Genomic DNA, 288,358 nt, shown 5'->3' with positions numbered 1-288,358 from the left:
GTAAATAAAAGATGGCCGATAAACCGGGATATGATTTCACGGACGAGAAAGACTTGGTAGGCATGATGAGGATGATAAGGAGGATACGCACCAGTCAACGCAACTCCCCGGAACATCCGGGACTTCAAAGCCGGGGCAGCAGCAGGGAGGTGCTCGCAGGCACCTGGAGTTGAGTACGGAATCGATCGAGACCCTACTTTTTAAATCGAAGGTTGATAATCTATATACGTCCCTTTGGGACGGGCTGGGCTTATGCCCAATGCGATACATTACGACAGGTTTAAATTAAGAGAGGATGGTCAGCTTGTAATAAAAAAGGTTTGACAGGGAAAAGATCCCTAGCGGAAGTAGTACTCACGTTGCAAGATGGTAATTTTCCAACTATTAAACAGCTCCAGAGTAGGCTAAGTAGTACGCGCATGAAAGCGATGGGATTTGACAATTATCAGACACCCAACAAGGGTAGTAGGACAGAGGCATAGAATCTTAGCCGGGATGTTAATGTACTTGTGAATAGGGATGAGGATGATGAGAGGACCCCTTTGATAAGGCCTGAGGTGATTGAAATGGAAACAATTGAGGGTATTCAAAAGTTTGCGCAAGACGTAGAGGGCTATATAGATACTTCATTTGCGGGCATCGACGATTCCCTCGAGGTCCCTGATATGCGGAAGATGAAACTAGAAATCAAAAACCTGCAGGGGGATATAAATGGGGTGAAGAATGAGGTTATGAAATATGATACTAATATAAGTACAAAAGAGAGTAAACTGAAAGAACTTAAGAAACTGAATGCCGGCGTGCAAAGGATTCAGTATATTGCTGAGCTTGAGAAGGACATTGCAAAATTAAAGGAGGATAGGAAGGTTGTACTTGGTAGGCATGGTCTGCTTTCCTCCGAGAATTTTAAACATCTGAGGAATAGTAAGTCCAAGTTAATGAAGATTGCGGGGGATGACATGCCCTTACTGGAGAAGCTTAAAACCCTTTTTCGGGAGCAGAGTCCTACCTTGGCCAGCATCGTCTCTGCTGTGGTTCTACTGATTTCCACCATTGTCCTTGCCGTTTCAGGAGGAAGTGGTACAGCAGCAGGTGCTGCAGGGGGAACCGCAGGTGGCGGTGAAAAAGGGTTTGTGCAGAAGCAACTGGAGAGGCTCGGAAATTTCCTGAAATATATGGCAGCTAAAGCAGGCGCTGCATTGCTGGGTATTATCGGTACAGTAGTATACTTCCTTCTGAGGGTAGCGTCGACCATTGTTACATATGCGGCTAAACATCTGTACATGGCAGCTGTTGCCGCTGTCGGGTTTGTAGTACTATATGTGAAATAAGCCCTTATTTTTTTCGTAACCATATATAGGCAAGGATGAGGCCGACCCCTATAGTGATTAATGAGACCTTGGTATCCTCGTGTTGGTTTGGTTGGAGTTGTTCGTGTATGGGAGACGATGTTGTGGGCCCGGGTGGTATGGATTGTATAGCCTGTATGGTATGCTCGGGATGTATAGGAGGCATAGGATGCTTTGGAGGTATAGATGGTGCGTCATGCTTTGGAGTATATATGGGTGTTTGCCTGAGAGGTGTGGCATGCCGCACAATGGGCTTGTTATTCAAGTCAAACCTGATGCCAATCATCGCACTTGCAGAGGCTATGAGAATGCTGTTGTTATATCCCACAATCCTCCCCATACGCAGATTCATATCAGAGGGTAACATGTACATGTGATGGATGGCAGCGAAGTTCACAGGGGTTCTGGCATACTGCAATACCTCCTGGAACTCCGTAATGCCATGGCTTACATTCTCTTGACGCTAAATCATGGCCTCAATATTCTGTACTAGAATTTGCCTTGCTGTGTAGTTGTCAGCATAGGAGCCAATCAGTGATGCTTTGACACCTGCCTGGGACCCCAGCAATAGAACCACGTAAACCCGAATACTCTTGCTTTGCTTGGTCAGGCCCTCCGATGTTAAGTCTTGGCTTGTGGACATAATAAACTTGGCCCAGTCGACATCGACCCGCGGCCACCATCTACCATTTGTCAATGATGACATGACGGCCTTGAATTTATACAAGGCATTAGGATCTGCACCATTATCGCGACATACCTGTTCGTATCCGGATGTACAGATATCAACTCTACGACCTTTGACCATATTTGACGATATTTAGCAACCAATCGGGATACTCCTCGAAATCTAGGTTCATTGCCGGTGACGCATTTGCGTTATACTTAGTCACCCCATTCGGGGACCAGATTTTAGGTGTCTTTACCCTAAGAGCTACCACGAGATCTTGTGTATGATACCCTACTATATATCGTTTGTCCTTACCTGCATTGGCAGGCATGGGATCCGATACTGTCAGGTATTCTACATTGACATCATCGGATATCCGTGAAAGTAGCAGAAAAGTTGTAAAATAAATTAGATTTAACAAGCTCGTTCTCAAATTTCAGCATCTTATTTATTGTATATTTCGAACGACTGCAGAGAATTGCATGTCATTGTACATACATAACCACCCCTATTATATGTGATATGCTCATTATAACAGTACCAGCATAGCATTTTACCGCTTACAACAAACCTACGTCCGCAGGTACATTTGTCATATGCATCGAGTACCCTTTCACAGTCGTTATAATGTTCATTCATTTATTAGCAGGTCAAGGTGAGCCTCCAAATACTTAATCCTCCGTTCATTGGACCCCTCCTTCTCCTCTTGTACGCATGGCAGGGTTATAAGTGGTAGGGATAGACCAATGGCGGTCAGGAAGGTCATAAAAATCATACTTTTCAAACTATATTGACAGTTAATGCACATTATATTTATAGTTAAACATATTGGAGTACCTCGGGATCTTTTTCAACAGCCTTATTGCACATCTCCTGCGTCTTTAAACGATCCGATATATATTGGAGCATGCGTGGGTTCTTTTCAACGACCCCATTACTCATCTCCTGCGTTTTGAACCGATCGGGGACATGTATGACCGCCCAGTGATTTTTTTCAACAACTTTGTTACACATATCTCTCGTCCTGAGTCGGTCCAGTACATGCATTAGCAGCCATGGATCCTTTTCAACAGCTTTGTTGCACATGTCTTGTGTCTTGAAACTCATCTTTATTAATAGTATTATTTTGCAACAATTGCTGCAAGATAATACTAACTAATTCCATGACCCTATCCGGATGCCAGGCTAATATAAGAAAATCCTCCTTAATTCTAGCCTTTTCAGCTTCCCTTTGATGGTGGGCAGAGAGTAGTTCGGGCTTAATGTTCATGTTACTAGACATGTTTTGGGTGACTAACCAGTCCAGTATAACCTCGAACGTCCGGCATTCCTTTTCAAAGGCCGTGTTATACATGTCCTGTGCCTTGAGCCTATCAGGGACAAAATAGAGTATGTCGGGAGCCCCTTCAACAGCCTTGTTACACATGTCTTGCGTTTTGAATCGATCCGGCATCTAGACTATTGCGCAGGGATTCCTTTCGGATAACTTATTATAATATTCCTCTCAATATCAATCTTAAGGCCCTGTTTTTTTATCTTCTATGCTATGTTACACAATTTTTAACAAATTCGGAAGATTTCATTGCGGTCAAAACTAACGCTGTTATTTCCCTCAGGGGAATTTCCCCTTACTCATTTTTGCATGATAGGGAATTTCCCCTGCATGTGCGTAGAGAACATTATAAGAATTGCGCTAGCATCTTGATGACGTCATAGCAGTGGATAATAGGTCCTTGAATTATGTGGATTGATATGGACTAGGTCTTGGAAGGGTGCGGTGACTATTAGGGGATTGTTGTGACTTGCCGTGACGTCACTGTTGTACGCGCACGCGACTGCGCTAGAACATACATTTCCCTATCTCTAAAATTAACTTTTAAATTTCTGCCCTTAAATTAACGTAATTTAGACAATGATCAACGCCAGAGAAAATGACACGGTAACATACAACTGGCCCGATTGGCTGCCAGAAATCTAGTGTTAGTATTTTGAAGGTGAATTTAGTGTATTCTGTTGCACATGTTCAAAGTCTAATAAAAGGTTTTTGCTGTCAGCGAAGTTTTTTCTGATTTTTGTTTATTTCTTAAGATTTGCACCAAACTGGCAACGATCTTTTTTTGGTAAAAGGCCATGGTATGGTAACTAATCTTAGTATGTTTACATGTTTTAGATGCTATGAACACTTTATCTGTGCGAAGCAAAAAAATGACACCCTACGAGGTAATATTTGGTCGGAAAGCTGCTAGACTTTAAATTGTTTTTATTCCCGCCCAAACTCGGTCAAAAATCGTCAATATTAAAATGCCCTACCTTGGGTAGTTGCTATTCCTGCCCAAAGCTAGTTAAAAATCGTCAATATTAAAATGCCCTACTTTGGGTGGTTTTTTTCCCGCCCAAAGTCGGGTACTTTGGGTATCTATGTATGCTCTATTTTGGGCATACTTTTTCTGAAATAGTTGTAGATTAATTGTTTAAATTTTGGTTAAATAATGTGTTTATAAGAGCGAATTTTCGTTAAATTAAGTTCAGGCATAAAAATAGTGAAGCTTAAAGTAGTTTAATAAAGTTATTTTAAGACGCAAAAATGCAATTCCAACTGATAAAAGAATCTGTTTTACTTTGCATAGTTTTGCCCTATTTGGGTTATGATTTAAAAATACCCTACTTTGGGCAGCAGCCCTACTTTGGGCAGAACACTGAAGCCTCAACTGCTGAAAGTATAAAGGGTCAATATCCAAATTATTGATCTGTCTGAACGAGACACACAACATGGCAGGCACCTCATGTCTATCAACAGAGTGTAACATTCTCTAATTTGTCCCCATTTGTCCATCCGTTTAACAAATCTAACTCTTTTGGAGACGTAATTTTTAGGAATCGTCGTCTAAGAAAGAGGCATCATCAAAGGATATATGTTCCCTCCGTAAACCATTAGACTTTTTTGCTAGGTCAGGTCAGAGGGGCACTTGTGTGGATGTGCTTATTTTCATATTTTTTCACATGGCTAGCTAGCTAACTAGACTCACAAATAGCGAGGGATATACCCTCTGTCTCTTATTTTCAGAGGTGTTCATAGCTTTTAGATAAGGAGTCAAACTAGATAATGCTCATTTTGAGCTATGCCAGACCCAATTGAGTAAAAGTGGCTTATCAGACAATTCCTGTAGCTAGCTGACATCTAGTGTGCCATGTCCCTGTTCTACACACGGATTATGAACGCTGCCTAAATTATGTACGTCAGCTTTCCCCTTTTTATAAAACGGCAGAAAATACATAATCAGGCCAACAATCAGGACAGGCCAGCTTAGGGGCCGTCTACAAACAGTTTTTGTCCCTGTTAACGGCAAATTGGCCATTAGGGCGGAAGGTGGTAATGCATTGTCCGTTAAAAATATAAAAATGGAGACGAATTTCACTTTCTCACCTTTTTTATATCTTTTAGGGAAAATGATAAAAATTCAACAAATTAGAAAATGTTTCCACAGTAAAATCCGCCATAATTTAGAATTGGTTGTTAAAAAAATAGATCTCGTGTTCGTATAAGTCTCCACAAAGATTGTTCCGTAAAACTCTATTTAACGGCAAATTTGTCGTTAACGGAGACAAAAACTAACGTAGGGGAAATGGGATTGCCATTAAGGGGCAGGGGAAGGGGGTCCGAGAGTCTAGCGGCCAATTTGCCGTTAACGGAGACGAAAACTGCTTGTCGACAGCCCCTTATGTACGACATTTAAAAAATATTATTTGGCACTTATCAAACGAACAAAACCGGGACAGGCCGGCTTATGTAAGACATTTTTTATATTATTTGGCACTTATAGAACAAACATAATCAGGGCAGGCTGGTTTATGTACGACAGTCCAGCACTTCCGACAAGCAAATAGCCCTGGTGGCAAAGTTGTTGTTGTTTTCAAATGAAACAACATTTTGTGGAAACTAAATTTGGGAATTCGCAATTTTAATAACTTTTCACCAAACTTAATTCCCGTAAAACGAATAATTTAGATCATCACCAGAATTCAATTCCCGCGAAAAATAAAAATGAGCCCACCCATCTGCAAAATCTAGTTCCGTAAAATTTAGTTACTACTTTAACACGTTCGCTGCCACAGCTTTTTTCGTGGCGTGCCGAAAACTGGCAGCGCAATAAAGCGACATGCTCACTGCCACGTGTTTTTGGCGGGTCGTCCAAATATTGCAATGCTAATAACTTGTAATTAGCTTGGTAACATCTTGAAGTATTTTATATATTTGTATATAATACTTGTAATTGTATATAATGCTTGCGTACGCTCAACTTGCAAAAATAATTGCTTTCATTAAAAAAAACAATAGGATAGCGAGTTCCTTTCAAATTGCGCGAAAATAATTGCTTCATGTTATAAACAAAAGCATAGCAAGAAACATTGTTTAAAAACAATACTCTGCGCGAGAATAAATTAAAGGCGAAGGTCATTGAATTAATCTCGATTTATTTAAAAAACACAAGCTCTTTTAAAAAACAACAAATCCAATGATCTAAATATTTAAAAAAAAACTAATGCTACTTTTAAAACGTTGAGTAATATTTCTTTATCGTCGAAACATATTTTTTAACATTCGAAACTTTTAAAAGTTCTTTTTAAAAAAGCAACGTTTAGCAACGCAAACGGAAAAACCCTACGTTCGGGACTTTACCCTTCCCGATAAGATTTCGAAAACAAATTAAATTTAATACCGAAGAAAGAAAAAATCTAAAAATCTAACTTTTGACGTTTTATAGTATCACGCTACATGTTATTGTTAAATATAAATATATATATATATATATATAATATATAAAAATTTACAAAGTTAACGTTTAATATTCAATATCATGTTCTCATGTACATGCAATGACTTCATTTGACGTCAGTCATTAGTGTCAAAACTGGTCAACAAGAATTTGTTTTGGTGTCTACATTTTGATATAAGTTCATTTTTCTGGTTCAAAAGGTTGTTTCCTTTAAAAGTTAAAATTTCATACTTTTCGTTAAGGCAGAGGTTACAGTTTTTTGAATTGGGTTTATACGGGGAACATTTTTTGATAATTTTCCATCGCATTTTTTGGTGTTTCTTTGTTCTTCTTCAATCGCCATACTTCTTTTGATAAAGCTGTATCATCCATGTATCGTTCTGTGTTTAATGATTTTTTATGGTTTGCGTAACGTTTTTTACATGCCACTTCGCTAATGCCAATATAATTTGCCTCATACCGTGGATTTTCTTTAGACATCAGATTAGCTTGGTAAACAATGCATGGTGTTAGGCATTGGTGGTTTAAGGGACATTGTTTTTTTTTGATGCAGTTGCAGTTGTGTTCTTTTTGGGAAGGTTTGGTGTTAATAATGTTTTTATTATGGGCATCTATGTGTTGTTTCATGTTAGGCACGCAACTGTAACTTACTTTAACATTGTTTCGGTTAAATATTTTGTGATACTTGTGTTTTCGAGAAAAAAATGTTTGTCGATTAGCGATAAAAATTGCTTTGCGATTCTTGTTTTAACATTTACGCTGTAGGGGGATTAAACCAAATTATATTTCTTTTTCTGTTTTTTCTGTTATTGTTTTTTTTTTGTTTGTTTGTGTATGTAAGTTTTTTGGAATAACCTGAGTTTTTGAGCGCTTGTTCGTAGTAAGGTGTAGATTGGTAAAATATTTTTTCGTTTGCAGACAGTAGTGAAAGTCGTTCTTCTAAGGCTATTGAAACTTGTTTAATAATTGAAGGTGGATGGTTAGATTCTACGTTTATGTAACTGGTTTCGTCATTAGGTTTACGGTAAGGTTTATAGGTTCCGTTGTTTAAGTTAAAGGTACAATCCAAATAGTTTACAATTTTCATGTTACTCTGGATTGTTATTGATAATTCACATTCTTTAAATGTTTTTTGGATGTCTTTCTTAATTTTCTCTAGTTGTGGTCCACTTTTCTGCTTAAACACGGCTAATCCATCGTCTCTATACAAACCAATATCGCTTTTTTTGTATTTCTTAGCTACAAGATTTAGTATGTACGTTCCTACAAGTTCACAGGTTTCGGCACCATCATATGCACCCATTGTAACGTCAAATAAACCACTGTTCAATTTAATCCATGTGTCATTACCGTTAAACAATAAAGATTTTTTTGAATGTTTTATGATTTCTTCATCTTTTTTAGAGATTTTGACAATTGTCTTGGCAAACGTTAATGCTTTATTAAGTGTTGTTTCATTAATAAAAGGATAAAAATCCTTAACGTCAAACATTAAGAATTTATGTTTGTCTTTATTTTCAATTTTGTTAAACCATTCTATAACATTTTCTGTACATTTCCATTGGTTTACATGTAGAGATTTCACCAATTTCTTGTTAATGGTTTCAAGTATTTCCTTGCTTATACGTCCAAGTTCATTTTTCGCCGGATTAATTAACCGTACAGTCGGGTTATTTTCAAAATTCTCTTTGTGATCTTTTAAAGTGATAAAACATTTAGTTTTAGAATTTATTTTTAATCTGTCGTTAACATTGTCTCCTTTTAGAATAACTTTGACTTTGTTTATGACCTGCTTGTGAATATTGCTGGTTTTTTTTTGTAGGCTGATGTAATGGAATTTGTAATTAATTTATTGTAGTCTTCATTGGTTAGCCTATACATGTTTGAAGTTTTATCTGCGGCTGTTAGTGTTTTATTTGACCCACGGATTCCTTTCAAATCATTGTTTAGTCTATCTTGGAAGTTGTTACGTACGTACTGGAACTTAACGTTTTTGATCATCTCTAGTAAGTCGTTTTCAAAAGGTATCAATTATTTGACTTGTGGCGGGCATTTTTTACACACTTTTACATTTTACACATTTTACACACTTTTTTTACACATTTTACACACTGTGTTTGCTCTATTATCTTATTGAGCACTCTTTAATGAAAAAGAGATTAAGGTACTTGGTACGCTTTTTTTGTTATCAGGCTTTTCAATTTTGTTTATTTTTGCTAGAACTTCGATAAAAATACTAAGTAGCTAATATAGTTAACATTCTTTTATTTAATAGCCACCTCCCAAAGATACTCAGCAGCCGAGGCAGCAGATATTATCATGAATTCTGGCTCTGATAATGAAAGCCTTTCAAGTGATGATTTTAGCTGTGGCTCAAATTACACAGAATCGTCAAGCTCCTCAGACGAAGATGCTGCTGATTGACAAGATATTACCAAGGAAGCAGATGAATCAGAAGAAGATTCAGAGGAGCCAATATCAACAATACCAACTAAGCGAGCAAGGAAAAGAGGTGGTTTCGCACAAAGAGGAGTAAGAACAAGAGGTGGTTCATAATCTACATCCGGACAACAACGACAAGACTTGAACAATGGTGTACATGATGATCGAGCTGCAACAAATGATCAAGGAAAGACATTGACAAAGGCTGAGCAGAAAAAATGAAGAAAGAACAAGAACAAGCTCTTTGGAAAGATGAACCTAATAAAGTTCAAAACTTCTCATTCAAGGAAAAGACAGGATTGAAGATCAACCTTACAAGCAATGGAGAGTTTGACTTTTACAAACTTTTGTTGTTGATCTAATTGATTTGATGGTTCTGGAAACAAACCTGTATGCTGCACAAGAGATTAACAGACATTGGCCATTACGTCGCACCTCCAAATACAATGCTTAGACTAAAGTGAATGCTGAAGAAATAAAAAAATTTATTGGCTTACTTTACCTTATGGGTATTGTAAGACTCCCAATAATTGAGCATTATTGGAGTTGTAACGTGATGTACAACTTCAACGGGTGTAAAACTGTTATGTCTCGAAACAGATTTCAAATGATTCTTCCCTTTTGGCACTTTTCTAATAACGAGGAAGAGACTACCCGTTTGGATAAAATCATTCCCCTTATCGATCATTTGAATGACAAGATGATGGAGATATACCAACCTAACAGGGATTTATCAATCGGCGAATCCATGATGTTGTGGCGTGGTAGGTTGGTGTTACATACATCAAGAATAAGAGACATAAATACGGTGTCAAGTTTTATGAATTGTGTGAGTCTGGTGGTCTTGTCCTCAGAGCCCGCATTTATTCTGGAGAAGCAGTTGATGATGATTATGATCTTGGACAGGCTGGGGCAGTAGTTATCAACCCGATGGAAGGACTTCTAGGAAAAGGGTATCGCCTTTTTTTGGATAACTACTGCAACTCTTTTGGACTGGCAAAGCACATGCTTGAAGAGAAGACCTACATATGCGGAACTTTGAGAAGTGACAGAATGGCGAATCCAGTAGCTGTTACAAAAGCCAAACTGGCGAAAGGAGAGGTTGTGCACAGATGCAGAGATGGAGGTATAAGATGCTGGTATAAGAAGGTTGGTCTGTACGTATTGGACATAATGATACGCAACGCTCATTTTCTAAATAGTCAATATGGAACCAACAAAAAGGTTTCCCTTCTAAAATACAGAGAGCAGGAAATCAAGTCACTGTTGAAGATTGATGATCTACCAAAGGGGCAATCTCAGAATTAAAATGATGTACACTATCTCATGCCAATTCCGCCAACAGAGAGGAAAAAAAAACACATCAAAGCCCTGCCGTATTTGCTATAGTGAAAAGAAAATAAGGAAGGAGACAAGCTATGTATGCGAAGTTTGTCCAAATAAACCAGCTCTATGTATTGGCTTGTGCTTCAAAACATTCCATGACAAAATCTAGATTTTTATTGTATTATAGCTTTTACTTCCAAAACGAAAATATTACTTTTATTGCATCAACAAATCATTTTTTCTTTCACTATATGCTTGTCATTCTCATTTTGCGACACAAGAAATTGTGTCCAGATTTTTGAAAAACCATGCGGGCAAAAATCTTTGAAGAGCCGCATTTTTAAAAAGTCGATATTTTGCAGAATATGATCAAAAATTTTTACACCGATAAAACGAGCCAATCAGATAAAAGTTTACTTCAAACATTTGTCCATCTACTATACGTATATATACGTAGTTGGCAGTTTAGGGTCGGATCGATTCTACGTATATATATACGTAGTTGGCAGTTTAGCGATGGATCGCTCCTACGTATATACACGTAGTTGGCAGTGAGACTATGGGCTGCTACTACGTATATATACGTAGTTGGCAGTCAACGTGTTAAAGTTTATATATTATGTTGAAATGCACTCACAATGATGTTTTATTTTGCAGAGAAAAATTATGCTGAGACTTTTTTCTTTCACCATGTGAAAAGTTCAAAGAAAATGCCAATCACAGCTTGCCTGGCCAGCCATTATATTGGCGTTCATAAGCCAGTCACCACGACATATTCAGGCCAAAAAAACGTAATCGGATCATGCGTACATAATCCGGCCATCCTGTTTATAAAGAGGTTGTTTACGCAATCTGGGCGAAACATCCCAAGTTCCCTGGCAGATGGGATCTTTCCCCAATCAGATAACCCTATACACCGTATTAGGGTGAATCAACTGATCAAGTAAGTGGACGACGCCTGGCTTGGGTGTTACTTACCTGAATCGAGTGAGAATTTTCTTGCTTAAAATTGCATTTCAAAAGGGCAAGCCTCGGGGCCAAAAGGGCAATATAATTTTTGTTTACATGAAATCATAAACTATTTATGCACTGATTCAACGTTAAAAATAATTTACAAAGTGGTTTTGACGTAATTAATGACATTTGATTTGCATCAATAATATGGTGCATATTTTTGTTTACATATAGTCTGTTTAGTTTATATAGTATGTTTAGGCTCTGAAACTTCCTGTTAAATGTTTTATAAAACACTTAAACAGGAAGTTTTAGAGCTTTCCCCCCACTAAACTAACTCAAACCACACGGCTCTAAATCTAGAGATGTGTGGGTTCATTTAGTGTAGTAGGAAGCAAGTATATATAGGTAGCTCCACGGTGGCTTTCACCCAGATAGTATTTACTAATGTGTTGATTTCCGGGGCAGCTAACGCCCCAATAGCCACAGAATGATCACATTTTTATATGGTCATTGTATGACATACATCCTGTATTAACTGCTAGTTGCTGAAATATACATCATTTAATTTCATAGCTAGTTTTTTAAAGAAAAAAGTGTGCATGTATTATCATATCTGACTCAAAGTATATCATATCTTCAGTAGCTAGTTCAGCTATTTCAATCTGGCTAGGTCAGAACTAAGTGTCTCAAGACTTTTGGTTTGTTTATACATATAAAATAAAGTCTATTGTTTTGACATTGTACAACATATATATATCTTGTTAATCATTACCTTATCTTTCCATTTACCCTTTAGGATCTTAAAAAAGCATGTTATACATTTATATATAAGCTAATTCTTGTTTAGAGAAACTTCACTGATCAAACACATGAAATTTCAAACTTCAGTTAAATAATGGCAAATGAAAAAAAAAGTGATGGCACATTGGGACCAAGAGAGATTGGTGTTTTGAAGACTCTGATGAAATTTACTTTGGCTATGTTATTAGTTCCTATTTTCTCTTATTTCGTTTTGAAGTCGTATGTAATAGAAGGAATACTGGGTTTCGAAAATGGTGCTATTGGATCAGCTATTGTTACTGTTGTTATTGTTCACATTATTATTGGTTTGTATATATGGACAGCTATAGTGGAAGAACGAAATGATCCAAGTAAAGTTGCTATGAAAACAGATTAGCTCAATGAAATAATTGTTTTTTTATTAGAACTTCTTACATTTTAACTTATACACGAAAAATCAATGTATTATGCCATTTTCAAAGAGGTGAAAAATAGATTGTAGTTTTTACAATTGTATTTTTTATATATTTCTTTTATTTTTTATTCTTTGGATAAAATAAAAACCATATTTGAAGAAATCTTGCAATACATTGCATGTAGAATATCCAGTGATGGGCAAAGTTACAAAAAGTCTTCATTTGTCTTCAATTCTACATGCACTGCTGCAGCTAAGTTTTTACATGTGTTTTTACATAAATTAGTCTTCAGCAAAAAAATTAAATCATTGACATCTATATGCAAGGTAATGGCGTTGTTTTGGTATTTATTTTCTTTTGAATTGTTTGTATAATACAGCCAAACCTGTTTATGATGGTGAAAGAAGAAAAAAGGTTAAATCTTGCATCGTTGGCTGTGTTGAGCAATACACTTCAAAAAATTCTAGTGCAGTTAACCATAAATCAATAACAAGTAGAACAACTGTTTCAACATTTAAGTTAGGCTTTATCGAAAGTTTAAAGTTGATTACAAAAAATTAAATATGATGTTCTAATGCCTTTATAACAACATCATAATAAAGGTATTTTGTGGCATAAATTAAAACTTTGTTGCTATCTTTTATTCCTGCATTTGTAGTGTTTTCTTTATGTATCCCTATAACGTTTTTATATACTAGTAAATCTGTAAAAAATTCATGTTTAGCTTACTGCTTTCTTACCATAGGAACAAGTAGCAAGGGAATGCATAGTACTCGTTTGAATGATATAATTTGTGGCGAATGTTAAAGAATGAATCAAAACACAGCAAAAGTGACTTTTGGTCAAGTTATTTTAGGCCCACCTGGATCAGGAAAAACCACATACTGCTGTGCTATTAAGGAATTTTTGACGGCCATGGGAAGAAAAGTTGTTATTGTTAATCTGGACCCAGCCAATGACAATTTACCGTTTCCTCCAGACTATGATATTTCTACGTTAATTACGTTATCTGATACAATGGATATGTTGAAATTAGGACCCAATGGAGGGTTGATATACTGTATGGAATTTTTAGAGAAAAATTTTGATATAATGGAGAAAAAACTACTGGAGTTTCAGGAAGGCGGTTATTATGTTGTGTTTGATTGTCCTGGTCAAGTTGAACTTTATACACACCATAACTCGGTCTCAAACATTTTCAAAAGATTGGAAAAAATAAATTTCAGGGTAAAATTTTATTTTGTAAATTTACGGTTTAGGGAAAAAGAATATCACATGTGACAGAGGTCTTAATGTTTTTTTTGTATTTATTGCACTAAACATTTCCTGTTTCAGTTAGTTGCTGTCCATTTGGTAGATTCGCATTATTGCAATGATGCATCCAAATTTATCTCTGTTTTGCTGACGTCATTGTCCACCATGTTGCAGATAGCTTTGCCACAGGTTAATGTCTTGTCCAAAATTGATTTAATCGAGAAGTATGGAAAATTAGGTGAGAACTTTTTTGTATGGTGTACTACTCCCTCAGTCTACATGATCGTCTCTATATTTTCCTTCAAGACATAAAAAAATGTTAATTTTCGCAATTTTTTATCCAGACTGTTATTTCGCAGTTTTTATTTTCAAAAATATAAAATAAAATCCAAAATTTGAAACTACACCCTTTGATCCCTTAAAATCCCATTTCAGTTTCTGTTTAATTTAATATACTTCATCCATTCCAAAATAAACGTCTTTAAACAGGCAATACAAATAATGGAAATGGCTGTTTGACTGCCAAAACCATTCTATTGAAATCTTCGATTCCTTCACTTTAGTTTGATTCTCAATCTGTATCTGAATGAAGGTTAGCATTTTTGAGGTCTAAGTTTATAGTACGGACGAAAAGAATTAAATTTACACACGATTGCCTAAGACAATTGATTTTTTCCGAAATTTACGGAAATCGCAACATATTCGGTACATACAAAAGAATTCCATGGTTTTAAATGTAAATAAAATTCTCTTTACATAATGGTTGGTGTTTTCATTTGCGAAGATTTAAACAATAGAATATTTTGTTCATTCAACCTTTTAGCATTCAACTTGGACTATTTTACTGACGTTTTGGACTTGTCGTATCTTTTGGATGAGATGAAGGATGATCCTTTTCTAAAGCAATTTTCCAAACTAAACGCCACACTGGTTGATATCATTAAAGATTACAGCTTAGTCTCTTTTTCAACACTTCACATCGAGGTAAGTTGCATTGATCGGGTATCATAAGTATAATCGAAGCTTTTAAATAAAAATTACTTTTACGTTCGCTAAGCAGTTTATTATCAACCAACAGTTCAGGTCTAGACAACGTCGGAGAAAATTTTATGTAAAAAAAAATGTGGAAATCGTATAGTATTACATGAAGTTAAAAAATAATTTCTATTTAATTCATTTTTCACGTTCCAAAGAATGGCGATGTATGTACGGTTTCTTTAAAATGAGAATTTTTTTTTGTCTTTCAGAACAAAGAGAGTATCTTAAAATTGATGAAAGTTGTCGACAAAGCTAATGGATATATTTATGGTGGATTGTCAGAAGATGGAAGCAATGTAATGGAACTGATGTCAACAGCAGTTGGAGCTGATTTTACCTTTGACACGTATCTATTTCATTTAATATAAGATTACATTAGACCTTCGTCAACATCCTTTAGAAAAATCTTAAAATTAAATACCCCCGGAAAACTTAGAAGGGTTTTTATTTCTAAATTTCGTTTATGGAAAAAATTATGGTTTCTTTTTTTAGATCTAATTAAAGAGGGTTGATATGTCTGGTAAAAAACTTCCTCTTTTACCAGAGTTTAAAAAAATTGCCGGTTAAAACTTTACTCGCTTTCTCCGACGAAGTTTTCCTGATAAACTAATTTTGAAGATAACATTGTTCTGGGCTTTGAGCCGCACGGACTCGTTGACAGTCTGATATTTGCCAAGATAATAAAAAGCTTATTAATTTTTTTTTTTTCTTTAACAAGACCTTAGGCAATCTGTACAAGAAAAGTATATGTCTTCTACTTTGATGGAGGAAGGATGACACTATACACGACCAAGCAACAGTTGCAATCATGGATGGTGATGCTGAAATAGTAACCAATTTTTAATAGTAACCAATGTTTAACATTTCATTCTCAACATTTGAGAATAGCGTTTGGTCAGCAGTTATAAACTCTAAACAAGAACATTACGAAATGATACAGAAAAGTATTGTAAAAAAATTGAGTATGAGATGGAACACTTTTTCATCCAACCTACTGCGCTGAACTAGCAGTTGCATTGGCGCCATCAGAAGAAAGAAGTGGTTTTAATGCCAAACAAGAGGAAAAAAATTGTATTTTAAAAATTAACAAAAGAACACCTTGTTTTCTTGTGTATTTGTTGTGCACGTTTTTAGCTCTTGAACAGAACCGAATCTGAAGTTAACATAAGTTACCATGATCTTTCTTTCCCTTTTGACGCAAAAATCCGACAAATTGCCTCATGTTTTGCATTGTGCCATCTCCCCAATTTCTCTCACATGATTTGAGTTAATGTGGCGCTATGATAACATTTACTCGCCCAATTTAAATCGCCGCCAAGGGAAATCGCACCCCAGTCTCCTACACAAAGTGCAAGAGTTATAACCACTAACCTGCGCACCACACCATGTTAGACAATGAACAAAATCATTTCCATAACCTTTAAAAGTAGGATTTTTTTTGGATGGTATAGCCAGTTCGCGATATCGTTATGGCAGTCCCAGTTCATGAATTTCTTAACCTTATTATGTTAACAAAGCAGTAACCGACAGAAGTGTTATCCACCGCGTTTTATAAAAACTAGCTGTTAATTATGGAATCCACGCCAAGTGTTAAAGTCTTTAAACAAAATGTTTAATTCTAAAATCAGCACTCGTCTTCTTGCGGTTTTATTCTATTTCCATTCCCGTGACATAAAATTGCAGAAGCAGCGTAGCCATTTTGAAATCAAAGATTAAATCCTAGTGAGATTACTATCTTAAACGTAAATGTTATAAACTTGAAAGGCGGTTGCACCTGTGAAAATTCACGGGTTTGCCCGTTTTTTTATTCCTCCTAACTTAGTCCCCTTGCTTTTTTGTGCATCTCCAACACGATTATAAAATTGCCAGATAGACAACGGGTAATAGATATCATGCGTCACAATAACGATATCGTCATATCCGACACGGTTATTCTTGGAGCTGTATGCAAGTCACCTGACTTACTGTTTGACTATATCGAAGATGAATGCCTTTAAAAAGGAATTCCATTTGGATAAAAGATTACAAGAGAGTGGTAATATGCGCATTGCCAGACTATATTCAATCAAACCATTCTCGACACCAGAGATCTTTGAGGAGGCTTATGTAAAGGAGCTACGGGGACGTGAATGCAATCTAACGTCAATAATTTGTTGACGTCACAAAGTTATTTGACGTCATATATACTTAACTAACATTTTGCTTTCTGCAAATAGAAATCATGTTGCACTTCGCAGAACTGAAGGCGAAAATGGAAATTGAGAAGGAAACTGTTGGTTTGTCTCAACGCAGTCAACAGTATCTGGCAAATGGTAATTATTAAATACTATCTTTTATTGTGTAATTCTGATTAATGTTGAGTTTTTCACCAACAAAAATGCTACTGTAACTAACTTTCTTGTTTGTGCGACTTTAAAACATCTGAAGACAATATTTTTGACACTTTGGTTTCAATTTTTAGTTTCCTCTGAAAAGTGTGCATTGGCAAAAAGAAGCATCTTTAAATCTTTGAGATTAAGAAAGAAAATTGTCGATAACGATGTTGAAACCCCAGTTGAACTGAAAGAAAAGAGAAAATTTTCATCCATCTTGAAGTTCTTTCGCCGAACATCAATGAAAAGAAGAAAGGCTGAAGAATTTTCACCCGTTGTACAAGCTGAAAAAAGCCATGGAAATTACATCACACTTAAACAAAAAAAGAAAGGCTGCTTCAAGATTTTTGGTGTCTTCATGCGATTGAAGAAAAGAACTCGCGAGACTGGATACGAAGAAGGCGAAAACAAAGAAGAACAACAGGATGCTTCGCTTTCTGATGATGGATTTCCCTCCGTGGTGGAGGAATTTGATGACTCAGAAGAAGTTAAACAGTGCGAAAGGACAGAGAAGGAGAGCGTTAAAGTTACCATGGAAAAGATTACAAAAGAACCAGATGATGATTTCGAGCTGAGTGACGATGACGATGAAGATCCTGGAGAATGTTTGGACTTTCTACGCTGGTGCAATGAAATTCCACTGACTATTGGCAAAGCTGATATTCCGTTCGTGTCTGTTTCATGCACACCGTGGTGGAGAGACGACAGTGTTGTCTTTGGATTGCAGCCTAAACTTGCAAATGAGCTTCAAGGTTATTACAAAGATGATGATGTTGTTTCGTTTGATGATGAAGTTGACGAGGAGTTAGAAAAGATCTTTGCATGTGACATGAATAAGCTTCAAATTGAAAGATTGGTGGATGGAGGGCTGAATTTGATGAGCTGGTGGGTAACAGACTTTTATTTTATTGATTTATTTCATTTTTTGGAGTTGCTTTTTAAAGTTTAAATCTTTTTTTATTTTAGCTGAATGCAACTCATCGAATTCATCACATAAAAAACAAAATCGTATATTTATTTATTTATTTTTCAACCCTGGGTACACAGCATACACAAACTCATACATTTGATTGGTTCATGATTGGGTGATAGTAGACAAATATCTGGTGGAAAGTTGGACGGAAGGAAAACGTACCGAGAAAAGTTTGGTTTGTTTGTTCGAAAGTTTCTCGAAGATGCAATACAATGAAAACTGTTGAATCAGTCGTTGAGTTCGATTTCAATCTGTTATCGATTTGCAGTTAGATTTGATATTTCAAATTCGATACACTTCAGTTAATGCCCTATGACGTATTTCTTCATCGATAGCTCAGATGGTAGAGCAGGACAGTTAACAAGTCTATGCGTGGGTTCGAATCCCACTCGAAGTAGTAATACATCTTTTATGAAGCTGAAGAACTTTTGATAAACAATGACAAAACAAATCTTTGTGTTATGTTTCCTTGGAAACAAGAAAAAGAAAACCAAACAAAAATGTCTCCTTATTTATTTATTATGGTTTGAGCAACTGATTTTTAGCTGGGTGGCTCACCCTCGTGCCAAGGGTTCCTTGGTTCTTGAACCGCTATAAAATTCATCGAAAAAGCAAGATCTTCTGAGAGTAGGGTTGAGGGTGGCTACAAACTGTCGTTAAAACGAGGTTGCGTTTTGTCTGATTTAAAACGGAATAGTCATGAATTTTCAAAACACAAAGAAGATTGACACATCGCGTTAAATGTTTGGAAACATTAACAGTAAGATGGGATTAAAATTTGTACTGGGAGGTGGGATTTCCGCTGTTCGTCAAATAACCATAGAACTCCGAAAAAATGTTTTAATTTTGCCCCGTAAAGGAAGAAAACAAGGGAAAGAAGGTTCACAAATTGTTTCTCAGATGTTCTTATTTACATAATTTAGATGTCCAAAGAAAGGAGGAGTGCATTATCTTCTAGTTTGGACACATATTCACTTAACTAATGCACCACAAATATTAGCAAGGTTATGATAGCCTAATTGTTGGGAGTGGTGGGCTCGACAACATCAAATTTCGGTACATTTTGCTACCCGTTTGAATTTGTAATCATGTTCTCATATTAAATAAAATTTGGAAAACCCGCCCACTGCCTCTTATTAGAACCACCCACCCTCCCCAATTAAATTAACCAAATTAAAAAAAATTTTGATTGAACTGGAAAATGAGAAATGAAGTCTTCAAAAACATCACAGGGAAATACAAGAAATAAATAAACATTCTAACAGAGGTCAAAAAAAATTTAAATAAGAAACTTTCAAATTAGAAACCCTCATCCTCCTCAAGGAGACCCTTCCCACCGACAATTAGGTTACCAAAGACAACTTCATAGCACATGGTGCACGGTAAATAATTTGTTTGAAATAGACAAGCAACGATACTGTGAAATACAAAAATATGTTTATTTCTAAAAATATAAATACTAAAAACACACTTGGTAAAAAATGGTAAAATGAGTTTAAAAAATAAATAATTTAAAATATGTAAAATTAAAAAAAGTTCTGATCACGTGTATTAGTAAAAATAAGATTTAAAAATAAACTAGAACGATGACCTCGCCCCTTGTATCTGACCCCCTTAATCTCACGGAATATTAGTGTGAGTTATATAGAACTTATTTGCATACTCATTAGATATGTTCTTCCTTCAAATTAAAATGAACCTCCTTAAGATGCTTTATACTTAGTTTTGTCTAGAACTTGGCTAGAAGTTCTATAATTTCACCTTCATTTAAAAACAAATGCATTTTCATTGATTACATTACATAATACATCAATTAAGCACCGCCCTACCCCTGTCCCTTCACAAATTAATAAATTTTTCCCAAAATATATTTCCCAGGGTTCTCTCGACTTTTTCTAGATTTGAACAAAGAAAATAGGCAGCATTTTCTCAAAGCAGTCACAATTTCGATTTCAGATGCTGGAGTATTGATGTAACATGCCAATTACCTATTATACATTGCGCATTTTTATTATCAAATTAGCTGATTCAATACATTAAGCCTAAAGTCTAATTCAATCTTTTAGCACGTCGATTCAATGCGCACGCAACAAAATTTTGCGCCCGCTGGTTGGTCAAATCGAAATAAATTTGAATTGACTTAGGTTTATGCATTTCGACCAATGAATTTGCTTGAATCGCCGCCATTTAAATTTGAGAGTGCATTTCTGTTTCCAGTGAACATTTTGCCGCTTGAACGCACGAAGACGTCTTGCTTTGCGATGGATTTGGAAATTCCTAATTATCCATAGGAAACAAGAAAATTTAATCATTGCATAAGAAAAAATAATTTAAAATAAAACAAACTGAAAGTGTTATAAAAATATCACAAGACTTAGGCAGGTTAGTCATTTTCAAATCGCCTGACTTCCTTGAATTAAATTGTTTATTAAAACAACAATACCGTCTAAGCCCTATTCAATTTTATATAACAAAATTCTCTGACTGAAATTTTCCATTTTTCGGTCTGCTATGCGTCTTGCGAAAATTTAATCCTCCAGTTCTCTCGTTTTCACCAATCGAATACACAACGGAAAGCAAGGTGGACTTTCGCCGATAATGTTGATAGCTGCTACCTGAAACTGCACTAGGTTTTTATCCACAAGTGAAGAATGAGACGAGGGTACTACATAATTCTTTTGGCTTACTTTCTGTATTTGCAAAAATGTGTCGTTTTCTCCTGAAACCAGAATATGAAAATATGACTATAATAGAAAAATATCGAAGTCTCTGTTTTATTTTAATGAAATAAAAAGTCAAACAATAAAAGTTTGAATTCCACGTAGGAAGCCTAATTTTCAAAAATCACGCAGCTACAGATTTTCATTTGGTTTATTTTGGTAAAGTTCTGATTCAAAAATCGACTGAAAAATTTATTAACATATAAACGAGCGAAATAAACATTAACATAGAAACGATATTTTCCTGGACAAGCAGAAATCATAAAGATTGTGTCCTCACCCACACTGGCGTACACAGCATATAAAGTTGGCAAGTAAGTGTATTTTAAATTCTTCGGTAAATCCCACGATAACAAAACATCACTATCTTCGTTGAGGGTGCATTTAAAATTGGATGGCGGTGGTGGAACTGCAAAAAAAACGAGTTCTTAATAACATTTTTATCCATATCAATTATTTTGGCAGGAAGTGCATTTTCTCTTTGCATTGCATTTCTTGAGTATAATAAATGACATCCCTACCACAATGTTTCCTTCCAGAAAATTTTAATTTTTTAAGTCTCTTAGTGACCTGATTTTAGGAGTACTGAGGATTTATTAAGCAGTCAATAGTTGAAGAGGGTGTTAATAATATAGTGGTGTTCTAATAGAATAGATAGGGTTAGTTTTGTTAATTTTTTCTATTTAAATTATGCTACTCAGGAGGTTAGGTTATTAAAACATGCATACTTGTGTTTCTTATGATGTTTAAAATATTTATTGAAATATACATTTTCTTTCACTTCCCAATTTTACTAAACATTTCTTTCCGATCTGAATAATTAGGGTTAGGTTGAAGTGAAGGTTTTTATCAGGGTTTTCTTACATGCGGGTGTTAAATTGAAATAGGTGGTAAAATATCTGAAATATGATGCCCCCTCCCTCCCTCCCACAATTATGTTGCTGAAAGTACATAATCCTGAAAAGCACCATAACATCTTTGATTAGAAAAGACAGAGACAAGACTTTTTTGAAATGTATGAATGTTTTGCTCGTTTAACCAAACAAAGCAGACACACATGCTTACCTCTTACCAAATACGCGCATAATTTGATCGATGTTAACATGCTTTCGTGATTGGGAAACTGTACAAACATATCTGAATTTTCCACAGGACAGCACTTCTCCATGACTTTGCACACCTGCAAGATTTCACCTTCCAACTTCTTTTTGTGAGCAAACATTTCAAAATATTCCAATTCACATGCTTCTCCACACTTTTCACTAATAATCATACCAGCATTGGCTACTTCAATCATGTGACTAAAAACAATTCCGAAATTATTTATATAATAGCCACATAACAATTTTTCTTGCGCAAAAATTTAGAGTTTACCTTCAAAATACTAATTTTCAAGAGTATCTAATTTGCGAGTAAAAAATCGTGAAATTGGTAAAATTAACGTCTAAATTTGTCCTGTGTCCCTGTGAGTCGTCCTGTGCAAGGAAATTTGCAGGGATTTTTTTGTCAACATTTATAGTAACGAAACCCTCGATGTAAAGAGTGATTCCCAACAACAAATAAAACTGAGATCTTTCTTTCTTTTCTTTGGCATCTATTTTTCCAAACCGACGATAACTTTAGGACAAATTTTCACAATTTGCCGAGAATTCGTTAAATTTGCGAAACCTACATTACACTTTTGTAATAATTTAACCCAAATCTTCTAACAAGACAGCTGACTAAGACTCATACTTTGGAGACTCCCGGTCAATTAGAGGGTTCCTTTGTACCTGCACTGTTTACGAAGTCTGTCCAACTTAAAATCATGAATTGTTGTAACTTCTTTCATCAATTCTTTTTCAGCATCATCGACAACAGCTCGAAGTTCTCGAAAACATCTTCTTATATTTTCGTTACTCGTAACTGTATTCTTCTTCAAAGCTTCCATTATCTTCTGAACATCCTGTCTGATTTTACTATAATTTTCAATATACTCATCCAACTATACAAAAACAGAAGAAAAGAATAACATATTAATAAAAGACAAAAAAAGGAAGATAAAAAATGACTAGTTCCATACCACTAATTTCTGTGATAATTTTCGCTCAGAGGAGCTTCGAAAATACATATTACACGAAACAGACATCGAACATTAGGGTGAGCAAGAATTTAAGGCGAGCAAAATCAAAACATTTTTTTTAATCAAAACTTGATAATACAGGTGATTATTTGCAAGTTTGTGTATTTTAAGGGAAGATATTTGACCAAAAAGAAAATTCAGCGGATCTGGAAGTTTTTGACAAAAATCCGCCACATTTTTGTGGTAGAGCGGTCTTGGGTTGGGTCATGTCAAGATTATAAAAGCGTCAATCGATCCTTTCTGCTTAACATTCAGCATGAGAATAGGATTGATGTTTCAGGCAGATGTCTAGTTGAGCGGTTTTTGTTCTTGCACGCTTTTCATAGCCCAAACGCTAGTTTTAAATGCACTAGGACCCCCTTCGCAGGACGCTTACTTATATCAATACCATTAGGAAATGAATGTGCTGCTTATCCCGGCTGTTAATTAATATAAAAAACTAATACTGTTGCCCGAATGATAAAAGAAATTCCGTTGTTTCGTTATCCACCAAATCAGATTCTCACCAAACTTACTTAACACTAATAATTTCTTCCATTAAGTTAGAAGTTGCGCATAAATAAACAACACTAAAAACTGAAGAGGCGCGAAAATTATTTAGGTTAGGATATGTTCGTTATGTTTGTCTTTCAGCGTTACTTAATGATGCGTCATGAAGCAAAATATTTATCATTTCATAAAATTAGCGTTTGTTCTGATGATTAATATTCTTTTAATTACTTAAAATATTATCTTTCTAAGGCTTCGAACCAGTAAAATTTAGAAGCAACAGCATACCTCTTGTTGCATATCAAGTATGTGAGCTCTTTCGATTTCCTCATTCGTTTGAATAAAGTTACAGTCGTGGAATTTATGGGTCATAGTTGATTTACATCGACTGCAACATCGAACTTGTTCTACCTGACAAAACAACATCAATTCCTGTCCGTGTTGTTCACACACTAAAATTATATAGAATGGACCAAAATTAATACTTAACCTGGTGACATTTAGTCGTCGTAAGTAAATGTTTTTTGTTACTTTTGCTTATTTCTTACAGAACTGAAATTGACAATTTTTCTAATCCAGTTGCTATAAACATGGGGGCATAAAAGAAAAGAGGATTTTATACTTCTATGCTATAAAGGAATTGCTTATAGAAATGTGACAAGATAATATGTGGTGGTATATAGCCATGTAGGTTTCAGTATGCTGGTGTCAGCAGCAGGGATGACTCTACTAAGCAATGTTCATAGTCAAGCAATCTGATAGCGAGGATTAAAATTTGGAAAAAACGGCATAATATATAAGCAAACGATAAGCAGAAAGAAGGTGAAAAAAGCTTGGAATAAAGAATATAATATATGAAAAATTAACTTTAACAAATAATTAATCCTAAAGTTCAGCTGGCTATACATACACATGTGCACACGTAGTAAATTACTTTACGAAGTCACCTGGTAAATACAAGGTTTTTTAGAAAGGTTAGCTTTTTTTCCTTGTAAACAAAGCTAGACTGTGGCATGGTATCCCACTTGTGCCTACTATTTTGTTCCGTTTAAAGGGGGAATTCCAGAGAAATTCCCCTGTGGTGGTTGTTGTAGTAACATGAATTGTCTTGTGAAGAAATTTGTAAACATTTCAAACTGTTCATTGATATAAACAGCTGAGTTTTTGAGGTTTTGAAAAAATTTGCGTAATTAATTCCATGCAGAATTCCATGGTGAATAGAAAAGGTACTGGAAACAAGGTTGGTTGTAAAATCATTAAAGAGGAGACAGAGCAAGCTTTATGACTTTCTCTTATCATGTCACTCAATCCAACGCCGACTCTAAAAAATTGATGAGGGCCATATCAACATCTGTCCTGCTCAGCACAAAATAGCCCAAATGTTAACGATTGTGATGAGGGCGACTCTTCCGAATACGAATTTGAAAAAATTAGTCCACTCAAAAGATATCGTAAGTCGTCATCAGTGCAATTACATTTACGCTAAATATGGTGCATATGGCGTCCGCCAAAATTAATACACGCTAATTTGCAAAATTCAATTCACACAAAAACCTCAGGGTCCACTTGGCAAAATTAATCCGTCCAATTGTTTTTTTATTGTTTGGTTTTATATAAAACACCAGTTATCAAATCGCTAATTCCGCCCACAGAAGTCTATGCTTATTCCACCCACAAAAGTCCACCCTAACACCGCCTGTCCAAGGTACAATAAAGCACAAACAAATGTAGAAAAGTAAAAAGGTAGGAAAAAAACCTACCCGAGTTCATTGAAAGCTGTCTTCTCAACTGTCGCTTCTCGTCAAAAGGGGACACACTTTTCATGGAGCTGCTTTCTTTTCTTGAAGTACTTCTTATTAACTTCATGTCATCGAACGAATTTGCCAAACGAATAACGTGATCTTGATTTTCCACTTTCAAATGCATTTTGTCACTACAAGAACCACAGTAAACATCTCGGCAATCACTGCAATGCAGCGTTGCAGATTTTGGTGGATACGTCAACTTTTTACAGTGTTTACACTGTTCATAAGTTTTCGAGCCTTCAATTATTCCAAGAACATTATAATCTTTTGGCAGATAATCCACACCTTGCGAGGGTATGGTCGTAATTGTCAAACATGATGGACATTCAATAGCCAAACCTTGCAGTTGCTTTAATTTCTCAATGCATTCTAAACACATAAAGCACATGTTGATTTTTAAGGAATCTAAATAACCCCCCTGAAAATAATACAGGGAAACAATATTGTTTATAAAACATTGAAATGATCTGAAATAAATTTTTTGCTTAAACTAGCAAGACAATTACCTACCTTGTATTTGACCATAGGTCACTAACAATGTCTGACATAATAAATTGTTATTCAAATATAAAAATCTGTTAAAATTTTCATAAGAAAATTCAAAAAGGCTTTAATTTTTAATAAATCTAGACCTAGACCATTCAGTTGTCGAATAGACAAAATATCAAAAACAATTTGATAGGATTTTTTAATGTAATAAGCATGATTTTTTTGGTTAGATAGATAGATGTGCATATTTTACATGGCTAGCCTCATAAATATCGAGGGATATACCCTGTCTATTTTTTCCAGGAAGGGCCATGGCTTAGATGGAGTCCTAGAGTATTTAATGCTCATTTTGAGCTACGCAGACCAAATCAGGACCCGCGGCCCACACAGTGTGCCATCTCCCCAATTTCTTTTACATGGCTTGGGTTAACGCGAGGCTATGGTAACATTTACTCGCCCATGTTGAATCACCGTCAAGAGGAATCGAAACCCAGTCTCCCGCACAGAGCAGGAGAGCTATAACCACTAATCTAATTATTAAAAGCAAGTTAGTGAAAATAAGTTATTATCTGTCATTGTAGAGAAGAAAAATAAAAAAGAGAGGATTTTTTTGAATTTTTTTTATAATTTTGTTTTTTTGTTTTTGATCATGTTAATTGCAGTTCCCAGTGCGTTGCTAGCTGCTGGGATAACCTTGAAAATATTTTAACACTTCACAGGGATAATCTTTAGAACATGTATAAAGAAAATATTATTAAAAATATATGTACATAGAGGTCCAATGGGGCATTCAGCACTCTGGTAACATGTAGTTTGATCACCTATGGCCTAGCTAGTGGGTTCAATACAATCAACTACGAATCAAAAGGGTAACGGTTAATATTCATGTAAATATATATTGAAAATGTCAAACTGGATAGGTGAAAACATAATTTACATCACTACATATACCTTGATGTACCCTTAGAACAGCACCTCGTTTTTTCTAATACACGATGCCATGCATTAATTAACATATCGCACCCAATCAGTCATTGTCAATGGAATGGAATCATGTCCTGTTGCTATTATTTCAGACGTACCCCAAGGTAGTATGCTTGGACCAACATCATTCTCCTTGGAGATATAGACTCAAATGTCAGTGACAGTATTGTTGACACAAGGCATCGACTCTCTCAGGGACATGGGCAAGTTGCAAAAGTGACCTTCAGAAAATTTATGAATGGGCAGAAGATGCAAACATGAAATTTAATGATCTAAAGTTTGAGGTCATGCGTTATGGCACGAACGACACCCTGAAAAATTGCACATTGTATCTTTCCCCCTCTGGATCCATCATCACAGAGCATGAGGAACTGAAAGATCTTGGTGTCATATTATCCACCAACTGCTCCTTTCATTCCCACATATTGAAAGTAGTAAATGACAGTAAAAACATGATGTCTAGGATTTTAAGAACTTTTTACAACAGAACGAAGGATCACCTTATGACCATGTGAAAATCTCTGGTTCTTACATCTATTAAATTTCTATTCCAGATACCAGATGAACAACAACTGGTAAGATACACCACGTTAAGACAGGCTGATTCAAATTCGATTATTATATATATATTATTATACATATGTACACATTCGTGTAAACTATGTTCAATCCAATGGAGGACTTGCACACAACTGCTAATCCTGAAGACTTTCACAAAAACTAAAGGTAAAGATAACTTCATAAGCCTACAATAAGGTACATAATTATCAAGACTTTAAGTCAAAAACTGATCACCATTTTTTTAAAAAAAATTGCCAACTTGCTTTTGTGCAAGGGGTAAGCTTTAATTTTTTATACATGATTTTTGAAATTGGATTAATTTTCTATTGCAGTAGAGCAAGTTATCATTGCTTTCTAGCACGAATTCTGACTTAGAGGCATTCAGTACTCGTTGTTTCGCAGCAAATAATATATACAAAACGTTCTAAAAAGAAAAGGGAATTATCAGAAATAAAGAATTCATTAAAGACATTCATCACCTACAGTACCGCTTGAATGTTACTTTACATATAAACAAGTTTATATACATTTAACAATTTCATGCTTATATACATCAAGAACCTTCACACATATTTTGTTTCCACATGAACTTAATTCTTTTCAATTTTATTATTGTACATGAACCATCGCAAAAAGATATGACAAAGTCAGTGAAACATGCAAGCTATGTTTAAAAACGGTAACAGTCACTATATATTTTTAAATGAATGGACATCAACTGCTTACAGTGGGCATTTTTTCATCATTATAGCATGAAATACAGTGATTTTACACTTCGTAGGATTGTTTTATTGTCATTAAATATAGGGATTTATAGGCTCCATGGGACACTTTCTCATTATTGTAAAATGAATGTTTGTTATATACAGGTTGATCTCTTAGACATAGCCTCGTTATATACACATTTTAGGTATAGTATTTTCTTTCATGATCCTACAATGTTATAATAACAAAATATAACAATATTTTGAGCTTATTAAAATTTGTGTGTGAGACATAAACTCTTGTTTTGGAACTGGGTATAATTTTGCAACCAAACAAGACCTGAGATTTGTAAAATACAATGCTGACACATAGGCATAAGCAAAAACATCCTCAAGAAAGTCTGCAAAACTCTTAAAGAGCCTTTACATTCTAAGATTTTTTGTAGCCTTTCCATATCCAGAATAGAGGTTCAAAGTCCAACTTTCCCAACCGTAATAAAAAATTAAAGGTGGTTATCCTAATTCTGAAATTGTATATTCAAAACAATCCACTTTCTTTAACACAGGTACCGCATATCATTCGTGTTAATTGAATGCCTAAATTACATGCTTTAATTTTTCTCACCAACTTTCTCTGTTCACTGGCACCACTGCATAGTTTATGATATTCTTAGCATTACGTTTAGGATCTACCATTTTACCAATTTCACTGGTACCGAGAAACTTGTGTACTTTACAAAGCAGAAAGCACAAACATTTCTTTCCCCAAAGATCCTGTTTCTTAATTCACTTTACAAAGTTTTCTTAATATTCACTAAACTTTTGAGCAACAGAAAAAATACATGGTAACGTTTGAAGCAGCCGCACTAACTACATCCAAGACAAGATGACGGCAAGTATTGTAAACCATTTTAATAATGAAATAGGCTTTAAAGATAATTCCAGATTTCACATTGAAATAAACACATCACAGGGTTAAGATGTTAACCACAAAACTATTTTGTTTCTGTTCTGCCCAGGTTATGAACGCTGCCCGGATTATGCACAGCTGCTTACCCCATTTATTAACAGGGCAGAAAATACATAATAAGGGCAACATAATCAGGACAGGCTAGCTTATGTACGACAGTTAAAAATGTTTTTCACTTATAGAACGAACATAATTGGGGCAGGCCGGCTTATGTACAACACTTTTATATTATTTGTCACTTATAGAACAAACATAATCAGGGTTGACTGGCTTTTATATCATTTGTTATTACTTCTGGCAAGCAAATAGCCTTTGTGGTAAAGTTGTTGTTGTTCTCAAATGAAACTAAATTTCGTAAAAACTAAATTTTGGGATTCGCAAGTTTAATAACTTTTAACCAAACTTAATTCCTGCAAAACAGATAATTTAGGTCATCCCCAGAATTCAATTCCCACAAAAAATAAAAATGAGTCAACCACCCATCCCCAAAATCTACTTCCGTGAAATTTAGTTACTTCAAAGTATAATATGTTGAAATGTAGCTGTGTAGAGGAGTTTATATTTAGAATTATGTCGAGATTTTTTTTCGCTATGCTTAGTTTTAAATGGTTTTTATCCTGTAGAGAAAAAAAAGCACGAAATCCATCATTCTGAAACAATAATCTGTCAATGTTTCATTCACAAAACTTCGAAGAAAATGCCAATGGCAGCCTGCCTGGCCAGCCATTATATCAGCGTTTATAATCCGCTCAACACGACATAATAATCGGGGCAAAAAAAATAAAATCAGGCCATGCGTACATAATCCGGCTGTCCTGTTTAGGCCACCCTCAATAATATAATTGGTTAGCGTCACCCGACCGCCTCACTATGAAAGGCGAAAGTCGAGTCGGGGAGTCGATAAATTTGTCAAAAAAAAACCAAACAATCCACAAACAATCTTGGACACACAACAAAATCCACCATTTACCTTTTGCATTGGCATCTTTGCACGTTATTGAGCAAAGTGGTTTCTTTGCTTTGTCTCTTTCCCACTTTGTTTCCAGGGCTCTTGTTTATACAGCGTAAAATGAATAATTATTTGATGTTGACCATGTTTCGAAAAAAAATTATTTATTTTAAAAGATGTGCAGTCGAAAGACATAAGAGAAAAGAATAACTATTTTTGTTTGCGTGTTTCATGGTTCATAATAATGGTTGAAAAAAAAGAATGGTTTAATGTTAACTTGGTCAAAGATGAATACTCGGTATACTTTCATCACAACTCGCATAGTTACAATGGGATTTTTCTGCTTTACACGTTTTTTATAAGAAACCCAAGCATTTGGTTGAGCCTGGATTTCATATTTTAGCCAGAAAAGTTGCATGTCTATACGATTCTAAGTTTTCTTATATCTATAATGTTTGGTTTCTTATAAAAAATGTGTATATTTACAAATTTGTGTTTACAAAAACTCCCTTGCCAAAACTTTCTTTAAGTGCTCGTTAAGCAGTACGTTAAAAGACATGTGGGTGGCGACTGAAAAGGAGCTTCAAGCTGAAAACCAGTACAAGCTAATTAAAATATTTATAAGACACAAACAATAAAGATACTGTATTAGCGCCAGTATGAATGCCACTCCAAGTGGTTAGTGGTAAGGCAGTCCACTTTGTTGTAGTAAAAACCGTGACAATAAAAGAAGTCAGAAACGAGTGTAATGCATTTGGTGTCTTGATGAATAGCGCCAATAAGCGAAAACTTGTAGAAAAAAAGTTGCTAAGAACAAAAAGGAAGAGCTTTGGAATGACATTGCCAACTTATTGCATGGTCATTCACTTCCAAAAGCGAGCTTTAATAATGTTGAGCATTTAATCGACAGTGTAACTAATGCTCTCTGGACCATAGATTGCAATCATGATCACATAAATAAAAAATTTGTGGAGAAGCAATGCAAGGGATTGCCCAGCTACTTTAAGGGCTATACTGCAAGCAATACAAAAATTGGAGGTCACAGAAGAAGGCAAAACCAAATCTGTCTTCTGAGCAAAAAGGGTGATATGGATCTCATTTACATCTTGTCTCTTTTCTGTAGGTCTATTGTTCCGTGATCTGAAACCTTTTTGCTCTTGATTTCTATGAGGACATTTGTTAGCAAAATGTCTTGTTGATTCACATTCATGGCACCTCATGAGTTTCCCATCCTTATCAACAGGATTCGTTCTTGAACGTGTATTCCTTGACAAGCTGTCCTTGGTATCAGCATGAAGATTTCCATAAAAGCATTTCTGTTTCACAGGAAGAGCTCCCAAATGTGCAGCGTCTTCTGCTGTGTTCAGTTCTCCAAATATCTTCATGATTGTGTCCTTCATATTCTTATACTTGAGTTCTGCACAAGTTGTACGAGCCAGTTTTTCATTTTCTTCAGACATATTCGCAGCTGTGAGAAGAAAATATGCCCTGACAGCTTCAGGCAATGCCATATCATATTTGGATATCTTATTGTAGAGCTTCTCAAACATAAAACTCTTTAAAAGCAATAAATGCTCTTGTGCTTTCATCTTTCAAATATATTGAATCTAGCTTAGATATAATCTTGCCCAAACCATCATCTGATCCAACTTCTGCAGGTGTCAGGTCGCGTACTGCCTCCCGTGTCCGACCAGTCAGTGACAGGTATACAGCTGGACCTTGCTTTTTCTTTGGTAGTTCTGTAAACATCTGCCAGATCTCCAAATCGTTCTTCCAACTTCTATAGTCATCATCCTCTTCAAACGCTGGTGGAGCCTTCAATGTTGTTGTTGCCATTGTTCACAAACCACTTCACCAATTGGTTTGCACACATACGTGTCAACAAATAGCCAACAAAAGGAAAAGTTATCTCTCTTACCTCAAGGAACACATCCGGGTTTTGTGCCTTCAATTGCTTTCTTTCAACTCAAATGTCACTCGCACAATGATCATAAATACCAGGCCAGTTGATCTGTACCTTTTAACTCTGCTACCATTGTTAAATGATTCTTACCTTGATGAGGTAACTTGAAGGCTTCACCAGTCTCTAATACTATTGTATTGGTTACTGAAAGATAACAACAGAATTAACACAAATCGCAATATCAACAGGTATCACTAAGGAAATGCTGAGTAAGATTATAGAGGATACGAAATGTACACCTAATCAAGCACTTTTCTGGGCTATTAGTGCCAAGAATTCTTTATCAAACAACAATGGATTTTCACCAAACCAGCTTGTTTTTGGTAAAAACTATGACTATCCCTGCATCCTCACTGATCAGTTACCAGCCATGAATGATACAGTTTCAAGTAAGACTGTGGCCCATAACCTTGCTGTGATGCATGCATCACGAAGAGTATTCATAGCAGCAGAATCTTCTGAAAGAATACGTAGAACATTGCGGCATAATGTCCAGTGTTATAATGATGTGCAGTATGTAACTGGAGATAAAGTCTTTTATAAAGAAAAGACAGAGAAAAATGGCATGGACCAGGCACTGTAATTGGACAAGAAAATAAACAAGTACTTGTCAAGCATGGTGGAAGTTATGTGAGAGTCCACATTTGTCGGTTGCAAAAGGTAAATCAAGTAGTACATTCACAGAAACCATCACAAGACTCTAAAGAGAGCCCAGAAGTAACAACTATGCAGTTGGACAACTGTGTTTCACCAAAAGACAAAATTTTTGACATAGTTGATCTTGAAAGTAATACTACAGAAGTACCAGTAACAGAAGCATCAGTAACTGAGGATGCAGCCATTGATAATTCACAAACCAATGGGACAACAATAGAGGAAAGATCTAATGAAACATCAAATAGTGAAACCGCAGTCAATGAAAAAAAAGGCAATACCTCTATATTTCAAGGAATACCAAAGTTAAAAACCAGAATCACCTATAAGCTAACTCCAGACAGTGAGTGGATTAAAGGATTAGTTCACAGCAGAGCAGGTAAAGTGAGTAGAAAAGGAAAAGAAGGCAGACAATATGGCAGCCGTTTAAATGTGCAAAATGAAGACACAGGTGAAATTAATTGGTTAGATTTCAAAAGATGTGTGAGTGAATGGCAACCAGTTGTTGAAGCCAATGACACTGAAGAAGTATTATTGGCGATAAAACCAACTATTGAAGACGAGGTCTTGCATGCGAAATTTCAAGAATTAACCAACTGTACAACAATGTTTTCTCCACTGTTGAAGACAGAAGTCAATCTACAATATCCACAAGATGGGTAATCACAACAGAAAATATAGAGGGCAACAAAATTGTTAAAGCTCGTTTGGTCATAAGAGGTTTTGAAGAAGAGGAGGTTCAAAATCTGACTAAAGACTCCCCAACGTTTTTAAAAGAAAGTTTGCGAATTGTACTCACAATGTTAGCAACTAACGAATGGGAATGCCACACCTTAGATGTCAAAACAGCATTTCTTTAAGGTAACCCGATTGATAGAGAAGTAATTATAAAGCCCCCAAAGAAAGCAAACGTAATAGGGGTTCTTTGGAAATTGAATAAAGTAATGTATGGCCTTGCTGATGCTTCAAGAGCTTGGTATTTACGAGTAAAGGAACAGTTAATTGGATTTGGGAATGAAAATGTCTTTATTTGATGAGGCTTTATTTTATTGGGTTCAAGATGACTGTTGTCAAGGATTGATCGTAATACATGTTGATGATTTTCTTTGGGGAGGATCAGAAGATTTTCAAGTAAAAGTCATTGCATCCATTAGAAAAATATTTCGGGTTGGGTCAGAGAATTGCAGTAATTTTAAATATGTTGGAGTCAACATACAACAATTCAATAGTTCTTATGAGTATGACCAAAGCAAATATGTGGCAAGCATGGAACAGGTTGAGATTCAAAGCACCAAAAACAAACATCAAGAACTCTCACATGAAGAGCAATCTAAGTTTCGATGTATTTGTGGTCAATTAAATTGGGTATTTTCTCAATCAAAGCCAGATATTTCTTTTGATGTTTGTCAGTTAAGCACAACGTTAAACCGTGCAAATGTTGGTGATGTTATGAGAGCTAATAAATTGGTAAAGAAGTTGAAATTGGATCCTGATATTTGCCTAAAATTTTGGAAGTTGAAACCTCCATTACAATTAATCTTGTACGCTGATGCCTCATTTGGAAATCTATATACATGACGGAAGCTCTCAAAGTGGAATTTTTGTTTTTCTTAAAGGTGTTGAGAACACCATGACACTCATCACATGACAGTCAAAAAAGATTAAGAGAGTTGTGCGTAGCACACTTGCAGCAGAAACCTTAGCACTTGTTAATGGTATTGATGCATGTATCTGGGTGAAAAATGTAATAATGGAAATTGTGAAGACAGATCTAGAAGGTATCTTGTGCTACACAGATAACAAATCTTTGTATGAAGCTGCATATTCAACAAAAGCTTTAGAAGATAAGCGATTAAGAGTTGACATGGCTTCTCTCAGACAGAGCATCAATCAAAAGGAAGTTATATTGAAGTGAATTCCCACCAAACATCAGTTAGCAGATGTGTTAACAGAGCAAGGAGCAATTAGCACACTTCTACTAAATGTGCTACAAAATGGTCATGATGAGTATTAGTGACCAATCAAATGTTTTATTATAAAGTTTTTTTTGAGTATTATTTTTCAGAATTCATTGCTGAAACACCACTTAGCACTTGGCATCACACAACTAAGGACCCAAGAAAGAATAGTCTTCGGTAACTGTTTGATCAAGACTTGTATAGTAGAGGGCATTGGTGAAAAGCCAATTTCTCCCCAGGACCACTATACTAAGCGAGTAGGAGTTGCTATAAATTCCTCCCATAGCAGCATAAACTGAACAACGTGCAGAAAATAAAATAGAGGGAGATTGTTAATCTTCCATTCTAGGCGATTACTAATAAGAATCAATTGGTGGTGGGGTTTACTTGTGTTAAACCAATCTTGCTGGTAAAATCATTGTGTTTATAATAGTGGTATATATTGTGTTGTGAGTAAATCAATTGGGTTTATTTGGTGTTGCGTTATTAGGAAAACTGTGAAGATAACCTACAGGTTAGTCATACACATATTGCGAGTTTAACACAAACAGCACAAATGCCCGTAGCAGTCTCTGTTCCAAGTCTTATAGGTGAGCTTTACGGTTCATTTTAGCTTCATTAGGCATGCCTGATTTTTTTTCTTTTGTTGTTTAAAAAACACCATTCGTGGGCAACAACGATTTTGCAGTTTTGTTTGTTGTTTAATGGCCAGCTGATATGTACATATACTTATTAAAATAACTTTCTTCATAAAGGTCAAATTGCGATTAAAAGAAAAGGGAATGGATGTCCTAATGCCTTCAGGGACAACAGTGCGTTACTAATTTTGCCCACCTTCCAGTAATTGTCAAACAGCAAAGTCATATACTAGTCATTTCGATATTGTGGCTAAGGTGCAACAGAGACAAATAAGCAAAGATCATGAAGATTCACATTACATGAATGCGTATTTTCAGTAAGTTTACTTACTTATGACTAAACAACAAACTGTGCACGGGTCAACGTTTGATATTTACATTTACAGAAGTTCTCATTTATTTCTTAAATCACTTCTTATTTTAGGAATTTGAGAGAATGGGTTGTGGCAAATAAATAGCATTGTAGCATGGTCTTCATGGATGATAAAGCTAAATTCCCAGTGGGTGAGCCTGGGTGTCCAGAAGCTGCCACTAGTCACAACAGAAAAGCGTTAACAAATAAAGATGTTGTGCTGACTGCTTCAGATCACGATTATCACGTGGCAAACATCACCCCATCTGTTGATCTCATCTCTGACATTCCAGATTCTGCAAATGAGTCCTTTTATTCAGGACAAATTTATGTTAGTTTAAAAGATGCAGTTTTTTAGCCGTCAAGTCCAATGCGGCATGTGGTTGAATTGTACCATGTACTAAAGAAACATGATATACTACCACCCTACTTGTGCCTGTTTACTGATGGCGGTCCAGACCACTGCATCAAATTTTTGTAAGTGCAATGTACACTACTTACATTATTTCGGTTGGGAAATTCGACATTCTAAACGTTGGCCGTTGCGCACCGCATCAATCATACATAAATCCAGCAGAGAGATGCATGTCCCTACTCAACAATGGCTTGCAGGGACTTGCACTAGAAAGAGATTATGCTTGAACAGTCGAGTCGTAACCACCATGAAATGTGCAGTATGTGGTAAGGATAGGTGTATCTTTTCCTTGGATAGAAAGTGACAAAATGAAGATGAAAGAAGATTGGAAGATATGATATTTTCGTGCACTTAGAGTGTGGAATATATTACACTGCTACTCATATTAAGTGTTCATCCTTAATTGAATCAGCGTACTATGGATCCAGATCTCTGACAAGCCTTTTTGTGTGCACCGTTGTGTCAAAGAAATTGACCAGGTCTCTTTTCGAAGAAAAACAGAGATGTATGCAACTGTTTATCTGTGTGCATTGAACTGAACTTGAAAGAAGTTTGCAGTGGCATCAAATAAAAAGCACCAGCTAAAAATCACGAAGTTGTTAATGTGGAAAATAACACACCAGAGATTTCAACAAAAGCAGAAACCATCGTCACTCTTCCACTATCAAAAAAAAAATGATGCAATGAAGAAACAAGAAAATCGACATCAAAAGACAGCGATGGTGTTAGAAGCTGTGACAGGGAACAAGCAAGTGGAAAGGAAAACTCTGCAAAGAAAAAGGAGGTTGACGTAAAGAGTGGCACACAAAATGCAGATGATGAAAGTTGTAGCATTTGCAATAGTGAGGATCCACCCAGGTGTAGACAAATTGTGAAGTGGGTTGATTGCGATATATGTAAACTCTGGGCACATTTGGTTTGCGCAGAAAATGGTGAATGGAGAAATGTACGACGAAATAGCTGGTTGTGTAAAGAACATGTTTAACAACTATTCATAAGATTGATATTTGTTTGTATTCTCTTATTCTTACCATATGGACGTTTTGGTTTTGTTGTCTCAATCCATGTATTATTAGATAATTCTCCAATCAAAGCATTGCTCTCCTTTTCAGCCGTCCTTCGAATTACGGTTGTTACGTCCTAATATTATTTCGAAAGGGAACCAAGCTGCGCTACTCAGTGCTATATTTTCCTGCTTTGCATTTGGCCGTCATAAAAAATATGTTGACCGATGGACTCACTTTTGGTAATAAAAATCCGAGTCGGTAAGTGGGAAAAAAACCAGGGAAAAAGAATTTTTTTTCGCCAGAACTAATTTATGCAAAATTGACAAAAACTACTGACAGATTAGTGGCCCCCAGTGGAAACAATCCACTAACTATAGGTTTTTGTGATTTTCTGGGCTAGCCGCTTTAAATATTTATTATTATTATTATTATTATTACAGACAGACAAAAAGTGGTCTACAAATGATGTCGAGTGGCACTATACTGTCTTGGCCCTGGGAACGAATTTGCTTGCTACGATCTGAAAATCACAGGAAAAAATACGCCTGACCGCCGGACCGACTGATATTTGCGGGGTCTTTATAGGATGCGAACACAACATATTTTTTATGGTGGCCTTTATACAGCAATACAAGCGAAAACAATGGGAACGACGTTGATTGATAAAAATGGAACTTGAAACAGAGGCTAAAAATGCAGCTGGCCTAAATTTAAAACAAATAACAAAATATAGCTGAGAAATATAGCTAGTATTTTTGTAATTTTTAGGGAAAAATTTTTATCCGACCTACCAAATCACTTTTGTAATTAGAAATGACGCTAACCAAACCTTTTTTAGACAATGGCGTTATATAAACAGGGCGTTTTCACAATCTTGGCAGAACATCTCAACTGATTCCATTTTAGTGTTTTGAGGGATAGCATACAAAGTTAGCTATGTAGCCAGAGTGGAAATGCCAAATCGTCGCTAGATAATCGCGTAATACGGTATACGCTACATTTCACAAATCTTTTCAAAAATGAAATTTTTAGGCTGAAACAGGCCGCTAACTAGCTATATCGCTTCTCCTTTTGCAACACACTCACACGACAGGACAAGACTTTTTTCCTCTTTCTTTCTCACCAAAGATGTACATAAATTTAAATAATACGAAATAAACCATACATTAGAAAAAATAAATATATATAGAGATGTACCTGTGCAAAATATATGATTACATTGTAACTTTCTTGGAGCTTTTTCCGGCTGTTTTAGCGAATATTTATCGTAGCAAAGCTTACACGCTGTTGACATTCTAGCTGCCATATTTGTTTGGAATATCGAACGAGGCGTGGACAAACATTGATTATTTTACAAAACTAATGCAATACTTAGATTATTATGGTACGTACAGCCATGTATGAATAAAAATCAGAATGAAAATTGCAGAACATAGTCGTGATTTGTTTTGTTTTTCCAGATCGATTATGCGCCTAATAAAATATTAACAGTTTGCGAGGTTGTAAATTTTCACTCCAAATGTTTACATTTGTCTTGTTTTGGATGGAAACATGAAAGCTAGACAAAATCCAACTAGGGATGGCTAAAAACTATGCTATAGACTATGGGTAGCTATTTGTTGTTTCTAACTACGGAAATATTTATTATTTTCATAAAACCTTAAATTAAGATATTTGATGAAAACATGAAAACTAGAGCTAATGGCTACTACAATCATGTTCAAAAACCTATTAGAAGAATGAATGCTAAATTTCTAAGATAACCCAAGCAATGATTTACAGTGTTTCTTATTTCTACCCACTTAGCTAGAACTTGTCAAAATTCACTTGTCAACCATAGTCTCCTCTTCATCCCAGACTGGAGGCAGAATTTGAGAAGCCAAATGTTCCATACCAAATCTTTTTGTCATGCACTGACGACTGTTCTATATTTTTAGATCTATCTAACTTTTTATTAGGTTATGTATTTAAGTTGTTAGTCTGTGGAAAAGTCCACGGTTTGACCGTCCTTCAAATTTGTCCATCGCAACAAAAAGTGGACAAAAATATATAGCATTTGATGTTTGTTTTTCAGTAGCACGTCTTTCTAACACAGTGGGGTGTCCGTGCAGAGACAAAAAATACGGCCATTATTAAAGAGATATTACTTAGACTTTATGAAATCAGATTTCTTTCCCCATATAAACAATGTAATGAACTGAACTGAACTGATATTTTTTAGTAGGTCAGAGACTTACTTAGATATGGTCAGGGGGGGGGATTTATTGGTGTGACCGGAGACATAAATTGCCAAGAAAAAAATTGCTTGTCAGAGGGGAGGTTTTGCATGCGGTGAAGAAAATTATACGTCAATGTTCACAACAGATAACAGTGTGTGTGTAGTTCTTGTAAGTGGACTAATAAATAATTTAATTCTTCAACATAACAATTACATTCAACCATAAATAATTAACACCATAAACAGCAAATAAACAAATGGCATAAGTTAAGAACCAATAACGCAACTGTCATGATTATAATACTTCTTTAGCCATAAATTAACTATCAATATCAAAACTATTTAGCTCCTATGTAGTTTCTCTACAGCTGTTACTAGTTTGTTGTCTGTAAGAATTAGTAGTAAAATTAAAATTGTCAACAATAAGTTTATATAAACAGTAACCCCAGGCATTTTTCTTTTGGAATTCAAAACTTCTGTGTCTTTGGCTTGTTTCATACATTGTGTAATACATTGTTGTGGCGCCGTAGATTAGTGGTTATAGCTTTCGTACTCTGTGCGGGAGACCGGGGTTCGATTCCTCTTGACGGCAATTCAACATGGGCGAGTGAATGTTACCATAGCCCCGGGTTAACCCAAGCCATGTGAGGGAAATTGGGGAGATGGCACACTGTGTGAGCCGTTGGATATTGCCGGGAGTTGTCTAGTAGAGCGTGGGCCCTACTAATTGGGTCTGCGTAGCTCAAAATGAGCATTAAATACTCTAGGACTCTCCATCTAAGCCATGGCCCCTCCTGGAAATAATAGACAGGGTATATCCCTCGATATTTTTGAGGCTAGCCATGTAAAATATGCACATCTATCTATCTTCAGCTATACTCTGTATAGTTATTTATTGTTGGGCAATGCAGCAATTTGAAATCCAAGTGTAATACATTGTTTAAAAATTTTAGATGCAGAGAACAGCAGCTCTACAAAAGCCACATTACTGAAACTTAATTTGGTTGTATTGTAACTAAATTTCCCAAATTGTGGCAATCATGAAACTAAAGATCATTACACTGTACTTCTTCAGAGAATGAAAATGATAAAGTGGAAGTGTATAACGTTATACCAACATTTTATATCTAACTACCTATAAAAAAAGTTTGTCTGCTCATGATTTAAGTTATGTAAGTTCATGTAACATCAAAACCACTCCAATTTTTTATGTGTTTAATTTACAAAATTAATAAACCAAAGGTATATACATGAAATCAACAAATAATGTTACATTGACATCCCTATGTGCCCAATTTTTGCTTAACACTGTAAGTTTATATGATTTGTTAGTTAAGATAACAATCCTTAGCTGTATAGTTGGACAGGTACCAAAACTAAATTAAATGGAGGCAAATTTGGTAAACTATAGATAAGATAGATAAGATAAGATAAGATAATTTTATTAATCAAAAATAGCTCTTCAGTTCAAATAATTAAATAAATTGGTAATATGAAGAGAGAGAAAAAACAACAACAAAAACTATTTTTGAAGGGAGACCTTACCTAGTAGCAGAAGCTAAGACGAGGATAAGGCCACCCTTGGACAAGTACAATAGACGGCACAGGACACACAAGACGGCACGAACATATATATTCACCAGATAAATGAACCGTGTGAGAACAAAGGGAAAATTTGTTACAAATTATTAAGAGGCAATTAAATACTTCTTTAGATCACTTTTAAGACCAAAGTAATCTATGGAAACAATTTTTTTAGTTATTGATGTCTGTATCTTATTCCAGGATTTAATGGTGTTAAATCTAATAGAATTTTTACCAAAACAAACGATATTGACAGTAGGAAGATTGATCAATCCAGCCTTTTCTGCACAAGTGCTCTGGGAATGGTTGAAGTCAACCACAAAAGTATTCTGGATAGTAGCAGACATTTTATTATGAAAGAGCTTATGCAAAAACAGAATGTTCTGACACTGGACAATATCATTGAATTTGAGGATGTCCAGATTGCCATAGATGATACTAGATGATGCTCTTCGAGATTCAAAAGTCATTAGTCTGATAGCAAAATTTTGCAAAACAGCAATACGATTAACATCAAGACTGTTTGGTTGACCCCAAAGTTGATTGCAATATTGCAGGTGGGAATGAAAAATGGCATAGTAGACTAGCATAAGGTCATTTTGAGGCACAAAATGACGAAGTTTAGCTAAAGCTCCATTAGCCCTCTTGAGCTTGGCAACAGTATTTTTGATCTGAGTCTTCCAGCTTAAATCAGAATCTAATAGAACACCAAGAAATTTAATAGAACCACTAGGCATAAGCCTTTTACCACTGATGAGAAGCCTAAAATCATAATTAAGAGAATTATGTGCATGTTTAAATATAATGTACTCTGTCTTGCTAGAATTAAGAGAAATCTTATTAGCATTCAGCCAATGGCAGAGAAGCTTGAGGTCTAAATTCATTTGTTTGGCCAGTTGTTTTAAAGAGTCACTGAAATGCAGAAGGTTTGTATCTTCGGCAAAGTAGTGTACCATAGAGTAGTTAATTGCACAAATTTAAGTCGTTTATATAAATTAAAAGTAAAAGTGGTCCTAAAACAGAGCCTTGAGGGACACCATGTCTGGTAAGATTATTTGCTGATCTAGCTCCATTTAAAGATACAAATTGTTGACATCCTATTAAGTAGGACCTAAATAAAGAGAGAGCATTACCACGAATTCCATAATGATGAAGCTTTGTAAGCAGAATTTCATGATCAAAAGTATCAAAAGCCTTCTGGGAATAAATAAACACTCCACATGCATAATTTCCTTTATCAAGAGCATCCATAATTTTTTAAAAGATATTCATTAGTGTTTGAGAGGTTGAGTATTTTTTTCTGAAACCAAATTGTTGCTTATAAAGGACATTGTTAGCTTCAAGAAACCCATACACCCGTTTATATATAAGTTTTTCAAATGTCTTATCAATGTTTGAAAGTAAGGATATAGGTCGATAATTTTTAAGTTCCAATTTGGATCCTTTTTTATGAATAGGGATAACCCTGGCAGTTTTTAAATTAGAAGGAAAAATGCCTGAAGTAAAAGACAAATTTATAAGTTTAGAGAGTGGAACAGATAATTCAGTTTGAACAATAGATAAAATTTGGGCAGGAATGCTAAATGGCCCAGAAGATTTACCAAGGTCCAAGAAATACAATGGGGAACTTCAATATCATCAGTTGGTGAAAGAAACATTGAATTAGGAACAGAATCTTTTAAGAAGGAAGAGAAATGTTTTGATGTGAATGGGATGCCCATTCTTATATTGTCAGGAATTGATGAAAAATAATTATTAAAAGAGCTAGCAATTGTCACTGGATCAGTGACAAGTAAGTTATCAATGTTCATACAGGTTGGAAAAGCAGAAGAACGAACAGAAATTATATTTTTAACACCTTTCCAAATGTTGCCAATATTTTTGTGGTTATCACTAAAATATTTATTGAAAAAAATACTCTTGCTCAATCTACACAGAGTTACAGTTTTATTGCGGTACTTTTTGAAACTCTCTAACAATAGAGACTTAAAAAATGGATCTTTTTCTCTTAAAAAACATTTATGAAGAAGGTCTCTTTTAGTAATAGAGGTAAGGATACCATTAGTAATCCAAGGATTGGATTTTTTTCTTTTTTTATTACACATAGTTTTTCATGGAGCGCATTATCCAAAAGACTATTGAAACTGTTGTAAAAATTATCAAACAATACATTGGGATCATCTGTGCTTGGTTGAAGTTAGCATCCCAATCCGTATATTGTAGTTCAGTCGAAAGGCATCATGACTGAATTTTTTCCAGTTATGAGCATAAATATCATTAGATACATGAGCCGGATTGACAGCAGACAAATTTTTTAACACCAAGAAGTGGGTGGAAATGATCAGATATTGAATTAATAATATTACCAGACAAAGTATCCCACTTGGCAGAGTTAAAATAAATATTATCTATAATTGTGCTGGTAGATTCAGCGACTCTTGTGGGCAAAATTATATGAGGCATTAAATTAAACTGGAAGGTAATATTAATATAATCAGAAACTTCTTTAACCGATTCGGACATGAGAGGGTCAATATTAAAATCACCAAGGAGAAAGATTGGCTTATTTTCAGAAGACTCTTTCTCAAGAAGAGGCATTAAAAATTGGTTGTTGAACTAAAATCCACGGGTCCGCCTATCCTTTATTTACCGCATTCCGTGTGTCTCGCTACTGCAGTTACCATTTCGCATGACAAGCGTATACAGGTATTACAATATGGATGAAAGTTCTGTTGCAATGCATCTTGAAATATGTGATCTATTGGAAAATCTTATTTTGTGTAGTTATGTACCAATCTAAAGACCTCCTGATGTAATTTTTAGGTCTAAATTTCCAAGATTCTATGTGTCATTTACAAAAACTCATTTTTATAAATTTTGGAGATGTCAGCATTCAATGTAGAATTAATTACTCCATCCATTTTCTGCTTTTAAGTATACACTGTCTTCTTATTGTTTTAACGTTCTTGACTAACTGACAAATCTACTTGTGAAATAATATTGGATTTCCAGTAAGTCTGGACACTTATTCGTAACTCCAGTAAGTCTGAACACTTGTTAGCAGCTCTAGTAAGTCTGGACACTTGTTTGCAACTCTAGTAAGTCTGGACACTAATTTGCAACTTCAGAAAGTCTGGACACTTGTTTGTAACTCCAGAAAGTATGGACACTTGTTTGTAACTTCAGAAAGTCTGGACACTTGTTTGTAACTCCAGAAAATATGGACACTTGTTTGCAACTCCAGGCAACACACCTAAATCCAGATTTGAGGAAAAAAAGTGTTTTTGTGTAAAACAATTATTTCAGACCTAAAAAAAATAACCTGAGGATGGGTACCCTTCTTATTTTGTTCTCAATAGGAAGAAAAAAACTCCAGAATTTAGCCTCAATTTGTTTATAGATTTTTTTTTCAAATTTTTCCAAAATTAATGTAGCTTGCTTTCATTAAAGGTGGTTTTATCATAAATTGAGTACATGTTTTTCAGATTTTTTTATATGTATTTTACATAATATAAACATGTTGTATGTATATAATGCAGATTTTTTATTATAAATGATAAATTGTGGATTGTCAACTTTTTTAATTTAGGATCTCTTTAAATATAAATACCCTCACAGTGATTGTGAAAATTGAAGGAAAATGGACAGATTTGCTCTAGAAACTGAACTTATTGTAAAACGTTGATTAATTTAAACCAAGGACTATTTTAAAAGAGTGCATATATGCAAGGAATGCTAAGACATGCAAAGAAAGAACTATAATGTACAAAAGCTGTATTGGTGTCAACATCATACCTTCTTGCAATGCAGAATCTGAAAAAAAAATAATAAAATGAAGAAGTATTGCTTTTGACAGGTTTTCTGTTAAAAAAAAAATTTATTAATGTCTTTTATTGCAACAAACCAAAACCGAATCATTGAAACCATTTAGTTATGATAACTAGATCATGACATGCAATTAAGTAATAAAAAATTCTAACATGTGCAAAAAATGTGTACAACCAAACATTTCTAACCACCTAATAATCTGATGAGGTATACACAAAAATATTATGCCAGAATTTAGAATTTTAATGTCCTTAAGATTAAATGATAATACTTATGTTCTTTATGGTTTGTAAAAATTTCAATCCCATCTTTTTATATTAAACTAGAAGTATATATATACTAAAGAAACCAAAAATGAGGTGTTATTGAAAGAAACAAGACATGCTGGTTCCTGCAGGTTATTCGTATCTTTTCAATTATAGTATCTATAATATTAAATTAGATCTTTAGGCAAGAAAACTTAATATCAGATAATTGCATTTTCATGCATAGTAACATTTCTATTATACTAAATCGGTTTTTTATTTTTTCCATTTTTTTTTATTAAAAAAAAATAATATTGGAAAGTTGCAATAGATTTACAATGCAAAAAGGACCTTCAGCAACCTTTTTTGTTTGACAGTTTACTGTTCGATTTGCACTAGAATGTTTTATCTGCAGATTCAAATGACGCGCTGAAATGGATGCACATTCAACCACAGTTGGTTTATTTGCGTGAAACGTTGGTAAAATTTAGCTTATTACTAAAAGATGCATTTTGAATTAAATTGCACATGAACCATCATACATTTTAATTCTACAAGTGTTTCTTTCAAGGTCAATTTGTCGAATTGTCAAAATGCGCTAACTGTTATGTGTTATTTGTTGAGATACTGTCACCAGGCAACAAGAGTTTTAGAAGTTACCAGTCATATAAGCCTCCTCTGTAACAAAAAGAAATTTTTGTTGTTGGTGTTTAATTTCCTTTACAAAAATCAGTAAAAAAAGTAGAGAACTGGCACGTGAACATATTGAGATTCTCAAGCAAGAAGACCACAATAATAAGGTTGCAAGGAAGCAAAAAATTAAAGAGTTATCGCAACAAACCAATGCGATAAGAAAGTAAGTTTTTTTGTAGCTTTTAGATCTTTTGTTGTAACTTGCTTGTTAGATTTCTATTTCTTATTCCCTTTTGTATGTTTGATACAGTTCTTTCTTGTTTGAATTTGTAGGTAAGAAAAATTCTGCTGATCACTATTTATTTTATCCCTGTTGGAGTTCCGATGATATGCATTTTATAGTCTTGCATTAGACTGTTTCAGTGATCTGTTTAGTTCAAAAACCATAAAAATTAGCATATAATTATAGCACATTCCTCCTAAAAAGTTCTGAAATTTTAACGATTTTAAAAAAATAGATTCAGGTTGGATTCAATGATTACTCTTGATCATTACATAATTCCATGGTTCAACAGTGCAACAATTCATTTCGTAACTTTTTGATAAGTTGATCGTGACATTCCCCACTTCCAATGAGGCCCAAAATACCTGTATCAGAATGACCTATAATGATGGTTTATTTTTAAAAACTATTACTCCTAGAAACTTTAAAAGTCAATACTCTTCCTTAATTCCCCCAAAATCTTTCTTTTTTTTTTTAAAGTTTCTTGTAAAGAATATAGAAGTGGAATATCCGGGAAAATTATAATTTTAGTTCGATCTTATCATTGCGAGTTTCTACAACAACAAAACTTTCTCTAGTTTTCAGGCCAGTTTTATTTTTTCCCATAAAACTATATTTTCCTTTAAATGTAAAACTCTTAAAAATAAGTTAGCACCTTCAAGAAAATAATTTCCACTTTCTTTTAAAGTTTTGTAAAAATGTCTCCTAAAATCTAAAAAAACCTTGGTTGTTTTAGGGAGCTACTTTAAAATCAACTCTGGCTTCTTAGTCCTTAAAGATTGATTTAACTTTTAATACTTTGCAACCATGTGATCAGGACACTGTGTCTCACTTTGATATTATTAAGCAATTTCTCATTAAGTTTGCAACATACAGTAAATTTGAAATAACAAATATAACAGCGTAAAAATTTCTTCACATTCCAAGTGACATTTGTTTACAATTAAAAGAACGCAATCGAAATACTCTATTTATAGACTGTTGTTGTTTTCTTTTAAGAAAGCTTGAACATAGAAAGAAAGCACAAGATGATGAAGAAGAAGCAAGAAGACAAATTATTTTAAAGAGCAGAAAGTTGAAGCAACAACTAGCAACTGAAAAGTTTCAACGTGTTCATGACCTCAAACATCATCCTTCAAAGACTCATTATAAAAGACAAGGTACCTATCTAAACCAATGTAATTCAGTTAGATTGTTTATTTAAAGGTCTTTAGAATAATTATGTCTCATTGATTTCATGTTTCAAATATTTTTACATCTACCTATGTGTGGCTTAAAAAATGTAACTCTGATTTTGATATTAAAATATAAAAAGGTAAATCACATACTAACTCCTGGTTTTAAATTTATTTTAAATATTTAATTCAACTTTTGACAATGTTTACGAAACAAAAGCCGTAATAAACATGCATTAACTAAGTCTTTGATCACACAAGTAAATTTTTTTGCTACCCAATGAACTTAAATCTGCTGGACTTCCTATTTGCCATGTTATTAGCGTTGTAAATGATTTATATTTTCTTTTCGTTCAAGTTTTCGTTATGATTTGTATTTGCTCAGGTTCGTCTAGTGGATTAAAGGATGGAAAGTACAAAGTCAGAGGGCACGTTATCGAAATTCAAAATGGCGTTCGTGTGAACTCTGCCAGAGAAAAGAAAGACACCTCCCAAGAAAATGTCGATGGCTTGAAAATGTCACCAATCTTTCAAAACAGCGTTTACGCACCGAATTCGTATCTGTCTTCGCATTTGTCGAATCTCCTCAGTGATAACATGTTTCATAACTCTTCAGATAAAAAGCATGATGCACAAAATGATAATTCGTTTCATTCTAGTATAATACAAGATTTTAATCAAAATCATATTTCTAATCAAGCTATTTTTAACCCAGACTTACGCCACACGGAGCAGACACCTCTTGTTAGTGTCAACAATGAAGTCAGCTCACCCACTGACAGTGTTTGCAGTGACGATAGTTTAAACGAAGAACGGCTTTTAAGGAGCAGTTTAAAAAGCGCCCGTGTAAGAGCAGCCTTAGATTCAAGTCAACGAAAAGTTACGTTCTCAAACAGCATCGAATTCAATGATGGTAAAACTGAACCTCTCGTCTCGAAAATGACTGATCGAATTCCCCTTTACAAACGCATTCAGAGAAATGAGACGTCTAACAATTTCCAGGAGAAAAAAAGAGAATCGAATTCTTATATTATAACCACAGAAGGTATGCTTGACTTATTGAGACAAGAAGCATTGTTGCCTCGATATCCAATGAACGGTGATTATAATTACCCCGAATCACTACCTTCTCAAAACAACGTAGCTGTTGTAACGCCTTTGATGTCCAACCAAGTTAACCCGCAAACGCAGGTCGTTAGCCAAGCATCAGTTGAACCTTCTTCAAGCAGTTCTTCTGCAATGACTGATGATTCGCTTAACTCGAAAGATAGTTTAAATTCTGTCAAGAAAAATGAAAGTGGGGAGGATTCGATAATCAAAGGTTCTATAGTCGAACCTATTGAAAATAACAATAGCGATCTGCCTATAAATAAATTACAAAACGACGCACTTTTTGATAGCTCAAAGGGTTTTGTACCTGACAATGTCAATACAGTCACCACTGTCAATACCGTGCAATCAATGCAGCCTAACTCTAACGGGTACTATGACGCTGTCAATAATAATAATTTCTCTGTTCCTTATACATTATCAAACACGCATACAATAACTACTGAATCACAAAATAATATCGAATCACAGCCCTATCATAATCCATTAAGTTATTCAGATTACGATCAAGGTAACCATATTCCACATGCGAATAATGAACGTGCGAATAACTTGTTGCCTTATCCGACAGAGGAAATGGAAAGGAGATATTTCTCACACATGCCTTCTGCTAAGACTGAGGATTTGTATTCTTCGTATAATTTTAGTTATGGACCTGTTGATAGTTATAACGATATATCTTCGCGATTAAAACCGGCTGTATCGATGCAACATCAACACACTCACTCGCAACAGCAGCATCAACGAAATTATGGAGTAGATCCAATTGCTTTAAATAATTTGTTAAATCCTGCATCAGATGCTGCAAGTCAGGATACACTAGTAAGAAATGACATTAACACCCAGAAATTAAATGTAGAACATAAAAATACAAACTCGAACTCAAATACGATGTGTCTCAGTACTATAATAAATATTCCATCAGATTCACTTGATGTTGATAATCAGCCTTGCGCAAAAGCAGAAGAGATGATATATTCGCCGCTTTCAGATCCATACTCTTCTTTATATATATCGTACCAAAATTCCAGGGATGATCATCTCATGAGCAATGGACAACCACAACAATCAAGTATAGCACAAAAGCAACACCAAATCATACAGCCAATACAACAACAGCAACAACAACAACAGCGGCAAAATGAGCAAAAACAACAAATACAAGATCATGTCGTTGAAACGAACCAAAATATGAATATTAAAAGTCAATACAAAGAAAAAAACATTGAAAAAGACATTAATAGAACCCAATTATTTGATCAGGCGCAAGATATCCCTGATCCATCTGTTGAGGCGAGCAAACTGTATTACCATCCGAGTATACATCAATCCTCGAGACGAGAGGGTCCTTCTTTGAACGACAGTATCAATAAAAATAAATACAGAGTGAAGAAGAATATAACGCAACCTAAAAAGACACCTTCCCGACAAAATTCTGTCGATAACAAAGTTATTTCCGAAGCTCACCGTAAAACAAAACCACATATAAATCAAAGTGATGTGAATAAATCTAATGATAAACAGTCTATTGATAACACTAAGCTTAATACATCAACTAATAAGTACAAAGCTAAAGGCGATACCTCAAAGGAGCAAAATGAGAACCATAGTATAGATTTTAAAAGCAAAGACAAAATTTATGAAGAGGTGGAACGTAACCTTGCTCAGTTGACATTTGAAAACAGTCGAAATTTGGTTGATGACGAGAACAACAAATGTCTACAACAAATGCCTACACCTAGTAACCATCTGGAAAGTGAAAACCTGAGCGACCTTGAAGGCGTACAACGGAGAAAGTTACAACATCATAATATTGCTGCTGACGATAAAATCAAAGAAGCAGTCAGAGAAGGTACAGCCATACCAATTCGTGTTCATTCTATACCAGCTAGACGTGGCCGTGTTATCGTTAGTGCCGACTCCAAGAAACGCAAACCCGTTGGGAACTTTTTTCCGCATCCTCCATCGAATCCGAAAAATGATCTTACTTCAAATAACATTCCTAATGAAAACTTATACGGTATCGAGTATAAAGTTTCACGAAACACGCAAGATACTGATGTAAACAATATACGGAATGTGTCTCATCAGAGAACTATTAGCGCAACACCTGTTAGAAATCAAAAGCCACCCCGTCCAGAAAACCATCGAACACGTTCAAGCACTTCTGACAACAGAAATCGGCAAAGATACACAGAGCATGTCAATAACTTAACGGCTCCTGTGGCACATATTGCGTTGGATAAAACACCGACTGACGACGAAATCAACAAGCTGTGGGCAAACGTACGAGAATGTCTTCGGTCTGAAACACCTGATCATGCCATGTCGGACAGTGTATACACGATTAACGCCCATTCACGTCAGCAGAGAACATTTTCAGGTTCGTCCTTCAGCCGACGTTCAACGAACAAACTACATCATGACTCTTTATATCGCCAAAACTCTTTCGACAGTGTGAGCAGTACAGGTAGCTATGCGAAACGTCAAGCTTTGCTTCCTCAGAGAGCAAGCCGTATGATAAAAAGCTCTGTGAAAAATGGACTAGAACGCGAAGTATTTAATGGCAGTTCCATGGACAGACATACTAACAAATCTAATGTGATTGATGAATACCGAAATAGTAAGTGTTTCTCCATTCAGTACTTTCTTGTACTAACATACCTTGACTTGGCGATATTTATTATAGCATTTTCCACAGCTCCAGGTATGTGATTTAACAAAGATAAATTTTTATTATATTTTACAACACCTAGTACAGCTGTGCGACGAGCGAATTACTTTCTGCAAAGTTATGCAAAAAAACACCACCCACATGAGAGTTTGCTACCAAAATAATCATGGGTCAATTCGACTGTACGGAATGAATTTAGGTTGTTATTGAAGTAAAATGATATTTATTAAAATAACACCAGATATAAAACGTTCAAATATTTTTAATGCTTCAGCAGTCACATCCAGCATGGCATCGTTTATGGCTTTGGAAGAACTTTGTGCAAAGCAGTCGTTATCGCCACGTCAAACTGAGGCTGTGTTTGTAGCATCGAAACGATTGCAACGAAAGCAAAATGGACAGCATACTGGTACGAAAACGTTTGTCTTAAACTTATAACTTCTTTGTGTAGAAGAGTCCCTTGCTGCAACCATTCATGCCTCCCTTCTTGAATTTTTGGAGAAAAAAATAGAAAAATAGATTTGGAACTTTCGAGATTTTCATTAGAAATGTACGTTCGAGCTCTTTAAAGAATGCTTAAATGTGGAATAAATCCAATCAGATTAGCGATTTTGAATTGATATGTCTGCACGTGGTGTCATATAGATCTGAAGAGAAACGAAAATATAACTGTGTTCTGTTTTTGGAGTTATTTTGTGTTTTTCTTGTCGTTATGAAAAAAAATTTTGTTTTTTAAAAAATGTTACTTAGACATGTGTTATATTACTTAGGTATGACAGCTTTATCAATTGAAGAGCGTTGTGTAATGGAATCACTTGATCGAATAAATAAACGTTTGGAAGGTTTGTTTGCTTATTAACAAGTTACAGTTCTGTGTTTTATGAAAGGTCGACATTCTTAAACAAGTGTAAAAAATGAATGTTCGCCCAAAGAAGAGAGGATTGAGTATAGCTTTGTTTGTTATAGAACAAGAAAATTTGAAGATTGGTGGAAGAAACAAAAGTTTGTCCCATTCAAATCGCTCTACCAGGCATCGCAAAGATTACGACAAGTAGCCGTCGTTTCAAGAAACAAAAAGGCGTCACGTACGACGCACGCTGATTCATGATCACATGTCAGAAAAAAACTGTCATCGAATACCAAAAAAGAAAATAGAATTACTTGGGATAATTATTAGAAATTTTTATTCCCTTTTTTAACAGCAATTTTTTTAATAATTCTTTTCGCGTATTACAGAAGTTTATCAGTTTAAAACTTAATTAGTTTTCCATGGTCACATGCCCTGATTTGTCACTGGCATTTTAAAGAATTCTGAAAAAAATTACACTTGTTTTTTTCTGTTCACAAATACCTTGTATTATTCTATAAATACTACTGAATATGTAAATATATTTAATATAAAATTCTGTAGCAAAATTATGTATTTAAATGAACTTTTTCATTGACTTTCGAACCGTCCTTTTCACGCTTTTTTTTTCGAGCAGAAAGCTGGTTTCAAACTATAACAGTACTCTATAACATATCCATTATGTAAATTACGATGGCGTACACATTCTTTGATCAGAGAACTCACAATTCACTTACGCATTGGTTTGAAATATAATTTTTTTCAATGAGCGCACATTGCACCAGAAATGAGCTTCAGTCTTCGACCGGAGTCATTAACTTCCTGACATGTTCTTTTGGAAGGTTGGAACATGCAAAATTTTTCCATAAATAGCATTTACGGGTTGAATGTTGGTATAAACACATTCACCACGTCGCTGCCTCATTTAAAAGGTTGGGAACAAGGTTGGTATGAATAGTACCACAAACTTCAAGAAAATTTTAAGATATCCCAAATACCACAAAATTAAAACATTAACAGTAGATATATGGTTCGAAAAAAGAAATAACCTGGGGGGGATGGTTTTTAAATTAACACTGCTTGCGTATATCCTTTGGGTCAACCCTATTTCTACGACTCGCTCAGTCCTTATGCCAACAAAAAAGAGTCATAGGTTCTATGTTTTGGTTAATAAGGGTTGTGATAAAAAAGGGTCTTCACGGTAGATTCATTTAGAAGACGGCGGGGGGGGGGGGGGGGGGGTGATAACAAGGCACATGTAGATATTAACAAGGAAATATATTGATAAAATAGGTGTAATCATTTTTAAAAGAATAATAATAATAATATACATGTCACATATTTACAAGTAATAGTTTATTACAAAACAGAAAAATTATAAAAGAAGCGTTCTAAAAAAACAAAGTTTCCGCACGTACCACAAAGCAGGCTGGGATTTCATTTAAAAAAGGTCACCAAATTTCATTTCCGAAAAAACGCGCTGTATCAGATTTTGTAGAAGAAATTGTTACCAGGCAGACGTAGACTTTTTTAGTATACGATTCTGCATGATACGGAAAGGGGAATGGACATTTTATTTTCATTCTGCGAAACTTTGTTTCCTTTTTTAACAGCAAAAATTTTCTCACTAAATTATTCGGCTGTGGTCATACATATGATTCGTTTTGCGGTGAACATTCTTTATTATCATCATGGTCACACGTCCTTGATTCTGCAACGTTATTATTTTCTGTATAACGAATTCGAGAAGCACCTAGTATGTCTGCAGTCTGTTTTGATAAATGATTTCGTTGTGTTCCTAGCACTGCGCTGTTTTCACCACGTAAATGTCCATTAATATTCATCCTCAAACCTCTACTTGGAATAGCACCCTGGAGAGAAGTTTCGCTGCGGGATGGTAGCTTGTAAACAAACTTTCCCTCGTTGAAGGCATTTCGAATTTCAGATTTCAGTCTTCTATTTGTTCGTCGCATTTCTCTTGCTGTTACAACTCTACCGTTATCTTCTCGGGAAGTCGAACCACGTAGCTGGTCAAGTTTCATTGGTGCCTTAGTTAACAAAGTCTTTTTTAATTGAAGTGACTGGCCTCGATTATCACTGACGTCGGACTCTACATTCTTTTTCCCTTCGCTTTTTAAAGTCAACGAGAATGGACTGTTGAATTTTGGGGATGTCGCCATACTTTCATTTTCTTTATCCGAACTCGGTGATAAGAACACGCAGTCAGAAATTGGTGGAGACGTTACGTCGGAAACGCTACTATCCAAACTATTTGTGTATCGTACGGGCGTATGTTCCACCGAAGTGTCCACAACTTTTAAGTCTAGTTTTTGTATTTTTCTTCTGTCGGGTTTTGGTGCTGTCGGTAGGATGTTTACTTTTCGAACGTTCACAGTTTCGACATTTACCGTTTGCATTTGTGGTTCCTCTAGACTTTTCACAACCTCAGTTCTAGGTGGCGATGTATCCATTGGAGAGGAGGTTAAACTAGACGTGCTTGTTAACGACGAACAACTTGGAGTTGGTGAATTGCTCGATATCCTCGTCGAGTGACATTTACTCACAGGCATACTATCACTAATAGTTTGTACAATCGAATTAAAACGTTCGTTAATATCTTCTTGACTATTTGTTTTCTTATTTTGATTAGGCAATGTATTTTCACTGGTTGCGTTTGACGCGTTGTTTATGTCACGTTGGGTAGCCGAGTTATTATTCGTGAGCATTTTCAGCGGTTCGTAACTTTCAACCTGATGACGCTGCACGACCTGAGCTTGTGCAATCAAAGGCGGTTTAACAGCTGCGGATTTTATAACTCGGTGCTTTGCTTGAGTTCGTTGTATATGCTCTTCATATGACGGCGCGGCTGGTTGACGCCGTCGATCAACAGAATTGAAAATAATGTTTGGCGTGGCATAATATTCAGTTGCAAAATGTTGAATAATTGGTTGAGAGATGACGCTTTTCTTAGCAAGCCTAGTTGACGCAGCACTTTCTGAGGCTCCACGAGATTGAAAGTTTTCATTTTTGCTCTTTGTTAAATCATGCCGTTTTTTGTCGTTGTGTTTCGGTGCCGGTTCAGACATATGGCGTTTATGTTCAATAAGTTCAGCACTCGTTGTGGTACTACTCAACAAGCGTTTATTTCTCGGTTGTTTAAGTAGCTTCCGTTGAAAATGTTCGTTTTGGTCACCAAACTCGTGGTCGGACATATCTGAAAGATTCTTTACATCGTTGGGTTTATTTCGTTCCAGGAGAGCATCGCCACGTCTTGACAAGATCGGTGTCGTTGGGCTGCTCTTTGAAACAGAAATTTTCTCCGGAACTAGTGATATGGATGGTATGTTCACCTTATTTATAACCGGCTTCGTTTCGTCGGAATCGTTTGTCCCTATACTTGAATCACTTTGGGCAAATGCTGAGCTCAATCGGTTGGTATCTGGTGTGAATATAAAATCAGGCGTCGGAGGTTCGTTTTCTTTTTCGGAATCATTTTTTTGGTCATCATCATCCATGGACGGATGGTGCGATTTATAGATGACTTGGTCAACACCGGAATCAGAGTCTTCACCATGTCCGTCGTCTAATTGTATATCAGTTTCCGCACCAAGTACGTATTCGTTCTCGGGCGAGAATATATCCACATAATTATCGATTATAAAGCACACAACATCACTAGAACCGCTTGCTTGGTCCGTCACTGCCAATTTGCTATTGACAGGTGGCCACATAATACTGGGTGACACGCATATCGACAAGTTGTAAGAGTTCATGTTATTTCTTTCCGAGAATCTTTGAATGTGGTGTAGCGCGCACATGAATTTCATGACGATGTCGTAATTTTCTTGAGGAAGATTTTGAAGGATTCTAAAATAGAATAAAACATTATTTAAAGTTACTTTGAAATTGAATTATAAAAAATCAAAGTTAAGACTTTACACACCTTTTAACTTGTTCAACGCGACTTGTTGTATCCGATATTGATTTTGTCGCGGATAACTCGTCGTATAACTCAGATATGATCAAACTGTCTGGCAACGAACGAAAGAATTCTTTCAATACCGTGGCAAGAACAATTGCACTTTTCTCTTCAAAGTCCACTTCCTTGCCTAATAAATAAAAAATCAGCAAAAACTGAGTACAAAAAAGACTGGAAAAGAGGACAGTAACAAATGCGTTAGTGTGTCACGAAACAACTTTGCTCTCAGTACTCTATATAGTCGAGACAACATTTCATGTAATTCTTACCAGCATCCAACATTTGCCGCACTTGCTTGGCTGTTCTTAGAAGAGCTGATTTACGAAATATTCCAGTAGTGGATGGACCCTTTCGAAACAACTGAGTTAGGATGTCCTTAAGGAAAGCAGGTTTGTGATACAAACATGGACAAATAATCAGACAACTAATTAAACAACTAATTAAAAATCGCGCCTTATTAAAAATTATTCTGCTTTTTTTTTCGTTTCAAGTCAATTGTCATGAAATTGGTATCCGATTTTGCACTTTGGGTTTTAAAGTCAGTACTTAGACTTTCACGAAGACAAATCCTATCATGGTTCGTGTAGAATCGTACGGCATCTCATGTTACTTATTGCCGTATGGCCTAAAATGTCCGGGTCATTATTTGTGTTGAGAAAGCACGTATCCACAGACTGAGTTCATAAAAACGACTAGATAAATAAGATTTTTACCTGGATTGGTTTCGGTATGAGATTTTCTTCCGTTGATAGTTGCGTCAATGGATTTCCAAAAAGCCTATAGAAAATATAGAAGTTTTTTAAACCCTAGTTTTCGTAGTAAGGTTTTTACCTGTTAACGTGCTGATGGAGTCGTTCTATGTCAGAATAACGTAGGCGTAGAAGAGCCCTGGTCACGAGGGTCGATATATTTAATCATATTTGGCTGCATTGTATATTTTCTGACATTATGAATCTGGTAGCAATGACCACATCGGTGATATCAGGAAAAATCTATTTTGCTTTTTTTAATGAAGAAAGTAGTTTCCATACATTGTAAAGTTTTATTTGTAAAAATTATTTTTCATCATGTTCCTCCAAATAAAAAAACTTACATCCTTTGTTGATGAGCGGTTGTGATGTGGAAATGTCTAAGCCTTAGTGCAGCATAAATTAAATAGTCGCATAAAAATTATTATTACGTGAAGTTTTTGTTATCTAAAACCACCGTAAAATTTCTTTCAAAAGTTTATCAATATATTTATTTATTTATTTTGCCTTAAGTTTCAGTAACTTGTTAAACACCTACTTTCCCGGGGGTAGCATTTCCATCTGGTTGTAGGGAGCTTTCACAGATTTTTTATTCATCGCCCAGTTAATGATCGGAGATTTTTTGATGGGATTCTTCCACTTTCGTTGAGCGTTGGCGATGTCTAAAATGAAAATTCACACACTATAAAAACTTGTCAATAAGCAACAGCGAAATAATTGCATCTCAAACTACCTTATGGCCTATCCTGTATGACTTACACATTATCATATCACATCCACTCACATACCACTCAAACAGTTTCAATGTATATTTTCGTGACAAATCAAACATTTATATTTTAAAGTTTAGCAAGAAAAAGTATAATTAGATTAATGATGATGATCATTTTGATTGAAACAGAAATTTTATACATACTTTGAATTAACTTATTTGTAACTTATATATATTGTATAAAAAGAGTTCAAAATGTGACGAATCTGCACTTTAACACGGAAAGTTTTCAACCTCGCCTCCAGGACTCTTCTAAGCCGATAGCAATTTAATTTGACGGCCTACGAACGGGGTTGTCTAAATTTCGGTATTGTTTAAAGAAAGAAAAATCTGAGTGATACACTGATACGTAAATTTATAGAAAAGATATATTTCTTTAGTGTAATTAATTTTTTTTAATCTCCTTTATAGCACCCGTATACGTCTGTGTGACACGTAAAATAGTAACCGCAGTAAAGACACACACGAAATGCGGTTAATATATAATATGATATATCAACGGGCAAAACCGTGGATTTTTAACTTAAAATATCCTCTTGTTCGCATTATACTCTCATCCTCAAGTTTTTTGAATCTCGAATCAACGCTTTGCACTGACATACAGAATCGTGTTCTTAATTTTTCTGTCTTATTGTTATTATATTTGGATATCAACTTATCAAAAGGTTAAAAGTTAAATTTTTTGTACACTAATCGTTGGATGGTAAAATTTTTTTATTTGCGAAAAAAATTATTCTAGCATCACGTGATTAGCGTCTCTGTGTTGTCCAAATGTGACATAAGTAACGTGAAGTTGGTAACGTTTTAAAGTGTTTGTTAAGCACATGACTATTAAAAGGGATTATTCCCTGGCTAGTGTCTTCCACCAATAACTTTTACACTATACATGACTTGTTTCCCGCTTACAGTTGTGCAATAAGGAAAATAGTGAACTGCAATACAAATCTACCCTCGACATTTGTCGTTTTTCTTCCTTATTCGCAGATAGCTAGGTGTACTAAGTGGTATGGCTTTGTGAACTATTCACCTTCTTCCTCATTTCTCTTCTACCGCTTAAATTAACAAACGGAATACCTACTTTTAATAAAACGTATAATTTTTAAGTCAAAATGTATTGCCATTCTGTTATTTTCGCTAAAACTCTTTCACATGTTAACGTACTGTGATTTCATTAAGAGATACGATAAAATGTTTCTCTTCCCATCTTAAACTACCATTTTTAATGCATTCATTGTCAGATTTGGTAACACATTGAAAATGTTACACTTGATTAAACACGTGTTAATGATCCAGAACTAAGTTTTGATCACGTGATATCAGAATAATTGCAAAATATATTATTTAATGGTTAATTAGTGTCTTTCATTTTTTTATTTTTGATGTTGACATGTTGCAATAAAATTTCTTATTTTCTTAATTTCGTAAAAATCGTGAAATTTAAACGTAGTAATGGTGGTAACATGGTAGACTATTCACAAGATCAGGAGTTATCGTCCGGCAGAAACGCGATTCCCGCTTCGTTCAAAGCCGGTTCAAATCGAGTTTAATTAAAGCTGCGCGCAACCATTTTGAACAGATTACGATCATTATTGTAGAGAAGAAAGAAAAAATAAACCTTGCCTAAGTTGACACGATTTCCTCCTTTCTTGGTCTTTTTGAGTACGAACTGACAGTTTTTGCCTTGCTGTATAATGGATGTTGTGTCGTAATGATTATCGTTTTCATCGTGCGTCTGCTCTTGTATCGATCGAGAATAGTTCATCTTTATCGAATAAGGTAGTTCGTGACCTATACAACAAAAAAAAATCAAATAAATGAATAAAAAATTTCATACAAAACACAGAAGGAGTAGATGTGACCTTTGTACATCTATGTCGAATCAATAAAATTGCGATTACATTACTTGCGATCAATCTCTTAGAAACTCTATCCGAGAAAGAGATAGAAGAGACCTGGGAATGAGGATGATTCTTGATGTATTTAAGCGCATTGCTTAAGCTTACCTAATAGTGGATACGGTACATGATCTTTAGCTGACAGCCACAATTGATAATCGTTAGGATCTTCGTTCTGATAAAAATAAAGTGAATCACATGATGTCACAATACCTGACAACCAATTCGCCATCCTTAATTCAGAGCGTTCAAACATTGTCAGTTACCTTCGATTATGGCAAATTGATATTTATTTCCAAAATGTAGTGTGTATGCATACAGATATGTAGAATATAAAACAACAGATAACTTAACAGATAACTATGGACGAAGAAAGTAGGATATTTTCAACCACCTTTTTCATTTAAATTTTTTTAACCTTATATTACGTGGCCTAAAATATTTTAGAATAAACCAAAAATTCCAAATGCATATTTATTCGAGAATTTTATAAACAATTTGTTTAAGCTGTTTCTACCTGATATTGAAACTGGTCCAGTGAAGTCTTGATAACGCTACGTGCGTCTTCTTTCGATGTGACGGAAAATGACGCAGTCTAAAAAAGAAAAAAATGTGCACTCATTTATCCCTTCATTACCTGATAGGTACGTAATAATATGAATGGGTTAGCGAGTTTTATTTCCTTTTTATTTTACGTTCTCAATCGTAAAGCATTGCAAACTAGAGTCCAATTTGTTTTAATTTTTTAAAAAAAATTCGTCATTTTAAATCAGTTAAACACTATTTGTTTTAAGGGGTTAATTCGTATAGATGTGCATACCTGTTGTGTGCATACATCATCGTTATTCGTCCGGTTGTAAACCTTAATTATGACTGCTTTTGGTTCTTCTTGTTCTCGCCTCTCGTTGATACTTCTAAAATAAGAAAAAATCGCTCAGATGTACTTTAAGCGCTATCGTCAGTCAACAAAAAAGTTAAAATAAAAACTTATAAGGCCACATCAATGAGTACTTTTGTACGCCATTTTGAACTTTTTTTTCTTGTTCTGGTTCTTTTTAATAAGAAACTCGACTTTAAGAAACGTTTTGTTAATTCGCCTAAAAAATATTGCTATTTTTGGTAATCATTCCACCATATTAAAAGCTACCACTACAGCGTAAAAAGACATTGACTTCAAGTTTAAATAAAATTGTTTACCTAACGATAATTGAAACAGGATTCAATTTTTTAACGATGTATCCAGTAAAATGTCCTGCATTTTGTACAGCTTCCATCTTTATTCATTTTTTATTTAAAATTTCTGACTTTAACGTTTCCCTGTCATGTTTTTCGTTTTTTGCTAGATTTGAAAGCTTTTAACATGTTTAAATAACACATAAACTGAATTACTTTTTTATCTTTCGTAATATGTTTTTGTTCAAAATGTTGTTGACAACTTTAAAAAAAACAAGAACCGGTTTTTAAACATCTTTTAGAACTTTCAAAAAAAGAAAGAAAAGTTTTTTTTAATTCATGGCTGATAAGTCTACTATAATTTCTGTTTTACGAATTTACTATGCATCACTTCAGATGTATCTAACCCTAATATATACTTCCTCCCACTCATAGTAAACCTAAGTTAGGAGAAACAATTGAAATTTGACTTGTCGCCATGTTTCTTGCAAAACAAACAACGTTAGCATTATTTTATCTTTCGTAATGTAAACAGACCTTTAATTGTCCACAAAGCAATAGCTTTTATAAAACGGGTTAGAATTAGGCGAGGCAACAAGTGTTAGTCTAGTCTTATTTCAACTCTACAGGATCTTACCAACGTATATAAAAACTCATCTCAAAACTTATTTGTCCTTGCTAAAATCTAATAAAAACTTACTTTTCAAGCGCAGTGAACCATAATTCTTTTTCTTCGGTGGAGCTAAGATTTAAAAAAAATGTATCTCATGAGAAGCTATTTCTACCAACAAAAACAATTTATGTAGGGCAGATCGTTGGCTTACTTAAATGCTGCTACGTAATTCGTTGTCGGCCATCCAATCACAAAGGATCTATCATGTATCACGGTTGCTTCTGTTACATCATCTATGCAATGAGCCAACCATATCTCGCTTACTCTCACGCGTTCTTTGAGTTTAAAGTTGGAGGTGGATCTAAAAATAGAATATCCTATGAAAGATGGTGAAGTAGCTTTTTGAATAATAACTTGTGTTTTTATCACACACTTGGCCAAGTTCGATACCAGACTCTTTTTCTCAGTTTTTATTGTTTTATCTATACCATTATGTTTTTGCTTTAAAACTCTACAAGACTTAGTCTCTTTGTGCTTGTTTGTTTTGATTTTGCTGATTTTAAAATTAAAAAAAGATATATACAAAAAGGTCTATATTTTTTTTAATGTCATTAATATCGATAAAAAATCGATAAGTTGTAAGCGTAATGATTGCAGCCTATTTTGTTGCGTGAACTGAAGAAAGTTAAATCTATTTATAAGACCGCTAATGAAGGTAATTTTTTGTTCCGAAGTAATAAATCTAAAGTTCAACCAATAAAAGGTAATAAAAACAACAAGTCATTTAAAAATGTCGGTACATCTCATATTACATACAGTGTTTGTATAAATGGCGTCATTTTCTAATTATAGAAGAATGCTCTACTTACTTCGGCTTTGCAACCAGGAGGAGATCATTAAATAAGATGAAATAGCGCTCATTCGTAGAAGTTGTCTTAAATTAAAAGAAAAGCATTTAACAAGACTTTAAAAGTTTAAAAATCTCTATATTATATTTCTCACTTTCTGTCTGTGAGACAAGCTGCGTGCAGTGATATGAAAAAATTCTCGTGAATTTTTCTACGGTCTTACGACTAATGTTTTGTATGAAAATTTTTGACAGAAACACCAACGAGGAAAAGAGTTTATTGTAAAAAAATACTAAAAAGTGAATTTTTTTCCGGTACAGGAGAAAGTGGGAAGAAAGAAGGGAGAAAGAGGAAGGAGTTACAACTTGTTTAGGCACATGGTGGCAACAGTCCTGTCGATTCTGGGTAATCATTGTTCAAAAATTGTTTTGCATACCGACGACAATTTTACTGGTCCTTCTTGTATGTACAGTCTTCGCACCAACGTAGGAGAGGTGGGGGACGCTCTTCCTCCGCCTCTTTCTGTATCATCGTTCAGCTTTCGTTCGATTTCTATATCACTTGACAAATTTCTAAAAATGAAAATAGTGTAAATGTATCGCAGCTTCTCCAGCATGTTTGTTGGTCTCCATTGAATGGAAATGAAAGACTTTGTGTAGCTGTATAGTCTGAACGTTGGTTAAAATAAAATACACTACACTTACAACGGCTTACACACGTCTCCACTAGATACTGTTCTTTTAAAATTCACTTTACTTCTAGTTAAGCTCCACTGTCTCAACACTTGACTTTTTTTACTATTATAATCTGGAAGTTTTTTCGGCTTTCGGTAGAGAGGTAATGTGTTCCAGTAAGAGAACGTCATTCTGTATTTATCTCCCTCTGTCAGTTAAATTTTTTTTGTTTCACCATAATAACCCTTATACGTGCAAATTACCACAGAGTAAGTTAATGCCACGCAGGCTCGTGCTAAAAAATTCCTGCTTTAATTATTTAGAAGTGATATAAGAATCTAATCAGAACATACGAACAATTAAGGTCAATATGTTACTATGGCAACAATAATTACAAGCTAATTAAACTAAAATTAATTACAATTGTTTAGCTATCATTTCCATGTCAGCTTGAACAATTAATTTGACAAATTTTTGTGATCTCACCGACATCCATCAAGAATTATTATGGCAGCCGCAAATGTTAACAGGTCCACCAATTTGCAATATTAACGTAACGTCAGCTAACGTCAGCTAACCTCTGTTAAATTTTCGTCATTTCTTATTGTTATTACAAAAGCCAACCACATCAAAAGTTAAGCACAGTGGTTCCAAATTTTTTTAGTGATATAACTGGAATAATTATTTTTTATTTTGTACTCACTTTCCAATCATTTATGTCTTCGTTGTTTTCAGAGTAATTTTCCTAGTTCTTTAAGCCGCAGCGCTATTCGCATAGGATCCTGGGGACAGGGTTGTTGATCAGCCCTTGCTTCATACCGCCATATATTGTTTATTTCGAATTTACACAGTCAGACTTTGAAATTTTCTCTTCTTACGTCTACTCATCCCCCCAAAAAAATTCTGAAAGATACCAAAAATTGAATTATTGCTTTTATTATATAATTTAAATAAACAACAACAAAATTTACTTTTATTTCCAATTCATTCATTTATTCGCGTTTTTTTTTTTGTGAATCGGATACTTCAGAAGTTAAAGTTTATGAGTTCAGTGTTCAATTGGTCAATACAAACGTAGAAAGTCTGTTGCAAGAACTTGAGATAATAAGATGATGATTATCCGATTGTCATCCACAAATCCGATATTTGTCTTATAAAACCAAATTATTACAAATATTCCCTCCACGGTTTTAGGTAAATAAACATGTGAGGTTAGAATCCCTCCTACGTCATACTGCCTAGCACTCTTACTTCACAGAACTTAAACACCAGAAAATATGTTAAACAAAGTGTCAGCTGATTTCGTGTTGACTGTTACATGTGACTCGTACCTACTGATACAAAGGCGCCAACAGGAACATAAACAAACTGTACGAAAAGTTGTACACTTAAGCCAAACTGATTTTATAATAAAAAAACCAAATTTTGAAAAGGTTTAAACTGGTTTAGGTGACTAGAAAATGTCTTCTTCTAACAACATAGTTTATTTTTCTAATCCTTGTTGCCATAACATTTCATCACATGAAGCCTCATCTTGTTACCAGATTTCAAAGGATTCTTTTACCCTCCTTTGAATTGTTCGGTGTCAAAAAAGAAAGCTTGTCGCCTGTTAGCTGATACAGAACACAAACAGAATTATGTTCAACCTATTTTTTGAAGACGCTAGCGACACCTTTTTTATGAGAAACAATACTAACCTACCATACTTTCTCACAGGTTAAAGGTAACGTTCAAAAACCGGTAAAGTTGTCATTTTCCTTCACCATGAAAATTAGGAATTCAATTTTTTTACTTTTACGAAGTTATATTAGATAAAATCAGGCTTTAAAAACTCAAATTAAATTTATCCGGGAAACCACATAAGGAAAAAATTTTCCCTGTACTCATACAATGACTGCTACATATTAGCTATTTTTTATGCTATACACAGGATTTTACGTGTACACAGACATACCTTCTACAAGATTGAACATCAAATATATCTTCAACATCAATTTTACTTAGTCTGTTTGCGTGAATCAAGTTAGGTGTTGAGGGAGCGGATTTTGTCGAAGTTTGTCGTTTTTCTTTTCTCTTCATCGTAGCATGATTTTTAAATTTCGCCAGAGCAGCTGAAGCTATAACAAGACTTCTCAATCTTGTTCTATGCTCTTCTTCCTTCGATACAGTTTTGTCTTGTTTAACTATGCGTAAATCTTTAATACTTGATAAACTTAAAGGTCTTTTTCTCTTCTCTTTCAGATATGTTTCAGAGCCAACGATCGAGTACCCAGAGATAGCCGGTAACTCCAAATGAATACTTGGTTTTTTACGATCAAGTTCTGTCATGTTTAGAATAAATATTCCTCCTTTGTTAAAATCTTTACTTAATTATGTTTTTTCTTTTCTTTTTATTACTATATTTACTTAATATATTACGTTATAAAATTTTGTCAGCCATTTTTGAAAATGTTAAAACAAAGATTTTTTTTGCTCTCATGTACACGTATTTATTAACATAAAGTTTGTTATTTTTTTATACACAGTAACATCAAAGTTTTGTTTATAAGCTGCAACACGTCAGATTTATCCAAAACAACAACAAATAAACAACAGCAACAACTACAAAACAAACAAAAACAAACAAACATGTTGACTTTTCGTTTTTTCTTTTTTTTAAATTAAATTACTTTTATCACGAATAAATATTTGTCAAATCAAAATTGTACAAACTTAAAAAAAAGACTCTCTTTCTCTCTCTCCATTTTATGTCAACTTTATTCTGATAAAAGATTGATCGATAAAGATTTAGAATCTTATATCCCTTTCAAGAAGGCTTTGTTTTAAATACTAGAAAATTGGTTTAAACCCTTCATTCAAATCTTGCGACAAATCAATTCAGAAGTTAAATCACTTTGTACAGATTATTATGTCATCGAAAGACAGAGACGTTAAAAGAAAGCAAAAATGGTTCACGCATCTCCATAGTTTAAAGTTTTAATAGCTGAAAAAACTGAGGGTTTTTTTATTTTAATGAGAAAAACAACACAAAGGTCATCTTAAACTTTGACTTCGCTGGATTCTTGCAATACATTTAAAAATCTCGGGATAGTCACTACTCTAGCTGCTAGATTGACGAAGCGGAAGTTTGTTAGAAAGTATTATGAATAAAAATATTCAACCTCCCCTCCAGGACATTTTTTCTTTATAATGACATTAGCAATGACTCGTGGTAACGGTTCTAGGCTATATACTCTGGAAACAAGGATGGAGAAAATATATAAAAAATATAAGCTTAGTATTAAGACTTTGAGATCGGAAACAATGCTTCTGATATTTTCTAGCCATATAAAAATCCGTCCCCAATGTTAGGTGTTTTTTATTTAACAAGAAACTTTCGACGGGCCTTCCGAAACCAATAACTAACGGATGAGACGAGTTTGTTTTTCTCGTAAGCAAATTGAAATGTAGCAAATAGGTTGTCTCATCAATTTCTCCGACCGGATCTTTGCTACATAGTGCGCTAAAGATGCATTTAGCATTGTTCTAACTTGGTTGCCCGCGATGTAAGCTGGAGATAGTGGATATCTACATATAAGATACAACCAAAAGTTTAAAATCGCAAGTGTTTGATTACCATTGCACAATCTTTGCTAACGTGAAAGTGGACGTCGCAACCTTGTTCTCGGTTTCTGCTTGCTGTAAAAATCAGCAAATAAATAAAAGAGTCCTTAGAACCAGGCTGTTGTTAATGACTTTGTAGTAAAGAGAGGAAATGTTGAAAGTGGACACATCAATTAGAAATTTTACTGGCACCAATCTTGCGACAACAAAAACATGAAATTGATAGCAAGGCTAGCTTTTTTCCTTTCTTAAAAGAAACTCCGGACACGATATAAGTTTTCGTTTTTTGCATTGTTTAACCAACCCAACCTTGTCCCCAAGATTTGGTGTGATTCTTAAATAAAGCCCATCTAGCGTGTATTTTACCCAAGCTAGCAAATAAACTTTCTTCCCAGGCTTCTTCTGAACGAGAAACAAATGTTTTTTATTCTGCAGATTCATCACACTTAATTACGTCATAAGAAGTGGTGTAATTTCAAAATCAATATCTGTGTGAATGCAAAAATATCCTCGTTCCTAGTCCATTTGCGTTTTTTTAGATGTAAAAGCTTGCGGAAGCTTTTTAATTCCATCTAGTTTTATGTTTATGAATGAATATTCACAGAAAAAAAGTAAAGTCCTACCCCTCTCGTAACACAATTTGCGCATAGATTTTTTGTAAACACGATTCATAGCTATATTTTTATGTGCTCCCCGACATTTTTATTTACATGCAAAACTGTTAGCTACACCTCCTGCCTTTCTAACTTTTACTTGCTTCAGGAAGTCTTGTTACGCTTATAAATAACATCGAACATACAATACAATTTCCTACCTTCCTTCCTTCTCACATTACGCTAGCTACGAATAATCTGTTAACAAAGTACCCTGCGCATAACAGTCCATACAATTAACCAAAATAAAAGGTACAGAGTCTCCGAGAGGGAAAAACGCAATAACGTAATAAATAAATAAACACAAATGCATGTATTCTACTCACTTTTTGTGTCTCATGTTAGGCGAGTTATATCTTCTGTGTTTTAATTTCTAAATATATAAAGTTTATTTATTTACAAAATAGTTTAATGACTATTTTCGTTTTTGTCCATTGATTACAGATTGTTATTCTTTTTAGCGTGGTAATAACCTAAGAACGCAAAATAAAAGCCTGGAGACAAGATTGTTGATATTTAATCAGCTAGTTAATTCTGACTAATAATTCTAATTTTTCTGGGCGTTTATTTAAATTTCTAGCTTTTTATCCGGGCGTTCATTTAAAGTGACGTTTGTTTAAAAAGGGCGTTATTTATATAAATTGTCAGAAGCTCATTCCCAGAGCATTTTGCCTTTTTAATTAACTCCGCTTCATAATAACGGCTCAGGCCCAGAGACCCTGGGGGCTGCAACAAATTAATGCTCATAAATTTCTTGCTGTCGAAAACAAATGTAAAAAACACGGAGGTCTGATCAGAGGGATAATTTTTTTGATTCTCTTCATTTTTTACCAACAAAAATTTCGCATGACACTGAACACAGATTTGTAAACTATTTCAGATGATCACAATAAAGAATTCTCTTCGCATGCAGATTTGATACGTAACAGACCCTTTCTTTCTACTCTCAAAAGTACTAAGTTGCTTATAAATATTATATGAAAGTAACGTGCATGTTTTACTACCAAATACTGATATATGTGAAAGTCACTTTTTAAATTGACGACTACGTAAATTACTCACTTCATGTTCTTCTAGCGATACATCCAAATCGAGCTTGTCGTTTGGAAATTTCTCTTGAACTTGAATGATCTTGAACTAAAAAAATAATTATTAGTGTCCTTACTGAAGATGTTCGTGATGCTTCTACAGCTAGAGACGAGCTTAAAAAAATGTTGACAAAAATAACTCATTAAATCGACCGGGAAAACAAACAGTATACATAAACATGTAAATATGTATTTTGCAGAATGCATTCTACGAATTATATTACGAGGAATTCAGTTACTTTGATTCATGCTGAGTTTGCAGAAAGTTGATGTCGGAGCGCTGTGTAAAAGCCGCGGAAAGACCTTGGTTTCAATATGATTTCATCCATTTGTGAAAGCCATAAAAAATTTTCCTGGAGTCAGTTAGGGTCAGAACTTAAGTTAGGTTTAATAAATCTATTATTTTTTATATTTATTCTTGATTATATCATTCAAATCAATCGTGTACTTGTTCACACCCTTGCTACTACTAAATATGGCGTGGCAACTACTAAATATGGCGTGGTTACTACTAAATATGGCATGGTTACTAATAAATATGATGTGGTTATTACTAAATACAAGGTTAAATCTTCCAAACATGCTTCAAACACACTACAGTAGCAATAGTAAACATTATGAAATTTGTGATTCTTTTTACACAATTACCCACAAAGCAGCATGTTTTCCTCTTTCATAATTGTATCACTTCTAAACGTCTAAGTGAATGGAGTGCATCCGTGATAGGTAGACATGTATTTTTAGCTGTTCAGGCATATCAGAACGGCAAACAAAACAGTTGCGAATTATTTTTTAAAATATTTATTAACTTTAAAGCCATTACCATGACCGGCACGTCGCGTACTATCTCCGGCACAAATGACGTCGACGATAAAAAATGTCGAATTTCATCTTGCTTTAGTCTCATTTTCGTCGCCAGCATTTATGTTCAGTTCTTTCTCTTTCATAACATTAAATTCGCGATTATTAATGGCAAAATTTTCTCCTGTTTAGTAATTCTATCTCAAATATGTATACTTTAAGAAAATACTGCTCCTTTTAAGTTGAACTTTTGTAAACAACTACAACAATGAGTCAATAAATAAATTAGAATTTTTTTCTAGCAGTAAAAACAAAAGGTTGGTTTGCTTTCATCATGTCTTTATTGTGAACACAAGTAGCCTTCGTTTCCAAATGATGACGTCATCCATCCGTACAAACAAGTTTGGTCTTGCTTTAAAAGCGAGTTCACCACGTCGAGAAATACGTTGCTTTTAAAATACATTGGGTATAGCGAAGTTGTTTAGTTCCTGATAATTAACCCGATTATCCCGATGAAAAGTATCCAAATAAAAAGTATCCCGATAAAAAACAGTGATTTCGTGCTATGCACAACATGGAAAATGACTAGTAACTCAAAGAAGTTAAAACAAAATGCCCAAAATTTTTGTTTATATTTTTTTTGATTTTTTTATTCCATATTATTTTTATTTCTGTGTGGTTTTAAACTTTTCACAAGATTGTGTTGATATTTTGGTTGAACCTACTTAATTGGACAAATAATATTGGATGTTGCATAAACAAGACTAATGGTCCAAAGCTAATTTACTTCTTAAAAAAAAATTAACCCCTCTATTTTCCCTTGTGGTTATGATTCAATAAGTAAACCAAAGTTTTGTTTCCTTTTCACATCTGAATTGAACAGTTCTTGGTTAAAAACGCCAATTATTGGGCTTTCCCCTGACTAACATTAAGAATTTAGGGATAACCTAAAACTATTTTTTTGATGTTAATTTGTTTACTTTTTTTACACCTATTTTCAATAAAAGTCCACCCTAAGGGAGTTATTTAAAAAGCAAGAGATAAAACGTAATGCAGCACTAAAACAAATTAACTTTTAGGGATGATTTGCTGGAAAAGGTGTGGCAACAAAATAATTTTCTGTTTGCATGGAAACTATTTTTAGATATACAATGAAATTTATTTTTTATGGTTTCGAAAATTTAATAAGCACCCTCGTTATAGCACCTATCTCCTAAAAACACTCCGAGTAAAAATCGAAGGACGCCTTTCGGTATTTTTGTTCTCTGCAGCAAAGTTGGGCTTCACTCGTTCCCAGGCCTATTTTCTTCTTTTTGGTTTAACCAAACAAGCATAGAACGACCCATTGATCTGATTTTATCTAATAGATTGCTTGATTTACTTATACAAAGCAAAATTCCAGATAAAGAACATAAATGAACATTATTGGGATCGAGGTTACCGTATCAAACTCTACCTTGACTATGGTCGCCAACGAACTAGGTTATCCATTTTCTAAACTTCATTTGAACTATCACAGAATCGCGTGCAATAAATTTAGCAGAAGATAATTGCGCCTGGGCGTTGAAGGCGCTTTATGAATGTGTTTTACATATAGTGTATATTCAAAAAGTGTTTACTAATCAATAAAAGAATTAAGGAAAATAAAATAGATGTAATATAAAAAAAGAATACCAAGACGGATGAATTTAAGCAAGTCACTTGAAATCGTTGCGTAGTAACAAAGGTAATAAATTTCTTTCATAACATACTCGACGTAGAAGTTATTTCCCCCTTAAACTACAGGACATGTATAGCTCCTTTATAATCCCATTTTTAATTATACAATCCTATTATTATGGAGATTTATTTGGTCACAGGGTGCCTTCAACATCTAATACTTTGAATGACAATTCATACTGAAAACAGCAACCTTTTTCTTAACTTAAATGGCAAATTTTTTTTGTCCTTTTGAACCAATCAAATAAAGTTGTTTATCGTTTTACATGTTTACCATTCAGATGAGAAGTCGCTTAGAAACATCTCCACGAAAACAGGAAAAAAATTGCTTTATATCATCTCACAATCTCAGTCATGTTGACAAAATATAAAAGACATGAAATCGCAGTGTGAGGAAATACCTTGAAATATGCATCTGGTTGTTCTAATTTCAAAAGTTCCAATTCTTTTTGTATCATCTCCCATTCGTCACCCTCGAAACTTGCTCGGCGTCGAAATCGTCCTCCTTTTAAAGCACTGATGGCATTTAATGCTTCTCTTAACGGCACCCACGCCTGTTTTAAATCAACGTCAGGAAGATTTAGTCGGCCTTTTTCTGCCGGCATGCTGTTGTGTCGAAACACTTTTTCCTTTTGTACGCTCCCTTTACGTTGGAAAATCCCAGTGCTGTGTGGCCGTTCATCGTCACTGATTCCAGCAGACTTCGACCGAGACCTCATTGCTGCTCTTAAACTCCCTTTTCGTGATTCCTTCGGACTATATGTTGGCTTCATTTGTTTCAAACTTTTCTTCAGAGATTTAGAATCCATTGAAGTAGATAGGATATCTTCATTTTCTTGATCAGAAGACTGGCAGTATTCACTTTTTGGTCGCAACAAATGTTTCGCGTCTATTTTTCCGGTTTCAAGTTGCGTTTGAGATCTTTTACGTAATGGTGGAGCTTGTATATCATCCGGGTGCAAATTGATCGTGACAAGGTTACCTACCGTGTTTGTTTCCTCACTAGACACCTTTCGTAAAATTAACTTTGGACTTGCATCTGGACTTGATATTTCATTCTCACTGTGATAAATCTCATCACCAACCGACAGCAATTCATGAGACTCGACGGATAACGTTCCTTCCGGATGAATAGACATAGTAATTTTAAACGGGAAATTCAAGCGGGATATAATTGGTTTGTGTTTCTGTGTTTCATTTTTCTCCTCAGTTCTGATAAATTCAGTCTTACTCCGTGCTGCGCTTAAACTTGCTGTTGCATGTGTGCGTATAAAAGCTTTCATCTTGTTAGAGATTTTCTTGCTAAGTATAAGATAGTCACGGATTATAACTCCATACGCTTTAATTACAGTTAAGTAACAATCGATCCATGAGAAAATGAGAGATACATAAAACACTGCAACGCAACTAGAAGTCACACATCCATACGAAATATATTTTTTCTAATTTACACCACTCTTTCTATCTTTATGACGCTTCTTTTTTAACATACATTACATTTAATAACGACATTCCCAAAGTGATGTCAATCTATCAGCCTCGTTTCAATCCGTTAATTTAAAAAGCCTTTTAATATTCTTAATAATTGCTTACCATTGACTAGAACGTTTTTAATTAGCTGCCCCTCTGTGGGAATAAGTTATGTCTTGTTTATCTTTGACTCGCTCACTATTCTTCTAACTTTGAAGTGTACTTTATTGATTAACGCAAAAAAGAGCAATGTCTTGCCTAGATTATTTCTTCAACTTTAAAAATGATTTTAAAACAGAAGCTAGAGATATTGTCTTCCAACACTCTTGTCAGGGTTCGTCGGCAATTCTGTTTTCGCTTCAAAAGCGATTAAAATGTAAAATTTCTTTCTGTCTAAGCATTTTTTTTTATGTAAAATCGTGACCATCATGATGTGTATTCGAAATGTTCTGATCACCACGTTGAAAAGAATACACTTTCTTGCTAATAAAATTGGCTGTGTTCGATCAAATGCGATCAATATGAAGTATTCCTAACATAAAGTATAATTACGTCTCCTTTTCTATTCGTGATTTATAGTTTACTTGTGAGATTAATTTTTGTAATTTGCCGAATAAGTTTGTCAATCACATTGGAATGTATTATTGACCTTATAAGACACACCAAGAGTGGATGCTATTTTGCGCCTTAGCTATGCGCCCTAAGCGCAACTTTGTCCCCAACAAATCTAACAGTCCTCAGAGCGAGATTGGGCGAGTGGTGCACAATAATCCTCTTAAAAGCTAATAATGAAATTTTAATGAGCCGGTTATATGACACCACAAAATAAGTAGGTGAGTTTAAATTGAAGTAGAATCGAAATGATCGTGTAAACAAGAATCTACTTATCTGTTAAAACGGCGCGCCTATTGCCTAGCTGGTATTAGTTGTTAAAATGGCGCGTTTATAATATTAAAGAGAACTCGATAATAATAGAATGTTTGAAAAACAGGCTGACAAACCACAAAGCAGCTTAACATAAGCAAGAATTTTGCAAACGAGATAATTAAGCTACACGCACAGTGGCAATACTTTTTACACTGCTCTTTTTTTATAGCCTTAAACAAATCATGATAGAATAGTTTTGCAGATAAGAACTTTCATTTTTAACTAAACACTTTTCCTGAAGTATCTTTTCTTATACTCATTACACAATATAAACTTGAAAATAAGGGATAGTCGAAAGAAGGTAGCCGTGATTGGAATATTTACCAAAAGACTCATGTAAACGAACAGTAAATCATGAATATTCTTATTTGTAACAATCCTTAAAAAAGAAGCTGCATGGTTTATCAATCTTGAAATAACCTCGTAATCATTTCCAGTTAAAAAATTTGGATTATCAAGAAAAAAATTGTACAGTGAAAAAAATATACATTAAATACTTTCATTAGCCTTGCTTGACCAGCTTTTGACGTGTGTCTGTGTATGTGTCTCCATGTTTTATTTGAAAAATACCGTTGCTAAGATATTATCCAAATATAATCAAGTCTGCAATTTCATGCATGCAGTCTCGCATCAATGATGGTCAATTAAGTGGATAATAAGACAATAAAACTCCCTGAAAATATATATTTTAAAATGATTCTTTCTTAGCTGGGAATATTTTTATACACATTGAATGTATTGGGGAGGAGTTAAAAGATCCCTGAAGCAGACATATTTAATTGCTTTTTGAAAATTAAATACTATCCTTTTTCCAACATTAAGTGAACAATAAATCATATTGACCTACCGTGAGCCTAAATTCCAATAAAGCACCAACATCAATCGTGTTGGATCGTTTCCTTCGTTTCTCCCTCAATTTTGGACTCATCCGGCTTGCTTTCCGCTCAACTTTTAACAAATCTTTGCTACTGCTATTTCTAACTTGATATGAATCATCAAGAGATTTTTCTTCAGGGTATTCGTTCGATCTCTCCTTGCCAGAATTAACACTGACCGAACGAGACAAATTTGCCTTTATTTTTTGTGGAAGGCTCATATTGACATAAGCTCCAACTGCTTCTCCTTCACTCAAACTATTTTATTTTTATTATCTCAACTAAGTTTAAAGTAAACAAGACAAGAGTAAAGAACAACTAAGGTCTGAGGCAAGCATAAAATGTATTGCTTGTGTTTTGCACAGATATATGTGTCACGAATTTATCTATATTTACCAATTCATGGATAGCGTTATCAAAGATTATTTTTATCACGTTTAAGAGTAATCGAGACAATGTTTATTATACAAAGGAAGATAAAAAAACACTTTTTTTTCTACACCAACAACCTCTCTTCATCTAAGTTTCAGTTAGTATTATACTTTAAATTTTTTATATTTTTAGTTTATACGTAAACTTCGTTTATTTGTTTTCGTACTATTTAATACCTGCGCGACAAAAAAAATCTTATGAGGCTTTCATATTTTTAGTTAGCTGTTACATTATATAATCGTTAATTTCGATTTACTGGTAAAACTTTGCGTGTTTTTCTCAAATGGCGTATGAAAATGAATCTACCTTCATCAAAAAAAACGAAATGTGATAATACAAAAACTATTTTCTAAAAAAAGCTATTTGCTTACAGCAGTTATTTTCTGTTAGTATTTAATTTCTTAAGCTGAAGTTATCTGTAGATAAAATTACTATTGTAACGAATATTATTATGCCATAAAATCTTTAAAAATATTGTCAAAGTAGCAACTAAATCGTAACAAGTGACCTCGTAACAAGTAGCCTCGTAACAAGTAATCTCGTAACAAGTAATCTTGCAACAAGTGACCTCGTAACAAGTAATCTCGTAACAAGTAATCTCGCAACAAGTAATCTCGCAACAAGTAATCTCGTAACAAGTAATCTCGTAACAAGTAATCTCGCAACAAGTAATCTCGCAACAAGTAATCTCGTAACAAGTAATCTAGCAACAAGTAGTCTCGTAACAAGTAATCTTAAATTACGATTTGCGAGTTCATTTTTATTTTCTGTTATAGCAAAACAAATTTGTAGATCAGTTTTCTTTAAAAATTTTAAACATTACACATATATCCCATCTCCCACTAATCAGACACTGCGCATATAAAATTTCCAATACTGTACCGTTAAAACTCTGACCGAGAACAAACAACAAACGTCTAAGAAAAGCATATGAAAATTAAACGTAAGTCGAAAACAAAAAAGGTTTATTTGCCTTTTGCTTTATTTGTTTGTTTGCCGTCTCTTGTTTGTGACAAACCTATCGCTTCAAATTATGAACTAGGCGATATACTGTGCCTCCGCAAATACGAAAAATGTCGAGTGTGACGTCATCTCGCGAAGATATGTGAAGCTTTTGTTTGCTTTCATTGGTTGATATTTACATCCAACTCGCGCTTCACTTCATAATCGCCTCGAAAACTTCCATTCTCTTCCTCAGGTCCTAAGTTGTCCTTTCTCTTTATAAACTTAACAGATCCAGGAGATATGGTTATGAAATTTTAAGTGACTTTTCCCAATCTTTCACTATAATTTTTTCTTAAAAATATTTTTGTGATTCGTACCGTGTATCGTTTAGAAAATTTATCATGGAGTATGGAGGAGAGACATCTTTGCACTCCATTGTACACAATCTTGCTTTTTACTTGATTATCTTCCAAAAATAACATGATGGAAATGTTTATTCGGTTGCTAATTTTACAAATGACTATTAAAAGTTTATTATTAAAAGTTGACCTCCAGGATGGACCTTTATATTTTTAAACAACAGTAAAAGTAATACGAAAAACAACTTATTTATCAACCTCGTTTTTATGTTGAAAAATCATTAACGGATTATTGTTGCTTATAACAATATTTAAATTTCCGGTAATTGATGTTAGTAGATAGATACAGGATAATGAAATTATGCAGGGCTTTCGTTGTTACATGTCCACACTTTTACCACGTGAAAAACATGTCTCTGAGATATCAGTACATGTCTCCAGTTAAATTGAGGGTCGGTTTGTTCATATATTCCTAACGATGTTGACATTTTCTAACTTTGTTTACGCAGAAAAATTTGGAGTAGCTCGAACATAAGTCATGAAGAATTACTTAACAGTCACAGAAAATAGTCATAGCAAAGCGAGAACGCGCTTTAGTTATTTTTCGAGATACTGGGAACGAGAGAGATAAGTGAGTAAAACAAAGCAACAGATGGAAATAAATACAGTATACTCCCGTTAAATTACGCTCAGATAAATGGAGTTATTGTTTAGCGGAACACAATTAGACCTTTCGACTGAATTTCCGTAAAATGTTTCGCTCGAAATACTTCTTTTGCAAGCACACGGCGAAACATCCCTGTTCTTGCCAACGTAGTTTTTCTACCTATTTCCTCAATAGACAGATTTAAATGTTATTTGAGAACAAAACTCTGACACGCATGTCTACAATTGAATTTTGAAAGCTTTCGTCTTCTGTAAGTAACTGTTCATTCTCCAGCACGTGGTTCGCCCGCAAAACAACTTTTGTAAGTGGGAGCCGTTGGATAAGAATAAAACACGCGTTTTATCTTTATATAAAAAAACGCTGCAGGTCCTAGGATCTAGGCTGCTAAGAAAATGGTTCGACAAGTAGGGTCATTCGTTTAGTAGCTAAAACGGATATAGTATATATATAAAAGTATATTGTGAAAATGTAACAAAATTTAACAATACCTCTCTTTCTTCAGTTTGAAGCTCACCACCTCTCCTTTCAAACCACTGTAAGAAAATGTCAGATATTAAAAATGAATATCGCTGCTTCTTAATATCAGATGCAGACTCAAAGAAAAAAGTTGTGAAAAAATAACAATTAAACAATATTAGAAACATGAAAGTAAGACATAGGAATAAAATATCGCAGTTCAAGATTAGAAGCAACTTTTCGGAAAAGATCATCACTCGACAAGAGAGAGATTAATGGCGGAAGTAAATATTTCAAACATAAATATTCTCATATCTTATTTAGAATTTCCTTTTTCTATCTAGTCGTGTGTTTATTTTGGATATAAAAAAAAAATAAGCAGGCGTAGGATTTTAAAAAAAATTAGGAACTAAAGGTTATTGCGCAGCCTTTTTCTCAAAACCTCGTTTTTTAATAGTGGTGGCGGCTCAATAAAAAAAAGTCTGGTTAAGATCATCTCGATTTGAGCAAACTCTTTCCCAGGACATTATTCGCTTTTTTCAAGGAAAGCAAAAAGAGGTCCTAGGAGCGAGGAGGAGCCATCACACGCACGATGTCTCCTGTGAACTAACACTGATAGCGTTAAATTTCCCACTACGAACTAACTAATTTCTACAACTAACTTCTCTGTGCGTTTTATTTTTTGAGAGATTCCATTACTAAGGCTGATCTGTCATCGAAATACCTTTATTATTTCTACCCGTTAGCCTAAACCGTGAAGTAGCATGATAAGTAGACAGCAAATGTTAATATTCAGAAGACATTGATATGGTATACTGTTTTATTGATAAGTGGGGCATCCACTGTTTAATTACCTAAGTTGGATGAGAATAACCTACTAAAAAATCTTACAACATTAACGCCCATCAACGCCCTGTGCTTTCATTAACTTTTACAACCTTATTTGAGCTTTCCGTTCAAAAAATCTTTGTGTAGTGTGTAACAACCCGTGAGTTAAGCGAGCCGGATCTCTACCACTGAGTCTCTATGCTGTTATCACATCTACCTTAACAACCTTTTGTGTGTGAAAACAATGTATATATCATTACTCTTTCTTTAAAAAATTTCTAGGAGTGATACCCTCGCAGTGTGATATTACGATACCCTCGCAGTGTGATATTACGATACCCTCGCAGTGTGATATTACGATACCCTCGCAGTGTGATATTACGATACCCTCGCAGTGTGATATTACGATACCCTCGCAGTGTGATATTACGATACCCTCGCAGTGTGATATTACGGCTTGCTACAGAACACTTGTATTGTTTATTAATTCAGCTAATTATTTCCGTCGTAATTAAAACATTAATTGACTATTTCCATCAATAACACAAAGAAACAAAAGTATTAAAAATAAAACGAACTTTAAGCCGGAGATCAACCAAAAGTTTTAGTTCCAGCAGTGATAAGCTAAAAATGCGTGCATTTAACACAAAAAAGGAAATCGCCTTTTAAACTGACTGCCATTAAAACTAATTGGAATAACTTTGTTGTTGTTCACACAGAGTTTTAGTTGATGTGACTTACCCTTTGTAGTCTATGGACTGTCGTATCGACGCCGTGACGATCTTTGTGATATGTCGGCGTTGTTACCAGCAACTCTGACATGAAGTGTTCATATTGCGGAACGCGTTGTAACTAAATAACAGAACAAATAAGAACATACAATAAATAAATATAAAAACTATGATTAATGTGTTTGCGAGTTGAGAATTCTGTTTTTTGTTTTACACACGTACCATTTCGTCATCTGCCTCGATAGTTGCCTCGATAATACTAACAGGCATAGGTGGTAAAGAACGCGTTGTTGATAACGTTTTTCGAGTTGGCAACTGCTGCAATTTTTGATAAGAAGTAGATAAGCATTTTTTCAATCTTTCCAACGTGGAAATTTTATCCACTCCCTGGTCTCTTCGAATACGCGTTCGGTTTTGCTCTTCGTGAAATTTTTGTTTTGTCATGTGTAAATATTGCATTGGGGATGATCCATAACTAAACTTTCTTCTGATTGGTTGAGGAGTTAGGGACGATTTTTCCTTGAACATCCGAATATGAAGTAAGCTTTTCGACCTACGAAGAGATGTGACTCCATCCTCCATTATGTTCAAAACCCACTGACAAATTCTTTTTTATTACGAAATTGAGACACTTTCAGCACTGCTCCATATAAAAAATCTTGTTTTGCAACCAAAATCAATATTGCATTGTGTGATGCGCCAGCACAAAAACAGTTTGAGTACAAATTGCACTGTTCGTGTATGTGTGTGATAAACACTGTCTACACTTGTTTCTTTTCACTTCCCGTATCAAATCATTTTTAATCAGACAGTCAATCTGTCACGCTACAACAAAAGAACTTGGTTCCTTACTCCATTTTACATTAATATGGTTGTATCCGTTTCTGATCAATTTTTATAATTGCTAAAAATCCAAACTATGTATCCTGACCTTCACAAACTCCTTCCCATGTCTTCTCTTCAGATTTCTGATGCAGCGCTGGAAAATAACTCTTGGATCGAGGTTGCTCGCTCTAATTTTTTTCTTTTCATTTCCGTCACTTCGACTCGACTCGCAAAATTAATTCTTGTGATATACAAACAACAATTTAATACCGACCATAGGAATTGCTTCGAACACACTATTTCCTCCATTTTTTACACAGAAAAACTTAAATTTGAAAAGTATTTTAGTCAAGTGTCAAAGAAGGCAGTCACTACCATGATGGAACCTCATTAGACACTACATTGGCTCCTCCACTATTACAACAAATTCTTTGACGGTGTAAGTATTTTTATTTGCTCATTTAAAAATTTGCATTCTAATAATTTTGAGGCACATTTTCTTAATGTATTATTGCGGTACACTTCTGCGGTTGGAGGTGTTTGATAATATAACACGTGATCCTTGGCGTGTGGTTTGAATTATGGACAATTGATATGTCTATGTGATGACCGAGTCACCCTGCGATGTTTTTTAAATTGTCAATACACATGCACATAAAAATGTGAGACCAATTCACAATTTCAGAATTTCTTGTCTATGTCTTTTCATACAGAAATCTTTCACAAAGTAAAAATGCCCTGAAAACGAAGTTAAAGATATGTAACTTACCGGTGCTAATATTAAAGCCTCAAGGGTTGGTTTTCCACTAGCACTTTTTTGCATCTTAATAAAGGATGTGAAAGCAGGGTCAGCCTCCCGTTTTTGCTTCAGCGTTCTTGAAATTAAATAAAATAAAAAACTGAGAGAGAAAAACATAGAAAGAAAAATTTTAATTGTTATGTGGTAGCAAAATTAAACAGTACATGGTGAAGAAGATGGAGAAACCGATGACGAAACTGAATTAGAGTGAAAAGTTAAAGAAAATTACTTCTATTTTTTTACTTTAAACAAAGCAAGAAAAATATCTTATTTTTTGCTAATTCGCAAAATTTTTTTTCACACGAGAGCAACCTTTTTCTTCGATTCTCGAAAGTTTTTTCCGCAAAATTTGTTTCAAAAACGTAAAAGTTTATTCCAAGTTAATTCTAAATATTTTATTCTTTCAAAAACTAAAGCGTATTTGCTTTACTACAAGATTCAAAAGGAAACTACATCTTGCGTTTTTACGTACCTTTTTGCTAGTTCGTAGTAGGTGAAGTAATCTTCACAAAGTTCCCAAAATGATTCCTCAAAAATGTCGGCTAAATAAAGATAATTTTCAAGGCTCTGTTAAACTAAAGCAACACATTATGCATATCGTGAAAAATCATGTCAGATATTTCTCCCACCATTTTCCTTCTTTTAGAATGAATTATTATTGATATAAAACTGACAGGTAAAATACACATAAGTTCATGTCCTCGTGTTCTTTTTGCAACACAAAATTTAATAGCTAACAAAAGGGTGGAATCAAACAAAACAACTCCACCTTAACTTCAAACGTCATAGTTAAAAAAAAAGAGCTGACCTATGCAAGACTCTTCTGGCAACCAAGTTGATATCAGATCTTCAAGCTTAAAATAAAACAGATGTTTTCTTGTATTATTCTTGGATAGGCAGAAAAAAAATTCTAGCTAATAAACCTTTAAATGGTCATTTTCTATAGCCACTTAACCTTGCATCACAGTTGCTTGTATGTTCGTCTGCTCTCAAATTTGGCGCTCCAATGTTTACAATATTAAAGTTTGTAGTTTTTAAAATGCTCTTATCACATTTTCGCCTTTAACGACGTTGCTTAGATACCATTTTATTATATTTTAAACCGTGTTAAAACTTGTACAACTTATAGTTCATAGTAGGAAGAATTATAAAGACACTTAAAGCTTCATTTATACAGCAAAAAACAGCGAGCTTTTGTATATGGTCAATTTATACAGCAAAATTATTTTTTCTATGTGGATGTAGAATTAAATGCAAAGAAAAGGAGACATTTATTGCAATAACCTAATACGAGACAATCTAAACATTGAACCAAAATGGTAGCAGGGAAATCTTTACCTTTTTTTGTCATAGAAAACTTTATTCCTCACTGATTGTCTTGACTCATAAAATAAAATCTCTTAACACTTAGCATATCCTAAGTTTTAAGAGTTGGTATTGTATCTGTCACAGTTGAAATGAAAACCTTCTTAAAAAGGATCAGTCCTAATGCTTAGCGAGTTATGAGGGATTTTTAAAAACACATGTTTTAATGCTCTTAAGATAGTAAAAAATGTTAAAGGTCGTTAACACAGTTGCGAAAGGATAGAAGTACGAAAAGCAAAATGATGTTCACATTGCTACTCAAAAACTGGAATTGCTTGAGTGTTACCGCACGTGTTTTGTCTACCGTCATTCTTCTCTACAAGGTATCATTATAAATTCCTGCAGAAAATTCCCGCCAACTCAAATCTGTAGAGACGATAGGTAATAATAGCTCGGTGACTTAACGACGTTTCAGCTGGTGGAATCCGTTTTTATTTTAGAATCTTTTCAGCCTGATTTCTTTTTATTTTATCTTACAACTTAGAACACAACTAAAAAATTTACCCTCATATTGCTTTGTTTTAAGTTGTGGATTTTTTTTTCTCTAAACTTTCTTTTAAAATGTGTTGTTTTTTTTTGTTGCAGCGTTTTACTAGTGTTTACGAACAATCACAACAATACAATTACTAATTTCGCAGTTATTGTAGGTGCTAAAATAGGCGATCTTTAACAAAATCAATTATCGGTAGCTTTAGGGATAAGATAAGGGGTTGGAGATAACCCAGGGGAGATAAATATAACTAATTTTCCAAAGTTTAAGCTGACAGGTGATAAAGCTCGATAAAGTTCAATAAAGTACGAATTATCCAGTATTTGAGAAACCGAGCGTTTTCTTTGTTACGTCATGACCGTTAGCACGATTTACTGTCTGCGGTGAAATAAAGTTTGTGTTTTAACACTCGGGGAAGATCAACGAATTTTCGGATTTTTGTAACTCACGATACGCGATTCTTTAGTATGGTATACAAATTCATCGTATACAAATGTCGTAATCGTATGCAGGGACAAATACACGAGCTCATGCCTCTATTTTCTATGCTAAAATTAACTCCGTAAGAAACCCCCAGAGTTTGACTTGAATTTAACACGAACCTTCACGTATTTATAAATAATTTTGCTTGATTAGAAGAAATTTTAAAACCTCGTGTTCACCTCTTCAACAGATGGCGGAGACTTACCTTATTTATGATGTTATGAGAGGCTGTCTTTACTCTGTTGATACCGTCAAACAATAAACAAGACTCTGCTTCGTCGATTCCCCAAGATCTGCAAAAGGTTATTGAAAACGTTAGTTTTATCTTTTAACTTTTACTATCAGTTCATTAGAACATAAATTAAAATTATGTTTGTTCCTTCTGTATACATAAAATATGAAGACAAATTTAGCTAGACTCCGCTTTATTAGGTTTCGTCTTGTTAAAAAACGTAGCAGAATCTGGATACGAAGTTGCATTTATTATTACTAGTAGGTAAAAAATTTGAAATTATTTTCAAATAATGGGTGAAAATCTGCAGTATCAGTAGTCTCTCTGTTGATAGAACACCCAGAACAGTTCTGGGTTTTTGCTTCGTATGCTTCGAATGCTATTTTTGTTACTGTACACTCGGGTGGAAAAACAGAAATATATACACACAATTCTTTTGCCGGATTTTAAAGTTTTGGTTTTGGCTAAAGACAAAAGTAGACAGAAGACAAAAGACAGAAGCATGCAGAAGTAAGCGAGACAAAAACAAGCTACATTAACAACAACACTAAAAAACGTTATTTTACCGAGCACAAATACATATGGGACATCATCATACATAACAAAGTAAGTATATTTACTTTAAAGGTACTTCATACGTCGTGCTTGCATGTTTTAATCGATTAAGAAATAATTTTTCAGATGTACACAAATCCTTTACTATTTGCAAGCGCCTGTCTTTATCTATGAACAAAAAGAAACTGTTTATTTAACAGGAGAATATTGTATTTATTGAATATTGTCATAAAAGCAGAAATCTCCCTTAGACTATCTGAAAACATATAACACATCGTTTAGGATATCGATTTCAAAGGACTTACAAGGACACTGTGATTTTATATGTGGTCTTCATTATATAACCTATTTGACTCAATTACCCATTTTTTCTAATCTTTTACCACGAAATTAATGGTGAAAAAAATATTTTAAAGTACTAAGATCTCCGCCATCTTTGTTGTGGACATTTTATTGTGGACAGTCAGTAAATTACTAGTCATATTTGGTCATATTGTATCCCAATTTTCCCCGTATATCCTGTTCTCCATCGATGTACTCAGTTCTCCATCTGTGTGTAATAAACTGACACTGCCGTGGTGATACGTTTCATCACCGTCTCAAATGAAATTCGTGTAAGTCACCAAATCGAAAACTTAATAGCTGATTTCGTGTCTCTTTCAATGTATACATTATAATGAACTTTTCAATAATAAATTTTTCTCCTTACTTTACTCTTTACTTGCAAATGCACGCGCTTTTGTCGTTTTTTTATTTATTTTTTTGAAGTTACTCCGTGCATCATTTACATAATTGATATTTTAGATATACAAGTTGATATCGTGGAAAGAAAAAGTGGAAAGAAAAAGTCACGAAATTTAATTGTTGTTTTCGCAATTTTAAACATCCTTCCCAGCCGGCACAAGACGTCTTTAATCCTTAGAATGATGTAATGGTTGAGTTAATTTACTTTGAGGTTGAACAAAATGAATTATTTTGCTGTTTTTGCGACAACAACTTTGTAATAGTTCTTTGAGTTAAAAAATCAAAAAGGACCAACAGTTAACATTGGTAGGGGATAATTCTTTAGTACTCTAATGTAAGCACTTAAAATGCAGGAAAAGTGCGTCTCTTTCTCACAATTTTGATATTTCAGCGTCACCAAGAATTATTTTATTGATTTTAAATATATCAAACTTGTGTACTTAGACTGTGACATGCTTTTCACATAACACAATTCACTTGCTTGTTTATAAAGCATCTTGCGCTTTCTTTTAGTGAAGAAATAAGCGCTGTGAAAATTACTAGATTTCATTTGCATATGTTTTTCGCTACTTCACCCACGCGTCGAACTTAGGTGTTAAGTTTATGACATTTTAATTGCAAATGAACAACTTCTTGTACTTAAACGCCCATGATTTCTCCCTGTTAAAATATCTTCATTTAGAACATAACATAGCCCTGATTCGTATAAGATAGAGTATCATTATTTTAGTTATATCAAATACATTGTCTATATACAGAAAAATATCAACCCATTGTATAAATTTTGTACCTTGTTCTTCGTAGTTATTGCTTTTAGTTTGTTGTTTGACTATTTTCAATTCGCCCCCAACAAAGCTGACAGATGGGCTTGTAATGCTAATTGGTTTGTTAGCTTTGGCGTCATGAAAAGCGTATGCTGCAATACCAAGTGGAAGGTCTTCGCGGACTTCTTCTAAAACGTCTTTTAACTTCGCATTGCTAGGCACAGCAATCTTGAAAGAAGAAACAATATTGATGAAATATATATTAACTTATTAGAAAAATATTTACTTTGCTTTTTTTTAACGATAATCTTTGCATTCAAAACTTTGCTTAGATAGATTTGTTGACACAGTTGAGAAATTACAAAAACCATGGGGTAAAATTGTCGTAGATTTGTTTTCTAAAGTCTATTAACTCGTCACACGTCTAAAAGAAGATTAGCAAAATAGATTTTACCGTAGTAACATTTTTGTTTATCAAATAGCCCCAGGTCTTCCTTTTTATATAGCTTCACTGTGAAGATCAAAATATAAAAACAGGGGGTTAGGATGTTCTCTTTTACACGCTATTCACGTTATTTTTCAGTTTGAAGTCCAACTTGCTATAAAACCGCTTAATATATAGTAAATGAAAGCTTGCTCAAAAATCTATTATATTGGCTGCCATCAATAATTTTCAAGTACTTTGCACAAAAGAATAGACCAGTTCTGATGAATGTTGTTTTTCTATTTTACAGGAAAAAGCAAGAATTTTTCCTTGTAAACTGATTTGTTCTTTTTATAAAGAAAACAGCTTTTTTACGCGTATCCTCCTTTCATATCCTGCTTCAAATATCAACCATGAAACTTCCTTACCAACTGTATATGACGCAAAAGTAAGATTTGTGTGAATCACGGTTGGCTTATATTCTTGTGCCATGATTTTTCTTTCTCCAAACACAATTCAAACGTAAAGAGACAGCCAGAAAAGACGTTATTTAATCGACGAAGCCTGGGGCCTGGGAAATATAGGGTCTGAGGAAGCCACTATTTCCACCATTTAAACACAGTAAATAAAGTTTAAATGGCGTTCTAAATTCTAATCTAACTATGGGCTTTTTTAATAACCATATTTAGCTGTAGTTGGTTTGTCGCCATTTTTGTTAACTCTACTCTATCTAAAAGCAGCTTGTGAAAATTTCAATCATCATTTAATGCTTAACTAAGCCAAATATTTATTCCACAGAAAAATTTGTAGGGAAATATTAGAAAGCAGTTTTGGAATCCCCTGTTATGTTCTAGGTATTCAACATGCGACTAATAGCAGGAGGGAAGATATTTGTTTGTAATTTGATAGCAGCAATGTAAAAAGACAGCAGATAATTATATTAAAACAAGAAGTAACGGTATCATTTAAAACAGTTTACTAACATTTGTTTAGGTTAACAGAAGACCGTCAATACAATAATAAAAGTGAGAAATAAAAGAAGTTTTAATAACGCAGAAGATTCAAGCGAATTTTCACCTTCTTAAATAGTAAAAAAATGTTCATTTTATTCAATTAGACTTCTTTTTGCTTTTATTTTTGATAAAAATTGAAAAAGTAACATATCCATACATATACCTGATTTCCTAAAAAACGCATTTAACGGAAAAAAATTAGGAGTTTCGACCAATGTTGTTTGCAATACCCTAGGTTATACAAAACCTGTGTGCTTCTTGATATTTCGAAGTTGTTATTCTTTTCTTTCTTTCTTTATACCTTGGGGTAGTGTTTGTTAAGGCAAAATTCTTAACTCGTGGCTTTAAATACTACGTACTTCCTCCCCTCTTAATATGAACCTCGAGTTAGTTTTTACTTTAAAAATCGCGTTCCGGTTTGGCGCGTAATCGCAAATTAAATTTGTGTCAGGATAACTCACAATGAATTGTCAGAATTTCTCGAATTATCTTGACATGAAGCATCGTGAAGGAGGGGAAATTTATTACCACATAACAACCAACATGGTTTGGAAGCGTTTATCTTGACATAAATATCGTTTTGTAAAAAGAAGACATGCAACCATAAATGGATTGTAAATGCGATATGAATAAAAATTTATAAAAGAAACACTTACAACTTGCTTTACACCATTCGGTAAAATAACAGCTATGGGATACATTGTTTCTGTCGGGTTTATGCTAACTCTTCGTAAAAAAGCAATGTGTGATTTAGTGTTGTGGTGGTCAATGACCTCTAGTTTATTGCCATAAATACTTTGTTTTCTCGTTTTTGCTTGATTTATAAGCTGTGGGATGGAGAGCTTTCTCCTTCTCCCTCGCGGTGACGCCATGCTATCTTCTTCTCTTTCAAATTTCTTTCTTATGCTGTCAATATCTCTGTGCTTGATTTCATCTGCAAAACAAAATATTACGAAAAAAAATTATATCGGAATGATCGACCGGAAAAAGATGTTATCTTCTTTACCTCAAAATAAACAAGCATAGGAGGACGACACAAAGTTGACAATATAACCCGTTGATGTGCTGTCCTCTCTACGCTTTATCTCATAAACTTTTACGTTTAAAAATGAATTACGACTTGTTTAATTAATTAACTGATTGTAATCCATATTACACGAGGTAACACGACGAATGTCATGCGAGATAGCAAACACATAAAACGGCTTAAACAAACATAAACTTTTATTTTCAGTGCATGGAGACACGATCCTCTGTGCTATGTTTTCAAACGTAAACTTTCTTGAAGCTCTTTGTTGTTACCCCATGCTGTAAATATAATCACGTAACTATCAGAAGAATAGCATTCATAAAATTTCTTAAAATACTTTAAAAGCAATAAGGCAGAAATATATCACCTTCAGTCGTCCGCCATTTTTCATATAAACCACTGGCACATTATAAAGGTTTCAAAAAGTAATTTCTCAAATTAGTTTATAATGTTTAAAATTACCGCACGTAAAGTTTCATGAGTTTTGACGTGCAACTTCCGGAGCGCTAGAAACATACCTGATTTTCTTTTTTCGCTAGCCGAAAATTCTTTCCTTTTAGTAATCATTTTTGCTTGATTTTTCTGCTCTCACGAAGTTGTTATTTCTCCGGCTACATATATGTTGATATGTTGATGCTACACCACAATCACACTTCAAGGAGCACTTACCCTTGAAAAGTTTTTCTATCATTCTTTTTGATTGGATAGTATGTTGTTTTTTCTCTCACGATGCCAAATTACATAATGTATAAATTCTTAATGCGCACACACATTTGGTAACTACAAAAAAACGACCAACATATTTGGCTATAATTTTTCTAATAATTTTCTACGTTTTCTCACGAATTAGTTATCTGACCTCCTAATATGAAACAACGACCATAAAGTTAGTTGCCATGGAAACGAACCACTTAAATATGATGTCACTAAGCCGTAATTTATGCATTTATTTGTTTTAAGAGCTGATAGCCATGATGGTGAAATGTCTGGCATGTGTGTTAAACATATCTTGATTTGTGATCAGTCTTAAAAGGAAAAGACAGAGTTGTGAAACAGGGGGATCATAATATATTACAAGTAGAAATAACCTTGTGGTATTTTTGTTGTTGCTCTTGTTTTTATCTCTTGTTTTGGGATGTTCTTATATTTAAAAAACAACGTGTATTCATATATAAGCATCTTAGTATGTAGCTTTTTGTTGTTGACACTTGCGTTCTTTGGTATGCATACATTTTTTTACGCAGCTACTTATACACATGTGATAATGCTTATTATACACATAACATTTTAAAACTTAACTTCTATTTATATTTTAAGATGCAGGCGAGGAAAATATCATAACGTATCACTAAGAACAACGTCTAGTCAAAGCCCTTATTTTAGCGGTAAAAGAAATCAGCACTGTCTTTTCATTCATAATTGTGTTCAGTTATTTTTTAGCCTTGTTGAAAAAACTAATAATTGATTTCCAGACCTCAGCCCCATGCCATTTTTCCTTCGCCCTGCTACTTTACCAATAAAGTCAAATAAAACCCTGAAGAAGAAGTTGCCGATTTCTAAGTATTTAAAGACGAGGTTAACCGCACAGGAGACGTGACTGGATAGTAGAAACTGCTACCATAAACGCTGCTTTTCTCAAGTAGGGTACTTGATACTTGCAAGTGTTTCCCTGACATCCAGGCTCTAAAATTAACTAACATATTTATTTTTAGGCTTCATTGTAACTACAGCTTAACATCCACTTTTCGGAACGAAACGAAAGACTGTATTTGTGTGTTGATATATGATTGGCTCATGAGTGCTGAAGGGTAAGATCATTCAAGGGAATAATAACAATACCAAAAACGAGACAAGACAAGTAATTGAATTGCTAACATGAAAAAGTTCGGTGAAGAAGTTGGTGAGGAGTTTGATAAAAACAATTTGGATAAAGAAGAAAGCTCGAAAATAAAATAATTAACACACGCAGGGTGGGCGGAGGAGAGCGTTAAGCATTTCACCTCTGTTTGCTTTTGGCAACATGAGCTCACAATTGCCTAATACTATGTGAAAGAAGAAGTAATTATAAAAGCTGTATAAATCTTGTTTGAACAATTCCTCTTAAACAAGTCGCCGGTCTCGGAATAAATCCCATATGACTGGAAAATTAAGTTGATGAGAGAAATGATAGTGCGTGGTAAAGATGGGGGATGAATAAATGTCGAAGTCACAAGAAGAGGGTAACTGTCAAAGCGTACAGCTGCATGCAAGGTGAGGAGAGGAAGAGGGGTGAATCTGTTCTTCAGTACTAACGTGCTAAGTATATGGTGAATAAGAAACGGGAAGACACAAAGATGCTTGGGAAATGAAGTTGGTTAGGATTTTAATGATAACTAGAAATAACTGCAGATAAAAATCGTTAACTATTTTGATGAAATAATAATGATAAACTTATTTCCTTATTAAACATTGTGGTCCTAAAAACTCCACTTGTGACAAAAACTTTGTATGATTACTCTGTATTAGTTTCTCTTTCTTCCAACTAACGAAATTATGGAGACTATCCCTGGAAATCAATTAGCCTATATATTACATCCTCTTAACTCAGACTCACCTTCCCAGTGTAGTTAAACATTGTTCGTTGCTTCAAAGAATACCTGCCAAGCTGTATTAACATTCAACTTTATGATATTCAAATTATTTTATGGATATTTTACTTATTTTTTCAGCAGCTATGGTACACAATTGTATCTTCGTTTTCATCAAAAATCCGATATGCCGGTTTCTATCTGCAACTTTATCATTTACTGTAGTTTAAATCAACTTTTCAAGCAAAAGAAATATATATGATTTCGTCATAGCAAGGGTAGTTTTATATTTCGCTAGCATTATTTTTCACTATCTGTTGGCTGGAGAAATAGTCTGGAAAATACAGGTCTTAAATTCATGTTTCTGATTGACTTGCTCATCAAAGGAACGCAACGCTTCTATCCGTCAAACCATATGCAACGTAGAAAACGAGGGTGCGACAGGCAGCTGCTTATCACGGGTTTAACCCGCATCGAAATACTGAACGAACTTTCTGATTGGCTGCTTGCTACTATTTTTACCACGCAACCAGTAATAAAGAAAACTAGGAATTATTGATACCGAGTTAAAGTTACTTTAGCAGATGTAAATATAATAAAAAAACGGGCAAACTGGTGGATTTATTCACGGGCTACCGATTATGTACGTTAAGCCCTTTTTACGTTTTTTAGGGATGTTTCCAATAGCAAGTAGAATTTTTTTTAGTGTTAAAACGAAAATAAGTTGTAATACAAATGGAAAACAAAACGAAAGTGTAAGTCTACGGATTTCTCGTTAACCTTAGAGTCTGAATTTCACACTATTTAAAAATAAGACTTGTGATATATGAAACAAGATGAATTTTCCTAAGAAGACTTTACGACACGTGGGTACGTAACTCGTCTGTAGGTTATTTTGTGACGAACTTTGACGCCATATTTCTGGTGGGAACAAAATTGCGATGATATGACCAAGGATCTTTGATATAAAACGCTCACGAACACTTCAAGTATAGTGTTTTTATTTTTTTATTGCGATCAAGTTATATATGTTTAAAAAAAATGAAATGATAGTCCCTTAATTGTTTATATTGGTAACGAAGTTTCTATCTTTCGAGAAATCACTTGTGAGAACCGGGTAATTTATTCCTCTAATAACACTTTCCTTAATAGGTTAATCTAAAAGACAGCTGATAAAATGATAAAGTCATGACAATCTGTATGTGACAATGCGATTGGGAAGGTATGCTAAGTAGAAATGGATGTCATATTTAATCCAATATTTCACTAATTTTATACAATCTTTTGTCTTAGTTTTTAGTTTTTATTACGTACTAAATGCATTATCGAGTCCAGCATCCGTTACATCCTTGGGTTCTTTTGTGAAATGAATTTCTATCGTCTTTTGCTGATCAGCTTAAATGCAAGCCACAGAGAAACACTACTACTCAATCAAGAGAGATATCAAGAGGTCTTCTGGGTAGATGTATTTTAGCTTGTTGATGAAAGTATCCTTGAAAACAAGGTAGAGAAGGATCAGGTATGTTCATCGTAATGCTTTTCTCATTATTCACACCGATTTGAATGTTATTTATCCCGTTCAAGAGATGAGCGTATGAATTACTTTTTTAGTTTCTGTTAGCACCAAACTTGTTCCAAGACCTCTCTTTTAGAGGATGTTTGTCTGGCTATGCCGTTGTCAGAAAAGATGCAAGTTGTTGTAGTATTCACGACGTATTGGCACTGATAGAAGTGAGGATCCTATGAAAGAGTCCTTTGCATTTATAGCTCCCTTATGTGCTACGGAAGCTGTACAAACACAACGACAGCTCAACATGGACAATCACCTAAAGTCTCAATCCTATCTTACTACTCACGGTTTTGCAGTGCCCGGTATTTATTAACTTGCCAACATTCGGCCAATAACCCTTCCCATTTTGGAAAAGAACATTTTACGGCAAGATTAGCCATCACGTTTTTTTATGTGATCGGGTAACTCATCCGGTGTTTTTTAAAGTAACTAAGTTATGTCATTGAATATTTAAGATTTCCTTGTATTGGTATAATGTTACAGGGTTTTTTTAAAAATCTTACTGTATGATATAAAATATGATGAGAGAATAGAATTGATATAAAAAATACAGATAATATTCAGAACCATTATTTGTCAAAGTAGATACTAACCTGATTCACAACTTTTCGGATTATTTAACAGTTATGTTTCCGTTACTTACTCCAGGCTTTTTCTCCATATTTATGTCACGACTAAAAAATTTGTCTGACATAGAGCTTTAACGAGCCTCGAACAAGCATGGTAAAATAATATGGAATCCTTGACAAAATATTAAAACAAAGATACAATGAACGAATATTGACAGAATGTTTAACTCACCGACCGACTATTTATAACTTGTAGTATTGACTTTAAGCCAAAACATTTTAATTGCGGCTTAGCACAGTATAGTGGAGAAAAAAAAGGACGTCATAAAAGCATCACATCTGCAAAGTGAACATATTAGACCGTCCAAGCAAATTACAGTTGCTTTGTGATAATGTTTAAGTACTGGCACTTTTTTCGTCACTTGGACCAGTTAAAAAAACGCTAACATGGTTATATTAGTTTTAAACATCTATGTGTGACATTGTGTTTGTTTAAATGTGTGGTGTGGGCGTGAATGGGCGTGGATGGGCGTGTTCGGGCGTACCTTATAAGACAGGGTGTTATAACTCTCTCGTGAAGATTCTTACATCAACTTGTGATCATTTAGCAGTACATGAATTCTACCGTTTGCTTGAACCAATGGAAAACCACAAACTCGGAGAAAATGTGACGAGATATTAGATAATGAAAATTCTTTATCACATACGGAAAGATAAAAAATAGAAAAGAAATGGATATTAACAAAGGTTTCATAAGACTGTATGATTACTTATTATCCCATTCTCTCAAATTTAAAGGTTCGGACGATTGTAGCTACAATAGCGATGCGATAGATGACAACAATGTCATATCAAAAGTGAAAGAAATGCAAGAATACTTTTCAGAAACTAGCCAGGATACTTAACTGAAAAATTTTAAAATCTATTCTAGAGCTAAAGTAATTGAATTTTAGCAGATAGTGGTACTTTAGACAAATTTCCGATGGCATCACTGGAAAAGTGGTGACATAAATTCAAAGCTGCCTTTTTTTTCCCTTTTATGACATACTATAAGTGTGCCAAGTAATAGGAGATATACTTGGAATATCTGTCGGAGACAAATTAATTGATTGATAAAGGACATGAGAAATAGAATACAATTTCTGTAAAGTCTGGTTCCCATAAAGGCATGCTTCGAAGCAAATTTTAATGATTTAACGTCGACGCTCAATATGCTCAATTTCCATGATACTAAAGATGGCAGCGTTTTTAGAATTATGATTGCTTATTAAAAACGTGTTGGAAATGATGTCCGCTCTTTAAGTTTAATCATTTCAACTTTTAAAGCGACCGAAAAAATTCTATTCCTATGTCTAAATACTGAGTTTGCTTGGCAATAAGAAAATGAAGACATACAGAAAACTGAAAATCAAATTTGCAAAACATACCCACGTAATTTCTTGAAACACTAGATTTGCCAACCTCGTCCCCAGGGCATCTTGTATCTTTTCTGACCCCGGGACGGCGATACGAACATGGCCCTGGAGGAGGCTGGTCCGATATGAAACCTGATTGGCGCGGATATGTCAAATAATTATTGCGTCATACAAAACATTTTGGCGAGGCGGCGAGTCTGTGACCAACAGGAGGAAGCTGTTCGTTTTAAAATGGCGGAGGTGTATCAGCAGTATCAAGTTTTTTTTAAAGTGAAAAATTTAATAAAAAGCATTACTAAGCAATGAGAGTATAAAATAAGACATCATAAAGTAATACTGCTTACATGACAATATTTCAATAGCTGGGAATGTTTAATAAAGCTAGAAAAGTTGTTAGCTAGCACACTATACCTAACACACTATCAAGGTAAGAACAAAAGAAAGAAACTCAATTTGTTTCCAAGTGGCCAGGTTTGATTTGCAGCTTTTTGCAAAGACTGACGTTGCATAAAATTGCCGCCCATGTCCTTTATAGACAAAATAATTTTGCACAAAGTATCGAAAATGTTTTTTTTTTACAAAATATATATACATTACGTTTTAAATTATATCAGGTTGTTATTAGTGGGCATGTTTTATTACCTTATATGCTTTGGTTACTATAAAAGATATAAAAAGCCAATAGGTTAACCGTCGGAGCCATTTTATCATTGAATGCACATTTATCCGGCCTAATTCAAGAAAATTCAAATTGCAAAAGCTTCAGTAAAAAAATAAAGTTATTGACTTGAAACTTGTTAAGGAGTACCTTTAAACCTATCTGATAAAATATAAAATTACACCAGGCATGAAAAATTTAAAAAGCCATTTTGAGGAAGAGAAAAAGGTAGGAAGATTTTCTTAAACTGATTCTTGCTAGGCCTTTTTTAACACGCTATGAAGAAATTTCAGAAAATCGAACTCAATCAAATTTTATTGAGCGCTCAATTAGGCATATGGTTAAATCCAGGATGTATTGAAGATGATGGTATTTATTTAACAGCTCACCACTGTGATATATTATCTCAAGAGTTTTAATACAAATTACAAAGAAGTGAACATAAAAAATCACAAAAAAAAGTCTAAACCGAGTATATAGTTTATAAAGCGTCCCATAACTTCAGTAAAAATTAAAATATTGACTTGAGATTTGGTATGATATGGTTTTAGATTGGTTTGATGAAATTGAGCCAAAAAATAGTTAATAATAATAACCCTGAGTTTCAGAATTTAGCCCTTTTCAAAGACGCCGATAAGCCGTTTTGACAGCATATCAATTTTGACAGATTCAGAAAATTTTAAAAGCTATTCTAACCTCAGAAATGTCAGATAAGATTCAACCTAAAATTATGCTAGTAAACAAAAAAATTAGTTGCAAGGAATGTCTCTTTGCTGACATCTTTTTGTGATAGGATGCTCTTATGAGAATACTGAATTAATCTTCACGGTTAGCTAGTTTGGCATTTTAAATATTTTCCAAGCAGAATGATAACAATAAATAGATGTATATATCAATAAAAATCGATTTTTGAACAGCAGCAGAATTTTGATGAGCTCTAAAAAGTGCGAATTTATGAAACTAATTTTGGTCCAAAATCCCCAAAATAATTTCCTCAAAAAATTATTCCCGAAACATTTTTTTCTCAAGGTAGCAATACTTTGCTGTTCGTAAAGTCGTATATCAATTCTTTCTAAACTATTAAGGCAGTGATACATTAAATCGAGAAAACAGATCACACGCAGACTTGTCGTTCTCGATTTTCAAACCAGCTTAATGCTTTTGATAAAATTTTTGAATTATTTATGTTTTAAACAGAAAAAAACCTTGTTTTTGTATAAATTAGATGCAAATTAAGTGTATATACAAAATAAATGTGAGCTTGCTGAGTAAAAAATAAAAAAGCTGCAAGGCGTTTTAAAACATGTCATTAAGAAAAGAAAAAGCAGAATTTATCAGTAATGGGTGGCTTTTTGGAAATGTTAAGGCCACAAATGTAAAAGAAAAAAATACTTCTAAAGTAAATACTCTTCTGAAGCCTTTTTCACCCAATATAACTGCAAGCAGTGAGTCCACCATAGTTGAATTCAGTTTCAGCTAAGTATTGTTTAAATACAGCAAAATCTTTGTCATCATATAAAAGCAGTAATGCAGACACAGATATGAACTCACGGTAAATGAGAATTCTAAAGTTCAGCCAAAATGAATAAAAAATGTAAATGTTAATATGAGGTTAAATTTCTGCCTAGCTACTTTCAGTCGGGCACCTAGAATGATACGAACATTTGAAAATTATGTAGCCATATCTGCACCTTAGAGAACCAACGAAGTGCTATGTTCAGATGGGCAAATCATTTACTAATTTCCAAGTTTCCCCTAGCTACAAGTTTTGCAACCCAGTGCTTGCTAGTCAACCAATTCAGTGAAATACACATAACTAAATTGCTTGAATTTCTTCAAGTAAACAGCAGCCTAAATAACATTATTGTATATTTATACATTTACACAAAACAATCAAGGGCAATATGCGAGAAGTTTGTGTGTTGCGATGAGAGGAATCAAAACAAACTCGCCGCACGCATCTGTGACGTAAAAGGCCGATCTCGCTTAGCTCTGCAAGGTTATATTAAAACTTTGGTACATTGAGACAAATCTCATTAAATATTACACACAGAAATACTGTGTATTGGAGGGTCACGTGACGAGGCCTCCTCCAGGGCCATGTTCGTATCGCCGTCCCGGGGTCAGAAAAGATACAAGATGCCCTGGGGACGAGGTTGTAGATTTGCTAGTCTTTCACCGTGTCTTATGAGAATATAGTTTATAAGAAAAATGTAGCTCAAAATTGCTCAAAATATCAAACACAAATAACAACTACAACATTAATAATTATTAATCACTTTGTTTCTGCTAATTAAAATCAAGTGACTTTCACGTGTGATTACAAACACTACAAAAATTCAGCAGGTCGGTTTTTTTCAGCCCAAACCAAAACTTCATCCCGTTTTGCCTGTCATGAATAACTGCTTAAAAGTAAAAATTGCAAATATATGAAAAAAATTCCAACCCGGTTAGCCGAAAGTTCAGAATAGTAATATACTTGTCTTTTTATGTGTATTTTCATGACAAAACAAAATCATAAATTGATACAACGATTACTTCAACACGCATTTGTTTATTTTTTGAAACTATCATTTTTTTAAATTTCGCTTCACATTTTAACCCTATTTGGTATGGGGGGGGGGGGGGGGGGGGGGGGGGCATAAAGTGCCTGCGGCATTAAATACTGGATGAACTTACCTGAAATTTTGTGACTTTTCCTAACTTTTATTGGACTTACGGAAAATTTCCAAAAATTGTCCTCTCAATGTCCTTTTTGACAGGTGGTCGTATCAACGTTTTTATTGTAGTGCTAAAAATAAATGCTTTCTAAACTAACCAGTTGTATGAATATGGGATTGTGTATATGATAGTGACAAAAAGTCATCATACAATATTGACATGCATACTGTGTAATTTGCAGACCGGAATATTGGTAATTTACAGACCAGAATGTTTGTAATTTCCTATTTCTCTATTTCTATTCTCATATGATAACGTCATAGGTCATTTTGTCCCATGTCAATCTAAATTGTCTTTATTGAGTAGCCACTGACGTAAGTGCTAATAGATATGCCAAGTTTTATTCCATGACAACTACTAACATTAAGGTTCTCAAATATAGATTGTTCAAAAAAAATTCTTGAAGATTTGAATTCTGATCGATTTCCATTTTCTCCCTGGAGAAATCCTTTGTTTTTATACCACCTGTTAATGTTCCTAAAAATATCTCTCATTCTTATATTACTTTTTTAATGACTAGTACTGTAAATAGTTTTAAAAAAGATAAAAAACGAGAATTTCCAAGATAGACACATTTTCTTAAACCATTGTCTCATTATGACGTCATTACTTCCTGTGTGACATGTCAACCTAAATATTTTGTCACTAATTAAGTCACAACATATTGATGCTTCTTTGTTCCAAGTTTTGTCACTTAAAACCAAACTGAACAAAAGTTACAGCCCGCGGGCACTTTATGCCCCCCCCCCTATACTTACAAGGGTCAAAAAAGCCCATACCAAATAGGGTTAAGGTAATAGATTTCTTTTCTAGCTAAAATAATACTTTTAAGATTTAGTTAGACTCAAAATTGTTTTTGTTTTTTTAACAATATCAACGAAAGATACCTGAGTAGTAAAGAAAAGGTATTTCCATAATAAAAAGTGTGAATAATGACTTTTACTCTTTGAACATGAAGAAAACAACTTCTATACAATGTAAAACGAGTTATAAATAAACACGTTACCTAAGAATGACCATCGCGTTGGTGTTTGATATTCTATTGGTGCGCTAAAGAAGATATTGCTATTTTATTATGAAAGCGCTGGCATAACAGATATTCTTGACTTGTAGCTGAGGGAATAAAGCTTAATTGTAATTTAAATCATTAAGTCGTCGTGAATAGATGTAACAGATCAATTAGAAATTGATAACATAAATCAAAAAAGTAAAAAGAAGCCGAATTTCAACTTAAAGTTTTTAAATAGTTAAATTTAATTGACTACACCATTTTTAAAACACAAAGCACGTAGTTTTCTGTTCTTCGTGACAAGAGTGAATATTGTTGTTTTCTCTTTTAAACAACAACCACAACGACAACAATAACAACAACAACAATAACAACAACAACAACAACAATAACAACAACAATAAAAATAATAATAACAACAACGACAACAACAACGATGGCGGCAGAGATAAAACAACGACGACATTTAAAAAGCATCAAACGGTAAAACAACAAAGGAAAAGAATTCATTCTACCTCTCTGCGGAAAAAACGCGCCTCTCTTGAACAACAAAAATGCATAATATATAGAGACAACCACTACTATTTAATGTTTTACTTTATTCCATAATCGGAAGTTGTTGAAATATCAAAAACCACAAAAACGTGGGATTACATTTTGCTTCTGACATTAACAAATGTGGCGTCTATTGCAAATACTATCTGAAAGTAGAGTGCCAGTACCGTAGAAGCTTAATTAAAGAAGAAACCTTTCTACGGCTAACCCTCAGAGAAAGTTGAAAGAAATCAATGAACACATGGCAGAAATTAAGGCTAATTTCACTGATATTTTGTACAAGTCTGATTAGTTGTGTGGTATCGTTATGTAATATCGACTGTTTAAGACATGTGTTTTCACTGAAACAGCTCTGTTACAAGAAACAGTACTAATATAGCTCTTCCTGCAAGGATTTTTTGGGATAACACACGAAAATAGTCATTCAAGTGGTACTTTTGAAGTTTATTTTGGCTTTTGGGAGAATAAAATAAAGAAGCCCCAAACTTGAGCCCAGGGTTTTTCCTGCTCCGATATAAAAAACCTAAGAAACCAGGGGGAGGAAATTTACGCTGTTTTCTAAGACAATTGAAAGAAACAAATGCAAAAATATGATAGGCTATTCCACGTCCTTCGCGTTCTTAAGCTATGTCACATACTTCACTTTCTTATTAAACAATTAGTCGATAAAGCCCGTGAAAAAATCCACTTAGGCAGGATAAAATTGAAAAATAAGTGTCATTTGAATTTTGATGACGTCAGCAACCCACCCACAAAAAAAAGATAGAACCTTGATTTAACATTGCCTCTATTGTGTAGAGCTTAAACTGCTGATCAAGAAAATGTGTATGATGAGAGGTTAATGAGGATTTAAAAATATTCCTGACGTCAGCAATGGCCTGTGAAAACCCAAACATTTTTTTTAAGAAACTTGTATGCCTGTTGCCTTCATCGTATAGATCTTGAAACTTGCACCGTATATATTGCACCGTATATAACTTGCACCGTATATATACATTGTATATTTAAGACGGTGCAGCACCGTCTTAAATATACAATGTATAAATGTTGGTGATTTAAACGCTCTTAGAAAAACAACAACATTTTGTGCAAATGTCCAATATTGTCCCAAGACGTTTTTACCATATTGAAATTGCTTCAAAATAAAACAACTTAAGAAGCTCTCCACGGGACAATTTTTACGACGATTGTCATAAATACTGACGAAAAGTTGAATTGGTTTCTACTTTTTGTCACAAAAATCGTCGCGAATATCGGTCAGTGGAGATTCGGCCTAACGGTCTTTTTTTCAGAGAACAAGAGTACAGGGAGCTTTGGTCAGCGAATTACAAACCGTGTGGCGCATTTGCAAAAAATATGGCGGACGAAGATGATGGACAAGCTGGGTAAAGACTTTTTTCTCACTTTTTAAAGATTTTATTTTGTGCGCCTGTCTGAAAAAAGAGCATGCTGTTGCTTTTTCTTGACAATTAAAATTAAGAGTTCAGAAGCTAAGTCTAAAAATTTGTTTAGTCAAAAGTTACTTTTCAATTCCGTCATCAAAGAAAGATGGATGAGAATCGATGAATACTTTTACTGTTTTTTGGTTCGTCTGCAGCCCTTAGTTATGGGGACCGTGGATTAAATCTTGCTTAATTCCTGTTAGTGATACACGGTAATTTTAATAAATAAGATGATATCACTGTAAACGAATCCTACCCCCCCCCCCCCCCCCCCCCCCCCCCCCCCCCTCAAAAAAAAAGAATTTAGGTGTAGCTATAGACCTATAGGTATTTTTTGCATAGTCTGTGAAAGCCATATGTACCCAAGAGAGAAACTTGAACCTGTGTTTTCGCTAGTGTATCACTCCTTACAACTATTATTTTGAGCCTTTGGTAGCTAAATATACGCACTTGACCCTGAACAGATTTTTTTCTCAAATTGAAGATCTCCTTCCCCCTAAGTGGCGATATATGTTTACAGTACGCAAAAATATGCTTGGAGGTCGGTAGAAAATGGACACACAATGTACCATGATAAAGATTTACCTATATTGGTTCCGAGAAAGAAGCACAAGAATTGTTAGGGAACTATTTACCAATGTTTGTAGCACCTGTAGCTATACTGCTTTACATCTGCAACAGTCTCTTTATCATATATATCTCTTATAATAATACGAAGAGTGTGTCTGTGTATCTGTAACAAGCAAAGTGGATGTGTTCATTTTCCTTTGATGTAGCCGAAAAACTTATGTCTCAAAAGTTAATTATCTGACGTTATGGCACCACGTTAATAACACTAATTTAACGTCAATATCTTATATCAAATTAATGAAGCCATTACAGTGCACTTTAGACTTTGAGGCCAAATAACTTGGAAACAAAGTGATGTGACGTCAGTTATTTTTCACCGCGTAGGCAACTAGGGACCACCTAGGACTAATTTGGGTAAGTTTCCCAACCCTGAGTCACCAGGTCATCAAAAAACCTTTAAACCCCAATATCGTGGTGCCATAGATTAGTGTTAATTGTTGCGCCGTAGATTAGTGCTTATAGCTTTTGTACTCTGTGCAGGAGACCGGGGTTCGATTCCTTTTGACAGTGATTCAACATGGGCGAGTGAATGTTACCATAGCCCCGGGTTAACCCAAGCCATGTGTGGGAAATTGGGAAGATGGAACACTGTGTGGGCTGTTGGATGTTGTTAAGAGTTGTCTAGTAGAGCGCGGACCCTAATTGGGTCTGCGTGGTTTAAAATGAGCATTAAATACTCCAGGACTCCATCTAAGCCATGGCCCTTCCTGGAAAGAATAGACAGGGTATATCCCTCGATATTTTTGAGGCTAGCCATGTAAAATATGCACATCTATCTATCTCTGCAATCGTTTGTCAAAGGTACATCATCCTATACATTTTCTTGATCAGCGTTTCAAGATCTGTACGATAAAGGCAACAGGTAAACAAATAGCTGTAAATTTGTAAATTTTTAAACCCTTTATCTTATTAACTGTTTTTCATGATCAGTGCTTTAAGCTCTGCACAATGGAGGCAACATAAAAACAAGTTTCTAAATTTTATAAATTTTTTGTGGACGGGTTGCTGACATCGTCAAAATTTAAATGATGCTTCTTTTTCATTGTTATCCTGCCTAAGTGAATCTTTCCAGGTTGTCATCCAGGTTGTCATCATCGTATAGTTTAGTTTAGGATGCGTTGCTTGGATAATGTGGGACTGTAGGACTATGATGCATCGGAAACTGTGGAACTTGCCCTATGAATTTTGAAAACCTCAAATACTTTGAGGGTACTATGGCAGCAGCATTCTATTTTTATGTCATGAGAAGGAAATTGTGTCTCTTACTTTGAAATGTATCTTAAAGATATCTTTTGCGAGAGCAGCCTTTATGATCAGGAGTGAAGCAAGCTATTTTTTCGTGCGAAAAATATTTATAGCTAGAACCTAAAAATTGTTTTAGGTAAACAATAAAAAATTGAAACACAAAGTAAATAACAAACAAAAAATAGTAATTTGGTATTTTTCTTAATTTAGTTACGAAGATGAAGTGGAGGATGTTGAAGAAGACGATTTTGAGGAACCAGATGCAAATTTGGTAATGTCTTTTTTTAACATGCGAGAGACTTGCTCGATTAAAGTTCTTAAATTGAAATGATTAAGATAATATACATTACGGTAGCTGAGGCACAAAGCTTTGCATGCAATAAGTTTCACCTTACATCAGAGATATAAATTCTATTATATATTTATTCTATAATATGAAAAGAATTTAGATAGTAGTATCAGAGAAAAAAGAAAGCTAGAAATTGGATTGTGAATTGTTTTTTAATTATCTAGAATTCTTGACACTAAGTCTAACTGTTTTTCGCAATTCTATAAAGAACAGTATTTGGGCAATTCCTTCTTTTGTCTTGATTCACATTATTTTAACTATGCATTCATTGATTTTTAGGGTGATGACATGCCTCAAGTAGACATTTTACCATCTACAGGTAACAAAACATCAGTTAATTTCTGAACCCTACAGATTTATTGTTTTAGTTTGATACATTTGAAGAAATTTTCAAAAAATATATTGTTCTCACAGAAACTTCTTCAATTAAGTCCAATTAGCCAACAACAAAACCAACCAACAAAAATAAAAAATTATAATACTTTTAGATGATACACAACTCCAGCAACCAAAGAAGAAAGTGACCACACCTTATATGACTAAATATGAGAGAGCAAGAGTTTTAGGGACAAGAGCTCTTCAGATAAGGTAGCATATTATTCATGCTCTCTGTATCTTTTGTGTGATTTTGTAAGTTGATGTGATGAAAACAGCGCTGTTCTTTTTTAGTATGAATGCACCTGTGATGGTCGAATTGGAAGGAGAGACAGACCCCTTGCAGATAGCAATGAAAGAACTCAAGTAAAAACTTAAATTTGTTATTCGCAGAAAAATATTTAAAAGTTAATTGAAAGAGAGAGACGTTTAACTGTCACAGGACTGGGGCCGTGATTGTATTGCACATGTCCAGATAAATTAACAGGAACAGACATATATGATTCATTAAAGTGTAAAACGACGTTGGTCACTGCTGTTTTTTCATTTTAGGGCAAGAAAAATTCCTATCATCATCAGACGGTACCTACCAGATGGCAGTTTTGAAGATTGGGCAATAGATGAATTGATCATAGATTAAATACCACAATCCTACCAATCTGACTAAATCTATGCAGTTGAATACATTAACTAATTTCAGACAGACTACGAAGAGAGTGTACACCTCTATCCCAAGACAGCGATAATTTTTTATGAACTCAATACAAGACTCTATTTTACCCTGTGATAATATGCAATATACGTTTTATAACATAATACAGAAATATTTGTCGTTAATTTCGCTGATAAATGCTTGGAGTTACTGATGTTTGCTTTAGATTATGTCAACTTTGTTTTTTACATCAATACTTACATTGCATTCATATTTTTACTGTTTTAGGATAGCAAGGTTTTCAACAGTGTGCTTTATTTTTGTATTCACTCATTCATTTATTCATTCATTCATAAATACCTTTATTCACTCAATTTTCTCCTTGCTGCATTAATTTTTTGCCCAAAATTGCTGTGGGAACTTTAATTTGCCCCAATATACAGATTATTTGGGTATTGTACAGGAGAAAAATAAACAGTTTTTGTAACTTATCTTCCATTTTTTTCTGGGAGGAATGATTTCTTTTGAGATATGCTCTATGAATTTTAATTTCGTTTGCAAAAAGCATTTTTGAAAATGCGCCAAAATTTTAAGTAGCAAAATATAAGTTAATAAAGCTAGCTTTCATTTCTTCTACTTTTGTTCATTTATTCATTTTTCGTTTATTTAATTTTATTAATTACCAATAGATATGTCAAAAGTGTACGGTAACACAACATCGTGGGGATTTTCACCTGCACAAGATTTACTGGATGTCTTAGACAGACATGTGAAGAGTGATAACAACGCGTTGAACATTCTGTTAGTTGGCTCTGGAGATGGAAGACATATATTGAAAACATTAACAAAACTGCACAAATCAAAACAAGAAATTAATTTTTACGTGATTGAAAACGACTTAGAAACGGTGGCAAGGCAAATCTTGCTTATAAATCTTGCTAACGAATCTCTGAATAAATATGGAGTACTAGAGAAAGCAGAACTTTTTCTTGAACTTTTTGGTAACAGCTTGATTCGTGATGTCACCGAAGACTACCTGTGCAAAAAAGCTGATGAGTTTATAAAATGGATTACAGATGAGAACTGCGTCGAAAGTGGGTGTTTGGCGTGGGATTTTTCAAATTTGAAATTTAAAGAACGTGACCAACTGGAAGGTATATTCAAATTCTGGAGAAATAAAGATGATAGTATATTTAATATCAAGGAGTACTGGGACCAACGTTTGCGACACCATCTTGGAGTTCGTTACGACTCCCGCGAAAACTGTTATGACTGGGAGTATAGTATGAAATTGAAAGGGAAAGCATCCATTGTAGGGTGGCACGAATACAAACAGTGGAGAGAGTTTGGAGTCGCTTTTAATGTAAGAGACGAGTCAGCTTATGTGAAAGCGAATAAAACACTGGCTTCTGGTGTTGTTGTGAAGAAAGATGGCGAACGCATCAACAGACGTGGTTATTGGGGTGACATTATAAACAGCCCGTTTATTTCGTTCGGAGTTGAATCCGACGACAAAAGTTTATTCAAAACGAATAATAACATTCACGTAAAAACATCAACTGATGTTTGCCTTCATAACATTACCTCGATAATCTATGAGCTGAATTACGGAGTGCCGTATTCGCAAAAAGCCGAAGACAAGGTAAAAGAGGTGACGAAAGAAAAAGAAGACACCGAAGAGTGTCCCGCTGTGAGCAGCGACAAATTGACAAATTCGCGAGTGTCTTTTTTACCCGCAGCGAGCGTGTCAGATCTTCATAGGAAATCCAAATATAAAAGCAAGTTCGACTTAATTTCGTTCTCTAATAGCATGGTTCATTTTTTGGATGATACTGTTAAAATGTTATTCTCTCCAAATGGATTGCTGATGATCGAGTCAACAAAGTTTATGTTGGACCTAAAGGACGATTTACACCAGGAGTATGAAAAAAAAATTAAAAGTATGGCAGAAGCAGTTGGTTGTGTGGAAGTTAAAAATTTTGATGTTGCTAAGGATTATTTTGCCGTGTTTAAATGTTCTGGTTGTTAAGATCTTTTTTTATATATACACAATGTGGTTCAAAGGAATACTTAACTAAGTTCATTTTCTAATGTTTCGAAAGTTCGTGAAGACATTTTTTAGGGCGTACTTCAGGCTTGGTATTTTTAGTACTTTTTACAAGGGCAGAGTGTAAATGTAATTTAAAAAAATTTTTTAAACAGTTCTAATATATTTCAGGCAAATTTATATTTTTTCAAGTTGTATAAATTGTAATTTATTGTAAAGCGTAATATATTTTAATACTAGAAGGATTCTTCTACTTTTAAAACAAACTTTTTAATGCTTTACCTGTAAAATCGAAATATTGGGGGGAATTTCTTTATTCGTGTCAAAATTAAGATAGCGATTTTTTAACAGAGGAAAATGATAACACCCAGCTAAGTTATATTCACCTTTCTTAAAAAAAATAGCTGGATTTTATGTATATGGTGCGCGAACATGCATCTGGGTATTTTGAAAATCTGATATATCGTTTATTAATGTTTTGGCTCTTGATAATTCTTTTTGAACTCTTTCAGCATTTAAAGTAATGTTTGTGAAAACGTCCCCTGCTTCCTCACCACGTTCATCAACATCTTCCCTCGAAAGAGAATCGAGTTTGGTTTTTAAATTCGGTAAATTATCACTTGTCTTGTGATTAACCTCAAAAAGCGGGGTAATTCCTTCATGTAAGCGTGTCGTGGAAGATAACGGAGTGCTACAGGCTAAGGGTGCGTCTTCCAAAAAAAATTTACTGTGACAATCTTTGCATAAGATACTACTCAAATCATTTGATGTTTCGGCCTCCACTTGTGTTTTTTCAGTAATGTTAACATCTACTTGTGTTTCTGCGAAGTACTTCATTAACATTGTCCGATACTGATCTTTGATCTGATTTTGCAAAATTTCTCTAGATTTTAAAATATTGTTCTCCCCCCTTAATCTCATAATTTGCCTCTTCAATTCATGTATTTCGTTGTCTTGCTCAACCAATTTAACTTCTTTGACATTCATTTCACTGCGCATTTCTTTCGCCTCATTTAGCAAGGCATTCACTCGATCATTTTTTGTTGTAATGTCTTCTTTAATATTTATGGCGCTAATTTCAAGGTTTTTATTCATCTCGCGAATATAGCGTTCTAACTCTCTGATTCTTTCTTTAAATTTTCGTTCTTTCACTTTAGCTTGATAATGGCCACTTTGGCGCTCTATTTCACCATGCTGCACAACTTTTACCAACGCGTCTTTTTGCTTAGAAGAAGAAAGTGGAAACCAAACCTCTTTTTTAAAAGATTTCATCTCTTTTTCAATAAGATAATTCATCAACTCTATATCTTCTGTGCTTAAGTCTGGTAAAGGTTTTAGACTGTGCCACATTGTGCGTCTGCTAGTTATCTGATGATAAGTGAATAACGCAATGCAATTTGACGTCATATTTTGCTTTGAGTAAAGTAATAATGCTGCGGTTGCTATTACTACAACAGACTGCTTAAAGTAAGGCTGTTTAAATAATAATATTTGAAATGTATCGGTTGTAACAAAACACGATCTATTTAATTCATCACATGAACGCCTACTTTGGCGTTTGATTGAAGTTGAAATAATACGTTAATAAACTATATTTAAAAATGAATAATTTCTTATTGTAACTATATTAACAAATTATTAGGTGTGAAGTTTCAAAAAGATTCATTAAAATAAATTTCAACAAAGTGTTTCTTTTGCATGTGTCGAAAAACTTTTATTTGGCTATCAGAAAATTCAAATAGAATGGTAAAATTCGTTCTGGAACTACATTTAAGGCAAATTGGTATTTTGAACAAATTTGAAGCTTCTAATACTGGTACCGCAGAAATGCAAAAAATCATTATTACCATTTTATTCCGTTAACATACCAAAGCAATCGGACCGAATAGGGTTCAAAGAAAGCGAATTTGAATTTGCGCGAGAAATACCGAGCAGAACCGAGTCTGAAAAATGTGGAGCTGAGGCGTACTGACGTCAGCAAAAATTATTCTACTTAAGATTTTGAATCTAACCAAATAATCTAAGATCCGATGTCTGCTGTGAGTATCTTCATTGACATATTTTGGTTGCCTGTTACTTACATAGAAATGACTTTGTAGATTCCGTCTTCATTTACCATAATTTTTCATGACGTGTAACTGTGCCTTAAAGCTGACCTGGCTGTGCCGCGTGTCTTGATTCGACGCATAAAAACCAATGTACTGGCATAAACTACTTATATATAAACAATGGTTGTTACAAAAGGCTCCAATTAGAAAATATTCATGGGGTACAGTTTGTTTCGTCTAAAAACGATGTTTAAACCCGTACCGAGGAGAGCTGAATATTTTATGAGTTCGGTTGGGCACAGTAGAGCTCATATAATGAGCACTACTTGGGACGCACTTTAAGACAAGGGATTTCTTGTTCTTCATTAGGTCGCGAACATGCCAATATCAAGATAGGAACCCATATGGAAAAGAATTAAATTTTATATACTATTAACAGAGTAGATATATACACAACAATATTCATCAAAAAAATAAATAAAATACATCTAATTACAAAAATATTTTAAACACGCCCTTTTATGTTCTCACAACAAATCTTCTTTTTTGACATCCCAGTTCTTGTAAGTGGTAGATGAAGAACTATCAAATTCGTTTTCTTCGTAACGATGAAGAGGAACTTTTGTGCCTGTGACACAGAGTAGTTTGATCTCCATCGGATCTAATCTATATTCTTCCTAGATGAAACGAAAAAAACAAAATCATCTTTTGAAATAGGTTGATGAAGAAAGCGTGCAGTAGTAGATCATGTTTATAAAATAAAAATGACATTTCTCTTTTACGCCTGTGTGGTACCGCCATTTATCAGGTGTTTGAAGATTACCCAAAGGGAAGAATTTTGGCGGAAAGATAATTTAGCAGATCTGGTGGTATCCCACAATAAGTTTTTCTAACACCCGCTAAATTAAATTTCTTTTGAATAAATTATTTAATACTACTAAATTAAATTCCCGCTAAAATCAGGGTTTTTTTTAACAACTACCAAATTAATTATTTTACGGCTTTCGTCATGCAAAAATTGTGATTGGTAAGAGAATATGATTTTTATGAAAAGTTGCTGATTTTAGTATTTGAGTTTTTTTTAGCAAAGTTTATAATTATTGTAAAATTTGATAATTTTGCCCGATTAAAAAAAAGGAACTTTCATATATTTTAGTTACCTCAGTAGTAATATTCTCAAATTCTGGGTAATAAATATCCAACCATTTCAAGTTATCAGAAAGATCCTCCATATCTTCACTCATTTCATTGTCGGCCGCTTTTCTATCGCCAATCGCCTTTCTATCGCTGATCGCTTCTCCATCGCTGATTGCTTCGTTGTCGCTACCACAGTCGGACGAAGCTTCTTCATCTTCTTTACACGCAAGATAAAACTGTCTATAAAAGAAAACCATTGAAGATATCCTTGCCATTAATTATTTATTGCAAATTACGGCTGAAATAGAGAAACTACTATCCACATAACGTATCAACATTCGCGAAGAAATATTTACCGCACATCTACAAACAATCTGCTTTGCTTTGTACACCCTCTATCTTAAGCTTCTCTCCACTGAACCATACCTCGATGACTAAACTAATCTCGGAGTTCTTTCGAGAGTATTGACTGATTGCACTTACTTTCCCTCTTCATCTCAAACCTTGATCTTAAGCCTGTCTCCAACAAAGTAACTGACACTGTACTGGACTTCCCTCACTATCTCAAACTTTCAGTCTGTACAAAATTAATGTTTCTTATTTCACTTATTAGGAAAAGCAGTTAGGATAGAAGGTCGAGAAATGATTTTGAAGTCATTTAAACAGAGTCAAATGTAGAAAGTCGAGAACTTTTTAAACTAGCACGAAGAAGAGCCTGTGAAAACACTGATTCAAGAAGTATGAATTAACTTTCTTTACAGAAAAATTGAACTTTAAAACAGGACGTCATTTCCTTCATTTATGTTATGGTTTTTTCGCAGAAATATATACTGTATTTAATTACGAACTATACATTAAAACAAATTTGAACAAGCGGGACTTGTTTAATAGAGAAGGTAAATATGTTATACTTAATCACAAGATGTTTATTTATACTTGTCAAACGCAAAGATGAAGAGTACCTAAGTGCGACCTGGTGACAGCATAAACACTTCTTCGTTGATGCTCAACGCTACTTAAAACACATGCACACCTTGTTTCCTTCACATCTTCTAATTGTTGTTCAAATAAATCCGCCATTACTTTTATGCTTTCTTTCTCCAGTCGTTCAACCTCAGCTTCAACTGCTACGATATGTCTGCGATTAATTTTCACCTACAAAACAATTGGAGATGTATACTCCTGCTTCGGTGGTAATCTAGCTGAAACACACTGGATTGATAAGATAATACAAACCTCTCGTAGTAACCATTTGTTGTCAAGAAACTCTTGGCCATTATGTTTATCAAGATTACTGATAGCACCCTAAATTTATAAAAACAGCACATTTTCATCGAGATTTAACTACACAAAAACTCCCCGCGTAAAACACTCACATCACGTAACTGGGACTACTGTAAATGTAAAAAGATATATATTTTATGTTTACCTCGGATGCAAGCTCTTTATGCTTCGTTATATTTTCTTCGTTTTGCTTTGTGATTGTACATTTTATCACTTCCAAACTTTTACTGAAAAAATCTGAAATAAGAAACATTAACATGTATGTTACAGTGTAAGCTTTTCTCATGTCAGGTAGTCTTAAAAGAAATGATTTTGGCGGGATTAATTCTTGGTGGGATTGGTTTTTGGCGGGATTAATTTTTGGCGGGATTGATTTATGGCGGGATTGATTTTTGGCGGGATTGATTTTTGGCGGAATTGATTTTTGGTGGAATTGATTTCCGCGTGTGACTATGTACGGCGAACAAGTTTGCAATTATTATTATACAAAAATAATACAAATAGCTCAGGACCAAGGCTTTAACAAGGCTTGTATAAAAAAAATACCAATATTTTGAAGTTTACTGAGAAATTGAAAAAAAAAAAAACAGAATTATGTGAACGTACCGCCAGCTGCTGTACTCGAGCTTTCTCACCTTTCATTTCTGCATAAGAAGTTTCCATGTCTCGCATCTCTTTCTCCAAAACCTCAATATGTGTTCTGTCTACCGTTTGACCATGTTCCTACACACAATTAACAAGTTGAGAAGCTTTTACAACCTGAATAATTTAGTTCACAATGTCATGGGTCACACTCTCTTTAAATTAGTTACTCGACAATGCGAACATTGTACATCAACTCAAGCAAGAGTCAACCGTGCAAAACGCACCAATTTCACATCATGTACATTTTGTTTTTAACTCCAAAATTGTTTTCCAGTTGTTTCACTCTACTCATTCTGTTTGTGTGCAACACGTGTCACTCGGTTTTGCAAAATACGCCCCACTGTCTATTTAATAATAGCCGTCGTCTGTCTGTGTGTCCGCGAAAGGTGCTTCCTGTTACGGAAACACGAAATGCGATATATAAAGGACAGGCGACCCGAGGATTTTTCCACAAGTTAACGACTAGTTCTATAACATTTTCTCAACGGCTAATTGCAAACTAAGCTTTAGCCAGGCTTTTAAATGGGCATGGATTTCCCCTTTAACTTAATTTTAGGGATGTTAAGAAGTAAAATCCACCGAAGTTCTTTCTATTAAAAAAAAATGCGATGGGATTGATTGTGCTTTAAAATATATATGAAATAGTTTCGACATTTGCTATCCATCGTTTCTCGTATTTAAGAATGTTTTAAGTGAATAGCTTGATGGTCAAGATGTGTATCTTATAATTTCATTCAATCTGTCATTTTAATACCTTGTAGTTTAATAATTCTTGTAACTCTTTAGACAGCACTTCTATATCTTCATCCAATACTTCGATCTGACGATGTACCTCTAAAAATCACATAGTATCCCCTTTATAAGATAAGGCTAAAAAAAACACGAACACGAAAACACGAACCCAGTCTGAAGCGTGGAAAGAAACCTCTTGAAATGTTTGAAAATTAGAATGTTGCGAAAAAAATGTTGCTATTCTTGTGAAAATGGTACAGGCAATAAACACCACTATTAAGTACATTGTATGCATAAAAATGGTACAGGCATAAACACCACTATTAAGTACATTGTATGCATATATTATGCATATAATATGAATATATTATGCATATAATATGAATATATTATGCATATATTACTGACATAGGAGTTTTAGAAGCAAAATGAGGCTAAAAAGAATATACACACTATATTGAAAAGTGTGCGTCGGTTTTGATATTCCTAAAATTTGAAGCTGGGACTCTCTTGCAATCAAAAATAAACATTACCTCTCAAATGTAAATCTTCAGCCTTAATTGCTACTAGCTTTTCTTCCAGAGCTTTTTCCACAGCTTCAAAAGGTGTCTGTTTCTGTGATCTTGAAACCTCCTCCATTTTGCGAGCTTTTTCCACTACATCCTTGATATGACGGTTTTGTTCATTTCGCAAAAACTCGTTCTAAAAAAAACTCCTTTCATTTTACAGTAGGACTTGTAAACTAAAATAAAAATAAAAAACAAAAACAAAAACTCGCATTAATTACTGATGTTAAAAATTAAAATGCACTTAATAAGCGTTTCTTTTTTGTTGTTGTTTTTTTGTTAAACCGCTGAAGATGGCGATAAAAGAATTGCGCTGATTTTTCAGAGCATTGAATATCAAACATCACTGTATTACTCACAACAAAGATTATACTGACCATAAAAATATTCTTGATTTATTAAAAAACTAATTATCATGGCCGCTTTATCAAATTAATAGGCTTATAGATAAAATGGATTTGATATAAAATTGGTCGATGCATTTTACCCATAAATCCGTTTCTATAATAAAAGCCGTTTTCTGTTTGTTTCTTCATGATACCATAGTCATATTATACATACATAGTTGAAAAAGCATAAAGTAATGTTTTTTCAAACAAATACCAACATAAAACATGAGAGGGTGCTACTCATTTTAAAAACTTCTTCGTCCTCTATTCAAAGAATCAGTTAAATGAAACTTGTACTGAATTAAACGTCACAGTAGACACAACAATAACATAACTGTCAAAGGGTGTCATTTCAACTAAATGATGCTTTATCGGTGGAAGACTTAATTACATTTCCTGGCTCACAAAAAACCATGCCATTTCACAGCTTAAAGACAATTAATTCTGATATAATCACAACCAAATCTCGGTATAGGTTACGGGAAATAGCAAAGCATGGTTTTCCTTTGTTACGTGGTGTCATTCGTAAAGAGTGAGCCAATGACACAAATTTTTAGGACTTACGTACAGAGCACTTTGGTTACACTCAAGTGCAAGAAATGAACACATAAAATTTGGTACTTATTACAAAAATACCAATGGGTTTGTTTACAAAAGAGAACAACCTCGATGTTTTTTGATGTTGTTCTTACAGGTAGTTTAGCTACTATAGTTACATTTAGGATTAAACTAGCATTTATTACTTAATACTCAGTAAAATAGGTCAAGTTTGAATATTAAACTTTTTTGCGATAGCTAGCTAAACTATGCATGAAAGGACAAGGCTGAGCTTGTTAGCTGGGTTAAAAGTCAAAACTTAATGAGGAAAATTACATCACATTTTTTAAGATTATACTACACATATTTAAGAACACTTGCAGGAAAATGCATTGTTAATCAAGTTACCCCGTATGTCTAATATGGAAGATTTCTTCATAAAAAGCATCAGAAACTTTTTTCATGTGGATTCTTTTACATTAACAAAAATTAAAAATTTGAAGATAAACTTTTGCAATTTTGTCATTCATTAGTTTTCAAATTTCTCGCTGGAAATTTTTAAGGTTTAAAACCCATGTCTCACAGTAACTTTTTCGTTCTTATCCTAATGTTAATACATAAGCTATGCAACAACTTTTGCAGGAAAATAAAAACACATCAAGAGAAAAAGTTTGTTATTAAAATATTATAAACTAGTCGTTAGCCCGTGGTAAATCCACGGGTTCGCCCATCCTTTTTATACCGCATTGCTGGGGCACTTGGAAAGAATGGAGGAGGATAATTGGGTAAGAAAGTGTAGAGACTTGATAGTTCCTGGGGCGAAGCCCAGAGGCAGACCGAAAAAGACTTGGCAGGAAGTTATAAGGACAGACTTGATAGAGAGGAAGTTGAGTTTAGATCTAACACAGTCTAGATCAGATTGGAAGAGGGTCATTAATATACCCCGTCCAACCCATGCTAGCATGGAAAACGGACGTTAAGCCGAGAATGATGATGATGATGATGATGATGATGATGATTGCGTGCTTCTCACTATTGCACAGCTAAGCTACCATTTTGCGTGACAGACAGACAGACAGACGTATACGGGTATTACAATATAGATTAATTTCAAACCGATTAGTCCCTGCAGTCATTTTGGTGTCAACGGTATGAAAACTATGCTAAAACTATACTATAAGTAAAAGTCCTATTACTTCAGTAAAAATTGAAATAATGACTTGAAACTTAGTATTACATGTTTTTAGACCAGTTTGATGAAATGAACCCAAAATTTTTTGGCCATTTTTGGAGACGCCGATAAACTTTTTTTGACAGCATATCAATTTTGACAAGCCATGTTACAGAAAACATTCTCAGTGATTCTCAGGATTAAAAAATAATTCAAACAGATAAAATGTGTCCCAGGTTTAGGACCAAATACCTTATCCAGCTCAGAGAAAGTGGGAATGTGCTTCTAAAGCACAGTGCTAAATACATAATCTAAATTTTATGCCGTATAAATACAAAGTGGTTAGAAAGTTATTTTTTTGTACACCTGGACACGTTTACTTTGCACTAATCGCCCAGTCTGGTGCCACTCACAATTAATTTTTGAATATCCACAGGAACTTTTTATGCAAAATAAAAAATGCTAAACAACTGTATTTGCTTTGCAGAAGTAACAATAGCCTTTATCTTTATCATAAGTCCTGTGAATGTTGGTTTATGAAAAAGATATTATACCCTTAATGCTATAAGTGCTCCACTGGATTTGTAACACATTACACTAAGTGTCCTCCATGCGAAACAGTTCACGCTTTACTAAGTCTTAACCTGAAGACTTTAGGTCTTCCCACTTCAAGCAAATATTACTTCTGGCTATACTTTCCCAAATTTTGTTATTTCATAAAAGAAAACTGAAAATCTACAAAATTATTTATATATATATGCAGAAATTTATTTATGAAATATAGGTTTCAGTTTGTTGTGGAAACATGTTTACCAACATGCAATGTCTTGCATACCTAACTAGCTATATACTCAAGTCTTGAAGTTCACTGTTATGGGAGGTCCAAATAACTAGCTACCTAGCTATGTTTATCTAAAATGACAGAATGCTTTGAAAAAATCTTTTGTGCAGCTAGCTACATTAAAGTAATATATTTAGCTCCTGTACTTTATCACTTAATTAATTAATAAAAATTTTTACCCTGGAGTGGTGGCATGGTACTGGCTAGGTAGCTTAAAATCACAAAATAAATATTATCCAGATGTGACCATCCCTCATCATCAGACAACGGAAAGGCGTTTCTGTTCTTTACTTCTCATTGTGGGGTACCTCAAATTCTTGTAAATCCAATGAAAAAAAAATTACTTAAGAATTCCTCTTCTTTCCCTTGCACTACTCATGGCATTTCTTTGCATGTCTTTAGTTTCAAGCCACGATCCCTGACCTTCCAACCGCGTCTCAGTCAGAAGTTTCAGCGCTAGCCAAAATGACGGACAACGTCGAGGAACTCTGGGTAATTTTGAAAAAATGTGGTTCTGCCTTATCATTTTCAGATATTTGCTGCTGATATCAGCATATTTTGGCCCTTGGGTGCCACACCTCCATATATATATAGGAGTTAATTATCTTTAATTTGGTGATTTTCCATAAAAAAATGAAAACAACTGACAAAATACAAAGGGACTCTTACTTACTTTTTGTTTCTGTCTGTCATTACGAAGCTTTAAATTATCAATATTCTCTTTGAGTTCATTTGCCTGCGCTTCTTTCGCTTCGACTCTATTAAGAAATTCACATAAACGTGAAAAGAATTCACATAAACGCAAAGTGTACATACATGTAGTTAAAATAAGGGGGATTGAAATCACCAATGCTAAGTAACATTTTCTATTAGTTCCTCAGTAGAAAACATAAGAAAAAGAAAGTATGAAAAGGAAGTTTTTTAACATACTGATACAGCATGACTGCTTCTTTTAACGTCCATGTATCAGCTGTTTCTTTACTTTTCTTTCCATTTCCAGATTTCGCCTTTTTTCTTCCTTTCTTCTTGGGCATTTTAATAAGATAGAAAAATCATTTTCTTTTGGTTGAATTGTTGGCAAAATCTATCCATCATCCATTTTTATTGATAACTATATTTATGGCAAGTAGTAATCTTGGATTGTAAATAAATGGTCATTATAATGAAAAAAGTACAAATATCTCAAAGAAACTACAATTTTCACATTTTTTATATTTTGACCCAAAATATGAATATGTCAATATGTCGTTTTCTAACATATCAATGACACCTTATCAGCTTCTAACATGTTTTGAAACAATCAAAAACACTAAAAACTTTAAAAACATAATAGGGGGACAAAACATTAAAAACAAGATGAAAAAAAAACGCTTTCACAATAAAATGATTGAACAGCATTTTAAAGAATTTTAACTAAGAGTTTATAAAAACTAAAGTTTGCTTTACATAAGTGCAAATATGTATACATATATATATAAATTGATAATTACTACATTTAAAAAATATAGAACCAATAGTGAGAAGGAAGTGATTTGGTGATACCAAGTAATTGTCTAATATAACAATAAATGAAACGCATTAGGAATATTTTTCCCTAGCACTTAATAAAATGAACTCATCCTGTTATAAAATCCAACACATGACTTTCTTTTCAAACTAAATTTTGTTCGAATTAACCAGAACAAGTTGTTTATTTATTTTTCCGAAGCGAGAAGATAGCTACATATCTTTGCCTTATTAGTGATGCAACAACATTAATTTGTTTAATGGGGACATGAAAAGTTAAATTTCTAAAGTGCCTTGTCATCCAAAGGGTGCAATCTAAAAATTTGAAGCAGTAGTCATTAGATTCAAATCTTTCAAATTTTATTAAGGATATCTTGCAGGACATAAAATAGGGCCCAAAGAAAAAATAATTTGACAGCATTCATGCAGACAGCAAATCAGGGTATATTCTAATTAGACAATAACGATTTACTGACCACTGGATTACATGCTGAATACATGTCTAACTTTTTGCAACAAAGCAGAAGACATCAATATTGTGCTTACGGTAATGTTAACTTAATAAATATACATAACAACTGTACAACAATAATCAAAATGTTCTCCACTACTACATTTATATAGCCAAACCAAACACGCTGACGATACAGTACATTGTTTTATTTTCCCATCGCACCGTACAGCTTCCTATAATAGCAATAATAGTAGTAATTAATGGAAAAGATTTTTAAATGTAACTGTTAATTTACCAGAAAAAGCAGAAACAGCAGAAAATGTAATGGCTTCTACACACAAAAATATGTCACGTATGCCTTTGGTAAGCAACGTGTCTACTTTGTTTGTTTTGCTTTGTTTAAAATCTTTTAATGAATCACTTTATTTATTGATTTATATCACAAATATTTCACAAGAAAATATATAAAGTAATTTTTAATGGAACGCTAATAATAGATGCAGTGAAAGCTTTAAAACAAGTCACTATTTTTCTTTGTCTTTTTATCTTAATAAAAAAACTTATTTTGATGGCTTTTTTCTTTACAGAAATATTTTGATAGAATGTCTTTATATTTTTTTTTACTGACTGCGCTAATGATAAAAATGAAAATTGGATTTTTTTAATTCCTTGTTTTCCAAGAAGTTAATAACTTAATCAAAAGCATTAACAACAAAATTAGTGTGGGTAATCCATCAAGGAGGTGTTTTTTACAACTCAAAACCTCTTTTGCGGCAGGTACCCTTCAATTTTAAAAGTCAAAGTCAACATGTAACACAGTATTAATGCTTTAGTGCCCAAACCACTCCCAGCAAGTCTCGTATATATTTTTACTGAATTTCATAAAAGCTATCGTTGAAAAAAAATATCAAAATCATCTTGTCTTGCGCTGCACCCAGCAGTATGAAGTATATTTTCAGAACAGCTATACATACCATCTGAAGAATTATCCCAGTAACAAGAGCTTGCAGTATGAAGGCCAGCACCATTTTTTTGCATGATAACACAAGTTACTAAAGCAAAAAAAGATAAAAAAAAGATAAAAAAAAAATAAAAGGAAACATGAACAATTCTTTAAATTAATTTATACACAGTCAGTATGCATGTCCGCATTTTCTACCTCCTTGCACAAATAATGATCAACACCCATGCCTATTGTGAAAATGACACAAAAAATTAGTCTCTTCCTTTAAAGGATTTTTATTTATTATGCAATTTTTTAGAACAAATTTTCTAATTTATGAAGCCCTGATTTATATAGATTGTGTTTTTCATCTATAATATGCCACAGGATTAGTAAACCGTAAAAAATGATGATCATATATATATATTAAAATATAAGTCCATCTTTTTCAAGTTAGCATTTGACAGTTGCAATCTTTGTAATTTGCATAGATATCAGCAGTTTCCAGCGCAATTATTTGTTGATAAGATCGCAAATGGAAAGTCCATAATTCTTGTGTGATCATGCATGCAAAACAGAAGTCAAGAAAATTAACAATGAAAAAAATTCTAAATGCAGTTTAGTTGCCTGGCAATACATAAGGCATTAAATCCTTAAAATCTTTAAATATAAATCAATGGACAAATATTATAAGGTTTAATTATATATATTGTTAAAAACGGTGAATAACTACTTGTGGTTAAATTATCATCATGGAAACGTTAAAACTTATTATGCTGTTGTTTTTTTTTGTCTCAAATGGTAATATTTATTATCAACATGAACTAATGTGACGTTATTAAACACAGGGTTTGAATTTGCAGGTTGCAATGTCTAATTTGCAAATACACAGACTGTTTTGTGAATGATTCTGCAAAGAAAATGTTCAAATTGCAACAAGATAACCATTAACTAGGAATCTTTGGCAAGTGGCCTATAGTGCACCCATACTACAGCTGCTAAAAGGTTCTTCCTTACAGTTAGCAACTGTTTGTGGACTAACAATATATTTCTAATTGGAGTAAAAGCCATTACACTTTCTTGTTTCTTGCTTTAAATTGAAGGGGTGTAGCTAAAACTTGTATTTAATAAAAAAACTAAACTAAAATCAAAAGACTGCATTAAGAACGGTATAAATATGTTACTACAGGATGCGTGAAAGCATAATATCTGAGGAATAAGTAGTAAGTTTACCAAAGTTAACAGTTAAATTCCAAAACTTTGTTAGCAACATTTCACTGACATGAGTTACAAAACTATATACTCCAACCTTAAAATAGACGCTTAGTATGCTGAATTACAAGGCTTTAGCTGTCAACACAGCTACAAGTATAAAAATTGAAATTAATACCAATATATTTAAAAGGTTTTCCCAGTTTCGTCAATTGATTCAGACATTGCTCTACAACACTTGATGTCCATTGATTTACTTTATTATGCTGGTATGCATTTCCACCTATTGAACCTTCTATTGACTAAAGGTAAAACAAAATACAATTTTTTAAAGTATAGTTTAAAAACTAGCAACCTAGAAAAAAGGCATAATGGGCTAAAAACCAAAATGACCACCCACAAATCAATTTAAGAATTTAATTTAATTTAACAGGTTTTTCTGGTGAAAAACCTGTTACATTGATTATGAAAGCTTTAAGCTTTCCTCAAAAAATAAACATCACTGAAGCCTCAAAGCTTTCTATGCAGTATACAAAAATTTCTCTTTGCATGGAGTCTTATTTACCCAGATAAGTCAACAAAAGTTTGGTATGTATGTTATTTAAAGAAACATAACACCAACTACGTATTACAGACAATCCCAATATTTTGTAACAGAGCTTTAAGCAAATTATTAAACTAGGGAAAGCAGGTGGTCATGATGCAATTATCTGAAGGAATTTCACTTAATTGGTACAAATACCCTAAATAGTATTTATTACAATGGTTTGTTGTATCCATAAAAATGGATACAACAGTGTTGGTGTTGGTGTGACTGGTAACTTGCTAATATGGTGAAAAGATACGAGACCATAGTCAAATCACAACTGTATCATATAGCCGCCTTCAAATTTCAAAATAATTTGCTCCAGCAAATAATTGCTGAAATATATTAGTGTATTATTACGAATTTACTTTGGGAGACCTTTGCAAGAAAATATGCTCAAGACAATAGTCAAAGGACTAACAAATCTTGGTAATAACTTATAGCAGGCTTCCATATTTCTCTCAGCATTTTATTTTCGTTTTGGAAAACCACATTGAGTACTGAACATATTATTTGCACCACGCCATCACCCTTAGGAAAATCTCCCTGATTTTGTTTCCACGCTAGCCACTAGTCACTCCGTCATTTTTAACTTTTGACTGAACCAAGGGACTTAATTCCAAAATTTAGAAGGCTCGATAATGATGCGAACCTTCGTCCTGGTTTATAATTGGGTCTAGGCTTTATAGCTTTTATGCTAATGGCCTGCCGGGCTCATCTCAAGATAATGTTTGCTAATGCTACTACAGGGTATTCTTATTTCTATCATATGGATGCCCTACTGGACAACATACAACAAATAATTTGAATAGTTGGGCCAAGCTAAATGGAATGGTTATCCATCCGGGAGAATCTAGAATACTGATACTATCAAAAAGAAACTTACAAGGAATCAATTTGGAGAACCAACAATTGGAATTGTGAGTAATTATAAAGTGTTAGTAATCGACAATAAGCTCAATTCAAGCAACCAAACCAGTTGGTAACTGTAGCTGTCAAGTTAAATAGTTAAAGCTGATGCTACCATTAGACATATAATACCAAAGAAGATTTTTTTTATTTAATTATCTTCTTTATGCTAAACTTTTTTACTTTATATAGATAAAAAAATTATAAAATGAAGTATGTACACAATAACTAGATAGATAGATAGATGTGCATATTTTACATGGCTAGCCTCACAAATATCGAGGGATATACCCTGTCTATTATTTCCAGGAGGGGCCATGGCTTAGATGGAGAGTCCTAGAGTATTTAATGCTCATTTTGAGCTACGCAGACCCAATTAGTAGGGCCCACGCTCTACTAGACAACTCCCGGCAACATCCAACGGCCCACACAGTGTGCCATCTTCCCAATTTCCCTCACATGGCTTGGGTTAACCCAGGGCTATGGTAACATTCACTCGCCCATGTTGAATCGCCGTCAAGAGGAAGCTTCAGAACTTCCGTTGTCATTGTTAATATTTTGTTAAATAATGAGCTATTTTTGCATGTTGAGAACATTAGAGCTCATGTCTCGCACACACAAACTTTTATTACCTCATGTAAACTTTACAAATGCCATTGTTATGTTTAATTAATATAGTAATGTGTGATCAATAAAAAATTAATACAAAACAGATTGTGCAAAGCTTAAAATCCCTGTATTTTGTTCTAAAATAACAAGAAAACATCCCTTAGAAGCTTAAAAATCATAGCATTTAAATCATAGCATCTAAAATGATGAGAAAACAACCCTATGAAGATTAAAGATTAGTTCTTGGATGACCTATGATTGTCTATTTTGTGCTGAAATGACAAGAACCGTTCTAGCGAAGCTTAGGAGTCGCTGTATTTTGTTATAAAATACAGCAATCAAAGATAGAAAGATGTGCATAATCAAAGAGACAGATTATATTTGAATTATCTTTTTATTTTGCATGTTTCAATTTTTAATTTTTAAAGTTATAGGGGAGATGTCAGAAAAATATGCTTCGTTTTTAAATTAAAAAAAATCTTTTAAGCTTATCCAAGTCGCTCAAAAAAAACTTTAAAATAATTATGTGTGCCTTCCGCCTGTAAGTACAGTTTTGCTTGCTTCACCCATGCTTTTTCAGCGTTCACCTCTGCATAAGTTAAGAACTACATGGCTGGATTTCTTGTGTAAGACTTGGTTACCAACAACAAAGGGGCCAGACAATTGTCTACGTAGTTTTTTCAACTAAGTCAGGAGCCACTGAATACACCTTTACGATAATTCGGGAAAACTAACACTCCATCGCAGCTTATTTAGCGATCGGAGGAGGTAAACATCACACTTTTATAAGAGTTTAATAAGGAGAAAACATGTTTCTTTGTTATAACTTTTCTTGCCGCGTTTTTGTTTTTAATGAAAAGTACACATAAGTTGTATCTTATTATTATTAAAGTTGCCTGAAAATTTTGAAAGAAATTGATACGACGGAAATTCAAAAAGTGGAGAAAACACGCTTTCGTCTCTAACAAACTCTCATAAAAACACGATTTATTATCTCCTTTTTTCCGATATTGTAAAACGATGGAGGAACGCATGAACAATTGAATTATCGTAAAGGTATATTTGCTAGGATAGTCAGGTTGGTTATGAATAGGCTTACTCCTAGATTAAAAGACTAAAACTATTCAACAAATCTGAGATCTGAGCAAATGGGAGTGTCCGTATTGGAAGTTTTGTTCGATAAAAGTAGATAGAAAAAATGTATGCAAGCCAAGTATTTGTATTTAAGGCGTGTACTACGCATGCCTAATTTTATGGTTTATGGTGTGCTGTCTGTTGCACTCGCCAACAAGATTTTGGTGTGTGATGGCCCGCCAAAAACCAATATAGCTAGCAGCACTGTGGTTGTTAAGTGTGCAGGTAAAAAAAAATTGTAAATCCTATTATTGTTGGGAGACAAAACCTAATTGTCGACGGCCCCTATTTTGAGGGATTTGTTAGCTAATTCAAAAGCAAAAATATATACTAACGTCTTTGATGATATTGCTGACTTCTTCAACCACAAATGAGGTCTATAAACAAATCAAAATAAACCAACATAAAAAAGGGAAAATGAATGCCCAATCCAGGTGGACAGTGTTGATGCAAATCTTAATGATAAAAACAAATTTTAAGAAGTTTAAAATCCAGTTTAAGGGTACTTTAAATACCTCCTCAGAGCCTTGAAAATCATCCATATTTTGTCTGGTGTCAGCTTCAGTTCAGTCGCTACTGAGTTTTTATAAAAAAGGAACAAATAAATAAATACTGTAAAACTTTCAGCTAACGCGAAACGTGTATTTTGCGGACTTGAATTGTTTAACAGAGAACATATGATACCATCACAAAACAGGGCCTTGTCCCGTAATGTCTGCCCCGTATATCTGACAAAAGTTAACCGAAGGCGCAATTGTCAACTGGGCGTCAGTAGATCACAGGCGTAGAATAGCCCTGGGAACGAGATTGGCTCAATGTTGCATATCTGCATTTTACAGGCTCAGTTGTTGCTTACCTCTTTGTAGTGTAGAAAATTTACATGTTTGATTAACAGTGAGATTCGCCAACTGAAATCAAACTACATTTTTTTGTCAGCGTATAGTATAAAACTTGACTTTTAGAACGTCCTGATATAGTCCCTATTACTTGTCCTTTTTCTTTTTGATTTGTTATTATATAATATTTTTATTACTTACTCATTTTAGTATGCTTATAAGTTTTGTTTCTTGAACGATTTGCTTATAAGATGTTGTTTATTAAACAAAAGTGTGTGATAAAGAAAAACCGTTTGCTTGTTTGCTTTTTCCTTTGTTGGTTTGCCAGTGTTACTTTTGTTACAGCGTGAGCCGTAATCCTTTATACTTGTTAATGTTTTGCAAATGTATTGCGGAGCAGTCACCACAATTTAGATCAAATTTAAAATCAATTTTCAAATACACTGTGCTTGAAAAAATATTTAATTTGAGGTTATTAAAATTAAAATTTATTCAGAATGAGTCTTCTGAAGCTAATTTTTAAGCGTCCCTGGGCGCTTACAAAACCTTGCGATTTTTACCGACTGGTGGCTTTGTGTTAGAGCGTTCGCCTCCAGTGCAGAAGGTTCACACCCCGGCCGAGTCCCATCAGGGACTATAAAAGTGTGAATCGATTCTTACTGCTAACGTTCAGCATAAGAATAGGACTGATATCTTAGGCGGTTGTCTAGTTATGCGGCTGTTGTTCTTTACAATCATCCGTTGCTCAAATGGTCGCTTTAATACACTAGTAAGACCCCCTTAGCAGGACCCGCGTTGATAACAGTACCATTAAGAACTGAAACATCTATACTACTGATTATAATAATATAAGGGTAAGCGGTTAATCAAGCACTTGAAATGTATTGAAGAAAATCTTAAATTGTTGCATATTGTAAAAATCGAACTGGGTGGTTACTCAGGCACTGGTCGTTTATTAAAAATATTCAGCTTAAAAATGGGTACGTATTTGAACTAGGAGATTAATTAAGCACCGAGGGTTTAACCCGTTTTTTACGGTAATAGTTTCAGCAACGATAATAAGCTACTTTCCAATTTAAAGTTCTGTTCTCAAAATGGTCGAAATAGAGCACTGTGCATTTTAATGCGTGTGATTAAGGATTCTTTTCTTTATAACCGTAATTAGCTTGTTAGTTCAGGGAAGGATCCATAAGGTGCACAAAGATCTGTTTAAAAAATTTTCCCTCTCACATTGTATTTCGAAATATTAGTTTTCGCTATTTTGACGAAAATAAACAAGCAGACTCCTCTGTGCTTGTCCGAATTATTTTTCGCAGCGCTTAAAATCAAAGAACATTTTAACAGTAAGAAGAATTTTTAATAAAATAAGTGTACAAAAATTTGGTATTATACAAAACAAACAAAGCCAGTTTTAGAGGCATGGTATCCTTCTGGACATGAACTGCACGCAGGATGAACCAAATCTTCGTTCCAGTATCGGTTCGGAATCGTTTCATTACAACGCGTTTTCACACAACATTGTGGTGGCGCCACGAACATTCGTTGCATGCCACTTGTGGCATCACCAATATCGCGTGATATTTCACACAACGTTATGTCAACTTTTAAATTAAACTTTGAAGCAAATTTCGGTTTTTTGATGTGTTTTCCAAATATGCCAGCAGAAATTATAAAAGGCGAAAAAACTGAAGGATAAACAATCAGCTTATTTGGATGGCTGATCTGACAAAGCTGTAAACTGGGGTCGCCACACAAATCATACGGGTTGTAAAACTGCTCGTTGAAATCGCAATTTGTATTTTCTTGATATTCGAACCGAAGGCTGCCGGGTGGAATAAGGTAGCTAGTTCCGTCGTTTTTAGGAAACAACTGGACGGGCTCCGACCATTGTGTAGTGATTTTAATGTCCCTCCTTTGCGATGTAATGTCAGGCAGCATTAATTTAAACTCACGTAAATAATAAGCCTTTTTTTCGGCATCGTGTGGAAACACCCAGCCGTAACGGATTAACCAATCAACGTTGGGTATTTGAAACTTTATTTTCTTTCCTTCGTACAGATCATCCAGAGGGATATGTGAGAATGAGTATAGAGGTGTCGCAGAGGTTGGAATAATGGCACTAACTTTGCGTTGTCGTTCACACGTTTTTGGTTCAAGAGAAATAAGAGTGTTTATCTCATTATCTGACAAGTTTTCCACGACCCTAGAACATTCCTCGGGTCGTATCCCAGCATTTAAATATTCACGGTAATCGCAGAATTGGAAAATGATTTGCAGAAAATACAATCGAGATGTTAAGACAAGTCCTACAGCCATTTCCTTAAAGCTTGCATCTTCGATAGCGCTGAATGGCTTTCTCGCTTTAGCTTTCTCGAATTTTTGACTCAGTTTCTTTGAATGTAAAGATGCGATGTATGAACGAACTGCTTGAGAAAGCGATTCCAATAAATCGAACTGATAATCATAAAGTTCAGTATTCAGGGAGATGAGTCTGCTGACATACGCTTGTGTTTTCAAGCAATCTGCGCGAGTTGCAAAAACAATCTCTGGAATGGCAGACAGAATACCTTCACCTGCAAACATCACATCACAACATTCCTCTACGAGAGTCTCAAGATCTACACCAAACGATTCGATTTCATCCCGGCGAATGGCAGGGGAATAACCTTCGTAGAGCTTCAGAAAGTTTTCCACAGAGACTGTTAGGGTTTTTTCCGTTTCAGTAGTGACAGATGCTATTTCGAAATGCTTATCCAGATGAGCAACTAAACGTTCTACTTTCACAATGTTAAGGTTGTTAGTTGCGTATCTCGAATTTATCCATGATGCTCTCTTGGCAACATTGGAGAGAGCTCGACGTACCTTATCAGCGCGAATGACGTTCGTCACTGCTTGCGCCACTTTATTAGCAGCATCCACGTTGTCGTTAACTTTATCCAATTTAAAAGGATTGGCGGCTGCAATCATTTCTGCAATTAATAATGCTGTTTTTTCAATTAATTCCAAACCCGTAGCAGCTAACGCTCCTTTTACCATGGCAACTAAACGCCGATTGATCTCAGATGACGTTGTACGCATATCGCTTTTAAAATTATTCAGCCGATTTCTGATGAAGCCGATGTCGGCGGAATTCTTTTCTCTGTCGAAGTCTGCTAATTCGTTAAAGTAACGTCCAACCGCTGCGAATCGAGCAGCATTATTGTTGTATATAAAATCCTTCAGATCGTTCTTGAACTTCGAAAGCTCTCGCTTAATCTGCAGTGCGCTTACTTTCACTTGACCATTGATCGCGTCGAGCTTTGCCAATTTTAACTTTTCTTTTAAATTGTACTGTGAGATAATTACTTTATTTTTAGAATCACCTCTTTGCAACACAGCTAGAAAATCGGTTACGCTGGCAAAAGCGTTTTTAAAAACAGCATTGATATCACCGTCAAAAGGCGAAGCAGTCGTGATGGATATCGGTGCTTTAATCAATTCGATCTGTGTTCCTGGAAGCAAGTTTGCTAGTTTACCTAAATTGATTATGTCGTTTTGAGTTACATATTTGTATACGAGACCAAGTACATCTTTCGTTATATCCTGTAAGTTGGCGTTACCGACATTAACTTGATGAGCAACAAACCAAACAATTAGAGTACTGCGCCTTTGCATTGCCTTCTCTGTCGACCAATCGTTTTTAGCTGCATTGATAAGTAAAGATAAGTGATTTGAAATTATGTCTTTTGCTTGTTTAATTTTGCAGAACAGTTCGGAGTATGACTGACTTTCGCACTCATCATCGGTACCAGCATCGCGTAATATATCCACGTGTTGTGAAATGCTGTCAGTGTTTTTATCCACCACGTGTTTAAATAGTTCTTGGAATTTCGCCTTGAAATTGTTCAGCGCTGTTGATCCTAAAGTCAAATAAAAACTTATTTAATTTTTTTTTAAAATATTTGCGCTGCAAAATTAATTGCGCAGCATAAAATATCCAAGTTTAGTTTAAATCTATATTCTTATTAAATAAAAATTTACAAAAATTGACAGTGGTGTCCTGTGGGAACACTTCTGCTTCCTAGTGGGCACGTTCTACACCCAGCGCGTGTCGACATATCGTCCCAGTATCTATTTGGTTGAGGCTCACCACATTGCGAACGTATGCAGCATTTATCTTGGATAGCGCGACGACGTCGATAGGGCTTGCGTTTGTCATGGCCGACTTGACATAAAGTGACGATGGCTCGCAAGTTAATCACAGATGTGAATCTGGGGATGTTTTTCAGTTGTGGAAATACCTTCGCTTGAACTTTGAAAGATGAGTATATTGAAGGCGTTACGTCAGGGTTTTGCGCATGTGTATTTTTACACAACCAGTTGGTCTTGTCGTTGCATAAATCGTAAGGGTTGTAGAATCTCTGGTCATAGTTACAATTACTATTTTCTTGGTATTCTAAATGATAAGACCCTGGATTGATCAGATACCTCAACTGACCATTTTTATCTCCATAAAGGGAGGTTGCGCCAGACCAATCAAATTTAACTTTAACGTCACGTGTAAAGTTGGCATGGTCGGGAAGAACTAAGTTTATGTCCTCTAAATAAAAAGCAAACTTGTCAACATCACTTGGTAAAATCCATTCGTTTCGTACCAACCAATCAGAATTTGGAATTTGGAAATCTATTGTTTCTTCGCTAAACAACTTATTCAAGGAAATATATCCTTTGTTTTGTTCCGTCATGAGAGAAATGGTCGGGATTTTCACATTTGCAGTGCGAACAATGCTGCATTTCGAATCTCGTAGAGTAGCAAGATTATTGACTCGATTATCCGAAAAATCCCGCAGTGCTTTTTCACACTCCGGTAGCGGCACACCAGCGTTTAAGTATTCCCGGTAATCACAATACTGTATGATGACTTGCAAAAAATATAAGCGAGACGTTATGATAAGTCCCAGTGACATCTGTTGGAAAGATGCTATCTCCACCGTGTTCTCCCGAGGTTTGCGGACCAAGCCAGCTTTGAATTTACTGTTTAACGATTCTGCTTCTGTGACAGCAATTTCTGAGCGACAAACTTGAGCAAGGGACTCCATCATTTCAAACTGGAATTGATAGATCTCATTTAACAATGTCATCATTGAAGAAATGTGTGCTTGTGTCTCTATACAATCTCCTCTGTGTGCAAATGTGTCCTCAACAATGGATGCTAACGCTGTTTCTCCACTAAAGAGTATTTCACAGCCTTCTTCGACAGCACGATACCATGACGTTCCGTACGAGTCGAGATCTTGTTGTTGAACTTGGGGGTTGTAATTTTTGTATTCAGTTAGAAATGAAGCCGCCGCAGCATGATCCTGTTTCTGGAAGTTGTCGAGAATGAGACGAGCACTTTTTAAAACCGATTTGTTTAGGTCGAACTTTCTTCCGATCTCCTTTCCCTTAATAATTATTTCGTCCACATATTTCCTTAACTGGTCGTGTCTTGCCAGGTTTACAGCTGCTTGGGCAACCTTACCCCACCTTTCGGCAGTATCCGAAGGAGAAACTTTGCCAAACAAATGGTCAAAAAAGTTGGCCGAGGCCGCGATGGCTTCTGCTAAAAGTTGTGCGAATTCGGCTGCCGCAGCAAAACCGCTTCCTAGAATTATAGCTTTCATTCGCGAGATTACTTCACGTTGTGCATGGTTTAACTCCACACGAAACTTGTCGAGTTGGATGTTGATATAGCTAACGTCGGCTCTGTTTTTCTTTTTGTCAAACTTGGCTAATTCTTTAAAGTAATTTTCCAAATTTTGAAAATGAGATGCAGTGTCGTCATAGATAAATGATTTTAATTCGAAGGCGAACTTTTTTAAGTCGGACAGTACTCCAGCCGTGCTCGACTTAACCTGTGCAAAGATTCGATCCAACTTTGCCAGCTTGATCTTTTCCTTTAGGTCATAGTTAGAAACAACCACTTTTGCTTTTGAGTTTTTTGTCTTCTGGAGAGTTGATAAGAAGTTTGTTAATTCGCGAAATGCATTTCCGAATACGACAGAAAGTTCTGTGTCAAACACTTTCGCCTCAGTTACGTCGAGAGTACTTTTTAAAAGACGAAACTCTTCTTCAGGTTTGTACGATGCATACGTGTTCAATTTAACGATCTCATTTTGTGTCACCATAGAATAAATATGACCCAAAACATCGCTCGTCAGTGTCTCCAAATCGCTACTTTTGAATTTTACATTTTGTGCAACAAACCAAGCAAGAAGAACGCTTCTTCGTTGCTTCGCTTCATCCGATCTCCAGTTTATTTTGCCAGCACGGTACACTGCAAATAGACTCTTTGACAACGACTCTTTTACTTGTTTAATTTCACAGAACAACTCTGAGTAATCCTGGTTAGCACAAGCTGCATCCGAACTTTCGTCTCGTAAATTTTCTGCAACATAAATAATGCCTACATCTTTTTGCAACACCTTTCTGTAAGCTTTATTGATGGTATTTTTAAGGCTTCTCAAAGCTCCATTCTCTAAATAAGAAAACACTTTGTTAGGAGGGTATGTTAAGGTGTCGTGTGCTTGGAAATTAAAAATTAGATCTATAAAGAAAATTAGACGTACCTTTTCGAGTGCGCACAGAAAAATTGCAATAATATTTAATGAGGATCAATCAAGAAAGTCACTTCACAAGCACACGACACCGTGTACGCTTTTATAAAAACACAATCTTACCATATTCGCAAAACGTTCCACTGAAACCTGGCTTACATGTGCATTGAAATTCTCTCCCGCCATTCTTGTACGTACAAGTGCCAAGATTCTTACAAGGCTTCAAAAAACACAAGTCTAAAAATAAAAAGATGCTAATTACACTTCTCAAACACTGCACGCAAATATGTTTTAATGTTATATCGTCATGTCTTACTAGCTTTTTTGCAGAGATATCCTTGGTGCACAGAACAGGTGGTGTATTTCATGTCATATTTTCGGCTAATTGTTAAACACAATCTCCCGTTCGATTGGTCAGGTTGTCCAGATGACCACTTGAAATACTGCATCAAAAAACCATCATCCCAAGTGCTTCGTGAAGTTGGATTTTTTCCGAGATAGAAATTGTAGGAGTTCATCACCCAGATGTGGGATTTAAACCAATCCAGTTCATCCTGATCCCGCACACTAGCTAAGAATCCTCCATTGCTCTCACAAGCTGTTTTTCCACCCTGGTAAGTATTAAGATCGTTTGTACCACTCCATGTGCCGCCATTTACCCATGCATGGTAACGCCTTGCTTTAAATTCACCTACAAATTAAAATATTTGTATAACAACCAAACTGAGACAGGTGATAAAACATCGTATTACAAAATTAAATCAATCGAATTAAATTTAAAGTAAGTAGTTATGTTTACATTGCGCATGGAAGGGAAGAGAGTCGTGTTAATTTCCTGGGTCCCTTGACAAGGATTAAAAAAAAACTTACCCCCTTCTAATCTGAAGTCCGATATAAAGCCTAAAATATTTAAAAAATATCATTAAATTTAAAAAAATTTGAAAGATTGTTTTTCTGGCGAAAAAAACAACAAATTATTACTTGGTGCACGGCAAATATATCTCCGTTGATAATTGCAAGGAATGTTCTTCCACTGACCACTTCCTTGAATCGTAACACAATTAGATGAAGAACGGCCAACTGGTTCGTTTGCTGCCCAATTCCTGTACTTTGTTAATGTTCCATCGTACCATGCGTATCTGCCTTCTTCAGTTAGGTCGGTCAACCCTATCCAATACTCCTTATCTGGAGAAAGCAAGGAAGCGATATGCTTGTTCTCTAGCTTGTTGAAAACGGATGTTAAGTCTGCTCCACGACGTATACAATCTTTTCTGGCCAATTCAGCGGATTTTGAGGAGGTTGATATAATATAGTGGTAATTTTGTTGGGCGAACGAAACTAGAAAACAGATAACAGGAAACTGAAAAACTTTCCAACCAAAGGATTACAATCTCTACGACTAGAATGCACTTGATGCATCACTAACTAAAGGTTTTTTAAAAATTACCAGGAGTTTTACAGATAAACTTCTTTTTCTCTGTGCATTTGGAACTGTACCAGACGCTCTCATGTTTACTTGGCTTTATGACGTAGAAACAATTTTTAGTTCTCGCATTGTTGTCATCTTTACCGAGGCGTGAATAAACAAAATGTGCACCAGAAGTCCAGGTGTAGTGATTCTCAGTAATAATGTCATGCAAACCTGATGAAAAAAATTATCAGTTTTAAAAAAATTCGGCTTTAGCGAGATTCTTGATGAAAATAGAAAATGTCCTACCAATCCAGTACGAAGTGTCAGGTTTGATTTGATTAGCGACATGAACGGCTTCTTCTTTATATAATACATCGCTTAACGTCCCACCAAATCGTAAACAATAAGTCCTCGCTTCAGGCCAGCTTAACTTCATATCAGGAATGACATAAGAGCTATTATCCGCGCTGAACTCTACAAAAAAAACAATCCATAGTTACCTTGGATTATTTATTCATGAAGTATTTTAGGAGTTAATACTTACTGCTCCTACGACACGCAAACTGCATATTCGATTGACATGCTCGCTCGACCCATTCTCCTTTATCTTCATCGCGTCCAATGTTCAAGCAGTCTTTGTCATAGCTTTTGCGCATGCTCAGTAATTTCCCATTGTAAACATCACACAAGTCCACTGCCCGTTCTTTGCTCACGGCGCGATCAGAAAGTTGGTAGAAGAAGCGACGTGTTTGATATCCTACAAGACAAGTAAATCTAGACTCACCATAGATTTGCTAAAAAGCTTATATTTTTTTATATGGAGCAGACCAAGCTAGGCTTTCTACTTTAAATTGACCTACTTACGTGGTATTTTACAGACGTATTTCTTTAGAAAATGGCATGGCGCTGTCGTCCAATCTGATTTCACATTTTGTAAACTATCCACGTTTTTCGTGATTTGGACACAGTGTTCGCCGAGTCCTCTTTTAGTCGCAGGCAAGTTCCAGTAAGTGACGGGTTCACCATCAGTCCAAACAAACTTGTCAGTCTGGACGTGATCGTTCAGGCCAATCCAATATTGATTTTTATCTGTCATATCCCGAATTAGCTTTTCCTCGTATTGACTCGCTATGCTAACCAACTCGCCATTCTCTTCCCAGCATGACTGACGTGCGTTGTCCCATGTACGTGGTGTGTCAACAACTTTATAATGAAAATTGTTGAAAGGATAATCTATATAAAAAGAGAATAAAAGCTGATCAATTGTGCACGAACAATCTTTGTGGAGACAGAGATTTCAACTGTCATGGCGTTTAAGCTCTTACCTTTCACTTTACAGATGTAATTCATCTTCTCAGTGCAATCAGTTGGCTTCCACCACCCACTTGTGCTTGTGCTCATTGACATGCAATCCCCTGTACCCGGTGTACTGTGACGATATTGAGAGAAGGATTGATCAGACCACGTCCATACTCTTGAGTTGCGATGATAACCCAACCAGTATCTGTCATTACTTATAATTTGTTCCAATCTTTTTTGAACGTCGCTAGTAGGTATGCTAGCCAAGTGTCCCTGAAGATATGCACAACGTCTCTCCGCCGTTTTCCAGTCCACAAAATTATTTGGAATAATGTATTTGTAGCCATCAATCATATGGTCTTAATAAAAGTTTAAGAAAGTAATTAACAAACCATTTGGACGATGCTAGGACCAGCATCATAAATTATACCTACACTTTACTTTACAAATTGCGTAGTGAAAGTCATCACAGCTCGTATCCTGCCATTTCCCTTGTGATTCAGTTGTCATTATTACACATCTGTCGTTGTGGGAATCCCCCAACCAGTACTGATAATTAAATTGGGAATTATCACTCCATTGCCAACTCTGGTGTCCGTCTGTTTTCTGCAGTCCATTCCAGTATGAGCGACCAACAGTTAGTTTTGTATTTAAGAATATTTGCTCAACTGAGTTTGTCACAGAAGTTAGTGATCCACCCAGGGAAGAACAATAATATCGTGAGTGAAGCTGATCCATTGGTATGTCAGAAAGAAAATATTTTGAGGATGAAAATTGAAAGTCTGAAAAAAATGGCGTACACTACAATAAAGCTGGCGAAAAATCAATGCGAAAATAAAATACGTAGAGATTTCTGTTAGTTTTTAATTGTTTTAAATACTCCGAGAAACTGCATTTATGGCATACTAAATTTTTCGTCGACTTTTTTAGTGGGTAATTAAAATTACAGTAACGAAAAATTTTGTTGCACTCAATATACAACTTCTTACATGGAATCCTGCACAAAGGTTTTTTTTCTTCATCACAGGACGTAAATTCCCATTTCCACTGATTTAATTTAGAAATCGCTGCACATTGTGTCTTTGAAAAGTCTAAATCTTGATGTAGGTAATTCTTGTATCTAATTGAGAGATGCCCATCAATCCAAGCTAGTGACTTCTTTGGAGTAGTATTGGACAAACCAATCCAGTAGTTATCATTATCGTCAATCAGTGACTCGATATGTGTTTGCTCGATCATGTTACGGATGGTAACGAGACTCCCACCAGCACTTATGCATGCTTTGTTAGCATCGAACCAATTAAATTTGTTACCGATCTTTTGATACTTGTAATGCTGCGGTACGACTGGTTGCTCACCTAAAAAAATTGACAACATTATGTGAACCGAACTTTTATACTTTCGGAAAAAAGTGCTGAGTAAAAAATCTTACGTGGTAATTTACAGACAAAATTGAATTTTGTTGCGCAATTTTCTATCTTCCATCTTGCAATGGGAAATTCAGGTTCCCTAATCAACCCTACGCATTTCTCTCCCGATATACCAGTGAAATTGACGAGAGAGAAATTAAAACTGCCATGCTCCCACATTCGTTTCTCGTTTAAATATTTCAATCCAATCCAGTAAATTTTAGATTTATCCAGTCTTTTGGTTATGTGTTGTAATTCCCCTTCGCCAGAAATTGTGGTGATATAGCCACCAAGGCTGGTACAAAGAGAGCGGGCTTTCTGAAATGTTGCTACTTTAGATGAGACATAATACCTTTGATTGTTTGGGGAGTATTCTATAATAAAATGAAAGGTTATTTTAGTTTCAATGAAATCCCTGTTACTGATCAACTTTGCAATATCTTTGAGAATTTTTGATAAAGCATCAAAAAAGTAATACACTTAAGGTAGGAAACAAATCTGCAAAACATGTGACTAACCTGCACAAGTTGGGTGACCATTGATGTAGTCGTAATCCACCTTGCATTGACAGAAATGATGTCCAGGACTGTTAACGCACTGTGCTTCTCCACATCCGCCATTATTTACTTCGCATTCATTGATATCTAAAAATGATAACTCTGGTAATGAAAACCCTGCTCATCCGTCACTTACCTGAGTATCATAGTTGATTTCTTTAAATATACTTACCTGTACAAGTTTTGTTGTCGAAGTCCAGCAAATATCCATTCCTACAGCTACAAGTAAATCCTCCTTTCCCATCATTTTCACACAACTGTCCACACCCATGGATGGTTACTCCACAAACATCATTTTTGTCTATTAAGGAACAGTTTAATCCTTCTCAACTGGAAAATCCAAATAAGACTTAAAAGAAAATTCTGGTTTACACAAACCTTTGCAAGCACGGCCATCTTGTCCCAGCACTGCACTATTTGGACACACACACTTGTATGATCCCTTAGTATTTACACACCTGTACTGGCACAATCCCTCGATTAACTCGCATTCGTTTAAATCTAAAATGTACAAAATTGAGAAAAACAACGATGAAGAACTGGTGGAGAATCAAAATGGCTAATGTAACATACCTTCATTGCAGGTTGGTCCTGTGTAACCATTTGTACATATACATACGGCTTCTGTATTGGACTGTTGACACTTCGCATTATTTTTGCAATGCTTGTAACAGTGGTCTAAATCAATTGAGAAAGAGTTGAGTCACGTTGTTCAGAAGAGGAGAAAGCGTAGCAGATCAGTTGAAACGTGTTTTGCTTACTTTTTCTTTTGCAAACGTAACTGTACACTTTGTCTGAGCCGCATAACATTGGTCGCCATGCTTCGTTTACCTGAACACCACAATGTTTGCCACTATCAGCGTCCTTTCTACTTGATACCCAGTTTGTGTAATTAACAACGGAACCATCTGACCACACCCAATCTCCATTTCTATGTCTGTCATTTAAGCCAATCCAAACTGCATAATCTGTTAACAACTTGTTCAGGACAACATTGTTTAAATATTCTTGTTCTTCAGAACTTGTAATGCTGATCAAATCACCTCCTCTACTGAAACACTGTTTTCTGGCATTCGACCATCCTTTCACCCAGTGTATTGTAATCGAACTGTACACAAATCGATCAGGATCATATACCTCTAAAATATTTATAAAGGAATGAAAATTGTATATTCTATTGGGAACGTATTGCAAAAGAAGGTAGCAGCATGGTAGCAGTTAAAAACGCGAATGCTACCTTTGCATGTCTTATGATCTGAAGTCAAACCAAATCCTTTGTCGCACGAGCAAAAGTATGAACCCTTCCCGTCGTTGTTGCATTTGAATTCACAACCACGATCTTCCATTTCACATATCTGGTTAGCATCTAAGATTGAAAATCTTATGAATATTCATATTGCAATTTCTAATTCAGATATTATTTGTGAAAGTTTTTACCATGACATGTTCTTCCGTCTCTTCCAAGTGTTTCGCCTTCTTCGCATGCGCAGAAGTAACTTCCAGCAGTGTTTACACAGCGTGACTTACAGCCATTACTTCCAGCACATTCATCCACATCTTAAAATAAGACAAGATATAGTTGCGTATCTATGAAGCTAAATTTATACCAAAGCTGGGTTTATATAGTTTGAGAGATTAAGGCCAGCAACCAATTTTTCCTTCTCTAGGATTACCATATGAAGCAAATTTCTAATTATCATTCGTATCGCAAACCAATAAATTGTAGGTTTTTTATTACTTTATAAAAACGCAAAACTGAAATATAATAAAATAATTAACAAAAATTCCTGTACAAGAGTCGTTTATGTCCAAGTTAAATAGTGTCATCATGGAAACACTTAGTGTAACAACCAGTGTGAGAGCTTTTGCATATCCACTTAAGCTCTTTCAGCAGTCAACTGTAGCAAAAACTAATCTGCTTTCCGCTATTTTTTAAAAACCCATCAGGTGAAATGAAATAATAATTAGAACATAATTAGATGATTTAATTTAGTATTCTCTTAAAACGAGAACGCACTACCCTAAGTTTATGGTTATAATTAACTGTATATGCCTGTACGTACTATATATTAAATATCAGATTAACCGTGAATTTTACTAACCGCGTCCAAGAAATTTAGGTCACGAAACAAAAAGCTGTGTGGTTTCACAGCTAATCAATAATAATCCAATTACCGTATGTTTTGACTAAAAACGAATATCCCTGCTGTTACCTTACTTCCACTTCAGCTTTGACAATTCTTAATTTTACAGAAAAGACATACATATATGGTTAAAATAACTTCAATTACCGTTGCACGACTTTGCGTCCACATCCAATTTATAACCGACTCTGCAGCCACATGAATAACTTCCAAATGTGTTGAAGCAGTCTTGTTCACAACCTCCGTTCTCGTTAGTGCATTCGTTTTTATCTGAAGCAAAATTTTATAAAATCAGTTTTATAGCCTGTTTACATTTCATTAAATTTACATTACATTCATTTACATTGCAATACATAGGTTAATATGTCACCTTTTTCACAAGATTTGCCCGTCATTCCCGCTGGACATATGCATCTGCGCCCAGCACAACTCCCACCATTTTTAACGCACAATCCGCACGGTGCTACTACGATAAGTAAAAATTACCAACATTAAAATATTTGACTTTCAACTTCTGTGAAGTTTAATACCTACAATTTTCAGAGTAAAGGTTCGTGATCCTACGAAATAAAGAAGATACATAGCTAGCAGAATATGACAAATGTAAAAATTCCTTACGAACACGAATTTAAAAAATCAATCCCAAAATCTTTTTTAATTACTGGCGAAGGATATGATAGATTTCCAGAGGACACAGTTTGTGTAAAGTATGTACACCAAAAAATTATGTTAAAACGTACTCGTTTTCTTGCACACGGAGTGCACATATGAAGCAGAACATGGCATATCGAGAAACTCTTTATTGACAATTGCAACACAATTTTCTCTAGTCTGTCCGTTTGGTTCACCACTTCTCCACTTTGTGAAATTCGAAGAAGATCCATCTTCCCATCTCCAGTCGCCTTCTCTCTGTTTATCGTTCAGTCCGATCCAGTGTGCGTTTTCTTTATACCAATCACGTATTAAACTATGAATGTGGTTTAGTTCAGCTTGATTCGACACTGTGGCTAAATGCATGCCTTTCTCCGTACATTTTTTTTCTGCTTCATCCCAGGTGCTTCCGCTCCTTGAATTGATAGAATATTCGTACCAAGAAGAGTCAAAAGATGCTGAAAGAGAAATTGAAAATTTCACATAAAATGATAAAAGTCGACCATTAGCACGAGAAATTTAATTAATATCCACTGAATTATGGAATTTTCAGTGAAAAATTAGACTAGAATCCGATGTAATATGTAATTTAATATGACGAACTGATTTCTTAAAAGTAGGTAGGTACAATTGAAACCTACCTTGAAAATACGCGTGTCGCTGCAATTTTATAGCCGTGCTGCGGACACATGAAAGAAAAAATAGCAAACGCGACAAGGGGTAGACGAAAATAGCCGTATTCCGTCTCTGCTTATGCGAGAAAAACTGGTTCACAAAATTATAAAGAGCGGGCGAACCCGTGTATTTATCCACGGGCTACCGACTAGTCTCCTTAATATTAGCCGTCGTCTGCCTGTCTGTGTGTCCGCGAAAGTCGTGTCCCGTAACGGAAACACGAAATTTTTAAAATGCGCATCAATACCAAATGCGGTATATTTTTGTCCACTTTGTTGCGACGGGTAAACAGACGGGCGACCCCGTGGATTTTTCCACGGGCTAAGAACTAGTCTCTTAATAATAGCCGTATTTTGTCTGTCTGTCTGTCCGCAAGAAAAGCGTCGTGTAACAGCCACACAAAAAAGCGTGTAATATGAAGACGAACGACTCCGTGGATTTTTCCACGGGTAACGACTATTACTCTATATATCGTAGCCTTCTGTTGTAGCTCCTAATCATATACTTCAATAGACTAATAACTGGTTTGTATATAAATGAAAGTAAAGAAATTTTACTGTGGCATGTTTTTCCATCTTCCCAAAGTATTTCATTCTCGTTGCAGCTGCACTGATAGCTCCCAATCGTGTTAACGCAGTGTGATTCACAGCCATGACTTCCAGCACATTCGTCAACGTCTTAAAAAGTGAAAACAATGAATCAGCCATAACATTTCTTCGCAACAAATTTATTTTTTTATTTTTAACAAAGATATCGGCGTGACAAAGTTATAACCAGTAAAATTTTGGGGTTAAATAATGTGAAAAAGGGTTTTGGTATCATGCTTCGCTTACCGGTGCATGATCTGGCATTTGCATCCAATTTATAACCCGGTTTACAACTGCATGAGTAACTTCCTTTGTTATTTAAACAATGATGTTCACAGCCCCCGTTGTTGTAAGCACATTCGTTCTTGTCTAAATGTAAATCTTACGAGGTCAGTTCTTAGAATATATTAAGCCTGTTTATGCATTGTGGAATGTGTTTATATAATCTTACCTTTCTCGCAGTAACGTCCACTCTTGCTTGATGGACATTCGCATGTTTTGTTAGCATTACAACCTCCGCCATTTTCTTTGCATAACCCACAAGGCACTACGATCAACAAAAAAGGGTTTTGACTACAATTGAAAAGCCTGTATCGCAGCAGGATATTTTATCAGCGTAATGAACAAACTATTGGAATATGGGAACTTTGTGAAAACTTAAATAATAATTATAAAGTGCTACAAACTGTGACGATTGTGAAGACGAATTTTAAAAACCCATCCAAGATCTTTTTTAATTATTGGAGATGACAGATTTCCCGAGGAAAAAATTATGTGAAAACTTACATGTTTTCTTGCACACGGAGTGCACATATGAAGCAGAACATGGCATATCGAGAAACTCTTTATTGACAATTGCAACACAATTTTCTCTAGTCTGTCCGTTTGGTTCACCACTTCTCCACTTTGTGAAATTCGAAGAAGATCCATCTTCCCATCTCCAGTCGCCTTCTTTCTGTTTATCGTTCAGTCCGATCCAGTGTGCGTTTTCTTTATACCAATCACGTATTAAACTATGAATGTGGTTTAGTTCAGCTTGATTCGACACTGTGGCTAAATGCATGCCTTTCTCCGTACATTTTTTTTCCGCTTCATCCCAGGTGCTTCCGCTCCATGAATTGATAGAATACTCGTACAGAGAGGAATCGAATGATAAACCTGAAAAATGTTCATGTATTTTATGTTACATACTTATAAAGTTTTTAGAAAATACCTACAATACAAAACCTCTGTACTGGAATTGCGAAATGTATAAAAAAACAAAATAAGCCGCCCTATTTCCTAATTTTATTTTCACCCTGATAAAAAGCTGCCTGTATATAAACCCTTTGGCCCTTACACTAGTTAAATCAAAATAACCGTGATAAATTGTATGATAACTACGATGTATTTTTTCCTGGCAATAGACAATAAACCAGCAACGATGACATGTTATATGACTTTGTTTATGACATAAAAATTCCGCTAAGGTATTTGACAAGTACCTGAAAATAAAGTTCTGCCGTCCATCCTTTGGAATTTTTACGCATTTTTGTTAAAATCCCCATTTTATTTTTACCCTGAAATAAGACTTTTCTAATAATGCCCAAATTTACTTTAAAAAAGATAAGCCAATGTGGTTATTTTAAGGGGGTTATGGTATGATACTATAAAAAGCATTCAAATAGTTAAGTTCTTATTTATAAGAAGTTTTGTTTCTTTTTTAACAGTTTGCTCAAGTTGACGAGTTTCCTTGAAAGGAATTATGAAAAAAACCTTACCTTTATCGATAAAAATAATCAACTCGACAAACGCGAATAATAACATTTTTTTACTCGGAAGACCACTCCGCTTCATCTCGAAGGCTAAAATGAACGTGGACAAAATATATTCCAAACTTCAGTCATGCATCCATGACTTTGAATTGCAATCTGCTTTGACAAGTGAGTTAAAGTATTTAATCACCTCGCCCAATGGAATTAATTCTAAATTTTGTCACATAAAAACAATACCTTGTTACAAAATATGTTTACGTGTGATTGAGCATATGGTGATCAAAATTTTCGCTCACAACATTATTAAGATGTGTTTTCAACCTCGTCTCCAGTGCATCGAATATCTTTTTTGACATCAAGACGGCAACATTGCAGAAAAGATACAATAACACCTAGGGACGAAATGTGTGTGATGCGTTTAAATTTCGGTCACAGTTGTTGATGAAGGTAAAGAACCATGTAAGTCCGAAGGGACAAACAAAACACGGATTAAATAGATACTAAACATTAATTGGACGTTTTTATTAGCTTTTTTTCTGATTGATCATGTCGAATATTTATTGTTATTTTTCTTTGTTATGTTAATTTCTCCAGCACGTGTAAATATGCAATATCATTTTGGAGAAGGTTTGGAGAACGTTTTTTATAGCGCTGTTTTGCGATTCCTACAACAGTTTTTTACAGTTGAAGTTGTACAGAACCATACCTTATCGGAGAAAAAAAAAGTCCGGGGAAAATTTCGTTGGGTAAAATCTCGTTGGGTTAAAATTTCGTCGGGGAAAAATTAAGTCACTTTTGAAAAAAAGTCACTCTTCCCCAACTTATTTTTGATATTCCTGTAGATAACCTCACAAGGGAATTTGAATCAATTTTTTTTATTTATCTATGTATGTTTTTATACAAAAACAACTACGACAATACTGACAACCCATTCCATGCTTTTCGAAATCGAAAAGAACTGCGAATCCATTGTTTGACTTAAAAGAACTACTGATGTTATTGTTGTATGATTGTTTCATGTTTGTTTAAACACAAAATGTTTTTTTTTTTTTGTTTCCATTATGTTTTTTTATGTTTCCGATTCTTTCTTGTAATCTTTTTTGCAATTTATTAAGGTGATAACAATGATAAAAACAGTGATAAAAAAAGTTTAGGATAAAACAAGTCAGGGTAAATTCTTAGTCGGGTATACAAAAATTGGGTAAAAATACTAGTCGGGGAAAAAAGGGGAACATTTTGGTCGGGGTAAAATTAAGTCACTTGCAAAATTTGGTCACTTTTCCTCGACTTTTTTTTCCCGATAAGGTATGATATTTTAGAATGGGCTTTGGTCGTATAAATTACATGGTTAAACAAGATACAGAAAATGATCATTTTTATAATACATATATATTATTTTATTCTTTCTTATCCACAAAAACGCCGACGTGTTAACAACACAGGGGGTAGGGAAAGAACGCAATTTTCTGACCGGATGCAGAACAAACTTAAAATTGTAATTGTTAATTTCTCAAATAACAACTCGAAGATTTGTACAGCTATTTTCAAAATCCGCCGCTGAAAATGCTACTGAACGGCTGGTTTATTTTTTTCAGAAAAGTTAAAAGCTCTTGCGTCATTCAAATTTTCGACGATGTTACACCCAAAGAGTGTGCGAATTTCGATGTTACCGTTACTGCAACAGAACCTGTTTATCTGACGCGTCGATCTTTACAATGATTCGTTAAGACTAGGATGCAGTCAAAGCAGTATAAATGACGAAAAAAATGCGATAACATCGAAATAGTCCTTGAAAAGCTTTCGTCAATGTAATTAATTGAAATCGTACTGGACTTCCGTTTTTTTTATGGAATCTGATGAGGTTCAACGTTGCACCATCAAAATTTCAGCGACGATAGATAGATGAGTTATGTAAAAACTTGAAGCAAGCTACAACAAGACGTATAATATACGTAACCTAGCTCGCCAACAAAGTTTATAAAAAGCTGTCTATGAAATTGTGATTTCTGTTACGAAGTTAGACACTACATATTTTGCTATTTAAGATTGATAGAAAATTCCTCGAAATTTCAATTTTCGTTAGGTCAGTCTGGAGTAAACTGACTGACAGGAAGAAGAAAGACCACAAGCTACACCTAAATTTTTTAAAATTCAGTAATTCAGTAAACCCTACCCCCCCCCCCCCCCCCAAAAAAAAAAAAAACAACAACAACAAAACAAAAAAAACAACAAAAAAACGGGGTATAAGAAAGTCACTCAGTGAGAAAAAGCAAAATAAAGAAAAATAATATACGATCTTAATTGTTCGAAAAAAGAAATAGCTTTAGTTGAAAAAAACCATATTACTAGAAAAAATAAAAAATACAGCCTATCATTTATAGTTGAAAGTTAACATTTTGATGTCACTATCATGTTCAGCATACTTTTTTTGTTAACTTTGCCAAATTTTGTCGAAAATAAAGTAATTTTAATTTTTGGACCAATTTTGGCCTAAAAAAACATTTAGGTGACAAATAATCAAATTGCATAATTTTTTTGTAAACTGTGCCAAATTTTGTCGGAAACAAATACCAATTTTGGCCAATGACTTCTAAGTAATTAGAGAGTTTAGGTATGAAGTTTAAATTAGTGACGCTGCAATTGACCGTTTGGTTAGTTAGTTACGAGTTGGAAACACATCCTCGCAGGCGAGATAGTAAAAAGAGAAAAAAAAAGTAAAAATAATTTCCCAGATGAGATTCGAACACACGACTACTCCCGTGTCGGTGCTCAGAGAGGCAAAAATTTCCATTTTGAGACGGACAGCAGTATTTGAATACCCTAGCATCTGCGAGCTAGTGTAATTAAAGATTATTGTTCTTGTGTGAAGTTTAGAAATAAGAAACAGACCCACTATCCCTTTTTTTTTTGAATCGTCCCGTAAATGGTTCATTTTCTCGAAAATCGGATAAGTGGAACATTTGATAATGAAACTATTTTCCACGTTCCCACTTATCGAGGGCAGACCGTGTGGCAACTTTTTTGTGCTTAAAGAACTTAAAGGCGCTACGAAACAATTCAATAAGTTTAATCCCCACACATTCCGAAGGATTGCGTGTAACAAACAGACCACAACAGTCTATGTGGTGTATAATTTCTTGCGCCTTGATTTTTTAAGTGATCCGTTTACACGTAATCTAGTAAACTAAACTCATCATTTTTCATTTTTTGATAGAAAAAAATACAGGCCTGTTTGTTAGACGATGAGTTTAGTTTGAGTTGTTTTGGCCAGGGAACAAAAACAACAACGAGGAGCTGTATTTGTTAAAAACGCTGATAGTAGCTTTAAGGGAATTAATACCTCTAAAAAGACTTTGCTTCGACTGGATTCATGTGCATTATGTTTCTATGCAAAATTTCAAAAGATATTAGCTAGCTAGCTGGTTTAAAAAATTTATTTTATTACATGAGTAAAAAGCAAGTATGTGCTTATATCGAATAAATCATGGATATCGAATGTATGTAGGGAACTTTTCTGTCATTTTTAGTTGCATTTGGATGCCTAATATGATATTTAAAATGATTTAAGATGTTGTCATTAATCAAACATTTCCACTGCCATTAGCTCGATTTTCGTGGAAGTCACTGAAGTCGAAAACCAACAGTCCTTATGTAGCCTCTTTTAAATTTTTTTAAATTATTATTTGAAAAGGTGAATTCGTAATAAATTCCTTTGTGCATTTTTTCTATTTAATAAACTCAAAAAGTACACGTTTCTCACGCAAAATGGTACCACAAGTAGTGCGACGCACGCAATGTGGTATAAAAAGAACGGGTGAACCCATTGATTTTTCCACGACCACCGACTATTTTTTTATACATTAGCCAGTACAAACCACAGGCCTTGGAAACGAAGACATACATGAGTTGACTTCCAAGTTGTCTTAATATCTATTTAGTAAAAAAATAAATACAAATTAAACGTACGCTGAATATCTATATACATATTGCTTCAAAAAATGTTAAAAGTTGAGCAAAATGTGTCGCCATGTTCTTAACGTTAAGAAGAAAGCAACCAATTTAAAATACACGCGAAAATAAAAGAATTATTGGGATATGGAATTAAAAAGCAATCTATAAATAAAATATCAGGTGGGATAAAACGTGAAACAGTAAAAAATGTTTGTTTATTTTTTAAATCAATGCAATGCATGGATAACACCATTTGGATTTCACTTAAGTGCTCAAAACAGGCTGGCAGTAAACATTATTAGACACAGCCTCACCACAGCAACTTATCTGAGCAGCTGTTACAAGCCTGTCGCGTACTCTCTCTCTCTCTCTCTCTCTCTCTCTCTCTCCCTTGAATATGACATCTCCGAGCTCAACCTCTGAAGTCATTTACCAGGAAATGAAAGACAAATTTCGCTTTCTTTTGAGCTATCTGTGATTGCGTTCTGCGGGTCAAGTTCTTGCTTTGGTTCATCGGCGATCTCAACAGGATGGAGCCCATCACTGTGGCTGTGTAAACAAAAACAAATCCAGAGCTTAAATCTACAAATCGACATTTGCGAAAGAATAATTAGGTCTTCTATTTTGAAAAAATACCATACTATTTTTAAATAAGAAAGGGTTTTTTATAGTGCAATTTATCGTAGAGTCTAAAAACGAGATCTCGCTTGCCCAACTTGTCGTTAAAAAGCACTTTAAAACCTAATGCACAGCGATCATTGGAGAATGAACAGATCCGGAGACAAACGAAGTATAGACAAACAAAGTATAGATGTACAAAGTATAGCTAAACAACTAAATCAAATGATTAGTCTTTTGTACACACCATTTTTTTAAAACAAGCAAAAAAACATGGCACTTTCAAGTTTATAAGAACTGCTATATTGCGTGAAGCAATGGGATTGGAAATGAAAATTAGTTAATAGCAGTTGGTATTTTTTCTTACCACATGATGAGATATTTAATTCACATACCAAGCATTTTGGCGTCTAGTTTGTTTTCTGCGCTCTGCTTGAGTAACTCACGTAAAAATGCAGTGAGGTATCGAAACACGTTGCCATGACACTCTGGAAGTTGTGTTACTACCTAAGTAAAATATGTCGGAAATACATTTATTCCATCAATGAAATTGTGAATAAAATGTAGAATGGACAACGAAATATTTAACACGCAGCCCTAATACCGATAATATACAGAAGTTAAAAAAGTATTTCAATGCTCCAAAATCCATAGCTGTTAAAAAACATTGACCTTGCGTATAGAGCGCGAAACATAATATAAAGAAAGAAAATCAAATATTTTTCGTGTACCTGTTTACATAAGACATAGTTGTTGCATGCTTCTAAGCATCTCGTGTGATATTTGTATGGAATGACAGGTTCTGGAAGGGCTTCCAGAAATAAGAGCAAAGCTTCACCAATAGAAAATATGCTCCCGGCTATATATGCGAGTTAAAGAATAACACAACAAAAACAAGTCTCTCTGTGCGCCGTTTGTTTTATGTTTTTCAAACATGATAGAAACATGTATGCGTATTTTCCTTACTACCTTTGTTGCCATTTTTGTTCATACCATACAGCATCACAGAAAAGCGCCCAAAACAGAGCAAATACCTCTTATAAATGGGAAAACAACAGGTTTATGATGTCATAAAAAGTCCCCTTTTTTCTCAAGACAAAATCATTAGTTACTTAGATCAAGATTTCACGCGCACTATGACCCTATAACATTTAGATCAAAATTTCACGCGCACTATGACCCTATAACATTTAGATAAGAATTTCATGCGCTTTGACCCTACATAACATTTAAATAAGAATTTCATGCGCTTTGACCCTAATAACATTTAGATCAGAATTTCATGCGCTTTGACCCTATAAAAGGATTCCCGAGAATCCTTTCTCCACAAGATTTTTCCACGGCACTTACAAGCTAAAGTATGGAGATTATAATAGAAAAGATACGAATTTCTCCACCCTGCCCTGTATCTAAGTGATGCCGAATCTGACGAATTTCTTCATCGATACCAGACTGCAGAAGAATATTCTCCTAGAAAAACAGCGTAAACAAAACCAATTACTCCGTGCAGAAATCGCTCTAAAAGTGGAGCTATGAACTTATATCGCGTGTGAAGTATCGTTTTTAGGAAAACTTGTTAGCACTTGGAACAACCCACCTCATCGCTACCATTTCGGATTACAGACAGAAAGACAGACGTACGTCGAACATTATAATTCGATACATTATCACTCTTCTAATTGTTGTCATTTTTTATTTTTTCTTATTTCTTCACCCACCTGTGTCATACCGTGTTTAAATAAGTGATCTATCAACAACCACAGTTCTTTCGGTATTTCAAGAGGCTCCGTGGAATCTGGAAATACACCATCAGTTGAATCAAATACGGAGGCTATACTTTCCTGTAAAACACACAACATCAACAAAAGTTAAATACTTACACATATTGAAGAGCAATAAAAAGAAGCAGTACACTCTTACCAATTGAATTAAAGAATCCATTGGTACCTGTCTGATAGGACCATATATTCTTACTAAAGCTTCGAGAGAAGAACCAAACACACTGGGCGTATATACGCCACTTAAGGGTACCTATATCGAACTGTTAAGGATAAACACGTTTTCCAGAAATTTAAGGCGTAGCATTTTCTGCGGTTAGCGATAGTTGGATGTAGGGTGAAATTCCACAGTCAAAAATAATTGATCCAAATTTTCAGGAAGAAATACATAAGAGCTAGTAAATTTTTGGCTCAAACTTTTTAACTTGATAAGATACAAAGAAATCTTTTCCATCAACAAGATGAAGTACTAAGATGTCATCCAAAATGCAATTTCCTACAGTCACCATGGGCGCCGACAGCTTGTCTACCATTACTGACAACTCGATTTCCAATACATCTCCTACAATTACAAGTTATAAAAATTACAAGTTATAAAAAAACTAAATATTGCACAGTGGAAGATGCTCAACAGAAGATATTAAACAAAAAACAATTTTAACATTTTCTGATATTCCGGTAAGAAAATAACAGGAAAGGAATGGGTCATCTTTGACATTTTTATCAGCCGAAATGTCCTTGCAATGCACATTTCAGGTAGCGCTCGCATGCAACAAAGAAACAAAACACGAATTGGAAGGAAAGCTGGAGGGGTTAACTGAAATGAATTTAGAGTTAATACAAACGTGTTTAGTCCGAAGGGGCTTGACAGATATATGTCCAACATTTAACCTTATTCCTGCTGGTCTATTTTGGGGCTTCTCAATGCTGGGGAAAAGGTCACTCAGCACGAAAAGAATTACGGTTTATAAAATTTGGTTATGATTTTTTCTGGGAAACCTTGTATGTAGGAGTACAAACCTGGCATTATAAATCCAGCAGAGGGATTAACTCGAAACCAAGGTTTTGCAATGTCAGCATCGTCTAATTTTGCTATAAATTGAAATTCCACTGGACTCTATAAATCGAAAAAAATGTTCCACAGAATAGGAAGAAAATATGGAAAAAATTTTAAGAAATTATTGAAATTATTATGTGGATGATTTTCTACATTTCAATGGTTAAGACAATCAAACATTTTTTTGCCCTCTTTTCTCTAAAAATACTACCTTAACAACATCTGACCTCGATCCCAAACAGTTTATTCTCATAGCGTTTTTCCCCGGAACACGCCCCCTTTCTCTTCCCACAAAAAAAACAGAAACAAAACACAACAACTTTCCCTTCTTAATAACAATAACAATGGCCCGTATACTCTCACCTGGCCAATATTTGCAACAGGTAAAACCTCCACCCTCTCTTCCATGAATTCCACAATATCAAATTGAAACTAAAAAAAAATCATGTGAAAAAGTTTAATATGATTACATTTAATTAAGTACTGGATAAACGAAAACACACTAGATAAAATACATAAAAAAAATACTCACTTCGTGCTTGCCTAACTTAACTTGAGGTAGCGAATCATTTTCACGTTTGTCTAGTTTTCGAACAATTTCTTCAAATACTTTACGCTCCCTGGCTCGGTCAACAACTTTGATCTGTATACAAAAACAGAAACGACAAATTAGAAATCCATCTATTCATAATTCAGATGACAGTGTTTTTTTCTGTGAGGCTCTCACACCAATTTTATCGTATCAATTCTTACTTACTCCCACAGTGAAGAGTGCACTGACGGGTTTATGATCACTTAATTTCAACTGAGGATGACTTCTGTATGCTATCTGTTCAATTTGTTTTCCTTTCCACAACACACGATCACACCAAGCTGGTGCACGCGACTTTTCACTAAATTAAAGATTCAACTATTTTTTAGCACTTGGTCAACGTTTTATCTCAATAGATAACCTTAAATTGCTAGCAGAAGTTATATTAAAATAGTTACCTAGTGTCCCAATCGTCTGTCCCTGGATCATATTTATATGTTGGTGCAAACGTTAGGCTACCCTCATTGAATCCATCGAAAGCTTTTTGTTGAGTTTGCTGTCTGTTAAGCTGTATGAAAAAGTTTATTAGCATGCTGGATTTATTGCTTTATTCTTTTAAACTTTAAAAAATTCTGGTGAAGGTGGACTGCTTTGTGTGTGGTAAAAATATAAAAAAAAGGACAGACCTGGTCATACTTGTAAAGTTTTGCGAAATCGTTTTTTCTGACTAAATTTTTTACTTGGTCAGGGTCCAGGTCATCAAAACGATAATTCAAATCACCCAACCAAAACACCATGCTAAAGAAAATAAGAAAACATATATACAACTTAAGCTGAGCTCAGCAAGCACCTTATGTGTAAACAGAGATTTTATTTAAGAGTTGTGGTTGGTTGGGTTTTTTAGTAAGAATGAAGAATGGATAGGTAGCCTTTTGGTAATTTGTGTAGTAAAAAAATATACCAAAAGTAAGGAGAAGGATAGCGATATGGGAAAGAGGAATGTTCAAATAACTGTCTAGATTACCTTTAACTCCATCCATTATCCTATTTAACTTATGTCGTGAGATTATCAGTAACGTCTGTACCCAAAACTTTACAAGCTGTTAACAATATTTGGCGAGTGAAAATAACACAAGTAAAAAACTGACTCTTACTTGTGTTGTGATATTCCAATAGGTGGTTGGAAAAGAGAGAACTTCAATTTACTGTACACTTCACGGAAGTCCTAAACGTAAATAAAAGTTTGGATGGATTGGTTTGGATGTACTTTATTTGCAATAAACATGCAGCAAAACTACTACGTTGTATATTACCTGGTTACGCCTCTCATACTCCATTAAATGAGCTGCCAAGTGGGAGTTGACAAAACAGATTGTTGAGTTGTGCAGTTGAAATCTGACAGCAACACCACCCTTGTTGCCCTTGAAAATAAAATAAACACTTTAAGAATATAGCAGGCTCTATTTTGAACTCACCGTAACAATATGTTTTACGTACAAATAATACATAAAAGATAATTGCATGTATTATTATCTTTAATTCAAGGGGAATCAAATATCAAGTCGCCACATGTTAGTAATACAAATTAAAATGTTCTGTTTACGACTTTCAAGTTTTTATTTATATATGTCTTTAATCACAATTAGTTAAAATGACACCAGTTTTTCACAGATAAAAAACATTAAAATTCAAACACAATAAGATGAACTGAGCTGGAAGAGTAATTACCATCATGCCCATGATTCCAGTCCCATATGTTTCAGACTCAACATCAGATACTTGCATCTTATGTTTCGTTTGAACATACACAACCAACATCATACCAACAAGACGAACATGTTTCAACTATAAAAACATTGGTGAAAGAAAGGTTTACGCAGGATTAGAAACATTTGCATTAACATACTTTTGTGAATTTCAGCCTAATTCGCAAAAATATACCAAAGATAGTTGACTTGATTGGGTAATTTATTTAATAGATTAAAAAGGGGTATTGAATTTAAAATTCAATTAAACAAAAAAGTAGTAATTTTGTAAACCCATCACTAAAGCCAGATGCATTACGTTATGATACTTGTATTTATTATTAGAAAGTTGCCTCTATGGCCGCATATTTTTACCAGCATTCTTACAAATTTTTCTTTTTCATGGTCAACAGATGTATCTCTCTCAATAATTTTGTAAGCACCCAACCAAATCATTAACAAAAAAGTACCTTAAAATAATCTGTATTTTTTGGTAAACCATTCTCAATAGCTTTCATCCAAGTATCTTCTCGACTTGAATCGTTGAATACTAAAGCTTCAGCACTCAAGTCAAGCTCTTGAAATCTAAACAGGTCAAATAATAAATCAATTTTTTTATTAACTTAAATAAGGACCAATTAACAGTTACAGTAACTGGACATTATTATGTTGGAAATATAACATGGACCAATAGAAGAAATCAAAAGCATAACCCTTTTTATAATAGTTTGATTCCAACCTGTGAGAATCTTTGCTTTAATCATTATCATTTTAAGTCTATTATGTATTTAAGTATAGACCTACCCGATTGCAATGACATCTGGTGATTCAGGATTATCTTGTAGCCATGGAACTAAACTTTCAGTAGCCAGTTGGCCATTGACATTCCATGTACCAGCAAGCAATCTAAATATCAAGAGAAAAAATAAATTGTATAGCTTAAAATTGGAATATGTTTTCAACAAGGTTGACAGAAATTTTGTAGGAAAATTTAATGAAAAGAGTTTGCCTAATTTTTTGAATAAAAATTAGGCAAAGTACCTCCATGAATTACGGACGTCACAATTTTAAGTATGTAAAAAGTAACGTTTTTAATCATAGATTTTGAAGAACAATTTACATAATAGACCTTTATTAAAAAAAATGTGTTAGGATTGGCTAAAAAAATTGAATTAAAAGGAAAAGATAAGACACTTACGTGAATGGAAATAGCTCAGTAAATTCTTTTTCTCTTGCAGCCATATGCAACCGAATAAAATTCTCTCTTGCACGCATTCCCTTAAAAACATTTCCTGAGAGATTGCCTTTATAAGGAGGTGGGGCAGTATTTTCGTTACGAACATTCTGAACCTCTAGATTATCAACAACATCGAAAGCCTCTTCTTGACCACCACTTTCTTTTGTTTCCTAAAATAACAAAACCTTTTTTTAATACATAAGCCCATGAAAATCCACAGCAATTCACCTATTGAAAAAATCCAGGAATTTGGCTGCTGATACTCGCAGCTGCCATCTTTGGCTAACAGTTGGAAAGTTGAGTATTTTAATATAGACAACAAATTAAACAACTATGACATACTATTCTTTACCAAGAACATTTAATTTGCCATTCATAAAGTCATTACAAAAACTTACAGTTGAACCTGAGCTTTGTGACAAAGTTCGTTCAAGCCATGATTTGCCAGCAGAAGCACGAGTTGAAACAACTTCCCTGCTTCTTCTTAAAAGTTCTGCTGATATCATTTTCTCTGTTTTAATGCCTTCCTCTATCTCCTTTTTTGATAAAGGATCGAAATCTTTTAAATCCAGTTCATTTGTAGGTGTCACTCTTACTGGTGTGACTTCTAATAAATTATTTTCTTTTGTACCACTAATATTCAAACATTTAGTATTAGGTACAATTTCATCGTAATCTTTTAATAAATCATCTTTAATACTGCAATCCTTTTTACTTGCAGAAGAGAGTGGATCGAAATTGGTAATATCTGCATCAGCATCAACTAAAAGAAAACAATTTGAATTAAAAAAGTTTGTACCATATCTTGAAACGAAATAAAAAGAAATATGTAAAAAGATTGAGGGATTAAACTATAAGAATTAAAAAACTATAAATTGAATATTGAAGCCCTATAAATTTTTCAGAGTGGAAAACATTTATAACTATTATTCTCAGACATAAACAAACCTGAGAAGAAATTTTTTTATAAAAGCAAAACGTTTTTTATTATAAACTGTGGCGTATGAAATTTGTTTTAAAAACCTGGAATATTAAAGAAATTCAACCTTAAAACAACATGTTTCAATAAGAACAAGCAGAGATCATGTAAATACTGACAGATGAGGAATATTTGCTAGAAATTATTCATGAATTCCTTTACATAAAAATTTAAAGAAGAAAATTCTTTAAAATGGTGTTATAAAGCATGAATAGAAAATAGTGAAAATAAGAAGAAAGTGTTCACAAACATGTAAAAACTTAGACCTAACTTAATTAAATAAAAGCTTAATATTGTTGGGGAAAAAATTGACTCCTTTTCCCTGAATCATCTGCCATTTTTTTTCAAAAAGATTTCACCCATGGAAAATGTTTCAGATAAATTATTAAAATAAGAAAAAGATGTGAAAGATGAATACAAAGAGATTTTAAATAATAAACCTTGAACCAGCATATAAATTATTTATTGAATTTAAATAACTCAAAATAAATGAAGTTTGCACTTTTTATTTATTGTGATAATAAATACCAATGCATGATTGAAATTAGGATTATTAAAAGGTTAAGGAAATGTGTTAAAAAAAACTTTTCAGAGCTCTTTATCACAAATTTAAAATAATAGCTGAACGTTAGTTAAAATGTCTAGAGGTGTGCACACAATACAAACTTATATAGGAAAACTACATTTGTTTAATCAGCATATACCTGCACTGATCTTCACCTAGAAACTCAGCAATAAAAGCAAGATGTTAACAAAAGAATAAAGTAAATACTACCATTATGTAGGTGTGTACGATTTTCATAGTTTAAAAACCATGTGTACAACAGAATGCTTCCCTGTATGACAAAATACTGATCAAAATGACTATGCACTATGTCGTGCAAGGAAAGAAGTTCTATAAGTAAATAATTTTATTTCCTTGTTTATACTATGCTAAACTTTCAGGGCAATTGCAGGTATTTTTGCATATATTATTTTGCTTCTGTTGTTTTTCACCTTACGTTACAATATTTAAAATATGTTTATTATTTACTAAATACAAGATGACAATTTATTTGCAGAAACTGTAGAAAACATTATGATTGTCAACTGATTTAGCATTGTTGGCTAATACATGAGGAATAACTTACACGCGATAGGTGTATAATCTGCAACTGAAGGTTTTGTTATTTCATTCCACGGCCATTCCCCTAAAAGTTATTAATGCAAACCAATTACCACAATTTCTTTTATAATGACATATACATTTTATTTTATTTCTTAAAATCTATACTCTTGCACTATTTAGGAACATCAGACAACTGTCATTGCAGAAATTTCTTTTAAAACAAGACTTTCAATTTTACCTTGTGAACTATCAGCGTCATTATTAACTCCATTATATGCTTTTAACCATTCATAAGACGTGCTTATTCCCGTACCTAGACAATAAGAAATTTAATTTTTCAACAAAAAAACTACATTACTTAAAATTTTAGGATCCTAAACTTCCATGCATACACAAAAAGTAAAAATAAACTACTGCATAAAGAATTACATATTAGTACTTATAATCCATACCTTATCAAAGAAGAAAATAAGCATAATAATCTCACCGTTATACATGCTCGTTAACACTGACATAAAATCTTGCATTGCAGACCCAGATGCAAATTCAGCAGTGTATGTATTTGAACCTGATGTGAGCTGTAGTTGAATATCTATAGTGGAAATCATAAAAAAAAACTTCCCTTTCTTACGGCGCCACTTTACATATTAATTTTAATAAGCCTCAAGGTTTTCGGTGAAAATGCAGATATGCTCCTCATTTTTCCTCATATAGTTCTCATTTTTCAGGATACAGTTTTGTCATAAATCCACATTTTTTTGGAAAAAAACAACTAATATTTAAATTGAAAAAAATTGATATTTGATGGCTAAAGACAAACAACACAATAAAAGTCTAATTTTAAGCTATACCTGAGGATGAGAAGTTTGTGCCACTATTATCTATAACAAAGAAACAAAATCATTAGATATTGGCATGTACGTACTAGTCAAATGACACAAAATTTAAATCCAATACCAAACAACTTACTTAAGAGATATCGAAAGTTTCCATCCATTGGTATAGCACTTTTTGGACGAATAATGGTTTCATTAGAACCAATCCCAGGGTGTGACAGAATAAGTAACCTAGAACATATGAAAGTGTATTGCATGCGTAAATAAATATTACACAACCAATTAAAGTTTTTAAAAAAGTTTTATTATATGCTTACCCATAGTTATTTACTTGAGACCGTACAATTGCAAAAAGATGAGGTGTTCTGGTCCAACCAGAAACCAGGCTGCCTTCAAGACACTACATATCACGGTTAAGAATTTTTTACTACTTTTTAACTTCAACAAGCTGAGCCTAATGACAGCAAACATACAGATTATTTACCACTATAAATATTTTATTTCGGACTATCACCATGAACAGCAACCCATCCATCATGTTAACTACAAAAGTAGTGTCACATAAACTACAAAAGTAGTGTCACATACTTATGGAAGTGAACGTCAAATATACATAGAAGTATTGAGTTTGTAATCTCACAAAAATAGTTCCTGATGTTCAAAATATTACTGATCTTTCCAGAGTTGTTTTTTGTTATTTTTTGCAGGGTGGTCTACACACTGGCTAAATATTATTTAATAAAAACTATTAAGTCAAAAAAAATGAAAAGAAAATAACTCAACAACGATAGTGCACTACCATCTCTTAAAGGCACCTCAAAGGATACATATTTGCAAGTTTCGCCATTTCGAAGAAGGCTTTGAACTTTTTTTAGTTGCGTAGTCATAATCTAAAAAAAAAAAGATTTCCATATCTTTTTTAAAAAACACAACAACATAAGGTATCATTTTGAATTTGTGTTACAACTAGGTGCTGACAAGACTCCAATCACACACATTCATCATCATCCATCATCCTCGGCTTAACGTCCGTTTTCCATGCTAGCATGGGTTGGATGGGGTATATTAATGACCCTCTTCCAATCTGATCTAGACCGTGTTAGATCTAAACTCAACTTTCTCTGTATCAAGTCTGTCCTTATAACTTCCTGCCAAGTATTTCTCAGTCTGCCTCTGGGCTTTGCCCCAGGAACTATTAAGTCTCTACACTTTCTTACCCAATTATCCCCCTCCATTCTTTCTAAGTGCCCCAGCCAATTCAATCTTTTTATCTGGATAACATCTTTAATTCTACGGATACTTAGCCTGCTTCATAGCTCATCTGAATTCTTTCTGTCTCTCAGACTGGCGTTACACATCCACCTGACCATTCTCATATCATTCCTTTCTAAACGGTCAAGATCTTCCTGCTTCACTGCCCATGTCTCACTACCGTACAACATAACACTTCTTACACAGGCCTCATACAATCTACCTTTTAACTCAATTGACAAGACTCTGCTAGTCAACAAAGGAAGTAACTCTCTGAACTTTTTCCAAGCAGAACTTATCCTGCAAGTAAGACTTCTTCCAACACCCCCTTCACTGCCCAACATAGCTGAAAATACTTCATTCTCTATAATCTCACCTTTGCAACGCTTGCATACAAACTGAATGTCAGCTCTTAACCTTCCACCAATACTACTGCACTTCTTTTGTACCCAATGCTTTCAAGTCTGACAAAAAATTGAGTTACTAGCTACCCCTTTCCTGCAAACGCCACAAGGCTACTTTCCAACTACAAGGTCACACTTGGCTGCAATGCTACTAATCATGACTTTAGACTTTGCTATTGTGTATAGTAATTCCTATTTAGAAGTTATACAGTGTTTTGCACAAAAATCGAATTAGGATTTAATGCCAAAAGTGTAATTGGAAATTGTTTCAATGGACAAACTTGAGCTATACACTTTTTAATGACATTAATGTAGTTGCAACAAATGAATTTATATTTTTTTAAAGTGTGGATAAGTTGACTCTGTATAGAATAAGCTTTAACTGCATGATTAAAACCAGTTTGAGCTAGAAAAGTGTGAGAGGTGGAAATTAAACCTTTCCTAGGTTTAACCATGAGTTAATAAAACTTAAAAGAAACAAAATATATATAACATAAAAAGAAAAAAAAGGATTGATGGGACAGAAATTTGAGAACATTATAGCAATTTTACTACGACATTAGGCTTGGACAGGAATGGTGTTATCGTGCATAAATGCCTCCGCACGATGATCACACACCTAGAAAGTACTTTGGCGTGTTCTTAAAAGGTGGGGACGATAAGTGAACCCCAAACATTGGAGACTGCAAAAGCCTTTAAACATATAAAACAAAATAAGCATGTTTCTGTAGCCACGCCTCCCATCTTTTAACTCAAAATAAGATAATTCAAATATAATCTGTCTCTTTTAATTAACCTTCGTTAGTCATCTATTTCGTTTTGTTTTTATCTGCCATGTGCCATCATGGAAGTTTGATAATCATAATCACACTTACTACAAGTAATAAATGTGTCAGGCGCCGTTAAAAAACAAAACTGCCAATTAAATCGCAAAAATGCCGTTGCTAAAGAAAACTTAAGCATATAAAAACAAAAAAGTTCTTAAGTTTATTTGTAATATTATTTGTAAAGTCGCTTTTGCTTGAAAATAATTATGTGTGTCTGTTCCGGCTGTAAGAGCAGTTTTGCAGACTTGCTTCATCCATGCTCCGTTGGCATTCACCTCCGCATTAGTTAAGAACCGCATGGCTGGATTTCTTGTGTAAGACCTGGTTGCCAACAACGAAGGGGCCAGGCAATAGAGATTCATGTCTTTGAAATATAGAAAATCCGTACAGTTTTTGAATGATGAAAAATCGTATGCATTTAGGCATGTACAGTACAGTCTGAATGTAATCTACCGCGAACGCGAAACTCGCATGAATAGTTACACAGAACAATAGCTTTTGTTTTTTTAAGAAAATAATTGCCTTGCTGATAAACAATGACCCCCGCGATCAATTGTTTAATCACAATAGGTTGCAAGATCAATTTTAGCAATCTATTTAATTGCAGTAATTAAGCGTTTTTTTTAGATAGGATTTTAAAAGTTTATAAACGAAAAGCGGCAATAGAAATGTTTTTTTTGATCACATTTTAAAAGTTTAAAAACAAAAAGCGGCGATGAAATATTTTTTTAAATCGCTTTTTAAAAGTTTAAAAACTAATAGTGGCGATAGAAATATTTTTTTAGATCGCATTTTAAAACTTTAAAATTGAACAGTGGCGATAGATATGTTTTTTTAGATCGCATTTTAAAAGTTTAAAAACGAATAGCGACGATAGAAATGTTTTTTTAGATCGCATTTTAAAAGTTTAAAATCGAAAAGCGGCGATAGAAATGTTTTTTAGATCGCTTTTTAAAAGTTTAAAATCGAAAAGCGGCGATAGAAATGTTTTTTTAGATCGATTTTAAAAGTTTAAAAACGAAAAGCGGCGATAGAAATGTTTTTTTAGATCGCATTTTAAAGTTTAAAAATGAATAGCGGTGATAGAAATGTTTTTTTAGATCGCATTTTAAAAGTTTTAAAACGAAAAGCGGCGATAGAAATATTTTTTAGATCGCATTATAAAAGTTTTAAAACGAACAGCGGCGATAGAAATGTTTTTTTAAATCGCATTTTAAAAGTTTAAAAACGAAAAGCGGCATTTAATAGTTGTGAACAATGCTTCTCGTATGTTTCTTAGATTAAACGCGCTGGAATTTTTTTAAGTAATTAAATCAACAATACATTCTCGCGCAATGTATTATAAAACTTCGCGAATGATTTTTATTATTTAATTACTTCACGCTAATACTTAAGGGAATAGCATATCAATACATTTACACAATGCATGTCGCTATTAGAAAAAATATAATTGCTCCGTGAGCGCATTGTTTTTTAACACGCAAATATAAACTCGCAAAACGCTCAAGGGGTTTAATTATAACAAAAAACAAACGACTGCCGTCCTCCACGCAAAGGTGTGATATTAGGGTGTATGCAGTAGATTACATTCAGACTGTACTGTACTACGCATGCCTAACTTCACTTTATGGCGTAAGGTCTGTTGCACACGCCAACAAGATTTTGGCGCGTGATGGCCCGCACGCCAGAGATTTTAATCCTGTCTAAGCCTGCGACATCATCGTGTTTCAGAGGGCAAGTTTTTATCACTGACTAATACTCAGATCTGGCTGTCAGCAAATGAAGTAGCATGTGATACATCCTCCCCTTATACACTTGATTATCACACCCTACTATACAAAAATGATGTGTGTTTCACATCAAAAATTAAATTAAAGATAACTTATTTTTGTGTTTCATCACATCGACTTATAGGCTAAAATTTTGAAGTATGGTGTTATCCTTTAGTAAGTAAGTGCTTGTTTGTTGGGTTGTTTAACATATAGAGCGCGCAACGTAAGCGGACTCCCTCAATACGCGATGTACCACGTTTATAATAAGAAGAACCAATTAAAATAAATGTCACGATCTATCGAGAATCTAGTATCATGACAAAATCCGTCTCGATGTGTCGCGATCAATATCTGCTTTATCTTTTTTTTTATTTAAAATTAATAAGGAAATTTTTAACTTTCGTATTTAATTTAGTAATTCTAGCGCATTACTTTTTTAACGTTTTTTTTTTCTATCGCTGCTTTGCGTTCTTAAACTATTAAAATGTGATCTCAAAATACTTTACTATTGCTATTCTTCGTTCTTAAATTTTAAAATGCGATTTAACGAAGCCTTTCTATCGCCGCTTTTCGTTCTTAAACTTTTAAAATGCGATCTAAAAAAACTTCTCTATCGCCGTTCTTCGTTCTTAAACTTTTAAAACGCGATCTAATGAATCTTTTTTATCGCCATTCTTCATTCTTAAATTTTTAAAATGCGATCTAAAAAAGCATTTCTATCGCCGCTTTTCATTCTTAAACTTTTAAAATGTGATATCAAAAAGCTTTTCTATCTCCGCTCTTTATTTCTAATTTTTTAAACGCGACCTAAAAAAGCATTTCTATCACCGCTTTTTGTTCTTAAATTTTTAAAATGCGATCTAAAAAATAAAGATTATCGATTAGCTGTGTACCCTAGATTGTTTGAATAAGTTAAAAAATATAACACAAAGGAAGTATAATTATATTTAACCATCAGCAATCATTGTTGAATAAACTTTTATTTTTAAAATAGTTCCAATTTAAGAAAGTGTTAATGGCCTCGATAGCTTCGAGAATGATATCGAGACAGACGCATTGCAATATAATTTGAAAGTAAAAAACATCTATCGCAGTGCGATACGCGAAGCGTGATGTTAAATAACATTTTTCCAGTACTGTATAACATACCTTTAACTTGTTTTCTCACCAACAACACCTTATTGAAACATCTTCCTCTTTGCGTTTCTAATTTTCATAATCTTGTCAACAACAAGCAAAAGATAAATATTGTTATATATATACTAAAAAAGTGTAAAGTTAACAAAAAATAAACAAAATGTCAGCATAAACAATCTACAACAAAAAATAATAATATTTACACATTACTGACGAAAGGACCTGAATGAAGTGTTTGAATTATTGCCATTGTTAATTATTTGCTATGTCTTCTAATGAACTTGTGATTATATTCTATATACTGTTGTACTTAGTGCATAGTGCATCACATATATATTCAATTTATATGTGCAATTTTTAAATTTTGCTGTGTAAGACACTTTGAGGCTCAAGCAAACGTAGGTAATATGTGAAAAGGAAAACAAATGTTTAATGGGAAAACTTCCCCAACTTGCCAAAATTATATCATTATATCAGACAATCTTGGGTGACTTTCTGAATAAAATTTCTTTCTTTGATGGATCACAGCTAACTACACCCGAACTCACCTAAATTATTTCCAAACTTGCCCGAATTATACCTGAAATGCAAAAATGCTTTGTATTAAAATTGTATTAAATAAAGCCCTTTTGGTAACTCTATGCCAACAAATATTAAATATTATTGCAGTATCCTTCATTATAATTTTTGCCAAAGTTTATTGCAGTATCCTTCATTATGATTTTTGTCAAAGTTATGTGCAGGACCCTCAGACTTGATGTCCTGTATTTACAAATCATTATAATTAACACTCCTTCACTAGAAAAGGCATGTTTGGCCACACAATTCTTGACTTGTGTTTTGTGACTTTAGGTTCTTCCATGGTTCTGAGATGAAACATTGGTGCTTTACTGCAACCAGAAAGTAGGTTGTTTTATTGATATATATATATATAATAAGAGCTTTTTAAGGAGAAATTTTGGTTTTTTATAACGTCAAAATTGTCTGATGTTTTCTGGCAAGTTGACACCTTTATAATAGCTTATAAGACCATGTTTTTTTGACTGCCAGAAAATGCTTTGGAGATTGGTGGTAAAAACGGCACCCTCTTGCAACAACATTTAAGATGAGAATATGGAAGGTTGGAAACAATCTGGGAACCAGACAACTCCCTACAATTTCTCTCACATGGCTTGGGTTAACCTGGGGCTATGGTAACATTCACATGCCCATATTGATTTGCCGTCAAGGTGAATCAAACCCCCGGTCTCCCGCACAAAGTACGAGTTATAACCACCAAGCTGCTGCGCCTAAAAAAGACGAGGATAAATGGATCTTCTGATTGACATATATTACTATAAAGTCGTAATGATACCTTTATGCAAAGAAACAGACTAAAAAGTAACTCACTTCACCTAGTGCCTGCATCTTTTTGCTTTGCACACACTTTTTAAATCCAAAAGGGGTTACCCCAAAAAATGTACGGATTCAAAAAGGTCTATGGAAATGTCAGTAGAGGGTGATGTAAGAACCACAAAACAAATCTTTCCAATGCAATGAAAATGCAACTTTAAAAAGGTCTATTGTGTGTAAGCCCCACCTATTGAAAGCCTGGTAGCTATAGTAAATTAAACTTTTTTTTTTCTTTTTGGGATTAGCGCTAGCCTTATACTTATGGGCGGCAAGTCTTTGAAAATTATACTTTACAGAAAGAAAGAGGGTATCTCTTCCACTAACAGCCTAATATACATAACAAACCAGTTATTTAATCTCGCTGGTAAAATTCTCTAAACGAAAGCTTTTGCATTAACAAAAAACAACAACAACAATGCTTCGGGTCAAATTGTTTACACATTTCAACCAGCCCGGGTGGTGATCACCCCTCCATTTAAACACGATCGGGAGTATCGCGATAGACTTTAATCGATAGTTTGGTAGAGGAATAAATACTCGGGGGAATAGAACAAAAATAATAGGTAACATTTTGAATGTTTAACATTTAGTCCCAATAAAAGCGAGTAATACTTACTATAGGTTAAAGAACAAACTTCTATCTATAAATGTTTCCTGAATACGACAGTGGGATTAAATTATTTTAAACGTTCCACAAGTAAAATCAGACCATCTGATCCATTATCGATTTTTTCCTTGCTACCCTGCACGTTCTTTGTTATTTCCTAATGGATCTGGCATGAATTATCGAGGCAGCTCGTACTTTCTAATCAGTCGAGGTGGAAAGGTGGTGTTGTTGTGGTTGTGTGCAACACCAGCTAGCTAGCTATGGCTAGAACTAAGTAACTTATCTAGCAGTCGTGACTTATTCTATAATACTGATATGAGAAGATTTGATTTCCTTGGGCAGCGATTGATATGGGCGAGTGATTAACCCCAAGCCATGTTAGTAGGGAAATTGGGAGGGAGATCTTATCTTATCTTAGCTTATCTTATCTATATATGAGACCCGCTGGATATTGCAGGGAGTTGTTTGGTAAAGTAGCTTAAAATGAGCATTAAATAATCTAATAATCCCTACCTTGTGTGAGGAGAGGACAGGGTACCGTAGGTTTGCAAGTGAAAACCCTTTCCAACCTGAATATTGCACTTTGTGGTTAAGTACATATTGTTACATTTTGTTACATTTTGTTTTGCCCTCAAACATAGATAGCTACTATATAGCTAAAGGTGTAAGATAATTGTTTTTCCTAGCCCTGTCCAGGATTCGAACCTAAATCTTTTATTTGCAAGAGTGTCATAGCCATTAGACCAACATGGCATGAATACTCTTACAGTTGCAAATTAAATTCAGAAGTTTACAGTAAAGTATACTTTGCTATAGATGTGTATATTTTACATGGCTAGCCTCACAAATATCAAGGGATATACCCTATCTATTATTTAAAGGAGGGGCCATGTCTTAGATGGAGAGTCCTAGTTTATTTAATGCTCGTTCTGAGCTACGCAGATACAAGTAGCGCCCACACTCTACTAGACCACTCCCGGCAACGTCCAACTGACCACACAGTGAGCCATCTCCCCAATTTCCCTCGCATGGCTTGGGTAAAGTCTGTTCTGAAGCGGTTGGGTTAACCAATCTTTTAGAAATTAGTTGTTTTTGGTCCTGGGTGTGATCGCAGGCAATGAAGTCAGTTATTTCCAGCCCTTTCCAAACATCAGGCGCTGTAATGACTTCACTATTCTCATTTAATGAGTTGACGTCAATCTAAATGCATTGATGTCGTGTCATCTAGGCAAATAACAAATAAGAAAGTCTTTTTCGGTTACATCAAAGGAAAATATACACATCTACTTTGCCTGTAAGAGGCAGACATACAGAGTTTTTGTAGTAATTTAAGTGATTTTTAACGGTTTCTTGTGGGTAGGAGGAGGAAAATACAACATGTAGCAAATGGGTTACATTTGTTTTAGCTACGCTTAATTTTTTGTTTTAAAAAATACATATTTGTCTATGCATCATACCTTTTAATTTCTTCTACAAGCAGTTTACTCTCCATATTTTTTGCATTTTAGTCATTTACTGTGTAAATGAATGAAGATTGTACTTATATTTGAATGTTCATATGGTAAAACTAGATTAAATGTTAAATCACTATATAAATTATTAGCTAAATGTTAAGAAGCTTACCAGTTTCTCTCAAATATGCAGGACAAAGTTTTATTAATTTGATTTAGATTGTTAAGTGATACAAAGTTCTAAAAAAAGTGTGACTAGACTAGTGTGACAAATTTTGTCTTTAAAAATTTGTTGCGAGTTGTGTTGTCTTGAAAAAGTTTGATGCGAACTGTGCTACCGTTTAGCACAAAAATTTTTTCTATTTCTGTTGCTTTTTAATATACAGTACCGCCTGAATGTAACTTTTACGACCTCGTGTAACGATCTCATGTTCACATAAAGAACCTTCGCACAGAGTTTTTAAAGCATAGTAGTTGGCAAAAAAATTGCCTGTTAAGTTTTCGCGGGATCACAAAAAACCTTGATAGAATTGCTTGGAACTTTTTGTTAAACAAGGTTCAAACTAAAATAAATACACAGAAAATACGAAAATATGAAAAAAAACACAACGCTTAAATTTGAAATGAATAATAGGTAAATAAATAAATAACAAATGTATACTAACTATTCTTTACAGGGCTTAAAAGGATGATTTAACTTTCTTGAACTTCTTGAACACACGCAAATTTATTTGAAATTTGATAAAACAAAACTTTGTAACTTTTGTGTTTGAAATTTAATTTGAACTTGTTACTTTGTCTTTATGAGTGGGAATGAAAAAAAAAACGTGAAAAAACTACATATATAAATTCTATCAATAAAAATAGCACACTTGAGACACGAACATAAAGCACAAGTTATTTACGCAATACACCATAAAAGAACAATAAAAAAAGCACGTAGCAAACATATTGAACACGAAACGAACGTATAGTATCATAAAACACGAAATCAATACAAATCCAGTGTTAACTGTACATTGCCCCCAGACAAATGAAAAATTTTGATTGATAATTGATATTGACAATCAATATTTTAAGATTTGTCTTAATTAATATAATTTAACATCACTTTTGCTTTCAACGCAGCTTTATACAATTCAGTTTGTATATCCAATTCGTCAACGTGATGAATAACGATTAATTCTCTGACAGCTCGTCTTGTTACTCGATTAGTCGATTCGCTTGAGTTTCGATATCTAACAATAGCTGTTCTTATACCCTTTCCAAATTCAACATCAACTAATAAACCATACATATATTGTCCTGACAAATTTTCTGCTTTTAGGAATATGACAATGTTGCCAATTTTGATATTAAGATCATTTCAAAACCATTTTGGTTGTTTCATTAGTTTAGGTACATTGGGTTATTAACCAACATTCGAACCATGCATTGAATATCCTACGGTTTTGATCAGTAAATTTCCAAGGCTTATCAGTTGAGGCAATAGGACCAACTGGTGAGGCATAAACGATTAGGTGTTATTAGATCAGCATTTTCAAAATCAGCTGTGACATCTCAAATAGCTAATGGGAGATCATTAATACAATTGGTTATTTCTGTACACAGAGTCTCCCATTGTAGTATAGAAAGTCTCTTATTTGAATTTGATTTTAATATAGATTCTTTAACTTGTTTAATTTTTCTTTCTACTTTACCATGCATAAAGTGTCCCCCAACAGGGCATGTCTCGAATTTAATTCCCATTTCTTTGTAGAGTCTACCCTTTAAATCCATAAACGTGATTTTCATGTTTTTGCATTCACTCACTAATAGGCTTCCTTCCTCTGGTAAAAGGATTTTTGGATATCCAACCTCACATGAAAACTGAATAAACGCTTGGATGAAACCTGAGGTGCTGTAATCTTCCATGACTTTTATTTTTATGGTTGATGTTGTGGTACAACAAAACACCAAGTACTAAATTTTTACAGTAGCTCTCTTGTTGTCTGGGGAATATGACAAGAATGGGCCAGCTAGATCGAATTGACACATGTAAAATGCAGGATCGATGTTGAGATTGTGATTGGAGATCAGTCCCATAGCAACTTCGATGGTACGTTTAAGTAGATATCGACATCTTTCACAATTTTTTCTGATAACTTTTACTTGTCCTCTACCTTCGATTATGTGCACTTGCTTCATGACGTATCGATGATCGGTTTCGATACCGGAATGCTTAGCAACACCAATGAACCTTATTGATTATGCTATAAGCAATAGGTGAATACTTATCAACAATTGGTACAAAAAATGTGGAACTTGTCAAATCTAACATAACATCTGTAATAGTGCTCATGTTAGTTGGTAGAATACGTCCTGTAAATTACAGTAAGTTGTTGTTTTCTTTTGATATTTTAGCATAAGCATCCTTTCTTGCGAATTTCTTAACTTCAGCGGTTGCTTTTTTCCAAAAGTACTCTCTGGCAGCCTTCAAGTCATCACTGGACAAGATAATTGTTCCCACTTAAGAGATGGACTTATTTGATTTTGTAATAAAAGATTTATTTTTACAGTTACTGTTAAATCTGTAAACAAGTCCAGTAATTTGACAATTCGTACCTGGATATTACCTCGTCAGATATTTTTCTTACACCCGTGAAAACAAGTATACAGTACAGTCCAGATGTAAGCGTACGCATACACTTAAGTTTCACACCTTTTTCTCGGAGGAGGTAGTTGTTTGTCTTTTGTTCTTATTAATTATCTTGCGAGTCTTGTAAGCCATTAACTTGCGTGTAATAAACAAAAGATTATTGAAGAAAAAATAGCTTATTATAACTGCGCGTAACTATTGTTAAATAGTGTAACATAACTATTCCCAATAGTATAATTGCAAACGTTATCAACTCTATCAATGTGACACAAAGAGCCATTGTTTAATATTTTTATTAAACAAAAGTTTTGCGTGGAAACTAAATAAACTAGCGAGAAGGCATTGTTGGTTGCGGGGGTTAAATAAAGCTTTAAAGCGATAGAAATTATTATATTTTAACAAAGATTGAAACTTTAATTTTGATAGAAAAGCTATTTTAGATCGTGTTTTAGAAGTGTAAGAACGGAAAACGGTGATAGAAATGTTTTTTAGATCGCCTTTTCAAAATTTAAGAACGAAAAGCGGCGATAGAAATGTTTTTTTAGATCGCATTTTAAAAGTTTAAAAACGAAAAACAGCGAATTGAAATGTTTTTTTAGTTCGCATTTTAAAAGTTTAAAAACAAAAAGCGGCGATAGAATGTTTTTTAGATCGCATTTTAAAAGTTTAAAAACGAAAAACGGCTATAGAAATGTTTTTTAGATAGCATTTTAAACGTTTAAAAACAAAAAACAGCGATAGAAATGTTTTTTTAGATCGCATTTTAAAAGTTTAAAAACGAAAAACGGCGATAGAAATTTTTTTTTTGATTTTTTAAAAAGTTAAAGAACGAAGAACGGTGATAGAAAAACTTCGTTAAATAGTGTTTTAAGTATTTAAAATATTATCAACTCTATCAATGTAACACGGCGAGCCATTGTTTGATAGAAAAAACAATTTTTCCTTTCTTCGGTATAAAAATTTAATTTGTTTTCGAAATCTAATCGCGAAGGGAAAAGTCCCGAACATAGGGTTTTTCCGTTTGCGTTGCTAAATGTTGCTTTTTATAAAAAGAACTTTTAAAAGTTTCGCATGTTAAAAAATACGTTTTGACAATAAAGAAATATTAGTAAAAGTTTTAAAAGTAGCATTAGTTTTTTTTTAAATATTTAGATGATTGGATTTGTTGTTTTTTAAAAGAGCTTGTGTTTTTTTAAATATATCTAGATTAAAATCGCGTTACTATAATTAGTTTCGTTGTTAAAAAAAATAAAAATTCAATGGCCTTTGCGTTTAAGTTTTTCTCACGCAGACTATTGTTTTTAAACAATGTTTCTTGCTATGCTTTTGTTTTTAACACGAAGCAATTATTTTCGTGCAATTTGAAAGGAACTCGCTATCCTATTGTTTTTTTGAATAAAAGCAATTATTTTTGCAAGTTTGGCGTACGTGTACGCTTACATCTAGACTGTACTGTATTTCTTCCACATCCACACTTGAAATATCATCAAATTCAAATTTTCTTTTGCCTAAAGGGATACAATAGTGTCCTGAGGATGTGAGAAACACCTTTTGCTTTATTCCCAGAATTTCTATTGTGTCCTTTGAAAAATTAATTTTTGTGCCTGCTTTCTTCATGGCATCTTTACTAAAAAGTAGTGGCAAATCCTTTCACAACATCTGTTACAATATTGATATTAGTATCTCCAATTCTGGCTGGCAATTTCATTTGTTTAATAGATCTCATTTCGTTTCCATCTTTGGTTTTAATTTAATAACATCATTTTCACCATCATCATTTTTATTGCTAGCATTGACATTCCGCTGTTCGCTTACATCTTTATTGTGTTCCACATTTTCTAATTTTCTTACTTCATCAATAGTTATCATCATTTCGCCGCATTTCTTCTTCTTCAATAGTATTTACAGTATCTTCAAAGTATACATTGTCCTCTTCTAGTGTAACAGCATCTACATCATCCTCATCATTTTCACTGTATACATCATTTTCTAGTGCAAGATGTTTCATAAACTGTTCTGTGTTTGTTTCAGGTTTCGGTGTGTCATCAGAAGCTATTCTCTCTTGACCTTTCTCATGCATTAAATTACATGGATGCACACGAATGTATCGACTTCCATGTTTTACCTAAACTTACTGACTTTCGAAACCTATAACTGTACCTGGGCCATGCCAATGTTTGTCGTCTTTTCTCGGATAATAGACTTTATCGCCATTCATGTATTTCACATTTCCAGAAGGTCTGATTTGATGTCTCAAAGCTCGTCGTATCTTTTCTGATGACTCGTTTTCAATATATGCCCGTCTTGCTGCATGCATAGCATTTAAATTTTTCGCTACTACTTGACTAGCAGTTTTACTTTTCATTGCAGAGCAACAAGACAACTGGTAAAAGCAACTATTACTGAACTCACATTTTCCGGAATGAAAAATCAACTGAAGAGGATCTTTGGTGATACAGCTCAACAAGATAGAGTCAATGTAAATGATATTAAGTTAGAACCGACTTATCATGGCAGTCATCAGTATTTTAGAGGAAGAGGAAGATACTTTAGAGGTGCGACCAACTACACAAGACCTACTGCTGACAGAAACAGTAAAGATAATCGTTAAAGAAATCCTGTGGATATGAATGGAGAAGTATCGAGATGGATCTGTGTTTCATTGGCAAAGAGATTGCCCAGACTCATACGAAAATAGAAAGAAAAAGAAAGAGGAAGTGAAAGTAACATTGTGTACAGAGGTAATGGATGTATTTATGGGTGAAACATTGAGCGCTGCTGTTCTGGATTCAGGCTGTTCAAAAACTTTTTGTGGAGAAAGTTGGCTGAAAGAATATTTAGAGACATTGAGTGATAATGAACTTAATCATGTCACAGAGTCACAGAATAATGCTCAATAACCAGTATGACGATTCTGCAGCTTCTATAAGAGCTAACGTTTCTGCTGATAGTGTACTTTTGACAACCCGTCTAACTCTTTTTGACTGCCAAGCTAAGGGGATGGTAATTGACTTATCTTTGTTACTTAGGAACTCCAGATTGCGATGAAATGTTATACGGATTGCAAGTCTTTGGTAGATGCTGCACATTCCAGTAAAGGTATTTTGGACAGAAGATTAAGAGTCGACATTGCCATCTTGAAAGAAATGATAGAGAAGAAAGAAATTTCAAAACTTAGTTGGATAACAACAAAATACCAAATGGCAGATCCAATGACAAGAATGGAGCTTCGTCAAGTCGACTTTTGCAAGCAATTGCAGAGGCTCGGCTGTAAGCTGAGAAAGTGAAGAAGTTTGTAAATAGTGTACATATGATTGAGTTGATTTACAGAAAATGAAAAAGACTAATAAAAATGATATGTACACTATTTACAGTTGGTACCTTTAGCAAGTATGTCATTTAAACTTGTTCCACTGTCAGTGGCTTGCGACGCCCCATACAGCACGCCAGGGAATGAAGTTTTGGAGTTGATGGTGTTTTAATGACTGTTGTTGTGTCGGTGTAAGGTTGTGCACAAACTCCACAAATCCAAGTGATTGCATTTTCTTTTCTGAATTGATCACATCTTCCTTATAAGTTTTCTGAGTTGACTGTAGTGAACTTTCAATGCTTTTTTCTTGTTTGGAGCAAGTTTCACTGCAGGGTTATGAATGAATGGTAGTCTGGCAATTGTGAGGTTACTTGATTCATCTACTGAAACCGATCGATCTATTAATTCTTGTTCCACTTCTTCCTTTAAGCTTAGAATTTCAATTTTCTCCCCATTTTTGCATTTCTGACATGATCTACAATCAACACATCTATATTTGATTTCTGAACCAACTTCTTCTACCTAATCGAATATTTTCTTTTTCCGGACGATGTAAGTGTTGGGACCTTCATGATTTTCTATTGACAGCTGGTGTACAAATTTCTGGGTTGACTTGATAGCCCATTTTATATAGACTATATTGCTGGCTAAGGTAGGATTGTTGGCTGATATTGGATCGATTATGGTGATGAATTTTGTCTATTTCTGTAAACACAGAATGTGGTCCTCCTACTCCTCTGCCACCAGATGCATTCAAAAAGGGGGATTGATATATTATCAAACCTGAAGGCAACTGAAATACTATTTCGGGATAATATCGCAGGTACTTGATTCCAATCATAAAGTCGGTTTGACCTCCTACGGACTCTGGTAACTGTGGTAGATCTTCTATTATACCTCCATGATTGCGATAATGGTTTTGAATGTCATCTGATACTTTCCCTCTCAGAGGATACAAGGGAAAATCACTTGTGATACGGTCTATGCAAACTCCTGTCATGACTGTATGTCTTCCATCATGTAGTGGTAACGTTACGCTATAGATGCCATGTGATGATTCAGTTTTTAAATTGCCAACTCCTCAAGTGTAACTGGACCAGCTCTTTCTTGAGTGCCATTTATTCTTTTAGTTGCTTCACGTCTGCATACGAAATCTCCACATCCATTATCAAAGAATATGGTGTACGTCTCACTTTGTACCTTGATTGTTTGGAGTATGTAGATCGCATGTTCAGTGATATCTTCAGAGTTGGATTTCGTATTACCTTTTAGTGATACATAAGCTGATTGGGTATGAAATGACAGCTTGATGTTCTCTGCGAATTCAGGCAAAGGTACTCTTTGTCTAAGGTTGCATCTGTCTTTGTACTTCTGAAGAGCATCTTGATTTCACAGCGATCTTGACATACTAAAACGTGTTTCTTCACCTTGTATTTGTCGTTTTTGAGAATGAGGACATACGAAATCGCGTCGACACTTTCCTTGTGAATGTTTACCTGTTGACTGTAATGCTCCTGGAAAAAGACATTGAATACATAAACCTTTAGACTTAATAGTGTTGAATCTCTCTGCGGGAGTCATTTCAGCAAACCTTTGACATGCAGACTTGATATAAGTGTTGATGTTAGCAAAAGACATTTCAGCGTTTTTGTCAAATTCTGCTTCGAATTTAGTTTCACCAATATTTAATTTGATTTGATTAGAAAGCGAACGCAAATTTGACCTTTTAATCTCGATTTTTTCTACACAAACATCAATATCTGAAATAACAGCGGCAAATGAGTTGATTTCATTCTCATCAACAAAATCGTTTATGTCGGCAAGTAAAGCATTAATTTTGACAATTATATCATTTGCCATATCTAAATCATCAACACTGATGTTTTGGAGTAAATTTGAAAGTTCGTTTATGGATTCGTCACACGTTGATGCGATTTACTTTTGGGTTTTCTTGAATTTGTTTTTTTGTGACCTGTGAGCTTTACTTTTTCCTCTGTTATTATTTTTTATGTCAGAGACAAGTGGGGGACATTTAAAGTTGTGAACCCAAAACACGGGGACTGAGTGTCCGAACTAGCAACTCTCTCTGTTTTAACTTTCTTGTCTCCAATAGCCAAAATAATGTTGCAAAAATGAAATAAGTTTTTTTTTAGCATGCTGTAAGAAATTATTCAAAATGTAATTATTGTTTCAGAGGTTCTTAACTAGTTTTCGTGAACATTACGCTGCAAGTTAAATACAGTATACTGATTAAAGTTGTTTTCACAAAAAATATGTTTTTTTCAAACACGAGTCTTGTAGTAAAATGCTGTTTACAGTGCTGTTCAAATGTAAGCATGCAAAACTTGCAAAAATAATTGTTTTTATTTAAAAACACAATAGGATAGCGAGTTCCTTTTAAATCACACTTTGTGTTAAATTTTTAAGCCACAATCTAAAAGGCATTTTTATCACCATTTTTCGTTCTTAATTTTTTAAAACGCGATCTAAAAAAGCATTTACAGTACAGCCTGAATGTAATCTACCGCCTATGCGCTAATATCACACCTTTGCGTGGAAAACGGCAGTCGTTTGTCTTTCGTTATAATTAAATCCCTTAAGGGTTTTGTGAGTTTATATTTGCGAGTTAAAAAACAATGCGCTTGCGAAGAAATATCGGAGCCATTATATTTCTTGCAATAGCGAGATGCATTGTGTAAATGTATTGATAAGGTATTCCCTTAAGTATTAGCGTGAAGTAATTAAATAATAAAAATCTTTCGCAAAGTTTTATAATACATTGCGCGAGAATGTATTATTAATTTAATTACTTAAAAAGATTCCAGCGCGTTTAATTTAAGAAACATGAGAATCATTGTTCACAACTATTAAGTGACTAGCGCGTTTTTTTATTGAAAGAATACAACTACGGTTTAATTTTGTAAAACAAATGGTGTATATTCTGAAATAAATACGATATCTACATTTCTCACTGAAAACATTTCCTTCTTAACAAACAACGTAAAATAATCCTTCCGCATACTTTTTATTGAAATAAATAAAAACATTTCTATCGCCGCTTTTCGTTTATAAACTTTTAAAATGCGATTTAAAAAAGCATTTCTATCGCTGCTTTTCGTTTATAAACTTTAAAAATGTGATTTTAAAAAATATTTATCGCCGTTTTTCGTTCTTAAACTTTTAAAATTTGATCTTAGAAAACATTTCTATCGCAGCTTTTCGTTTTTAAACTTTTAAAAAACCTTTCTATTGTCGCTTTTCGTTTATAAACTTTTAAAATGCGATCTTAAAAAACATTTCTATCGCCGTTTTTTGTGAACTATTCATACAAGTTTCACGTCCGCGGTAGATTACACTCAGACTGTACTGTATATTGCCACTTTTCGTTCTTAAACTTTTAAAATGCGATCTAACAAAGCTTTTTTATCGCTGTTCTTTGTTCTTAATTTTTTAAAACGCAATCTAAAAAAGCATTTATATCGCCGCTTTTCGTTCTTAAATTGCGAACTGCTAATTCGAACCCTGTAATTTGTTTTGCTGTATAAAGATCAATAATTTTGAAAGCGACAGTTTTTGATCATCATGTTTAAAAACATTACTTTAAGCACTAATTATTATTTTTATGTATTTAGTAAAATACACACAAAATGGACCCCCTGGGATTATTGTCTGGCATCACTGAAGCTGACTGTTTACCCCGTTGGTCCAACACAGCACCCTCAAGATGTCCTGAACTTTTTGAAGAGCGAGATAGTCCTTTTCCGGTAAATCAAGAAATAAATGAAAGAGTTAGTCTGTGGTAGGTGTTTTGAGTGCACAGAACATTTTTTGTATTTATCTCTTCTTTGCTATTGTTATGTCAGATTTTGTATGTATATACTTATTTCTTTCATTTTTAACTGGTAGTGAGGATAATGTACAGCACCCCTAAAACGCAACCTTACATGTACACAATAGTAGTCTCAGAACTTTCATTGTTATTGTTAACTAATTGTTAAACACATAAGCTATTTTTTCATGTTAAAAAGAATAGAGTTTGTCTTATACACAAACTTTAATTAGTTCATGTAAACTTCATGAAGCCCATCGTTGTATTTATGATAACATCATGGGATTAACGAAAGAAAATAAGAAGGCTAAGTTTTAATTGTGAACAGCTGTATTGAAGAGAAAACATCTTAATAAGCTTAAAAACTGTCATACAATATTCTAAAAATACGAGAAAAGCAATCTACAAATCGTAAAAATTGCATATTTCCAACACGATGTAAAAAACAACTTTACAAAGACCTAAAATTGCCATACTTTGTTCAAAAACAAAGAGAAAACCATCCCTTCAAAGCTTAAAATTGCTGCATTTCTTTCGGAAATGACGAGAAAACGCTAAATGTATGTACTTTAGTAGCTTTTTGTGTGAGATGAATTATGAATTCAATGTTTTTTAAGGGATGGAGATATTACTAAATTGAAATGTGATGTAATAATTAATTCAACAAATGAAGCATTAAACGACAAAAATCCTGTAAGTGAGCGAATACACAAAGTTGCTGGACCTTTACTTCGGGAAGAAGTTAGACAAGAATTGCAGTGTAAGTGCTTCTGTATTGTTACTTTCAATATGTACTTAATAAAATAAAATTAATTAGTTTTTTTGGTCGCATAACTATAAAGGTGAGATGAGACCCATGTAACTACAACAAAGGGGTTTGGTTTGGTGAATCTTATTGAATCACAACTAATTGTTTATTTTTGCTCCAATTTTGATTTTATAATTTCTCAAGTCCTAAATAGTAGTGGGGTGTATTAAAGGATGGTGCTTAAAAGGAGTTACCAATGAAAGACAGACATAGGGGGGTAATAATTATTTGAAGAAGGGTGGAGGGTGGGCAAATGAATGTTTTGTAAAATGTTTACCTTAACAAAATTTTATCCCACAACAGATAATAAAATGTTTATGTAATTTTTAAGAAATCATTGTTGTATTAACCTTTCTAATTTATTCTGGCACTTGGCAATTCCAAATATTGACGTTTAAAAAAGCAGGCAGTCAAGTGCCATTTATAGCAGCGATTTCTTGGTGATGTTAAAAATTTGGAAATGAAAATGTTGTGTGTTGTTATTGTTTTAATGATACCTGTTAAATTAAATTCCTGATTTTAGGAGTTTGAATAAGATATTTTGGAATTACCATGATTTTTGATTTAAATACCACTGGTCACTCCACTTATACAATCCATGTATATGTTCCACTATTATGTGATATTTTCTTGTGTAACAATTATTCATTCTATTTTGTTTATTATTTTTATCTAATGTCTTATATTTTTTTTGTTTTTAGCTTGTCGAACAGGTGAAGCAAAAATGACAAAGGGATACAACTTACCTGCCAGGTATGAATATGTTGAAAACTAGTTTTTGTGTGATTTTTTGTAACATCACGAATAAGAATATTTCTTTAAAGGGATTACAAAGGTACTTTTACAAGTTGGACTTATCTGAAAGATTTTCATGAGAAATTCCCAATGACATATTTACTTTTTGTTAAAATTTCATGTAACCTTAGATACCGTTTTAAATAATTAATGACTTTTATAGCCAAAAACCATTAATATGCCTTTGTAACAAATTTAAAAAATTGCAACATATTTTCCAAATCAGTCAACAAATGAATTTTGTTTTTTTTTAAGAAAAAATAATTCGGCATGATATATTTCAAATTGGAAAAGAATTTATTGCAACAAACAGGTTATACAATTTACAGACATGTCTATGACATGTTGACCTGGGCAGGGTATGATGCTCAAATGAGTATTTCCAACCTTGTTCCCAGGCGCTGTTATATACATAAAAAAAAAAATCTAAAAATGAGACGGGACGAGTTACTCAGTAGGTGATAATAGATTAAAAAAAAGGCTGCATCAATCCATGTCACGATACAGTAAGAGACGGAAGTTGCTGTCTAATAGTTTCTTATGATATTTTTGCAATATGTAGTGCAAACATGAGCGCTGCATGATTCATACTAAGATTGTTTAGATACGAGAATGTGGAGTAACTGTTTCATATTTAGAGTATGCTAACCTTTTCCCCAGACCTTTTGGTTTTCAACTGCTCTGCACTTCCATGATAAGAGCTTTCAAAGCATGCATGGTACATTAATGTCGCACAGAACTCTCGTAATTCAGCAAATTTAGCATCGACAAATAATAACCATCACTATTTTTGCACTTATTAGATTGCTCTAGCAGTTTCTTAAACTTCTTGACAAAATTTAGCTGATGTAACTTTTAAACTCAACAAAAGACAAAAAATGAAGAAAAGTCTTTATTTATTTAATGATTATATTTATATAAAAACTATAAAGTTATACGCAAATAAATTAAGTCTAAAATATTAAATTTCAACGCAGGAAAAACGGCAATTTATTAAATATATTTTAAAGGTTTCTGCAATTATTTAATTTATCCACAAGTGGTACATTCTTTACGACATTTTATCTTTTGCTGTTATAATTTTGTTTCTTTTTCAAAGTTATTTATCTAGAACTTTCAGAAGTTTATTGAGTAATATTTTTTTCATCCATCTGTTTAATTTAATGTTTTTGTATATTTTATATTTAGATACGTTGTTCATACCGTGGGCCCTCGCTACAACACAAAGTATAAAACAGCTGCAGAAAGTGCACTATATATGTGTTACAGAAACGTCTTGCAACTTTCACGGTTAATTTTTATTTTGCATTTATGTTACAAAACAGCTTTAGAGAAAGAAGAAAAATCTAGTAATGTCTATATTAGGATGTGATCCTTCCCCCAACTACTTATTTTGAATGACCCATTTAATTTTAGGGAAAGTACTTTAAGTTCTATCGGTTTGGGTGTTATAAATACAACAAGGAGAGGTTATCCACCTGAAGAAGGAGCTCATATAGCATTGAGTAAGCTGTTTGATTTATGTTGTCTTTATAATAATAGCAGTATTTTGTCTGTTTTTTCGCTAAATCTGACTTATACTAAACCATCCACGAAACCTTTAAGGTGGTAGTAACCCTTTTCTAGCCGTACAAACAGCTGCATTATTTATTTATCTGTATTCATCTTGGGAAGACCATCTACACTGACAGACATCAATAGTTGCGTTTTCAACTCACTATCTTCCGTATCATCATCTTCATCATCATCGTTCTCAGCTTAACCTCCAATCTCCGTGCTAGTATCAGTTGAACGGGGTATATTATTGACCCTTTTTCAATCTGATCTAGACAGATCTAAATTTAAATTCCTCTGCAAAGTACTTTAAGTTCTATCGGTTTGGGTGTTATAAATACAACAAGGAGAGGTTATCCACCTGAAGAAGGAGCTCATATAGCATTGAGTAAGCTGTTTGATTTATGTTGTCTTTATAATAATAGCAGTATTTTGTCTGTTTTTTCGCTAAATCTGACTTATACTAAACCATCCACGAAACCTTTAAGGTGGTAGTAACCCTTTTCTAGCCGTACAAACAGCTGCATTATTTATTTATCTGTATTCATCTTGGGAAGACCATCTACACTGACAGACATCAATAGTTGCGTTTTCAACTCACTATCTTCCGTATCATCATTTTCATCATCATCGTTCTCAGCTTAACCTCCAATCTCTGTGCTAGTATAAGTTGAACGGGGTATATTATTGACCCTTTTTCAATCTGATCTAGACAGATCTAAATTTAAATTCCTCTGCATCAAGTCTGTCCTTATTACCTCCTGCGAAGTTTTTCTCAGTCTACCCTCTCCATTCTTTCCAAGTGTCCCAACCAACTTAATAATTTTATCTGCATTTTTAATGCTATGAATACATAGCCTGCTTCTTAGCTCATCTGAACTCTTTCTGTCTCTTAGACGTTACACATCCACCTAACCATTCTCATATCATTCCTTTCTAAACGGTCAAGATCTTGATACTTCACTGCCTTGTCTCACTACCGTACAACATATCACTTTTACACAGGCCTCATATAACCTACCTTTTACTTACTATAATTGACAAGACTCTTCTGGTAAACAAAGGAAGTAACTCTCTGAACTTACTCCAAGCAAAACCTATCACATTAAAACAATTTAACCAGAATATTGGATGTATTTCTTCACTGAGAAAGCTTCTTGTTTTAGATTTTTTTTTTCAATAGTTTGTTTCTTTTTTCACTTTTTTCAAAGTATGTCTGTGCCAGCTTTCATTTGTTGATGGTGGGCATATATTCATTAGGCTAAATACTTTCTATGCTTCTGTCTGTCCAACACCAATTAATAAAAAACTCCTTTTTTATAATTATAATCCTTAACCTGCTTTGGTTATAATAAGATATCTTACCTGTATCTGACAAGTATTCCTTCTTTTTTTATGAGATATAACTTTTTTCTTGGTGTAAAAGGATGATTTTCTCTTTTTTAAGGCTTGTGTTGTTCTTTAAATTCATTGATTAAAATATTATATTCACTTTTCGTTCAGGGTCCTTTTTTATGAATTTGCAATGCTGAAATTAGTTATGAGCAAATTTCGAGATGCTGGTTGTTTACATGCAAGTTTGAAGAATGTATCAACAAAATGTTGAGTTTTACAGCATTTAACTGGCAGTTTTACATAATTGTGGTTAACACAGTTATAAAGAGGGCTTTGGTAGTGGTAGTGTGACAAAAATAAATTAAAATGTTGCAAATTTTAAGGGCATATATTTTTGTATATGTTAGGTAGCTAAACCTAAAACCTAGCCACGTTTTTAGAATGATGTGAATACATTTTTATTTTACTGTTTCAAGTGAAACATCTGGATTTTCTTATCTTTTTCACAACTATTTTTTTCAGTTTGTAAGTAATATGAATAGATAGAGTATAGAGCTAATCATAAATCTCCATCTAAAGGAAAAGGTCTTTCTGTTTTAAAATAGAGCTTTTTATCTAAAAAAATAAAATAAAATAATATATATACTTTTTCTTATAAGAATGTCTGGATTTCAGCTGTAAACGTGCTAAATTTTTGGCAAAATCTTAGTCTCAATGCTCTTAAAAACTAGGTATTTAGTTTTTTTGCTTACATCAAATTGTTTATTAATAGAAAATTATCTTCCATAGTGTCGATTTGTGAAATATAAAACCAAAAATTTTGTCTTTGTCCTCACAAAAAAAAATTCACATTGTTTTCAGTTATTAAAGCAAGCATTTTGTGGAAAAATTTTTACAGAAATTTCTTTTTTTCTAGGCAGCATGTCAGTAACCATTTTGTGTTTTTTTTTAACAACAATTTTTCAATTGTTTTGTGATCCTCTCAAGGAATAATTTGTTTTTGACCAAGCAAAATTGGACAATTTCATTTGCCTGAAAAAATTCCAAGATGGTAAATCTGAATACAAAATTAGGAATCATCCCTTTTGTCAGCCTTATTTTTTGGAATTTTAAATATTTTTGTTTACCAAATACGATCAAATGTCACACAAATAAGCAAGAACATTCCAAGAAAAGTTTTAAGTCCAACTTTCCTCACCAAGTCAAATTAGTATCCTAATTCTAAAATAACAAATGTGTAAAATGTGAGTTATAAATACTTTAACTACCCTCACTTGGAAAAAAAAATAAGCAAGGTAAGGCACCCATAAGGTCAACTCAACTACTATTTTAAAACCACACCGTCATCAGTAAGCTTTGCTAATGTTATTTTCACAGATGTTGTTTAAAAAAATAAGGTATATACACTCAATAATTGGAGACACAGCATATATACCAGCAACATCACCAACTTTGGTAAACAGCTTGAAATTTCACGTTTGTTTGGAACAAGTCAGCCAGCCAACTAGCTAGTCATATTATATTCAAAGCTAGCTAATACCTAGCTAATTTAACACCAAGAATAATTAACAAAAGCATTAGAACGGTCCAATGATACATGCTATTATCCCATATTATCACCGAATGTTAATAACAATCTGTATGACATAATAATTTTGCAAATATTGCAAATAAACAAACCATATCTGCACTACTTCGCTGTAAACTAAAAATTTGCTCATAACTAATCTCGTTTTCATGATATTCGGTATTTTGGTATACATATTTTGCGGAAAAAAAATAGATTTGGAAATAGGTCTATTGTTGAAGCTGAATATTTTTGGTAAAAGATAATAGTATTATAGCTATAAAATCGTGGCAGAATGTTATAAAAGAAAACATATGGATATATGGTCTGAAAATAACATTTAGTGACTAATCAAGTGATTTTTTTTTGTTTTGTTTAAAAAGGATTATTGCCACCTTAAGCTAAAGATAACAAATACAACATATTGTTATCAACTTTGATAAGACAATCAAACTCACGTAACAAAAGTCACTTTAAAGTGACCTTTCAAGCATGACTTTTAAAGTGCATATGTGACCCGAAAAAATAAAAAAAATTTGTGACCACATCTAAATCTTTTAGGAACTGTGCGAAGATACCTGGAAAGAAATATCGATGCATTTGATATTGTTGTGTTTGTTGTTGAACCTATTGACGAGGTGAGTTTCTTACTGTTTGATTTCAGTGAGTGTATAGGCTCGCACTTCTGATGCGAAATATTTTGCACAGAGCAAAATAATCAAACATTCGTCGATCCATCAAGCATACGTCAGTGTTGAAAGAAGAAATTTATCTTTTTCATATTATGGAACTTTAACTCAGTGAGTGCATATTATTCATTGTTTACATAGAGCACGTATAAAAGACTGATGCCGCTGTATTTTCCACGAGATAAAAAAGAAGAACAGTACGCTGTAGAGTATTTACCTACTGATATAGGTAACTATCACCTTGATATAAAATACAACAGAAATCTATAAAACATGCAAACTATCTTATTAGGTTGCAGAACCTGTAAACCAGATGAGTGTACGGATATGCTTATATACATTCACCAATAGTTTAGAAAGGTCAATTTCCCTTTTCGTTTTATTCTTCACTAGTTTAAATTTAATTTTAATAGAGAAAAAGTAGTAAATTTGATAGAGAAAAAGTAGTAAAATAGGAGAATCCAAGCTCCATCTTTTCATCATTAAAGAAAACCCTGTGCTTTAAAAATTTCCTTATTTTTACAGGCAACGAGGAAGGAGAACCTTTTTTACCAGAAAGACAAATTCGAATTATGGATAAACCCTTAAAAGGTGAGCTTGTATATTTTAGTTTTAAATTATAATAATGCTATTTTCTAGTTGAGAATGCATAATTTGTAAGTACAAACTAGTAAGTGTTAGCGTGTCCCTTGATTACTGTTTTGTTTCTAGCTCATAATGGTATCGACTTATTAAACTCGTTTGTTGGACGACATCCGTTCTCTGCAGTAGCGGCTGACCATGACACAGGAAGGCGAGCACGGTTAGAGGGAAGGACACAGGAAGAGATGGATATTTTAGAACAACAACGAAAGTTTGTTTAATTTAGCTTTTGTATATCTCCTCATACGTTCTTGTAGGTTGTCATAAACTACACACTTTTTATTTACTTCTTTGCTTGTTTATTTTTTTAGATATTCCCAATGGGTTAAAAGGTCACGTACGGAAGATTTTACTGATATCGCAAAAATGGGCTTTCTATATAATCCAGGTAGGTTGGGAGGTAAAAACATTTCAAATGTTCTGTTGTGATGATGCAATTTGTTGATTCGCTACCGATAAGACTACATATAGTTTCCTCTCTCCCTTCCTTAGAGAAGTCCTCCTAAAAAGGAAGAAAAAAGGGAGGAGGGGTCATGTGTCAAACGGGAAAGGGTTGTGGTTGAAATTTTTGGGGAAATGTAGTGGGACAAGGACCTATCGGGAGAGTGGCAACTCCTTATGTTACCACAAAAGGGGAGTTGTTTTCAACCATTCTGTTTTTCAGTATGTAGTCTATTCCCTTTTTTATATCTGTTTATTTTCACAATGTAATATGTGATATCACGAGAATAAATGAGTTAAGTAGAATGGTTAGAATTTTAAATCTTCTTGTTCTGAAATGTTGAGTTTGTTTATTTCTAAAGTCCAGAATAGTGGGTTTGTTGGATGGTGGTGCAGTAATTAAGATTAGTTGATTGTGGAAAGAGTGATATTTATTGTTTAACCTAGGTAAGGCAAGCTATAATAAGGGAGGTGGCTAAGATTTTTCAGGGAAGTAACCCCAGGAACACCATGCAATCTCATTCATGGAAAATGACCAGTGTTTTGGATGCATGAATTTTTTCTTGTCACGCTCACAATATTTTCTCTTTAAGGCACTGTTCACACTAGCTTATATTTGCTGAGGTCTTAACACAATTCGAAAAAAAGTTAGATGTATTTTTAGTTTAGTTTGATGAACTGTTCGTTATTTTGAATGAATATGTAACATGTTTACTTCATATATTTTTGTTTTCTTTACAGGTGTTGATCGGCAAGGCAGACCGATTGTTGTGTTTATCGGAAGATATTTTCCAGCACATGCTATCGATCTAAATAAAGTAATAACATGTTTATGTTGTTGTAATATCTTTGTGTGTTTTGATGTTTTACTGTAGTACTGATTGACATAATTTGAACAAAGTTGACATTGATACCGCGGTAATTTCCGATGCACCTTGTTTAACCAACTGCTTACGTAAATGTATGTTTAGAAGGAAGAAAATAAGATGCGTGTCGTTGTGTTTATATTTTTTTTGCTGACAATCTGAAAAAGAAAAGTACAAATTTCATCTCAGCTTTGCTATCTCTTTCATTTTCATATTTTTTTTCGCAATGCATTTCATTTGCTTTCAAAAAGTATAATTTGAATGGCAAGCCAAAGTATTACAAAAATTTGTCGAAGCTTTAATTTTCCAGTTTAAAAAGTACTTAAATTTTGCGTAAAGCATCGAAACTTGATGGACATTGATTGCGTTTGACAACGTTTTAGGTGTTCAGTACACCCATTATTAAGTAACCGCTTTGCACGTGAAGACAAACAGAATCCCTTTATCTAACGTAGTAATCCCGTATTGAATATTAATATTAGATCAGCGCCGTTGTATTTATTTAATAGGCTTTTTATATTATTTTATGGACACAATTTGTAACATATCTACTCCACTGTGAATTAGTAAAACATACAGAAGATTTGTTAACGGGTGTACTGAACACCCGCAACGTTTTCAAAACGTTTTTGCTTAATGCTAAGTAAGAAAGATTACTTGAAAGGTTAAGTTGGTTTGGTGGGTGCAAGTGAGCGATGTAGTAACATTGTTTTGTTTTCTTATAGGCGGTTTCATACTTTATTCACTTCATGGACTCAATCGCTAGCAGGGAATACGTTTTTATATACTTTCACACACTCACTACAGAAGATCACCATTTGGATTTAGGATTTCTTAAAGATTTCTACGAATTACTCGACACAAAGTATGAAAAAATTGTTTGTTTGTTTGTTTTTAGAAATTAGTTGTAGAATATTAAGACTGTTTCCCACAACACACTCTTGATAAGTAACATAAAATTTTGGCTGAGCCTCAATGTTTCAATGTTGTATAGACTTGTTGCTGATTGTTTCTTATTTTCTCGAGAAGAGAAAATTCACGTCTACTTTCAGCTTAAATTTTATTTTTCATCGTATAAAACTTATTGATTTTTACAATAAGAAAAACTTTTGCTGCATTTGTAATATCTGCTGTTTTTTTTTGTTTTGTTTTTGCTCACTTGACGCTGACTGTTGTGTACAAGTTGTTTTGTTGTTTTTGAAGAATTCGAGTCTTAACTTGATTATGAGATGCAAAAAAGCTTGTAATTGAAATATACGATTAGCTGGTCGAACATTCGCCCATAGTGGATAACCAATTCTACTTTAATTTATCAAAAAGGCCATAAACAACAGTCTATCAGTTTACAATCAGCGTATTTGTCTTTAGATTTCGACGCAACATGCATGCACTGTATATCGTGCATGGAACAATATGGCAACGTATAGTAGCGTGGTTCTTCTTAATGATCAATGCTGCGTCAATTAAAGAGAAAGTACAGTTCGTAAATGGCGTCCAATTTTTATATGACACAATAAATCCTGATCAACTGGAACTACCGCCTTTCATAATGGAGCATGATGTTCAGGTGTGTAAAAACCTTTGTGTTCTGTTTTATATGCGGTTAATTACCTATACGCCCTTCTCAACTTTGAATAATACCGCCCTCCTCAAATCGCTCTTCCAAAATCCTTCAAAAAGCGCCTACCCTTGATTAAGCGTCCAGTATGAATAAAAGAATTTGAATGAGTGCATCCATGTTTAACTAGATCTTAAAAACACTCTTATTTTTGTGATTTTTTAAACATTTTAAAATCTTAAATAGCGTCATATGTACCTCTAAAATGTTTATTTGTTGTTATCTAAACTAAATACTCAAATTCATCTAAGTTTATAAAAAGGTTTCTAATGCTGTATACCGCATATTACTTGTTAAAACTTTAAATACAACAACTCGCTTTAGTTAGTTCAAGATCTTATGCACAATTGGTGAAACTTCTCACTTCAAAATCTTCAGAACTTTGTTGATTTTTCTTTTCTTGAAGACCTCAGTAAAAAGTCAAAAGACCTCAGTAAAAAGTCAAAAGACCTCAGTAAAAAGTCAAAAGACCTCAGTAAAAAGTCAGAAGACCGCAGTAAAAAGTCAAAAGACCGCAGTAAAAAAGTCAAAAGACCTCAGTAAAAAGTCAAAAGACCTCAGTAAAACGTCAAAAGACCTCAAAACGAACAAATTGTTAATCATCTTTTCACGCTTCTTAGCAAATTAACTTGTTTTTCTTACAGACTTCAGGATTTAGAGTAGAAGTCCAAGCGCTTACTAGATGCTTTGCGGTTACTATTTTTTTTATTATTTTTGTTTTTGTTGTTGTTTTGCTGTTGCATCAAAAGCCTCTGTTTAAGAAGTCTGAGTTCTAAATTATAAGAATCAAATGCTTAATTAGATCAGGAAAAAATTTAATCAAAAATTAGAATATTAGATGAAATCTTTTGACTATGGAGTATAATATAATAAAGAAACATTCCTACTCACGTAGTTGTTTCACCAGCTTGACTAACGTAATCCATCTAATTTTGTTGAATTGAATAAAATATCTGTTTTTCTCTTTAATTAAATTAGCCTAAGTCTTAAGGTTATATTTTACGTCTTTTATTAAGTTATATATTATTTCAAATTGAATTAATTCTTCTATTTTATGTCGAGATAAAACAGTATAAGCGTTGAAGTGTATGGGGAATGTGGCTTGGCGCAATTTTTGTTCTCGAAATAACCAACTTTACCGACATTGGTTTACGAAACATAAGTCGCCCTGTGCCAGCTAAATGTCTTATAAGACAGGACATGGGTTTTGAAAGGAACGCACAGGCCTTTTTATAGACGGTTTTTCAATTAATTAGATTGCTGTTTGATTTTTTGATTAGCTTCTGAACAGTAATTGTATTAGGGAGTTTCAATGGGAATTCTTTAGCTTTCAAGTTGTTTTGAGATTCTGTTAGACAGACTGTAAAACAGCTGAAAGGCTTCTTTTTGGTGGAATTTATGCGGTTTTAAAAATGACAAACAAGATGGAGGAGGAGGGAAAAAATATTTCGTTGGTTCGATTTTTTAACAGTTACGATTTGAGTGATTGTACACTGGAAATAAATGAGGTTGATCGAGACACGTATGAGCAGCATGCTCCACTGGATAGAGCAGAAATTAAGCAAGAGGACCCCTATCAGCAGCGAGGAATAAAATCGGATGAACAGCTGAGCGGTCGGAAACGAAAACTGGAGAATTGTTCCGTCTTGAGAAACACTGATGGTGCGAGCAAAAAGAACGAAACGACGAGGACCATTTTGTTTATTCATTCTTTGTTGTTCTGTTCGAATAGCGAATACTTTCAGAAGGTTTTAATGAACGGCTCGCGTCAGCAAAACTTAAAAGTTATGTTGCAGCACGGAGAAACGGAGCACTTCATCCGGTTAATGAAACTGTTTTACGATGATCGTCTTGTTTCTGAGCTTTCGTTGTTGGAGACCTCAGAGATTTTGAAGTTTGCTAAACGCTTTAAATGTGTGAACATAATGAAGAAGTTGCTCAGACACATTTCATCCTGCAAGATTACTTCTACTTCTCTTCTCAATCAAACCATTGACGTGTATTATGATTCACTGCACAGAGACAATATGCATTTAGAAGATGTTTTGCGCCAGTTAAAGCGGTCGTTTGTTGGATATTTAAAAACAACGTTTTGTCCCCTAGAGAAAGTGTTTGGCCCTCTATTGGACGACTTTCTAACGCTGAGTCAGCCGTGTTTGTTATTTTTTCTGCAAGTTATTGACAGTGGAATGGCAGTGTCTGAAAATACAGTGGTAGGTTTGGTCCTTTACTGGATCGAGCATAACATGTCAAAGAATGTGAGTTTTGTTTCGGCAATAGAACTTCTGTCTAGTTGCAGATTTGAATTTGTCAACATTTTTTACATTATGGACGTTCTGTCCTCGTACCGGGAAGTTAACCAGTTTTATATCAAGACATTGGAGCGGCACCTGTGCGCAGACAAGGCACGGTATTATTCAGACTTTCCGGATAGAAATAACCGAAATCGACATTTTGCGTTCGATCACGAGGTACTGTTGTATTTTTATCCTAAAGGAGAGATCCACCTAAAATCTGAACATCAGAAGGATCAACTCTTGCAGCAAATGTTCACACTTCAACACAATGCTGTGTTTGTGCAAGGCTATCAGTTGAATTTTTCCGCTGCTACCTTCATAAGTAATGGTAAACGGGAATTGAGAATTAATGTTGCCGTTGACAACGTGACGCGTATACCACACTCGCGATTGGTCTTTTCTATGTTGTACTCGATTGCAAGTCCGTCAGTAAGTGAGGAATTCTCACCTTGGAATCACTGCACTTTTGTGGTTGATTCCGACGCGATGAGTTGTTGGAGTGTGATTTCGCTAATTGCAGACCACTCCCTGATCAGCGAAACAGGATTTTACCTGAAGTTTTACATGGAATAGTTACAAAGAAATTCTGTATTTAACCAGATTTTCTCTTTGTGATGTTTTTTTTGTTTTTTTTACTTTCACTTAATAGATTTATTTCATTTCAGAGTAGCTAAAATATAATTTCTTTTATTTTTGTACTACTTTAGCTCACCTTTAAATCTTTCTTTCAAAAATTCAATTACATTGTTAGCGACATGTATGTTGTAAATATTTTTCTATTTGTGAAAACACACCTGTGTACAAAGTAAGAAAGAAAAACAAGAAGAAAAACACCGATATTCTTCTATTTCCTTTTTTATACATATTATTTTTAGACATTTCTTCTTTCTTTTCATTGAATTGTTTTTCCTACTAATTTTTATTTTTGCTTTGATAAATATATTTTTAATTCTTTTTTATACGCATTACGTCTGAATCTGTTTTTAACATGTGCTAAATATGTGCTAAGCATTTCCTGAATGAAAAATCTTATTTGTGATACGGAGCCTGATTGACACGCCTAATGGACGCGTGATAATTTCTGGGGGTTTTCTTACTTCCGCTCATGAATTTTGACAGTTTGTTATACAAATAAATTAGTTGTCGTTGTGCCAGACAAAATTGTTACTACTGCATCATGTGGGTAATGCGAAAGAGGAAAATTTTTACATGTAGGAATTCTTAAGAGTTTTGTATTAAAAAAAATAAAAGGAAAGAAATCGCCAGTTAGATTAATTGATTACAATATTTTTATAAGGACTTCACAAAAACGCTCTGTACTCGTATTTAAATAAATGAGAATTTATTCGTATTTGATTTGAGTCTTGTTATTCCTAACTTTTAGGGTGTTTCAGTTTGTATTTTAATCTTTCTAGAAGCTCATGAGCACGTTGTAACCGATACTCTAGTTTTCTAATAACTTTAATTAAAACGAAAAACCACAACGACAAAAAAAAATTTATAACTAGCTCGGGAGGTGTATTAAAATTTATTGTAACCTAATATCTTCGCAATCTTAATGTGGTGTCGTGTTCAGTTTTACTTATTTTAATTTTCACGTTTTTCCAACCTTAAAACCAACCCTTTTTTTTTTTTGATTTAATTGCGGGATATACTGATAACCAGTAAAAAAAGAAGCATTTCCACGATCCCAATTATTATCCCTTTATTTATTTTCTGTGTAAACAACTGGCAAAACACACGTTTTTATAGTCTGGGTATATGTCGCACAGAGGCTAACAAAATCTACAGACATTCATTTTTTATGAGGAGACAGCTGTTTTAACTCACTCTTCATGTTTGAACAAATGAATCGAAGAAGAAAAAAATTAATGTAGAAATAGAGGAAATGAAAAAAAAATTTGATATCCTTAAACATTTCTATTGTTTTCTGAGAAAGCTAATTTTGTTCAACTGCGACAATATGTTATGAGAAATAAAGGATGATCTACACGTTATTTAGTTTGTTGGGTAGCTTAAGAAAAGTAATGCTAGGTTTACTTTGTGTTCACATCTCATTGTAAGGAAGTTTATTTTTTTTTTGCATCTGAAACTAATTCATAGCTTTCAGCTTCTTATTCATTGCAAGTTTTTTAGAGCGTTTAACAGTGGTTGAAATCCATGTGCTTGTGTCACTAATCTGTCCCGAAAAATTGTAAATTGGGTCACACTTCTATTTGTCTTCTGTGAAACCTTGCATATTCCTCAGTTAAAGTTCCTATTTCTATCATAATATTACTCGCCGTCTGTCTGTCTGTCTGTCTCTGTCTGCCTGTGAGCCAATTTAAAAACTGAGGATTATGTAATCGATAACGTCTTTATAATCACACTTATAATTATTACTTCGTCCAATTAAATTTCGTTACTTCAGCCACAAATATACCTGAAATAGCGATTCGAAATTTATGTATGAAGGGCGATCCACTATAGAATTTTTCACGGGTTGAAAATTAGTTTTGTTATATAGATGTACAACAACCGTAACCTATTGTTAACCGTCTGGATTATGCAAGCGGGAAAGACGGGTTCTTCGGCTTTCTGGTTATCTTAGCGCTCTTGACGACGGACCGACATGGACCGCTATTATCCGTAAACAAGCACGAAAAACAAATTTAAGTAGCATTGGAAATGATTTTATATTCTATTTCTGCAATAAATTAACCAATAATAAACTTTTCATAGGATAGAAACAACTGTCAAAAAATATTCTGTGTTTTATCAGCGTAGCGTATAATTTACTTTAGAACGGCGGGTCATTTGACTGTATTCTGAAAAATTTCATAGTCAGCATTTTTCGGACAATGTGACGGCAAAAGAACATGTCTGAATTCCGGGGAAGTGATTTTTTTAGAACCTCGCAAGGTTAAGGAAAGGGAATCTGAAGTCAAACTAAGGCTACCTTGAAATGCATACAGTAGTATATGGGTCATTGCCTACAATGGAAATGTAAAAAATCGCGATGGTAAATAACCAGTGGCGTACGTAACGCAAATGTTTTTAACAGATTGTAGGTGAGAAAAATAAATGTTTTATATGATTTTTTACTTGATCTTGGTATACTACTCATATAATGAAATAGAAACTTTAAATGAGTAGTTTATATCTGTCATCACATGAGATGAAGAAAAGTTTATTTACGGCTAAACCATTTTTCAAAAAGGATTGATGACCGAAGCTCGGGCATTATCTGTAGTATATGTCTTGTAAAGAAATTCACACTTAAAGGAGAACATAAAACTTTTTTTCTTTGAGAGCAAGGATTTGTTGGGCCTGAGAGATAAATTTTGTACCGAATTACATCGGTATCCTTCCTATGCCCCGCGTCAATATTTGTCTTTCGGGTTGGCAATGTTTTCATCCTTCGGTCTGACATTTTCAAGTGTTTTAATTATTCCGTCTACATGATTTTGTATCTATACATCCTTTTAACTCTCCATGGTTTAAATGTTTACTCGAATCACTCTTCTACATATGTGCATAGCCGGAGAGTGTCAGTACTGCTGCAAAACCTTGAGTTTTCAAAGACACGATCGCTTGTTTTGTTGTTTTTAATAATATCTTTTAAACTCTTGTAGACTAATAAAGTTGAGTAAAACTGAGAAAAGCTTTTGAAGATTCCGTCAAAGTTACATGTTCTTAACGAACAGCATTTAACAACAGTTCATCACAAAAATCTTCGTCGTTCAACGAAATTTCCATAAGTAAATTTCCTGTAAAATATATTCTCCTTTCAAAATTCAGCAAATAGCCGCGTACAAGTTATGTAGCATCTTTCCATTGACCGTTTCTCCACGCTTCATTAAGAATAGCACTCGTTTATGGTTTCGCAGTTACATAAGATGTCTCTCACTTACTGTTCAACATTCGTCGTACTATCTCAAAGTGCTTTTTAGTTGTGCTTGCGTAGGAGTCTTGATGAGATTGTAATTAGCGAGAAGCAAGCTAGTTAATTTCGTCCTTTTAATTAGTTCATTAAGACGGCATGTTGGTTTCTCAAACGTTCTGTTCTCAGTTGCTAATTGGTGGAAGTCATTTAGATACCTAATAATGCCATGTGTTTTTTATTAATTGCTCTCGCCTTGGAATGGTAACATGATGATTGTGAGAAAAGCATGTTTAGTAAAGTATTTGTGTGATACATGTGAATATCAGAAATATTGCTAGACATTAAGGTGGTCATTAGGAAGTGTTTATTTTTACGTGATGTTTTTATGCTTGTCCTGTCCATGTCTTGTCACGTTTTGTTAAAACAAAGAAAGTATATATTGCGGTTACATTAATATTATTTTTGCTGACAGCGCATTTGCGGTTTGATCTTCTTTCAAACATGTTAATGTATTTGTCAAAACCAGGAAATACTACATGTGATTAACTTCTTAGCCTAGTGACAACAGAGTGAAGCCCATATCATGCATATGCCGTGGTTTTAAGAGTTAAACTTGCTACGTTTTATATTAATCCCCGTACTTTGTCTCTATGCAAACTGGTAACACCACTTTATATTGGACTTCCCCCCCCCCCCCCCCCCAACTAGTTGTCTAATTAATTTTGTGACTTCATGCTAACACGCGAATAAGTATGCACAAAGTACACGTGTATGACGGTCGAATTTCCATGAATTTTTTTAGGTGCTAACAATTACTGTGTTATTATTTTGTTGTCTGAAACTTCTTGTTGCTTTTATTTCTGAACTACTTGTAACCATGGTGGTTGCTAAATTTGAATGTATTTTTATAATCTGCAACAGTGCTTTACTAATTTTTCAAACTTGACGAATGGAATTTTGCAAAGATTCATTTTTTTTAGGAGAATGGACCACAATATCACACTTCGACCACCGCGGTTGCATCGTGAAGTACTTCGCATCGAGTAGAGGATGATTACGTTATTTAAGCGCATATTGTGTCACCAATGCTCCAAAAATTGAAATATGTTAACAAAAAAACTTGTACAATTCGACTCGTACCAAAGTATCCGCTCAATCCTTAAAAAAATTAAATCGGGCTTTGGTTTTGGGTTTTTATGTGTAAGGGAAAATCGTTTTTTATATTTGTATTTCGTGTCTTTGTTTGTTTTTGTACATTAAATATCACTTCCTAATAAATTCTATCTAAAATATTTGTCTATTTTGACCGTGTAGAATTTACCAAATATCGAGCCTAATTTTCTGTATATGCTTACCAATTTCTCCCTGATTTTCTTTCTGATAACAAAGTTTATAATTCTTTTTTTAAAATTTTATGTGCTTCAGCTGTTGTCTTAAAAAAACCTATGTCGATATTATTTTTTGAAAATAAAGAATACAAATTTACTGTCATTTTGTTTTTCATTACACAAAAACAAGTCATGGTTGATCTAAATAAGCAAGAACGTTGCACATGCCCCACTTTTTTTAAACTGACAGGAGGACGGACACCTCTGTTGTGGGAAATTTTCCGCTAATTCTACCCATATAAAGAATGAGCTAGACTCCTTCCCCGCCCAGGTCCTGTGTTGAGCCCTATTAAGATAAGAACAAGGAAGCTATATGATGGATGAATCCATAGGAATTAGTGTGATATTTACTTTTTATTTTGCACGACGAAATACTTGTCAAGCCACAACTTTACTAGACCATTTTCCAAAGTACACAACTTTACTAGACTAGTCTCCAAAGCGGACGAACTAGAAGTCATTTCAAAGCTTAGAAAACTGACCCACAGCGGATAAATATTTAGTTAATAAGGGCTAACTTCAACTTAGCTTTTAACCAACTTTACCGCTTTGGTATGATCGTGAAAGGAACAATCAATCGGATACCCAGTCATAACAGAATAAGCAAATTTTGAAGAAGCTTAGTTTGCTTAAATTTTCAACGCCCTCGTTGAGTTCTTTTAGTATGCTTTTGAACATCCCAGCTGCATTGCTCCCCCTCGCGGAAGTTAGCGCCATGACTTTATTCACCACCAAGATTAGAGCTAAAAGATGTTTTAAATTTTAATATTCTTTTACAACACAAAAAAATCTCTTTTTTTTAAGAAAAATGCTAACAGTGCCCACGACATGTTTACTTCTATGACGCTAAAAACTGAGTAGGCGGATTTGCTTCTTGCGAAATTCAAGTGCCATGTGAAATCCGAGGTAATGCACAAACGCACTAAATAAAGATTAAATGTGAAAGTTAATATTTAAGATTAAATACGTTCGGCCACGCAGAACAACTTTATGACATCAGTGGTTACCTAGTAACAGTTTAAAGCAGCCAATTAAAAGTAGTAATTGCAAGGGTCTGAACACTACAAATAGTGTTTTTTTTTTAGAAATTTAGATTAGACGATAGAGCGAGGCCACTTCAGCTGATTTTCTGATCGCTGCAGTCACTTTCAGTTGTTGTGCTCGGGAAGATATTTTATAATAACTTTATTCTTTTACATTTCATATTCTTTTGGCTGATATAAATAACACATCATGACGACCAAGAAAATGTATCTTCTATCTTTCGAAGAAGTCACCAGGTTGGATGAAGTTTTAGCTAACGTTATACAAATCCATGGCCGAGGTAATTTTCCAACTCTGGAAGTAAAGCCAAAGGAATTTATAAAACTTTTAACAGCTAAGTTAAATGCGCAAGATTTCTTTGTTAAGGATAGTCGTTTAAATGGTAGCACGGCTAGCTATGTATTAAATGGACAAACTGATGAACACGATGCTGATTATACTTACAATGACTTGGACCTAATATTTAATGTTTCTCTCTCATCAACTGAAGACTTTATGATTGTGAAAAACAGTGTGTTGGAAACCCTAATGGACTTTCTACCACCAGAAGTAAATAAGGAAAGAATATCAAGTTGCACTATGAAAGAAGCATACGTAAAAAAAATGGTGAAAGTTACAAATAAACACGATACATGGTCGTTAATCTCCCTTACAAATGAGCAAGGTTGTGATATTGAACTTAAATTTGTTGATTCTATGAAAAGAAAATTTGAATTTTCTGTAGACTCATTTCAAATAGTGTTAGACTCGCTGTTAGAATTCCAAACGGTTTCCTCTGAAGTTCAGATGTCATCTACGATGTATCCATCAGTGGAAGCTGAATCGGTGTATGGAGATTTTGAAGAAGCAAGGTATCATCTACATAATAAACTAATTGCCACTAAAAGTCCAGAGGAGATTAGGGGTGGTGGTCTTTTAAAGTATTGCAACCTGTTATGTCGTGATTTTCAACCAGTTTCAGATGAAATCCACTCTTTAGAAAAGTACATGTGCAGTAGATTCTTTATCGATTTCAAAGATATCACAACACAGCAAAATAAACTTGAAAGTTATATGCAAAGTCATTCTTTAGATTCAGCTGAACAAAGATATAAATACCTTACAATATTGTACGATGTTGTAGAAAATTCAACTGTCTGCTTAATGGGACATGAGCGAAGACAAACTCTACGTATGATATTGGATTTAACAAACCAAGTTTTTCATCCTACAAACTATCAGCAAATCACTGTGTTTTATTCAGTTCCACCTTACATAAAACAGTCTATGCCATATTCTGGTATCAATGGCAACGAATTTTACATGCTTGGCACATGGAAGACGATGTCAAAATTGACTGGCCCATCGCAAACACCAAAGACTGTGAATTGTTTCTAACTATTAACCTTTTCGTTTCTTATCTTTTAATCTTAATCCTTTCAAAATGATGATTCCTTTTCAACTGCATTATTTGTAAATAAATTTATATAGTAAACTTTTCTTGAAAAGTCTACATTGATGTACTGGTTTCATCTACAAAAAAAAGTATATTGTATATTTTTCTATAAAGGAGGATTTTTAAACATTGACATTGTAAAACTAATTGTGTTGTATCAAGGACATATCTTTTTGGGTTTATATATCGCAGAGTTAGGTCTGAGACTGTACTCCTGCCAAAGATATATAATATATTAAGCATGATTTGCCTCGCTGTTCCAGACAAGTTTTTATATTTACAAAACTTCTCATGCATGAAAGTTTACACCTGTGATTATGTTTTTTTGTTTCCTGTTGAGAGTTTTTATAAAAAAAGTTTTTGTGCACCAAATAGTCTGAGAATTTGTTCACCTAACCGTGCACTGTTTGCCAGTTTTTGTGGAGAAATTTTTTTTCTTCTTGTGTTTATATACCGTTTAAAGTTTTTACACTACTAATTAGTGGTAGACGGACTTTTAAAATTATTCAATATATATTAAAAACACTTAGATATCATTTAAAACACATTAAGTTTATTACAATACTGATCTTTAATGGTGTTGTGCTTGTTTTTAATACCACAACTTTGTCTGTTAATGGCTTCCTGATATAATGCGCAGTCTTCGAGCCAATTTTTTGTTACTAATTTTCTGTTAAATATTTAAAGGAAAAGCTAATCCAAAAACCCTATGTTTACATTTTGACTATAATGCATTGTTTTGTTATTTCAAGCAACTGTCTGACATTCACATCCTTTTTAAGAAACGATAAAGCTTTAGTGTTCTGATAAATTTGCGTTGTTTTTGTTTTATAAAAATGTTTTAAAAATGCTATAACATTAACGTTATTTTATGGATAATTGTTAAAATATTAAATATTATATTTTTAATCGAAACTTTACTATATATGGTTTTATTAGTATTTGTGCACGTTTTGCTACAAAATAGGTTGAGTTTCTTTTTACGAACTGTTTTCACAATTATTTTTTTGTTGTTTATTTTTCTGCTTAAAAATTTCTATTTTGAATGAATCAGCGATTTTGCATGGTTTTATGTTTGTGGTTTTCTTGTAATCGTCGCTTTTTCTTCCATAAACAAGACTTAACAAAATGGTAGCTTTTTTGTTTATATGTATTTTTGACAGTAAAAAAGAGAAAATTGGATATGTCCTTTAAAAATATTGTAAAATACAAATAAAATATAAAAAAAAATGCAAAAAATATCAAATATAATCCGACGTAGTTATGTATTTTGTATGCCCAACGATTCCTGTTTATCAAAGTCGTGTACATCCTCAAACAAACAGGAATAAAATTACAAGTATTCGTCCTTTTTGTGCAGTTTCTTAACTGGTAGGTCCAAATGAACATCAACTGTTCCGTAACAATTGCAAAGGGGTGGTGGGCAAATCAGTCTTTCTCAACATTGAGCCCGATAGCCCGGCCCAGAAAATAGGATTAAGGAGCCGTTTGAAATACACTTGTTTTACTGCAACTATATATAAATCAAAAAAAATTTTGAATAACGCTTATTGTTAATTTTTTTGACGTGCCTGACGTCATAACCTAAAATTGTTTAGCTGAGTGCATCTGAAATTACGATTACTTGCCGAATTGTGACCGGTTACTTACGGTTTATTCGGCTTTTTTTAAACTTCTACTAATAATGACAAATTTCCGTGTTTCGTGCATCAGCTATTTTCGTCATTCTGTCTCATGTCTTTTGTCACAGCAACATTACACGGCATCGTGGACTTATTAACATTGCTAACGAGTTCATATTTGCGCCCACTCCATTCTGAGGTCATCTCGACTGCTCACAAAACGCATTGTGAAATATAATATTCCGTACAATAACACGCTATGAAGCTATTATAACACGCGCTAGTTAATTATATCCTATCAATCATTTTAAAATTCCATATCGAGATTTAAATATAACTTAAAAGTTGACAAGCTCTGCGAAAACAATTATTAATTTTCCGCTTAGTTTAAAAACTGGATAAGTTGTCTTTTTCTAAAAAAAGAAACTTTTGAAGGACATTTCATATGAGGAAAAATAAATCCATAGAATTTAATTTTAACTTTTTATTCTTCCATATTCGATTTTTTCATATTTTTTACAACTAATTTTATTCCCGCTAGTCCTTCTGCTAGTAATACTGCTGTCGATGTTACCGCTGAATCAGTTTCATTTTCGTTCGGTACCACTTCCCCTGTTTCGGATTTAGTTCGTTTTTTCGACAGTTGTTGTATCACCAAATTTTGATAGTCGCTCAACTTCTTGAAATCGTTTACAGATACGTTATTTTGTAAATACGTGATAATTTGTGGAACACATCTTCCAGGCGCGTGAAGCAAAGTATTTGTATGATATTGAAATAGGATAATGCAAGCTAAGTGTAGAGCCATGGCAGGTTCAGTTTCTCGATTCAACTCCTCTATTAACGCTTGACGATGATTGAAAAGAAGTTGTCTAAAAATAAGGAAAATAAACTTGATGCACAATCTACAGAAAACCAAATCGCGTAGTAAGAGATTTATGTTGTTTTTTTACAGTGGCTTGATTTTTAGTTAGCTATTTTCTTATTAATGCAGAACAAATGAAAACCGTATTGTTTTACAGCCTTGGGTGCAAAAAGCAATATACTGTCCAATCTCTTCCCGAAGAGTTTTTGCTTAGTTAAACATATAACAAGCTATAATATATTTTTTTATAACTTTTCAGCCGAACAAATGAAAAATGTATATTTATGTAGAACCTTTTCCTTAAAACCTTCCATTTTAGCGCCCTAGGCAACCCTATTACATGTCAACTCAAAAATAAAAAAGTCATGAGATCAGAGCGCGAGATTGCAGCTGAGTTGTTACACACAGACACACACGCCTTCAAAACGCTGTAATGATATCTTTTGTAAATAAAACTTTTTGTAAATAAACAACCCTTTTAATTGTAATAAGCTGTTGTTTTGATGCTAACGTCACATATATAAAAATATGTGGAGACGTGATAGTACATTTGTCGGTTTCTGCCGATTCATTGCATGTGCTCATTTCATGCGTGACTGTTGGTTTTGAAGGCGTTCAAATAATGCGAGATGAAATTATTTCAATGTCGTTGGGCCACCACAACAACTATCCAAACCTTAAAATTGTTTTTTTACATCGTAGAATATATAACACACACCGTTCTTTTTTCTTGTCGATCTTCCTGATCAAAATATCGCAATAGTCTGCGCCAGCGACACGATCAAATTGAGTGTAGAAGTCTTCACAATCCTACAAAAGAGAGGTCAATTCATAGATTATATACCTCAACCGTCTTCTTTAAGAAATAAACTCGTCGCGTTTTCTTTAAGAAATAAACTCGTCGCGTTTTATTTAAGAAATAAACTCGTCGCGTTTTCTTTAAGAAATAAACTCGTCGCGTTTTCTTTAAGAAATAAACTTGTCACGTTTTCTTTAATATTTTACAAGTTACCGGTAGACAGTTCTTCTACAATCTGAACAACATAAAAGACAGAGCTTCCACGCACAGTATTTCACAACCTTGGTTCTAATAATAATAATCACCTTTCCAAGAGAAGAGTTCAACTTGGTCAATGCTGACTTCCATTGTTCAGGAAGTTTGCTCAACAGCTTTAAGCGTGTCTGAAAGATACAAGATTTAGTGATCACGTTATAGTATGGATATATAATTTACGAGTTACTCGCGAATTTTACAAAAAAAATCACCCATATACAGATGTGAGCAACGCTAAATAGCAAAACGAACAACAAACTTTCATGGTGGCGTTTTAATTAAACAAGAAGTTCTGTTAATTTCTGTGTCATCTATGATGAATTACATTGGATTAACGATATTTGCGACCCCAAATTATTTCTTTTTTGTTTAATTTTTATCCCGCTATTTGGACGAGAACTCATGTGACATCAACGGGGGATATAGGGGGGTAAAAGCAAAGCCTAAATATTTTCCAGATATTTTCAACTTTTTTAAATAGTCGTTCAATAATAATACGTGGAATTACAGATAGTTAGCATTTGTTGTTTCAAGACGTATATATGTGGACTTAGAGTTACTTTACTCCAGATACCTGGCGGAATTAAAAGATTGATCATATTACTCCCCAATGAAAGTTGTTCCAAGTTCATGTATGCAGCAAGATTTAGATTAGAAAGGAGAAATGTTGACGAAGTTGTTTTAACAGCTTAGCTAGTACACTATATATTAAGAAAATTGATCACAGGATTATCGTCAAACACTAAAGGATTGATTTGGCGAAATAAAAAATCCATATTGACGGCATGTCAAAAAATAATTGACACGAAATCATCAATGTCAAATAATAAGGTAACATACCTCAGCAGTAAACATTTCATTTTCTGCAAGTGACATCAAGTTCTCATTTGCAACCATTTCGAAAACGATATTTACAACATCTGATGCCACAGTCCTCAGAAGATGTTTACTTAGCAACGCACGCGTTTTATCTAGAAAGAAACATTTTGAGTTTTTTCTGAGCTTAATTTTCACGCGACTTTACAACTTGAAAATACGCAAAAATTATATATTTTAGCTCCACAAATGATTGGCTGGTTTTTTATAAGGAGAAAAAAAATTAAATATTGGGCACGTCAAAAGGCCGGTTATTCACCTTCAAAAAGATTCAGCCCTTTCTCAAATAATTTAATATTGTGCATGAGGCCAGTGATTTTCTCTTGATAATCTTGATGGGATTTACGTTTCGAGGCAACAGAAGTCCCCGATGACGTCATAAATATAGATTTTGCAACTTCCTGATAATCTCGTGTCAACGGTCTAAATAAAAAACAAAAAGTCTGTGTAGTTCCTTGAAGACAAAGTGTTTAAAAGTACGATTTCATTTTTTATTTTAACTTGAGTGGCATTAGCACTTTCATTACAAATGGTCGTGTTTTTGAAATGATAAGTTTAAGTATACCGGAAACACACTCCAAACAATTGCGAAACTAGTGTATACCTTACAATGACAGAAGCAACTTCCATCAAAAACTCTTCGTCATCACAATCTTTCATGTGCTCGATTAAAACATCATGAATCTGTGTACAAAATGAAAAACAAAAATACGTTAAACGTTTGAATAATTGAATACGAATTTTAACAGTGTTTTTATTGGTTGATAATAACGAGCCTGTTTTTTAACGCTTCCTTTCCAAACGACGAGAAAAAATTATTTATTTTCAGATATTTCAGATAGTGTAAAAAATCGCTATTATGTTTGGTCTGTACTCGATGATATTAAGGTGCGAGTCCAGAAATCATCACTTTTCGTAAAGTAAAAAAGCGTAACTTTGATTAGCTATTTCTCAGTTGTTTTTCATAGTCTGATAAAAAGTGACCCACCGCTGGTCTGCAAATTTTATGCTCTTTTCAATGGTTGCAAACATAATGGCTCCCACGTAGCTGTTCGGGCGTAACAAGCCTTTGATCAAGACACGGTTTTCATAGAAAATCAGATGGGGCAGCACAATGGCATGTTACTAAAACGCGAATTTTGGCTTATAAGAACTGTATCAATATAACTCTCAAAATCACGTTTCCCTTAACATCCAAGAGAGCTTTAGTTCAACGTAATGTCCTAAAAACCACCTCAAAAGTTTCTCTGACCTAAGGTTTTGTTTGGATAACATGGTTTATAGGCCAGATACTACATTAAGGAAGACATAGTTTGTAGCATTCATCCTATGGCTTATTACGAACAATAATTATATATACGTATCTAGTGCATGCATGTTGCCCCAAACCCTTTTCTTAACCATATTACAAAGTTTCAGCTAAAAACTGCTGAAGCTTGGTCCGCAAGTTTGAAAGATGCAGTGTGTAATAAATGTTAAATCCTAAGCCAATCAAAAGCCGAGAACAACAATAAAATCAAAGAAATATGGTAGCTGCATAATGTGTTTTCTCGGAGTCAATCAGAAACGGCGAAAATGTAAACATTGGTAAAGCATTATAATATTATCCCCTTGGTTCGCAAGCGAAAATTTCTATTTAAGAAGTATATATATAGCTAGCTTCCTTTTCTTAACAATGGATAAAGATCGTCCAATGAACTAACAAACTTATTATTTCTATTTTTTATCAGTTCTTTTGAATGTTTTGATCTATAAAATACAAGACGTAAATATATTATTAGATCAGTTCAGTTCACTATCCTCCAGACATGGCATTTTTGTGGTCTTTAAATGAAAGTGATGAATGCATTTAACACTCCCCCTATAATTTAAAAAATACCAATTATCCTCACATAGCTATATAAATATCATATACTCATTATTGTGTTGTAGATGCAAGATAATTATGTTTTATCTTGCCCTGTCCAGGATTTGAACCTGGATCTCTCATTTGTATGAGTGTCATAGCCATTAGACCAACAGGGCATAAGTATGCAAAACTTTACAGATGCCTACTTAACTTTTTCTGTGGATATCAAAATTCAATTTTTTTTTATTATACAAGATAGACTGATGCCTGGATGAAAATTCACCATTAAGTAGTGAATATAAACTAATTCTTCGTAAATTAACAGAATTAGAACAGAATGTAAGGTTTAATAATATGGTATATATATATTACACTTTTAACCTTGCTTGGATTTTTCACAGCTGAAATTTTGAAACCTTATTTGGAGAAACTTTTGCAAGAGAAACTTTCACGAATTTTACGATTTTGGGGCTTTTTTACAAAACTTTTAAAAATGACCATTTATATACAAATGTTTAATCTGAATTGTTTATACATTTATATACAAAAGTTTAATTTAAATTGTTGGTTCACAATGTTATCCACTAATTTTTTTTAAAAAACTTTTGACGAGCAATTTCGAAAACTTAGAAATCACAAATTGCAAAAGTTTAACTTTCTACAGATATTTGAAAAATTTTTCTCACGAAAAGTTTCTCTGAATAAAATATGTACCCAGATCAATTGATTTCACATGACAGAAACCTTTATAACGTCAAGTTCCTCAAAGTTTTTTTATATTTTACAGTAAATATATAGTCCTTTTATCATTAGTTTTTAAACCATGTTTTACATTATATATATACTGTTATTTTATGGATCAAAGTGCATTGCTGATTGATCCATAAAATTGATCACAAACAATTTTTGATTTAACTGACGAAGTGTCAGTAGATGTTCCAGACGTTTCTACAAATTCACATGTGCTTGTAGACCACAAGACTGTAGAACCATTATCATAGACAACGTATCCACATGATAGAACTATCGTATGATTTAAAACCAATGCATCAAACACTTCGTTATTAGGTTCATTCATTGTACACACAAAACAAACGAAGGACAACCTGAAAAAATATATAGCCTGCTTTATAAAATTCTGCAGTGTCAAAGTGATGAAAAATGTGATACAAAAACAGAAAGCAGCAATGCACTTGTCTCACTTTAAACTTTATATGTATATGGCTTAAACAAATAAATATAAAGCCATAATATATTATATTATATGTTTTTAAATATGTTTAGGCTGGTTTTAAAATTGGCTGTTCTTATTTTTATACCTTAAAAAGGTAAAGATATAGCTAGCTAGCTATAGCTAGGTTTTGTGACAATTTCTTATATTTGATCTCAAATTTAATAGCTTACTGTGTAGCTAGCTAGGAAAGATGAGCCCTCCAAAATATTAATTTACGGCCCAACTAGTACTTGTAAACAGCATTTAGTATAGATATATGGCAATGTATCTATAGCTAGTTTTGGTCTCCTTTGCCCATCAAGCTCTACTGCACTGCCTTTCTTTTGTTAGTCACTAGTCACAACTGATCAATCCTTAGTACTTTACAAGTACTTTACATAAGCATCTATCTGGCATCACAAAAAACAGGATGTATACAATGTTCAAAGAAAAGAAAGAGAAGAAGGGGTTAAAACAGTGATACATTCACTTCTTCTTTTCCAGCACAATAATACTATTTTTATCCATTGGCAGCTTGTTTTGAAATTCTTGCGTTAGTATAGTAATTTCACAGACCGGAATTTAACAGCAGAATATTGCGCGTTGCCTCACGAATGTTTCAAACATAAAATGCAGACCGACTCGCACCTTAATATCATCGAGTAAGGAACTAAACTGTATTCGAAAAACTTTTATGTTCGGTGCAAGTAATAACCATGGCAACAAAATCTTAGCTCAAAGAAAAATCTACTCTTCTTTCTACAATTTTATTACACCCAGGTAGAATATATTTTATTATTTCGGCTGTACATTTTTTATCTAAAAAAATAAAACAGCAAGAACTAGGAAAGACAATGATAACAACATTATTGAAGTCTAAATTTAATGACTTTTCAGAGGTTTTCCAGGATGGCCGGCTTTAACCCAAATTCTAACCAGTTTGCTTCGCAACTGATAGGAAAAAAATTTAATAAACACGTGACACGAAAATTTTCAGACCCTTTCCGTTTCGTTCTGTTCTGAGTGAAAGTTGAATTGAAGCTTTTCCAATGATTTTGGAAATATAGAATTAGAAAAAAATAACGAATCACATTAGTGGAAGATTTGATTTCCGTTGTCTAATGTAATAGTGGAAATTGAAGTTAAAAACATCCGTTCCGTTTCAATCCAAACAGTTCCGAAGCTAAAAATAAGTCATTTGAAATTTGACTTTTTGAAAGCACACCCTGGTATAATATAATATACTAGTCGTTAGCCCGTGGAAAAATCCACGGGTTCGCCCGACCTTTAAATTTACCCGTCGCAACAAAGTGGACAAAAATATATTTCATTTGGTATTGGTGGGCATTTTAAAAATTTCTTCAATTCGTTACGGGACGCAGCTTTCACGGACACACAGACAAAATACGGCTATTATAATAGAGATATAGTATAATGTAATGACAATAAAAATATACCTCTTCCTCGCTTAAAAATTTAAGCTCTTGTTGCTTTCCAGATTTCTTCACAACTTGTTTCTCATCTAGCTCATCATCCAAATTACCTTTCATTCGATCACGATATTTATTTTTGGTCTTTTTGGTACCAGACTCTCGACCACCCCTGCCAGCACCCCCTTTTTGCCCTCCACCAGCAACGGCTTTTTTCTGACGTTCTTCGCGTTTGACTTGCTTACCTTCACCCGTGGCAGACTCAGTTAACTCTGTTTTTTCTTTTCTTGTTAATTCAGCAAACAAGGCTGGGGACATTTTTATATCCTGAAAGAGAAATAAAATCAGTGATAAACAATTTTGGGTATTGATTTGCAAAACAAAACAACATCAAATTACATTCAACATTACCTTAGTAGCTTTATTCTTCATCAGGGGGTCAAAGATAGATTTACATTTTGCAATGAACTGGCTGCTTGCAACAATTCGCTGACAGAAAACGCTGTGGAGTGCACGTGTTGGGCTCTTCATGCAATAGTGCAGAAGGAGGTTGACATCTTCATTTGTAAACGGAGAGGGAACCAGAGGCTACGAAAATATACGTTTTTCTCAAATTAAAATTCCTAATACAGATTTACTTACACACCTCCCCACACCAAACCCCATATTAGTTCCTTAAATTATGAACTTGCTGACAGTCAGCCTACCTCACTGCTCTAACTTGCTCACAGTCAGCCTACTAGATTACCTACTAATTACATCATGGCGTAAATTAAAAAAAAAAAACATACCCTAACATCCACCCAGGAGTTATTAGTCAGTGCTTCATCAATAGCCGCATCTACTTGATCAACGATCAATGAACTGATGCAACATGTTGAAAGGTACATGCAGTCTTTTTTACTGCCAAATCTTTTTTTTATAAATTGTGGTCCGTCAGCTATCCCGAGTTTTGTTAATGACTGGTACTCTAAATGAAGTTGAATGGAAATAATGTAACAAGTCAACTATGTGCGTAAGTAAAAAGAAATACAAGAAAATAAAAAAGAAAATATATGTTCTTTCCTTTTTTATTTTCTTGTATTTCCTATTTTATTATATTCCTAAAAAATTAAAAATATCTTTTACCTATATATCCATTTTGTTTAAAGAAGGAATCAATATAATTGGTTTGTGTTTCAGAATAGATGTCAGGCACATAGATAGCTTTCTCTTGACGTCCTTGAACAGCTCCTGAAAGTCGCTGACTTTCTACTAACGTCTGCAGAACATCTAAAAATGAAACACAGAAAAATGGAGTTCATTTTCTTGGCATTTATACACAATCATTTTTAGTGGGACATAAATTCGGTGAACTAGGCAGGAGGAAATTTTCAACTAAAGTCAATTTTTTTGCAGTTTTCTCCATCAAGATTTTAAAAATTAAGCAACATAAGTTTCATAAGTCAGGAAAAGTTTTTTGTTGATCAAAAAAAAACTGATGATAAACAATATTCTAATTGAAATTTGTTTATTATTATAACCTTTTCATTATTACCCTTGCCTGCTTATATTTCATAATATTTGAATAGAAGATAAAATTTGTGCTATTGGCCACAAGCTCAGCCATACATACTGAAAAATAGTTTCTCTGGCAACCCATACTGTGCTACAAGTTGAATGACTTGAGTAGGTCTAAAATATATATACACACTAAAATAAATAAACAGGTGTGTTTGAGAACATCCATGATGAAGAAAAGAAAAGAAATCCACATGAGGAAAATAAAACATGCAAGCAAAAATAAAAAAATGGGTGGCCAGTGAAATTAACAAATTCAGCAAGTTAATCAAATAAAAATGAAATGTATATAAGAAACAAAAAAGTAGATTCATTTCAGTCATCGATTTCGACAACACTTTTTTAAATTGCAAATACTAAAAACAGAGTTGAAATATATTAGTACATGATCAAATTTCTTACTTTGTGATAGCACTGAATATTCCTCTAATTCTGGCTATGTTTCGAGCAATGAATGCTGCAGTAAATAATACATCACGATTGATTGGATCTAGTTGACCGTGAATTTGTGTGCCAAGTCTTGTTTCAATAAGCTGCGCATAAAAATAAATGTATAAAAAATGCAATAATAGTTAATAAGGGCTAACTTCAACTTAGCTTTTAACCAACTTTACCGCTTTGGTATGATCGTGAAAGGAACAATCAATCGGATACCCAGTCATAACAGAATAAGCAAATTTTGAAGAAGCTTAGTTTGCTTAAATTTTCAACGCCCTCGTTGAGTTCTTTTAGTATGCTTTTGAACATCCCAGCTGCATTGCTCCCCCTCGCGGAAGTTAGCGCCATGACTTTATTCACCACCAAGATTAGAGCTAAAAGATGTTTTAAATTTTAATATTCTTTTACAACACAAAAAAATCTCTTTTTTTTAAGAAAAATGCTAACAGTGCCCACGACATGTTTACTTCTATGACGCTAAAAACTGAGTAGGCGGATTTGCTTCTTGCGAAATTCAAGTGCCATGTGAAATCCGAGGTAATGCACAAACGCACTAAATAAAGATTAAATGTGAAAGTTAATATTTAAGATTAAATACGTTCGGCCACGCAGAACAACTTTATGACATCAGTGGTTACCTAGTAACAGTTTAAAGCAGCCAATTAAAAGTAGTAATTGCAAGGGTCTGAACACTACAAATAGTGTTTTTTTTTTAGAAATTTAGATTAGACGATAGAGCGAGGCCACTTCAGCTGATTTTCTGATCGCTGCAGTCACTTTCAGTTGTTGTGCTCGGGAAGATATTTTATAATAACTTTATTCTTTTACATTTCATATTCTTTTGGCTGATATAAATAACACATCATGACGACCAAGAAAATGTATCTTCTATCTTTCGAAGAAGTCACCAGGTTGGATGAAGTTTTAGCTAACGTTATACAAATCCATGGCCGAGGTAATTTTCCAACTCTGGAAGTAAAGCCAAAGGAATTTATAAAACTTTTAACAGCTAAGTTAAATGCGCAAGATTTCTTTGTTAAGGATAGTCGTTTAAATGGTAGCACGGCTAGCTATGTATTAAATGGACAAACTGATGAACACGATGCTGATTATACTTACAATGACTTGGACCTAATATTTAATGTTTCTCTCTCATCAACTGAAGACTTTATGATTGTGAAAAACAGTGTGTTGGAAACCCTAATGGACTTTCTACCACCAGAAGTAAATAAGGAAAGAATATCAAGTTGCACTATGAAAGAAGCATACGTAAAAAAAATGGTGAAAGTTACAAATAAACACGATACATGGTCGTTAATCTCCCTTACAAATGAGCAAGGTTGTGATATTGAACTTAAATTTGTTGATTCTATGAAAAGAAAATTTGAATTTTCTGTAGACTCATTTCAAATAGTGTTAGACTCGCTGTTAGAATTCCAAACGGTTTCCTCTGAAGTTCAGATGTCATCTACGATGTATCCATCAGTGGAAGCTGAATCGGTGTATGGAGATTTTGAAGAAGCAAGGTATCATCTACATAATAAACTAATTGCCACTAAAAGTCCAGAGGAGATTAGGGGTGGTGGTCTTTTAAAGTATTGCAACCTGTTATGTCGTGATTTTCAACCAGTTTCAGATGAAATCCACTCTTTAGAAAAGTACATGTGCAGTAGATTCTTTATCGATTTCAAAGATATCACAACACAGCAAAATAAACTTGAAAGTTATATGCAAAGTCATTCTTTAGATTCAGCTGAACAAAGATATAAATACCTTACAATATTGTACGATGTTGTAGAAAATTCAACTGTCTGCTTAATGGGACATGAGCGAAGACAAACTCTACGTATGATATTGGATTTAACAAACCAAGTTTTTCATCCTACAAACTATCAGCAAATCACTGTGTTTTATTCAGTTCCACCTTACATAAAACAGTCTATGCCATATTCTGGTATCAATGGCAACGAATTTTACATGCTTGGCACATGGAAGACGATGTCAAAATTGACTGGCCCATCGCAAACACCAAAGACTGTGAATTGTTTCTAACTATTAACCTTTTCGTTTCTTATCTTTTAATCTTAATCCTTTCAAAATGATGATTCCTTTTCAACTGCATTATTTGTAAATAAATTTATATAGTAAACTTTTCTTGAAAAGTCTACATTGATGTACTGGTTTCATCTACAAAAAAAAGTATATTGTATATTTTTCTATAAAGGAGGATTTTTAAACATTGACATTGTAAAACTAATTGTGTTGTATCAAGGACATATCTTTTTGGGTTTATATATCGCAGAGTTAGGTCTGAGACTGTACTCCTGCCAAAGATATATAATATATTAAGCATGATTTGCCTCGCTGTTCCAGACAAGTTTTTATATTTACAAAACTTCTCATGCATGAAAGTTTACACCTGTGATTATGTTTTTTTGTTTCCTGTTGAGAGTTTTTATAAAAAAAGTTTTTGTGCACCAAATAGTCTGAGAATTTGTTCACCTAACCGTGCACTGTTTGCCAGTTTTTGTGGAGAAATTTTTTTTCTTCTTGTGTTTATATACCGTTTAAAGTTTTTACACTACTAATTAGTGGTAGACGGACTTTTAAAATTATTCAATATATATTAAAAACACTTAGATATCATTTAAAACACATTAAGTTTATTACAATACTGATCTTTAATGGTGTTGTGCTTGTTTTTAATACCACAACTTTGTCTGTTAATGGCTTCCTGATATAATGCGCAGTCTTCGAGCCAATTTTTTGTTACTAATTTTCTGTTAAATATTTAAAGGAAAAGCTAATCCAAAAACCCTATGTTTACATTTTGACTATAATGCATTGTTTTGTTATTTCAAGCAACTGTCTGACATTCACATCCTTTTTAAGAAACGATAAAGCTTTAGTGTTCTGATAAATTTGCGTTGTTTTTGTTTTATAAAAATGTTTTAAAAATGCTATAACATTAACGTTATTTTATGGATAATTGTTAAAATATTAAATATTATATTTTTAATCGAAACTTTACTATATATGGTTTTATTAGTATTTGTGCACGTTTTGCTACAAAATAGGTTGAGTTTCTTTTTACGAACTGTTTTCACAATTATTTTTTTGTTGTTTATTTTTCTGCTTAAAAATTTCTATTTTGAATGAATCAGCGATTTTGCATGGTTTTATGTTTGTGGTTTTCTTGTAATCGTCGCTTTTTCTTCCATAAACAAGACTTAACAAAATGGTAGCTTTTTTGTTTATATGTATTTTTGACAGTAAAAAAGAGAAAATTGGATATGTCCTTTAAAAATATTGTAAAATACAAATAAAATATAAAAAAAAATGCAAAAAATATCAAATATAATCCGACGTAGTTATGTATTTTGTATGCCCAACGATTCCTGTTTATCAAAGTCGTGTACATCCTCAAACAAACAGGAATAAAATTACAAGTATTCGTCCTTTTTGTGCAGTTTCTTAACTGGTAGGTCCAAATGAACATCAACTGTTCCGTAACAATTGCAAAGGGGTGGTGGGCAAATCAGTCTTTCTCAACATTGAGCCCGATAGCCCGGCCCAGAAAATAGGATTAAGGAGCCGTTTGAAATACACTTGTTTTACTGCAACTATATATAAATCAAAAAAAATTTTGAATAACGCTTATTGTTAATTTTTTTGACGTGCCTGACGTCATAACCTAAAATTGTTTAGCTGAGTGCATCTGAAATTACGATTACTTGCCGAATTGTGACCGGTTACTTACGGTTTATTCGGCTTTTTTTAAACTTCTACTAATAATGACAAATTTCCGTGTTTCGTGCATCAGCTATTTTCGTCATTCTGTCTCATGTCTTTTGTCACAGCAACATTACACGGCATCGTGGACTTATTAACATTGCTAACGAGTTCATATTTGCGCCCACTCCATTCTGAGGTCATCTCGACTGCTCACAAAACGCATTGTGAAATATAATATTCCGTACAATAACACGCTATGAAGCTATTATAACACGCGCTAGTTAATTATATCATATCAATCATTTTAAAATTCCATATCGAGATTTAAATATAACTTAAAAGTTGACAAGCTCTGCGAAAACAATTATTAATTTTCCGCTTAGTTTAAAAACTGGATAAGTTGTCTTTTTCTAAAAAAAGAAACTTTTGAAGGACATTTCATATGAGGAAAAATAAATCCATAGAATTTAATTTTAACTTTTTATTCTTCTATATTCGATTTTTTCATATTTTTTACAACTAATTTTATTCCCGCTAGTCCTTCTGCTAGTAATACTGCTGTTGATGTTACCGCTGAATCAGTTTCATTTTCGTTCGGTACCACTTCCCCTGTTTCGGATTTAGTTCGTTTTTTCGACAGTTGTTGTATCACCAAATTTTGATAGTCGCTCAACTTCTTGAAATCGTTTACAGATACGTTATTTTGTAAATACGTGATAATTTGTGGAACACATCTTCCAGGCGCGTGAAGCAAAGTATTTGTATGATATTGAAATAGGATAATGCAAGCTAAGTGTAGAGCCATGGCAGGTTCAGTTTCTCGATTCAACTCCTCTATTAACGCTTGACGATGATTGAAAAGAAGTTGTCTAAAAATAAGGAAAATAAACTTGATGCACAATCTACAGAAAACCAAATCGCGTAGTAAGAGATTTATGTTGTTTTTTTACAGTGGCTTGATTTTTAGTTAGCTATTTTCTTATTAATGCAGAACAAATGAAAACCGTATTGTTTTACAGCCTTGGGTGCAAAAAGCAATATACTGTCCAATCTCTTCCCGAAGAGTTTTTGCTTAGTTAAACATATAACAAGCTATAATATATTTTTTTATAACTTTTCAGCCGAACAAATGAAAAATGTATATTTATGTAGAACCTTTTCCTTAAAACCTTCCATTTTAGCGCCCTAGGCAACCCTATTACATGTCAACTCAAAAATAAAAAAGTCATGAGATCAGAGCGCGAGATTGCAGCTGAGTTGTTACACACAGACACACACGCCTTCAAAACGCTGTAATGATATCTTTTGTAAATAAAACTTTTTGTAAATAAACAACCCTTTTAATTGTAATAAGCTGTTGTTTTGATGCTAACGTCACATATATAAAAATATGTGGAGACGTGATAGTACATTTGTCGGTTTCTGCCGATTCATTGCATGTGCTCATTTCATGCGTGACTGTTGGTTTTGAAGGCGTTCAAATAATGCGAGATGAAATTATTTCAATGTCGTTGGGCCACCACAACAACTATCCAAACCTTAAAATTGTTTTTTTACATCGTAGAATATATAACACACACCGTTCTTTTTTCTTGTCGATCTTCCTGATCAAAATATCGCAATAGTCTGCGGCAGCGACACGATCAAATTGAGTGTAGAAGTCTTCACAATCCTACAAAAGAGAGGTCAATTCATAGATTATATACCTCAACCGTCTTCTTTAAGAAATAAACTCGTCGCGTTTTCTTTAAGAAATAAACTCGTCGCGTTTTATTTAAGAAATAAACTCGTCGCGTTTTCTTTAAGAAATAAACTCGTCGCGTTTTCTTTAAGAAATAAACTTGTCACGTTTTCTTTAATATTTTACAAGTTACCGGTAGACAGTTCTTCTACAATCTGAACAACATAAAAGACAGAGCTTCCACGCACAGTATTTCACAACCTTGGTTCTAATAATAATAATCACCTTTCCAAGAGAAGAGTTCAACTTGGTCAATGCTGACTTCCATTGTTCAGGAAGTTTGCTCAACAGCTTTAAGCGTGTCTGAAAGATACAAGATTTAGTGATCACGTTATAGTATGGATATATAATTTACGAGTTACTCGCGAATTTTACAAAAAAAAATCACCCATATACAGATGTGAGCAACGCTAAATAGCAAAACGAACAACAAACTTTCATGGTGGCGTTTTAATTAAACAAGAAGTTCTGTTAATTTCTGTGTCATCTATGATGAATTACATTGGATTAACGATATTTGCGACCCCAAATTATTTCTTTTTTGTTTAATTTTTATCCCGCTATTTGGACGAGAACTCATGTGACATCAACGGGGGATATAGGGGGGTAAAAGCAAAGCCTAAATATTTTCCAGATATTTTCAACTTTTTTAAATAGTCGTTCAATAATAATACGTGGAATTACAGATAGTTAGCATTTGTTGTTTCAAGACGTATATATGTGGACTTAGAGTTACTTTACTCCAGATACCTGGCGGAATTAAAAGATTGATCATATTACTCCCCAATGAAAGTTGTTCCAAGTTCATGTATGCAGCAAGATTTAGATTAGAAAGGAGAAATGTTGACGAAGTTGTTTTAACAGCTTAGCTAGTACACTATATATTAAGAAAATTGATCACAGGATTATCGTCAAACACTAAAGGATTGATTTGGCGAAATAAAAAATCCATATTGACGGCATGTCAAAAAATAATTGACACGAAATCATCAATGTCAAATAATAAGGTAACATACCTCAGCAGTAAACATTTCATTTTCTGCAAGTGACATCAAGTTCTCATTTGCAACCATTTCGAAAACGATATTTACAACATCTGATGCCACAGTCCTCAGAAGATGTTTACTTAGCAACGCACGCGTTTCATCTAGAAAGAAACATTTTGAGTTTTTTCTGAGCTTAATTTTCACGCGACTTTACAACTTGAAAATACGCAAAAATTATATATTTTAGCTCCACAAATGATTGGCTGGTTTTTTATAAGGAGAAAAAAAATTAAATATTGGGCACGTCAAAAGGCCGGTTATTCACCTTCAAAAAGATTCAGCCCTTTCTCAAATAATTTAATATTGTGCATGAGGCCAGTGATTTTCTCTTGATAATCTTGATGGGATTTACGTTTCGAGGCAACAGAAGTCCCCGATGACGTCATAAATATAGATTTTGCAACTTCCTGATAATCTCGTGTCAACGGTCTAAATAAAAAACAAAAAGTCTGTGTAGTTCCTTGAAGACAAAGTGTTTAAAAGTACGATTTCATTTTTTATTTTAACTTGAGTGGCATTAGCACTTTCATTACAAATGGTCGTGTTTTTGAAATGATAAGTTTAAGTATACCGGAAACACACTCCAAACAATTGCGAAACTAGTGTATACCTTACAATGACAGAAGCAACTTCCATCAAAAACTCTTCGTCATCACAATCTTTCATGTGCTCGATTAAAACATCATGAATCTGTGTACAAAATGAAAAACAAAAATACGTTAAACGTTTGAATAATTGAATACGAATTTTAACAGTGTTTTTATTGGTTGATAATAACGAGCCTGTTTTTTAACGCTTCCTTTCCAAACGACGAGAAAAAATTATTTATTTTCAGATATTTCAGATAGTGTAAAAAATCGCTATTATGTTTGGTCTGTAAGGAACTAAACTGTATTCGAAAAACTTTTATGTTCGGTGCAAGTAATAACCATGGCAACAAAATCTTAGCTCAAAGAAAAATCTACTCTTCTTTCTACAATTTTATTACACCCAGGTAGAATATATTTTATTATTTCGGCTGTACATTTTTTATCTAAAAAAATAAAACAGCAAGAACTAGGAAAGACAATGATAACAACATTATTGAAGTCTAAATTTAATGACTTTTCAGAGGTTTTCCAGGATGGCCGGCTTTAACCCAAATTCTAACCAGTTTGCTTCGCAACTGATAGGAAAAAAATTTAATAAACACGTGACACGAAAATTTTCAGACCCTTTCCGTTTCGTTCTGTTCTGAGTGAAAGTTGAATTGAAGCTTTTCCAATGATTTTGGAAATATAGAATTAGAAAAAAATAACGAATCACATTAGTGGAAGATTTGATTTCCGTTGTCTAATGTAATAGTGGAAATTGAAGTTAAAAACATCCGTTCCGTTTCAATCCAAACGGTTCCGAAGCCAAAAATATGTCATTGGAAATTTGACTTTATGAAAGCACACCCTGGTATAATATAATATATATAGTATAATATAATAACAATAAAAAATATACCTCTTCCTCGCTTAAAAATTTAAGCTCTTGTTGCTTTCCAGATTTCTTCGCAACTTGTTTATCATCTAGCTCATCATCCAAATTACCTTTCATTCGATCTCGATATTTATTTTTAGTCTTTTTGGTACCAGACTCTCGACCACCCCTGCCAGCACCCCCTTTTTGCCCTCCACCAGCAACGGCTTTTTTCTGACGTTCTTCCCGTTTAACTTGCTTACCTTCACCCGTGGCAGACTCAGTTAACTCTGTTTTTTCCTTCCTTGTTAACTCAGCAAACAAGGCTGGGGACATTTTTATATCCTGAAAGAGAAATAAAATCAGTGATAAACAATTTTGGGTATTGATTTGCAAAACAAAACAACATCAAATTACATTCAACATTACCTTAGTAGCTTTATTCTTCATCAGGGGGTCAAAGATAGATTTACATTTTGCAATGAACTGGCTGCTTGCAACAATTCGCTGACAGAAAACGCTGTGGAGTGCACGTGTTGGGCTCTTCATGCAATAGTGCAGAAGGAGGTTGACATCTTCATTTGTAAACGGAGAGGGAACCAGAGGCTACGAAAATATACGTTTTTCTCAAATTAAAATTCCTAATACAGATTTACTTACACACCTCCCCACACCAAACCCCATATTAGTTCCTTAAATTATTAACTTGCTGACAGTCAGCCTACCTCACTGCTCTAACTTGCTCACAGTCAGCCTACTAGATACCTACTAATTACATCATGGCGTAAATTAAAAAAAAAACATACCCTAACATCCACCCAGGAGTTATTAGTCAGTGCTTCATCAATAGCCGCATCTACTTGATCAACGATCAATGGACTGATGCAACATGTTGAAAGGTACATGCAGTCTTTTTTACTGCCAAATCTTTTTTTTATAAATTGTGGTCCGTCAGCTATCCCGAGTTTTGTTAATGACTGGTACTCTAAATGAAGTTGAATGGAAATAATGTAACAAGTCAACTATGTGTGTAAGTAAAAAGAAATACAAGAAAATAAAAAAGGAAATATATATTCTTTCCTTTTTTATTTTCTTGTATTTCCTATATTATTATATTCCTAAAAAATTAAAAATATCTTTTACCTATATATCCATTTTGTTTAAAGAAGGAATCAATATAATTGGTTTGTGTTTCAGAATAGATGTCAGGCACATAGATAGCTTTCTCTTGACGTCCTTGAACAGCTCCTGAAAGTCGCTGACTTTCTACTAACGTCTGCAGAACATCTAAAAATGAAACACAGAAAAATGGAGTTCATTTTCTTGGCATTTATATACAATCATTTTTAGTGGGACATAAATTCGGTGAACTAGGCAGGAGGAAATTTTCAACTATTCAAAGTCAATTTTTTTGCAGTTTTCTCCAACAAGATTTTAAAAATTAAGCAACATAAGTTTCATAAGTCAGGAAAAGTTTTTTGTTGATCAAAAAAAAACTGATGATAAACAATATTCTAATTGAAATTTGTTTATTATTATAACCTTTTCATTATTACCCTTGCTTGCTTATATTTCATATTTAGATAGAAGATAAAATTTGTGCTATTGGCCACAAGCTCAGCCATACATACTGAAAAATAGTTTCTCTGGCAACCCATACTGTGCTACAAGTTGAATGACTTGAGTAGGTCTAAAATATATATACACACTAAAATAAATAAACAGGTGTGTTTGAGAACATCCATGATAAAGAAAAGAAAAGAAATCCACATGAGGAAAATAAAACATGCAAGCAAAAATAAAAAAATGGGTGGCCAGTGAAATTAACAAATTCAGCAAGTTAATCAAATAAAAATGAAATGTATATAAGAAACAAAAAAGTAGATTCATTTCAGTCATCGATTTCGACAACACTTTTTTAAATTGCAAATACTAAAAACAGAGTTGAAATATATTAGTACACGATCAAATTTCTTACTTTGTGATAGCACTGAATATTCCTCTAATTCTGGCTATGTTTCGAGCAATGAATGCTGCAGTAAATAATACATCACGATTGATTGGATCTAGTTGACCATGAATTTGTGTGCCAAGTCTTGTTTCAATAAGCTGCGCATAAAAATAAATGTATAAAAAATGCAATATAAATATTGACACAAGGAAAAAAGGGTCAACACAGAAAAATTAAGTTTAAAATGCAAGACTTTATGAAAGAATATATATATTTTTCGTTTGCTAAAAAGTTTTTAGGACTCAACTATAATCCTTCAAATTTTCCAAGGAACCTAACAATCACCAAGACACAATAAGCAAGTATGCCCAATATTCATTGATTTTCTACATGATCACATTTTCAAATAAAATGATAAGAATAACTGCTAAATTTAAAACATGCACTACTAATATATATAAATACATCTATAAAATATAATATATCTCATATTTTTAATAATTTTAGTATAGTATATATACATACAGACAACAAAAATTCAATTGGTAGGTTGAAAGTCTTTGCTAGATCAGCAATAGCAACTTGGCCTGCTTCTTGAAGAGCTTCATTTATTTCTTCAGCTGTTCGATCCAGATAATCACTAAAGATTAAAGACAAATAAAATTAAATTTTAATTTCTAGTGCAGGTAATCCACTTATATTCCCAACCTACCTTCACTCCTATTCTGAGTTTTCAGGGTAAATCCCATGAACTTTTTATATGCAAACTTAAATCTCATAAAAACATTCATTCACAATCAATAAATTAGTCCTTGATATATTACCAAACTATAATCAAGATCTTAGTAATTGCAAAATATCCTAGAGTGAAAAGATTGAGACAAAAAATGCATATCTTCTGATTTTTTTATTCAAACTCACATAGAAAAATAAAGAAATAATAACAATAGTTACTACCACAAAATTTAATAACAAATAAAAAATTACAAAATTTTAAACAATTCCAAAAATATTGCTACTTTCCTGTCCATGAAAATCATTAGGGAGGAGTAAACAATAACCATAAACCTACCGATCTAGTAACTGCCCTTGAACCAAACTAAAATGACGATCTCCTCGAACAATCTCATTCACTTTGCTCTCAATGTGAGATAAATCTATGTTTAAAATCTAAACAAATTAAAGTGCATCCTATTGAACACACACAGCCTGACTTTTAATTTCTGAGAGGGATAAAGAATAGAATTTAAGTCCACAAACCTGCTGCAAATCCACCAGATTGATACGGCCTATAAAAAAAGTTTCTCTTTTTAGATTAAACAGGAAAAGAAAGCGTAGGGCAAATTGCTAAGAGAATAAGTGATTTCTTCTTTAGTTCTTATGAATATTTACATCGGATGTACACTAAAGCTTATGGTTAGATTGCCATTTGGATCCCTGTCACTTTGCTCTATTTTTCAAAAAAATCAGAGAAACCTTTGCATTTATTGTACCATAATTCTACAAAACAAAGGTTATCAAAAAAATTCCAAGCCAATCCGATACAAAACTACCTTATGAGAAAAAGTATTTTAGCGATTTTTTTTTGGACTAGAAAAAATGTACTAAAAAACTCACATTGGTATGCAAAAAGTGTGGAACTATTTAATAATTAATTTTTCAAAAGTTGAAGGTTCTTTTTAATGTCAAAATAAGGAAGGTGGAATTAAAAATTTGAAATATGTGAACAAGATTTTTTAATAATCTTTGAATCTTTAAGCACCCACTTTGCCGTTTCAAGCTCCTAGTCAAAAAAGATAAAACTATATATTAATACAATATATTGATTTCTTTGTTGTCGACTAGATGCACGGTTAATTTCTTCTTTTTTCTCTTTTCTTTTTTTCTTTTAATTTTTTTTCTTTTTCTTCCTTTTTTCTTTTCTTTCTTTTTTCTATTCTTTCTGCTCCATTTTCCTTCTGTCTCTTTTTTCAATGTACTTTTGAATCCGTTTATTTGCTTCTCTCATTCTCCCAAGGTTGTTTGTCTCCTTTGACCATTCCTTTGCTACATCTCTTTTCCCCAACAAGTTTATTATTTCACACTCGATTATAAGCTCTGTACATTCTTTTTCTCCACAAGTCTTATTTCTTTTCATGTTGTACAATGTCCATCATTTCCAATCTTCTTTTTATCGTATGACTTGCTTGTTTTATTCTTGCTTTACTTATGTACTTTTTTCTTTTGAACTTTTGTCCACTTTGGGGTCTCATTTTCCTCTTCTAGTTTCTTTTCAAGTCATCCCTTTACTTTCTTTTTCCACTCTGTTTTTGTCATCTTTTCCACTCCCATCTTTCTTGCAATCTTTTCTGTTTCTTTGTACCAACCATTTTGTCCATTTCTTAACTGATCTATTATCCCCCACTTGCCAAGTTTATCCTCATCTGATCATCAGATGAGGATAAACTTGGCAAAAAACAAAACATCAAACATCAGTGATGGCATCATGTTTTGGCACAACATCAGTCTCTGGTAGCAAATCATTTTTTCTATGTCTATATTCCAAGTTCTTTCATCAATCCCAAGTAAGCTGTAGTTTCAGGTAGATTCACTAATCTTTTCACTATTTTACCTTGTACCCTTTCCAGCCTTACCATCTGCTGCTCTAATATTACTGTCCAACATTCTCCATTGTATGTTAAGGTACTAACAACCGTTTAAACAAAACCAGCCTAGTTTCTGTTGATAGGCTTCCTACTAGCTCTTCTTTTTCTATTTTATACACTTCACTAATTCACCTATTTCCTTTTCCACTTTCTTCTTTTCCAATCTAGTTTCCTAAATACTTATACTCTTCTGTACCTTTAATTTTACCTTGTCTTGTTTCTATTGCAACTTCCCTTGATGTATGTTACTTCCTTCCTGTCCTGATTAACATATATTTTGTCTTGTCTCTGCTAAAAACAAAGCCTTTCATTCTTTCCATTTCAGCCAGATTTCTAGTAATACTATTTTTTTAAAAATCTTTCCTATATACTTAATATCCCTCTGCTGTTCTTATGTTTTCCGTCCTTTGTTTTTGTGTATAATTTTAATTTGCATTTTTTCCCACTGTTGAGGTTGAGGCCAGTATCCATATCGATTTTACCATTTCATGAAAAAAGTGGTGAAATCGAAGGAAATTTCCTCCATCTTTTATCATTTCGGTACATCACCCTTCACAATCTCCAGCCTTTCTCCTTTTCAGCATCTTTATCACTTTCTTTACTGTTTCAACCTTGATTTTTATTGGGTTTTTGCTTGTTTCACTCTTTCACAATATCCTCTACTTTTTGTATTACATTTTGTTCTACCCATTTTTCTGATTTTTCTTCTCTTATAGGTTTTGTAAACACTTTTTTTTATATCCCCTGGGTCTGACTTTGTTGTCTCTCATTTGTGTCCCCATTTCCCTCTTTCTCCCATTCAATTTTCTGCTGAATTCCCAAAAACTTTCTTCTTTCATTCATTTCTGAGCTCTTTAACTACTTTGCAAATTTTTCTTGCATACCCTCTTTTTTTTCTTTATATATATGATGAATGATCAATTTAATTCTGTTCATTAACATGAGATCTCTTTTTTTCCTTTTTAAATTTATTTCCGACCTTATTAACTTTCTAACTGTTCGATTCACTCTTAACTCGCTTATTATTAATTGGCATATCTTCTTTATTTTAAACAGCCCATTCATTGTATATTTCTTTCTTGCTATGCCTTCAGATATTCTTCCGTTATTAACCTCCTCCTATTCATAAGTCTCCAAGTTTATTTTTGGCATTATAGAGTTATAATTACTGTATATTTCTTTTAATTTGTCTTCATCTTTTACAATGTGGTATGGAGTATATTCGTTACCCTAATCAATTTTAAATACTTCATCGTTCTCCTTCTTCATTCAGCATAAAATCAATCTAATAAGGTTTTTTTGGGAAAAAATGGACAAAACAGCTTACCTTACCCTTATTAACCAAATCCTTATATGTACAAACTGAATTCCAGCTCTTAAACTTAAAGAGATTCTCTAAGAAAAGTATCCCAATCAGAGTGCAATAGCAAAAGCCAGACTCCAATAAAAGTTCTTGCAATTTTGCACTGAGTAGCACCAAAGCAGGACTGGCCAGTTGTCTTTATCAGACAGCCATACGCACCACAAAAGGCCTTTTGTTGCTCCATATGTTTTTATTTGAACTATTTTAAACTATTTTTAACAGCTTTAGGCAACAAGACGTGGGTGGCTCAAAGGTATTTTTCTTAAATCCATTTATAAATAGAAAAATCTGATATGTTACCGGGACTGTTTTAAAGATTGTGTTCCTTGGTCCATGTTCGTAACCATTGTTCTGAAATATCAGGTTAACTTGTCAGGAAACAAAAAATGCAGGGCATTTAGTCATTACTATGTGAGGAAGTAATTTATATATAATAGTTCATTTTCAATTATTTTTCATGTTCAATTTCACTCAAGATGCAAACAATTTACGGTTTTATGATGTCAGGGTTTGAATTAAATATTAAAAGTTATCTGTGAAATAACTTTTGTTTTGTTGTTTTGTTTTCAGGTCCTCACCTATGCTAAAGTAAAATAGAATGCCTTGTATTTTTCCTTTTGCGAGAAAAATATTTTTTAATTCTGCTTTCAGTCAACAGTGACCAAAAGCATAAATAAATTGTTGAATTACATTTGAAAATTTTATGCATTGTTTGTGTAATCTAACTGCATGTAGCAATGACATGATCTATGTTTATTAAAAAAAGCCAGAGTGTCAGAGTTTTACATGTGCACATTCACAATGATCTGTAACATAAGGCTAAGTTACATTTACAGCTTTTTTTAGTAAGAATCTTACAAAGTGGTAGTCCCATGTCCCATTGCTCCTGGCCATCTGTTATTTAAGAGATTCATTTTCTTCTTTTATGATGATCAACCATGTCTAGTCACGCCATCTTTTTTCACAGTTTGACTGCTTGTGAAGTCATTTTTGTTTGAGCGAAATTTTGTATAGTTTGCTCTGCAGGATTAAAAATTATATATATCAAAAGTTTTTAAATCAGCTTATTAGGCGAGAAATAGATTGTTTAGGTGCAATCATGTTTAAAGAAATTTAACCGTTTTCCACAAGCAACAATTGTAAAACAAAGGAGCTGTAATACAGCGTATGCGTTCTTAATCAAAACAAACTAAACACTATATCTTCAGCGCAATATATAAAAAAATATATATTTGGACCATCAAAAGGAGAATTTATAGAATGTTTTTAGCTAATAAAATAGTTGCAACTATGCAACATAACAGCGATAGGCAGCAAAAACCATGTTGATAGCCTAATTAGGAGAAAAATCACTTAAATAGACTCATTAGACTATCATATAGCTAGCCTAATAGAAGAGGGTGCTGATAAGCCGCAAACGCCTGCATATATACAGGCAAGTTCGGGCAAGTTTTAGAATAAAATTAACGGTTGTCCCCCGAAACCGCCCGCACTTTCCCAAGCTCGCCTGGAACATTCCCGAAATGCATTTCCTTGTAACAAACCATGTGGACAATATTTGGGAAGAAGGCGCTTGAAGAGAAAGGAGTTAATGAAGTTTATATATAAGTTATTTATAAAGTAACTTTATCAAAAACCATCAAAAACAGTTTTTTTAAGAACTTCGCTACCATATGGTAAGTTTATTTTAATTTTAATAGTTTTTTTGAATCATATTTGTGTCTGTTTGTTTGTTTTTTTTGTTTGCTTTTCAGGCATTGTTTGGGACTATGCGGGTTGTTTTGGGCGAATACTCAAATTTTTTCAAAACGCCGAACTTGTCCGAAAACGTCCGCACTTTTTACGACGTATGCGGCTTATCGGCACCCTCGTCCTAATAGTTATTCCTCCTTAAAATAATATACAGGGTATATCTCCCGATATTGGTGAGGCTAGCCATGTTAAATATGTACATATATCGATCTTGAGATCGAAAGAATATTATAAGAATAAAACATCTCATAATACCTCCATGAACAATAAGCTCATCTCTTATTTCTCTTTCAACCTGTTTCGGCGTAAGATATTCTTTGCCATCTGTGGTATAGATAACTTCAACTAATCCTAACGCAACTAATTTGTTTACGATTTCAATGCAATTTCTTTCGGAAAGTTTATGAGAGGTAGAACTCAGTTGTGCACGTTGGAAATCAGCTGCAAGTCTTTTAATTTCTTCCCAATCGCTGGCTGCCATATTGAAAAACAAATCAACGTGTGTTTTGTTCTCAGTCAGTGATGTTTTTGTTTTAGGTCCTGTGGAGAAGACCGATTTTTTAATTTTATAAAATCCAGACCACTTTCCTGACATCCAGAAAAAGTGAGCCCTGGGGCCCTGGACGCGGGTTAAATATTTGAATTTCAAATATTGCGAAAATACCAGAATTTTACAAACGTAAACATGACAAAGGGATAACCCAAGTCAAGGCTAGTTGATGCTGTCACCAAACCTATAAAGGAGAGGGTCAAAAGGAGCTATACAGCCTTTAAACGTAGGGTGATGGATCTAACGGGGCAGCCAGCGCGAAACCTATGCTTCATGACGAGGTAGAAAAAGAGGCTGAGGAAGACTATTTTACAGATATCCAAAAACTATATGATCAGCCGTGGCAAGATTTTACGCCCCAGGAGCATAAGCATGGTCTCCGTAGGACATTCCGAAGTTTCTGCATTCCGGGCATAAGGGGAGCCGACGTAGATGGGTATTTAGGGATGGTGCGAATTAACGTCAAAACATTGGTTGAGGACCAGGTAGAAAATATGGGGTCGGCAAAGATACAGTTGTCCCTATGGGTTATGTGGAAGAAGAAAAAAACCCGGGGGAGGCTAACGATGTGTACATTGAGTTGAAGAAGGCCTTCAATAGTAATATCGCCTCAGTATTCCAGGGTAGCGATGTCGACGAGGTGCTGGATAGGATGTTTGCTCAAATCAAAACACATGTGGAACATCCGGCACTGCCCCAAAGCGGATTCACGATTAGTCGAATCCTATACCTTGACGCAAACTTTCATAAACTGTGCTTAAGGAGAGTGTCCTCGCACATAGATCTACCTAAATCGATAGCTTTGAAAAAGGCTGCTATTAACACAAAAAATGAAGATGAGGACTGTTTCAGGTGGGCTGTTATAATATCCTTACATCATACAGAGATTAAAAAAGATCCCCGAAGAATCACTAAGCTGAGACCCTACGTAAACCTCTACAATTGGGAGGTTATAGAGTTCCCTACAAGTATCAAAAGCATATATAAATTCTAAGAGAATAACCCGGGAATTGCAGTAAACGTCCTATATATAACGAGAAGAAGATTAACATCCTGAGGCGATCGGTGCACAACGGACGTAAGAAGCAGGTGAATCTATTGCTTCTTACAGATGACAAGAAGAGTTACTACACAGCTGTCAAAAGTCTATTGAGGCTCCCAGGCAAGGAGACTTCGAAGAATAGGAATACAATGCCCTTCTGCCTGAACTGCCTACAGGGGTTCAACACGGTTGATACAGGGGATAAGCACCATGGCTACTGCAAGGACCACGAGGCTGTTAAAATCACGATGCCAACAGAAGCTGAAAAATGGCTATACTATAGGGATGGCCAACAGCAATTCAAAGTACTCTTTGCCATATATGCGGATTTCGAAAGCTTATTGATACCAGTGGAGGATACAAGGGGTAAGAAGACCAAAACGCTGAGTAAGCATGTACCGTCTGGATAGTGCACATACTCCAAATTCGCCTATGGGGATGTACAGGAACCACTAACAGTATACAGGAGCGAGGACTGCGTGACACGATTTGTGGACCACCTAGAGGACGAGGTGAAACGTCTCTACAATACTTACCCACAGCAGCCCATGCTGCCTCTAACGGAGGTCCTAAAAAGTAAACATGACGAGGCATCTAAATGCCATATCTGCACGAAGCCGTTTAACGACTGCGAGTATAGCCGTAAAGTTCGAGACCATTGCCACTATACCGGACTGTATAGGGGTGCGGCGCACGCGGTCTCCAACCTATCATACAAAATACCTAGCCATATCCCGGTCATCTTCCATAATCTCAGCAGCTACGACGCACACCTGTTTATCCGGGAACGACAAGGATGATACCTTCAAGCTGATGCTTCAAAAAGGCGTGTATCCGTACGAGTATATGAATGGATGGCAGTGATTCGAAGAGTTGGAGCTACCTCCAAAGGAGGCGTTTTACAGCAAGCTGAATATGAGTGGGTTCAGTGATGAGAAATATGACTATTCAAAAAAGGTATAGAATGTCATTACTCCAGAAGGTGATGTAGTCACCATGGGCGACTACCACGATGTGTACCTCGCTACGGACGTCCTGCTAAAAGCCGACGTTTCTGAAACGTTTCGGGACATCTGTTTTACAAACTACAAACTTGATCCTGCCCACTTTTACAGTGCACCTGGCTTGGCCTGGAAAGCAGCACTCAAGTATACCGGAATAAGGCTAAAGCTCCTTACGGATCCCTACATACTCCTGATGTTCGAGAAGGGTATCCGAGGAGGTATAACCCAGGCTGTACACCGGTATGCCAAGGCGAATAACAAGTACATGGGAGACCAGTACGATGCAGAGGTTAAATCCTCCTACCTGCAGTACCTCGATAGCAACAACCTATACGGGTGGGCGATGCGTCAAGACCTGTCAATGGACGGTTTCTAATGGGTATCGAACGTCGAGGCATTTACAGAAAAGTGGATCGAGAAGATCGGTATGGACAAAAAGCATGGGTATATCCTAGAGGTAGATTTTGGATACCCCGAGAAGTTGCATGTCAAACATAATGAGTTGCGTTCCTACCCGAGCGCACTATGGTCCACAAGGTCGAGAAATTGGTACTAAATTTGGAGAACAAGCGAAAGTACGTAGTACATATAAGAGCCCTTCACGAGGCTATAAAGCATAGGCCTAAATTTAAGAGAGTGCGCAGGGTCATCCAGTTCAACCAGAAACCCTGGCTTAAAGGGTATATAGATCACAACACTAGGCTGAGAACGGCTGCCAGCAACGAGTTTCAAAAGTAATTCTACAAGCTGATGAATTTAAGCGTATTTGGCAAGACGATGGAGGACATGAGGAATCACTGCAGCATCCAGCTGGTCACCAACGAGAACAAGTATATGAAACTCATCATGAAGCCAAATTTCAAGGGTGGAGACCGGTTTAGTAAGCACCACGTAGGTGTTGAGAAGGATAAAACAAAGGTGAAGATGAACAAGCCTGTGTATATAGGACAGGCTATATTGGATATGTCAAAAATGGTGATGCACGAGTTCCATTATGACTATATGCAGCCCAAATATGGTAGCAAATTACAGCTCTGCTACATGGACACAGACAGCTTTGTGTACCATATACGAACGGAAGACTTTTACAGGGATATCAAGGACGATGTCGAGACACGCTTCGACACAAGTGCCTATAATCCAGATGATAAAAGACCTCTTCCCATAGGGAAAAATAAGAAGGTCGTAGGCCTCATGAAAGACGAGCTTGCAGGGAAAATAATGAACGAGTTTATCACCCTGAGGGCCAAGCTATATTTCTATAAGAGCCTTACAAAAGATTGCGGTGATTGCAAAGGCAAGGGCGTTAAAAGATGCGATACGAAAAAATCCATCACTTTTGACGATTACCGAAGATGTCTGGAAGGTGTCGTTGATATTTACAGAAGTCAAGTGTCTATTCAAAACAAGCGCCATCAGTTATATACCCAAAAGGTAAACAAGTTAGCACACAACAGGGAGGATGATAAACGTATCGTGCAACCCGATCAAGTTACAACACTTGCCCATGGCCATTACCTCCTGGTGTCTTTAAGGGAATAAAATGGAGGTGTGTCTGGATATAGCTATATTTCTATCCTACGTCCTGATCGCTTATGTACTTTTTCGTTATAAACGACTATTAATAAAGATGTCTGATATTGCATTCGATGAAGCCACCTCTGCAGAAACTTATGAGCATGTAGAGAAGCCCATCGATAAACGCCAAACATTGAAGGAGGCCCGACATAAGGGCAAGGGTCACCTTTTGCCGAAAAAATGCACAGAAGGGTTTGTCAACAAGGCCCCAGAAGAGGCTATAGACAAGGTACAAACCGAGTATGTACAACGTGAGCTCCAAAAAAAGGGGGAAAAGACGGCCAAGGCGTTGACTACTCACGTGATTAGCCTGTATGCAAATTTGATTGGGAATTTCGTCGACATCGACAATGTAGATGAATTACGTCGAGATATCGAAGAAGACCCTATTATCCGAGACTCCATGAAAGTTCTCGGGATCCTTTTGTACTGCACCATTGGGAGGTGTTTGGTGCCTATCTTGGTAGCGGGACACACGGCTAGACACATGGGTAAGAAAAGGGAGAATGAGGCGGAGACTAAGAAAGAACCTCGGGCGGTGTTATAACATAAAATGAGTGGGGAAGACCAAAAACAAGAAGGGAGAGTCATTACTAAGAAGAACGAGGGTCGAGTTGCTGCTGGAAAGAGACTTGCTGAATGGAACCGAAAGAACAAGGCCAACCTACAGAAGAACGTGGGCAAAGGTTCTTCACCAGATGATCAAGAACCTGCCGCAGGTTGTAGCAAGTCAATGGATGTATACATGTACTTTAGCCGTACTTGCCATATGGGTTGGGGTATGGTACAGATTTGGTAGAGGTGAGGACAAGCCGGCGACTCATCCTGAGCCCCAAAAAGGCAAAACCCAACCCCAGATTAACATCTTCAAGATGCATTGAATTTTTTCAAAAATTGACACTAAATAAATGGCAACACCTCACGCAAACGTAACCCCAAAAGAGAAGGATATTTTGGACATGTTGTACGAAACTATTGTGAATTTATCATTCACCTTTGCCTATGCCATGGCAGGTAAGAAATTCCTGGGTATAACGAGGCCATCTACCAAACTGGATACCAATGACGTTCTTAAGATGGTGGCGTACTTCGCTGCAGGTAGGGCGAGTCGTGAAATGGCTGTAAAAAAGGGATGGTTACCTGCAAGTATAGTCGCCAAACCAAAATGAGCGCCTAAAGTTTCTGTTTGTTGTATAGACATCAACATGGAGGAGAGCAAGACATGTTCACAATGCTCAAGATCTCTTACCCTGAACCAGTTCAAGATGAAGCGTAACGGTCAACTAACAAGGACATGCATCTCCTGCCTCGATAAAAAGAAATTGTCACACGTACCCTCTACACGAGGTCATAGCTATCTGTAGGGCCCATATTGAAGTTTTCCGAAGGATTGACCTGGGAACACTACAAGTTTGTTCATATTCACCATAAGATACCGTTTAAGTACCAGGAAACAGGGAGGTCTCAAACGCTTGCTGATGTTTCCAAGGCATTACAGAAGACGTATATCGGAATAGTAAATGGAGAGCAAACGTTGTAGAGGATGCAAGCACGTTTTAACCCCCGATAAGTTTAAGATTAGGGGCAATAGTTAAACAAAGAGTTGTCTAAGTTGACTGGACAAGGCGAAGGGTAAGCGGCGCACCAAATGCAAGGACATCAAGGACGTTGACTACGAAGTAGACCCTCTTATGATTGAAAAGGATATTCGGAGGCTTCAACAGGATGAAGATTACCTACTTCTTTACACCCTCTTGGCGTACGACATTATATCCCAGTACGCCGAACTTATCGTAGCACCCTCCGAAAGCCCGGAAAAGGCACTGCTCGTCAAGAGGTACCGCAATGTACTACAATGTCTACAAGGAAAATTGACATATACTCCAGTACTCCTCGAATATAAGACCCAAAATACCAAGCTCTGCTCTGCCTTTCGAGTGTCCATGGTGAACAATCATGGCGGTTTGTTGATCTGTTCAACATGTGCCGCGCTATACCCTAAAATTTATAACAGGAAGTGGTCGAACTATTGAATAAAATCTTAGACATTGTGAAGGAACCGTGCACGGCGATCTTCACAGGACCCACATCGTGTGGCAAAACACAGCGCGTCCTGTACCTACTGGAAAATGAGTATAGGGCACACTTTCACAATATAGTGATACTTTGTCCTACTATACGTTGGAATAGATGTTATCTCAAAAGAGCCTCACTTTGAAAGGATGATTACGTGTTCCTGATAAACCCCGGAAATGAGCTTTTTGAATGGATCCAAAAACTCTCCTCATTGCTGGCAGGCGAGGAGACGTTGTTTGTCGTGGACGACGTCATAGATCATGAAAGGCTCGATAAGCGTCGACAAAGCGTACTTTAGGGTAGACATCGCAAACACAGCCTGTGGCTCTTAACGCAGTCTTATACTGCATCACCCAAGAATCTGAAGAGGCAGAAAAAAGCATTGTTTTTGTGGTACCCCCATGAAAAAAGTGATATGAAAATGGCAGACGAAGAGACAAATTTGATTTCACATTGGGATGATATCTGACCTGAAAAAATCCAAGCACGCACGTGAGGTTGGAACATCCTAGGACTTGGAAGATTCTCGAGTGACCACGGTGAAATCCTCTGGCTTACGTTGAATATATTAGAAAGATGTCGTCGCAAGTTATGTTCAACACAGGAGCCATCGAGACACTATCCAATAAGCAGGATTAACCTATGTTCAAAAGGGCTAATCTGGGACGGTTTCTGAGTATTGAAAAGGTTAAAAACATGACAATGCCTCCATCGTTCCTATCTACCAGGTCCGAAATAGTAGGGTCTAATGAGGCATCTCCGAGATGCCCCTAATAAGGAATGCGAGGAGGAGGGAAGAATGGGCATGATGTATTCGTCACGCTTGAAGGCGCATTAGAGATTGTGCGTAGGTCAAAAAAGCCTAAGGCTGTAGGGGTCATCAAATGTCTAAAAATTACAAGATGTAATAAAGAGCATCGCAAGGCTCTAGAGGACAGGGATGGGGCCTTGGCCATCCTCGGTGATGAAATTGAGGATAGGGACAACAATCTCGTAGCACTCGAGGATGAGCTCGAGGATAGGGATGAATAACTTAGTGCTCTGAAACAAGACAACTCGGAACTACGGCATAGGCATGTTTCACACCGATATCAATATGATACCGTGCTATGTGTGGTTGATAAAAACGATCCTCACGAGCATGGAAATAAAGGCATACATAGGCACTATATGATCCGATGTCAGCGTAGGCAACTTAGTGCAAGAATAAGCACGTTAGGGGAGATGTACCCCGAGATGACTGTGATGAAACCTGAATGCGACGATCCGAATGCTGTACATGCCTGGTGCCGATTCAGGGACAATACCCTGGGCATTGAGAATTATTACCTAAATCACTTCACGTTATCCGACGATGATACACGAGATCTATTTGAGGGAATATTTGACATTGATATGTCGTAGGCAGGCGCTAATTTTTACTACTCTTGTGGGTAGTAAAAATTACCCCATCAAAGGCAGGCGTTTAAGCCCCTTCCCCATTGACCCTTTCAGCTATATGGTAAAAGGTATCAAAAAAATATCAAAAGATGGAAGCCTATGTGCAAAGGAATCAATTTACAATCAACTACAATATTCAGGTACCTGTGCTACATTGCTGTATCAAGGCAGGGTCAGTGACTGGAAATTGCCCAACCTGCCTGGACAATTTTAGGTATCGAGGTGAAGTATACTACGAAGGTTTTGAATACCCCACCGATGAAAAGCTTTTAGACAGGTTGGCATCAGGCAAAAAAGCATGGTACATTTGCAAGAAGCAGGATCGATGATGATCTCGAGGATGATATTGAACGTCTAGGGCTCTATATCGTTGCGGCTAAAGAGAACAACTATGGCGCATTCTGCTACCAGGTCATTCTGCTACCAGGTCATCAATGATAGGAATTTGAAGCTATCGGATTTGGATGATATCGCAACAATAGGCAATATGCTCAATTTGCCAATACCAGATAGACGTCTAGTCGATATTGATTTGGAGAATGAGCCTAATGTTATCGAAGGTATCGTCTATGGGTACCCGTAATACACCCAACATCCTTCGGACTATGTAAGATATTGGAATGAAGAGGATAAAGAGGATGACGAAATAGATCTGGGTGACCTAGGGGAACTCGTGAAAGCATTTTACCATTCCTTGATAACATCCGGCGGTACCTGAACATCTTCAAGAATCAGCATGATTTCCACTGAAACCCATCTTCTTTCGTCGTATAAATAGTATAAACCACTACTACCTGCTACTATACGATCACACCTGTAAGTATGTTTGCTCCAAAAGGCGTCAGTTGCGCATCTTTTCGAGTCGCTATGTTTTTCCTGTAGTAGATATAGGTAGAGACCTTCCTCGGGTAGGGGTCTCTCCTCGGGATATTGTTAACTTCTTGCAAGCGGTACATCCTTGATCTTGATCGCCTTGTTAGGTTTCATCTCAATCATGGCCGCCATTGGTATTATTGAGATTTTTACTATAGTGTACAGGTGCTTGACCCAAATGGTATTGGTCTCCCCGGAGATTAGCTCTTGCGCATTCTGAGGTTTGAAGAGCCTTTCTGCAAGTACATTGTTGTGGGACTCTACAAAGGACGTGAATGTATGGTGATATTTGGCGGTGGCCCGTTTAATCTCAACACCTTTACCTCCTAGCACCTTCGTTACATCCGACTTAGATTCAGAACTATTATCACACTGGAAGGTTTTGGGCCATCGTAAAGGTCCCGCTTTATAAATGGCCCTCAACATATCCCCGACTTCGCTGGATTTTTTGCTGCGCAGAGGCCTAGCTTGTACCTTGTACCTCGAGGCCACGTCAATACCCGTGAGAATGTATTTATAGTTGTCACCATATACCTTATCGTGGGGCATGTAGAGTAGATAAAACTGATGCATTAGGTGTTGTAATGGTAAAATGTGGATAATCAATCTTTTTAGGGCCCTTGATATGCCTGAGAAACAAGAGTTGCCTACTCGCCCGGTCCACAGATGTTCTGGGGTATAGAAAATTTTGCTTAGCTTTTCAGCCTTCTCATCGGTAACACTATGTGATATTTCTGACATGTTTATTATATGTCAGAAAAACGTTTTTACAGATATTTGTGTGCAGCAAGCCCTAGCAGGGATAAGGAGCCAACAACGAAGGCTAATTCCCCATCTTGTTGCTCCTTTGAAGGGGTGTAAGAATCAGACAATTGCGGGCCTTTTCTTGTTGAGGCTATATAGAATTTGTACATGTCGTCATCTAATTCCCTCAGACTTTTGCCTGCCTCTAGCTGCAGTTCCCGCTGTTCGTTGGACCAGTCGAGCTTAGCCTACCTGTCCCGTGTCCACTGGGTCTGGGCTGCATTGAGCTTTTCCATGGCCTCATCATGTTTTTTCCTCTCTGCCTCCCCATGCCCCGATAGCTTACTAAATAGAAAGTTAGTCCCGGAGAATGCTAATACGTTGATTGCCGCACCTGCTACGATAACAGCAATCGTTGCCATTTATTGTGTGCCTTTTTTTTGCCCTCCTTGCAGCGATACCTCAATTTCTCATGCTGGAAGATTTGACTGCCTTTGCATTTTTTACAGTAAGCTCTCCTCCTTTTATGCTGGCAGATTTGTCTGCCCTTGTATTCTTTACAGCAGGCTCTTCTCCTTTCATGCCAGCAGATTTGACCGCCCTTGCATTCTTTACGCCGGGATCTTATCCTTTCATGCTTACAAATCCTACCGCCTTGCATTCTTTGTAGTAAGTTCTCCGTCTCTCATGGGGACAAATCTGACTCCCCCACATTCTTTACAGCAAGCCCTCACCCTTGGATGGTGGCATATTTCATTTCCCTTACACTCTTTACACTGCTCCCCCCGCCATTTTGTTTTTGGCACGCCGCTGTTTCTGTTTACCCAGGAATTTGATGCATGTCTTCGTAGTTTGACCATTTTCCAGCACTCTAAATGCATCTAGCAAAAGATTCTTTTTACAATTTGAGCAGCTTCTGTTTTCTTCCATATTGACTTGTTTTTGCCCATGGAGGACCATGCAGCGTATCATCGGGAGAGGCCCGGAAATCGACGAAAAGGGCGTATCATTCATTGAAGAATTGGCCGATGGTCACATTCGAGTCATGGCTACCGAAAAGATTCACGACTTGTTCGGGGTGGTCTTTGGGGAGCATTGCGTGGGAATAAAGCTCATTGGGTTCCCCCTCGACAGTGACACTGATCTTCTCTATCTTGGGGTTATAGAACACCTCGTTAACGCCTGCATAGGGCTTCACTTTCCCGGGGTCTATAAAGAGCAACAAAACACCCTTGAGGCTTTTCGCTGGAGTGTCAATTTGGAGGTTTTAGCTCGTGTCGGCCTTTTTCATGGTGACTACCTTGCTACGGAGTTTTCTCTCGTAGGGTAAAGTGAGTCAATCCCGATTGATAGAACGGCAGATCTCTCGTCAACTCAAACATCTTGCCCAAGGGTGTACAGAAGGTGTTGCCATAGACGGCAGCAATGGCCTTTTCTTCATCCGTCCCAACGTGATCACTAGCCTTCACTTGCATGACCCTGATCGCTCCGTCATTTGGGTTGATGCCGTCTAGGATGAGGTTGCTGTCCCTATCAAATTTTGGCAGCCACAAGTCCCGGGACACTGCCAGGATGATGTAGTTGCTAATATTCCATACCTCGTTGCCATTCGGGGTAATACGTAGGTTTCGTAGAAGACTTTTGCCGATGTTGCTGACTAGGGTACGTTTCGTATTGGTTCCCGCCAGCGTCAGATCAAATAAGAGCCTGAGATTACCAGGAAAGATTACATCATTCTGGGACATGTTTGGGATATTCACATAGAGGTCTTCATTCTGGTTGATGGTTGAGGGGATGTGGCTAATCTGTACTCGTTGTTTTCGTCCCTTGATACCAAAGAGCTGCTTTGTTTCTGCATATGTGTCTAGGGCCGTTCTAAATACGTTACTCATTTTATTGTATAGAAAATCTTCTAATAAAATGGCTGATAATCCAGTATATCTACACGAGGATGATATTGGTAGGGATGATAAAAGAGATAAAGAAGATACGCCATCAACACAACAACTCCCTGGAACATCGGGGAGTTCAACGCCAGGACACCAGCAGGTGGAGGGTTTTGTCGATACTTCGTTTGCTGGCATCGACGACAATGCCATCGAGTTCATTGATATGAGGTAGATAAAGCTCGAAATTCGAAACCTACAGGATAACATTAAAATTGAAAATTGAAGGATGATATTATTTCATATGATAGCGATATCAAAACAAAAGAGGCCAAGTTGAAACAACTCAAGAAGCAGAAGCCTGGGAGGCAAAGGGAGAGGGATGTTGCCAAACTTGAGAAGGATATTGATCAATTGAAAAAGGATAGGAGAGTTGTACTGGATAGGCACGGTCTACTCTCCTCTGAGATTTTTAAGCATCTAAAAAATATCAAGGCTGAGTTGATGAAAATCGCCGGGAATGACATGCCTTTGCTTGAAAAGCTTAAGGTTTTGTTTAGGGAGCAGGGTCTGACCATAGCTAGTATAGTCTCTGCTATTGGATTGCTAGTTTCCGCCATTGTACTCTCCGTCACAGGGGGTCTACCGCAGCAGGCGCTGCAGGAGGTGGTGAAAAAGGGTTTGAAGAATAGCAACTTGAAAGGCTCGGAAACTTCCTCAAATATCTAGCAGTTATGGCAGGTGCTGCATTGCCAGGAATTATTGGTACCGTGGTCTCGTTCTTTATGGGATTAGCGGCAACCATCGTCGGGGATACAGAAAAACATCTGTACATGGCCATTGCGGCCGTTGCTGGTTTTGTTGTGCTACATGTTGGAAAGAAATAGAGCTATTTTTAGCCATATGTAAGCGATGATGATACCTACCCCAGTCGTGATCAACACTGTTTTGGCATCCTTGTGTTGTTTCCCCTGTAGGGTATGATCAGGGGTATGTATAGGAGGTGTAGCATGGTTGTGAGGTATAGATGGTATAGCCTGTATGGTATGATCGGGAGTATGTATGGGAGGTGTAATAGGTGTAGCATGCTTAGGAGGTATAGGATTCATGGTATGCATGGGAGGTGTAGTTTCTTCTAAGAAAGGATGAAGCAAATCTATATTACTGATATCGAAAAGCCCACGATATTTGAGGACTACCTAGGAGAGGATAGTAGGATTGCCTTGAAATCGATAAGTATCAGGCCCGTATGGCTGAACCTGTACCGCAACAATGACTTTACCATCCGTAAGGTAGGACTCGAATAGCGCATGACTCGAATCCAGATCATGAACGGTACAAGATGTACAAGATCGAAGATCTGGCGACTATCGTCAACAGTCAGGCAGATGTAAAGATCAAGCTTTTTGTTCTGAAAAATGGACTCTGTAGGCTCCGTGTCAGCGATGGCTATACGGTGGTAATGAATCGACAACTGCAAGAGCTCTTGGGCCTACCCTACAATCCCGCAAAAAAGTACTATACGAAGGGCGACTATGATGCACACTATAGGACTGATGTTTACCATAGATTGAAACTCGTTTGCCCCAGTTGGATGAAGACGATTGCCTGTTGGATGGTAAAAAGTCTAAAATTCTGGCCTTGCTTCCCACCAAAGAATTAAATGCCTGGGGGGGACATGCTGACCTGGAGTTTTGACACTCCTATTTCCCTACACTTGAAGGGCTCGACGGACCGTCTCGAATTCATGCTTACAGACGAGTACCATCATAAGAAAAACGTTTCGTTCACTGGATTAACCATGCAACTATTGATAGAATAAATGATGAGCGATATCAGCAAACTGTACCCAAGTTTGCCGAGTGCACCTGCACAAAGCGCTGATATACCTGAGGTGAGCCAGGTATTTAGACTTAAAAAGATTGAGGAAATAGAGCAATATCTGCGACATGAAATCAGGGAGCGGAACAGGCTTGCAAAGAAATTTAAAATGCATAACACGTGGGTACGCTTCTGCGACCATGGCCTGCTTGGCGTGACCGTGATTACGCCCGGGATTGGCATTGGAGCTATAGCCTAGGAGTCCCCTTGACCATTGCCATGAGGAAGGGGGCTCACGATTGCAGCCGAGATAGGGCAAGCAGGCCTTAGAAACGCTTCAAAAAGGCTTCAAATCCAAGAAACATGAGGGTATAAGGCTACTCGCTGAATAGAAATTGAACTCTATTGTTCATCTGATCTTAAAGGCAATGGAAAACGGTGTAATTAGTAACTACGAGTACAGTCTGATCTCTCGAGAGAAGGAAAGATATATGCTGTTGAAGGAACAGCTGCGACAACGTTTTAACCGTATTGTCAATGCTATCAATGAACAGGAAAGAGCCCAGCTAATTGCGAAAGGAAAGCAAGATGGGAGGAAAGAGATGCAGGATGAGATTATAAAAAACGTTCAATCTGTGCAGTTTGAAAGCGGTATCTAAAGTCCCCACCTGAGTATAAGCCCTAATTTTGTATATTTTGTATATATTTATATATTTATTTTGTATATTTAATAGGCGTACAGGGCCTAATAAATATATGTTTTTTAATCCTCGCTCAGCAACCATTCTTTTTTGAAGTCTTTGTATCGACATTCTCTGATATGTACCTGAGGGTAGTAGTTTTTATATTGCACATACACCGATGATAGTGCCAGGATGACACTGGCTTGGCAGGATTCATCATAGGGTACCGGCATACCATGGAATTTGGTTGTGGTTGCATCCTTGTAGTATTTGAGTTTAGCGTTCACATAACGGTCCTTTTTCACGGGCTCTGTCGTCAATCCCTCAGATATCAGTCCTTCAATCCTGCACCAGATTTGGCGATACTTCGCAACCCAATCGGGGTAATCCTCAAAATCAAGACTCATCGCTGGCACAGCATTGTCGTTGTACCGGGTCACTCCATGCGGGGACCAGATATTGGGCATCTTTACCCTAAGGGCTACTACGAGGTCTCGTGTATGAGACCTATAATGTACCGTTGATCCTAACCCCCGTTAGCAGGGATTGGATCCGACACTATCAGGTAGTCCACGTTGATATTGTTGTTGTCTGTAAAAAATAGCAGCAAATGAGTAGAATAATTTAGGGTTGACAAGCTCATTCTCAAATTGTAACATCTTGTTTCATTGGACGTTTAAACGACTACAGAGTATTGCATGTCATTGTACATGCGCAGCCGCCCCCGTTATACGTGATATATCCATGATAGTAATACCAACACAACAATTACCATTTACCATAAAGCTTCGTCCACAGGTACACCCTCTTGAATGCGCATGCGTTTATTATTAGCATGAGTGGTACACCCAATTTAAAAGGCAAGCAAAGTGTTTTTACGATCGATTCGAAACAAGTTTGATGGCATTACAAAGATTTTGCAGAACAATTTTATTTGCAAAGAAAGGTTCCTAAGAAAGGTTTCTAAAAAGACAATAAGAATTGTGTCTGCGATTGACCCATCCTACCTTTTATCCTTTTTTCTGTTTTCTGTTTTCTTATTTTTCTTTTTGTTCTATTTTTTATGACTTTTTTTCTTTAATTTTTTTTTCTATTTTTTTTACCTAATTCCTGTTTCTGAATTTTTTACAATTAGAAAAAGGAACGTAAGATAAAGCGAACTTTTCGAAAAAGGAAAGATTTTAATCAATCAATTGTTTCATCTAGGCCCGTAACAGAATTGTTATAGCGAATACACACTTTAATGGAGTACACGCTATACGATGGAGAACATGTCGAAAACAAGTACGAAAGAAGAACTGTAAATATTATTATTTTGGAGAATAGATTATGTTGAACACACGTGTCCTCAGTTTTTAACATTGGCGACGAGAAATTATATTTTTAACGAAAGATCCTAAACAACAACAGAAATTTACTTCATTCTCAGAAGAAATTAATCTTGGTGTAATTCGTGTGTATTACAAACTATGGCTATTTCAACTTTAAACCTTCCAACTTTTCCAAAGTTTGATACGGATGATTTTACTACAATCTCAACTCGATGGGAAAAATATAAGAAACGTTTTTTAAACTTGTGCGTCGCTCTGAACGTTGAAGAAGACAAGCAGAAATTAGCCTTATTGCTTAATTACATTGGTGAAGAGGCGTATGACATATACGACAATCTTTTAGTACCAGGTACAGATGAAACGTTTGCAAACGCCATTACAATATTTGATGGATATTTTTCACCTAAGAAAAACATCGATTATGAAGTGTATGCATTTAGAAAACTAAAACAACACCCCAACGAAAACATTCATCAGTTTTACATACGGTTGAAACAGCAGGCGAATAAATGTGACTTTGGAACAAATTTGGACAAAGAGCTTAAACAACAAATTGTGTTATCTACTCATAACAGCAAAATTCGTAAACACGCATTTAAGAATACAGCAATTAGTTTAGCAGACTTATTGATTTATGGAAAACATTTGGAGGATGCAGATCAACAAGCCGATGATGTAGAGCGTTCGATGAATCCACAGGAAGAAATTAACCGACTTACAAAGAAACTGGAAACACTCAGAGGTAAGAACTTGTCGAGCAGAGGGAATAGCAGTAGCCGAAAAGATAACTATAAAACATGTTATAGATGTGGGAACGACTACCCACATTCTCAGGCATGTCCGGCCGAAGGGAAAGAATGTAATAAATGCCACAAGATCGGTCATTTTGCCCGTTGCTGCAAAAGTAGTGCTAGGGGTCCGATATCTCGAGGAAGGCGCTTCGTGAACAACAATACGGCTACTTCTGATTCCTCTGACTCTGGTGCCGAAAATGTGAACAGTTTACATCTATTTATGTTATCTACCGCGGGGAATGCTAACAACAACAACAATAACTGTATTGCTAGTGCGTAGTTACTAAAAGGTGAACCCGGTAGAACCCACCAGAACCCGGTAGAACCCACCAGAACCCAGTAGAACCCACCAGAACCCAGTAGAACCCACCAGAACCCAGCCATAACCCAGTAGAACCCACCAGAACCCACCAGAACCGACCAGAAATCTCGCAAAAGCTGCTGCTCCGTAAAAGTTTGTTTATTTAGTTGTGTATAAGCAAGTGAGATATATGGTACCGAATCCTTGATTAAAATCTACAATGTATTTGTATATTCGACGTATATTCTGGAATAAATTTGTGATACAATTCAGGAATATTATGTAATGACAATCAACATCTGACTATTAACTGAGAATAGTTGAAAATATTTCAAAAGTGTCCCAGCTCAGAAAATTATATATCGTCTTTGCGTTAATGTTAACTGAAAGTTATTGCCCACGATCTCAATCATTCCATCAAAGATGTCTTCCGATGAAGATGAATGGTATGTTGTTGTTTACTTTTTTAATCTTGTTACATCAGATTAATCATTAAGAATCCCAAGAATATTATCCACTAAAAATGTCGAAGAATAAAGAGAAGCGTGTTCTCGGTTGTGATTAGATTATAAAAGAGTTGTTATCAATTTGTTATAGCCTATCAAAATCATCAAGTGAAATTGTTATCATTAGTGACGATGAAACAAAAGCTAGGCCACCATTCGTTAAAACAGAAGCGGATATTGACGTATTCGGCGCTAAGGAACCATTTGATAGTGCTACTTTGCTGAACATTCTCCTTTGTGATCCACATGAACTGGAATGCAAGCAGAAACCTAGTGCAATCAGAAAAGATTTCATGTGTACGCTAAATTCGGAAAAGATCCCTATGAGTTCATGTTTGGCTGATGACAATGGAGCATATACTAATGCTGGAACATCTTCAAAATATTTTCACGTAGAATTTACCTGTATGGGAAACATCAATTCTAGTAAGATGGTTCATGCCGAAAATAATGGATTTTATTATCGTGAACGTGTAAAAGGGAAAAACCAATATAAAAAAGTTGTTGTTGATCAAGAAAGAGTTTACCAGCTGACAAGACGGTATCGTCGGAATAAAGCCAACCCTTCTCTTACACATACAATTGTATATGTGTCAGCCAAAAGTAGGACAGACAATCATGAAAAGTATTATTTGAGCATGTATAAAGTAGACAATGAAGATGGGGCTGTCATAGACTTTGAAAATTCGTTCGTTGTCCCACGCCATGGAAATGCCTCAAAACCACTTGCCAGCCCGTATTATCGTACCGATCAGTCAGTTTTGAAGGAAATCACAAAAAACTTAGAGGATGGAAGAAGTTGTGACTCGACATACATGAAGTTTTCCGTGACACCATCATCATCGTCATGTTCCTCTGTCAGTTCAGAGTTGAGAAATCCAAAACAGGTATGTTTTTTTGTTTATGTTTCTTAATATCCATTTTCTAAAAAAAAAAGCTATATATTTCAATGTTATGTCTGTGTGAAATTTTTTTTTCTAATTTCATGTCAAAAATTGCTGCAAAAATGGAAAAGTGTAAGAATAATATATACTGCTTGAATTACAATTTTTTTTTACATTTTTTACTTCGACCTAGGAATAATTTATTCTATTCGTACACAAATGTAATAGTGTGAAATAGCTGTTATGAACAACATACCAACATAGAAATACTACTACATTCAAGTTTTTTCGTTTCGTTGTAGGTTCATAACCTAAAGCACAATGCAACTAAATCCAAGAATCTTGTGTTGACCACCAACTACCAACCAAATGATGATGTATTCAAGATAGTTTCAAGTTTGAGAAGTGAATTAGGGAATTTCACAAAAGCTGTTACTATATTCAAGGATCATTTCATTTCCATTCATGTGACAGAGCAGCAGATAAAAGATCTTGTAAGATTTTGTGTTGAAGGAAATTCTGTGCTGAGAGTAGACACTACCTTCGAGATCATTGAGAATTTCTGGGTCACTGACACATCTTATACGAACGAATCCTTGATAAGTGAAAACTCTGGTGAATCCCCTGATTTTCCAGGGCCTATCATGCTACACTTTAGGAAGGACACGTTCACATACCAAGCATTTGCTTCACATCTTGTAATGATCAATCCAGACTTGAAAAACATTAAAAAGTTTGGAACAGACTTGGACCGTGCCCTCATAAATGGAATGCGAAATGTGTTTGAGATTGCTGATCCTTTGATCTGTGTTCAACATTTACAGGAAAGAGATAGTCGAAAGTTAGATAAGTTATCAGCTTCATCACGTTCAAAACAAAGAATACTCTCTGATATATATGGCAGCAAACAAAATCAAAGCTTGCAATTAGGTTTGGCTGATTCTATGGATGATGACGATTTTTCCATCAAATTGAAAAGTCTCAAAGAAATCTGGGATCCTTTGGTTCCAGGGTTTCACAGCTGGTTTGAAGAGAAACGTTCTCAGATTTTTGTTACATCTGTTATAAATAGTGCAAAAGACCGAGTTGGAATTAACAGTGTGTTTTATAACAACCGTTTAGAGGTATACTGTACTCTTTTAGTATTTATTATCTTGTTTGTATTTCAGTCTCTGTTTACCACCATTGTATTTTTCTTCCATTTCTAGGTACATAATTTTACTACAGTGGTAGATGTGTCATGTTACGGTCTTCAGACATACTTCCGTGTGTGATATTGTTATTTCATTCTGATTGTCATTTTAGGTTATGCACAAACTTCAGAAAAAACTGAAAAAGGAAGACGACATTCCACACGAAGTTGTTGCCATGGTTAAGATGCTAAAGGAATGGTCAGAATCATATTATCATGAAGCGGTTCGTGCAGTCAGAGGAATAGGGAAGTATCGTTTAGCTCCAGATTTCCAAACGTTTGCTATTGATCCAGTACGATGGATTCGTTGTGGATGTGATAGACAAGAGCAGCATTTGGATGCATTCTTTTCATTCACTCCTGAAGTCACATGGCTGTTCAAACGACCTGCTAATGCAGGGCAAAAGTCTACGGTGGTGAAAAAAAGACGTGACAAAGATGAACCTCAATTATTTTCTCAGAGGATTGGGTCTTCAGCATCGCCAAGCAGCAATCCTCAAGCAAATAAAAAAGTTACTCCTTTGAAGCTGAGGAAAGATGAAAATGGTAATTTTGTTGCATCTCAGTCATCTGGATCACCAGCAAGTTCTACATTCTCTGCAGTGGATCCATTGAATCCTTTTCGATCAGAATCACGATTGTATTATTTGGTTTCGAAATTTGACAAAAAGAATTGCCCAGGACAAGTGACAAGATGTGAGCAATGTCGGTTCGTATTTAGTAATGCAGACATAGTACTCGTTCGTACAACTGGTGTGAGGGAATTTACTGATAAAAACGGGAAGCAGAGGCGTAATACAGGAAACGTCTATTTACATTATCTGAAGAGCTGTTTGACCGGATATGATGACAAGTTTAAATTCTCCGCTGTGACTGTTCTACAAGAAACATTGAAAAAACTCCCACCAGATTCTGTCCGTAAGTTTCGAGACATGGGATTGCAAATCGAACCATAACTTTTTAGTATAGCGAGATGAACCATAACTTTTAGTATAGTGAGATATTCTGTTCAATATTGTTGATGCTGTTTTCCTCTATATTTTTGTTTGTATCTAAAAAGAATGAATGCATAAACATCAGTTTGATCTGAGATAAATTATTGCGAGAACTTGCTGGGCATTGTTACTTGATTTTGTTCGTTCACTTTTAACCATAGGGACATGTTAATGAAGAACTGGTTCATTTTTGAGGAAATGTTGCAAAACCAACTTTTGTTATAGTTTTATTCATGATTTTTGAATTTCAAATTGGTTGCCAGTTCTTCAAGAACATGTCCATAGAAACAACGTTTTTATCCATGACTTACTATAGCTTTTTTTGTCCTACTATACTACATATTTTTTTACCCGGTATTACAGTTTTTATAAGTAAAGTTTTTTTATATACTTAATAGTTTGTATAGTTTTTGATACCTTGAGTGGATTAAATTTTGCGAGTTTTAACATGATTCACGAAAATACAATTTTTTGACCTCGCAAAATTAATCCACCTTTTTTATACAGTTTGTACTCCTTTGTTGTAAATATTATTATTGTTATTTATGATTTTGTTCGGGTTTAGAGGTTTCAAAATGTTGTTGTTTTTCTTCTCATGTTAATGCCAATTTTCGTTTTAAAATACATTCGCATCAAGCTTGAGTTTCTGGTAGGTTCTAGTGGATTGTGGCTGGGTTCTGGTGGGTTCTACCGGGTTCTGGTGGGTTCTACCGGGTTCTGGTGGGTTCTACCGGGTTCTGGTGGGTTCTACTAGGTTCACCTTTTAGTAACTACGATTGCTAGTGTCCGTTCTAATTCAAATACACACTATGAGCCAAAAGTTTCGGTTTGCGTTGAGAATAGTGAGATCAAAGATTATGCGTCAGTAAATTCTATAGAAAGATTTTATACAAAAGTGAAGGTAGAAGGGGTCACACCCACACGATTCTTAATAGATACCGGTTCTGCTTTGAATATTTTGAACACAAAAACATTTCACAAAGTGAACGAAAATTGTGGCGGGAAACTTCGCTTACAAAAGACAGCCACCAAGGTGATCACATACGGCTCGAACGAACCCAAATTAAAAGTCCTCGGAAAAATTAACCTCGTTATCGAAAATAAGCACCGCCTTACAACAAAAGATTTTTATGTAATTAACACTGACCACAAAAATCTTTTAAACGGCAAAACTGCCCTCGAATTAAAATTAATAATTATGCCGAAGGATGACGTGATTCCTCAAAAGAAACCAGATAAATCTAGAAACACAAACAATGCAGCATATAAGATTAACGTTGAAACAAAAAACAGCACGAGGGAGAGCAAAACAAAACATGCCCAAAAAGTTCAACCACCTACTAGATTACGTGCGTTGATTGAAGTTTACAAAGAGAAGCTTTTTAGCAATAAGATAGGCAAATTTACGGATTATAAGGTCAAACTACATATCGACGAGAAAGTGACACCGGTCACACAGGCGGAACGACGTATCCCATTTGCACTAAGACAGAAAGTGAAAGCAGAGATAGAAAAATTACAGCAACAAGATATTATAGAGGAAGTCAAGGGACAACCGACGCCGTGGGTCAACCCAATTGTTGTCGTACCCAAGGGCAATAACGGTATTCGCATATGTCTCGACATGAGATGCGCAAACAGAGCGATAGTAAGAACACGTTATCCCACGCCTACTGTTGACGACCTACTTGTAAAACTTAAGGACAGCAAACACTTTACTAAACTAGACCTTAACGCAGCATTCCACCAGTTAGAACTAGACGAGTCTTGCAGATATATAACAGCGTTCCGCACACAAGACAAAATTATGCAGTACAAACGATTAATATTTGGTGCAAATAGTGCTTCAGAGGAACTACAACATACGATCCAATCAATACTTTCAGACATAAACGGTGCAGACAATATTGCCGATGACATACTAGTTTACGCAAAAACGACAGAAGAACATGACAGAATCTTGACACAAGTGTTTAAGACACTATCGGATAAGGGAATAACATTAAACCTACACAAATGCTTGTTTGACCAACATAACCTTGAGTATTTCGGCTATGTGTTTTCAGCAGAGGGGATGAGACCAAGTCCGACAAAAATTAACGGTCTTTTAAACGTCAACCGACCTACAGACGTCAAATCATTAAGAAGCTTTTTGGGGATGATTAATTATTTGAAAAGATTTATTCCGAACTACAGTACCATTACTTATCCTCTCCGACGTTTAACGCGAAAAGATGTAAAATTTGAGTGGAATACAGAATGCCAAGAAGCGTTTGTAACTTTGACAACAACATTATCCGAAAAGTCGTGTCTGTCATACTTTGACGAAAACAAAGAAACACTCTTGTTCTGCGATGCAAGCCCAGTGGGAATTTCAGCGATCCTACTTCAAAAAAATTGTAAGAAAAATGACATAGATGTGATATCTTACTCTTCAAGATCACTTACGCAACCGGAAATGAATTACTCCCAGATAGAACGGGAATGTTTAGCAGCGACTTATGCATGTGAAAAAAACAATTTGTACCTTTACGGAAAGCACTTCACACTTTTTAGCGACAACAAAGCATTAGTAAATATACTGAACAATCCCAAATCAACACCGCCCCCGCGAATTGAACGAATGATGTTGCGACTACAGAGGTACAACTTTAAAACAGATTACGTCAGTTCTGCAGATAACATATGTGACTACCTAAGCCGAAATCCAACGTCTATTGGCACAGATACAAAATACATCGAAAAACACGTTAATTTTCTCACGTCGTACGCAACACCAAACGCTTTAGACATTAATGATATAAAAACCGCCACACTAGCTGACCCAGCATTAAAACAATTGATATTAATCATTAGCACAAACAAATGGCGACATCTGGAAGAAGCTCCAGAATCAGACGAAAAAAAGTTATTAAAACACTTCCACAAAATAAAAGATTCCTTAACCTTGAATTCAGAACAGAATCTAATACTGAAGGACAAACGAATTGTATTACCAAGAATATACCACCGTACAGTAGTTAAACTTGCCCACGTTGGTCATCAGGGATTATCAAAAACAAAAGCCCTTCTGCGAAGTAAAGTTTGGTTCACCGGCATGGACAAACTAGTAACAGATGAAGTAAACAACTGCATTCCATGTAAATCTGTCAGCAAGAAATCTACGCTACCACCCATCCAGCCAACAGAATTACCGGCTCGTATATGGCAAACAGTCAACGCAGATTACTTGGGACCGCTCCCTGACAATAAGTATGCCTTAGTAATGATAGATCAGCGGAGTAGATATCCTGTCGTGGCATTCACAAACAATACCACAGCAAAGAACTTCACCAACATTTGTAACGATACCTTTGCACACTTTGGAAATCCGGAAACACTTGTTTCCGATAACGGACCGCCGTTTCGTTCCAGTGAAGTGAAAAGATATATGGAAAAGAGGAGAATATATCATAGGAGGGTTACGCCCCTATGGCCACAAGCGAATGGCGAGGTCGAGAGATTCATGTTACCATTGACGAAAATAATCTGTACAGCACACATTGAAAACAAGTCGTACGTCGAAGAAGTGCAGAACTTCTTGATGGCGTACCGTATAACACCTCATTCTACAACAAATATTCCTCCAGCCGACCTTATGTATAATCGCAAAATACGATGTGCTATTCCCGACTTTTTTAGCAAAGTTGACGACTCCATCGAACTACAGTTAAACAAAAATGACCAAGACAGTAAACAAAAAGCAAAAGAATATGCCGATAACAACATATACACACAAGAACAAGAACTAAACATCGGTGACCGCGTTCTGGTGAAACAGAAAAAGATAAACAAAGTGACACCTCCTTTCAATCCGAATCCATACCACGTTACTGATATCAAAGGAACGATGATCACTGCGATGAATAAGGAAACAGAACACCAGATCACCCGCAACATATCTCATTTCAAACCAATTCCAGATACTGCCAAACATGTGCCAATAAAAATAGACACTGAGGATGAGGATGATGAGGAACACCATGTTACCGTTCACAGACCTGAACTTGAGAATAGCGGCCCCAAATCTACTTCTAAAACAACCATGACAAACAACTCTGCGTCACAGCGAACGTCGAAAGAACCGCAGTCGAGAAAGACATATCCAAAACGATATAGAAGACCAATACAAGAATGGAAAACACACTAACCAATGAACTTTCAAGACATCTGTAGATAGCAATTCGACAAACGTTTAGACAGATACGTAGTTATGTTAGAAATTTATGTTATGTATAGGACAAGTTGCTTCTCTTTTGTTTTGCTGTTTCAGGGGAAGATGTTATAGCGAATACACACTTTAATGGAGTACACGCTATACGATGGAGAACATGTCGAAAACAAGTACGAAAGAAGAACTGTAAATATTATTATTTTGGAGAATAGATTATGTTGAACACACGTGTCCTCAGTTTTTAACAAGAATTAATTAATTGCTGTGATCTGATTGATTGATTTTGATCCTGTAATTATATCCACAACTAATAAATAGCCAAAGATGATTACGATCATTGCCCGTCGATGACAGCTGTCGAAACGTAGTCTAGAATAAACTCGCTTGTTTATGACATGTAATATCTATATTATTCAATGACTGAGCAGATAAGTGGTAATACTTTTAAAATGTATTTGACAAGGCTTTTAAATGAATTTGCAACAGAATTAAACATGGGGCACGTAAAGATTGCGAAGAGATCCATTAAAAAGCACTTCTTACTTTGAATTTTAACACTCCTCCTTCCCTCTCCAACTATAACTAAGTTACCGCCTGCCTGTCATCCAAGCCATTAGCGGTCAGTAAATCGTTCATGGGCTGAAATACAAATTTAAAGTACGTCGAAGTGGGGACGCAAACCTAAAATCTTATGATTAAAGCCGAATCCGCTACCACTAAACAATCTCAGCTTTCGGAAAAGATCTATGAAACAACCACCACATCGTAGTGAACTTTCCTTTTGTGAAAATATTTAGGTGTACATTACAAATTGGAATATTAATTCCAAATTATTCACGATACCTGGACTTGCGTAAATTATTGATTTTTCTCAGTATCAACAGCGTAAATATGTTGTCTTCTTTGAACTATATATTTGTAGTGTAAATTTATCCTATAGAATTGGTTATACGTTTTTATAGTGAAAGTTATATTTCTATAGTTGTTAAATATACTAAATATAGTTTATTATATAAATTTAACATATATATACTATATAGTATTTGTAACATGGTTAACGGCTGAAATATATACATTCTTCTTCTTCTACTACTACTACTACTACAATTTATGATGTGAGGTTGTCATCTTGCATCATATATTCAAAACAAAAAGAAATGGTGGCACAGTAATTTTCTTTACTTAACAATTTGAAAATTCACTTGTTCGATTTAATTAAAAAGAATATTACTCCTACTCAAATTTCTGTTTTCAACTTGAATAAGATTATCCGTGGGGGCGCGGGGAAGTAAAGTTATCGGGGTTCAGGCGTACAATGCAGGGATGAGGCTCTTAGTTCTAGGTCGGTCAAAACCTCGACCCTCCGTTCATTTTTCTTTAGAAAAAGCAACAGCAACAGACTTTTTCCAGCAGCCAAGCAGCAGCCCAGCTTGTTATCTTCTTTTTTGGATTATCTCCTGACTCTTTAAATTTGGTAGGATTTTTTAATATGCCTTGTTTTTTAATACCATTACACTATAGAAATTTATTAGTGTATGTTTTTCTGTTTGTTTTAAAATAAAGCAATCAATAGCAAACTGAATTTTTAGTTAAGTTTTGCTGTGCTAGCTAGCTACTCTACTAGATAGATAGATAGATAGATAGATAGATAGATAGATAGATAGATGGATAGATGTGCATATTACACAAATATCGAGGGATATACCTTGTCTATTATTTCCAGGAGGGGCCATGGCTTAGATGGAAAGTCCTAGAGCATTTAATGCTCATTTTGAGCAACGCAGACCCAATTAGTGCCCGCACTCTACTAGACAACTCCCTGCAACATCCAACACCCCACACAGTGAGCCATCTCTTCAAATTCCCTCACATGGCTTGGGTTAACCCAGGGCTATGGTAACATTCACTCGCCAATGTTGAATCGCCATCAAGAGGAATCGAACCCCTGTCTCCCGCACAGAGCACTAACCACTAATCTACGTCACCACTCCAGTAACCAATAACAAAATTCTCAGATCCAAGTTAACATGCTTTACATTTTCTGATCATTTTCAACAAAAATTTGAACATATTTGAATTCAGCAATCTATGGGTTAAGGTTATGAACTAAGTACAACTGGCTCTATTAGTAGCCAAACTTTTGATGTTTTATGAAGAGATGACTATGCAAATCAACTGCAGTGAAAATGTTTCATATTTTGTTCAAACTCTTATAAAATTTGAAAAATTTAAATTACAATAAATCCTGTTCTAATAATCTTTTCTGATTCCAAATTTCCTATCTTAGATAATTTTTGCTAATAAATCCAAATATGCCACTCATGCCAATAGCACGCTTCGTATAACACACAGTCAGGGTAAACACTTAATTAGGCGACAGTAGGCTAATTAGGGCATGCCATCTATTTAGGCGACTCATTGTAGCCTAGTTAGGCCATATGTAACCTAGTTAAGACATTACAATATTTAATGGCTTTTCACACATTCCTAAGAAAAAGTCGCAAAAAATCTTTGTTCAGAATGGATAGTCTACGCGACCATGATTCCAAAATTGTCACTTGTGCCTCGATATGTTCGCGCAACTAAGATTATGTTAAAATGAAATATATAACATAATTAGGTTAAGTGTCGCCTATTTAGGTGACGTTTTCGTCCGCCATATTTATTTTTTCCCTGCGGCCTGAATGGCTGAAATCCCATTATTTAAAACAACAAATAGTGTCACACGAGGTTTGGGCCATAAGTTACCAATGCGCGATGCAAATAAGACCATAATTGGTCAAAATTATCTGCAAAGTGGACAGATTTGATTCACATAAAAATTGCAGTGCGAAACGCAATGATTTTGACGTATTTACAACGGAAAGTTTTCGTTCGCCTAGACTACGGGTAGCCTAATTAAACTACAGCATGTCGCCTAACTAAACGACTTGCCTAATTAGGTCATGCCGCCTAATTAGGTGTTTACCCTGACTGTATAAGCTCACCGTATTGTTTTTTGACTGTACCTTTATCGAGTTTAAATCACTTGAATTAGGTTAATAACAATGGTTAGCAAAATATTTTCAAACCCAGAAAACACAACACTTTACAGGAAAAAAAACACAAGTGTATGTGCAAGGTATCTCAGTGTTTTTCTTGTCTAAATACTTCAGCAGAAGTTGCTTTTTCAACTTGCTTATGGGTATAAAAATGGGCTCATGGGTATAAAAAAAAAACAGATTCTTTTAATAGCGAAATTTTTATTCCTAAATTATATCTGGAAGTATGTTTATTTATAAATAAACAACTCATTTATTATTTTGGGATCAAAGTATGATCTCCTTAGAATACATATTTGGTATCATACTGACTATGTGTTATTATACCAATAAATGTTTTTGATTTCGTGTGCCTAATCTCCAATGTGTCAATCATGTCACAAAAAGAATGAGGACCAACCTGAGAAAACTTGTCAAAGATCAATTGAATATTATTTTTGTTTTCAGTCATTATTTACTTATATACACGCATACAGAAAGAAAAATAATATTTGAGTAAAGTTTATTATCATTCTCAAAATAAAACCTGCAAGCAGCGCGCTTAAGGTGATCGTTACTATGGTTATTTTAGAGAAGTCATCGACAAGTTGTTTATCATTGAAAATTTGTAAAGCTAGTTTTCTCTTTGTTCATTTTTTCGTGAAGTAGTGCTTGCATTTTGACTTTCTTTTACATAACCAGGCAACTTCTGCGTAGGAGAGTTGGTTTAAAGTCAAGCTGAATAATCGAAAAACCATTTGGGGTATCCCAAATGGTTTTTCGATTTTTTTTGCTTATTATAACTCTGACCAAACTTATGGTGTATATAAGTTATGAAAAATATGAGTTACAAAAAGTTGAATTTCTGAAAAGGGCAAATTTAAACAAAATGACTTAGAATTAAGAAAAAATCTGAAAACCATTTTAGATACATCTATCCTGAATAAGATAATCGAAAAAGATGGGAAAAATTTCAGTTGTTTTGTAAAGGAAACTTCAAACATGAAGGAGGGGATCAAATTTTCTCTACCTTGTAAATCCTTGTATTTTTCATTTTATTGCAAAACTTACATCAACCTATAGAAAATGTTGAGATCTTTCCAAATATTCATACATTTAAATATATTAAATTTATGTGAATATATAGTGATTTAAAAAATCATGCTCACCTTCCCTTACAGTATCCTTAATAAATTAAGACAAAGAATCAGAAACAAATAACTTATGAGCTACAAAGGATTGAGTCGCGTCACTTTAAATATTAGGGAAGACTTTGATTTTAAACCTTCGTTCAGGAAAAGACATTTTAGACATCTATATTATAATACCTGTATACGTCTATCCGTCTGTCACGCAAAATGGTAGCTTAGTTGCACAAGTAGCGAGACGCACACAGTACGGTATAAAAAAGACAGGCGAACCGTGGATTTTTCCACTAGTAATGACAACATAGGACTTTGTTGTTACAAACAACTACTTTACATTCTATTACAAGATCTATACACAAGAGTCATAAAAAGATAGGTATGATGCCTATATTACAACCAGGATGTTCAAACTATGGAATGAGACATTCAGTCCTGGTGATGGTGTCACTATGTGGCACAAAACATGCTAAGTTTGGTTTGTGAATTGTTGGCACTAGGAATAGCATATAGCTGTTAAACAATGCCAAAACTATTAATGGATGTAAGAACAGTTATCAGATAAACTGTATAAACGAAACTAGAACTCATAGAAGTGAAAATGTTGCTCACTATAGGGCAGATGTCAGGTTTGAGCATGGTCAGACTGTTACCCAGCGAATATATAGGGTAGATAACACAAGGTCGATCAAGGCTAGTGTAAACTGAGAGGTAAAGCAGGTGAGGTAGTTGAAATGTTAGGACCTGTTGATATGCGTTGTGTTTAAAAAGTCAGTTAGGGAATTGGTTCAGTAGATGGTAGGAGGACAATCTCTACACCAGGCTTGTTCACAAAAATGTTTTGTATTAAAATTATGTTATTTTTTGTTTTGTGTTAATGTGATCGTTAAAACAGCTAAATATGAGGCATTTGCAATAACTTTTCACAAGGAGGAAAAAACTGAAATTTGCATATCCTCTGAAAGTTTCTGCATGTGAACATTTGTGCTCTTTACCTAACAATTATTATTCTTTTAGAAAAAATGGTTGAACATTTGACTGCTGAACAGCTAGCTAGAACTGGATGGAAATTTCATTTTAACAATGATACAATTAGAGGCAGAAGAAATGTAAGTGGACCTTCAAAACACATATAGTGTGCGAGGAGTACTTTTAGTTGTGATGTATTGTTGTTAGATTCCCCTCTTCAGAACACCTAACTTTTGAAAAGTTTGTTTATTGCATTGCATAATGCAATTTCATAATATTGTACATATTTTTAGGTTGTTCTTGCTACGCTTGGAGGATATTTTGGACTGTACTGTCTCTACAAATTCACCAGAAAAACGAAGAAACAATAAAGAAACAAACTCATCGTGTTAAAGACATAAAATTGTATACAGAAATGTTTTGAACAAGTGTAATATGTTATGTGTGAACAGAACTTTTTAATTAATCTGCAGCGTTTTTAATTTCTCATTGTGTAAATCAATCCTTACTGTCATCACTGTTCATTTTTTTCTTGTAGAATTAAAATGTACTGCCCAGGAACCTCTCACTTGTGGTTTCATGTAAAATTGATAACTAGAGCCTAAAAAATTATTTTTGCTTCTCAGCATACACGATTGACCACTTAAATAAGTTAGTATTTTTTGAAACACACAATTTATGTAATAAAAGTGTTTTGCGGTGTTTCATTGCCTATTTTTTGCTACATTTCTTGTTTTTTATTTAGTAAAAAGATATTATGAACACTTATTTTATGTTACAGTATAGTGCACTCTCAAATAAACCCATGTTAACAAAAAATTATAATAAGTACCTTTATAGGTTTTTATAATAGGTTTTTACCATAATTTAGTTTATGAAAATGTGCAGAGCTTGAATTAAAAAGTCAGCTGCCAAAAAAAACTGACTGTAAAGAAGAAAACAGTTTTGCAGCTGTGGTCCGGAAGCATTGTAGCCCACTTACTATTGATCCCTTATGATAATTGTGTTGCAATAACTATTTTAAAAATAGGTGATAAAACGATTGATGAAAAAATAGGATTTACAATTTTAATCTTTAGAGAATGATTTGCAAAGACAGCATTTTGATTTGCAAATTGCGAATTGCGACCTGCTAATTTGAAGCCTGCATTGTAATATTGTTTTCTAATCTCCTCTTTTGTATCTCACTTTCAAATAAATAAATAAGTGCCCTGAACCTGTGTTTCTGCGTTAAGATTTATCTCTGTTCTGTAAGAAAAATCTTTAATTTGATTTTAATTGTAACACATAATTTAGCATAACGTGATATATACAATTATGGTTGCTGTACCTGACTTTGATCGAATAACACAACTTTCAACAAGTCATCCCAAGTCGGATGTACACATCAGCTATGGAACAGCTGGATTTAGAACAAAGTAAGTATATATATTTACAGGGATTAAAATTATATGACCACAAAAAATAATTATATTGTTTAATTTCTGATCTTTTTAATTGTTCAAAATGTTAACTTTATAGGGCGTCAGTGTTAGATGCTGTTATGTTTCGCATGGGATTGTTAGCTTCTTTACGTTCCAAAGCAAAAGATGGAAGTAAGACACTGTTAGCATTTAATTTTTAGCAATTTGCTTGCTTTATATTTCTTTATATTAAGAAATGTGTGTAATTGTTTTATTATATTAATTTTTATTTCATATTTATCATATTCAACATGCTTACACCATTGAATTAATTGACTACTAGTTAAGGGCCCAATGATTAGGGAAACAAAAAATTATAGATATATATTTTGAGGACATCATCAAGGACCTGTCAACATGCAAATATTTCTTATTGTGTAGAGCTTCAACACTGATCAAAATAATGTATAGGGTCATATGCTTTCAACAAACCATTAAGGAGATATTGAGTTTTAAAGGGTTTATGTCATGGGTGGGTTGATCCAGTTTTGGAGACATGGTTAATTTAACAATGTCATTAACGTTAATCTGGTTGATTTTAATAATGTCAAAACAATATGCCTAATTTGTTAAGAGTGTATCTACTTTGCCTCACACAAACTTACCCTATGTGTTGTAAATTTTAGAAGCTATTGGTGTCATGGTTACAGCTTCACATAACCCAGTGCAAGTAATTATTCAACTTTAATATGTATGTTCTAGTATGTTTGGCCATTCCTCTGGATGTCTAAAAGGATTTCCCACAATTTAATCTTTCATCACAGCTAGTTGCTTATGAGGATTTTGCTTCAGCTACGTTGGACATGTTGGTTTTTAGAATTTTTATGTGACTACCATTTACCGATTTAGATTTCAAAATTTTTATACCTTTTGTTGTGTCTGCAGCTGCATGTAACGCAATAATTCAAAAACTTGGCAATACATATTGCTGTTAACAAAACATGTTGCAATATTTTGACATGGAATTATTGCTTACATAAAAATGCATTTACTTCAGGACAATGGTGTCAAACTAGTGGACCCTTATGGAGAAATGCTAGAGCAATCTTGGGAAAGTTATGCAACCAAACTAGCTCAAGCTGAGTAAGGTGTATTTTTGTGATTATTATGGTTGTTGCTATTCATCTCTGTAATACCTGTATGTATTTTACTTCAGAAATTCATTGGTGTCTACTTGCTTACAAGAAATTGTAAAAGAAGAAAATATTGAATTAAGCAATGAAGCATGTGTCATCCTTGCTAGAGACACAAGGTATATTTTAAATCACATTTTTTACATTAACTCTTAAAGCAGATGTGAAAACCTTAACATTGTAATGTTTGTTTAGACCAAGCAGTGAAAGTTTGTCGAAATCTGTGAAAGAAGGTGTTGAAGGCATGGGTGGAAAATGTCAAGATTTTGGTAATGCAACAATTTCTAACTTGTTTCCTTTTTTTTTTCACAGGAAGTGGTTCAGATTGTTAAGAACTTCTCTCCCTTATGCCCATATCTATTCATAATAATTTTTGCACTTGATTATATTTGCTTAAAATGCACATTAATTGTTTTTGGAATGATATATATTATATTTTTTAGGTTTGTTAACAACACCTCAACTTCATTACATCGTATGTTGCACAAATACAAACGGTGAATATGGTGAAGCTACCGAAGAAGGATACTACAAAAAATTATGTGCAGCTTATTTAAAAATACACAAGATGGTGATGATATAGTGATTTTAATGTCTTAATTTTTTCATTTTAATGTTTAAATGTCATGCATCAAGACTGATTTTAAAGAGCACATATATATTCTTGTTTACAGTACTTCTTGATTTTCTTATTTGCAAAACTGAAAAGTTTTCTATTTTCTAGCAATTTCACTAAAATGTTCTCATTTTTTATTTTATTTTACTTTGCAAGCCGTCTTATCCTAATTGTAATATATGTATTCATACATAATATACATGCAAGTGCATAGGATATGGTGACCACAGCAACTTTTAAATGTATCTAATGGAAAAAAATTGAGTATATTACAAAAAAACTTTTTAATTCGCTGCAAGACTATGACACCCCAAAAATTTAACACAAACTTTTAAATACGAGAGATTTGAAGTGAATATCAGGCTATAGAGTTTCTTTGTGCTGTTAAATATTTAATTAACAGGGCTTTCATTGCTCAGACACTTTTTCTCTAGCAGTCCTGTGTCCACCTGGCAACTTTAGATATGTTACTGTCAGTACACGATATTAAGTGTGCTGGAGTCATTATTTTCAATTTTTTGATTTTGTTTGCACATTTAAAAATTTATTTAATTACAATCTGGTTTAAGAAGGATTTTGTTTTTAAAATTTATATTTCATAAATGTTTAGATGGGCTTCAAAACATGTGCATCAGTCAAGGTCGATGGTGCGAATGGAGTAGGCGCTTTAAAAGCTGCTCAACTACAGAAGCACTTAGCTTCATCGTTGTCGCTACTCATTCATAATGATGGTACTTCTGGTGTACTTAATGAAGGTGTAAGTATGTACAATAGTTATGATATATCTTGCAAAGTACTGCTCTAATGTAGAAGATTATGATAAAGGTTTAATTTTTAAAAATGATATTATATTCGAACTGCGTTGTGTTACAGTGGCAGTCCTATTACCAAAAAAAATTGTTATTGTGTTTTTCTCAGCTGCACTTCGTGTTACAGTCAAATGTATTTATAGTTTACGTAGCCACATAACCATTCTTTTCTTCTCTTTAGTGTGGAGCTGATTTTGTAAAGACTAATCAAAAGCCTCCTGCAGGTAGCTATTCAATAAAAAGCAGGCTATTTACTACTTAATCAAAAAAGTTAGAAAAAGTAGTGAAAATTGTTCGCATATCGGTTCTGATTTTATGTGTTCGTTTAATCTTATAAGAGTTGCAGCAATCTGTAACATATTGTTAAACGTCTGAGCAATGTTTGCAGCTGTATTTGGTCAGGTACAGCAGAATGCCAAAATAATAGAATGTTGTGTATAACGGAATGTATGTGAGATTTTGAATTATTTCATATTTTTAATCTTTTATTTGTTGTCCAGGTTTACAGTTGGAGAAAGGTGACTGCTGTGTATCTTATGATGGAGATGCTGATCGGATTGTTTACTTCTATAAAGATGAGGGTATGTGCAACTGTGATTAGTACAGTCAAATGTCTTAACAAGCGTTCATTAGTGCGAACTTGAAAGAAAAGTATACAAATTTGGTAAAACTCTTTTAACTATCTAACTTTTCACCATTATAGATGGGACTTTTCATCTTTTGGACGGAGACAAAATTGCATGTCTGGTATGTTAATTTTTTTGTATGTTTTGGTTTTGTAAAATATACACAACATGGCGTCACTGCTGTTGTTATTTATAATTTTTATTTTGTGTTAGATTGCAGCGTATATTAAAGAAAAATTAGATATTATTGGAATTAAATTAACTAAAGGCTTAGGTAAGAAGAATCACATATTTTTTGCTTTGTTTTTTACATCTATTTGTGGATTTAGATATCATTCTTTACGAGTTAGCATATAAACTTCCTCAGCTTTTTTATGACTGCAGGTTCTCTTGTTCTAACAATCATATGATTCCAAACACTACATTATTGGACGTGTTGATGTGTGTTTTTTTTTCAGGTGTTGTGCAAACTGCATATGCTAATGGTAGCTCAACAAATTATTTATACAATAAAATGGTATGTATAGCCTATTTTCTACTCCATTTAATCGAATTATACACCTTACTACAATAAGTTCTATTTTCTGTGTATTTCCATTATCTTACAAGTTAATGAAATAGAAAGTTGCAATTCTTTGTTTTTGAAGGAAGCTATATTCTGATGATTGCAGACGTGAACATTTTGAAATACTCCCTATTTAAATACTAAAAGACAAACACTGTGTTGGTAAGCCACGAATTATAAGATAACGAATTATACTGTACCACCCGTTTTATAAGAGGGAGATATCCATCTTAGCAGATAATTGCCCCAGACAAATATTAAAGCTAATAGAGAGGATTTGAAAAAAGTGTACAAATGATATGAACATTTGCATTTATAAAACATGATCACCACGGTCCTGGAAATTCCTAAAAAATCCTGGAAAAAGTAACTTGTCCTGGAAAATCCTGGAATTTTGACAAAAAATTTAAGATGGTTATAAGGACAGACTTGATACAGAGGAAGTTGAATTTAGATCTAACACAGTCTAGATCAGATTGGAAGAGGGTCATTAATATACCCCGTCCAACCCATGCTAGCATGGAAAACGGACGTTAAGCCGAGAATGATGATGATGATGAGCATAATTTTTAATCTTTTAATCTCTTTTTAGGAAGCTTCCAGAACTTTCTTATTTAGCTTTACTTATTGAGAAAAAAAATTTGAATTTTAATTTTTAGGTTTTTTTTATAGTCTTAAAATTTCTCAGAAAATTAACATCTTAGCGTTCAAAGTTTGTTGACATTATGAAAGGTCCCAGAAAACAATCCACATGGTCAGAAGTTTCTTTACAAGACCAAAAAAACAGAAAAACTACTTAAGTGCAATATGCTCTATAGCTACATATTCTGAATAAATTTTGAATATGAATAAAGTGCTAATTCCTTAAAATTTAATACATGAAAACTAATCCTCCAGATGAAGAGTAAAATATTTTATTAAGTTTTACAGTGAAAGCACATTAGTGAGAAAACTTGCAAATTCATTATATGGAGAAACATCGTAGATTTTGGTGAGGTAAAGTTAGTCCAGTTATACACTTCGCTCCATGTAACCTCAAGAATAAATTGGCTATATTCCCAGAACGAAAAATTAGAATTTTTGTCATTGCTGCTTCAAGGTAACAAAACAAGAAAAGTACTTAACTTTCTTTTGAAATGTGGTCCTTTTGTTTTAAAGATCACTGATGATTTTGGTATTTATTTTTTAAATGTCATCCTCAAAATGTTACACACATGATCTTTCATGTTCTCCTTTAAGAGGCCCGCATAACAGGGAGCCAGAGAACCACTCTACCGGTCACAAGGGTAAAAGGGTTAATTAAAAACAAGGTTTGTAAAATGCTGCAACATATTTGTCCGTAAATATTTTTAGATTGCATTGCATGCATCTCAAAGAATTGCTTGTATTCCCAAAGGTTTTATAAGCCTTGTGACTTTACAAATTTGTCCTGAAATGTCCTGGAATTTACATTTTATTTTTTGTGGTCACCATGTAAAAGATCTACGAATCGGTTACCGTTGAACTTTGTTGATTAATATGTCGCTTCGTATTTAGAAAGTTCCAGTAGCGATCGCAAAAACTGGAGTTAAACATCTTCACCTTAAAGCTGTTGAATATGACATCGGAGTTTATTTTGAAGCGAATGGTCATGGAACGGTGAGAAGAAAATCTGTGTCGCGTTGATGGAGAAACTTGTCGACATGAAAGTTGAATCTCAAATCATCATTCTTTCCTTTTCAGATAATATACAGTAAAGACGCTGAAAGTGAAATAAGACAGCCGCCACAAAATTTAAGGTATGGGACAGGAATATTTTAATTAATTTTTAGTTTCATCACCTGAAATTTAATTTTAACGTTACATTTTTAATATGTTCAGTGACGAGCAAAAACAAGCAAGTGAAATTTTGAAAGCTTTCGTTGATCTCACTAACCAGGTAATATTTTCATTGAAAGCTTTCTGTTGATGTTTGTTTTTATCATACACGCAAAAGAAATCCAGGTTAAATATTTTAGACAGTTGGTGATGCAATATCAGATATGTTATTAGTAGAAGCCATTCTCAACGAAAAGCAAGTAAGACTTTTTCTCTTTCTTTTTATATCGTTGTTTTAATCTTATCTTTACTTTTTTGAATAATTTCTATGTTAATAAATTTTAGTGGACATGTAAAGATTGGGACAAGGAGTACACCGACATACCAAATAAACTGAACAAAGTTTTTGTAAGTTCGGCGTTGTATTTAGACAGTTTTGAGAGGTCATCGTTCACATTTTATTATAATTTAAACATATATTTGTTGTTTAGGTAAAAGATCGTCGCGTCATTAAAACGAACGAAGATGAAACGAAGGTTGTCGAACCGATAGAATTGCAAAATAGAATTGATGAGCTGACGAAGAATTTGCCACGTGCTCGCTCTTTTGTTCGGTGAGCAGACATAACATAACGCAGCATTTATTGTAATTTAAAAAAAAAGCCGTGTAATTGGTGTATTGCTGTATGTGGGGTCATAAAGTGTTAGAGAACCAGATCGTGTAAATTTATACTTACCACCTTTTCATTCTTTTTAAGTTTTATTTCATTGTTCAGCTGTTTATATTTCATATTTTTAGTCCTTCAGGAACCGAAGATGTTGTCCGAGTATATGCAGAATCTGAAAGTCAGGTGAGTAGGTTTGCTGAATATATAAGTCCGAGTTAAATCAGTGAAAAATCTACCGCCATCTCCGCCCGCACCAATAAGCACCCATGGTGGCAAAAATGATTTTGATAAACGCCCCATCAAGAAGGTTGAAGTAATACTAAACCGTGTGGTCACCCCCAATCCAGCCGATATTTACCACCCAGCCAAAATATTCACCCATCCACCTCCACCCAGCCAAGATGTTAAACCTCACACCCACCCAGCAAATATATTTTCCCCCTACCCCCACGTAGCCAAAAAAAACTTTGTAATAATCAAGTAGTAAACACTTCATAAACAATAAAGAATGATGTATATTTTGATTTTACTTATAAAAAATAATACTTTTAAGTCAATAAAAAACAAAACAGGAAGGCCTTAAATAGACAAAACCTAAAGAAACAAAATTATGAAAAGCATAAACCCACAAGCTTGTAAAAAAAACTCTACATTTGGGTTATTAACCTGGGTAATAAAATGATAAGCAAACTATTTTTAAAAAACGTGACAAGAAAAACAAAACGACAATTTTTCACGAGTTTTGAAAACAACTAATATATATACTATGAATTTAGTTGCGCTGAATGTGAGTCATATCAAAATCCTCGGATGACTAAATTCCTAATAAATGTTTGCTTCAGATACAGACTCTACTGTCACCTTATCAGCCACAATCTTTTCATAGTGAAAAGAACATCCAAATGGATATACTTTTGGTCCATAATTTATTCTTTTTTCCCTGTCTTTTTGTCGATCCAACTTGACTTTCTTAATGATCGTACAATTTATCATCTTGGGTGATTGGCTTACCACATTTCTCTTGACATTTGGATATCGATGTAAGCAAATTATAGCTTTCAAGTGCAGCTGGAATTCACTCTGCTTGTAATGTTTGCAATCAGCAATGTCAAACAGTCAGGTATTGCAAGCATAGATTCTGCTTCCGACTCAGCGGTCAAATCAGACAATCTATCAACATGGAAACTTGGTTACCAAGTATGTCTTAACTATGTCGATAACTGTCGATAACTTTTTTGGCTTTCGTTAAGTATCATCTGTAGTTGGTTGATACTCTCTAAATTTCTTAATGTTGCATTTCCGAAGACCAACGGTGCTAAAAATGATTCGGAACTTTAAATTTTGAATATTCCTGTGATAAAACGTAATTTTCGGGCCCCGTAAATGGCACGAATTTCATCATTTTTTCCCTTTCTAGGATATGGGTGAGGTTCTCGATGCACTTTGATATACTCTCTTTTATAAATCTTTTTGCGTAGTTTCAATATCGTTTTGTTAGAACAAACCATTACCTTCAGTTTCTTCTTTTACCTGCTGTATATAGTTGTTCTCAATTTGTTTTCTGGTAGTTCTTTCTAGCATCTTTAGTGTTATCATGACGATGCAAAAGCAAAAAATCTTCAAATTATTTTCAATCATCTGTAATTTGGATCAGTGCTTTCTTATCCATAAACAAAATGTTTTTTGGTAGGTTGGGGTGGATGGGTAAATATTTTGGCTGAGTGAGGGTGGGCACACGGTTTAGTACTACCCGTTTTCTTTGCACTAACAAGATCACCTTTAAAATGAAAACAAACTTGTTGGAAGGGTAGGAGATGATTTATTATGTGCGGCCGTGCACTAATGCAAAAAAGCGTACACGCAAGCATCTTCTGTAATGTTCAATATTTTGTAGTTGACTCCGGCTTTTCTTAGATTTGAATCTGTCAGCCCAGATAGGAAAAGTTTGATGTATTTAAAAAACCTTCAAAATGTGTCGTGTTGAAAATTCCAAACTAAGAAAATATTCTTTCTCTTCTTGTAGGCTTCAACTGCCACTTTGTCAACTCAAGTCAGTCAACTCGTATACGATATTTGTAATGGCGTGGGAGAGAGACCAACTTTATCCACTTGAATGGAGAAGAATTAACTTGTTATACACATTTTTAGTCTGTATAAGTAAATATTTTTTTAATTTAAATATGTTTTTACTATCTGAATAAATTAAAAGTATTTCAGGTGGAAATTAATGAAACTAAAATTTATTTTATGTTGTAAGTCGGAAACCGTAATAATTTTTTGTCGGGTGAAGGTTTTTATAGTATCTTCTTTACTCTTCGGTAGAATTAGAATCGATAGATGTGTTCGTAATGATAATTGACTGTATAATGACATAATTCAGTGATCCTCCCATACACGTTTGATTTGAGTGTCTCAGCTTGTATCTAAGGATGAGAGGATAGGCCAGCTATTTCCCTTTATTATCAGCATGAACTTGTGGAAAATATGATCGATATTTGTATTTTAATAGAAATTTGAAAGTGTTATTTTCTGTGAAAGAGATATCTTCATAAAAAAAAATTATCTGTGCGCACCGTTTGAAGATGTGGTGAAGCGATGGTGGATTTTATCTTCACTTGTCTTCAAGAAGCTGATGAAACGTTTCTTTGCCAGCACATGCTTGTCTTAGATTTTCTCAACACAAACTAAATAGTTAGATTGTGTATTAGAAACTACTGTAGCACACCAATACAATTACAATTTCTTCTCAATCAAGCTTTCCTTCGAGTTGAGGTACTGTTTCCATAGAAACAAAATATACAAATGTTTACGAGTGGAGTGTACGGATAACACGAAATCCATCTGATTGGCTGGCTATAAATAAGGTCTGGGTGTTCGCTAGGTCATCCGGAAATATGGCAAGAAATCAGGAAAAGATCAGAGAAACATGGTCAAAATTTGCTAGTCAGGAAAAAATTAGGAATTTTATAGGTTGCAAGGGTTTCCCGAAGTCATGTGACAACAAAATTCGACCTGTGGAGCGTTTGGTATAAATTTTTATCTGTCTTCGTACTTTTATCTCGTTCTCAGGCTTTTTGTCTCACATGGACGCTTTCTCTTCGCGTCTGTCAATAAGCGCAGTACGCATAAAATACAAAAGGTCCTGGCGACGAGATTGTACTTTAGTATTATGGTTATTCTTACATTTGTATGTAAGATACTGACGTGTACTTGTGTTGATGGAATAAATCAGTACGCATAAAAGAAAGTAAAGAAAAAGAAAGTATTTTCTAATGTTTTTAATCATTTTGTCGTTATTCTAACATTTGTATGTAAGATGCTGGTGTTAATGGATGGAATAAATTAGTGAAAAATTAAACCCTTAAATTGTGACGTCATAGATACACCACCACCTACGTCTAACTTCATTTTCATATGTAGCAACTGGTCTGTGGTTGAGAACAATATGCTTCGCCAATTATGTCGCATAAAATAAAACGATAAATCTCATCGTGTTACGCCAATTCAATATTGTAATTATTTTCCCGCCAAAATGGTAATGAACCAATGGGAAATGATTTTGAAAGAGAATTAGCAATTTATACCATGATTAGTCTCTTTTATTACCTCTTTTTAATTAAGCCTAATTTGCAACACATCTGTTTTCTCGATTATCAGTTCTGGCTGTCTTTGGTTATATGTAGTATTTTATCAGGTTATAAACACAACATGGCGGCAAGGAATGGAAACAAGTATAGGTTTTTCTATCTTCTTAATTTCGTGCATATTTTTTTTTATTTATTTATGCTTTTATATTCAAAACATAAGCACATTTTACTTGGCTCTTGCTGAGTTTAAAGAAAAAAATGGCGCTCATTGTTACGTAACGTACAGTTATAGCTTTTCACGTTCACATTTGATATAAAAATATTTGGATGACGTACGAACGTAACATCTTCTCCATCTTTTGAAGCACCCGTGCTAAAAGATTGAAGTTTCGTGAAGAACAACAAAATGTTAACATTGAATGTTTGTACAGACCTATCAAAAGAGCTGAGTGATGTGTACAATGAAGAGAAGAATGACAACGAATCTATTAGTTCATGAGAGAGCTCATTTCAAAAGTTTCTTTGTGATTTCGCTTGTGGTGAAAAAACACTGTTAAAAATGTCATCATGTACATCGTTTGTTTTTGTTTATGTCATATTCTCAAAATGTTTTCATAATGGCGTCATTAAAAAAGCGGCATTTATGTGTCGTGAACAACCCAGCTTTTTAATCATAATAGCATGTATCGAAATGAAATTAGGTATAACGACATTTGAATAAACATTGAAATTTTTTTTTGTCAGCTAAATAGTTTTTTGAAGTAAGACTACAGATTAAGAAAAAAAAAGATTTTTAAACACGAAATTATGCTATACTTTTGTTTTGTTTCACGTATTAAGTGTAAAAGTATTAAGAGAGGGAATACATCGAAAATAAGAAGCAGGTAATGAAAAAAAAACGAGGCAAAAGTCCTGGGGACCAGGTTAATAAGAACAGTTACCACGACTTCCGAGCTGTCAATTATTTCTCAATGAGGTAGAAAATAAAAAAATTAAATAGAAGAACATTGCGAGGTTGTATAAGCCTGCGAAATACATTTCCTATGTTATAATATCCTTTTTTGATTCCAACTTCGTACTTAGGCTATTTTTACTTTGGTAACAGGAATTCGGATATACCTGTCCATATTAACTACATGTTGTTAGATATTTTAGATACTTCCAGTACGGTAGGTGATGTAATTAAGAGACACAAATACTTACAATTTCTTTATAATTAACTGAATCGGTTGTAAAACAAATATGACATGTCCCCCGTTTCCTGTCTCATTAAATCGTAATATATAGCCAGTGGTTTCAAATTCAAAGTATTTCATTTGACAAGGAAAAGACTTTGTGTTGACAGAAAGAATTTGAAAATGTTTTGGAAGAAAAATAAGTTAATAAAAACAAAAGTAAGATTTAGTATAAATATATTTGTTTGTTTGTTTGTTTGTTTTGCAACAATATTGAGGGTTATTTTTTTTTATGAAAATTCCAGTGCAAATAAAGTTGGGATTTCAGAAGATGAATCTGGTTATCCATTTTAATCTCGAACTGAAAGGACGTACAATCAACTTTGAAATCAGTTTTTAATTGTGGTTTTTTGTTTTAATGGCTGTTCAGAGAATTTGAAAGTCTAAAAATTCGTCACACTTGCGAGAAAAACTTTAAAGCTAAAAAAATTAAAAATGTATCATTTTATATGATTTTTCAATGTAAGGTTGATTTAGAGTGAAAAAGTAAAATCGAGACAAAAACTTTCGCAAATTTTAAAACAAATTTTAAATATTCTTCAATTTTTTTAAATATTCTAAAAGGCTCTCCGGATTGTTTCATCGGGTGAAAATAGTTTTATTATCATTATTATGAAAATTGTGATTTTTGTTCCATATCTCATTATGTTTCATTCATAGCCTCATTTACTTAATAATGAAAGGATACTTGATATTATATAATATATTTAATTAAATTCTTATCTGCGAATTTCATAAGAGGGAAGAAGAACAAAAAGGCCAAGATTTATTCGGTAATTTTATAAAATTCACAAACTACAAATTATCTTTATTCCAGGAAAATAACGAGGCACTTGTCTATAACACAAAAGTATTAAAATAACGTTAAGTCAGGAAATTAAAAAACAATAAATTTGATAGACACGTGTATCTTTATTTTAAGAACGAGTGTATTGACAACCAGTTTCTCTTGTTTTCTTCAATACAACTACAACACTAGTCTTCTTTAAAACATGTATCAGAATGATACTAATTTTTTCTTCGTTCGTTTAACAGAAGAACAAAACATGCATGTAAATTTAAATTTTTTTATTATTTTATATTAACTAGTATAGAAGTTTTTTTACCGTCCTGGATATTTACGCTAATTATTACGAATTGTATAACTGGCGTTAATTTTGTGTCCCGTTTAATCTCCTGGAATAAGGCATGTTCTGACGTAGAATCAAGTGTACGCGCTATTTGTTTTATAAGCAACATAAGGCTTAAGTTTTTTTAAAAAATGTGACAACATGTAAGCAACAACTTGCCAGTCTAAGCGAGAGAAAAAAGGACAAACAACCGGGGATTATAACAAGACTTTTTCTTGTACTAAAGTCGTGAAAGTTTTATACAACAGCAAACGTGATTAAAGCGGAAGTTTGATTTTCGATAGGCGCACTAGCCTGATTTTGAATTTGGGTTTCCTAGGTAGATATTTAACAAGAACAACAATAATTGAGCCTGTGTGCAAAATATAAAACTTAAAGAAACGTTTAAGCCCCAGATAAAATGTTTCTTATAAGTTCATAATCTGATCGATTTAAATATATTTCAAGCCTGTATGATGGTGATCCAGGATTATTTTTATACAGACAAAATTTGTTTCCCACGCTACTAAATTCGAGGACTAGAAATGTTTCTCTTTATATCAGCCTTCTTTTGTCAACAGTCTTAATAAAGCAACCTCGTCTCCAGACCTTATAAAGTTTTTTTTGATGAAACCTCTTGTTAAAAATATTTTAAGTAGACCTGGGAAAGAGATTGTGGAAAATCTATGAAGAGAGTTGGCGCTAAAACTGTACATGAATATTGCACGGAAACTAAATGTTATTATATAAAATGTTTTAAGATTCGATTTTTGTGTGTTTTATGTGCTAATGGAATATAACATTCTCACTTTTAATTATCTCTTTGACAAAATAAAATGTAGTCAGTTGCGTAACGAGAAAAAAATTAATAACCACAAAGTTACGTTGCAAGAAATAGAATTCTCCACAAATTTAATGTTGGTGTAAAATCAACACGACAAAGATGTTTCTAATGTGCGTCAGCCTGGAAAAAGTTTTTGTTTATCTTTGTGTTTCAATGTAAAGTGATACACGAAATATATATTGTCAACATTACGACTTGCAAAACTTGGTTTGGGTAAGAAGATAAATGGACAGATAGCAGATATTTTTGTAGATGGAAGTCACGCTTGCTCACGATTTTTAATCAAGTGTGCAAGTCGAATTTTCATTTTTTTCAGACAGTTATTTTTTTGTTTTGTTCCAAAATTTTAACAATCAAACGATATCTTCCCATACCTTTTAAAACAAGACTATAATTTCAAATATCAGCTAAAGTCTGAAAAAAATGCATTATCTTCGTGTTTGTATTTGAACGTTATATTGAAATTTTTATTTGCTAAACGGTTTTTGTAAGAAGATGTCGAAGAGCATCAAGTTACTTCGTTGTTCTCTGCAAGTTTTTTATGATTGGCGAACAGAAGGTTAATGTTTTTGATAAATGAGAGCATTAAGAAGGTGATAGTGATTTTGTATCGACATCACCTTATCGATTTAAATTTTGTTCAAAAAAATTGTATGCGTTTTTATAAAATCAGTAAACAAAGTTGATTTCTGAAGGTGCGAATTTATAAAAGGAAAAACAAGCTTGTTGGATGAGCACGCGATCTTGTGTTATATTACAGTATCATTTTATTATTTGCGATAACAAATGTTATATTTATAAAGCAAAAAAATAAAGTGAAGAAAAAACATGTTAAATTTGTTTTGATAAGACGATACAAAAATATTTTTAAATCTGCTCACAAGGAACATGTAACCGAGATTAATCGTGTCGGGGAAAATGTTTTTATTCATTTTTATATTGGGATAATTTGTTGTTTCTAATTTCTGCATCTCTGTTTTTTAAAAATTATATATATGAAAAAGTGTTTTGCTTTTTGCAACACGAAATATACTTCTGCACGACAAACCAGGTAACATAGGCATTTTTGTCTCATTTAGCTTTTATTTTTATTTCAGTGCATTATGAACCTAGAAGGAAGTCACGGTGGCGGACAATTTGTAATCAACACCACAAAAACTGCTGAAACAGCAAATATTTACGAGAGTGACACTCTCAAAATTTGTCGTAAAAAGCCAAATCATTATGAAAAGATTTGCGTAAAACCTGTTGTTAAATCTACAGATAAGAAAAGCGACCACATTGGAAATCTGGGAGAGGAGACATGTTTTTTTGTTCTCGCAAGCCCACCAGGAACACCTGTTGCAACAACTTCAGGTATACCGTCATATGACAACAACTTGCAAAGTTGCTTTCCAAACAAATACTCTACGCCGTATCATTCATATGATACAATCGGACCAGATGTGTTCACACGCGTTCATATACCTAAAGAAACATCTCTTTCATCAGGTGTTGCATCAGGTGAGTCCAGCGACACATCGGTAGATATTCCAAATACTTGCAAAAGTGCTAAATCGCACCGAATCTTGGTTGACGATTGCGACCACGATTATTCAGGCAGTGCATCTCCCTTAGCAGGAACGAACGTGCAAGTTAATGTTCGTACAAAAGACTTTGAAAGCTTCGATGATTTCTGCAACGACTTCACGAAATCAAACAAACAATTTCGTACTCAATCGACACAAACAGATCATACAATATCATGCCCATGCCCTTGTTCTGGAGCAAGACAGAGGCATGATTACGGAAACCCGAAAACGCTTCGTCCAAATTTTTCAGTCAAGTCTCAACTGATTTTAAACTCGCCATTGGAAATGTCATCAAGACGAGATTCTGGTTACTCGTCACAAAGCTATACACCGGTGTCGCCTCGACATATGGATTTTAGTTTGTCGTCTATAAGTGAGAATGACAAAACCGCTAGTGAGAAATTCAATGCTGTTGACGTCATTGTTAATGGTAATAGCAAGCCGTTAAAACAACAATACGATGAAGCCAAAGAAAGTTACTTAGCAAGTATTAAAAAAACTCATGTTGATTTTGGTAAAGAACTTTTTTTGATAGAATTGAAAAAACTACTTTTACGAACGGAATTAAGTTCCTTATCTCCATGTGGCGCGAACGACAAAACGTGGCAACCTATTTCACCCAAAGTGAAACCATTACGCAGTGTGTTAAGAAATGGCGGCGTAAATGTTTTGGAAATACGCGATTCGAATGTTCTGAGAGCAAGAAAAAACAATTCACCGGTCAGCGGTAAAGAAGTTGTTGATATCATTTTACAGGTTCGGCAATGTTTACATATTGTTCAGAAATTAAAACAAGGACCAGAAAAAAATAAAATCAAAATATATCAAAAAGTTAAATTAAAATCATATCAGTCAACTCTAAACAAAGACCTTTCAAACAATTTGCAGACCAGAAAGAGACCAAGTCTGGACAAATTTCAGGACTTTCGGAAGGAAAAAAATTCTTTAACCGAAGCTGACACGAACTGTTTTCCATGTAATCGCAAGCAAAAGAGCAAACAAACTGTCCCGCACAACGCGCCCAGCCTGTTAAATACATCTGCTAAAAAAGGTGATATCAAAAAGATTTTAGAATTAATGCAAGCCAACCAGATGGACGTAAATCAGAAAGATTCGAACGGCTGGCCCGCTATACATCATGCTTTCAAAAACAAACACTATCGTACCGCTTTCCTGCTACTGGAAGCCGGTGCAAATATGAAAGAATATACTAATCAGAGAATAAAAGAATATAAAACAACCGTAGAAATTTTAAATAAAAATAAGGTATTGTTGAAATCCTAAGTTAAAAATAATTTATTTTCAACCATCATATGTCATACTATTTACATTAATATAAAATTCAAAAAAAAAAAAATTTTTTACGTTGTCATCCTCATTTTATTCCAGACGAATTTTTGCGAAAATAAGACATTGATAAAAGTAAAAGGTTTGTGAAAGATCTATCCGTGAAAAATTAGAAAATAGCTAACTCCTGCTTTTGGATTTTTTTTCTCGATTCGTTCTTAAAAAAAAATTGCGAAATTTTATACTTCCAATTTTTGTTAAATTACGGCTGCCGATTTTTTTCGAAAATGCTATAAAGACTATGGATTAAAAAAAAGCTATTCTTGTTTGTTGCCATGCTGTGATCTGAAGATATCTTATCGCCACTTTCTCCCGAGTAGTAGTACTTTGAAGCAAGCCTGCCTGCATTTTATATAGGGGTAAAATAGCCCTGGCGATAGTGTTAATCTAAACGCAAACTCAGATAACCAACGTGTCATAGATGGGTACCACAAAGAGACGCTTTAAAATTATTTTTCTCTGTCGTTATAAAACTAAAAGGTTCATTGTTTTGCCAGCTATATTTTCAAACTTGATAGTTTTACGAATTTTATAGTTTTTGATGCTGTCTGTGAAGCTTTTTACGTATGAATTTATCCGTGGAATTTCGCAGGGATTTAACAAATGGCCTACATTTTTTTTCATTTTGCTGATCAAGCACCTTAAAAGATTATCAAAAAATTAAGTTTGCTTTAGACGAAATATAAGTGTTTAGTAGTTGGAAAGGCAGTTGATTGTGGAAAATTTATAATGCAATCGGACCAAAAAAGTTCTAGAAATCGGCCTAAAGTAATGAAGTTCAAAAGAAGCAAAATAAACGCGTAAATATAAGAAACTGCAACGGTCTTCATTTCTCTCTGTCAGAAATATTTTAATTTTTTAGGGGTTTTTCACGTAAAATAGCGCATAAATGGCAGACGCTGTGTAAGAAGTTTACCAACAAAGTTGAGTATTCGAGAGTCGACTGTGAAGGCACTAAATTCTAACAAATCGATTTGACAAACGTGTTCCTGTTCTTTAAATCATGTTGTTCGGTAAATAAAGTTTGTTTCTGTCAATCGCATTGCTACCCGATTTATTAGTATTTTTTTTGCTTATCACGGCTTTATGAAAAATGAAAAATTAAAAGATGAAAGCGGGAAAAACATGACATTTTTAGCCGGTGACCGTTTCAATTTGCTACACACAGCGAACAATCGCATATTCTCATATATAGCCAGATAAAAACCTATCCGCTACACTGCACTAAGACCATACACGACTATAAAATACAGAAATTAAATTGTTTTAACGTTTTTTAATATATATTTACATTATACATATAAAGGTCATTCATAGAAACAACCATTAATTAAACTATCTTAAAAACATTCCACTTAGCATAAACAATTACTGACATCTTAGGTGAAGCAGATATTAACATGTGTGACTTCCAATCTGCTGTTAGGAATAACAAAACTACCTTTAGGAGCTCTACATGTCAGTTCTTCATTCAGGATGGCCACAGCTTTACAATTTTTACATTTGCAGGAGAATTCAGGAGATTTAACCAACTTTTAGGAGAAAACACTGAAAAACTTATAAAGATTTTGCTAACATACGTACTACTGGTTATGGTTTTTTCAAATTGTGAAAATATTTTTTTTTAAGAAAATTGTTCATCCTTAAATAGATTATCTATTTAAGGATGAACAATTTTAGCAGACTTGAGGAGGAATAAATATATTGGGTACAACCTTCAGGTTATTTAGGAGATTTTAAGAGGGTCACTACTTGTTTAGGAGGTGTGGCCACCATTCAATTGGAGACAACATAACTTAAAAAAATGTTCAAAATTACGTCAAACATGGAACAGTGTTATGAGATTTAATGAGGCATTTCACAAAACAAAGCTGAGGTTTAAGAGATACGAATGTTATAACAAACGTTCTTAGTTTAAGAATATTTAGGCGCATGGCAATGTTACCTAAACGTCTCATTGATGCACATGTCTGCACCATCTTTTTTCAGTTGAATTAAAATACGAGCTATGTTGCGTGAGTCATCAATTCCACAATGAGGACGCCCTTCAAACTCCATTCCAAGATGCTGTAACATGAGTTCAACATTGACTTGTTTTATCTTGTAGTAATTGTAAAAATGTTTTCGTACGTTCACCCAGCGATGAAAATAATGCGGAATTTGAATGTTTAAGCGCTTGCATTGCTGTTTTAAAAAACGATCGATGTCCCACGGTCTAAAAATGAAAAAGATAGTTACGTAATCACAACAAAAAGAGTATTCTGGAATCCTTAAGCATTACCAAGCACATGATACAAATGGTTTCTTGCTCAATAAAAGTATCGATAAAGATGCATAAGTTTTTTTTGGTTTCGATAGTGGTACGTTGTAATCATATTTTATTTAAATGTTGTGATAGGTAGGAGACCGCGTCACAACATGTTGCAATCACATGCTTTGCGGTCGTCTTGTGGATAATCACCAATGTAACACGTGACTATTTTTAATGCATGACGGTGTAAAAAAAAAAAAAAAACGGGGGAAAAGTGACTAATTTTAGTGACAGGTGACTAAATTTCACTCGACTAATAGTTTTCTTTGACTATCTAGAACTGCAACTATTTCGCCCAACGTAACGACTGATAATTGTCTCAAATATTTTGTTTTGCGAACTGAAAAAACCCACTAGGTGTCTCCTTTTTTTTTGGATTTGTTTTCACTGAGTCTTCTGCTATTTGTCAAAATTGATAGCTCACTAGTTGTTGTAGAAATTACGATAACAACTATTCTTCACGAGAATATTAACGATAACCGGCCGTTAAATTTCAATACGCATTAAATCCTGTTATATATTTCATAAACAAGAAATAAATAAAAACATACTAGTAGACAACTATGATGATTATTTTATTCAAGATTGACTTTCCCTGACAATTTACCTTAAAAGGGTACTATCCCTGTGCAATTGGACTTAAAAAAAGGTTTACAAATGTTTCAATGATGTAATACTATGACGATCAAATTATGAATTCATTAATTGTAGAAACCTATAAAATGAAAAAAAGCTAACGAAATAAATGTAAAAGGAAACTTAATTCATTCAATAACTCTTCCTGACCTTACATAAAAGACCTTTTCAGATTCACTTAGCTAGGGATTTTATTTTTTCCTCACTTTTTCAGACGCTACAAACCCTGCACAAAAAAACGAGAAAAAGTAGTATATTTAAGAATTAATATTCTTAATCAAAAAAATTACTTACCCATCTGTGCTAATACAGAATGTTTCCTTAGGTTTTATTTGTTGGTTCAACCATTCTTCAAATCTACGTAAAACAGTTTCAAACAATGGTGCGCTGTCAACTTGAACCTAAAAAAGGATAACCCAGCAATCGTACAGGGTAAAAGTATCATCAATTTTTACTAGCAGTGTTTGACAAAGAATGTTTTAGATACTGAGTGAAGATTGCGTACAGGAAAACATAGAATTAAACTAAATTTTCCCTATTTATAGAAACTCTCTGATCTTCTTTGTTTTGTCTTGATAAAACTGCTATCAAGAAGCAGTCTTAAAAGAGGCTGTGAAACTGCTCTTCTTCTCGCAAGTTCTGAATAAACTTGTGTAATAACCAGACCACTCAGAAGGTCGAGGTAAAAAAAATTATGCGCTCGACGAAAGAAAAAAAAGCAACAGCTCGTTTTGCAACTGTAAAAATTTTATTCTTTTAACACAGCGAAGGAAAGCAAATTTCCCTGACTTTTATTTACAGATTTCTTCCTGATTTCTCTGGGTTTCCCATATTATAGAAATAGGTTTCCAATGTTTTTCTATGAAAAACCTGTCAAAGTGGGTCGTTGGGTTAACCTAGGTGGAAATATATTTTCCACGTATTAGAGAAATTTGCAAAATGAAAACTCAACAACAGCCAAACAAGATAGTTTAAACATATACACGTCAGCTGTTACGAGGTAAGAACCCATTTCTATGGTATAAATTATTTTTCCGTGTGTACTGGACACTGTGATATTAAAAAGCCATAAACAGAACAGTTATTGTAATGAGTATACCTGTGTAATCCCAGTCAATCTTTTGCAGAATTCGGAAAGAGTTGGATGGACAACTGGTCTACAATATGATGCAAATTCAGCTACCTAGATAAAAATAAATTGCAAAATATTTATTTGCAAAAGTAAATATAGAAACTAAGTAATCTAGAAAGAAACATCACATACAACTTCGTATGTGTCAGCATTGATAAGAACTGCAGGAAACTCGATAATTTCATGTTCATAGCCAGGCGGATTTTGCTCTTCACATGTCGCTTCGAAATCAATCACGATATAGTAGTCTACGTAATGCGGTGCTGCAGTGTCATCCACATTGTCTCTTTTCAAGTTGTCTTTTTTCACGTAAGCTTTCAGACGTTTTTGTAGAATTTCTTTAGATCCTCTGCAAAAAAAAATTTTCTACAATAGCATCTAACACACACGGTAACAACAAACTTTTATACTTCAAGAAGTAACAAGCAAAAAAAAACATTTTTGTGATTTTACTCCAAAATTGAAAAATTAAATTCTGTAAAAGTATAAAAGATACTGTAATAGCAAATTGCATAACACATTGGTAAAATAAAAACTAGAATTTCTTTCGTCATGAGACTTGATAGTACCTGGGGCAAAGCCCAGAGGCAGACCGAGAAAGACTTGGCAGGATGTTATAAGGACAGACTTGATACAGGGAAAGTTGAGTTTAGATCTAACACAGTCTAGATTAGATTGGAAGAGGGTCATTAATATACCCCATCCAACCCATGCTAGCATGGAAAACGGATGTTAAGCCGAGAATGATGATGATGATGATGATAATTGATATAATTATTGATATAATAGTATCAATGTATAAAATAATCCAATAGTATCAAACAAAAACAAAATTAGTGTTTATTATGATATGCCCTATACGTTTAATTTAGACGATGCTAATTGCTGTTCACATTGGGTTGATAGCTGAAGTGAGCTAAAATATGTAAACACTTCTTAGATTCAATATAGGTGCATAGTGCTTTGTTTACCTTCATTGGGTATTGCCTTAACTGGGTGTTCAGTCAATTTATTGAAACAAAATTAGGGTCACTAAGGCTCATTGACTGAGTAATTTTAATGATTTTTTTTCATGATTTTTCAGGGTCTTAAAACTTTTTACTCTTGATCATATTAAAGGCCTTAAATCCCAAAAGACATTGATTCTTGGTAGACTTGTAGACTGTGTATGACTAGATAAAAAATGACGTTGTATCTGCAAAGTTTCTTATTTTAACAATAAAGATAAAAGTGTTTTTGAAGAAATAATGACACTTATATACGTCATTAAACTTGGTACATATGTGAAATTTTGCATATAAAAAAATGTTTTAGGTAAGGAAAATAGTATAATGACGTCATACAGCTGTATTTATATTTCCTTCAAATTTGGTCTGTAATTTATCCCTAGGACCCATGCATGTAATAAGCAAACCCTTTGGCAACCACCTGGCGACCAACATACATGCAATAAATATTTATATAACAAATACAATATCTTACAAAACTCGTGCTTTTCAAAATTCACAAAAAATTACTCCTACCCTGAAAAGTTTGGAAAAGTCCCAAAATTTTAGCACTCAATCATATGCCAAACAAACGTTATGCTTAGTCACATAAGACACTGGAAATTTGTCCCCCCTTCAGGTTCAATATTCTATATAAAATTCTTTACCTGACTATAATGAAACTGCCACCATAACCAAAGTAATTTATTTAAAAAATATCTTACTGAAACCAGGCAAAAATAGGTCCTTTGTACACCTCAAAAGTACAAATAGTTGATTCCAATAGGTTTGGCAAACAGGCCATTACAAAATTTTCAAGGCTGTTGAAAAGTGTAATCTAAATTGCAGGGTTCTTTTCAGGGTGCCTAGTGGTTAAAGCAATTGACATACTTCCTACACAATAGTTTAGGATAGTGTTTTGATATCAAGACATCCAAAACCGAAGCATGCAAATGAAAGTTGCGCAAACGTTTGTTTGAAGTAATAGCGTCATAGTTTCACATTTGTACGATGTTTATTCACGCGCACGCCTCCTACCACACTATAATTTCTATTGACATGCACAACATCTCTCACCATGTTTGTTTGGAAAGTATGATCGCTAGGATTTAAAAAATAATGATTTTATGAACGTTAGCTTTGAAAACATTATTTTAAGCTCTGGTATAGTTGTCTTTTGGAGAAAAATCTAATAACTGAAATATTAAAAATATTTTGACAATAACGGAATACTAAATGATTTTTATCACCTTTGTCATCATAAGCTGCCATTCAACTTTATGTAATTTAATTTACACATTTTTGTTCCACAAGTAGTTACAAAGTTTAATTAAAGACTCCACTTACAACATTATCACATGGGTTGAAATTCGCGACTGCAAATATAACTGGAACTTATACTATGTTTGTTCCCAACGTCAAGGCAGCAAACCTTTGCGCAGTGCACAGAGCGAAAGGAATTTTGATAATTACCGTACTATATGAATATAATGGATATATATAAATATAATAATAATATAATATAATATAATTTATTAACGCGAATTAAATTTTTTATTTTAAATTTTTAATTTTGTGTTTGTGGGAATTTCTCATCCATTATTAATGTCCTAGCGTTTATATAGATTTTTAAAGCCACCAAAGCAAATATATATTGATTTTTTATGAAGAATTAGGATACAAGGATAGGTACAAGAGAAACTAAAAGTATTATTTATAACATTTGAATGTTCTTTATTATCAGCTGCTTCTGTTCAAAATTCCATTGTCATTATCTTCATTTTCTTTAATCCCTAGTTCCTCTAAAATATTTTCATCAACATTTTCTTTATTTGCTGACAGTAAAAATTTGTGTTAATTAAATACTATTTGAATATTCAAATTTTGTTGATTCACATTAATAACCACACATTTTTGCATCTGTATGTGCGATTCGCGCTAATTTGTGATCACATTAATTTGCTTTGCGTTATTTGGTTACCGCGTTGTATTTGTGTAATAAGGTAAGTTTTTTTAACGTTGCTCACATTTTTAAAATTATTAAAGCTAGCAGTCCTGATCAATCTTCATGCAGGTTTTGGTGTGTGAAGGGCGTCATGCCAGGACATTTACTCCTGTTTAAACCTGAGTGTTTTTTCCTTGATATAAGCTATGGCGTGCTGGTGTAAATTCACCAGCAAAAATCTCTCTGAGGCTTTTGCTTTCTGATTTTTACATCCATTATTAAAATGAACTAGAATAAAAGCCACCAGCGTCCGTTGCGTGTAAAACTGATTTCCGGGTCCTCCCTGGTGTAGCCAACTGATGTAAAGTGAAAATTATACGGCATGACGATCCAGGACATACATTCAGGTGAGTGATCTGCAAACTCTCTCTTTTACAATTTTTGTGAAACAGGTCGGCGTTTTTTTATTTGATTTATGCCTTGAAGAGTGTTGAAGTGACGGAGTCGATATCAGATTTCAACAACTGAAGTTAATTGAAGATTTGGAGCGAGATGTAAAGCATTATATTTCAACATTAATTGGAGAATTATCAGATTTGGATGCAAGAGTTGGGAAGAAAAAGTTGGACTGAATCTCAAAGACACTACTGAGTGCTCACTTGGAAAAATTTCCTACAAAGTCTATTTATAAATGTTTAAGGGGAGAAATTTTATTTGCTTGCTTGTGTATTTCCTAATATAAGTTTTAAATACAGAAATGTTACTAGCTGCCTACCTACTCAAAGTTCAAATACCAGCAAGTAAAATTCTCAGCATAATTTTTATAAACATTGTGTTTTGTTTATGTTTGAACTTTTATCTTTTATCTTCAATAAATGCCTCTAATCAATAATATATATAGACTTTTATTTAAACATTTGTTTTTGCAGAGGACTTTTTGCATCAATATTTTCTTATAATGTTGCTGATGAATTTACAGGAAATAAAAACTTAGATAGGAAGTCATGTGTCATCAAGTAAGCCATTTATAATCCTAATAATACAAGATTCTGCTCTTTAATGGATATGCTTGCTCTTGCAACAGTTATTGGGAAATATATTAAAACCGTATGATATAGATGACCTCCATGAAAATTTTAATAATGGGTTGATTACACCAAGAACAAGTACAGAATATATGCGCTAATGTATCACCATTATGTGGTCAAGAATGGGTGAGGTGAGAAAAATACCATCTGGGTTATTTGAACCAAATCAATGAATTTAAATGGCAGAGGTTTAAGAAGTAAGAAGTAATTTTTTGCTTGTGTTTTTAAAAGAGGAAGTTCTATACATTGAAAGTAAACATTCAGCTTTATTTCTTAGAAATAATTAATAATACATTAGCTGCACATATTTTTATGTTGATATTATCCTGAAGAGTGTTAAAGAAGCCAAGGGAAAGTACAGGCCCCGTCGAAAAGTCTGGAAGCTGAAGGAAGAGATTGTAGCAAGACAATTTAGTGCAAAAGTTCAGCAGTTAGCCCACAATGGTCAGTGTGATAGTGACAATGTTGAAAGTACTTGGACTACTTTGAAGAATTGCCATCTAGAAACTTCTGATGATACCTGTGGGTGAACGAAAGGACCAGCTAGACATAGACACACCTGGTGGTGGAATAATGACGTTGACCAGTGTATAAAGGAAAAGAGGAAACTTTGGAAAGAGTGGAAGTCAGGTGGTAGTAAAAATATTTACTTAGAAGCTAAACGTCATGCTCGTACACCAGTGTATAAGGCAAAATCAGAAGCAGAGAGATTTGCAGATGTGTTAAGAAGGAAAGACCAGTGCAATGCGGTATTAAAGATACCAAAGCAAATGAAAAAGACTAATCAAGATGTTGTAGGTGAGAAGTGTATACGTTATGATGAAGGTGTTTTGGCTAGCACAGAGGAGGAGAAAAGGGTAGCTTGGAAGAATTATTATCAGAGGTTGCTTAACACTGAGTTTGATTGGGTTGAGGATAATTTGTCTGATGATGATATTGTAGAAGGGCCTGATCAATACAGAATGGGTAGTGGCGGCTATTAGGAAATTGAAGATTGGCAAGGCTGCAGGAGTATTAGGTAATGTTGCAGAGATGGTAAAAGCATCTGGATATATTGGAGTTGAGCTTATTACAAGTCTTGCTAATCAGATTATAAAGGATGGTGCTATTCCGAGTGAGTGGCAGTCGAGTGTAATAGTGAATTGCTTCAAGGGCAAGGGTGATGCTTTAGAAAGAGAGGTTTGAAGTTGGTTGATCAAGTAATAAAAGTTATTGAAAGAGTTATTGATAAGTTACTTAGAGAAAGAATTGATATAGATAAGATGCAATTTGGTTTTGTTCCAGGGCATGGCACTACAGATATTACAATATTTTTACTCAGACAGCTTCAGGAAAAGTATTTAGAAAAGAGTAAGAATCTCTATTTTGCCTTTGTAGATTTAGAGAAAGCTTTTGATAGAGTGCCACGTAAAGTTATTTGGTGGGCTATGAGAAAATTAGGTGTGGATGAGTGTCTAGTTACGATGGTACAGTCTATGTACAGCAATGCTAGAAGTCGTGTCAGGATTAACGATTCACTTAGTGATGAATTTAGTGTAAATGTTGGTGTACATTAGGGTTCTGTACTTAGTCCTTTGTTGTTTATTCTAGTCTTAGAAGCGCTGTCGATGGAGTTCAGAACAGGTTGTCCATGGGAGTTATTGTATGCAGATGATTTGGTTCCCATAGCAGAGTCGATGGAAGAATTAGTTGAAAAGTTTGAGAAGTGGAAGAAAGGACTAGAAGAGAAAGGGCTAAGGGTGAACAAAGAAAAGTCTAAAGTCATGATTAGTAGCATTGCGGCCAAGTGTGACCTTGTAGTAGGAAAGTGGCCTTGTGGAGTTTGCAGGAAAGGGGTTGGTAGTAACTCAATTTTTTGTCAGACTTGCAAGCATTGGGTACATAAGAAGTGCAGTAGTATTAGTGGAAGGTTAAGAGCTGACATTCAGTTTGTATGCAAGCCTTGCAAAGGTGAGATTATAGAGAATGAAGTATTTCCAGCTTTAATGATGTACAACAGTGGCTCGTTAGAGATAGTTGAGAACTTCTGTTACTTAGGTGATATGTTGGGCAGTGAAGGGGGTGTTGGAAGAAGTGTTACTTGCAGGATAGGTTCTGCTTGGAAAAAGTTCAGAGAGTTACTTCCTTTGTTGACTAGCAGAGTCCTGTCAATTGAGGTAAAAGGTAGGTTGTATGAGGCCTGTGTAAGAAGTGTTATGTTGTACGGTAGTGAGACATGGGCAGTGAAGCAGGAAGATCTTGACCGTTTAGAAAGGAATGATATGAGAATGGTTAGGTGGATGTGTAACGCCAGTCTGAGAGACAGAAAGAATTCAGATGAGCTAAGAAGCAGGCTAAATCTCCGTAGAATTAGAGATGTTATCCAGATAAGAAGATTGAATTGGCTGGGGCACTTGGAAAGAATGGAGGAGGATAATTGGGTAAGAAAGTGTAGAGACTTGATAGTTCCCGGGGCAAAGCCCAGAAGCAGACAGAGAAAGACTTGGCAGGAGGTTATAAGGACAGACTTGATACAGAGGAAGTTGAGTTTAGATCTAACACAATCCAGATCAGATTGGAAGAGGGTCATCAATATACCCCGTCCAACCCATGCTAGCATGGAAAACGGACGTTAAACTGAGAATGATGATGATGATAATGACCCAAATATCTTCAAGATTTTACATATTCTTGCTGTAGTGTCAGTAACGACATGTTCCTGTAAGAGATCTATACCAACGCTACGACGAGTAAAGACATATTCAAGACACATGTATGTTTTTATAATAATACGTTGCGTATTAAGGAGAATATGACATTTTTAATCTTATTGTGTATCTTACCAATTAATTTATCGAGTTATCTGTTTTAATTGTGAAACACCATATTAAGTACATTTAATTATAATTTTGAAACTTTTCTTTAAGATCGATTTAATGGCTTCGTATTGCTAAATATCCACAACGAGATGAAAAGAAATTTAGATGACGTAATCGATATGCTGGCAATAAAATATCCAAAAAAATTTAAAATGTTAGATATGCAGAACGACAATTAAAAGTATTAAAAAAAAAGTAATAAATCTTGTATATTATTATCTGGTGTTCTGTAAAAGTAATAAGGCATGACACCAAAATTTTTAAAGATAACATTTTAATTATTGAAGTTGTACAAAAAACATGCAAAAATATAATCTTCGTCAGCTAAAAAACTAAAAAACCCACCTTACACCTACTTATCAAAGATGAGTCTGAGAGATGATTCTAAGCTATTTTAGCTGTTTAAGGGCGTTGGGGGCTCACAACGCCCCCCACACCCCCAGTTGTACCACCAGTCAAAAAAAATCCTAGATCCACCCTCAGAATATAAAAGTATACATGGTTTTTTTTCTCAAATAATTAACTAAAGCGCTTTTTTAAAAGCATTTTCTGTTTTAAAATGTAAATCCAGCGATTGACGATGAACAAAAGATTAACTATGAATGACTTATTCCTCTGGCTTCCCACCTTCTCCATATACTCCTGACTTCCACATTTCACTATATTTCCCTGACACATTTTACTAATATGAACAAATATTTTTACCTTGTTGACAAATTTAGGTAGGATAAGGCGTCTTCTAAGTTTTTCAAAGTCATTCGATTGATCCGCCCATTTGCAGCTGATATTTTCTTGTACACAGGGTGACTAAATTCTCTTTCTACCTTTTTTCCATCACTTAAATCATTGAGATGAGATGGGCTTCCAAATGCTTCTGCACTGTGCTCATCATAACTCATTATCCAAAATAATTAAAAAACCAACATCATGAACAGTTTCTTGTTACTGCAGGTTATAATCTAATCATGTTAAAAAAATAATGATTTTAAATATGCATGTCCAGGACTATAAATGGACCAAAATGTTTTGGGCATGCAAGCGCACACTTGAATTATTTTGCATGTTTGTAGGTGTACACGTGTTTATCACACATAACTTCTACTTTGAATTTAGCCATTTGTTGTTTATGGTTTTACTCTGAAATATATACTGTAATTTATTTTTGAAGAATATTTTGCAGGTATTATTTTTTTTTAAATTTGACCCAAACCACAAGGGTGGTGACAAGCAAGTGCAGGCAACTTTTTGAATGTAATTCATGATTTTCTCCTGAATTTGCCTGAATTATTCCTGAGAATGCAAAACAGTGCTTTCAATTCTGTTAACCTGGCCACAAAAAAGTAAACAGAGTTGTGTGACTTCATTAACTATATTTATGAATAAAATTGTATTAAACATAATTTTAGTACTTTACTGTATGCAAAAAAAGTTTTCTGTGGCACTGTTTGCAGTATGTTTTCCATTAAGTTTCAAGTCAAAGTTATGTGTATACAGGTCTTTTAGGATACTGTTACCACGTATATTGTTACCACTCTAACCATAGAAAGGTATGTTTGGCTCACACAGTTCTTGTTGATAGACCCAGTCATGTTGACATAAATTCTGTGTACTCTGACTTATATTTCCCCATAGATTTCCTAAACAAAATTAGTGCTCTAGCACTAAAGCTCACAGGTCACAAAAAAATACAAATTTTCGTCAAAAAAGTAGCTACTAATGAACAAGCCAATGGTAATTGATCTACAGTGTTCCTAGGCCACTTTTAGATGGTTGTTTACTTCGCTACAGAGTGCCGAAATTTTTTCAAACCGACTTTACTTTTCTGATTAGAACCCTGCATGTGTTTATTGACCATATGTTTTCGGAGATATAAGGGTTTCAAAATTTTGTTGAGGTAAACAAAAAAAATTTTTTTTAGAAATTTGTATACATGTTGTTTTCTCTTGAGATCTTGAAACTTTGATCAAAAAATGTATAGGATTATGTATCTGTGACAAACAGTTACAGAGATATTGTGGTTTAAAGGTTTTTTGATGATGTCATAAACTCGTCCATTCCGAAACGGATTTGAGTACTTGTTTGGAAAACTTACCCAATTTGGTCCCAGGTGTAGTCCCTGCCTAGTAACCCATTCAGTAAAAAATGACTGAGGTCACCACCTCGTTTCTAAGTTATTTGGCCTTAAAGTTTTAAGTGCATTGTAATGGCTTCATTAATTTAATATAAGTCATTGACGTTAAATTAGTGATGTTGCAGCGTTTAACAATTGAGGTCATTTGAGACATGACTTTTTTGGCGGCATCAAAGTAAAATGAAGATATCTACTTTGCCTGTTACAGACACAGACACACAGTCTATGTATTATTATATAGACTAGTCGATAAGGCCCGTGGAAAAATCCACTTAGGCAGAAGGACAATGGAACAATAGGTTCTTTTAGATTTTTTGCTGACGTCAGCAGTGCAATTACAAAAATTTTTGGCGAAATTTAGTTTATTCGTTGCCTGTACTGTGCAGAGGTTAACACGCTGACCAAGAAAATGTATACGATCATGTCTTTTTGATAAGCGGTTAATGAGATATGAGGGTTTTAAAATTTTGCTGACGTCAACAATGGCCAGTCAACCCCCCAAAATTTTTTTTTAGAAATTTGTATACCTGCTGCCTTCATTGTATAGGTCTTGAAACGCTGATCAAGAAAATGTATAGGATCGCGTATTTTTGACAAATGGTTGCAGAGATATTAGGGTTTGCAAGTTTTTTGGTGACGTCATCAACCCGTCCATTCCCGAAACAGATTTGGGGATCCAGGTTTGGGAAACTTACCCAAATTGGTCCTAGGTGGTTCCTAGTTACCTACGCAGGAGATGACGTCAGTTATTTCCACCCGTTTCTAAGTTATTTAGCCTTAAATTTAAAAGTGCAATGCAATGGCTTCACTAATCTTAATATACTTCCCTTTGACGTCAATATTACTTTAACGTCAAAGTTTGGTAATTTACAGAAGAAACTTATAGACAATGTTTTATAGACTTTATCAAAGAAATTTTATCCACTTTGCAAAAGTCACAGACAGACAGAACTGGCGTATTATTATATAGATCAGTTAAACTTAAATTTAGAAATTCCTTTAAATGCTAACACTAATTTTCAAACTAATTTTGAAGTGGAGGGATAGAACATTAGAAAAGATCCTTAGTTAGAACTGGTCTAAGTAGCTCACTCTCCATCGTATCAGATTGTGATGTAAGCTTCTTATTGGAAATAATAGCCCATCTATATACTATCTACATATTGACATGATTCAAATCACAAGACAAAGAAGCGTGGTTGTCCTCTCTGCACTCCAGTCGGTCCTGTTAAAGTTTTGCGGACCCGAAATATTGCTGTATCAGCAAAATTTTTTAAAAAAGTTGATGTAAAGTTTCCCCCACGTCCGCAAAAGCATTTCTTTTTTATTTCGCAGCAGAGAGGACAGCGAATTTGAAATATTGACTGTTCCTCCTAAGAATTGTGCTAATGCTTGATTATTGCTTTCTATTAAAATCAAAACGAACGAAAATATACATGCTCATTTCGCCGGCAAACTCGCCGTCCTTCGTTCTTTGCATCGGTAAATTGTATAGAACATTTAACTTTCGTAATATTTCGCGAGCTAGCGGTTAAAAATACCGTATTTCCTCTTTTTAGCCCCCTCTAATAAGCTCCCCTCCAGTGACTCAAAAAGTTATTTACCCTCTCCCTTTATTTAGCCCCCCCCCAAAAAAAAAAAAATGGAAAAGTAAAAATAAAATAAAGAAAATAAATAAATAAAATAAAGAAATTCGATATTATTCGTTGATTTAACGTCATATACAGCGATATCCATATGCTGCAGCTTTAATTTTTTCTCCCTAAGTTTCGTTTGCAAAAATATCTACTATGGTTCTTTTTTTTATCAACGGGCTGTGTTGTTCCAGACACTAAAAGTCCATCATAGAACTTCTTAGTCGACTTAGTCGTTTTATGAGCAAGGGAAGTAACAAAGAAAGTTGACATGTTTTCTTTAGCTTGTATTGTAAAGGCGAGCTTCCACTCAACGTCAATCGAATTGGTGTTACTAGTAATAGAACTTTTTCCGTCGATCGACTTCGACCACATTCCTTTGAGTGAAAAACCGCCTTTGTGACATGCTTCGAAGTCTATTTTTAATTTCTAGTATCCTTTGCGTTTAATGCACTAGTTAACTCAACCAAGTCGACAGAAGCCATGTGAAATAATAAATCTTTATGTATTTTGTCTTAACTGGATTTTATCTGCAGGTTAATATGAAGGAAAAAAGACTCGCCTAATTTCATCACTATATATTCTGAACTAGGAAACCGTCCCTGTCAAAAGGATTATAAGTGCTTGCGTCGCCATTGTTGTATTTAGAAACAGGAAAAACACGTCCCCCTCTTGATGAAAGTTGATCCGTTTACGCTTGGAGAAGAACTTAAAATGTTAAACATTGCGTGTGATAGTATGTCCTGGTCGGCTTGCCGTCAATTTTGTACCTTGAACTCGTGTTATCACACGAATTCAAGCATGGTTTTGGATCAAAAGGGCTTGAAAGCTTGTTGCGCTTCGGTTTACCATCACGTAATCGCCTTTGTTTATTACTGGTTGCAGAGCATGAAAACGGGCGTCGACATACGTTTTCATTTTAGGTTTCTGATGTGTATCTCGGTGTGGTGCCTCCTTGATGGCATCCCTATTCAATTGGTTATTAAGACTGGGCAATTTTCCTCTAACTTGTCGTTAAAAAAGCGCTTTTGCTGGACTGACTCCGGTTGTTGAATGCGTCGATATGCAATGATATAACAGGAAATTATACGGTGCGATTTTCCATTTTCTATTGTAGCAATTCGTAGAGTTTTACTAAGGTTGCGCATGAAATTTTCGGCAGGTGGATTTGCTTTTAAAGGTAGACGTGTAATTCTGTGATGATCTATTCCTTTAGCATGCATGTGGCGTTTGAATTCGTTGCTGTTAAATGGACAACCGTTATCAGAAATGATTTTATGAGGAAGTCCATGCGTTGCAAAAATTTTAATTAGAGCTCCCAAAGTCGGTACAGCAGCTGTTGAGCCTACGACCTCTACTTTGGGAGAGCGTGAACGTTGGTCAATAACCACCAGTAAGTGCGAGCGATTTGGTAACTGTCCCAGAAAGTCTATGTTTTATGTGTGCCAAGGCGATGGTGATAGGGAAGATGGTTTTAGTGGTGGCGGTGGGTTCATTTTTGAATTTGGGATACACAGTGAACAGTTCTTGCAGAGTGTTTCGACTTGTTGGTTTATATCCGGGTATGTTTCGCTAGTTTAAGCGTCCTTTGGCGTAAACTGGTCGGTGCTACAATCCGATTTCCTCCAAGTATCAAGGATTGCAAGTGAACTCGTTGCGTATTTTTTTATAAAGATGAAGCTCTTTAATGTTACAGTTGCGATATTTGGTGGATATCGTATTTACTGAATACCATTTAGTAGAGCGAATAATTTCTTTCAAACATTGCAGGGTCGGGTCATTTTTCGTGTGTATTTTTATCTCTTCAGGGTGTAATGCCTATCGGTTCTGCATGCGTTGTAAAATTTACGTATTCTTTGCAGGTTCCAGTAGAGTTTGTATTATTGTCAGGAACGGTGTGTCTGGAACAATAGTCTGCCGGGTTGAAAGCTCCATTGGTGTGACGAATATGAAAGTTAAATCCTTGTAAGCGTAAACACCATTTTTCTAAATGTAAAGGTAAAGTTATTTTAGGATTGCTGAGTAACATACCAATGGTTTGTGGTCTATAGGAATTTCAAAGTCTGAGCCGAGTACATACAAGGCAAACTTTTCACATCCATGGACAATTGCTAAACATTCCTTTTCTAATTGACTATAATGAGATTCCGCATGTGACAATTCTCGGCTTGTGTATACTATAAACTCGATAGTGTTCTGTTTGTGGTGTGTGTTGCAGTAGTATGGCACTGATGCCATGTGTACCGCCATCAGTTACAATCGTGGTGGACTTATGTGGTGAAACAGTATTTGATGACAACGTCGCCATTGTTGTATTTAGAAGCAGGAAAAACACGTCTATACGCTACTTTATATATTTTCAACTAAACTTAATGTCTCGGTAACCTCAAACACAACAGTCGCTTTTAGTTATATTCTGGTTCTATCATTAAAATAATGGAAATTTCAAACACAGTAATTTGGGGGGATGGATGCGTAACACATGCCGTCTAAATTAGTCTCAACCAATGGAGGGTCGCTTTCGTTTGACTGCGTTTTCCGATATAGCGACTTTTTTGTTAGCGCTGCGCACTTCGACACAATCTTTATTAGATTTCAAGAGATAATTTTTTGTTGAGCCTTTACAAGAATACGCACAAAGTTTTGACAGAAGACAATCTACGTCCCAGACCACACCAAAGTGGGTATAAAGACGTATTTTTAGCAAACTTTTGTTAAAAGAAATTTTCGTAGTCGCTTGACGAGTTAGCCATAGTTAATATCCTACCCTGTGAATAGTACTTAAGTTTCGCAAGTAAATATCTTTGCGAATAAAACAAAACATCTCGCGGTGATTAATTTTCGCGAATGACGTAAAAAATGTTATAAATTTTGGCGTCAGTATTCCATTTTCTTTTTTATGGGAACGGAATTACGCTAATTTTTTACTTTAAAATAAGTGTTGCACAGATTACAGTATTCTCTCTAACAGACACTCCAAAAGGTGGAACACCTTTGATTAACGGACCATTTTTATTACTCTGGCCAAATTCTATTCAAAAACAGTGTTTTGAATTCGGCCTAACTTATAAAGCTGAAAATGAGGGATTTTAGCTATATTTAAGAAGGACATAATTAGGCTATCGGCTGAAATTGTTTCAGTTGTTAATATTTTGACCAGTTTTCGTTAAATGATTTTACTGTTTTTACTGGCCTTACCTGTCAGTCAAAGTAAAAAGTGAACAGCGACGACGAAGTGTTACACATGCCCGCCTCTGGGTGTAGAATGAGCTTGTTCAGAGCTTGCTGTGCAAAAAATTCTATTAGCCACTAGTAAAAATCTATTTCTTAATTTTTAGTGGTTTTAACGCGCCGTAGATTAGTGGTTATAGCTTTCGTACTCTGTGCGGGAGACCGGGGTTCGATTCCTCTTGACGGCGATTCAACATGGGCGAGTGAATGTTACCATAGCCCCGGGTTAACCCAAGCCATGTGAGGGAAATTGGGGAGATGGCACACTGTGTGGGCCGTTGGATGTTGCCGGGAGTTGTCTAGTAGAGCGTGGGCCCTACTAATTGGGTCTGCGTAGCTCAAAATGAGCATTAAATACTCTAGGACTCTCCATCTAAGCCATGGCCCCTCCTGGAAATAATAGACAGGGTATATCCCTCGATATTTGTGAGGCTAGCCATGTAAAATATGCACATCTATCTATCTATCTATCTATCTATCTAGTATATCTTGAGAATAATGTTTCGCAGGTAGCTAACTTCGCGGAATTGGCTTATGCAACTAAGGATACACAAAAACAAAATAGAGATTTCATCAAAATCATTTGGTCATAATCAAGCTACGTAATCGGTCTCCGGGAAAGGTTTATTTATTTCTGTAAAATTACATTCAGTAATGAAGACAGACCTGGATTTTGAATTTTCCGGTTCAAGTCCGTCCCGATGTGGGTTACAGTCCTGAAATTATACTAGTTCTCCTTCGTAGCAGCTAAACTTGGAACACTTGATGTGACATGTCGATCAAAATGGTCACTTTCGGTTCCACATCAGATCAGAATTTTCTTTACCTCTTTGTAGTGCTTTCATTTTACTTGATTTAAGGGATATAATCAATAACCTTCACTTTTAGGCAATTGGACAGTAGCATCTTTAAATTTGCTATTTGTTTTAAAAATTTGGGCTCATATGAAGTGAATAGAACAGTAATTTCAAATTTAGATACTGGGCCTGCATGCATCATTACAACTACCCAGTTTCTCTCACTATAAAATCAGTTTGATTTTTTAAAAAAAATTATTTATACTTTAATGGCAGATAAAAGCAATCAAGCTAGAAACTGTTGATCATAAAATTTTGTTAAAAAAACTATGATGTTTTGGCATCAGAGATGCTACCTTTGACTGGTTCGAGTCCTACTTAACGGGCCGCTGACTCTTGTAAACGACACAGGATCAGATCTGCTTCATGAAGACGCTTTTGGGGTGCCGCAGGGATCTGTGTTGGGGCCCCTGCTCTTTCTTTTGTATATTGATGACTTAAAATCTGTCATCAATTCAAACTACCACCATCTATATGCAGATGATACAATAATTATTTCGTCGTTTGTACAGGTGATAAAGATGTAAACACATCTTTTAACAATTTCTTCAAAGCCATTGAGGACATTTTGGATATCCATGTTCCATATAAAACTATATTATCAACAAAATCAAAAACTGAACCACAAAATCCTTGGATGACCAAAGGTATTCTAAAATCCATGAAAATCCTTGACAAACTTTATAAATCTTTTATGTGTGCAAAAAACCCTATCATTAAGTCTAACATCCAAGAAAGATATAAAAGATATCGTAATAGGATTGTATCCTTGTGTCGAAGCAGTAAGAAGAATTACTATTCTGATTATTTCAAAAAAAACATCCAGAATATTGGTAACATTTGGAAAGGTATAAGGTCCTTAATCTCTTCTAGTAGTCGCAATGAATCTAATTTAATCTCACTTAACATTAATAAATCTATAACCACAGATCCCTTAACTGTAGCCAATACTTTCAACAACTTTTTTTCTTCTGTCGCAACAAACCTTCGCAAGAAAATTCCTCACACACCTAAAAACTTTAATCAGTTTCTAAAAAACAGTGTACCCAATTCAATGTTCCTGTCACCCACCACTCCAGAGGAGATTTTGAAATATTTATCTACTATTAACTCTAAAAAGTCCGGTGGTCCATCAAGTATTCCTTATAATGTTTTGAGTCTTATTAAAAATGAAATTGCTTGTCCATTATCTAAAATTATTAATCTCTCATTTACCTTAGGTGTTTTTCCAACTCAACTTAAATTAACTAAAGTCATCCCTATTCACAAGAAAGAATCCAAACTCGACTGCACAAACTATAGACCAATCTCATTGTTATCAAATATTGACAAAATTTTTGAGAAACTGATTCATGATAGACTTTATAAGTTCCTTAACAAAAACAAGGTCCTATATTCACAACAGTTTGGCTTTAGAAAAAACTATTCCACTTCACAAACCTTGCTTAACATGATTCAAAAAATTGCTGACAACCTAGACAAAGGTAATTATGTTTGTGGAATTTTCGTAGATCTCCAAAAAGCTTTCGATACTGTTGACCATGAAATCTTATTGCAAAAATTGTTTCATTATGGCGTTAGAGGTAATGTCTTAAATTTATTAAAATCCTATCTTTCTGACCGTGATCAGTTTGTCTCCATTAAAGGTATTTTCTCAAATAAGGTATTTATGAAGCATGGTGTTCCTCAAGGATCTGTACTTGGCCCACTTCTTTTCTTGCTCTATATTAATGACTTACACGAAGCAATAAAATTTTCCCTAGTTCATCACTTTGCTGACGATACAAACTTGCTGCATTTTAATCCCTCATTGAAATCCCTCGTCAAAAAAGTCAATCTTGATCTTAGATTCCTCTGGCACTGGCTCAGTGCTAACAAAATATCTCTTAATGCTAGTAAAACGGAATATATACTCTTTAGACATCCCTCTAAACCCTTTAACTGTGAAGTTAAGCTTTCTATTGGTGGTCAAAAGGTTTTTCCTATTGAAACTATAAAATATCTTGGTGTACTGCTTGATTCTAACCTAGGATGGAAGTCCCAGATTAATTCAGTTGCAACCAAATTGAAAAAGGTTAATGGAATCATTGCAAAAATAAGACATTATGTGCCAATGGATGTTCTTCTGTCAATTTGTAATGCTCTTTTCCACTAAATCTAAATTATTGCGCCCAAGTCTGGGGTCAGTCCATAAGTTTACAAGTGAACCGAATCACTGTCCTTCAAAATTGTGCTTTACGTCTTATGAATTTTGCCAACCATAGAACAAATGCAAACCAATATTATAAAGATTTAGGCATCCTTAAATTCACAGATACTGTGAAACTGCAAAATGTATTATTTATTTATAATTTATTTCACAACAATCTACCTGTTCCCCTGATTGGTACCTTTTCAATTGACTTCTCTCACTCTCATAATACTCGTGCTAACAGCCTAGGCCTTATAAATTTGCGTGCTGTTCGTACTTCTGCATTTGGTTTGAAATCCATTAGGCATCAAAGTGTCCTATCATGGTCTAGTTGTCAGAATACCTTACCTGAAATAAGACTTTTAGATCTCCCTTTGCATAGACTTAAATCTCTAATAAAGCATACATTGTTGTCTAATTATGTTTAATTTATATATACCTAAAATTACTATTGTTCACAATCACTTTTACACCACTTTTTTCTTGGGATTTGCAATTGCAATATTTTTCACATTTTTTCGCTTGTCTGTCTTGTTTTGTAGTGTTGTCTGTGTAAGTTGTGTGTTTTGTATTGTCCACGGTGGCTGTCATACTTCGAGTTCTGCTAACTTTGGCAGTTTCCGGGGTTTACTAGGGCAAAATTTTTAATTAATAATGTATATTTATCTCCTAGTAAACTGAAATATATGTTTATTTCATTTCATTTCATTTCATTTCATTTCATATTTCAACTACTGCTCCTCGGCATGGGCTTGTGCCACCCAAGGCAGATTGGGAAAACTAGAAAAACGATTAAAATGTGTCCGTACCTTTCTTGGGAAAGAGAGGGAATATTCAATGAATAATTTACTCATCAAAAACGATGCCATATTAGTTTTCAAAGCCATGAATCACATTGCTCCTGATTACATGCGCTCAAAATTCCTTTTGACAAAAAACTGTCATAATCATCAAACAAGAGGAGCTTCAAAAAACAGGTTCACACTTCCCTTGGTCAACACGGAATTTGGCAAAAAAGCCTTCCCATTTAGAGCTGCAAAAGTGTGGAATAATCTTCCAGACCAAGTGACCTGTGATGGAAGTCTGCTTTCGTTTAAGACTTCCATCTCTAATGTATTTGGCAAATTCTAATGGAGATCACTTTTTAACTTTTTAATTTTTGTTTTTTATTCTTTTTCTTTTCAATTTTCACAGATTATAAATGTTACTATGTTTGATTGAGCTGAGGCAGTCTAAGGTTTATCATTTTTTGTTTCTTTTTTGTTCTAGTGGCCCCCAGTGGAAACAATCCACTAACTATAGGTTTTTGTGATTTTCTGGGCTAGCCACTTTAAATATTTATTATTATTATTATTATTATTATTATTATTATTATTATTATTATTATTATTATTATTATTATTATTATTATTATTATTATTATTATTATTATTATTATTATTATTATTATTATTATTATTATTATTATTATTATTATTATTATTATTATTATTATTATTATTATTATTATTATTATTATTATTATTATTATTATTATTATTATTATTATTATTATTATTATTATTATTATTATTATTATTATTATTATTATTATTATTATTAAAAGATGTCATGTATATCATATTGTAGAAGAACTACTTCGTTCATCACTAACATACTGCCAGGCAGTGAGCGGGATTCGATCCGCGGTCCCCAGAACTGGGAGCCGCAGACGAACCCACTACACCACGTGCGGCAATATGTTAGCGATGAACTCAGATAGTTTATCATACCGTATTTCATTCTCTGTTGAGAATGAAATACGGATGTGCAATGATAAATATTCACCTATGTCATGTATAGGTTGCAGAACATCTTTTAGCAGTCAAATTCAAATTTCCAGATTGACCCCCTGTCCAGATAACAATATCAAGCAGACTTCATTTTTTCTGTCATACAATAAACTTTTGTGCCCATTGAGGCAGTTACCCCTAGATAGAGGTTTTTTCCTGTAGATTTATTTCCATGCTGTCGAAACGTAGCCTAGAATAAACTCGCTTGTTCATGACATAATAATATTTATATTATTCAATGACGATGACTGAACAGATAAGTGGTAATATTTTTAAAATATATTCAATTTGTATTTTCTTCTGTATTGATTAAGTATAACTTGTTAAATTGCAAGTGGAAAATGGTAAAGCAAACATTAAAATGATGGAGGAAATAACCTGTACATGTACAAAAAACGGAATTAAAAAAAGCAACTTAAAATTGAAGTGAACACAAACAATCACGTTTTTAAAAAATCACCATTGTTCGATTTTAATTTTCGTTTTTTAATTTTTCAATTCTACAACAAGTTAAAACAATAAATGCTTGTTAAGCCGAAAATAATAATGAATGATGATGATGATGATGATGATGATGATGATGATGATGATGATGATGATGATGAT

The 288,358-nt window shown here is 34.4% G+C and overlaps 20 protein-coding genes and 1 long non-coding RNA gene across 35 annotated transcripts; 13 read left to right on the top strand and 8 right to left on the bottom strand.

Annotated features, from left to right (window-relative positions):
• The first annotated feature begins 13,421 nt into the window (after window positions 1-13,421).
• Window positions 13,422-16,175, top strand: LOC130646235 (GPN-loop GTPase 2-like). The gene is made up of 5 exons (XM_057452409.1): window positions 13,422-13,942; window positions 14,051-14,207; window positions 14,793-14,953; window positions 15,217-15,353; window positions 15,733-16,175. The coding sequence occupies exons 1-5, from the start codon at window positions 13,526-13,528 to the stop codon at window positions 15,782-15,784; spliced, it is 924 nt and encodes a 307-aa protein (XP_057308392.1). The 5' UTR covers window positions 13,422-13,525; the 3' UTR covers window positions 15,785-16,175.
• Window positions 16,176-16,990: 815 nt separating this feature from the next.
• On the top strand, window positions 16,991-19,303 carry LOC130646145 (uncharacterized). Its single transcript, XM_057452286.1, has 4 exons — window positions 16,991-17,132; window positions 17,224-17,319; window positions 17,469-18,264; window positions 18,346-19,303. The coding sequence occupies exons 1-4, from the start codon at window positions 16,991-16,993 to the stop codon at window positions 18,347-18,349; spliced, it is 1,038 nt and encodes a 345-aa protein (XP_057308269.1). The 3' UTR covers window positions 18,350-19,303.
• Window positions 19,304-19,730: 427 nt separating this feature from the next.
• LOC130646234 (E3 ubiquitin-protein ligase TRIM71-like) lies at window positions 19,731-38,461 on the bottom strand. The gene is made up of 7 exons (XM_057452408.1): window positions 38,330-38,461; window positions 25,444-25,857; window positions 23,972-24,135; window positions 22,845-23,056; window positions 22,138-22,373; window positions 21,353-21,481; window positions 19,731-21,071 (listed from the first exon to the last, which is right to left on the bottom strand). Exons 1-7 carry the CDS (start codon window positions 38,436-38,438, stop codon window positions 20,881-20,883), a joined length of 1,455 nt encoding a protein of 484 aa, XP_057308391.1. The 5' UTR covers window positions 38,439-38,461; the 3' UTR covers window positions 19,731-20,880.
• A 210-nt stretch (window positions 38,462-38,671) lies between these two features.
• On the top strand, window positions 38,672-52,356 carry LOC130646233 (probable serine/threonine-protein kinase DDB_G0267686). Of its 2 annotated transcripts, none has more exons than XM_057452407.1 (8): window positions 38,672-38,740; window positions 45,089-45,166; window positions 45,741-45,863; window positions 46,923-47,083; window positions 47,484-50,831; window positions 51,160-51,291; window positions 51,653-51,724; window positions 51,849-52,356. In XM_057452407.1, exons 2-8 carry the CDS (start codon window positions 45,144-45,146, stop codon window positions 51,935-51,937), a joined length of 3,948 nt encoding a protein of 1,315 aa, XP_057308390.1. In that variant the 5' UTR covers window positions 38,672-38,740; window positions 45,089-45,143; the 3' UTR covers window positions 51,938-52,356. The 2 variants fall into 2 exon arrangements, with proteins under 2 accessions (XP_057308390.1, XP_057308389.1); XM_057452406.1 differs by having other exon boundaries at window positions 38,674-38,740; window positions 51,157-51,291; window positions 51,849-52,355.
• A 632-nt stretch (window positions 52,357-52,988) lies between these two features.
• LOC130646226 (rho GTPase-activating protein 20-like) lies at window positions 52,989-86,567 on the bottom strand. 6 transcript variants are annotated; one of them, XM_057452393.1, is made up of 24 exons: window positions 86,337-86,567; window positions 84,270-84,471; window positions 82,801-82,903; window positions 82,154-82,241; window positions 80,419-80,464; window positions 80,083-80,152; window positions 79,581-79,686; window positions 77,997-78,107; window positions 76,460-76,504; window positions 67,751-67,825; window positions 67,015-67,061; window positions 62,195-62,330; window positions 61,780-61,844; window positions 61,122-61,271; window positions 60,998-61,039; window positions 59,945-60,038; window positions 59,642-59,719; window positions 59,233-59,299; window positions 58,850-59,017; window positions 56,996-57,119; window positions 56,422-56,485; window positions 55,978-56,083; window positions 55,673-55,838; window positions 52,989-55,596 (listed from the first exon to the last, which is right to left on the bottom strand). In XM_057452393.1, the coding sequence occupies exons 1-24, from the start codon at window positions 86,550-86,552 to the stop codon at window positions 53,376-53,378; spliced, it is 4,590 nt and encodes a 1,529-aa protein (XP_057308376.1). In that variant the 5' UTR covers window positions 86,553-86,567; the 3' UTR covers window positions 52,989-53,375. The 6 variants fall into 6 exon arrangements, with proteins under 6 accessions (XP_057308376.1, XP_057308378.1, XP_057308380.1 ...); XM_057452395.1 differs by lacking the exons at window positions 79,581-79,686; window positions 80,083-80,152; window positions 80,419-80,464; ... (2 more) ...; window positions 84,270-84,471; window positions 86,337-86,567 and adding an exon at window positions 78,209-78,583; XM_057452397.1 differs by lacking the exons at window positions 76,460-76,504; window positions 77,997-78,107; window positions 79,581-79,686; ... (4 more) ...; window positions 84,270-84,471; window positions 86,337-86,567 and adding an exon at window positions 73,541-73,804.
• Window positions 86,568-99,007: 12,440 nt separating this feature from the next.
• On the top strand, window positions 99,008-102,677 carry LOC130646232 (DNA-directed RNA polymerases I, II, and III subunit RPABC2-like). Its single transcript, XM_057452405.1, has 6 exons — window positions 99,008-99,159; window positions 101,302-101,362; window positions 101,720-101,759; window positions 101,929-102,028; window positions 102,110-102,181; window positions 102,368-102,677. The coding sequence occupies exons 1-6, from the start codon at window positions 99,131-99,133 to the stop codon at window positions 102,453-102,455; spliced, it is 390 nt and encodes a 129-aa protein (XP_057308388.1). The 5' UTR covers window positions 99,008-99,130; the 3' UTR covers window positions 102,456-102,677.
• A 456-nt stretch (window positions 102,678-103,133) lies between these two features.
• On the top strand, window positions 103,134-104,756 carry LOC130646229 (dynein axonemal assembly factor 3-like). The gene has a single exon (XM_057452400.1). It carries the CDS (start codon window positions 103,159-103,161, stop codon window positions 104,494-104,496), a length of 1,338 nt encoding a protein of 445 aa, XP_057308383.1. The 5' UTR covers window positions 103,134-103,158; the 3' UTR covers window positions 104,497-104,756.
• Window positions 104,757-106,969: 2,213 nt separating this feature from the next.
• Window positions 106,970-121,569, bottom strand: LOC130646230 (coiled-coil domain-containing protein 83-like). Of its 3 annotated transcripts, none has more exons than XM_057452401.1 (12): window positions 121,553-121,569; window positions 118,158-118,281; window positions 114,795-116,057; window positions 114,538-114,622; window positions 110,894-111,062; window positions 110,383-110,462; window positions 109,619-109,706; window positions 109,129-109,220; window positions 108,936-109,004; window positions 108,733-108,854; window positions 107,723-107,939; window positions 106,970-107,239 (listed from the first exon to the last, which is right to left on the bottom strand). In XM_057452401.1, exons 3-12 carry the CDS (start codon window positions 114,896-114,898, stop codon window positions 107,090-107,092), a joined length of 1,176 nt encoding a protein of 391 aa, XP_057308384.1. In that variant the 5' UTR covers window positions 114,899-116,057; window positions 118,158-118,281; window positions 121,553-121,569; the 3' UTR covers window positions 106,970-107,089. The 3 variants fall into 3 exon arrangements, 2 of the variants coding, with proteins under 2 accessions (XP_057308384.1, XP_057308385.1); XR_008982765.1 differs by having other exon boundaries at window positions 107,099-107,239; window positions 108,662-108,854; XM_057452402.1 differs by lacking the exon at window positions 106,970-107,239 and having other exon boundaries at window positions 107,663-107,939; window positions 108,662-108,854.
• A 1,819-nt stretch (window positions 121,570-123,388) lies between these two features.
• Window positions 123,389-139,302, bottom strand: LOC130646225 (uncharacterized). 2 transcript variants are annotated; one of them, XM_057452391.1, is made up of 28 exons: window positions 139,122-139,302; window positions 138,148-138,519; window positions 137,813-137,908; window positions 137,608-137,730; window positions 137,332-137,451; window positions 136,189-136,557; window positions 135,819-135,914; window positions 135,596-135,718; window positions 134,742-134,861; window positions 134,542-134,670; window positions 134,066-134,443; window positions 133,878-133,982; window positions 133,683-133,805; window positions 133,477-133,605; window positions 133,266-133,391; window positions 132,771-133,121; window positions 132,328-132,696; window positions 131,773-132,120; window positions 131,365-131,697; window positions 130,904-131,272; window positions 130,584-130,796; window positions 130,346-130,513; window positions 130,076-130,270; window positions 129,610-129,966; window positions 129,499-129,528; window positions 128,945-129,319; window positions 128,752-128,865; window positions 123,389-125,952 (listed from the first exon to the last, which is right to left on the bottom strand). In XM_057452391.1, the coding sequence occupies exons 1-28, from the start codon at window positions 139,195-139,197 to the stop codon at window positions 123,440-123,442; spliced, it is 8,220 nt and encodes a 2,739-aa protein (XP_057308374.1). In that variant the 5' UTR covers window positions 139,198-139,302; the 3' UTR covers window positions 123,389-123,439. The 2 variants fall into 2 exon arrangements, with proteins under 2 accessions (XP_057308374.1, XP_057308375.1); XM_057452392.1 differs by lacking the exon at window positions 123,389-125,952 and adding an exon at window positions 126,035-128,549 and having other exon boundaries at window positions 139,122-139,288.
• A 3,721-nt stretch (window positions 139,303-143,023) lies between these two features.
• Window positions 143,024-158,493, bottom strand: LOC130646227 (inositol polyphosphate 5-phosphatase OCRL-like). Its single transcript, XM_057452399.1, has 28 exons — window positions 158,360-158,493; window positions 153,784-153,846; window positions 153,274-153,356; window positions 153,090-153,187; window positions 152,972-153,001; window positions 152,608-152,712; window positions 152,359-152,433; window positions 152,143-152,202; window positions 150,432-150,796; window positions 149,995-150,203; window positions 149,601-149,702; window positions 149,267-149,381; window positions 148,780-148,896; window positions 148,365-148,472; window positions 148,206-148,276; window positions 147,738-147,849; window positions 147,510-147,619; window positions 147,277-147,412; window positions 147,052-147,162; window positions 146,883-146,951; window positions 146,483-146,579; window positions 145,900-146,024; window positions 145,605-145,715; window positions 145,403-145,525; window positions 145,070-145,154; window positions 144,416-144,543; window positions 144,080-144,191; window positions 143,024-143,615 (listed from the first exon to the last, which is right to left on the bottom strand). Exons 2-28 carry the CDS (start codon window positions 153,841-153,843, stop codon window positions 143,479-143,481), a joined length of 3,054 nt encoding a protein of 1,017 aa, XP_057308382.1. The 5' UTR covers window positions 153,844-153,846; window positions 158,360-158,493; the 3' UTR covers window positions 143,024-143,478.
• A 16,512-nt stretch (window positions 158,494-175,005) lies between these two features.
• LOC130646231 (protein GDAP2 homolog) lies at window positions 175,006-189,341 on the top strand. The gene is made up of 10 exons (XM_057452404.1): window positions 175,006-175,119; window positions 178,195-178,271; window positions 178,464-178,551; window positions 178,848-178,913; window positions 179,034-179,175; window positions 179,276-179,352; window positions 180,147-180,223; window positions 180,997-181,136; window positions 181,640-181,838; window positions 189,032-189,341. Exons 3-10 carry the CDS (start codon window positions 178,482-178,484, stop codon window positions 189,077-189,079), a joined length of 819 nt encoding a protein of 272 aa, XP_057308387.1. The 5' UTR covers window positions 175,006-175,119; window positions 178,195-178,271; window positions 178,464-178,481; the 3' UTR covers window positions 189,080-189,341.
• A 1,182-nt stretch (window positions 189,342-190,523) lies between these two features.
• Window positions 190,524-192,493, top strand: LOC130646223 (terminal nucleotidyltransferase 5C-like). The gene has a single exon (XM_057452389.1). It carries the CDS (start codon window positions 190,673-190,675, stop codon window positions 191,858-191,860), a length of 1,188 nt encoding a protein of 395 aa, XP_057308372.1. The 5' UTR covers window positions 190,524-190,672; the 3' UTR covers window positions 191,861-192,493.
• A 1,516-nt stretch (window positions 192,494-194,009) lies between these two features.
• On the bottom strand, window positions 194,010-203,049 carry LOC130646144 (E3 UFM1-protein ligase 1 homolog). Its single transcript, XM_057452285.1, has 13 exons — window positions 203,002-203,049; window positions 202,790-202,920; window positions 202,443-202,501; window positions 201,956-202,099; window positions 201,619-201,797; window positions 201,239-201,415; window positions 200,855-201,154; window positions 196,940-197,019; window positions 196,595-196,758; window positions 196,300-196,430; window positions 195,510-195,587; window positions 195,124-195,215; window positions 194,010-194,412 (listed from the first exon to the last, which is right to left on the bottom strand). The coding sequence occupies exons 1-13, from the start codon at window positions 203,047-203,049 to the stop codon at window positions 194,025-194,027; spliced, it is 1,971 nt and encodes a 656-aa protein (XP_057308268.1). The 3' UTR covers window positions 194,010-194,024.
• Window positions 203,050-203,535: 486 nt separating this feature from the next.
• LOC130646222 (terminal nucleotidyltransferase 5C-like) lies at window positions 203,536-205,510 on the top strand. Its single transcript, XM_057452388.1, has one exon. The coding sequence runs from the start codon at window positions 203,690-203,692 to the stop codon at window positions 204,875-204,877; it is 1,188 nt and encodes a 395-aa protein (XP_057308371.1). The 5' UTR covers window positions 203,536-203,689; the 3' UTR covers window positions 204,878-205,510.
• Window positions 205,511-207,026: 1,516 nt separating this feature from the next.
• LOC130646221 (E3 UFM1-protein ligase 1 homolog) lies at window positions 207,027-219,114 on the bottom strand. Of its 2 annotated transcripts, none has more exons than XM_057452386.1 (16): window positions 218,760-219,114; window positions 214,005-214,033; window positions 213,817-213,914; window positions 213,270-213,384; window positions 212,772-212,902; window positions 212,425-212,483; window positions 211,937-212,080; window positions 211,600-211,778; window positions 211,223-211,399; window positions 210,839-211,138; window positions 209,958-210,037; window positions 209,613-209,776; window positions 209,318-209,448; window positions 208,527-208,604; window positions 208,141-208,232; window positions 207,027-207,429 (listed from the first exon to the last, which is right to left on the bottom strand). In XM_057452386.1, exons 1-16 carry the CDS (start codon window positions 219,097-219,099, stop codon window positions 207,042-207,044), a joined length of 2,505 nt encoding a protein of 834 aa, XP_057308369.1. In that variant the 5' UTR covers window positions 219,100-219,114; the 3' UTR covers window positions 207,027-207,041. The 2 variants fall into 2 exon arrangements, with proteins under 2 accessions (XP_057308369.1, XP_057308370.1); XM_057452387.1 differs by having other exon boundaries at window positions 209,700-209,776.
• A 14,287-nt stretch (window positions 219,115-233,401) lies between these two features.
• On the top strand, window positions 233,402-243,421 carry LOC130646219 (uncharacterized). The gene is made up of 2 exons (XM_057452385.1): window positions 233,402-234,274; window positions 242,517-243,421. The coding sequence occupies exons 1-2, from the start codon at window positions 233,671-233,673 to the stop codon at window positions 242,627-242,629; spliced, it is 717 nt and encodes a 238-aa protein (XP_057308368.1). The 5' UTR covers window positions 233,402-233,670; the 3' UTR covers window positions 242,630-243,421.
• LOC130646218 (uncharacterized) lies at window positions 235,036-238,846 on the top strand. The gene is made up of 4 exons (XM_057452384.1): window positions 235,036-235,073; window positions 235,225-236,020; window positions 236,320-237,141; window positions 237,323-238,846. Exons 1-4 carry the CDS (start codon window positions 235,051-235,053, stop codon window positions 238,163-238,165), a joined length of 2,484 nt encoding a protein of 827 aa, XP_057308367.1. The 5' UTR covers window positions 235,036-235,050; the 3' UTR covers window positions 238,166-238,846.
• Window positions 243,422-243,741: 320 nt separating the features above from the next.
• On the top strand, window positions 243,742-248,017 carry LOC130646326 (uncharacterized). Its single transcript, XR_008982779.1, has 3 exons — window positions 243,742-243,891; window positions 247,600-247,691; window positions 247,845-248,017. It is a non-coding gene; the product is annotated as an uncharacterized LOC130646326 (long non-coding RNA).
• Window positions 248,018-248,847: 830 nt separating this feature from the next.
• Window positions 248,848-257,780, top strand: LOC130646217 (phosphoacetylglucosamine mutase-like). Of its 2 annotated transcripts, none has more exons than XM_057452383.1 (21): window positions 248,848-248,969; window positions 249,073-249,146; window positions 249,641-249,684; window positions 250,012-250,097; window positions 250,171-250,266; window positions 250,343-250,416; window positions 250,591-250,718; window positions 251,374-251,520; window positions 251,754-251,796; window positions 252,073-252,153; window positions 252,276-252,319; window positions 252,412-252,472; window positions 252,657-252,715; window positions 254,300-254,401; window positions 254,486-254,541; window positions 254,624-254,681; window positions 254,761-254,820; window positions 254,906-254,968; window positions 255,052-255,173; window positions 255,367-255,410; window positions 257,251-257,780. In XM_057452383.1, exons 1-20 carry the CDS (start codon window positions 248,869-248,871, stop codon window positions 255,401-255,403), a joined length of 1,536 nt encoding a protein of 511 aa, XP_057308366.1. In that variant the 5' UTR covers window positions 248,848-248,868; the 3' UTR covers window positions 255,404-255,410; window positions 257,251-257,780. The 2 variants fall into 2 exon arrangements, with proteins under 2 accessions (XP_057308366.1, XP_057308365.1); XM_057452382.1 differs by having other exon boundaries at window positions 255,359-255,410; window positions 257,251-257,777.
• A 1,074-nt stretch (window positions 257,781-258,854) lies between these two features.
• Window positions 258,855-265,077, top strand: LOC130646215 (uncharacterized). 4 transcript variants are annotated; one of them, XM_057452379.1, is made up of 2 exons: window positions 258,855-258,958; window positions 263,100-265,076. In XM_057452379.1, the coding sequence occupies exon 2, from the start codon at window positions 263,106-263,108 to the stop codon at window positions 264,855-264,857; it is 1,752 nt and encodes a 583-aa protein (XP_057308362.1). In that variant the 5' UTR covers window positions 258,855-258,958; window positions 263,100-263,105; the 3' UTR covers window positions 264,858-265,076. The 4 variants fall into 4 exon arrangements, with proteins under 4 accessions (XP_057308362.1, XP_057308363.1, XP_057308359.1 ...); XM_057452380.1 differs by having other exon boundaries at window positions 258,909-258,964; XM_057452376.1 differs by lacking the exon at window positions 258,855-258,958 and adding an exon at window positions 260,144-260,208 and having other exon boundaries at window positions 263,100-265,077.
• Window positions 265,078-266,176: 1,099 nt separating this feature from the next.
• On the bottom strand, window positions 266,177-276,865 carry LOC130646216 (3'-5' exoribonuclease 1-like). The gene is made up of 5 exons (XM_057452381.1): window positions 276,582-276,865; window positions 269,132-269,348; window positions 268,967-269,050; window positions 268,162-268,268; window positions 266,177-267,135 (listed from the first exon to the last, which is right to left on the bottom strand). Exons 1-5 carry the CDS (start codon window positions 276,773-276,775, stop codon window positions 266,862-266,864), a joined length of 876 nt encoding a protein of 291 aa, XP_057308364.1. The 5' UTR covers window positions 276,776-276,865; the 3' UTR covers window positions 266,177-266,861.
• Window positions 276,866-288,358: the final 11,493 nt, after the last annotated feature.

This window comes from Hydractinia symbiolongicarpus, chromosome 5 (genome assembly GCF_029227915.1).
Source record: "Hydractinia symbiolongicarpus strain clone_291-10 chromosome 5, HSymV2.1, whole genome shotgun sequence".
In the NCBI taxonomy this organism is placed as follows: Eukaryota; Metazoa; Cnidaria; class Hydrozoa; order Anthoathecata; family Hydractiniidae; genus Hydractinia; species Hydractinia symbiolongicarpus.
This window is presented reverse-complemented; position numbering and strand designations above follow the sequence as displayed.

Excerpts from the sequence above, each read along its gene's own strand:
- LOC130646233 (XM_057452406.1), top strand. The coding sequence starts at position 45,144 with ATGCTGGTTCCTGCAGGTTATTC. Across the intron at positions 45,167-45,740 it reads CTGGTTCCTGCAGGTTATTC|TAAAAAAAGTAGAGAACTGG; the intron begins GTATCTTTTCAA and ends TACAAAAATCAG. Across the intron at positions 47,084-47,483 it reads GACTCATTATAAAAGACAAG|GTTCGTCTAGTGGATTAAAG; the intron begins GTACCTATCTAA and ends GTATTTGCTCAG.
- LOC130646232 (XM_057452405.1), top strand. The coding sequence starts at position 99,131 with ATGGCGGACGAAGATGATGGACAAGCTGG. Across the intron at positions 101,363-101,719 it reads AGGAACCAGATGCAAATTTG|GGTGATGACATGCCTCAAGT; the intron begins GTAATGTCTTTT and ends ATTGATTTTTAG. Across the intron at positions 102,029-102,109 it reads ACAAGAGCTCTTCAGATAAG|TATGAATGCACCTGTGATGG; the intron begins GTAGCATATTAT and ends GTTCTTTTTTAG.
- LOC130646217 (XM_057452382.1), top strand. The coding sequence starts at position 248,869 with ATGGTTGCTGTACCTGACTTTGATCGAATAACACAACTTTCAACAAGT. Across the intron at positions 250,417-250,590 it reads TGGAAAATGTCAAGATTTTG|GTTTGTTAACAACACCTCAA; the intron begins GTAATGCAACAA and ends TATATTTTTTAG. Across the intron at positions 254,969-255,051 it reads ATAAACTGAACAAAGTTTTT|GTAAAAGATCGTCGCGTCAT; the intron begins GTAAGTTCGGCG and ends TTTGTTGTTTAG.
- LOC130646227 (XM_057452399.1), bottom strand. The coding sequence starts at position 153,843 with ATGACTACGCAACTAAAAAAAGTTCAAAGCCTTCTTCGAAATGGCGAA. Across the intron at positions 150,797-152,142 it reads AGATTATACACCTATCGCGT|TTGATGCTGATGCAGATATT; the intron begins GTAAGTTATTCC and ends GTTTTCTTTTAG. Across the intron at positions 149,382-149,600 it reads CCAGATGTCATTGCAATCGG|ATTTCAAGAGCTTGACTTGA; the intron begins GTAGGTCTATAC and ends TGACCTGTTTAG.
- LOC130646216 (XM_057452381.1), bottom strand. The coding sequence starts at position 276,775 with ATGAGTTATGATGAGCACAGTGCAGAAGCATTTGGAAGCCCATCTCAT. Across the intron at positions 269,349-276,581 it reads TACCTAAATTTGTCAACAAG|AGGATCTAAAGAAATTCTAC; the intron begins GTAAAAATATTT and ends TTTTTTTTGCAG. Across the intron at positions 269,051-269,131 it reads ATGCTGACACATACGAAGTT|GTAGCTGAATTTGCATCATA; the intron begins GTATGTGATGTT and ends ATTTTTATCTAG.
- LOC130646219 (XM_057452385.1), top strand. The coding sequence starts at position 233,671 with ATGGCTATTTCAACTTTAAACCTTCCAACTTTTCCAAAGTTTGATACG. Across the intron at positions 234,275-242,516 it reads GAAACTGGAAACACTCAGAG|GGGAAGATGTTATAGCGAAT; the intron begins GTAAGAACTTGT and ends TTGCTGTTTCAG.
- LOC130646221 (XM_057452386.1), bottom strand. The coding sequence starts at position 219,099 with ATGTCAGGAAAGTGGTCTGGATTTTATAAAATTAAAAAATCGGTCTTC. Across the intron at positions 213,385-213,816 it reads CAAGGGCAGTTACTAGATCG|TGATTATCTGGATCGAACAG; the intron begins GTAGGTTTATGG and ends TTTAATCTTTAG. Across the intron at positions 207,430-208,140 it reads ATCGACAAGAAAAAAGAACG|ACAACTTCTTTTCAATCATC; the intron begins GTGTGTGTTATA and ends CCTTATTTTTAG.
- LOC130646225 (XM_057452391.1), bottom strand. The coding sequence starts at position 139,197 with ATGAAGCGGAGTGGTCTTCCGAGTAAAAAAATGTTATTATTCGCGTTT. Across the intron at positions 135,915-136,188 it reads CTCCGTGTGCAAGAAAACGA|TAGCACCGTGCGGATTGTGC; the intron begins GTACGTTTTAAC and ends TACTTATCGTAG. Across the intron at positions 131,273-131,364 it reads TTACATCTGTAAAGTGAAAG|ATTATCCTTTCAACAATTTT; the intron begins GTAAGAGCTTAA and ends CTTTTTATATAG.
- LOC130646235 (XM_057452409.1), top strand. The coding sequence starts at position 13,526 with ATGAATCAAAACACAGCAAAAGTGACTTTTGGTCAAGTTATTTTAGGC. Across the intron at positions 13,943-14,050 it reads TGGAAAAAATAAATTTCAGG|TTAGTTGCTGTCCATTTGGT; the intron begins GTAAAATTTTAT and ends TTCCTGTTTCAG. Across the intron at positions 14,208-14,792 it reads CGAGAAGTATGGAAAATTAG|CATTCAACTTGGACTATTTT; the intron begins GTGAGAACTTTT and ends TCAACCTTTTAG.
- LOC130646234 (XM_057452408.1), bottom strand. The coding sequence starts at position 38,438 with ATGGCAGCTAGAATGTCAACAGCGTGTAAGCTTTGCTACGATAAATAT. Across the intron at positions 23,057-23,971 it reads TACTTGATATGCAACAAGAG|TTGGATGAGTATATTGAAAA; the intron begins GTATGCTGTTGC and ends GTTTTTGTATAG. Across the intron at positions 21,482-22,137 it reads ATGCGCGTATTTGGTAAGAG|TTCCACCACCGCCATCCAAT; the intron begins GTAAGCATGTGT and ends TTTTTTTTGCAG.
- LOC130646222 (XM_057452388.1), top strand. The coding sequence starts at position 203,690 with ATGACGACCAAGAAAATGTATCTTCTATCTTTCGAAGAAGTCACCAGG.
- LOC130646229 (XM_057452400.1), top strand. The coding sequence starts at position 103,159 with ATGTCAAAAGTGTACGGTAACACAACATCGTGGGGATTTTCACCTGCA.
- LOC130646226 (XM_057452393.1), bottom strand. The coding sequence starts at position 86,552 with ATGGCGTCACCGCGAGGGAGAAGGAGAAAGCTCTCCATCCCACAGCTT. Across the intron at positions 61,272-61,779 it reads CTCCTGGTTGCAAAGCCGAA|ATCCACCTCCAACTTTAAAC; the intron begins GTAAGTAGAGCA and ends TTCTATTTTTAG. Across the intron at positions 55,597-55,672 it reads CGCGTTGAACAAGTTAAAAG|AATCCTTCAAAATCTTCCTC; the intron begins GTGTGTAAAGTC and ends ATTCTATTTTAG.
- LOC130646215 (XM_057452376.1), top strand. The coding sequence starts at position 260,173 with ATGTTTTGGAAGAAAAATAAGTTAATAAAAACAAAA. Across the intron at positions 260,209-263,099 it reads ATAAGTTAATAAAAACAAAA|TGCATTATGAACCTAGAAGG; the intron begins GTAAGATTTAGT and ends TTTTTATTTCAG.
- LOC130646144 (XM_057452285.1), bottom strand. The coding sequence starts at position 203,049 with ATGACTGGGTATCCGATTGATTGTTCCTTTCACGATCATACCAAAGCG. Across the intron at positions 195,588-196,299 it reads ATGAAATGTTTACTGCTGAG|ACACGCTTAAAGCTGTTGAG; the intron begins GTATGTTACCTT and ends TGTATCTTTCAG. Across the intron at positions 195,216-195,509 it reads TGAACTCTTCTCTTGGAAAG|GATTGTGAAGACTTCTACAC; the intron begins GTGATTATTATT and ends TCTCTTTTGTAG.
- LOC130646231 (XM_057452404.1), top strand. The coding sequence starts at position 178,482 with ATGCCGCTGTATTTTCCACGAGATAAAAAAGAAGAACAGTACGCTGTA. Across the intron at positions 178,914-179,033 it reads TATGGATAAACCCTTAAAAG|CTCATAATGGTATCGACTTA; the intron begins GTGAGCTTGTAT and ends TTTTGTTTCTAG. Across the intron at positions 179,176-179,275 it reads ATTTTAGAACAACAACGAAA|ATATTCCCAATGGGTTAAAA; the intron begins GTTTGTTTAATT and ends TTATTTTTTTAG.
- LOC130646145 (XM_057452286.1), top strand. The coding sequence starts at position 16,991 with ATGAATGCCTTTAAAAAGGAATTCCATTTGGATAAAAGATTACAAGAG. Across the intron at positions 17,133-17,223 it reads TGTAAAGGAGCTACGGGGAC|AAATCATGTTGCACTTCGCA; the intron begins GTGAATGCAATC and ends TTCTGCAAATAG. Across the intron at positions 17,320-17,468 it reads TCAACAGTATCTGGCAAATG|TTTCCTCTGAAAAGTGTGCA; the intron begins GTAATTATTAAA and ends TTCAATTTTTAG.
- LOC130646230 (XM_057452401.1), bottom strand. The coding sequence starts at position 114,898 with ATGCCCAAGAAGAAAGGAAGAAAAAAGGCGAAATCTGGAAATGGAAAG. Across the intron at positions 109,005-109,128 it reads ATAAAGAGCTTGCATCCGAG|GGTGCTATCAGTAATCTTGA; the intron begins GTAAACATAAAA and ends TTATAAATTTAG. Across the intron at positions 108,855-108,935 it reads ACAAATGGTTACTACGAGAG|GTGAAAATTAATCGCAGACA; the intron begins GTTTGTATTATC and ends ATTGTTTTGTAG.
- LOC130646218 (XM_057452384.1), top strand. The coding sequence starts at position 235,051 with ATGTCTTCCGATGAAGATGAATG. Across the intron at positions 236,021-236,319 it reads AGTTGAGAAATCCAAAACAG|GTTCATAACCTAAAGCACAA; the intron begins GTATGTTTTTTT and ends GTTTCGTTGTAG. Across the intron at positions 237,142-237,322 it reads TTTATAACAACCGTTTAGAG|GTTATGCACAAACTTCAGAA; the intron begins GTATACTGTACT and ends TTGTCATTTTAG.
- LOC130646223 (XM_057452389.1), top strand. The coding sequence starts at position 190,673 with ATGACGACCAAGAAAATGTATCTTCTATCTTTCGAAGAAGTCACCAGG.